This window comes from Columba livia, chromosome 2 (assembly GCF_036013475.1).
Source record: "Columba livia isolate bColLiv1 breed racing homer chromosome 2, bColLiv1.pat.W.v2, whole genome shotgun sequence".
In the NCBI taxonomy this organism is placed as follows: Eukaryota; Metazoa; Chordata; class Aves; order Columbiformes; family Columbidae; genus Columba; species Columba livia.
In genome coordinates this window covers 154,190,299-154,478,656 of record NC_088603.1, presented here as the reverse complement: position 1 = coordinate 154,478,656, position 288,358 = coordinate 154,190,299, and the positions used below count along the sequence as shown (strand labels likewise).

At 41.9% G+C, this 288,358-nt stretch overlaps 1 protein-coding gene and 2 long non-coding RNA genes across 4 annotated transcripts; 2 read left to right on the top strand and 1 right to left on the bottom strand.

Moving 5' to 3' along the window:
• Positions 1 to 97,447: 97,447 nt before the first annotated feature.
• Positions 97,448 to 166,382, bottom strand: LOC135578713 (uncharacterized). Its single transcript, XR_010470811.1, has 3 exons — positions 166,249 to 166,382; positions 154,480 to 154,585; positions 97,448 to 97,585 (listed from the first exon to the last, which is right to left on the bottom strand). It is a non-coding gene; the product is annotated as an uncharacterized LOC135578713 (long non-coding RNA).
• On the top strand, positions 166,034 to 246,699 carry ST3GAL1 (ST3 beta-galactoside alpha-2,3-sialyltransferase 1). 2 transcript variants are annotated; one of them, XM_065054456.1, is made up of 7 exons: positions 166,034 to 166,195; positions 217,916 to 218,751; positions 229,766 to 229,962; positions 233,658 to 233,837; positions 237,505 to 237,550; positions 239,771 to 239,890; positions 243,178 to 246,699. In XM_065054456.1, exons 2-7 carry the CDS (start codon positions 218,440 to 218,442, stop codon positions 243,349 to 243,351), a joined length of 1,029 nt encoding a protein of 342 aa, XP_064910528.1. In that variant the 5' UTR covers positions 166,034 to 166,195; positions 217,916 to 218,439; the 3' UTR covers positions 243,352 to 246,699. The 2 variants fall into 2 exon arrangements, with proteins under 2 accessions (XP_064910528.1, XP_064910529.1); XM_065054457.1 differs by lacking the exon at positions 166,034 to 166,195 and adding an exon at positions 210,685 to 211,132.
• Positions 246,700 to 259,144: 12,445 nt separating this feature from the next.
• LOC135578712 (uncharacterized) lies at positions 259,145 to 281,200 on the top strand. The gene is made up of 4 exons (XR_010470810.1): positions 259,145 to 259,482; positions 270,178 to 270,278; positions 271,468 to 278,965; positions 280,093 to 281,200. It is a non-coding gene; the product is annotated as an uncharacterized LOC135578712 (long non-coding RNA).
• Positions 281,201 to 288,358: the final 7,158 nt, after the last annotated feature.

Here is a 288,358-nt window from a genome sequence, read left to right as displayed (position 1 = left end):
AGTCCCCTGAGTCAGAGGATTGTGAGTGTGTGAATGGTGACTTTTCATTTGTGGACGCTGAATGTGTAAGGGACCAGCTGTATCAGCTGAATGTTTACAAATCCATGGGGTCTGATTGGATTCACTCCAGAGTACTGAAGAAGCTAGTGGATGTTATGGCAAGACCCCTCTTGATCATCTACCAAAGATTTGGGGAGTCTGGGGAGGTCCCTGATGACTGGAAGCTAGACAATGTTATTCAAATCTACAAAAAGTGTATGAGGGAAGACTCAGGGAATTACAGACTGAGGTTAGTCTAACCTCAGTTTCTGGGAGAATTATGGAAAAGATTATACTAGATACTACTAGGCACAGTCAACATGGGTTCACAAAAGTAAAGTCCTAATATAACTAATTTGATATCCTTCTATGATAAAGTCACCAGCCTTGTGGATGAAGGAGAGGTGGTAGATGTAGATTTTCTGGATTTTAGTAAGATTTTTGATAGTGTCCCTCACAGCATTTTTCCGGACAAGTTGTCCAACTGTGGGATGAGTAGGTTCATGGTGTGCTGGGTGAAAAACTAGCTGAAAGACAGAGCCCAAAGAGTTGTAGTGGATGGGGCTACATCTGGCTGGCAACCAATAGTGTTCCTTGGGGTTCAACTTTAGGGTCAGTTCTCTTAAACAAATTAAACAGCGATCTGGATACAGGAATGGAATGAACCATTAGCAAGTTTTCTGACAATACTGAAGTGGGAGGTGCTGTTGACTCTCTTGAGGGGCAGGAGGCCTTGCAGAAGGATCTAGACAGGTTGGAGCATTGGACAATGATTAATGGGATGAAATTTAACAAGTTGAAATGCCAGATTCTGCACCTAGGACAGAGTAATAGCAGGAACAAGTATGAAGTGGAAGAGGAGTGGCTGGGGAACAGCCCTGCAGAAAGGGATCTGGGGATGCCCATCGACAGCAGCTCAGTACAAGTCAGCAGTGTGAGCCCTGGCAGCTGAGAGGGCAAACCCTATCCTGGGGGGCATGAAACCCAACATGACCAGCTGGTCAAAAGAGGTGATTATCCTGCTGTATTCAGTGTTGTGTGGCTTCAGCTTGAGCACTGTGTGCAGTTCTGGATCTCAAAATTTTAGAAGGACATGAAGGTCCTTGAATGCGTCCAGAGGAGGGCAACAAAGCTGGTGAAAAGGCTGGAAAGAATGTTCTGTGAGAAGCAGCTGAGGCCTTCGGGCCTGTCTAGTTTGGAGAAAAGGAGGCTGAGGAGCAACTTCATTGCTCTCTACAGATTCCTGAGTAGGGGACGTGGAGCGGGAGATGCTGAGCTCTTCTGCCTGGGGAGCCAGTGACAGAATGAGTGGGAAGTGGGAATGGTTCAAAGCTGCACCAGGGGAGATTTAGACTGGACAACAGGAAGCTTTTCTTTACCAAGCGGGTATTCAAACACTGGAATGGGCTTCCTAGAGAGGTGGCTGATGCCCCACACCTGTCAGTGTTTTAAAGGCATTTGGACAATGCTCTTGATAATTTTCTTTAACTTTTGGTCAGCCCTCAAGTGGTCAGGCAGTTGGACTAGATGATCATTGTAGGTTCTTTCCAACGGAAACATTCTATTCTATTCTATTCTATTCTATTCTATTCTATTCTATTCTATTCTATTCTATTCTATTCTATTCTATTCTATTCTATTCTATTCTGTTCTGTTCTATTCTATTCTATTCTATTCTATTCTATTCTATTCTATTCTATTCTATTCTATGCTATTCTGTTCCGTTCCGTTCCGTTCCGTTCCTATTTCTGACAAAAAGTCTCTTAAATAGTCTAAAACAATTGAGTCAGAGAATTAAAAACCATTCAGACTAGCTTGAATTTCTAGAAAAAAAACATTGGAACCAATAATCAGGCTACTGGCAAGCACTTGGAACTTAAAGCAATGCTGTGACTATACAAAAAAAGTTGCATTTAGAGTGGTATTTTAAATAAACTGCAGTCACACACAGGTCAGGGTTAGCACTAATACCTCTGGAGACTGCTTTGCAATCAAAAAATAAACCCAAGCCAAAAACCCAAGCTCTCAGAGCAATTACCTCCATCTTAGCTTTTTTTTTTTTTTCAAGTGTAAAAGTCCTAACACATTGAATTCATTCTTGAAAAACTTATATAAAACATAAAAAGCTTAGAGGAAAACAGATCTTTCAAATGTTGAAGTAGAAAATAGAAGCTGCCAACATTTTTCAAGAGAGAAAAAAATAAAATTTTTAAAAACCTAAACAACAATAGATTTGTAGCTAGTGCTTCCACGCCACAACACAATTGTTCTCAATGGATACACATTTTTTATATAAATTGTTGAGAATTACTGGTAGCGCATTCAATATCTGAATGTACATTTTAATGTAAATGAGGATCCGCTTATCATCCACTCCTGCCATTTTATCAACACTGAAAAAGATTTGTTTGAAGACTTCAGAATATGCATAGAAGTGTTCTAGTAAAAACATCAGTCTAACTTCACCCAGATGAGGCAACACATGGCACTTTGTATAGGAAGAAATATACTGTATTGTTTCCAGTAAGAAAGTTTTTATGCGTTACGTTACTTATGCGGCTTGGCAGAAAGACCCATCTGACAGGTACTGCTGTGATGAAGGTCTGACATGTTCTAAATCATGCTGTCTGCTGCATCAGCGAAATGGGAGAATGTGTATTAAACCACAGCTTTGCAATTTATGTGATGACAAAGAAAGCTACAGAAAGCCAATGATTCATTGCACTGTGATTGTCTATCAGAATGAAAGGTATTAAAAGCCTTGGAAATGAAAAGAATGTCTCCAGACTTCTCAGAAGACAAAGGCAGCTCTCTGAATACTCAAAGACTTGTATAAAACAGTAAATAAAAAGGATCAGGTCTCAGATTCAAGAACTAGGCCATGATTATTTTTACTGTTAAATTGCTAGCGTGGTTTCTAGCCTGTATTTTCTCTGGGTCAAACAGCAATGCCTGGAATGATGTGAAAAACAGGATGTGCTAAGGACCATTCCCAACAGACAGACTGGTTATAGCCACACCATTTCAGGGGAAAAGTTGTCCATAGAAGAAGGTTCTAGCTTGTTTTATTTTGTAGTATAGGTGCCTCAACAACCAAGAGATTTGGTAGAGACTGGGACTGTATTGTAAATATTTTTCAGCATCACAACACTTCTATACATAGTGGAGAAAATGTGCTTTTTGCTATATTATTTTATCTGTGTCCCATTTCATAATGAAGATGATTTCAGGACAGTTTGAAACAGTAATTTACATTACTTCATTCGTTTGCAACAACAAAAAATTCATAAGAAAAAAATATTAGATGAGTTCAATTCCTTTGTTACTTGATTCATCTGAGCTGAGCTCTGCAGTTCACAGGAAAATACACTATGACCCTTTTTACCTATTATTTCTCCATTTTGCAGTTCACTAATTTTCATAAATATCAAGAAGAACAAAAATATTAAGAAGTGCTCAGTAATTTCTGAATTATCCATGCTGAAAATGCAAATGATGATTGCCACTAGCAACTCCACCTGTAGAAGCTGACACTGGCAGTTTTAAAAATGTCTTGATGGAAGAAACCTTTTCAACAGAAACCTGAAACACAGTGACAATTATTCAGACAAATTTGTCAGTGGAAAACACATCTTTTTTTCCCCAAATTATCACCATATTGTTTTATCGTCCTGCAAATTTGAACATTACTGACTAAGAAAAATATGCCAATATGCCTGTTTCATAAATGAAAATAAAGTCCATCTTACAGTATGGCTGAATGTAAATAATATGGAAAAGACCAAGTACACAATTATAAGATATAGAGAAAACGGAGACAGACTCGTTCTCAGAGATGCTCAGGCAAGGTGAGGCAATGGTTGCAAATTGGCTAAAGAGAAATTCTGAGTGGACATAAGGGAAAAAAAAATAAGCTCAGAATGAGCATCGTCAAATATTGGAGTAAATTATCCTGAGAATGCTGATTGTGGCATATCTCCCCCTTAAGGTATTAGAAACTTGACTGGAAACCAGGGAAACCTAAGGTAATTTTGGAGTTGTCACTAATCTACATAGGTTATTAGATCAGATGAGTTCCTGAAATCCTTTCCAACAACTTTTTTTCCTATGATTTTTGGATCCAAATATCCAAAACCACATTCATTTCAAGCTGTGATTAGAAGAAATTGCATAACATATTAATATGGCAATTCTCCATAAAGCAAAGCACTAAATGTTATAGCTGTAGTTATACCACTGATATGCTAGGGACTGTCAGGGTATGTCAAAAGTTAGTCTGTGCTCCAAACAACTCCTAAGTTTTCACAGACTTTCAGTCCCTTAAATAGTGATTTTTAGTTGAATGTGGGAATATACCACATAAATGTCTTCATATGAGCAAGTAACCTTAGACTGTACTTACATGGTGAACAGAGACAATTGCTGGAGCTAAAAGAGTTTAATGGGGACTATTCTCATTTTATGGTGGAAATTCTCTTGGTTTTGTGTGTGTATTTTTTTTGGTTTTGTGGAGTTTTGTGGTTTTGTTTGTTCATTTGTTTTGTTTTGTTTTTATTTTTCAGGTGATTCGCTTTCTGATCTTCTCTGGCTGCAGTGACTAAAGTTCTGCTGACTGTACTGTATTGGGAGGTTTGATGTGGACAAATATATTCTGAACACATACTGTTGACATGAACCTCATCCAAAGCATTTTAACATAATTGTGACTAACTTCTGTCCTACAAGTAGAAAAAATGAACCTCAAGATGTAAGTGTGGCTCTCTTAGATCTCATGCAAACCACGTGAGAGTGCAACTCAAGACTTTCAACATTAAGTCTGTCACGCCCTTCCATTGATTGCACAGCTGAATAATACCAGGGCCACAACAAGAAAAGAGACAAGCTTTTATTAAGTGTCACACATGGCTCATTGACATTAATTAAAGATATGGAAGACTGTGTAGGACTTGGCTATGATGTAGAAGGAGACTGTGTTCACACATGATAGGCTTATAACGCTAGTAGGCAGGGGTGTAGTGGATATATTGCTAGACTAACCTAGAGACACTACCATGCCTTTTTTTAAAAATGAGGTACATAAACCCACAAATTTCTGGTTAGTATTATAATTATATTTTAGTATTAAAATTGTAGATGTAAGAAAAAAAAAATAAAATCCAAAGTTAAAGGGGAAGAAAAGCCATTCCTGAGATCTTTGTTACTCAGCATTTCTATTCACTCTATTTAAAAGTCCATTGTTTAATCTTTTATCCTAGTGTGGCTTATATTGTCCATTGTCATGTTTGTATGTGATATATGCGTCAAACCACCATGGAGTGCAATAGGCTGGGAATATATGGAATAGCTCACCGCCATGCTGCCGACTTTGACAAAAATGTCTTCCAAGTCACAACATCTTCAAGGTTCAACAACATGGACCTACCTGGCTGTTACCCAAACCTTGTTCCATCAGACCCAGTGCAAGTCACAGTACATGATGCTATAAGGAGCATCCACTTCATCTCCAGGCTTCCCAGTAAATGATATTAAAACCAGATGGCTCATTCTGCTTTCCTTTATCGCTCTGTAGCTGTCAAGGCTTTTGATGAACTGCACTGGCATGAGTAGGATTTACTTGTATTATAAAACTAATGAGTTTTTATTTTCACTGAGGCAACATAGCAACGGTACCAAAAATCTCACAGTTTCAACATACTTTAACTAATACTGAGATTTCAGAGCTTCTTAGAGAGCAAATCCAACCCCTGATATCAAAACTTTCACAATCTGATTAAATCCAACTCTAGGTCTGGCAAACATGCAGATGAGCTTGCTTTTTTGGACTACCCTGCAGAGGAGAGTTCAGCTCTTTATCCCTCTGAATAACACAGGCTGGTTTTGCGTCATAAATCAATGCAAAATCCTTGGCAGGTTGTATCCAGGTTTACATTTCTTATCATAACTTACATCTAGAAATACAAGAAAGGAAAAAGAAAACTACATGAATCCAAGTGAAATCAAATGAAACCAGATGAAAATGACTATTTATTAAACTCTGCTCCATCTGATAACCACTGGAAGCACATTTTTCTGCTTTTTCTCCTTGTCTCTGTGCTGGGTTGACCCTGGCTAGAAGCCAGGTGCCCACCAAGCTGCTCCATCACTCCCTCTCCTGAACTGGACAGAGAAGACATAACAAAAGGCTCATGGGTTGAAGAAATAACAAGAACTGCACTAAGAAATTAGTCATGGACAAAACAGACTTGACTCAGGGAAACTGGAGAGACTGACTTCCTCTGGGAACAGAAGAAATGTTAAATATGTGCTTTACAGATTGGTACATAAGACCACAGAAGGTTATTTTGCTGTTTTGAAGTTGTCAACAACACAAAGTCGCCTCTCTTTATCATGGGATCCTCTACAGGTAGAGGCATTAACTCGAGATCTCCCTACAGAAAGGAGTAAGAGCTACTATAGTGACAAGTTGAAGAAGTAAGAGTCTGAGAGTACATCAAACTCATGCATCCTTCAGATTATGGAGCACTGATATTGCTACAAAGAGAAACTCTGACATCTCAGGTAGTGTTATGAGACTCAAAGGTGGTAGAACCTGAATATGCAGATCTTGAAGATGTCCACCAGAACCCAGAAGGTAGAGTGCTTTTTGAGATGGTTTGTTGAATAATTTTGTAAGACAGTGATGCTCTCATTAATGATCGAGGAAATCATGTATCTAGGAATATAATCACATAACTCTAAATCTTTCTTGGGTTTATATCAGACATAGTGGAGAAATAATCCACAAAGATTAAAAATGGACAAAAATGAGGCTTAGAACTGATTGGAGTATGTTGTCTTCCTCTCATGTCTGCTAATACCTCTCCCCAAAATAGTTAAAAATGTTCACTTTTTAATATTCTTTTTAATATCAATTTAAAAAATCTTCAGGCTTTGGATGTTTGCCCCAAAATGAATATTCTACAGAACTCAGATGTTTTCCATGGACATTAATCATTAAGATTTTTTTTTTTTTCAATTTAGGTTAAAAAAATGAAAAGCATTTTTCTATAAGCAAAGAGTAATACTTGGAAAAGCATAGGAAATGTAAAGGTTCAGAAGATGTAACTAATTTTCTCTGGAAGGAATCCAAGACTAAGAGTATAGTATCCAAACTGACATGCCTGTCCTGGTCTTTTCTGGAAGAAAGATGTACAGGGTTACATTACACTGTACAAACTTTCCCAATCTACCAAAACAGTGCGTAAACAAGAGGATTACCATAATTATTTTTTGGCCATAATCTGCAGCACAGATATTGAAGTTCCTATTGGAATAAAAAAAAATCAGTGAGAACTGAAAATGGATGGAAAAATAAATTTAGAAGGAATTAAACCCTCAGTTTTGTGTGTGATTCTGGAGGGAATGAGTGATGAGTAACATGACTGGCAATAGGTGTGTGAAGATAGTGAATAAAGAGGAATCATACACAGCGAGGCAAGAAAGGTGTATGGAGGATGAAGAGGAATCAATTAGAAAAGTTTATGCTAGTTTCAGGGGAACCTTCCTGGCAGACAGACCTATTAATCTATTACTGAGCTCCTAAATAAAGCCCTCTTTCTCAAGTTTTACTCAGCTCTTATGTTTCCTCGGAATACTCATCTCTTGCATGGAAGTGAAGGACATCACAAGTAATTCCTTTCCCTAGTTACTTGCTGCACACTGGCTGAAACTGTTGTGATATTTAAGCCTAAATCATGATAGCATCATTTTACACCCCTTTACACCAAAAGATTGTGTAACCAGAGATTATTTCAACTCAAAAGCATATAACCAACTTCAGATGTAGAATAGATGCTTTCTGTATTAAATGAGACAGTTATATTTAGACAGAGTGAGTACTATGCTCTTGTCATTGGGAAACGCTATTTCAAACAAAATCAGAATTCAAGAGACAAAGAAAAAAACCCAAGCAATCAAACAAAAAAACAAAACAAACAAAACCAAACAAAAACCCCCCAAACCCTGCACTGCTTTGATTTCAGTTGCTGTCTGCCCCATGACAATAACAAATTAAGCAACCAAAACCCTATAATGAATGTATTTAAGTCAACTAAAACAGCAAAGAATAACCTCATAAGTTTCAGTTCAGTCCTGAGAGAGTCTTTCTGTTGCCTCACAAGGGATCCTAGCCCAGGCTCAGCCTGAAAGTCATCTTCGGTGCTCTTCCTAGCCCAGAAATGTCTCAGATATCACAGTTCCTTTTGTGACTGAATGCCTAACTGTGCTGTCCCTATATATGAAATGAGGTTAATTTATTACTGTCTCACCAAGGCTTTGAAAGACTAGGTGCCCAATATTGGCTCTGACTGAAAGCTCATGAATACGTAAGGTCGATGTTGGCAGAATTATGTATTTTCCCTTTTAAGTCAAATAATATTTTTCCATAAATATTTTGGATAGTGTCAAGTCTAACCAGATTTTAGAAATTAAACTAAAGGGTGAAGCATTTAGAAAATGTCTATTTTAACAATTTTGACTGCAATGTTTTAATTCTGACATTTTAAATTTTCTGAAATGAAACTCATTAAATTTTGCTAAATACTTTTGGTTTAACATCAGAATGAAATATTGAATAGTTGTAATGAAGTGCTCCATAATTATGGGGAGAGGGAAAACAAACAAACAAGAAAACAAAAATAAAACCAACCAAACAAAACCAACCAAACAAACAAACAAAAAACCCCCACAAAACCACAAACAATTGAACTTGTATTTCAGGTGGGAAGACACATTATTTGGTATTCATTTTGTAAGAATCATTGGAGATCCCAACTCCTTCCCAGCTCTTGATTTCAAGACAAGACAGTTTCACAGTCAGAGATGCTTCTTTATGTAAACTCCAGGGAAGACACCCAAAAGGGGTTATGTCTTAGGCTCATCCATTTAATATATTTACCTGCTCCAATTTATTTTGTGTTTACTCTGATGAGAATGTCACACTGATTTTTGCATGTGCAAGTGCTTTCCCATTGCTTACTAAATGTGAAAGCAGCATTATTGCTCTTGTACCTCAGGTAATGGCATTTTCCTTGGTAGAAGCAGAAGGTGGATAAGAATATTCAAGTATTACTTGCCTTTCCCAACTCTAGCCCACTGCCACCCAACCTTGCCCTCAGTAGTGGATTTGGTCTTCTGGGACCAGGGAAGGTACAAAGTAAATGAAGAAGGATTGTGCGTCAGTAGTGATCAACTCACTAGCGCACCTGGAGAAGCATAGTCAATGAGTTTGAAGAGGTCTGGGAGAAATCTTGCCAAAAGCCATTCAGAAATCAGCACCAAGGGGACTAAGTGCTTCAAAGGCCATAACTTAGCCTGCTGGACCACAAAGCTCTTCCTCAATCTCAGTCCTTTCTCATCAGGCACCATCCTGAAATGGTTTTGAATAAAAAGTGCATAAAATAAGCAGGGCACTTTTGGGGGTGACCTATGGACAACAGAGGAGCTGCAGCTGTCTTATTCTCCTGTGTCAACACTATATGCTGAATATGACCAATAACAGCACAGGGCTTCATAAAACCTCATACAAATTTCAGCTATCTACACACTTTCAGTCCTGAGACAGAGGTGGCCAGAAACCAGCCAACCCTTGTCCACCTTTGTTTTTGACAGGAACAGAGCAATTTCCAGGACATCGTAAGTGTCAAATGACAGTATGGGCTACACAAACCACTTCCACTTCTTCAGCTTTTATAGAGGGTATTGATGAAGACAGAATCACAGATGGATTTGAAACATGTCTGTCCCTAACATACTGGAAGACTGAGATGAGTTAGCAGGGATACAGGGTGTCATTTAGACAGAAAATGCAGTATATTTTCTTCCTTGTCAGCAAATCCTCACCATCTTCACCCAAGAAAAGCTCCACGTGAATTGCTTAGGGAGGGACTGTATGAAAAGTTAGTTAAGGATTGCACAATTTGTCCCTGAATAAAGTTGCTCTGTACAAAGAGAAAATGGAGATAACTTTCCTTGGTGAGCAGAGGAGGAAGACTGGCTCTTATTAATTCAGGTGAGTGTATTCTAGCCTTTTCTTTTAAAGAAACAGTTTGAGTTAAAGATGAGGTTATTATACTAGCAATAATATAGTCCCACTTAAAATTTAGAAAGGGTCTGTAAATTGCTTTCATGGTGTTTTCAGACCAGCTGGTCGTTGTGTTGGCCAACTATCTGAGTTATTAGTGAATGATTTGGCACACTGTTAATCACTGTGCACTCTCATTGCCAGCTTTGGCAAGAAATTTTGCTTCCTTAAGGAATTTCCAATTCTGCAAATCAGAGTTTAATACCAACCAAACACCATCCATCAAGACTAGAGTCTGCCTTACACAGCATGAATTACATTATTACATTCATTTCCAGTGATAAGTCTCCTGAATGTCTTGGTTGTTTTTACCATTTATTCGATTTAGGAAAGCAAAGCAATTCTTCAGAATGAGTTTTCGATTTATACGCTTAAATAGTTTAAATTCCATTCTGGCAATACATAACACATTGGTATCATGCTCTGTGTCTTACTCAGGCTGCTTGGATGTTAAGACAGTAAGTATTTGTATATTGTCATCGGTACTTAGCAGATTGAGGACAATCTTAGAATTATAATTAATCTCCACAGACTTTGCATCTGTTCAACATAGGCTTGACATCAAGACAAACACGGGAACAGTGGAAAATAAAATACTGTACATTTTTCCATAGTGTGTTCTAGAGAATAAAGAGCTTTTTTAGTCTTTTCAGTCTGACCTGCGCTGACGCAGCACACTGCTTATGAGAAATGTCATGTCAACTGTAGTGCAATTACTGCCATCACCTGAGGTCTCATTAGAGCCTAACTCAGGAACTGAAGTAACAGGTGAATTTATGTGCAGCCCCAATATATTTTGGAGATGATGACTCCTGATACAAAATTGAATGACAGGCTAGGATGCAGCACACACTTAACAAATGGAGCTGAGATGCAAAAGCACCTCAAATACAGTAGCATCCTGAAGAGAAGAGGCTGAGGGGGCCTGTAATGTACACATACTCATGACCCAGAGTCATGGGTCTACTGAAAGTATCATCTTTCAGAGAACTGAAAATGAGATTGCTTGCCACTTACAGTCATTTTAAATTTGTCAACAGACAAATTATTGATCCTGTACCAAGGATAAATTCAATACAAGTCATTCTGCTACTTAAATTCATATTGATGTGTCAATTCTATGCATTGCCCATACTCATTTTTTGCCATAGTATTCCTATGCAACTGGCAAAATGCATTTTAGGGATAACTCCTTGAGACAAAGGAAACCTGCACATTCTTTCAAATGCAAAATGAAGTGTTTCAAAATGGGTTTAATATAAATTAGAATGAAAATAAAAGCAAACAAAAAAAAATCAGATTTTCTATGCAGCAAAGAAAAAAGCACATGCCAAACAATTTATTCTTTAATCCAATATTGTAGTTAACAGTGAACAATATGCTCAATTTCAAAATAACAGTTTGAACTTTTTTACTACAGGTCATATGGTCTTAATTTATTTTTTCTGTTTCAAAACAAAAGATCGATGAAGCCTTCCTGCATCATTGCGGTGGTTGTTATGGTCATTCCTTTTGGACGTATTTCAGAACGCAGAAATGATGAAGTCACTCACTGTTTGGATTGTAAAACCTAGAAGAAGCAAGAAAGCTCTTCTTTCTTCCTGGAGATCTTTGGTTTTGATGCTCAGGTGTGATACCAAAATTTTACCGTGAGGACAGGACAGAACTCTGGACCTACTTATGACGAACTCAGCTCTTAGACTGTTCTGTTCAAAGCCTGTTACTCAATGAGTAGTGGAGGTAGATGTAGTGGAGTACTGGAAGTAGTCCCCTTTCTAGTGGAGTGCCCTACTAGTGGAGTAGTAGTGGAAACAGATTATTGGTTTGCTTTCCTGGTAATTTTTAGACCATGTCTCTATGTGCACGTACAAGCTTTTCTAAAAATCTCTCTTTAGAGATAAATATATGGGCCTTGGTACTCAGATCAGAATTTGACCAGCTTTCAGGGCAAATATTTCAGCTTTTGGACTCTTACTAAGTAGTGATGTTTCAATGGAGACAGTGAAAGAAGAACGGCATTGAAGAAATAGACCTGGGTATCCAGATGTTACAGTTTTGCCACTGCCACAGGCTTCACATATAAACTTAATTAAACATTATTCTTTGTCTCTCTGAAAAATCTTACAAAGGCCTGGGGAGGCACTTGTATTGTTCAAGTTAGTTGTAGAAACTTCTGATGGATCAATTTTATACTGGAAAAGGTTTTATTTGAAAGCCCCACTGTATCCTTTGGCATTGTGTTGACTCTTCATTGGCAAGTTGCCCATATTTCTGCCAGCTGGCTGACAGGGAACCCCAGTGTCGTCTCAACAGCCATTCCAGTGGTGATCTGCCCAGCTCCCCAGAGCACCCTAAGGCCAAAACGTTAAGAATGAAGGGAGGGAAAAAATGTCTTCCAGCTGGCCATAAATAGGGTCGTTACAGAAGCTCCATGATGCAGAAAATTCTCTGATTTTTCTTTCCCATTCTTGTGCAAATTGACATCTTTCATTAAAGCAGCTAATACAGATGGAACACAGAAACAAACAAACAAAAATGAAATGCCAGGGGTGTGCACATTGGTCTAATTAAAGCTTCTCTCTCTCCTACTAAACTTTTCTCATTCAAATTCATAAACCCTCCCAATTACAGACCCACCACTCCTGTTTCCATGTTTGTGTGGAGTGGAAACAAAACTAAATGAGAATGTACAGTAGTGCATGGCATAGAAATCAGGTTAAGGAACAGCACTTGTCATTGGGAACATTTTTTTGGGGGGGGTTGGGGGGGTGGGAATTCTTCCTTGAAAAATAGATGACTTCCTAATGCCAACAAAATATATAGCTGTATCAAAGAATCTCGCAAAATAGATGACTTCCTAATGCCAACAAAATATATAGCTGCATCAAAGAATCTTGCAAACTGACAATTTCAGCAACACAAAAGTGTCATCAGGTAACTGAAAACTCATCTTGACAATCCCCAAGAACAGTAACATTTTATATGCACCAACTATTACTATTTGGCAGCTGAAGTTTCAAGCTGACATGGAATTTCTTTTGTGATGTAGCCACAAACTTCATTTTCAGAAAACACCTAAGATGACCACACATGACCTTGCTAGTATACTACATTACAGTGCTAATTAATAGCTATTACTGGGAGATAGTGGAAAATAAATTAAGTCAAGTATACATCAAATTTCTTCAAGGGATATATACTCAAGTGTCTGTTTTTACCACCATTAAACTTGACTACTCTGTGCATCTTTATCCTTCTATTTTAATGAAGACTATAAAACAGAGATATGATATTTCAGCCAGGAAGAAAACTGCCCTTTAACAATTTTAATAGCTTCTGAGAAAAAACACACAGTGATAACCAGCTACCTGGAGACCCCAGGGCTTAATAGATAGCCATGGTAATGATATTCCAATAGCAGCACATTGTATGAGACACTCCTGAATCTTGTGATAACTGCTGTGTAGGCACAAGCTTTTAAAGCTCTAGTTTAACAGAATGCTTAAAAGCACACTTATTCTTAAGCACTGAATTTCATAAACCTGCTCGGATGCTTAAAATTGCACAAATAATTACCGCGCTAAGTCATGAAATGATGTACCATAGTTAAATGTGGGGCTGAGCCTCGGCCTTCAGAAAATATGCTCAGACCACAGGATGACTGTTTTTTTATCCATCTACACTACCAAGTGGGTCCTGAACTGAGAGTACCCAAGCTGTCCTTAGGAAACACCACTATCTGGTAGACTGAGCTTAGCTTCATCCAGCAAAGCTGGGCATGAAAGGCTGGCCTGTCCCTGGGATTCTGAATAGCCTTTGAATTGGATTACTCTTTTTCTGGCTCAAACAGAACACACAAATGGAGAGATGAAGGTTAAGCTCGGCTGAGGCTGAGGGTAAGCTTGAACTTGCTATGACCAGTACTTCCCCGCTCTCTAAATGACCTAATATTTCAAGTGAGAATCCTGGGAGTTTCTTTCCATGTCCTGCTGGAACCCACATTTGAAAGAGTTAACTTACATTTATTTGGTATTTTTAGACAACATAATGCATCCAGGCCTTGTTTCTAATGAGTGCAACCGTAAGAAAATTCAGGAGACAGGGAAATCTAGAGGTCATATGTTCTGGTCCTCTGCTCACAACAGGTCCAGTTACACTGGGATGTTCAGGGTTATGTCTATTCATGCCCTGCTTGTCTCCAAGGATGGAGATCCTACAACCTCTCTGGATCCCCACTTCGATATTTGACCATCCTCATGATGAAAAATATTTCCCTTACATCTAATCAAATTTTCCCATATACCAAATTGTATCTTTTGCCTCTTTACTTATTTCCATGCACGTTAAAGAAGAATTTGGATTTGTCTTTTCTCATATGCTCTGGCTCCCCAACTACCTCAATTCTCCTCAGCTGGTCTCTCTAGAATTTGTTGATATATATATATTAACTGTGGGCCTAAACCCAAACAGTTTTCCAGGAGTGTTCTGTAAAGGTAATAATGGTTTTCCTGGATCTCTTTCCTCTTGCTAATGCAACCTAGTGTGTGGTTGGCCCTCAGTGACTCATGGACATATTATTGATTTGTGTTCAACCTGTTGTTCACCAGAATCCTGATGGTCTTTCTGTTACTTCATCAGTTGTCCCTTAGCTTGTACTGGTTCACAGACTTAACATTTATCTTCATTGAAATTCTTGAGGTTCCCATTGGCCCATTTCTTCATCTTGTCAAGATCCACATGAGTGGCAGCCCTACCCTCCTCCATGTCAAGCTTTCTCCCTAATTTGATTTCATCCACACAGACGTGAAAAGTATATTCTGTTGTGTCCTGCCATCAGGTCACTGATGAAAATGTTAATTGTTATTGGTCCCAACACTGAACTCTGATCATACGAGAGTACTGAAGTTCTGAACTGGGAGGATTTCTGGACCATTTAAATATGTGTGTTACAGTGAAAATAATATAGAACAGAATAGACTGTTTCAGTGGGAAGGGACATACAATGGTAATCTAGTTCAACTGCCTGACCAATTCTGGCCTGACCAAAAGTTAAAGCATGTTAGTAAGGGCATTGTCCAAATGTCTCTTAAACACTGACAGGCTTGTTAGTGTTCTTTGAGAGGACAGAAATATGTAACTGTTAGCACCAGCCAATTTACAATACTATTTTATACTACTCTGAAAAATCCAGTTTTGAAAAGAGTCCAAACAGCACACTGCTCAACAAATCTGCTCCTTTCATGTAATCAAAAGCAGATTTTCTGATTGAAATTAGAAAGATACATTTTTCCTACTGTTGACCAAGCACAGCCACTATACCTAAAATTGAAACTGAGCTTGAACCTTGCTTGACACCACAATCAAATACTTTACAAAACCTAAAAAAATCAATTTTGAACTCTCCCCAGGCCTGAAGACAAAGCTGTTTTCCAGCCATGAAGAAGTTATTTACGGCTGTTGAAGTCTGAGAGAAAGAGAATCTGGATGAGTTCATGAGGTGGTTTGCTCACAAACAGCATCTGGCCTGGCCTCTAGAAGTCCTGGTTTAATTTTGCACCAGAGGAAAACTTGATGAGTATGTCACCAAGCATAAACTAATTAATCATACTGAAGGACACTTCACTGATGTAGTGTTGTGTTCATGTAGCTACACAGATTTTAAAGACTTAGGTCTTTATGGGCCATGGGCTTTACTGGATTCACCAACAGGTTTGTGCTCTCTCTTTCCTTGTGTGAAAAGATGTCTGTCCTACCCCAGAGGGATATAATGAAGATTTGCGCAACAGAGCTTGGAGGGTTCTCACATACTACTACATTCTGAGAGGTGTGCATCTATCAAAGACAAATACATCAACTCATCTCCACTATAATAAGATAAATTACACCTAACTTCACCTGGTTAAAATCAGAGTTGCTGTTATCATCATACCTAAATTCAACAGCAGCAGCTTGTGTTGCAGACACCTGAACTAGCAGTCTAGAATCCCCTTGCTGTTGATGGAAGTTAGTCAGTATAGCTACTGGAGTTCATGCTGCTAGTCACGAGAATGGATGTACCCAAGGATAAACTAAATGCCAATAACTCTATTCACCAGGTCTTCTCCTTTGCTAAAGAAAAGACCAAGATGGTATGCTTAGATGCTGCCATCAAGCTATAAGCATCCAGACCACTTCCAGACCCAGAAGCCAGCTCAGGGTTGCTGTCAACACTCCCTCTGTACTCAGTCAAGAGACAGAGACACCTCTATGAGACAGTGCAGCTCAGCTGCTTAAAGTACCCATGTTATATGCACCTGCATGTTTTTCCCTCTTTCTTGATGGAGAAGCCCATCAATTTCTGCTGAAAAGACCTAGGACTAAAACCTCTGTCTCCTGCTAGAGATAACTGCATTGCAAACAACTATAGTGTTTCAGGATTGTCCATTCCCTGTTATCTCTGCAATCCTTAACATATCTGCAAGGGCTGCTATGGTTTTTTCTTTCAATTAGGCACCATATAAACATCTTAAGTTACGCGGAGAGAAAATGCATATAGGAACAATTGGACATTTCTTACTATCTGCATGAGCTAGGTAAAAATAAAAATAATCAGACTCCCTCACAATGTTCCAGGCACCAGTTTTTGTTTGGCTGCAGTTGCTCCCCTGATTGCCGTGCATACAGACTAGGCAGCAATCTCAGGTTTGCAAAACTGTTGTCTTCCACTGCAGTTCACAGAAGTGAAATAAAGATGCAAAACTACCTCTGTCACTCCAGTTTTAAGAACTTTTATTGTCCCTCTAACCAACAATAATCCAACCTTACCTTGATCTTAAGTGAGAGACACTTTATTATCCTAGCAAAAGCAAGAGGACTTAATTGGTTAATTTTTATTATCTGTGACACCTCATGTTTCAGTTCTGACTTTCACTTTATCCACAAAATGTACATAGCTTTAATATAGGTCTAAAAAGATAAAAATGAAATGTAAATTGTTTAACATTGGTTTATCATGCAGTAAATATGCCTATTTTTAAAGATCTTATCACAACTTATGATTCTAGCTGGTCGAAGTTTAGCTAAGCTGAATTCCATATATTTATTTTTCCTTCAAAATTAATTGAATACATCCCTAATTATCTATCCTGGGCTACTCATATCTTTGCTATCTATTAAAATGCCAACAGAAAAGTAATTGCAAACCCCAAACAGTGCTTTATATCTCCTATCTTGCCCTATTTTACTCTGAGTCAGCAGAAAGAATTTCAAAATGAATCAAAGGCCACTACCTTGTGGCCTTGCAAGACACATCACAGTACCTTAGAATCAGCTTTCAAACGCTCCTTCTAACTTCCAAATTCCAGCCATGGCAAGTCAGTAAAAGGGAATATATTGTGCCCTGGTTTTGGCTGGGATAGAGTTAACTTTCCTCCTAGTAGCTGGTATAGGGCTATGTTTTGGATTTAGTATTAGCAGAATGTTGATAACGCATTGATGTTTTGGTTGTTGCCAAGCAATGTTTATACTGAGTGAAGGACTTTTCAGCAAGTAGGCTGGGGGTGCACAAGAAGCTGGAAGGGGGCACAGATGGGACAACTGACTCAAACTGGCCAGAAAGATATTCCATACCATGTGATAACATTCTCAGTAAATATTTTGGGGGAAGAAGAAGGAAGGAGGGGATGTTTGGAGTGAAGGTGTCTGTTACATGTGATGGAGCCCGGCTTTTCTGGAGATGACTGAACACCTGCCTGTCGATGATTAATTCCTTGTTTTATTTGCTTGTGTGCATGGCTTTTGCTTTACCTCTTAAACTGTCTTTATCTCAACACATGAGTTTTCTCAGTTTTACTCTTCTGAGTCTCTCCCCTGTCCCACTGGAGGGAAGTGAAGGAGCATCTGCGTGGGAGTGACTTAGTTGTCACCTGAGTTAAACCGTGACATTTTTGTATTTTCAGATTGGTCATGGCTTTCAAACACACTGTAATATACAACTTATTTTTAATAAAATAACTGTTTTACATATATATATATATATAAATGTTTCTATACCACATTAAAGCATCTGGAATACATTATTAGTTTGATCTTTGCAAAGCATTGGCACTGCAGAACTGAAACAATATGTCCTTAACTCCTGCCATTTTTTGTTGCTCCTTTTTTTTTCCACAATTCCTGCACTGTCACAGCTGAGTGAACATTTAACAGAGCACCAGGGAGGGAGAAAAGGGCTGTAGACCTTGTCTCCAAATTAAGTGATGAAGAGATGCTCAGCTAATACATAACCCTCCTCTTTATCTTCCCCCTGAAATAGGAAGTTCCAATCTAATTTCATACTTGCTTTTTTTTTTTCCCCTCCAAGGCAGGGGCTATCAAAAGCTCATTGACAGAAGTCATCCGTATGAACTGACATGAAAAAGCAATGAAAATGTTGTGCATTTTTGCATTGAAATGTTGTCCACAAATTTTGCCCAGCTCTGATACGAAGCCAGCGCTTGAATGAACCCTGCTTTGCATCCTTAACTATAAAAGCTGCAACCTGCACAAGTCTGATAACAGCTCACAGCTAATGCTGAAACATTTTTCCAGCTTACAAGCAATTCCTTTAAAGAAGGAAACTGAAGAGCAGCCATTAGCACAATACATTGCCTTCCATCCACCCCATGGCTTGGTGCATGCTGGGGCAGCTAGAGGAGAGATCCTACATTTCTGGGTAGAAAATAAGACTGACTGTGTGAAATCAGCAGCATTCCACTGGGATATAAGTCAAACCCTTTACAACAGCAGTAGTCAGCCATGCTGATTGTTTTTCTCTGAACTAAAGTTCACTCTATTTTATTCATTCCCTTTGCTCCTAAAGAAAAAGGTTTTAGCTCACAAGAGCCCTGGTCTTCTCTTCTGGAACACTCTTTCTTGTCCAAATATCAAGCTTTCAGACTGAGCCTCTATGGGCTTTCCTCCCACTCCATCCCTCCTGAGACTTGCTAAGACTTTCTTTGCAGCTGAAATTAAACTAGATACCCTGTAATTTTAAATGTAGCTTGTCACCAGTAGTCTAAGTAATGAAGACACCTGCTGGTTGCTCACCACCCAGGCACCAGAGACATCTCTCCTGGCATCGATTTTAATTAGCTCGTTGCAATGCCTTTTGCCTTCTAATCCTCCTTTCATCAGGAAACCTTCACCCATATTCCTTTCAGAATCTCACTCTGCAGATCTTGAATTGTGCTGAGCCACAACTGACTCAAAATTGGATCTCTTGTGTTCAGAAACCCCACTACTGAAGGCAGAGCAACAGAGCAATTGGCCTCTCTTATGCTCTGCTTATTTCCATGGAGTGTAAGTGGTTCACATACCTTGTGAATCACCTGAATTCTGTAGAATCTACATTAAAAATATCTGACCTCATTAAAAAAGAAATATCTCAGCCTCTGACACTGAACAGTCAGAATGCATTACTAGATGGGCAGAAGTATGAACTGCAGCTATCCATCATAAGGATTTTCACCATGTACCATATATTTATAACAGCCATTTTCCTAACAGTAGATAAGATGTGGTGCATTTGATCACATGTAGGTCAGTTTCTTTCTGGAAGGAAAGAACCTTAGTGGGAAAAGAAGCTTTAAGAATATACATAAAAAAAAAGCTATTGATAATAGCTTGATCTGACACATGATCTGACACAGACATAGTGAAAGAAACAGATGAACCACAGCAAGAGAGCATCTGCAAGAGGGTACAGTGATGTGCAGTACCAGCGTTAGTAGTTAAGTGCCTGTGAAGACTACGTGGCTTATTAACAACAAGGATTTGAACTGTGTAGGGCCGTGCTATAGAATGGATTGGTAAGACCCATCTGCAGCCCATTGCTTTGCTGTTCAAGGCTCATATTCTGTGACACTAGACACAGCAGGAATGTCTGTGTGCCAAGTAAAAGAAGGGGATAAGGGGATAAGATTTCAAGCACTGAGCCCTGGTTACCCACACTTAATGTAATGGGTTTGGACCACTATAGCCAGCTCTGCTACAATAATTGTAATTTTTTTTCAAAGGGGGCTATTTCTAGTTTTCAGCAGACTGTGCTGTTTAGCCATTCCTCACTTCCAGGACTAGATTGATAATCTCTCTTCAGAGATCAGTCCTGAAGGTGTTCCCCAAAATGGTCCCTAGACTTGCCTGGGACCAGCAAGGAGTATGTCCTTAAGGAGTGGCTTCAGGAAGGATCTCTGGAGGTAGCAGACCTTATTTCTTGGCTCTTATTGAACAACACAGGATGTCAAATAAAAATATATTATCAAGAAGAATAGGGCAGTTAAAATCCATTCCAGAGACTGAGGATCGAGGAATGCAGAAGACACAAACAAGGAAAACTTGAACACTTCACTGTGTATCTGCAGGCAATGGGTGCCAGGGAAAGGAAAGAAAAAGCACTTAGAAGATGCTTTATGTAACTGCTTTGGGCATTTAATAGTTTCCAGTTACCTCAGTTAGTGATGGAGAAATATGAACATGCATTAGATTTTTGAGGAGAGCAGCACTCGCTATAAAAATAAAATTTATGAGTGCAGTGTTTTTGGCAGAATGGAAGAAAGGCGAGGGAGCAGAGAGGGCTTTGTGAGTGATTTGAACCTGAAGAGCCAGTCACGATGTTTCTGTTAAATAACTGACAGGAGAGCAGATCTTTCCCTGGTTCTGGTGTAAAATATTCGTGCAACAGCTGCACATATCATGCAGCAGGGATCTGTTGGTCACCTTGGTTATAAGATTTATTTCCTGGCTGCAGAAGCAATTGTATTGGCTTAGAGGATGGGACAAAAAATACAGTATGTTCAGCTGGAGACAGGGTGGTGGGAAGCTCTATGACTGGCTTTGTGGCTGTAGCTCCACTGTGGAAAAGGGAGAGAGATGGAGAGACAGGCTGTACTAGTCCCTGAGAGACCTGCTGAAAAGCATTTCAAATTTGCCACATGAAAGAACTCACTCATTCCTGTCTTCCATTTCTGAAGCTGTAATAGAAATGGGAATTGGAGCCTGCTTTCCCCATGCCTTGTGCCAGTGACCTGTTTAGAAGAGGAACAGATTTCTCACAGAGGGGAAGGAGCAGAGAGCCCTGCTTTGACTGCAGTCAGTGAAATAGAAAAGTCACCTTCCCCCAAAACCTTCAGGCTTGTTGAATTTGGTACATATTATTTTACAACCATTTTGTTTCACTCCCAAAAGGTCTAAAATGCAAAAATGGATAGGAGAAAACCAGAACAAAGTAACAAACAGAAATCACGTTTGTTTGGTTTTTGTTTGTTTGTTTGTTTGTTTTTTGTCTCATAAAACTAAAACAAATCAACCCTTCTCTTTAGGAAAAACCCTGGAAGAGAAAACACATTGCAAATTATATTAATGAAGGATTTTTGCTATGCAGCTGTTTCAGTGAAGGAAGGACTTAACCTGTTTCAGAGAACTGAGGGATAGTTTGTAACCTCTCAAACACAATTGACTGAGTGGTTAGAAGTGCATGAAACAAAGATGTTGATCAGGAATGCCAGTAATTTATTTTCAGGAACTCAGACATGGTAACAGCCAATTTAGAATGGAGATGAGCTTTTTTTGAATACCCATGTCTTCCACCCTCACACTAGTGGTGGGTGTCCCCTCATGGGGTGTAACCATAGCTACTCCATTGCCCATTTCTGTCAAAATCATCAGGTCTACCAAACCAAACCAAACTGAACCAAACCAAAACACAAAACCAAAAAAAGATATACTATTTCTACATATGTTTGTTAAACCACTTTCTTTAAGCTGGACTGGCTGAGGGGAGCTAAGGTGTTCATTCACACCTGTGAGGAGATTGTAACTTCTACAGTGGGACATGAAGGAGTAGCAGAAGATGGTAACACTTTAACCCCAACCAACCTCCAGCAACACGTGGTCCTTCCCCGTGGTGGTGCTGACCCCATGGGGAAGTTCCCTTTCATATGGACCCAGATATGATTAATAATATATGATGTAACAGACAAATTACTCCCTCATTTGATCCGTTCTAGAAACAATTCGTCCCACTGGGTTCAGTCTGGTTCTTTCAGCAGACTTACGAATTAACTAACCACCCTCTCCCAAGGATAGTTTAACCTTATGAAGGGTCCTGACAAATCACCACAATAAATAACTCCATCCCTCCCATCACCTTTGAGCAGCTGAACCTTCCTCTGAGCCTGCCCTTATCAACTAGTTATTTCCAGCCCCTCTATGGCCTTTTAATTCGGGAAAAGACATTCTAGGAGACCATTAATAGTTTCACTGTTATTCTAAGCCATTAAACCCTCTCATAGCTAAGCTATTTTTCAAGGACCATCTCATTATCTGCCTTGACCCAATATCTAGGAGGCCAAGCCATACTTCATGTGTTGTACAGAAACAGAAGCAAACTCTACCGCCTGTGTCAGCTAACCTGGTGCAAAACATTGGTTGGATGCAGACGGACAACATGGAATGCAGAAACATAAAGACATTATTGGTCAGCATGACAGTGAATAGCAGGCATTCTGTAATCAAAGTTCCAGATTCATTGGCAGAAGGGAATATATCCTGTTCTTCAACCTGTCAGCTATACAAGCCATCATATTCCAGACCCTGATCTTAACTTAGGAGACATATTAACTTTAAGTTGCAATGTGCCACTAATAGTAGTCACTGCTCACAGAATTTCCTGTTGTACTGATTAAGTCCAGAGATTCTTAAATGCTGTAAGCCATGCGCTGCGTTATATTACCGGACATAGGATTTTAATTGAGCAGTTAACTCATTATTGATTATGCTTGGACTATAGGGTAACAAGTTATTCCTGTTGCCTCAGGGGATTCCTGAGCTAGGAGGCAGTAGGAGGACAGCTGTCATATGTCACTGATGACATTGCCTCACCATGGCAGCATTTAGGAGAGACTGGCATAGGGGGAAGCCCAAGCCTTTAGGACAGAAAACAAAAGTAAATTTCAAGGAGAGAATGCTAGGAACCTGAAGTTCTTATTTTCTGTTAGTAGTAGAAATAATTAGGCTTACGCTTTTGTTGGCAGAGCACTAGACAGCAGATCAGTCAACATTTCTCCCAAGCAGTGGTATTTGATTCATGAAGCAGAAGAAACATCATCATCTCATGGACAAAAATCAGACATATATATCTTTTCAGTCCTGGATGTACTTGTTGAGCTGTTACATGTTTGTGTCTTTGCCTACAGCCTAGAAATGAGCAAATCCCACCTGCCAACGACTGATTCTGCCCTTCCTGCTCTTTTTCTTATTTTCATGCTTCAAAACATCAGTCTGAGGTTGCAGGGAAGATATCCCTAAGACTTTTTTTATTCTTAAAGATATTTAAAATTCAATCACTTTCTATGGTAATTTCTAGGAAATGCTAATTCAAATCCCTCAATGAACTGTTTCGTGACCTATTGAATATGAGTCACCAGATAAAAACTTATCTAGGTATTTATCATTATAGTATCAGACCTCCCAGTGGCTAATGCTCACACTTCATTCTCCTTCTCAGAAGGTTTTGAAGTGTTATACCTTATTTTAAAGGGAGAGAGGTTGGAATGGGACATTGGGTTATAGGATTTAGATTCAGAATAAGCAGCATTAGGAAATTAACTCTTATTTCCTTGTCTCTTGGAGCAGGGCCTTTTTCTCTAAAGCATTGTTTTCTCAACCTTGAACTCTTTATTCAGACTTAAAAATCCACTTGTCTACAGCTCTCCCCGTATCCCATTCCATTTATTTTAATAACAACATTATATATTGATGGTAACAGAGAAAAGGATTAATCATTTGTGTGTGTTCTAACTTACAATACTCGAAAAAAGCCTGGAGGAGTGGGAGAGCTACTTTTTCTTTACTCTAGACTACAGCAGGATTTTCAGCGCCCTGCTGTCAGTCCATTCTGTCCTTCACAAAACCCACAGGAGACACCATCCACCACCGTCCATTAAACCACATGCAAGACTGTCTCTGTCTACCTTGAAACACTGATTCTTTCAGGTTGTCCTTTCCTAAGTCAACCACCCCAAGGCTACTCCCTTCACTCGTCCATGCTCTACACCCTCAATGATGAGGTTTAACTTTGGCCAGTGTTCAGTGAGACTCATGAAAGAGAGTTAGGCCGTGAAGGTGTTTTGTAGCTTTCCAGATCAAAGGGCTCAAAGTCATGTGAGAATCACGGCACTGTGAGGGTCAAGAGTGTTGTACTGTCCCAGAGCAAGGCTGAGAGGATACGAGAGGTCCCAGGGTTTGATGAAACACAAGGGCAGAGGGAGGAAAACCCTATGTGTTCTCAGGCATACTTCTCAAAAGTAGCCACCCTTGGAGTGAGCTATCCCATATCTGCATTTCCCCTCAGGCAGAGCTAGTCAGTTCTCCGCAGAAGAAAGTCTATAAACCAGCTAGGAAAGTCTATAAAGTAGCTAACATACTGTCGTGATCAGGGGACCATGGCCTGCGAAAAAACATAGAGCTAGCACATTTAGCACTACTGATGCCTTTAGATGCCCTTAAATCCTTAGATGCTTTACTCCAGTAGAGCAATACAAAAATAAATTTCAGCACAGAGTTGAAACATTATACCCTGGGGGATTAAGGTAGAATAAAGCCATGGTTTTACTCACGTCTGCTATTGTTGTAATAAGCTTGAATCGTGCTCTATAATTCTGGCTTCTAAACTGGTTCCCAGTTTAAACATCAAGGTAAAATATATTCACTTTTAATATTTTCCTCTCTGCTGCCAAGGAGAGCATTGCTTTTCAGATAGAAAGTAATAGCATTAAATACGCTTGCAAAACCTCTAAAAGGAAAGCCTATAAGGACGTTCTTTATTTGTCTGGAAATAATTTGTGTTCAGCAGGTCACGGGGCTGATAACCCTGCCTGACCTGTCTTTTGTCTGATTCAATAAGACAGCACCTTCAGTTGAAGGTAATATAGCACATCTAGCCCTCCTTTTTATCTAAATCATAATCTATTGTGAGGTGTGAAGCCCTCCAAGATTGCCACCACACAGTCACAGTTTGGGAATAAGGCCATTATAAAATTACAGTAACTCCAATGCTTGTTTAGTTGAGAGACACTTCTCAGAGCTAGAAGTACTATCACTAAGAGATTCTTAATTTCTCTTGGATCCTGGAACAACAAAAGGTGTCCAGCGTGCCTGAGGTAAAACTGACCTAAAAAATTAGTATAAGAGCTGAACTTCCATTTCACCTATCTACTTTAAATTATTTATCACTTCTAGTACAATTAGACCTACTATTCCTAATCAAATGAAGGCTGTAGATTGCAGCATAAAACAAATAGCTACTTGTATAAAATAGCACAGGCTGTAAACAGTGTCCAAAGTAGGTGAACAATGGAAAATCAGATACAGAGTGAGCAAACGGGCATAAAAATTTGGATATCCCAGATGCAGGCACTGCTCAAAGCCAGACAGAAGCAATCATGGTTGATAGTAGCAAAATTGCTCTGGAATCACTGAAATAGAGAGATACGATTGACTGGTGTTATGTGTTTTGTCTCTGATTGTTCTGCCTACTACTATCAAGGAAATAATTATTAAAAATTAACCATTTATACAAGTGATAAACAATCAGCAACACTAAAAGCCCTCACCAAGTTCCCATATGCTCAGTCCTCTCAAAATTCTGTCAAAACACGTTATCTACAGCATTGCCTGAAAAGCCAGCAATTTCTGCCTATTTCAAACAAATACGTGTTAACCAATTTACTGAAATCAATCTGCATGTGCAGATTAATTTGGGGCTGTAGATCCATGAGTGCGTCTCAATTTCCTCAGTAAGAAAAGAAAATGAAGTCATGTCAGGAAGATAGACCAGCTGTAAGAAAAGAAGAGCTGGTTGATAGCTCTTTGAAGGGCCCTTCAGGGCCATCACGTTTACCAAATTTAAAAGCTGGCATTCACAAAAATGTGAGAAAAAAGCCTCCTTTTATGAAAGCACAATCCAGAAATGTTTTTTGAGTTCAAAACAGAAGATAGAATTTGTCAAGCCTGATTTCTTACTTCTGCAGAAAATATCCTGAGGCTCCCTAGGCTGGAGCTTGATGTTTGAAATGGCACCTTTCAAAATACTACATGTTTATAATTTAGCAACAAACGAGGAATTTGGCATCAGCTAACTGCTGAGTTTAGCACAGCTCCCTGACTTTCGGTCTGATGATTCACTTTTTATAAAATCAACATGGTAAACAGTTCCTGCTTTTCTAGGGTAAATTTATTTCCCTCACCAAAGGCTCCCTGTTCTCAGCCACCGCACACAAAGACATACAAACCAATAAATCTCCTCACTCCCCTGTTTCAGGAATACCTTTGCCTTCCTCCCTCCCCTGGCTGCCAGCAGTGCTGAGTGTTTCTTTCATTCTTTCCATACTGGAGGCTCTGTGCAGAATGATCTATCCCGTTAAAGTGTCTTTAAGCAGACTGAATGTAATTACCTGAACTGGAATATATCCAGGACTCTGGATTTAACAGCCATTAAAAATCTTGTTAAACATTCGTCATAGCTTCTTAAATCGCCACACGCAGTGACAGTTTGGCATCTCAAAGATGGTAGTTCAGAGCAGCACTGCTCTTACATGGTGTATTTGCTCCTCAAACAATGAAGAAGTAAATGTCCTAGTCGTGAGGACAGTGTGATGGATGATACAGCAAGAGACTTTGCAATTCTCATATACTTTGCACCCAAACACCTAAAAAATGGCTAAATTAAGCCTAGGCAAATCTTTAGGTTTGGTAACTAACTGTTAGTTTCAACACAGGAGGACCAGGAATGTGACTTGCCAAAAGTCACAAAGCAAATTTACAAAAGAGCAGGGAATGCAAATGTCCTGAAGAGCTCACCTCTCCTGCACAGGGATCCTCCACCAGGGTCTCAATGCCTGCTGTTCTGCCACCACTTTAAACACAGAAATAAGCTGGTGAGGAGCCCTGTGGTCCAGACTTAAACTCATGTGTGAATGCAAGATTTGTGCATGAAAGACACAACTCCTGAATCAAATAATTATGTTAAATAAAGACACCTACAGTAAGGAAAACTTAAGAGAAACCGTTGTCAAAATCTCCTACTTCTCACAGCCACCCCTCACCTACTGCCACATTTTTGAAAAATCTCAGGCACCAGCACTCCCAGGACACTTCCCATGAGTGAGGAAATACAGAATCAGGCTGTTTGTGGGATAAATGGCCCCAGTATGGCAGGGCATTGGGGATGGATTGCTACAGCATGAGCTCTGACTGCTTGATATGTTATGGCAGTGGAGAGAGTCCAAGATGACCTTTCAATACAGTGTTGCACAAGCATATTGGAAGAAGAAGAATTGTTGGGAAAAAGCGGTTTGTTGTGGAAATGCTGATGTGTAGCTGGTTTTGTTTGTAAATCAACTTGCAGCTGACCCCAGCATCTTTTTCCACACAGCTGGTGCTATACATGCTGTGAAGGGAATCAACCTGCAATTCTCAGTGTAAGCTGCTCCATCAAGGTACTTACAAGTGGTTTCATCACTGTAACTCATTACCAGAAGACAGTTTCTGTATTATAGACTCATTTTTAATATGTGTTTTTATTAAAATGAGATGTAGCATGATCCAGTTTTCATTACAGGTTCAGGTCTTAAAAGGAAGTGACAATAAATCCCAAGTTAAACCTCATAGCCACTGACGCCATGCACCAAGTGCTAACAGGGAAAGCAATACATCATAGACAAGTGCAAGAAAGTGACTTTATTCTAGCAAGTGACTTATCTCTGGACCTGGATTCTCCATGTACTGAATTTATGATAAGCATTAGTAAATGTAGCACTCCTGACTTATTCTTCAAATACTTGGTGCCAATAGTACTTGATTATATAGCTATATTTGTTAATCCACTGAGGTCCTGTCTAAGGGAATTCTTGATTACTCTTAACCACAAGGAGCTTGTGACCTTCTACAAGACTGGCTGCCTTCACCATCTGGCTGAAAGAAATTAGGTTAAGTGAGAGTCATACTCCCTTCATATTTTGGTTACATGTTAATCTTGAAAAAGTTCATGTTTCCTTTCAAAAAGAAAGAATCACCAACGCAGCTTTGTTGCTTAAAGCATGTTAGACTCTTGATTTACCTTTGAGCCTGTAAAAGATCAAGTGCATGTGCTCATCGTAGCGTACTCTATAAAAGGAGCTTTTGTAGGTGTAGTACAGCATTCTTTACCTTCTCTGAAACAAAACAAAACCAAACAAAAAACCAGAAAAACCTGTCAGTTTCTCAAACAAAAAAGAATCAATCAAACAAATAAGCAAACTTAAATGCCAAATAAAGAATGGAGTATGGCAAAGTGGTGAAAGAAATACTTGTTTTAGGAAAGTGCTAGGAAGACGTGTCTAGCTCAGATAAAAAAAGAATGAGTTTCAGAATATGGAAAAAGTATGAAGACCACCATGAGACAAAGCAGGTTCAAATACTGCCTTCTGTATAAGCTATAAGGAAAACTTTAAAAGTCAGCATTTCCCCTGCTTCTATCAGAGACTAATTTCATTTAATCATCCCAAACTAGGCATCTAGATTAAGCTAATTTTGCTCCCCTTGAAGCCAGTTGAAGGACAGGGTCATTTATCCCAAGCTAAAAAGAAAGCAAAATATACCACCCTCTGTAAATCAGTCTCCATTACCTATTGAGAGCCTTGACAAGTATGTCAGATACAGGTGTAGACCACTAAAATGAGCTGACACCAGCCCCACCTCATTTGACATGGTCTGACAACTAGGGGGTACCTTACAAAAAAAGTGCTGTCAGGAAGAGACAAAGCTGAGCCTGATGTTCTGGGAGAGCAAGAACTAATACAGAGACTGGACTGTGCAAGAGGTAGGTTCAGCCAACTAGTTGGTTCTCAGTGATCCCAAACAAGAACTCTACATTGACTTGCAGTCAGATATATGAAATGCAGTTGTTTATAGTCTATCATAGTAATTTTGCATTAGGAAGGATTAGCCTGGTGAACTCTAAATCCACAAGGAGTGTGATTTTCGGTTTTACCTTCTTTAAATTCCACCCAAGTCAGTATTAAATTCATTTTGATAAAGTGCCTGATTACAGTGAGAACAGGAGCAGATGAACACTAAGCATTTCTGTATATCTTATATACCCCTATAGGACTGTTTGCAAAATTCATGGGTAGTTTTAGAATCAAATGACCATCTGTTCTTTTTCCCCCTATTTAGTCACAACAGGAATGATTGGGTTCAATCCTGCCAAATGTGCTGAACTTCACCCCTGTAAAACTTCTGCCCAAATGTCAATACTGTTCTGAGAAAGGTATACATAAGCAAAATTGGTGAGGATGGAAGTGAAAGCAAAGTCTGGTAGCATGATAACATTTCCCATCATGAAGCCTTCAATCTTCTACAGTTTCAATAATAGTTCTGTTCATGCAATGATTGAAGCAAGATACCCCATTAACTTAATCATCTAAACCAAAGATAAATTAGTGCACATAGAATTAGAATAACAGATACAGTGCAAATAAAATTAAAAAAAAAACCCACCACCACAAAAAAAACCCAAACAAAACAAAACAAAAACCAAAAAAAAACAAACAAAAAACCCCAAACAAAACAAACCAAAAGCCGAACAAACAACAAGAAAAAAACAACCAACCAAACAAACAAAAACAAACAAAAAAACCCACAAACAAACCAAGCAAAAAAAAACATCAAACCAAACCAAACCTCACAATATTGTATTTTGTTGTTGCCATAGTAGTGCCTGGAGCTCATCCTAAATAGGATCCAGTGACACAAGGGAGTGCAAAAGAGAACTAGGGCCCAGTTTGTCATCTGGCTTAATACAGACGGCTGCATTTGAGGACATTTTGGTATATCTACACTGCACAGGTGACGGGGTTTCACTCAGACTCAAAAAATGAAAAAGAATTGTGGTAATTAATTCAGTTTAGTATTGTACGTAACCACTTATGTGTGTATGACAGAGGGGAAAACCAACTGAGGATTACTAAGAGGCACAGTGAAACTGCTGTTAGAGAGGTCCCTGTAGGGTTATACCAAGAGAAAAATGAGGTAGAAATTTTAGTTAAAGGGCTCTCTAGCAAGTGGTTTGGGAATGTCAAGATTCCTATGGTGGGATTGTCCTGGAGTTAGGGAGAGGGATTTGGTGTGGGACCTTTGTAAAAAATGTAGTGTTCATTAGCACTAATTTCCATTATCAGCTGTTCCTTCAACAGGATATAACTTACCGTCCTCTACATTTTGACTAATTTCCTGCCTTGAAAAACATAACTGTTTACCAGCTCTGTAAACCAACTGAGATCAGGTGTGTAACGAGACAGGGAAAACATCTGTGAAGCTTTTCTATTCACTGTAAATCAGCAAGATACTTTCTTCTTATATGTCCCATTTCTGTCTCCTCAAAAAATGGAGACATACTTTGATTTTCTTTTCCATTGTGCTCATTGAACAATTTCCTTGACTGCCCATTTCACACATTAATCATTTTGAGAGCCGGAACATTGTTCTCTTTTAGAACCTCCACACCTCCACTGCCTTTCTTTTTCTTTCCCCTGGACTAACTAATCCCAGGTTTACTTTTATCTGGCTGGTAAACTGGATCTGATCTAATTTGTTTCAGACCAAATCTCTTGTACTCTTTGTAAGGCCTTCTCATAATTTTATTTCCTCGAGATTACGCATTTTTTTGCTTTGATGAGCAAGTCAGAGAAGGAATTAGTGCTTCATCTTGCCTTGCATTTCCCCATCATCTAGGAAATGTAGTTTCTCTTTTCATTCTTTTTCATAGTTGTAGTGACTTTACTGATGGAGATCAGCTTTTCACTGCCAAAGTGAATGCTAATGATAAGCTCTACCACAGAGTTTGGGAGCTCAGTGTTGACTCTTGTTGCTATGACACAACTGATTAACTGAGGAGACCCCTGACCTGCCTTCACGTCAAAGAGATCAGACTCCAGTCTGTTCCTGTGACTGCCCTGTTTCCCTAAAAATAAGACCTACCCTGAAAATAAGCCCTAGCATGATTTTTCAGGATTTTTGAGGGTACTCAAAGTATAAGCCCTATTCCAAAAATAAATGCTAGTTACAGTTCATAAAAGAGTGTCCAGGCAGCTATACATACAAAAAAGTAAAATCTTTTGGAGCAAAAAATTAATATAAGACCCTGTCTTTTTTTTGGGGGGAAACACAGTAGCTTGTGTAACTTCTCACTTATTTTAAAGTTGGTGCAAGCTGACAGCTGGAGGAGCTTTCTCTCTCTAGACTATCAGTAGGGCTTCATGCCTAGGATTGGAAAATCCATCTCAGCGGACCCAATTCTATAAGCAGCTCTAGGGTCAAATATCCATATGGAACCTATCACAGCTCTGTACTAAACACAGGGAATGCACAGACTGGGTCTGAAAAGCATGGCTTGCCTTTGCAGATTAGTGGATGCTGGCACAAAATGTTAAACAAGATTAGCTGGCATATACTGAATTTCCTAAAGAAACCCGGGCAGGTCTCACTCACGATGCTATATCTAACTGGGATATTCATTGGCATTGGGCTCAGGTGATCAGTCTCTGTGTTGGGATGGGGCTGTTCAGACCTGTCTGTTTTCATAACCTACCTCCATGTTTGTGAGAGGAAATTCCACCCTGGCCGAGATGGTGGAAGAACATCATCCTGTATTCACCTTCATTGCAGCTTCTCCTACAGACATGGATGAGCCTTCTGTTGCTTTCCAGGAGTTCCTAGCCAGGGTCTTATATGTTCTTTTAAATACTCAGACACAAATTGTTTCAAGCTGTTGATTTATAAAAGTGTCTACTTTTAGTACCTTATCTTTTTTCCTCTTCCACAACTACTGCTGGAACAGAAGTAAACGCTTGTTAAATACATCAATTGATTTTCATGTCAAGGTTTAAGTGTCCTGGCAAGTGTAGCCTGAGAGAGAAATATATAACAAGGCTCATACATTTGTGTCATGTGAAAAGCCACAAACTGTTTCTCCCCATGAAATAATATCTTAAATTTGTTGACGTATTTTCTGCCAAAAAAATAAGTGTATGGTTAATCAGGTGTGAATCTTACTCTACCGGCTACCAGACTGGTGATAAAGACACTGCATGCTCAAATATGCTTCTCTGTATTAAAGTATCATCTTAAAAGATCCGGTAGAAATGTGTGCTCTGCAGTGCTACAAGCACAATGAAAATCTGGGAAAAAAAATCAGTTGTAGGAGTGTAATAAGAGAGAGGGTTTAGAAAGAGGTAAAATTTGCATAAACATGAAGAGACTTCCTCTGTGTGAAGCTGGGACCCTGCATCTCCCAATGTCCCTTGAAAGACCCTGTTAACCAGAGAACACAGCCCTCTGCAACAACAGTCAAATATAAACGTCTCATCCTAAACTCCTGAGCCTTCAATTTCCTCCTCAAAATTCCCAAGCCGAAAGCATTTCTAGTAATACAAAGCTCATAACAGAGAGCTCTGTTCCTGGCTGTCTGGTGAGCCACTGCAAAGCCCTTTGTCTGCTGTTCATAAGAAGTCAGAAACCTTCATTTATGTTCACATCAATTAGCACTTGCTTCTTGAAGTCACAGCGCTGAGACCAAAGCTGAAGTGAATAATGACAGCCCATGTCACACGAGCAGAAAACAAGCACGTCGGCTGAGCCTCAGACAGGAAGAGGAAACACAACTCAGCAGTGAAATGTGTTAGTTTTGGGCTCACATTTTTTACATTGGACTCGTGTCTTCACAAATGAGTCAAGGTTGAAGTAGTAACTGGGTATTGACATACATTACTTCAAAACCTACTTAAAATAAATTAAGGGCTCATCATATCCTGCACAATTGACACATTTGGCTCACTCCTCACATTGAAGCACAAGGAGAGCACAACCTTGAGTGATTTACATCCCAGGCTTTGTACTGGTCAGTGTTTCAGCATCCTTACAGCCCATTTAAATGGTGTCTGTGCCACATGCGGATGACTGCTGTCTGACACAGTTCTGGGAGTTATATTTGGGGCTCCGTAGGACAGAAGCAAGGAGTGGCTGCTTTGGGGAAGTCTTGAACTGTGTCTTTATTGACATCCTCTGCATTATTCGTCAACTCCATGTGGAGAGCAAGGCTAGGTGTTCTTGTTTTGCTGGGCACCCCAACAAGACAGACTTTCCTCACTATTGGCCTGGCGATCCAAAGCTTCATCATCAGAACCTAAGATGAGAATTAGGCTCTATTGCACCCACATGAACTTCAGGCTGAGCTGAAGAAATTCCCATTAGCTTCAGTTGCTCTTGAACTGCTGAAGGAATAGCTGGTTTTTGTGTGCTGGTGCCTTCACTTTTAACTATAGCATTTTGTCCATGGTTCTTATTTAAATTTGCTTCCCATGTCTGTATTATTTTTAATTGGAGTGAGTTTGTCACTCCCCATCAATCTTGCTGTGGCTTTTCAAAGAAGGAGCAGAGGCAGAAAGAAGGCTCACACACTGCTGAGCTGAACGCAACTGAACTGACCTGAAATCAATTTGCTTGTGACACAGTTTGACATTTTAACAAAACAGTGGTAAATAGCTATCATTTCATTTTTATTGTGCTAAGAATGGGAATACAGAGACCAGAAAATAGCATCTTCATTGCACCTGGTGAGTTAGGGCAGTAGGAAGGAGGGAATCCATAAGCTGATTTTGATTTGAATGCCCCTTTTTTCCCACTAGGGGGCTGCTGGAATGCCTTTAATTAAAGTTTGTTTTTAATTTACATCTTGGATTTATGAGAAATAACTAAATGGATAAATGAAAGGAAAGAAACATGGTCTAGTAACAGGTCTCGTCAGGCTGTGTGTCAATAGTGATCTCCAGGATAACATTTTTATTTCTATAACATAGATCTCTCTCATTGTTACACAACTTCCTTAGTAATTATACATAATGACTGCAGTTTTACATAATAGCAACACTTATATATAATGACTGCATGGGCCATGACAGTTTAACTTCTACTGTATTGGTCTTTTAGCTTTCTATTGTATGATATTTAAGGAAAGAGTAGACAATATACACATCAGAGAAGAGCTAGCATTAAGGTATGGCTTTACTCTTAAATAAAATATAGTGTGAATCTGTTGGAAGAACAAGAAAGAAATTGTCTCCAAATTACTTTAAAATGCCAGACTTCAAGCAGTGGGGGCCACTTGTCAAGCACATAAGCTGTCATTGCTGTGTGAGGAACACCTGGGCCTGGGTACACAGCAGAGAGCCCCAGATCCAGGAGTTGTCCAGCTTGTGTAAGTCAGCTCTCTTAGAAAAAAACACCTTAGCTTTATATTAATAGTTGAAGCATAGGTGAGCAGCTTAGGAAAAGCAAGCCTTGAGGTGAAATTCCTGCCTGTCAGGAAAGCTGATGGTCAAGACACAGGCAGGTCAGGAAGTCTCTTCTGCCCAAGCACGGCTGATATGTGCTTCTAAATTGAATGGAAATTTCCCAAGGGCTTCAGTTTTAGAGGTCAGTGAATGATCTTCTTCTACTTGGGCAGGGTTAACAGCTCTTCAAGTGCCAAGGGGACATAAATGAAGTTGTTAGCTAAGTCACTGATCCTGCAGTTTTGTGCCTGTGGTCTTTTTTATGTGTGCTGCCCACAATCGTACTTTTTTATTTTATTTGAATGACTTTGCAGTTCCCCAGAAAGTTCAGAAAAGGCAGTGCACATTTAAGGATGCAGGAGAGCCTGAGAAAATGGATAGCACTATTAGCACCAAGGAAAGTGGATGCCAGCCTTTGGGGTTCCTAAAAGTCCTGCAAGAGGTGGAAAGGATTGTCTATCAAGCCCTTAAACATAACAGAAATAAGAATATACTGACAAGGATCAGACCAATTTCTCAAGTGTATTCTCACTGATCTTGTGTACAGCCATTGGTTCATGAGAGAGAATACAACACACCTCACACATGGCCTCATCAGAAGGGTTTGTCTGACTCAGAGCCCATTGACAGCTAACACGACCATCTATGAAGAATGTGTCACACAAATCTGAAGATGAGGTATCTCCGAAAAGCTGGTAGTTCGATTCCATGGCTTCTTGCACTTATGGCAGCTGAGGTCCTGGAGCAGGAAGATGAGCTTGTGAACTAGGGTCCTATAAATGTGGAGAAGAAAAATGGGCCTTTTTAGCAGGACGTTTTCTCTTATAAACGCTTCCTTACTTGTTGAGTACAGACAGGTCTGTTCTGCTTATTGTGGTCTACTTTGACCAGTGCTTCCACTGAGGCACACAGCCTGTGAAGCTTCATGGAGAGCCCTTACCAAATCCAGCAACAGGCTTTTTAAACTACTGGATGAACAAATGCTTGGCTGATTTTTTCCTCAGTCCCACTGTGAGGACATATTGCATTTGCTTAATAGGAAGAGGTACTTTTTCTCCCTTAGATTTGCCTTCCTATTTACCAACACAGCCCTTTCCTGAGCCTGACACCAATTCATGATCTCTCCTTTAGAATGCAGTTCATCTTCTCAGCCTGCTGCAGATAGATCCATGCTCCCTGCCCTTGCACTTGAAGGTGCCAGGACATGGGGAAGGATTTACCCCAAGAGCTGACTGACTCCATTGGGCATCTCTGTGCTCTCTTGATTAGTACAGCCCCTTCAGATCAGAACTGGCTGCAATCCAGCTGGCACAGAGCAATGGGAGGAAAGGTCCTCACCACTTCTTCTGAGCCTTAACAGTGCTGAGAACCTTCAGGAACCTCATTAAGGTAAGGTAAATTCATTTAATTATGCATATTAATCACACTTATTAATGTAGTGCCTAAGGAAGGTGTATCGTCTTCCTTTTTACCAGACATTAGGCAAACACACAAGACCCTACTGATTAAACAAACAGGGTATGTGTGAGGGAGGGCATGAAAGTGCTGAGATACACTAAAAAGATCTACCTGCAAAAATTGTTTATTTGTTGGTATGAATTTCCACCTCTTTTCATTCACATCAGATTCCTACTTGCAAAATTAAAATTTCCTGTTGTCAAAACAAAACTGCCTCTTTAGACAGAGAAGTCCTTTGCCAATAGCTTCACCTGCATGCCAGTGGTTATGTTATGTGAGTCATACTGCAATACTGGTACCTCTCCACTACTCCTGTTTCCATGACAAAGACTAGTCCAGACACAGCCTCCTGTTCAGGCCCCACAGGCCACCTCTCCTTCCTGGTTGCCCACTGCCCTTAAAACTGACAATGAGTTTTGAAATTCCCCATTCTCTTGCTGTGCCCCTCTGCCAGCAGACAGCAGCCTGCAAGATATACATCGAAAATTCTCTCTGGATCAGCAATGTAAATTCATTCTCTGACCAGTGCCCTCTAAAACCAACGTGAAGGTAATTCTGAGACTGATTGACTCTGGATTCCTTGTGGGATGCAGATCAGGTTTGGGTCCCTGTGGTCCACATCCAACATTATTCCAACAAGTTTTCATTTTTCAGACAGCCCCACGTGTTCTCATACAACATCTCAGGGCTCACAACACCCGTCATGACTTTCTTCTCACAAAGATAGTATTCTTACGGGCTTCAGAACAGAAGTTTGAACTCCAGAAGTCTTCAAATCAAGTCTTAGTAATGTCAGAGGTTCAGAGGAGCACAATACAGGACTCAGGACCAACTGCTGCCTAGTGCCACCATAGTTAAAACACTCTAGCAATTCGAGCCCTGAGCAGTGTGTGTTACTTTGCACCGTTTGAGGCCAAGGACGAGAATAAGAGAGACAAAGAGATATGAAATTCAGATATAGTAATTTGCAACCTTTGAGGAGAGGACCATGAAACTGAATGGAGGCTCTTCAGGGACTGAGAGCTCTTCAGTATTTAGAAGAACCAGATGAAGAACAAAACAATAAAGAAAGGGACCTCAGTAAGGAGAAACTTAGTTATGTATGCTAATGCGTATAATTTTTCTTTATGGGGTTTAAAGCCTTCGTATTTGCTCTTATGTCAATTTTCTAAGGCAACTGTTTGTATATGGATAAAGAATAGAAAAAAAAAATAATAAAAGCTACCCAAGAAATCTCCAATAACCTTTCAGAAGGAATTTTAATTTGAAAGTATTTCCTGCTCATAATAAAAATATCTGAAGGAATTAACCTAGGAGCCATCTTCTTTTGGTAGCAGGCTAGGTCACTGGTTCCTCAAGATCTAATATTCCTAAAAAAAAAAAAAAAAAAAAAAAAAAAAGAGTTCATTGTTAAGATACAAAGGAATATGAGGAATATAAAATCATCTTCATGAGCAACCTACTGACTGGTGTTTTGCAGTGAAAACCTGGAAACCAGTAGTGTAGTGAATACATGGCAAAGTGCAGGGTACAGATGTTTGTTTCTCAGATCTTCCCTCCCACGTGGCTGCCAGGAGATCCATTTGGGCTGACAGTTTTGTGCTCTGGCTGAGATTCACCATATGGAGAGAAGGGCTCTTCCCCCATGGATAGTATGGTATAGGATAGGGTGGTATAAGCTCCTGTACCATATGAATCAATCCTCCTTTTCGTCACATTCAGACTGGAAATAGGTCTAACACTGAGTGTGAGCAGTGGGAAAGAGCATGTGCTGTAGGATGAGAGAGGAGGAGGCCAAAGGAGAGAAGGAGAGATGTTGCTTTACTTCTGCCTGCGAAATCCCATGAACATTCCTGTTGGGTATGCCAACAGCATGGAGATTTTGTTGCTCCATCAATGAATGTCCCTTTCTCCTCTAGGAAGGTCTGGTTAATATCATCTGCACTATACTTCTGGATGTCTTCCCAGATATTTCCATTAAGACAAGACTTTTTTCTGGCTTTCACTTCCCTTCTGCTCTGACAAATCTTTCCGTGCCACTCCAGCTGGCTCACTGCTGTGAACAGCTGGATGACATACAGGCTGGGGTGAGCCCAAGCTCTTTTAGGAGTTTGCTTTCTGTTTGTCAGCCTCAGCAGTGATGCAGAATCAACACCACCTTGTTCAAGTGTAACAATATGTACAGTATTCTGGCTGTCAGACCCCAGGTTACCAAATATTTCACTATTTCATTATGCAGTATGTAGCATGCAAAGCTACACCTCTTGTTCTCTATCAGCTTATACAGCGTTGATGCTTTGGGTGAATGGGAACCTCTCCATCATATCTTCATTATGACATTCTGCCACCAATCCACTGGCTTTTTGAGCAGTGTTATACTCCCCCTGGTTCAGGTTCAGAGCTGGCATAAAAAGCCACATTAGCAGAAACTTTTCCTCTGCGTCAGAGATAAGATTAATTTCACTAGTAAGGTTACAAAATAGTTAGGTGATAGTGGACTATGATAAAGTCAAAATGGCAGAAGGTCGAATTAGGCTGGTTTCCTTCCCAAGTCTTCCTCTTGCAATGGACTGTGCTGCCCGATGGGCACTATTAACATCCCAAGAACTGGCATTTTTCCAGGTGTCTCAGAAACCCTGTGCATCTTCTCACTCCTCTCTCCTGGTTCTCCAAGGTGCAATTACCCACATAATGGCTTCAAGAGGGCCCCAGTTCCTGCAACACTCAGACTGACTCTACCTTGCCCATCTACACAGCTCCATTTGACACAGGATTGACCACTGGATTAATGTCAGTTGTGGCAGACAGTCCAGCATGTCTCAGGAACCTCTTGAAGCCTGAGCCAAAAGGTTATAATTCCCTGTTTCTCATCACCTGCACTTAACCAGTCCCTTGTACTGTGTATCATGCAATCTCCCTGCTGATACCACTTTCTACTGTGTGCCTGTCAAGAGCTTTCCAACTGATTAATTACTTTGTTGATACACTGAGCGCAAGGGCAAGCTCAGATCATTATCAGGAACATGTGTTGGGTTCATGCTATGTAACCTGAAATGCTATGTTAAGTATTTCCTCTTCTCCTCTCTGTATTACTGCTGGAGTTTCATGCAGCTCTTGTTCAGTCATTTGACAGCACAGAGAAATCCTGCCTGCTAGGCTGGTATCTACCTGCATTTCTGTCATTGCGGGATGCCTGACATCTTCTCTTCCATGTTAATTTGTTCAGGTACAGAAAATTCTCTGCTTTGGTTTCACATACCTTTCTCCTCTGCTGGTCACCAACCTCACACTCCCCAACATTTTGAAGGATGCTTCTCCTTCCTGCCACTGACCTCATGCCACTTCTTTCATTGTGTGCTGCTGTTTCCATCATGGACCCTGTTGTGAGTGCACATTGCTGACATGTCTGAGCTTTGATACTCAAAACTGTATTGGTTTTATCATAATTTGTTTCAAATCTGTACTTCCTGGGTACTCCCCAGAAACCAGGAGACCATGAGATGCCAGCACTTGTGGATGGACCTAACAAACCATAATATCCAAAATGCATGTGATACAGAGCCAACAAAGGTCAATCACACCATGTTGTGTGGATTTTTATCTTGTCAGTTAACATTTATACTTGACTAATGGTCAATGACACAGATGAGAATGGAGAAACAGGCTTGAACTCTACAGGGAAGGAGACAGACCACCATCCCACACACTTAGAGTACCCTAGCAGAAGTTGCCTCACAGATTCACTGTGCTGTGATTGGCCTGTGAGCAGGATCAGGGATCTGACCTGACCACAGTTTTTCTTCTGGTTAATCTGAGTAAGAATCTGGCTTGTGTCAAATTCAGTATAGAATTAAGACTAATAACTCATCCCCATTGAATCCCAGTTTTGATGTGTGTGATTTTGTACTGAATTTCCTTTTTTCTTTCTCCTGTTCTTGGTTCAGTGCATGGCTTCTCCTTACTCATCGGCTGAGCATGTATGCAAAAGAAAGAAGTCCTGACGCAGACCTGAAGAGACTAACCATGACCATGTTGAGCAAACCACACACACAAATTTAGATTTGGAGAGTTTTCTACATTTAGTTGTACGAGATAACTTTGCATCTCTTTTGGGCAGATATGGAGGACTTTACTGTTTGGATGTAGTCTGGCACACAAACACAGAGACCCAGTTCCAGTGTTTTGTTTATCCTGGGTTGTCTGAAACCTTTGGATTAACACCCATCAAAGGATATTCCTACAAGGGGAAGGAGCACGTGTGTGGCCTTTTCCATCTTCAAGAAGGCTCTGAAGTCAATGTTTACAGCAGTTGCACCTTAACTTTTATGACATTTACGGCAATGTGAGTTTTTGTCATTTCCGTGTTTCAGGCTGCCTAGACTATAATTTTATTTCCTGGAAGGATTCTGTCAAATAACTTGCAAATAATTTCCCAGAGGCAATGGAGAAAGGGATAAAAGAACAACAACTAGCCTTCAAACTGCCCAGCAAACTGTCAGGAGTATAGTGTCTGGTCTACAGACAATACCCAGCAATGACATGGAAAAATTTTGCATGTAGCCACCTTTTTATTTAAGTTATACCTGAGTTTACCTCAAATCACACAATATTCTAATATTTTATTTTGATCTCTGGGAACCCTAGTAGAAGTTTTTTACACTTATTTTCCGGTTCTAACTTTTAAAATCAGTAACACTTTGTTCAATGAGAAACTTTTAAATGCAGGCATAACTGTAAACTTGGGAATAGTCTAACTGACTTCAAAGGAACTAAAAGGTGTTTAAGCACCTTGCTGAATTAATGACTAATTGCATTGTAACTTCAGGAATAAACTTAGTTTCATTCGCAAATTCAGTATAATTCAGTCAAACTTCCAGCTATAGATGGAATATTCAGATCTGTATGAATAAACACAGTGGCATATCTAAAATTGCAAATTAAAACTTGCATGAGGAAAACTAGCTTTAGATATACAGGAAGAAGCTAGTCTAATACAATTTCAAAAGCTTATCCACAAAATTGATGTTCGTGCCTTTATTCTTGCAAGCTGAAAGATTATAAGGACTGACAGTATAAAATTACAAAAATAGGAGGAATGAATGAATGAACTACTGGAAAGGAATGAAGGGTCTATTCAAAAGACTTTTGCTTTTCCTGATGAAAAGGTTTCTGTTACTTCTCATATACAGAAAATCCTGTCTTTTTTTTTTTTTTCTTATGCAATATTATGTACAGAAGAAACAACAAAACGTTTTGATGGTACTTGAACAGATTTGAAGAAGTCTTGCATTGTGCTATTAATGGAAAAGACATTTGTTAACTGAGGATGGGTAACAGGACATTTTTTCTTTACCAAACCAAGATTAAATATAACCAAATTGCTGGACTGGTTAGATGATATCCTCTCCTCCTTCCTTGCTCTCAAGGACAATGGAAACTTTCTTCCAGTGCAAAAGCATTTTTGGCTGAAATCTTTGTGAAATATTTTCTTGTCTTGAAAATCCATTGAAAAAGGAAAGTTTAATAGAAAACTTTAAACTGTGATGTTATAGGATCATGCTATTAATTTAGACAAATGTATCTTGAGTTTTTGACCTGAAATTGTCTCTTTAAATAAGTATTTACAGAGTCATGCCTTTTGTTCGCAAAAGAAATCCTCATCACATGTATCAGAGACCACTAATATTCCCCACATACTCATTTTGAAAAAGAAGCATTTAAAACAAGGGAAGACAATTCAGCTGATTTCAACTGGTGCATGATCACAGGGCAGTAAGGTTTGGGCCTATTCAGTTGTTTTGATGAGTTTACATCCAAGATGAATGTGGTATATAAAAAAAGAGTAAAGCTGAGTTTCCAACCACTGTATTGAGTAAAATCACACACATTATTCATCACTGTTGCAAATACGCCACATCCTTCCTGTGCTGTTGCAGTCACCTGCTGTTTGAATGCAGTTATCAAAGTCGTGTGTTATTATGATATATGGTGCAGTAAGCTGGGAGAAGATTTTCCACATAAATCAAAATAGCTGGAGGTTTGCAGGTTAGCCTAATTTACATCAGGGTCCCAACCTTCAAGGAATAAAATGATAAAAATGTCTTTTTACCTTTTTCAATTATTTCAAATGTTGCCATAAGAAACTGGAGAAAATTTCTTTTCCATTACTGAGGAGAAAGCATGTGAACTGCTGAGCGTGGGTGGCAGGAAGCATTCAGAGATGGGATAGAAGTCATTTGCGGCATGACTTTGTCTTGATCAGAACCTATCTTGGTCTCCTGCAAAGAGCAGATAAGAAAGGCCTATCGGGCATCTCCTGTCTCCAAGGGATCTCTTTGTGAAGTCTCTTTTCTTGTGTAGTAACTACCTCACCTGCTGCAGAGAACCTTATATATGTTTCTTTTCTGCACAATAGTATCCCAGTATTTTTGTGCCGATGAAATATGTTGCTAGCAGCTGAATAAAAGGAAGGGCTATTATCAGGTTGCACTGATAGAGCTGACATTTTCTAGGCTGTAGCAACTTCCCTTCTCAGGGGCAAGAACATCAGAGTGTGAGACTTAACAAGCAAGTGATCTCGTTACAGTATTTATAGGGCTCCCATTAACCCAGGTTTCTCATGCAGGAACTTGAACCACTACATTGTAAGGAAGAAAAATCCCTACGTTGCTATGGATGGGACACTGAGGCACAGAGACTGAATCAGCCTGCATGCCTGCAGGGTTGCCTTCAGCTCCCTGAGTCACCCTGAAGCAGTGACACGTTAGGTGGCATGGAACATGTTGGGCTGTAGGACAGGTCCATGCTTTAGCATGCCCTGCCACATGTCCTGTATTCCTGCTGTCCTGGCCAATTGCACCCCAAGATGGAGCAATGGGGCTTCAAGGACATGTCCCAGAATTACTAAACTGGATTCCCAGCTGAGCAGTAGACAGGGATGGAAATCTAAATCAGCAGTTGCTTAACTCTCATTGCAATCCAGGAGCCCAGATGCTGTGTGAGGACATGGGCCTGGCTGGTGTGCACAAAGGAGAGGTCTCAGGGGAGTGAGGACCAGCAGACAGGCCTTCTCAATCAGGCACCAACATCTGTCCTGATGGAACACACTTTTTCCTTGACAATAGGGCTCCCAGTTCTCCCATGTAATTCCCTGTCAGATACAAGAAGACCTGGACAAATGATGAAAGAGCTACATTAACGATGAAACCCCATGCATGATACAAAGGATATGCAAAATTGGCATTGGGGATAAACCCAGGCAGTGTACCCTGAGTCATTCTACCCAAGGATGTATTTGCAAGGCTTGTTAGGAGCTTTGGCTTTGAACACTATGCTGTTTCTCCTGAACATCTTTAATCTCTTAAATCTTAGACTACAGTACCTACTCTGGGTCCTTCCTGAGTCCCTAGAAATGGTGTGTCAAAGGCTATATTTCAGGCTTGTCCCACGAACAGCACTGATGATTTTTCTGTCGTAAAACAAGCTGTTAAGACCTGATACTGAATCTGGAACATGAAACTCACAGACTGCTATGAGAGAGGTCTTGGGAACTTCAACCTCTCTTGAAAGCTCCAGGGAGTACCAAATAGGGGCCAGAGATCTTTGATACAATGGAAAACAGGAAGAAAGGCTCAGCACTGAGCCCAAATGTCAAATAACCCATGCAACTTCACAACTTGCCCATCTGGGGGCCCACTGGTAAACGTTAATCTCTCCTTGGAAGAGTTAATTCTTTTTCAAAAAAATGTAGTTTGCTTCCCCTCCCAGCCCCCATCTGGCTTTCATTAAATATCTGAAAAACAGGTTTGAGATTAGTTTTATTTTCTGAAAATATCTTTCAATCAACTGATATACTTAGAGAAGAACAAAACTGTTCTGCAAACATCCTTTGGAAACAAAGGTGTGCAGTGTGTTTTATCTATTTCTTTTAGAGAGAACGGAATGAAAAGTATGGACAGACTTTTAACCCCCTTCAGGACTGTGACACACTGATGAAGCAGTATGGGAAACATATTCAGTGGCATATCTATGGATAAATGGAAGAATTCAGTTTCTGAGGCTTCTTATTCTTAACACTAAATTCGATTTCTCAAGGCATATGTACATGCATCTCTAAAGTATTACCCAAAAAATCCTCTTAACACTTACAACAGCTTTCATCTCTCTGCTTTCTGAAAGAACTAATCCATACCTACAGAAACAAGGGAGCTTTTGTTCTGCTTCAGTCTAGCACATTTTTTGTTAAATTTTTCCTCTGTGGAAGTGTAACAGGGTAAGGGATAATACAGAACCAGAGAAGAAAATACAAAGGCAGTCTTAATGTGTGAATCTAAACTCTAGGGAGGACTGGATAGGCATGAGGATATTTTCTATCTGTAGTTGATACAGATCTTTGTATGATAATTCGCTTGTGGCTCTGATTACCTGTTTTGGCTGACCTTAGAACCACAATGACAGAATAAATTGAATCCAGAGTAATAGCATTATCTAAGTTACATCTGCATTAGTAAACTGAGCATTTCCAGAACCAATCTCTGGTACTAAAGTGATCTGGAATAGATTGGACCCAAACTGGACTCTCGGACTCCTTTCACCTTTAGATCAAAGTATCTGTACCCACAGAGTGTCCTGGGAGCAATTTCCAGAAGCACTAACGACCCACCTGCACTGGGATTTGTGCCAGTGTCACTTAACATGGGACAAAACCATCCCAGGGACCACCTCAGGAGAAGGAATGTCAAAATGCAGCATCAGAGGATGTTCCTGGTCTGGTGTCAGTATGACTATGTATAACCTTATGCTAGACAGTGCACCCGTGCCTGGGAAAGGCGCTGAGAACAAAGTCCTAATTGTGTGTGCATGACACAGGCTTATTGTGCAAAGCGGGGCACATCACTCATGGACTCTTTCTTTCCTTCCCACTGCTGTTTCTTTCAGTGCAGTAGGTCTTATCTAACAGGAATTGTGTCTCTGTCTACTGTTGGGGATAAAGACAGTCAAGTAAGCTCAAGGAAAGAGTGTGGGGACCATTGGTATCCAGATTATAATAAAATACTTCAAACCTGTATCTTTACCAAGGGTTTTAGATGCAGGTTTCCTGTTTTTTTCAATGCCCTTCCAGACAAACGGGGATTTTCAACGGCTCATTTAGCAGTATGTGTAACTCACTGGTGAGTTACACACCGCCCCATCTGTGCCAGCCCACAGAGCATACGGGCTGGGATAGCCCCCAGCTACAGAGCCTGGCTCACAGTACAACCTCATTCATCTCGTTTCCAAGCTTCTGGTTCACATGCCTGCCCTGCCAGCCAACTCAGCAGCTTTCACACATGTGCCTATTAAAACCAGAATAAACTGGTCATCTCCAGCTCATTATAACTTTGCTTCATATGTTTGGCTTTTTCTTATTATGTCTGATGGCTGTTTTGGATCCAGAATCTGCTTGTTGTGGGGTCAGTAGTCGGTGTTGACAGACCAGCTACCACCTTTCCCAGAAGAGCTATGTGTGGAAACTGCTGATTGCTGCTTTTTTATTCAGCTCCAAAAACTTAACGGAATACTTCGTCTACCTCATTTCTGGGTGTCCCTTTCTCTCTGAAATACAGCTTGAATGCTCCTTGCTTGGGGATCGCTCTTTATTCATTTTTTTATGTGCTACCTCACACAGTGCTGCCTGGAGCCCAATCATGTTTCTTGCTGCAACTGCAAGATAAATAATACCTATATTTTACTCTTTCAGGCTTTAGTCTTTTGGTATTTGTGACAGATTTTATACTCAACCCTGGTTTAAATATGTCAGCGTTTTAAAATTAATATAACTTTGAAGATGGAATGGCTTCATGCATATGCTGTGTGACACACTCACCCAGATAAAAATAAATTATTTTTATTAAAGCTTAACCTTGACTTAAATAAGTCTGGGATAAAGGTTATCTCACAAATATGTATTCATTCCATATAGTGATAGTAGGAGAGAGAAGGTGCTGGTTATTTTCTCAGGTACAAAGCAAACAATGACAGAATACTCTGCTCCCTTCCACAGGAACACTGGCCATTCTTTCCTTTCAAGTCACTCCCTGCTGCCTTTAACCTTCTTAAGTGTCTTCTTTCGCTGTTCTTTCTCCCTTTTTCCCACTGGAAAAACACTGGAGTAAAGTTTGACCTCACTGATTCATCCAGTGCCAAACAATGAGTAGGTCTCTTTATGAAGAACCACAGATGAGGACACTGACTCATGTCTCTGTCCCAGTCAGATGCCTGTGGTCCTTCTTTTGTTTGTTCTGTGGCGAACTTCAGTAGCAAAGTTTGGTCCAGTGCATACTCACATGCATGTCTCCAAAATCCCACATGCACAAGCCTGTGTACATGTACACAATTATTCCCCTGTTTGCTGGCTTGCTATCGTTTTCTTCAGGCTAATGCTGATGTAAAACAAAAAAGTGCAAACTAGAGATGGAGAAAAATTTCCTATTTTTTAGATCCTGGCAAGTGGTAGGTGAGCTCATATTGCAGTTGTAAAGGCTTGGGGCCAGGTAAGGCTGATAAAGCGGTTGAATGCAGTTTCAACAGTCACTCTTTCCTCCTCTGTTGCAAGATAATGAATTGAGAAGAATGAAAGCCAGACTGTCCCTCTTGTCTTTCCTACAGGGTTCTTTTCCAAAATTCTGATTGTTTAAAACCATCTCTATTTTTAGTGCTACATACCTTATATTTGTCAGAAAAATGAAAAGAGAAATGAGTTGAATTGTCAGAAATATAGTTGGGTGCTAACACTGAGAATATAGGAAGGAAGATACGGTGATTAGAAAAACAACCTCAGCGAAGGCTGATACTCAAGTCAGACTGCAGCCTACTTCAAGGTTCTGCCCAAGTTAATACTGCAGGAGTTACAGTGCCCCAAGGCTTTAAGCAATGAGCACATCCTGGCTTCAAAAGAAGACTTGAAACACTCCAAAAAAGAGAGTGGCTCACTTAAAAGATGTGGTTGGAAAAAATAATTCTCCATTAATTAGAGACAACACTTACAAGGACCTAAGCTTTTGGCCAAGACATCTAATGAGCTGCAGGTCTGGAGGAAATGGGAGGGTAAAGTAGTACACTGGTGGGTGGCTGATTATATCTGTGAATTTATAGCCCTTGCAATTTGGATGTCTTTCCCTTCAACCACTGTAGAAAAATGTGATTCATCACTGGGAAGCAGAGTGACAGTTCAGTCTGAAAAATTCTGAAAAGAGCAATTTGAAAAGCTTCATTAAAGAAATTACAGGGATGGGGGTGGGGAGGTTCCTAAGAAAACTTTGTAAGGGATTTTGTTTTCTAATATGAGTCTCTGTTAAATTAAATCAGCATGAACTTCTCACAGAAATGAGGTATTATGTCTCATGAGATTTCATCTACCTGTCATTACAGTCAATGAAAGCACTTCCATTAATCAAAAAGAAATAAATATTTTAATCTATTCACTAAAGGTACCTGAGGACCCAGCATCTTTTTCAAGTTTGGTTTAATCCATATGCTTTTCTTTTCATCAATCTTTCCGTTATCTGAATGCCTCAACAATGCAAACAAAACTGTTTCTGTGAAAGATCTGACAAAAATAAAAGGTTTCCAGCTTGCTGGAAATATTAGGTTTCAGAATTATATTTCAATGTAACCCTCATCATTGTGTTTTCCTCATTGTCTGCATACCTAATTCAGGCACTGAAGATCTACTTTGCAAAAATGCCCAGGATGTCCTGTTTTATCTTCTGTCAACAACAAGATGTGCTGCAGGCACAGGAGTTGTATGACCAGTAGTTCTCAGACAATCAAAGATGTAGTACTTCATAAGGGATGTCCAGAATGTATATGCCAGATTTTAATCTCAGTCCTCTACCTCTGAATAGAGATGTTCAGAAAATAGATTACTTGCATGTGTGAGCGTGCACATTAGAATTCGTAATCTCAATGTTCATTTAGTGTGCATTTTTTGCATTTGAATATTCTTGAGTATTAAACCAATGGCATCAAATGTAGCTTTTTATATCTAGACTACAAGTCATTTGTCAATTTCTTTTCCTCCTAAAAACTTTAAGGATAATCTGAGACACATGAAATTGTATAAGAAGGGCTGTATAGAAAATGTATTGCTAAAATAATGTTTCACTTTCTCAGATGTTGACAAGTAACTTAGATCTGCATCCTAGTCTTGGCCTGCATTGAGCTGTATGTTATGTGTCATGAGCAATGTTCTGGGACTGCTCAGGAGACCCCCAGAAGGCAAAAGCTGTTATGAAATGAATTAAGATATTTCAGACAGTGAAGAAACAGGCTACTATCCCAAGTGCTGCTATAACATGCAAAATTAAAGTATTATTTGTATGGTAGCTCAAACAACGGAGCCTCAGTCTTGCAATCATAATAAAAAGGATGAATGGGTTGTTTCCAACAGGAGGGCTTTGCGAATGCATTCACTTTCCAAGAAAAAAATGAGGGAGCAGACGTGTTCGCTGAAGGTGCTTGGATTCTCCCAGAATCAGGCCTAGGTTGGCAGCTCCCTTGAGAAAAATTGTATCACTCTTTGATATCTACTGAATATAATTTGATGACGGTGTCAAAGACAAGTCATGTCTTGTCACTGTCATCCTTGCATCTACAGGCTTTTCAACATGAATGCCGTAAAGTTTGGCTTTTTTTCTTCCCCTCCCCTTCCAAGGCTATTCCAAACATGTTCTGTGCAGTTATTCTGTGCTACTCTGAATCAGAAATACTCAGCTCAGCAGCTGGGAGCATGATTGTCATCTGTATAGATTTATGTCATATATTCCTTTCAAGTGAAACCACAGGAAAGGAAGCATGAAGATGACAGGAGAAAAAAAAAGCTGACCAGGAGCTGTTATTAGACTGTAACTTGCCAGGCTGCTGTGGAAGAAACACAGCACATTGACTCTTTGGGGATATCACCTTTCAACCTCCCACCCGCTCCTGAAGCACTTGTACTAATGGACATTAGCTTGTGGAGATGAGTGAAATAGCTAACGTCCCCCTGCGCCTTGCCCGAGCTTTCTGACACACTCCAAAGTCAAAGTCTACAGCTACTAGCAAAAATATTTTAAGTTTCCTTCCTTTTTGAGGTTTTAAAATGGAATTTAAATATAAAACTTGAGAAGACGTCAAGGCACTGACCCTTGAAGGGTATAATGAATACAGAGATCTTTCTATGACTGATCATCATATTTTTCTGGCTCTCACAGCCTTATCTTTGGTAGGTGAGGAATTTTCAGCTGCTGCCTTAGCCAGTGTTTACGGAGGATGACCAATGGAGTCAGAGTTGGTTCAGAACTACTTTGCACTGGCTAATGTGGTTGGGACAGACCTTTGAAAGACTGAAAGGAGCAAGTTCACTCAAGGAAAGCCAAACAACTTTTTTTGAACTAACAGATGATAGAACTTCGAAGAAAGCCACAAAATTACTGTGGTAATGGATTAGAATGACCTCAAAACAAGAAGATGCTTATGTCTTTGAGTCCTCCTTTCTACTTCAATAGGAACTTCTGGGTAAAGGTCTAGGCAAGAAACCAGACTGGAGGCCCTTAGTTTTTTTCTCCAAAACTATAGATTATCAAAGGTTTGTCTTATCTAAATATTTCCACTGAGATTAGTTTGCAGTCATACTTAGAGCACCATGGAGTAACAGCTGTTCTCGTAAGGACATACACAGTCATTCCTCCCAAGGGTCAGTTTAATCTCATATCTACTGACATCTGTGGCAAACAGTGTGAAAACAAATGCCCAATGAAAACAAAACAAAACAAAACAAAACAAAACAAAACAGGGCAAGCATACATAAACTTCCCCAAGCACTGTCCTAGCCTTTGACTGTTTCAGGGAGTCTAAGCCTCCAAAGGATATTATCATTGTCCTTCTCCTGTCTCCTCTTAAACTCTTTTCATCTGCACAATCCTTTAACTATGAGTCGCACAGGTCTACTATTTACTGCCAACAAAACCTACCTGCTTCTTTTGAACAGCTCCCTAATGTCATTTAATGGCCTTAGTTCTTCAGATGTAAACCTATATGAACAAGAGGCATTATCATTAGGTTCGCAGTTACCATCATAAACAGAAATTGTTATTAGTGCTATAATGTGACTATGTCCTAATTCCATGCTTTCTCAGTCTATGTTCTGAGCTGTTTTCCCCACTGTGATGATTTTTCACGTCTGACCTTAAAGCAGGAAAGGGAGAAGGGGAGTTGTGTCCTCTTGTGACTGGGATCACGTAAATCACTGAGTAATGTAAGTGAAGGACAGGGAGAATTTAACTCCCTCTCTTTTTTACTGTTCTGTTTACAATCAGCCTACTTTAGTCAGTAGCAAAAGAAAGACAGTTTCTTACCAGGAAAGTCACTCCCAAGCAGTCTGGTTTGTGGTTAAACTGCCTCCCACACAGTAACGAGCAGCAAATCAAAGCAAACAAGCAAAACTTTTCCCTAAAAATGTAGTATCTCGGCAAACAAACTATAATGCTGCCAGACACAGGGCTGTGGAGCTGAACTAGACTGGGAATACTCTTATCCCAGCATAGAGGGAGTCCTACATTCCTGGGAAGAAACTAGCAGCCAGGTGTTGGATTATCTCCTCCACTGTATTACAGTTCACATTCTAATCTCGAATTGTTAGAGAGTGATTCCATCCCTGAAAGATGCACTGTGGTATCCTGGTGAAAAATGTTATTAGCCTGAACTGCTCTGGTTTTGAATGTCCTCGGTATCGGTAAAAGTATAATCCCCTTTCACTCTTGGCTTAGTTGCTGTCCTGGGAACCTCCTACTGCCACTCTGAATAAAAAACCTACATGGGTTTAATGGTTTTGATATGTTTTTGCTTTGTTGAATGTCCTCCTGCTCTTGTGCTTTACAACAGAGAAAAAACAAGAAGGTGCTTGTTTATTTTTTCAAGGCCTTCTGCTGACTGAGTTTCCATCCCAGCACACCATACACACGGGTGAGGGGTGCACATCAGCAGCATGGTTACCTCTTCTTCTCCACTGCCCTACCTGGCCCAAGCATGAGAAAACCAGAATGCAGGGGTCCTCTAGGAAGAGAAGTGGGTCCATGCGAACCTCGTGAGGTTCAACAAGGCCAAGTGCAAAGTTCTGCACCTGGGTTGGGGCAACCCCTGGTATCAATACAGGCTGGGGGATGAAGGGATTGAGAGCAGCCCTATGGAGAAGGACTTGAGGGTACTGGTGAATAAAAGATTGGACTTGCAGCCCAAAAGGCAAAGCGTATCTTGGGCTGCATCAAAAGGAACATGGCCAGCAGGTTGAGGGAGGTGATTCTGCCCCTCTGCTCTGGTGAGACCCCACCTGGAGTCCTACATCCAGCTCTGGAGCCCTCAGTACAGGACAGACATGGACCTGTTGGAGAAGGTCCAGAGGAGGCCACCAAGATGATCAGAGGGCTGGTGTGAGAATGGGCTGAGAGCAGCAGGGTTGTTCAACCTGGAGAAGACAATGCTCCATGGAGACCTTATTGCAGCTTTTCAGTGCTTAAAAGGGGTCTATAAGAAAGATGGGGTCAGACTTTTTATCAGGGCATGTTTTGGCAGGACAAGGGCTAATGGTTTTAAACTAGAAGAGGAGAGATTCAGGCTGGATGTGAAGAAGAAATTTTTTACACTGAGGGTGGTGAAATGCAGGTCCAGGTTGCCCAGAGAGGTGGTGGAAATGCCCCTGGTCAGTGGGAGGGGGAGCTGGAGAGAGGTCTTTCTGCCTTCCTCCTTCCTCCTGAGTGACACCTGAGCCAGGAGACAGACAGACAGCATGGCTATTAGGCATCTGTCAGTCCCCGTGAGTGACTTGACAGGTTAGAAAAGTGCATCTCCAAAACTGACAGCTTCTGAAGGCACAACACGTTGAAGGAAATGAAACAGGGTAGGAAGCAGATGAAAGGCAGTCCCAGGCTCCCCGAGCTGTGTGACAGCATCTATTTCCCCCCAGCGCTGGATCTGGCTGCAGTTTCGATGATATATTGACTTTATTGCAGGAAAGGGCCTGCACTGGAACAGGGAGAAGTGTGAGGAGGGAAGAGAGGCCAAGAGGGGCTGGGATGGACTGACTGCAACCTCCATCACACTCCTGCGCCCCTCGGGAGAGAGGAATCCCGATTAAAGGACTGAATTTCGGCCTGGGAAAGGTGAGGGTGGAAAAGTGTTGGTTCATTTTTTGTCTTTGTTTCTCACTACCTAATATATTTTGGCAATAAATGAAATTAATTTTCCACAAGTCAAGAATGTTTATCCATGACAGTAACTGGTGAGTGATGTCCTTGTCTTTATCTCAACCCATGAGGTTTCTCATCCTATCTTATCCCCCTGTGCTGTTGAAGCGGAGTTAGTGAGCAGTTGGGTGGGAGTCTGCCCCTTCGCCAAGGCTAACCAAACACATCTCTATATGTTTTAGTAAGCTTTTCCAAAGCCTGTGGAAGATAATAGCACCGCAAAAGGATCTTTCCATCTGAGGGCTTTGCACAGTTCAGGAAAATCATCATTGTGCTACTTATGTCAGCAGTTACATTTGACTGACACTGATATGAATTCAAAATCATTCCCCCGGATTTTGTCAGGCAACACACAAATAGAAAATGAAAATAAAATGACCAGATTGTTAACAGACTGAAACTGTGGCAGAAACAGGTTAGAATAGATTTACTGAAGAGAGTTTTCAGTCCAAACATAATTTGGTGATGGGCCATATCTATGATTTGTAAAGAAATTACAAATGAAAGAGTGGAGAAAAAAAAAAAGAGTATTTGGGGGTATAATGGCTGAAAAGTAAATGGGAAGAAGCTAGTTTTCTCTAGTTAAATCTTTCCTTCTAATGTGTTTCTGTTTTCTTTACCCATCTAAGTTTTATGGTCATACATTTTCAGCACTGTCATCCTGCCTTGCCAGAACATTTTCTGTCAACCATTTTGACACAGTGATCTAAAACAGTGTGGTCATCTGTATTTTTTCATTTAGGACAAACTGCTAATGCAGACAAATACTTCTTTAATGGAACCCTTTTTATTTACAGAAACATTGCACAATTTCCCTGATTGTGATAATTTAATTCTCCAAATTTTTCCCAGTCTTCCCTGCCCAATTTGTCTCTGAGTCCCACTGTAAATCTGATACTTTTCTTACTGAACTGTACTGAAAAATAGAGAATTGATCCTCATTGTTCATGAATGCTTTACAAGTGTCTTCACTTGGGCCAATGCTTTCTGCCTGTGCTTGAAGTAAAACTGCCACCATTGCTGCTGACTAGCTCTATGAAGAAACCTTATGAAATCTTAAAATCCTTGAAAGAAGAACAGTGGTTATACTTAATCTCTAGTATTATTCTATCTTGTCTTTTTTTTTTTTTTTTAATTTAATCTTAAGGTGCACACATTATGCATCAGAACATAATTAACTTACTGTTCCTCTTAGCACTTAAAATATAGCTGCAGTGAGTGGCTGGTCTTGCTCTAAGTGCTTCAGTGATATTATCCATCTACCCAAGAGTATCTTAAAAGTTTGATTGCAATTAATGATTTCATAGAAATAGATAGTTCTTACCTTGTTAATGGATGTCTTATTCAACATTCATGGAGATCCCAAGGGCCTGCCCATAGTCTGCATCACTCAGTACCTGACTGCTAACTGCTATGCCCAGGACAGACAAATTTTCTATAGCAAGTGATCAAAATCAATAACTTACTAACTGCACAAGTTCATGAATAGCCTGTGAATCCTGTGGGCGTTGAAGCTGACCAAGGTTCAAAAGGGAATTGGACAAATGTTATTGGACAAAGACATGCCTGAGGTAGTCCCTGCTCTGCAAGTCACTAGAAAATTGGAGAATACCTCTTAAATTAGTCTTAATCTTTATTCTGCTCTTAGGATCTATTACCAGTCATTGCCATGAGAGACTGTTGGGATACATAGAACTTAATTTGAATATGGTATGGTGACTTTTCATATTTAGGTAATGTGAACACGTCTGACCCTATAGCTACAGCAGTGAACTGAAGAAGGCCACTGCAAAACTCAGGAATTGTTGTGCCGGCATCTGTTTGATGGATAGTAAAAGGTTAGCCTGAAAGCAGCAGAGAGATAGAGCAAAGACCATACACACAGAGTGTGACATATCATGGAGCCATCACTGGCATGAATAGGCTAGGGATTCCAACTTTAGAGAGTGTCTGTAATCCAAATCTCTCCCAGGTTTTCAGTTTTCAAATGACAGATCTGTAGCTGGGAAAAAATATCCCCCAGACGATATCTGTATTCGCAAGAAGGTGTTTCAGCAATGGCAAAAAAATGTTTTCTGGTCTGTTGCAGCCAACACTGCTGTATTGGAAATGAATGAAACTTTTTATACCCTTCTCCTTTCCAGCTGTATTGACATTGTTTTTGTTGGCACTTCCAGCACATATGACTGGGATGTTTTAAGGACACCCTGCCAATACCTCCAAAGAGGTGTCCCTGGATGAGTTTGGCTTTGTGTCTACACATTTCCACATGAGAGCCTTTGATTAACTCTTTCATGTTCTCATGCTCTAGCAGAATTCCACTCAATGTTTTTCAGACAGAGTAGCACTCTCATACTAGTAGTTAATCTACTAACTTTCCTACAATATTTTAACTCTTTAAAACTTCATTTTAATTTCTGTGTTCATCCTTCCCCAGGGGAGAGGGTATGTTAGCTAAGGTTTCAACTTTACTGTGATTTACCTATAACCTTGTTGTGTTAATTACAATCCCAGGTAAATCTTATCTGACATGAGGACCTTGCAGTAGCCATCATTGTTTGGAACCCTCCTGATCTCCTCAAAGGCTTTGATAATACTGCCTACTGCTTTTCCACAGCTTAAAATTTCATCCAGAAAATCTCAGAAAATGTTTTAGTGTCAAGAATGTGTTATATTTTCCTGTGTAACACCTTAGGTGTGTAGCACAGTCCAACTCATAACGTCCCCCAAAAGGCTCAATGTTCAAAAGGTTTACAAATGTAAGCTGTTTTCCTTAGAGAACCTGCCAGAATTCTGCTGACACATCAAGGATAGAAAAATATTTGACTTCAGCATTCCCTCCTGGAGTTTCTGCCTAGGTAGGGGGGAGAAAGTGACTCCTTGTTATAAATATATGTAATTCTTTGGGATCCATACTGTTGGGATTTTCTGCACTTGTTTTTTTGGAGAGGCTTTCAAATGACCAATATGTTCACCATCTTTGCTGATATTTTTTTTTCAACTGTTGTGAGTCCTACAAATTAAGCTCCTCTGCCAGCCTTTGCCTTAGAACAAGAAGTGTGATAATGAGTTTAACAGGTAGGATGGCTATGGTCTTTCAGTTTAGCTCTGTACTCTGTCAACACCTTTCTTATACCAAGGATGTTTCTTCAGTGCCCATGGCTGGTCCCATGCCCTTCCAGAGGATGAAACAAATGACTTCATGTGCTTCTTTCCCATGTGATTTCTATACAAACACCCTTAATGGGAAATGAGTTTCCTATTGTTTATCCTAAGCCTAACCTACTTACTCACTAGAGCTTTTGTTTGCCCTGTTTGTCCTACTCTCATTACTGTTGCTTGACCTCACTTTATGTTGTGTATTCAACTTAGAACTGTCACATACTTTTTTGATGTGAAATGCCTCATTCCCCACACTCTCTACAGTCTTATGATGGATTTTGTCCAAGTTAAATGAAAACTATCAAAATCATCAATCTGCTTCAATCATCTACTGTGAGAAACAAGACCAACCTTGTAAACTCTATAGATAAGTCACAGAAGATTCCTGCATATGAGGACAAGAGACAATCCCAGCAGATTTCTCGTCTCTTTCCCTGCATCTCTGTTGAAGCAGTAACTAACTGAACAGATTATATTCATGTCAATTATGTGTCAGCTTTTGATGCCATACTGAATGTATGATGGGGCCATGTCAGAAGTACCCAGGGAGGGGTGAACCTGACCTCAGCAACAGTAGTACTAACAGGGTAAGAAAACTGGATATGACAAAGGAAACAAAAGAGGCTGTCATGACTACGCTCCTTTACAGAGACTCTGTTGATATCCTACATACCATAAGTCCTCATTCAAACAATAATAAGAAGAGGCAGCTTTGAGGGGACAAGCAGGTGACAAGTAGAGCTAAGAGGGAGCAAAGGTAACATCTAAGTGAAGAGAAAATTTGAGATGTTGTAGTAGAGGTGATTTTCAGGCATCAGGTAATGGAGTTAGATTTGAAGAGGCAAACAAAGCTGAAATGCATGTTGATTATTTTGAAGCATCATGTAGAAGTGACAAAATGAACAGCAAGCTTAGGGTGTCAAGCAGAGCTAAAACAGCTTGGGCTGTAGGTGCAGAACGCAGTAGCTTTGCTGAACAACTCCTGTGAAGGCATATCACTACCCAACATTGGAGCAATATACTTTTATCTAGGGTATCCAGAGGGTATCCAGGGAACCCTGGGATTTATATATCCTCTATGCCAGCAGATGGACCTCCTGCAGAAGTTCGACTCATATGATTCTGGATAAACAAGTGTGAGTGAAGCATAACAGAAAGAATAAGTAGCATCAAATTATTACACTTAAATGTTGCTCTTCTATTTGAATATGCACTTCCTCCTGAACCACTGCCAGTCTGAGAAAAGGGCTGGGGTCAGACCCTCGCCAAGACATCCTGGAGGAGGCTTTTTACACATGCTGCCCTTTCCAAGCTTATCCTGTTCTGTCTCCTGAAACAAAGTTGTTGTTGGGCTCTCTTTTTCTACCTTTGGGTCCTAGAGACATTCTTGTCTCACTGTTTACTTTACCTCTTTTTCCCTCTGAAGGAAAACAACAGTTTTGTGATCTAGAGCACCTGACAGGTGAATCACATTGCGATTGCAGCCCATTTAACAGGACGCTATTATTCACGTAGACAGAACGAATACCTGCTCACATTTTCTCCAGTTGTGCTCTACATTTCCAAAGAGCTTTTTGTTTCAGGAGAAATTTGATTGCCTCATTCCTTCCATTCTAGACATGCTCCTACTTGTACCAACCATATGTTCTCTCTTAAATCACTCAGAGCCAAAAAGGTCTTCTGTTCCCAAAGTCTATTTTATGCCTTGTCTAAATGATCAGCTGTGCAGTAAAACTGATCTCTAACTCATCCCAGAGTACCTATGATGTCAATTGCCCAGCATGTGAGCAGCTTAAGGTATTTTAGGCTGAAGAATTTTCCTAATAAAGACTTCTCAGGGTTCCATGCTGTCGAACTGCACAGCTTTTACATGTGTTGCCTAATTTCTTCTACAGTCAGGCCAAGAGGAAGGTATTTTTGGACACATCAGGAGCTTTCGGTTTTATCTGCACGTTCCTTTCTACAGAACCTCCTGCTAACGTTTCTTTTTATTCCTATGCCTGCTTGGGTTTCTTCAAAGGTAGTCAGTTAATGTGCCTGTGTGTTTACTTGGTGTGTTTTCAGTCATGATGAAATGTAAAGATGCACACAGGAGAGCTGAAATCTAGCAGAAGTGCATAAAGAAAATTCACTATTGAGTGTCTGTGGTAACATAGTAGGGTAATCTGCACTCATCCTATTTCATCGTCTTTCCTTTCTACATTATTTTAAGAAACCAAGTGATGCCATTGCTATGAAAAGGCTTTGGGATGGGAAATGGAAAACAGGAGAGCTGTCACTGAGAATTCATTTATTCTGGTATGTGAAACACCCTAAAAGGCCTGGTAGTTCACCACCAGTTTTTTATCTGTGGTTAGTGCCTGTGTGAGACATGGATCAACTTCTCACATAAATTTCTTCTCTCAAATTTATGAAAAGCAATGGGTTTTAATGCCATTCATCTCAGTGGGCTAAACATCTCCATTACAAGGATGAACAGAACTACTGTACTAAAAAACTGAGCCATACATTGTAAATTTTTAGAGTTATATCTGGTTCTCCATGGCTAAAAGAACAACAGGGGCAATGTCACCTCTGGAAGAAGAGGAAGACATGAGGATTACATGAAAATGCCTTTAGGAATAGTTTTGCAGTCTGACTGTGGGAAGATGCACTGTGCAGAGACACAGAGGGTCACACCCATGTCAATGCAGCCAGAGTCACTGACTTCACTTATTAAGAGAGGAATGGGGTGTCAAAGCATCCATTGACTCCTGTGTAGAAAGAAAACTGAATAAAGGCATCCAAAAAGGTAGAGACTGTTAAGAAGATCATCTGCTAGACAAATATTAGCACAGAGATGGAGACTGTTGAACTACACACCTTCTTAGTTAAGCTGTTGAAACTAGTTGGTTTGGGTTCAAAAGGTTAAAGAGTAAATGGTTGCTTAATACCAAGTATTTGCTAAAGGACTTTGAAACTAGCAAATACAAAGTGTCATGCTTGTGTGAGTACCATGAGCCACAACAAAAAACAATGATTTATAGGTCGCTCTGCAGCATCTGCCACCATGTTATTCAAGTGCCTCAAAGAACACTTGTTAAATTCTGGACACAGAATCATAGAATCATCATCAAGTATCCTGAGTTGGAAGGGACCCACGAGGATCATCGAGTCCAACACCTGTCCCTGCATATGACAGCCCCACAGTTCACACCTTGTGTCTGAGGATGTTGTCCAGTCTCTTCTTGAACACTGTCAGGCTTGGGGCTGTGACACCTCCCTGCGGAGCCTGTTTCAGTGTCCAGCACCCTCTGGGTGAAGAACCTTTTCCTAATGTCCAACCTAAACCTCCCCTAGCACATCTTCCTGCCATTCCCTTGAGTTCTGTCATTGGTCACCAAAGAGAAGAGATCAGTGCCTGCACCTCCTCCTCCCCTTTTATTATCCCATTTTAAAGCTACGTGGAAGAACTCATGTTTTTGCCCAGCCCTGGGTGTGACTTTTATTCCTCTCCATTCTCATATTGATTCTTATCTCTTCTCCCTACCCAGACTTCCTTTCCTTACTGTTTTTCCTGATCGATCTGCCCATCCGTACTTCAGCTGGCAAAGTGGGATAAGAGCTCCACAAGAAGAAGTGGCATCTGGTGTTTGAGCCTGCCTGAGCCTTCCGGTCTGCATGTGGGGAAATAGAGCAGACTCCTTGTCCAAATGCCACCATTCTGGCTAGGAAAGTGATCATTGCATGGGTGGAAGTGTCTCTGGGATGTAGGTAGCTGCAAATCTCTGTTGTTTAGGCTGTTCTGCACATGAGCAATGGGACAGCTAGGCAGAGATGAAACCAAGGTCACAAGATCTACCTTCCCAGTGCTTCCAGTGTGCAATTAGGAATGTAAAAAGGTCCCATAACCGATCTGCTGTGCCTAGTCACAACTCTAACTAGTCACCATGTACTACAGTCTCCTTTGCATTCACCAAAAAATATCCCCAGTCCCTGTCTCAATCCTTGTCCTTCTTATGGAGGGAATAATCTCCAGTGCTATGTAGGATAAAAATCTTATTTTCAGTTTGGTGAAATTATAAAATACATGATGTAATTCCAGTTTTCACATGCTTGAAAGAAGCATATTGGCCTGGTTTAGGTACTTCTGGAAACTTCTGTTATAATTGCACCATTAAACTAAAAGTGGCACACAGCTGAAAGTCTGGTTTGAACTGGGTAATTTCTAGTTTGCTCCTGGCACAGCTTCCACCCCTTTCCCAGGCAAGACCTGGACACAGCTTTGGGGACAGCAGGAGCTGGGTCTGTTCCCAAAAAGCAGGTTGAATGCAGCCACCTTCTTTTGGAAAGTAAGAAACTCCAGCTGTTCCGACACATGTTTCACCATGTCTCCTGCTTCAATCTCTTTTATACTATTTACAATAAAAAAATGGAATCTTAGGGTGCATTGGGAACCTGAAGAGAAGACTGAACTTCTAACTAAATATGTTTCTGTCTGCTTGAGATCGGTCTCAGAAAGCTGTTATAACTAGGTCATTATTATTACTACTATTTTAGGGAAGTCTCTATTTGTTTGGGGTGACCTCCTCCTTTAGGGTGTTATTTATGTCACTGAGTGCCTTGCTTTTAAACTAAAGTGAAGAAGAACTAAGCTTTTTCAGTATCTGTGGAAGTGTCCTGAGCAAAGTGCTTAAACATGAGAGCACAATGTCAGTGTACATGATGTGAACACACTGCTTAAGTCCAGAAATCCTCTTACACTTGTGTAACATCATTTCTTTATAGAATAAAGGAAAGAAATGAGGCAGATATGGAATAAGAAGGTAGTAGGAAGGAAATACTAAACAAAGCATGAGAAATTTTCCTTTAGCCTGAAAGAAGAGGAAATGTGCTTAAAAACCCAGTCACCTTTGAGAAAGAGGGTGGGTTTGCACTACTGAAGGGAAATAAATAATGTTTCTGAATTCTTAAATGCTTTTGAGACCTGATGGTGCTGCTTGACACAGTTGCTTTCCCCGAGACCCACAATGGTTCAGTCCCTTCCTGCCATCACTGGAAAAATACTCAGACTCCTAGAGCTCCATATTCTTGGCATTGGTGGTATCTATTACTGAACGCTTATGTCAAAATCATGTCTCGATCATATCCTCTCTTTTTCTCCTGTAGTGCTGTTGCTACTCTATTTTAAAGAGAATTGGCATGTGCTATTGCAGGACTTTTCAGTGAAAATGTTGGGTTATCACCTAATTTTATCCTCTCAAAGACAATGGCACCTTTCCCGTTACTAAGACAGCGGATATAAATACCTGCTGAATTAGATGGCTGACATCTCAGTGCTCTAAAATCTGTTTTGTTCATTGACAAGTTTATCTGAGGTCTTGCAAAAAGCAGATCATCATCAAGCTGGTCTTATTAAAAATACAGAAACATTGATCCAAGTTAGTCTGGATTTCAGACTCCTTAGTATCTCAAAAAGTAAATTTCTGAGACGTTCTGAAATCAGAAGGTTAGTTCAGCTTCACATCCTTCCCCTCACATAATTAGATTCTGGTAACTGCAACAAGAGTTCCATATGCTGCCTCTACAAAATTCTGAACTGTAGTTTTCTTATTACTTATTAAACAAGAAACACTTGACTATAAAACAGTGCTGTTCTTATGCTACAAGATCACTGAAACTACAAGCAAAGTTCATCCTGTGATGACAGTCAGATATAGATCTCTCAAACAGTCCTGACAGCTATGTACTGAAGGTATTGGCAGCAACTTCCAATACTTTTTGCAGTTACACAATTAGGAAGAACTAATATTTTGCTCTTACAGACCAGGTAGAGATGATTTTAAAGATTTGTACAAAACCACAGTCAAGGCAGGGACAGGATATGAATTGATCCTAATTTTCCTGTGGTCAAGGTAAACACAGCAGCAAGAAAAGCAACATCCTCAGATTTTCTATCTTGTAGCAGGATGAAAATACAGATCTAGCTAAATATCAGCTTTTTTTTCCCCACAGCACTTCCGCTTCTACTGTGTTGGTGAATGTCTTTTCTTTTCTCAAATACATGAAAAAAACATGTCAAGTAATGATTTTGCAAGTCTCTGTTCTCTTGTTGCAGACCTGTAACTCTGAACCTGGAAGGTCACAGGTTCAGCAACTTTTTTCCCTCCTTTTTTTTGTGCTCATTTAAGAACTTTTTAAAACCTCCTTCTTGAATGATCAGCGGCAAATTTTATTTACAATTACCTCTTTGATGAGACTTCCTTAATGCAGGAATGTCTTCTTTAAAGAGAATGTAATTCTGTCTTCCAACCATTGTCTGAGTTTGCTGTTCTAGTTTCTTCCTACGTGAATTCTCTCCACTTTTCTGAGAAGAGGTTTCTGCTTTTCTGAGAAGAGTTTTTTGCCAACTTGAATTTAAATCCTTAATAAGGGTGTACTAAATATATTCAGGTAGCTTTTCCACCCAAAACTGTTAGCTCGTCTCCTGTGATACATTTTTGAACATGGAAATGAGGGTAAGACTGGAGCTGATCAGTTTGTGCTTAGAAAATAGACATTGCAGTCTGCTGGAAGCATAAATGCTGTTTTTTCATCAGTTTACAGACTAAAGGTGAAGACATAGTAAACAGCAACAAGAGGCAAAAAAACAAACAGCTTTTTTATTTGTAGCCACATGCCCACCTTCCCAATTGTATCTAAACATGGAAGGAAAGCAAAGCTCCTCTCTGGGGAAAAGGGAAATAGGCAGAGACCAAGGACTGTCTCTGAAAAATGCCTCCAGGCTTCCATTCTAAATAGTCTTCTCCTGCCTAATGGCTTATGGTGAGCCATGTTTGTTAGTGTGGTTCACCTTGAACATCCAGTGGGGATTCGGGTGTATTAAAACTGAAATATTTCCTGCACTGCGGCAGTGTGGCCTTCTGCTGGCTTCAGAAGTGGCGGATCAACCTGTGCAGACAAGTTCTTATTTCAAGACCTCCTGGTGCTGCATGACACAAAAGAGAATTTTGTGATTTCTTCCCTTGAGCAGTTCCTTGCTTTCTTTGTGTTTATACAATAAGTTTGAAAGACTCAGGAAACCTTGGATGGCTGGGCATGGAACTTACATGTTACTGAAGATGACTTGATTACTGATACAACCAGATGTAAAAGTGTGTTAATACACCATTATTTTTACTTGTGATTTAATTCTGTAGTGCTAATGATGCAATTACTTGCAACTATATGTATTTAGACCTCTGCATCAAAATGTGTTATCATCCTCTGCTTCCCTCACACAAGCAGTTCTAACAATAACTTAGATCAAACAAAAGAACTGCACTGAAAGTTTGCTTTTCATCTTTTCAGATTTGTGCTGTCATTCTGTGCCAGGAGGTGGTGCCACAGAGCACGAAACAGTTTAGGTATGGTCTGGCATGCACACCTTGCAAGATTGAGAGGTTAGGACATGATTTTGCCTTCTTCCAAAGTGTGTTCAGGATCTTAGCTGAAGCTTGATATGATTCAAATATCCCAGGACAGAAAGCAAATATTTGTTTGCCCTTTGTATTCCCTTCACAGTAATGTTTCATTTTTGTCAGACGTTTTATCAGAGAAGGATCCCCAGCTTTCTTCTAAGCCATGAAATCTCCCCTATCTCTGGATCATGAACTGACTTTATACTGACATGAGAGACCTGTATCATGATCCACCTTCCTTACTTTTCTCCTTTCCCTGCTACTTCCCTACTTAACATTTTTCCTTTTTTCTGAAATAAATAGAAAATTATAAGTCATCTGAAGCAGGTTGAAGACCAGTATGAGCAGTGCCTTAAAAGTGATCTCCTAAACAGTTTCTGTTGTTACTTTTTTTTCCAGTTTGCTTGGACCAAGATTGCTCACAGGAGAAGTGTGTCTCCACAAAAGAGAAGGAATTGTGCAGGTCAAAGACCAAGAGACATTTCTCATGTCCTCAGTGCTTGACAACATCATGAGATGTTTGCAACACGAAATGGACATTTTTTTTTATTTCTACAGAGATCTTGTAACTGCATGTAGCCATGTACAGAGAGACTGACTCCTTGGTAAAACTCCAAAGAATTCCTTCCTGAAATCTATGCTCCTCCTTCCAAGTCACACGAGAATTGTTAAAGCACTATTTTGAACAATTTTAGTTTAAGTGTGCTTTACAGAATCAACTCCCACTAAGACAAATGGATATTAGCATGTTCCTGGACCTACAGATGTGCTTTTAATCATTACCCCACTAAGTTTTGAAGTCATATCTTTTCAAATGAGTTGATTTTCAAACCAGTTCCCCTACTTTGTGTTTTCAGTATCTTGATTATGAACTTGATTTAACCTTTTTGCAATCTCATTCTGTTGCATGGCAACCTGTTGGCTCTGCTCTTTTTTTATTATTAATTTTTTTTTTTTTCAAATACCTGTTTCCTCTGCCCCACTTCCCCTGTGTCAGGTTTACTCATGGACTTGCATGTTCTTCTAGGTCATCCTAACATCTGGACTTTACGTTGCATTTCACAACATGCTTTCTATACTCTACCACTCTTCTTAAGTTTTTCTTCATCCTCTGCCTTGAGGCAGCAGCTCACACATTCAGCTAGCCTAACTGTTGCATTTTCTTATCAGGTTGTGAGGTCTTTACTGCTATGCTCAAACTTGCTCAGCTCTGCAGCATGACTCTTTCACACATTTATTTTCTATAAACTATCTTAAAACTGAGCCTTACCCATATTAAAAGTCTCTGTCTAGTCAGAGAAGTGCCTTTACTCCTCAGGATGAGGTACACCTCCATCTCAGGCTGCTTCCAAGGTCTGATGGAATGATCATTTACTCCCTATCAACAGGTTGCCATCTTGTACGCAATATACATTCCTTGCTTGGCATTGAGGCACAGCCTCCTTATTTTTGGAGAGAAGGGCAGCTATGAAGGGGTTTTACTGTCTGTAACACTCTATCTTTGTTGGATTGCCTTCAGAGTTTTGAAGTTATACATATGGCAGTGTAACATGTCCAGAAAAAGTTCCTGGTATGGAGACCAGTAGCCACAGAACAATCCACGCCTGTACCAGTGAACACTCCTAGCCTTGAAATATGGTAGCCACACCCAAACTGCCTACAGGGGATAGTCCTGGTCAGCACTAACTTCCAAACTCTGTCTGTAAGTTATTCAGTAAAGTGCCAGGCTGCATGGGACAAAACCATGTCAGACACCAGTCTGTCACTTTAACAACATAGAAAAATATGTCCCAGTGTTCAAGAATGTTTCCTGATACTGTTGACTTTAGTAATAGAGACTGAAAAGTTCAGTAGGACCTTGCAGCTTTAAAAACTCTCACATTTATCCTGCCTTAAAGTGTTTATGGAATCTTTTCAGGATCTCCTGCATGGCGTTTTTATAGGCAAATATTCTCTTCCAGACTTTACTTTCTCCAATAACACAAAGGTCATCAGTTATAATCTTTCTGTTTGGGAGATCAGGAGACATAACTGTTGGTTTGATCACATAGCAACACAGGCCTTTACCCTCCTTGTCATACATATCCAATAACACCTGCTCCTTAGAGCATACACCAGTGAAACACGGACACCCAGGAGAGCACGCTCACAAGACTGGGTATTCTTAGATCTTGGTAACATTTACTAACTTTATTGACGTTGCTGTCTACAGTGGCTTTAAACCATTTCAGATTTGCTTACCCTCTGGTTTCTCATGCTGCAGTGCTTCCTTACTTTTGTGGTCCTGACAGCCTCCTTTCCATTGACATCAGCAGATCAAACAGATCCAGCCATTTCGGCAGATTCAGATTGCACTATTTCTAACTCAAACTTGTTCCGTAGATACCCATTGCTTTGAAAAATGTGTTTATGGATAGACACCATTCTGACACTGAGAATATTTCTGGTGTCATCCTCCCTGGTGTCCCACAGTAGTTAATAATTCTGCATGTCAACTAGTATAAATGACAAACTACAGCATGCCTCGTTTCCTGAGTTGTTTTTTTTTTTGGCAGCCTCCATTTTCTCTTTGGCTTTTTAGCTGTGTTTCTCAGGTCTTGCTCATGTGTTTCCAAAGGAATTTTGATTTTTATTACGACTGATCCGTAGCCTAGCTGATATCAGGCTGGTTTGGATACTCATGTACCAAGAGAATGGCTGTCATCCTTTGGTAGTGTCTGTGCACTGAGTCCCTTAGAACATGCTATAATCACACCACAGATATTTTCCTGTTCTCTAGACATTTCCCTGTCTTTACAATCAGTCTATGGGATCCTCTGGTTTTACTTCCCGGAGTGCTTGGGTTCTGGGATATAAAAGATATTGACATGATGTTGCATTGTTCCATGTGGTGAGGCTCCACTCCTTCCATTGTTAATGTACTCACTGGACCACCCTCAATCCATTTGTCTTGTGTGTCTTGTATTGTCTTATGTGTACCATTGCTTTAGTTTAGTACTTGTATTTTTATTCTACAAATGGCTGTCCTTGTGTTGATGCCATCCTCACAGATGCCTATTGTATGTACTATCTGCTGCCATTTTTCCAGGGTTTAGATCTGTTCTCATTTGCTAGAATCAGAAGTTCCACTAGCAGACCCATATCTACTTCAGTATCTTGCTCTTTAATACAAGCATCGATTTATTTTGTTAATGGATTTCTTTTCAAATAAAAGTCTCTCCCAATAGCTTTTGTCCATCTGCATCCACAGTATTTATCATGCCAGTAGCTTATACATTATTCCTGTCTTACTTATTTCTTGCCACTTTTTTTCCTTTGGTAGTGATAATAAAATTTTAGCTCTATTTTCTTTCTTTTATTCTCCATGATCATTCTTGCAGACTCTCCATCCTTATTACCGCAGTTGTGAGGAGTTTTGATCTGGAAATTTATGGATCTTGGTGATCAGGATCCTTTCATGGTATCTGTTTGCTGTACTTTTAGGTGGTGCTGCACTACCTTGTTAAGTGCAATTGCTTATGATGTGCAATTTTTCACATCGCAGACCAAGCAGTACAAGGAAATGCCTCCCTTAATCTACCACTGGCTGTGCATGATGTGGTGCCAGGTATTCACAATATCTGGCGTCATATTCCTTGAAGAAAGGACAAGGAATTCAATACCTATCTGCTTCGGTCCTGGCATAAAGGAATTAACAAAGAAAGGTGTAAATCCCTAACACATGGTAGAAGACGTATGGCTTTGTTTAATAGAATTCCATTCTCTACCAGAAGAATTTGTGACATATATACCTCCACATACGTCAGACCTGTGATTCTGGATGATTGTAAATGACTGCAAATGTTGACTCTACCAAAGTCTCCTCTCAGATACTCTACATGCCCAGTACTTACCCTCTCCTTTATGAAATCTACTTGGGCATCGACTGTTTCTAAAAATCAGAGTTTATTTTGCTGCCTGTCAGTGGATTTTATGAGCTTGGTTAGCACCATTTCTTCTGCTCAGTGATGTATGAAAAAGTCCTATGGGGCAGCTGGGCTGTCAGGTTCCGTTTCTGCCATGGCAGTTTATAATTAAGTGCATTTTCATGCAGATCGTTTTTCTTGAGGCACAATCTGTTTCAGGCATAATCGCTCCTCAGAAATCAAATGCTCCCAAACCCATGTAGCAACTAGAGCAACTGCTCATCTGGCAGTTCTTGGAGTTCATAAAGACACAGGCCAACTGCATCTGAATTTCCCGCAGGGTTTTCATCCATGGTATTTGTTAAACTCCGAGATGCAAAAAGTAGTAAAGGCAGTCACTGGTTATCAGCAATTTGAAAACCAAATTGTGTGTTTCAGTGTGCAAAACACAAGTGGAGAGAGAGAGAAGACACTTTTAACTTAGGCTTCATGTTTCTTTGACAAGTGCAGGGCCCAGTAGGACTTGATTCATCAGGTAATGGCTGTGGCCCAGGTGGAAGTAATAAGTGGGTAGGAGTGTGTGAATAAGAATTATGAAGTGTTAATGACAGGACAAAGAAGCAACAAGTGTGTGTGGAATTGGTGGCATGCAGGCAGGTTCAGGGGTGGGAACATGAAAAACAAGTAAATGTGGTGGAAAATCACCATTTTTTGCTGAGTAAAGTGAGTGATGATGAGATGCAGGGTGGGTCTTGACTGCATCACAGAGTACATTTTTTAAGGTACTAAAAGGTAAGAGTGCAGAATAAAAACTTGTCCAGCAACTAAGGGAGCAGCAGTAATGCAGCCTGACATGAGCAATGGTGTACAGCATTTCTCTTCACCCCTCCTGACTCCTTTCTGCTATGTGAAGGGAACAGTCAGAAACCCTCCTTATCCTTCTTTGTTCCCCCTAGCACAAATTCTGGAGAACTTAAAAAAAGCTTTTTCATGACAATACCTTCTCCTTGCAAGTTCTAGTAGACGGGACATGTTTTGATAAGTCTAAGAAGCAGAATATAAATAGTAAATACTTGAACAGTACCATGCGTATTATGGAAATTGCCCAAGCTTGTAACCAGACATACAGAGGCAAGTTGCCAGAGGCTTTATGTACCTCTTCTGTCCCTTGAACCTCCCAGAGCCTTGTAGGAGCATAAATATCTTGCAGCTCAAAAGGGCGTGAGCGATATGTATGACATCACGTTTCCCAGAAAGATTTCTCAGTGACATTTTGACTTGACACCTCAGTGTAATATGGATAATTCAGAAGGAAGGTCCTTTCACAAACTGCTTATTTTTCAGTGGAAAGAAAGGCAGGGAAGATCTAGTGTCTCAGATGAGGTTTAAGTATGACACAAGTGTGCCAAGGCACTTCATCGTCTGCCTGCTCTGTGCAGGTTCAGTTAGAGTGACAGTGCCCTAATTACAGCTCCTCTTTCCAGCTGCTGCAGCAAGGCAGGTGCTGGTTATGCAAAAGCTCTCCGGGGGTCACAAAAGTAGGTTTGGTGTAGTTGAAACCCAACAAAGCAGGTTCTGGAGAGTATCAATCCTCTAAGAGTTAGGCGGGCTGTTTATATTCATAGTCTTCCCTCCACTGTCAACACAGAGAAAAGGGACCACAGTGGGTAACTTTACTGAATTCCTTCTCTTGCTAATTACAGAACAATATTAGATGATTGTTTTACTTATAGTGCCTGCTTCACAGGTAGCCAAAAACAGATGAGATAAAGCTCCAGGTCTTGTCAAGATCTTCAGCATTTACCTTCAGAGAACAACATTGCATGGGAGCATTTAGACAAGAATCAGGCACTGACCTTTAAGGTAGAAATAAAATGAATTTGTGTCTTTTGATTCTCTGTGCTCTTTAGAATTAAAGTGTCCAATACTTCACTTGCTCATCTGCATAAACAGAAGTCCCAGTAGTGTCCAGTCTTTTCTTTATTTCTGTCTATAGCATGAATGCCTTTGTGTTAAGGATCTATGATCGATAAGGCACACATGAACAATGCTCGGCTACCATTTAAAACAGGACACAGTTTGTTCCTGGGCTTTCTGCAAGTGCATCTGACTACAGTGAATTACATGAATGGACAGATTTACAGCCACCAGCTGACCACTTGTCTTTCCCTTCAGTCTGATGATTAATTGCTTGGACATGAATATATGGAGAGACTCAGAAGATATATTGTGTCAATATATCTTTTACCCTGGCTACAATTTGTGCTCATTGAAAACTCTCTTATTTCTTCCAGAAATAACTAAACAGGAATTTTGAAGAAAAAACAAGAACCTCTTTCCCCAAAATACTCTGTAAAAAATTCTCCATTAACGCCTGTTAATGTTTCAGAGGCATTTGGACAATGTCCTTAAAAACCTGCTTTAACTTTTGGTCAGGCCTGAATTGGTCAGGCAGTTGGACTACATGCTCATTGTAGGTCCCTTCCATTCCATTCCATTCCATTCCATTCCATTCCATTCCATTCCATTCCATTCCATTCCATTCCACTTTGCAGTGCTCTACAAGAAAAAAAGGTTGAATTCTTCTAGCCTGTGGGGTAACTAGATGTTTGGGAAAAGTACCTCATTTATCAAATGGTAAATACTATTATTATAGTTTGGAAAACAAGGATTCTGCCTCTGTCATATTTCAGACCTATTCACCACCTCTGATTTACAAGATAGATTTGTTCTCAGAGTCATGATTCAGTCAGTGAAATGTAGAATAGACCTGCTGGGATTTCTTTTTGGTAGAAGCCTGGCCTCTATCCTAATTTTTACTACCAAATTTATTTCAAAATTCCCCCAACTAAAGTGGATTTAACTAGGTCTTGCCTATGGAAAATCATTAAAGCAAGTCCCTAATGCAAGGAGTATCTCTTCCAAGCAGAAGTGACTGTAGAAGGGATATATAGACAGACTAGGACACATCTATCTAGACCAGGCTGCACTAGTCACTCTGTCATTCAAGGTACCCCAGGTATCCTCTCCTGTCTGCTGTGCTCACATCACTGCACACAGATCTTCTATTTTGTTGTGGATAAAGCCCCATGTGGTGCCCAGATACAGAGGGGTACTGGTTAAAACCAAGCAGATTCCATGGGGACACCGTTCTTCCTTTTAAGCTAAATCACAGTAAACTACTTGTTAATTAGAGGCTACAATAACAGAATTGCCCCAAGATAAAGGAAAAAACTCTAAAGAAAATTATTCATAGGCAACCTCCTCAGCCAAAACTCTCTTGACTGAACAGAGATAATTTTCATGCAGTTTAATATTTTCTAGATTATGAAAAATTTAATTCAGTTCAGAGTCACATTATATGTGAGAGAAGCGGGGTTTTTGCAATGAAATATCGTCCATCAGTGTTCTAGATGACTTAATCTAAATTGAAATAATAAGGTTTACAAGAGGGTTTCTATTGGTTTTAATTCTCACTTCCAGTTAAACTATTACAGTTCCAGAGTGTCTGAGTCCTCATTTTATTTATCGGTGTTGGGGTTTTTATTTTATTTTTTCCAGTGCAGTGAAGCTAAATTAATTTAAAGGTGCTATAATAATTTAAGAGAGTCTACACAGACTTTTAGTCTACCTGAAAAACCTTGAAAGCTCCCAGCTGATGTTGACTAAATGGATTCAAGCCAATGGATTCAAGCTATGAATTCTGCGACAAATGTGGCCATATGGGGGTGTGCAGCAAATGTCTGCAATTGTATCTGTTAGAATTCAAGACTTTTTTTTTTTGCTTTTGATGCAATTGATTACCAAGGAAGAGCAAGGCAGAGAAGAGATTGAGGAAAAGGTGTGGGGAGAAGGGTCTTGAGTTTTGCCAAGGCCCTTCAGTAACTCCTTCCCTTCCTCCCTCTCCATCATCTAATCCCCTTGGAATGTAGCAGTTGTTACACAGCTCCTATCTGGTGAATTAATGGGATGTTCAGAGAGGAGGAAAAAGGAAGTGGGGGTGGAGAAAGCCTTTCTGATCCAGTACAGGAAGGGAAATTCCACTTTCTATATTTTGCGGCATATCTGCTTAGGAGTTAGACTGGTTATGATGTAGCAGCTCTCTTCCTTTAAATATTTATTTTGACCAGAGTAACTATACCCATGTATGGGTACGGCTCTTCTGGAATGAAAGCCTTGATCTTGTTCAGCCTAAACCTCTCTGGTACTGACAAATAAATTAGTAACTGGTATAAACTATACCTCTGGATGAAATAATGTTTCAATAACTAGAACAAAAAAAACCATCAGCAATTGTCTTCTGGTGTAGGCAGAAGCTTTTAGATATTTATTCTGCTACAGCAAAAAAACTTGAGGTTTTTCCCATAACTTGTTTTATCATCCTGATTTTGAAGTTTTTAGTAGAATCTTGATCTGATTTAATCTGAGCCCTGCTAACTGTTCAAAATCTGACAACAACCTCTTCCAAGAACTATCTGAGTAATCACCTACCCTTGTGGTACTTCTGCGACAGAATATCCCTGATACATCTGCTACTCTGGATTCAACACCCTTTTTCTTCCATCATTTCCCCCATTGCCAAGAGGGCTTTGACTTCAGATCCTGTCCTCTAGCATGTGTCCCCAGCTCTCATTTCCACAGGTTAAGCCCAAGAGAAGACTTTTCCCAAGTGTGGGCAAACCCATCAAGACCTGTCCCTTAGCCCCAGAGTGAAGCTCTCAGCCTTTTCAGAGGCAACACAAGGTTTCCTCAGCCCCAACTCTGGCTGCATGCCTGGCATTCCCCACAGCCTAAAGTGGTGCTGGTATGTAGGCAAGAGAGGAAACTGGAATGAATAGGCATTTTCTACCCCAAAATGCAAGAAAGAACAAGAAAGAGCACTTGAGAATTCTTCATTGAATGAACTATCTGCCAGCAAGAGATAAAATGTGGATGGAGTCAAGCAAACAGTCCCAACCCCTGCATGCAGCCCCATGGCTCTGACTCTTCTTCAGACAGGGACCTGCAGACTCTTTTATATGCTGGCAATGTTTTTGCAGTTTGTCATGACAGTTAAATGTTCTCGAACAGAGAGCATGAATTCCACACGCACACATGTTTCACCCACGCTGATCTCGCTGCAACAGCACCACTGAGGAAAGCAGATAGGAGGATTCATTTTGTTGCCACAGGACATGAATAAATGTCATTGATTTCGATGGGAGTTTTTTGTATCCTGCAGTAGGAGAACAGCACCCTGGTATCACTGCCACTCTCTTTTTGGCTTTTGGTAGCTGGATCTCTACAGTAATAGCAGGGCTAATCCTGCTGCCAATTTTCTCTCTGTTTTTTGTTGTTCTGTGCTCTGCTTTTATTGACCCAATCAGTGGCTATTAGGGAGAAACTTTCCCTCTGGCCTGTTATTCCATTATCGTTCATTATGAAGATTTTTCACTTCATCTGACACATTTGATGCCCGGCTCTGTCAGAAATGAGGCTCCGGACCAGAGGGATTTCAGGGTTTCAGGATACACTGAAAGCTCAGAGACTCAGAATGGGGAATGCTACAGATGCAAAAGCAAGAGCAATACAATATGCATATTCAGCAGCATGAAATACCATCCTTGCATTTTGTTCACCCTCCTTGCTGCAGCTGACAGAGGGGATCTACATGTCCCTCTGGGATCCCACAGCCTCAGAGTTTTCCAGCCGCTTCCACTTCAGAGTACTGCATTCCCAGCTCTCTTTTCATCGACATCCCAGCATGCAGGCATGGGCAAAGCAGTTTTAGCAGGCTCATCATTTGACAGACTTCAAAGCTGGGAACCCAGTTGCTGCTGCTCTTAAAAGATAAGAAAGGCCAGCAGGACAAGAGTTGTTTTGCCTGCCTTTCGTTTGTGCTTGTCCTTTGTGGGGAGGTCAGAAATGAAAGTTGATCTGTTTTATGTAACATTTGTCTGATTTCTTTCTGTCCCTGTGGGATTAGCTTCTCACATCTTTGTCCAGAGAATGTTTTCTCATCACCTTGTAGCAAAACCTCTCTTTCCCTCGTATCACACATTTGTATTGAAGAAGTGTTGCCTTTGCTTTTTGTATGTTTCAGGTTAAAAAATATCACTGGTTTGCCATGGAATTTACTTTCTCCAAAGGGGACTAAAAAAACAAGGTCCTGTACAAAAAGTATGATATCTGGAACAATCTCCACAGTCAAAAACTCCTGTGCAATAGACTCTTTCCATGGCAATATCTTGCAGATGGTTGAATTTCAGTAGTTATCTGGGCTGACTCCTTCATTATTCTACACTGGAAGAACAGAAATCTCATGCGTGAAATGATCTTATATATGAACATAAGTAATGTTCTGAACAACTTAGAGATTGGAAATTTAAACAACTGTCTTTTTACCTATCATGAACTCAAAGATGTGAGTTTTCTGAAGAACAGTGAATTTTTCATGACAAGTAATTTATTCCAGGACTTTTCTCCCCCTCTTTCCTCTTTGTGCACCGATTACAATTATCTCTTATTTATTCATTATTCATGTTCTAGGTGGTTACATTTACCTATTGAACTTTGGTGCACAACCCATTTTGCACATAACTTTCTGTGAGTGTTTTTGCAGAAATCTGAGATTTCTGATTAGTGTTGCAGGGATTTCTCTGAGGGCGGGATGCTCTCTTGACTGAATTACTGTTGTTACTGACTCAGCCAGATAGAATTGTGGTTGGAAAAATGCTGCCTATCCTTTCTTAACCAAACATGCCACCAAGCCTTCCAGCAACTGAGTCTCTTAAACCGGTCTCATCATGTGTCCTGACTTTGTTGGTTATAATGCATTGATGTCCTTTAAGTGATGGGTATTTTTCCTGTTAATGTTTCCCTTTCACTTTTGGGGTTTTCAAAGGGAAGTAATCAACTTAAACTAAAAGGTTATCCAAATAGCAGGCAAATAATACAGAAAAATGCAAAAAAAAGTTGTTTTCAAAGCAGTGCAACAATGTGCTTTGCAAAGCAAGGGATTTACCTGGCTTGTAGTAATGCTATTTGCACACACTGGCCATGCCTGTGCTGGAAAGGAAAAGGTGAGACCAGCAGGTGATGGAAGATTAAGCATCACAGTGGAAAACAAGTTCAAATGAAGCTCAGAATTGCATAGGGATAAATAAATGCATGAGCCTTTTGGGGGTTGGTGACTCACATGGGTGGAGCTCAATTTAATAGGTGGATGTACAGAGGAATTCCACCACTTTTTCCTCCAAATATGGAACTAGAATTTCTAGTCTCAAGTGATTCGGAAAAAGAAAGAGCTGAGAAAGAAAGAGACCCCACCTTTTTGCTAGAAAAAGAAAGAAAATAATTTTTTTTTTCCTCTGTGTATTTTTGTCTCTCTACTCTCTCCCATTCCTTCATGCTATTGGCATTGGCATTCACACCTATATCCCCTTTTTGGGGAACTTACTTTGTGCCAGACTGTTCTGCTTAAAGTTTTCTTTAGCTTAACAGCCTGGGTCATTGACAGTTTTTAAGATTTGAGTCATATGGTTTGCTCAGTGACATCTCTCTTCCCCTCCCCTTCCCCCCACGCCTCATTTAAAGCTTTCTCAACGTCAATCCAACGGATGTTTCCAATCCAGAGCACAGCACAGGCTTTGTGTGAATTATATACGTCAAACACCAAAGTTCAAGAGAGCTACGGCGTGTGCTGAATGGTTGGAGTTCAGGGGTTATTTGACAGGAAACATCTTGATGAAGGACCTCTCCTTTCTGCAGCCTGCTGTTTCGTGTCTGCTCTCAGGGATGGACAGCAAACCCAGCCCAGACAGGGCCCCTCTGTCTGACCACTGAACTCCTTGCTTGCTTCCAGTTGCTTTGACTAGACAAGAAACAGCAGAGCTAATGGGCAGAAGGGGATATTAATTTGCATTTGAATACAGCCCAACACAGTTACTCAATGTTACTGCTGGGTAATGGGAAAATTAAGCTAAAAGGGAGTTAGCATATGGAAAAGAAATGTAGCTGCTGCTGAGAAGACAGGCTGCAGTTGCAGTGAGTTAGTGGTCACAGCTGTTACACAGGATGTCTCACCGCTCTCCAGGCAGGTAGCATTGCAAAAGTAAATATTTTCTTTTACACACGTTGTTACACAGTGTGGAGTGACTGGAGAAATAAAATCATCTAACCGGGAAAAAAAAGGAAAAAAAAAAAAAAAAGATTGAGGAAAAAGTGATGTAACCATAATATTAAAAGTCTGGTGATGAAAAAGCCACAGAAGCAAGGAATGCAAAGGGAGGTATCCTGCCTTGCTTAGAAAAGCAATAAAACCCATAGAAATATTTCCTTCCCTTTGCGGTGGGCCACTGCTGTTTTTCCAGGAGTGAGTCTGGGTAATCACAGCAATTCTTCCCGAGTCAGACAGAGCTCAGAGCCAGATCTTTATACATGTTGCTGTGTGCTATTGTAGCTGAGGGCAATAAGTGGCCACTGTCTCAAAGCTGTTGCTGTCTTTTATCTCCCCTTTTCTCAGGGTCCGAGTTTCCTGTCCTGGCTGAGGACCTGACCAGAGCGACCAGAGGCATCAAAGAGAGCATCCCGCCCTCAGAGAAATCCCTGCAACACTAATCAGAAATCTCAGATTTCTGAAAAAAAACTCACAGAAAGTTATGTGCAAAATGGGTTGTGCATCAAAGTTCAATAGGTCTGGCTGAGGACCCGACCAGAACTACCTGCTGTCCAGGGAAGCTGGGGGATGGATTTGGATTGGAAGGGTTCACAGATGCAGCTCATTTGCAACTCTGGGTGCTTCATTTCGTTCAGCCCTGCTTTGATCTGTAGCATCCCACTACAGAGTAATGTGGAAAGTCACAATGTATTCCCTCTATTTTCTTCATTATTTTTTTTAAATAAATGAAGAAACATCCTTCTTGAATAACCTTTATACACATACAAACCCATGAACACACATTCTCATCCTTTTTCTTACAAGACAAACTCTAGTCATAGTATTACTTTTCCAAACTGGCTAAAATTTGCATCAAGAAGCCAACCTTTTTTAATGGCACTAAGACCCTGCAGTGTTCAATATAGTGCCCACTTAAAACTTCCATTTTGCCACATGCATTCCAGAAAAATAAAAAGTTATGGAGAAATTTGAGTTTGTTTTTTTTTTTTTTTTCCCCAAAGCAATGCCTAAGATTTAGTTACACATCTGCCAGCAGTACTGGTGCACAGTTAAACACAGTGCATGGCTTTGAGTTTCTCAAGTGTGACTGTAAATTAATATTGTCTATGCTTCTTATTGGTTATATCAGGTGAGTTCCACTTCAGTCCTTTGTTTGCTTTGCTGATCTCATTAGAAATAATTAAAGTTTCTACCTGGTTCACATTTGGTAGCTTTATTTATTTATTTTAGCTTTATCTATTTTGGGGGGTGGTTTGGTTTGGTTTGGTTTGCTTTGCTTTGCTTTGGTTTCTTTGTTGTTTTTTTTTTTTTGGTTGGTGGTTTGTTTTGTGTTTTTTTTTGTGTTTTTTTTGTTGTTGTTGTTTCATTTTGGTTTGTTTTGCAGATCATTTACTTCTGAAGCCTGTTCCATGCTGCCGTTCACCCAGCATCATTATCACCAAATTCTTCGCGAGGGTTCACTACCTCCTTTATAAATCATTATGTTCCCATTTAGCAAATTTAATAACTGGTCTGGTTTCAATCCTCCCTGCACAGAAAAGCCACTTCAGCTTTGCACTCAGACGAGGAACTTGATGGAATGTGCCTGGTGCTCCTCGGAGCAGCTCCCAGCCCTTGATGCAGTTTCTCACTGGGGCCAGCTGTGCCGCCTGGGGCTGTGAGATACACGAACGTGGGCCTTGCTTCCCTCTGCTTCCAGAGAAAGAAAAGGGAAGGAAGGAAGAAGAAAGGCAAAAAAAAATTACAGTGTTTTTCATCAGGTTAAACAAATGGAGAAAGCATTCAGGTTCCAAGCTGAAAAATCCTGAAAATTCTGAAAATCTTGAAAATTTCTAAAGGGCTGGATTTTGAATAATTACGGTGCATGCATTAAGATTGTGTTTATATACAAAGCCAGCACAGGCACTGTGCTTTACGTTATCTAGACATTTGACCCTGCCTGTATATCCTCAGAGAGGAAGACGTACCAACTGTGTCCATGTGGACATGGAGCAGCAAAAGGACTCGGGAGCAGCTCACATCTCAGTCACAAACTGTAGGTATGAGGACCTGATACACCAAGGTGAGGAGGAAGAAACATTCCTCACTGAAGCTCATCTTTAGTGAGCATCTCTCCCATTTCAGGTGCCCGGCTACGATTCATTGCAGAGGATCACTGTTCATGCAGGCTTACAGGCATAGCTGAAATGTATCCACATATTTGCTTACTCCACAATCATACTTTCGGGTAGACACTCCTCTAAAGCTAGTTGATACCTGAATGCAATCATGTACATAAGCTTTGGGCTTGTTCTAATAGATGTCCCTTGATTTGGTGCATTCTATGCTTGATCTTGACTTGACCTGAACCTACCACAGAAGCCCCTTGGGAGCTCATGAGGTCCCCAGTGCCATGCCAGCTGAACCTGATTTTCCTCCTCTGAACTAGGGAAGAATATTTATTCCATAAATGTATACTCCAGGACCCCATCTTTCCCCTCACTCACCAAGCCTTACGTGGGCTAAAAAAGACATGATATAAGGCCACTGTCCCAGTCCCATTTCTAGGGTTGTGTAACCGCTTTCACAATATTCCACAGCACAGCTTAGCAGTGGTGACACTCTCCCTCTGGCAGTCTCAGCCTGGGCAGAGGCTCAATTCAAAATCCATTAAAGCCAGTCAAAGATCCTCTTTGATTCCAAAGTACTTTGGATTTAGGCTTCTTTCCCATCTAACAGGAGTGCTTTCCAAATCAGCTCCAAGGCACATCAGCTGGATGTTGTGCAAAGGATTTTCTAGTGCCAGTTTGAGCTCTGTGGGTATCAAAGAGAAGAACACCGTACTTGACTTTCAGTCAGTTGCATTCTGCCAGCACTTGCATTTTGAAGCAGAGGAGAGGGGGAAAAGGGAGATAATTTCTTGTGTAAGTGTATGAATAGAACATAAGGACATCATCATGCTATCTTATTAAAACTATCATTGTAATGAAAGTGGATTATTTACTTTGTAAACCATAATGCTTTCCCAGAAAGTAGTTTCTGGATATATTGTCAACTTTCTTTGAACCAGATGCATCCCTGACTGCAGTTGTTATTGTAGTTCACAGATATTGCCACTTTCAGGCCACCACGGCAGAAGGGAACACCAGGAAGAGGGAGAGGGGTGAAAATTGGCTTTTGAGCTGGTCAGGAGCCTGTGGGGTCATGGGTCTGGTGTCTATGGGGAGGACCAGATCTCATCTGCCGGTGCAGATGTTTGGCTTGTTAAGGACATACTGTCATCTCCATCCTGCACCACTACAGATGACATGGAGAAGCAGAAAGTGGGAAACCCCTGACCTGGCAGGTTCTCCCATTGTATCAGCATCATACAGCTGTCCTTTAAGCTCCAGTCATATCCAAGATTTAAGAAAGCTGTTGGGAATACAAGGAGGAACAACTTCATATATCCTGCTTAAAACTACTGCTTGTGTCTTTGTTTTTTTCTTAAAGGCAAGATACAAACAACTAGGAAGCCCTCCTGGCTTGGTTGCATTAGAAACCAATAAATAATATTCTGAAAGCTCAGCTTTTCTGTAGACAAAACAAAGACCTAATAACCAACAAAGTCTCCTCATCCCACAACATGCAGGCAGCTCTATAATTACAGCCCAGGTGATATTGCTGTGCCAGGCAAACCAGAACCTCAGAAGCCCTTTCCTAAGTGCCCTGGAGAAGAACAAGATGATGGTAAGAGGCGATAGGAGCTCAAGAAGGAAATTCACCTTTTAAAGACCTCCTAAATCCATGGAAGATGCATCTATATCTTTCCATGACTCTAGGCTGAAGCATCAGAAGACAAGACAACTGTGCAAGTCTACATGCTACATTTCAATGCATGCACATGCATTAGTACATATTTCACATATAGCCCCCGGTGCAGCTGACATTGTGGCAAGGGTACAGTTTACCAGAAGAGATGTTGTTCATCAGTAGCAAAGTCCTACCAGCAGGTAACAACTCTCTTTTACCACCAGGAGGGACGGGGAGAGTATTGCTATTATTCCCAGCTCTGGACTGCCTGTCTCACTCTTCCCAGTGCAGCTCACACAGCATTAGTCAGACACTGTCAAGAGGTTTGATTGAAGCCTGCACGGATCTCAACAGCCAGACAAGGCAGGTAGGTAGCAGAGCACGGAGCTGCAGCCTCATAGTGTCTCAAAGACTGGCTCGCTTTGGAAGTGAGCACCCACCATCTAGCTTTGTGAGCAAAGCCTGATTTTCCTTTTTCATATTTCAGTGATCTGAACAGCTGTATTCAATCATATCTGACTGTGATGTGAACTCTTGAGTACGCAAATGATAATGATGATCTATGCAATTTCATCATCCAGTAATTGGCAGCCACACTGACTAAGGGGTTCTGAGTTCCTGCCCAGAACTGACACTTTCCTGAGCTTCCCTCCCTGAAGCAGCACATGCACGTACAAGAACTGGGAAACAGAAAACTCCCCAAAATGTTGTGGTTTAACCCCAGTAGGCATCTCAGCCGCTCACTCACTCCACTCCAGCAGGATGGGGGAAAGAATCAGAAGGGTTAAAGTGAGAAAACCTGTGGGTTGAGATAAAGACAGTTTAACATGTAAAGCAAAACAAAACAAAAAACAAAAACAAACAAACAAACCCACCACACTCACTGTGGTGGAATTTATTCACTGCTCCCCATCAGCAGGCATGTGTTCGGCCATCTCTGGGAAAGCTGGGCTTCATGATGCATAGCAGTTACTTGGTGTATTGGGTTTGCACAGCAAGACTGAAGGCTTTGGTAGCAGAAGGAGCTTCAGGGGTGGCTTCTGTGAGAAGCTGCTGGAAGCTTCCCTCATGTCTGACAGAGCCAATGCCACTGGCTCCAAGACAGACCTGCTGCTGGCCAAGGCCAAGCCCATAAGCGACAGTGATAGTGCCTCTGGGATAACATATTTGAGAAGGGGAAAATAAAGACCTAGGCAACAGCAGCTGCAGCAGCTGGAGAGAGGAGTGAGAATATGTGAGAAGAACAGCTCTGCAGACACTAAGGTCAGTGAAATAAGGGGAGGAGGTGCTCCAGGTGCTAGACCAGAAATTCCCTTGCAGCCCATGGTGCAGACCATGATAAGGCCGGCTGTCCCCTTGCAGCCCATGGAAGTCCGTGGTGGAGCAAAGATCTACCTGTAGCCCAGGAAGGACGCCACACTGGAGCAGGTGAAGCCCAAAGCAGGCTGTAACCCCATGGGAAGCCTGGGCTGGAGCAGGCTCCTTGCAGGACCTGTGACCCTGTGGAGAGACGAGCCCACACTGGAGCACTCATGACTCATGGGGGACCCATGCTGGAGCAGTCTTTTCCTGAAGGACTGCACCCCATGCCAGGGACCCATGCAGGAGCATTTTGTGAAGAACTGCAGCCTGTGAAAAGGACTCACATTGCAGAAGTTCATGGGGGGCTGTCTCCCATGGGAGGGAGGGACCCTATGCTGGAGCAGGTGAAGAGTGTGAGGAGTCCTTTCCCTGAGGAGGAAGGAGCAGCAGAGGCAATATGTGGTGAACTGACCACTGCCCTCACTCCTCATCCCCCTGTGCTGCTTCAGGGGAGGAGGTGGAGAATTCAGAGTGAAGTTGAGCCTTTGAAGAAGGGAGGGGTGGGGGAAAGGTGTTTTTAAGCTTTGGTTTTATTTCTTATTATCCTTCTCTGATATGATTGGTAATAAATTAATTTCCTGAAGTCATGCCTGTTTTGCCAGTAACTGGTGACTGATCTCTCCCTGTCTGCATACGGACCCGTGAACTTTTAGTTACATTTTCTTTCCACTCTCCAGCTCAGGAGGGGAGTGATCCAGTGGCTTTGGTGGGCACCTGGCATCCAGATAGAGTCAAACTCATCACACTTGGGAAGACAAACACCAGAATTTGAAATGTTCTTTCTCCTTTTCCGCCACAACTTTAATTGCTTAATTAACCTCATATGCTATGGAACATCCCTTTGGTCAGTAGGGGTCAGCTGTCCCAGCTGTGTCCCCTCCCAGCTTTTTGTGCACCCCCAGCCTATTTCGTTGGTGCGGAAGGGTGAGAAGTACAAAAGGTCTTGACACTGTGTAAGCACTGCTTAGTGATAACTAGAGCCTTTAGGAGAAAATTCTTCACAGAAAGGTTGTTAAAGCAGCAGAACAGGCTGCCCAGGAAAGTGGTTGAGGCACCATCCCTGGAGGTGTTTAAAAGACACATAGATTAGGTTCTTAGGTACATGATTTAGTGCTAGAGTTATGTTATGGTTGGACTCAATGATCTTAAGAATATCTTCCAACCAAAACTATTCTATGTTATCAACAGTATTTTGGTCACAAATCTCTTGCTGCCACTGATCCAGCATTCAGTGTTTCTGTAATCAAGATAACCCTAGAAGTGGTCTGTGGTCTGTTCACAGCTTTGTGAAGCCCTTGCGAGGTACTTGTAGCCACATGAGTCTCAACTCGGTGTGCTTTCAACTTCAGTTGAGATCACAAGCCTGCCCCAGCACTTACAGCACCTGACTATGTATCTGAGCCCTGATAGGGCTTAGAGACAGGCTGGTGGTACAATGTGCCATGGTACTGACATGCCTTTCTCTTCTTCCAGGTGGTAAAAGTAATTGCATTCAGTCTTGTCTGTATATCTCCATGCAATCTGTTGCATGGGGACAAGATGGGTGGCGAGCTTTTGAAGGCGTGCTCTTCCTCGCTTCTTTTCACCTGCAGTGTGAAGAGGTCTACTGCCATGAGCACAGCTCTTGCATCTCAGCTCTTCCTCCTGGAAGGCAGCAAAAGCAAGCACTTAAACAAGGTTCTACCAGAATCTGAGCCACTTCCGGCTCAAGGTCTGTTAAGTTTGCAACTGGGGAGAATTGTTTTCCTTAAAAATTTGAGCCCGTGTTAGAAATAGAAAGCCTTTTAGACTATGTGGTGCCCATACTTTTAACATGTGGAACATGTCCTCAGATGAACCCAGTGGCTATTCAAACGTGCAAAGGTTTTGTTCATTGTATTTATCTCAAAGAGCTGCAACAAGAGCTTGTCCCTGTATCCTGTCCGTGTGGCTTGCAGCCCTTCCTGAGAGCTCATTAGGCAGTTGAATTGCACAGAGGACCTGACCAAAAGCCCACTGGAGCCAGTGAATGATTTTCTATTGATCCAAGCCCTTGAACTGCAGCAGTACCAGCAAAGCAAATTGTGCAAAGTTTCTGCTTTCAACCTATCAGGACAATACTTGAATTTCCCTACTTTGCCTCTTTTTTTTTTTCCTCCTCTTTTGTCTTTTTTTTGGACATTGAATTATTTGATTCGGAGAGATTTCCCATCCATAAAACTGCTTGCATCTCTAAACGCAGTTGCTAGCAGTGGGAAGATGAGTAACAGGCAGAAATCAAGGCAAAACAGCAAATGGACAGTAAATGGAGCTTCTTTAACGCACCAACAGCCTGGAGAGAGGGAGCAAACCACAAACTATTGTAAGAATAATTACAATATTAAAAACAATAACAAGAAATCATAATATATTATGGCTTTGCAATTAAGTAGCATCTTTTATCTGATGAGCTCCTCATCCTTTACGAATGGCAGTTAATTAAATCTTCCTCACGCACATGATACACAGAAGGCAGCAATCTTCAAATGGCTGCATTAGCTGGGAGTGCAAACCACACTGTTCTTCCCCAGGAAATTAGCACTTCGCTTTGGAAAAATCATGTCTGCTACATCTGCTCTGGAAGAGCTGCTCCCCATTCAAACAGAAAAGTAACTGGGGAAATGAAAGCTTAATTTGCCTGAGTTTAGACAGGGTAGTTTAGGGCAAAAGAACCTGTATTTCTTGAAGAGCAGCTGTTAAAGTCTGAAAAAAATGTAGCTGGAAAAGGAGAAGCAAAGGTTACACGGATGCTGCATTAACTGCAACTTCATCTTGCTTTTCTGTCTCCTTTTTGCCTGCTCTTCCCCTTGACTGATTTGTTGAAGCAGTGACAAGTGAGTTTTCAGCCTGGAAACAAACTTTCTTTAAAAGAGGAATAAAAAGTGTGGGAGTCTCCTATGAAAAACTTACAACAGCAACACCAGCAATAGACTGGGAAATGAATGCTCCTTAGGTGTATGCCAGCTGTCAAGCTTACACTAAACAATGTTCTTAATTAGTGGTAATGAGTTGGCAAACTCCTGAAAGTTTGTAACCAATTATTTTTTTATAATTATGATCACTTAAAGACGATAGCATATTACAAATGATGACTAACAAGGACAATGTGAATGTCAATTAGAAAATATGGCTCTAATCATCATAACTTGTCTTAAAGCACAAATTGCCACAAGAACATTTTTTGTTTAAAGGGAAAAAAAGCCAGGGAAGGGCAGACGACTGTGTGCTGGGAAAATAAAGAGCGGAGATATTCTGTTTCGCATGCTGCATGCTGAAAGGACGACTCAGAAATTAATGAGAAAGTGCCATGAGATATCACACAAAGGGACCGTCCCCATGGTGTTGCAATTGGTGGCCAAAAATCACAATCACTTTCAAAGCAAGCCTGTATTGAAGTGGCATCCCTGTCAGCATTTGCAAGTCACCTGCAGTGACATCCACTTGCCTTGATGAGGGTGGCTAGTGCTGTTTTATACACCTCAGGATATTTCACCTGATTTTCAGCTGGTTATTTCGGTCTTATTCAGCTATCCTACATAGTCACACAAGACTGGTAGATATGACATTGGTGTGGAAAGGTGTACCCTGCTGGAGAGGCAGCTGGAAGTCAAATGGGCTAAACTATATTAGGCACCTGTCGTTTAGACATCTAAACCAAGCAAGGAGAAGTTTCAGGTCCCGTCAACCTTGTGCTGGCCTTGCAACACCACACCTTGACCGTCTCAGTATGGATTTTTCCCACCAGACATTCTCTGAAAGGTGCCAAATGTGAAGGTACAAAGCAAGAAGAGATCTCTGAGCTCAAATGTATCTTGTATGGTCAGGCAATATCATGTCACAACTGCCTCGTGATTGATCATCTTGTTAGGAAGGACAAAGAACTCTACTGGCATTTGGAATAAAATTGCTTTCTCTGTGGAGGGTGCACTTCAGATAAAGAAGCAGCCGAGCATGTTCAAGGAAGCTTGTGGCACAGAGCAAGGCTCTCAAGGTATAGCATCTCTGGGCTTCCAAAACTTGAGTTCACAGAATGGCCAGAATGTCAGGGATTGGAAGAGACCTCAAAAAATCATCCAGTCCAATCCTCCTGCCAGAGCAGGAACACCCAGATGAGGTTACACAGGAAGGTGTCCAGGCGGGTTTTGAATGTCTCCAGAGTAGGAGACTCCACAACCCCCCTGGGCAGCCTGTTCCAGTGTCTGTCACCCCCACTGAGAAGAAGTTTCTTCTATCCCTCAGTCTCCTCTTCTCCAAGCTAAAGATCTGCAGCTCCCTCAGCCTTTCCTCATACAAGAGATGCTCCACTCCCTTCATCACCTCTGTGGCTCTGCGCTGGAAGTTTCTGTGTGTATGGTGACAGTGAAGGCAGGAGAAAGTCTCACGTTTCAGAAGTAAGCACAGTGATAAAAGTCCTTTGAGGTTTCTCTTCAACTTGTCTTTGTTATTGGCACTGATGAAGTTAAATTTTTTTATTATTTTTTGTGAGGTTCATTTGGGGATATCTATAGATATATATAGATATGTATGTTGCCCCTACCTTGAAGGACACACCAGAAAACTACCCCTCCTGGAGCACAAAGTGAGCATTATCCAAACACTGTTAAATGGAAGAGATCAACCTGCAAAGCGGAGGAAGGTGGTGTCTCCCATCCATCATGGTGACACTGCTGAAGGCTGGGAGATGAAGGTTTGATTTTGTATACTCTGACAGCACTCATTCAGGCAACGAATATCTGCCACATTGCAGGTAGCTCTGAAAGGTAACTGGCAGCATATATTAATACATGACTTATAGATACACAAGCACAAGCAAGCACGATGAAAAAAATATCAGCTTAATCTAGAAAGCAAGAGGCAGGAAGGGATGTGAATTATTCTCTCCTTAGAATATGGGTGCTTGAAGCTGTCATTTGTGCTGCACCAGCCAACTCAGAAAGCAAAGTCTATGCTCAGCATACAAAACTTGCCTTATATTTTGTATCTTGGCAGGTTCAAGGTGGATTTCCCCAGGGAGTAGGGATGTCCCAGCTCTCCCAGTGCGTGTGTGTGTGTGTGTGTGTGTATGTAGGGTTATAGGGCAGGAGCCAGGCCTTTTGGCAGACACCATCCTCTCCCCTTGACGCAAGTTGAGTAGTTTTCTCCCTTGCATCCATACCTAAGCAGCACTTTAAGTATTTATAACTCTGAAGGAATCAGTATTCCATACTCCACCCCCCCCCCGCCCAAAAAAAAAAATAAGGTTTTCCAAAAATATCACAAGATAAAAGGAAAGTCACTTTTCTTGGTAGCCCTGCCTATTTTATTTTTTAATCCTTTTTACCATGACATGACTGAGTATCTCCATCATTGAGCACAGCACAATGTAGTTTTAAATACGTTAGCTTAGGTGCTAATAGCAGTCTGGCTGCAACAGCTTAGATTTGGCACTGGCAGAAAATCCCATTTGAAAAGCCTGGCAAATTAAGCCAGGCTCTAAGCTCTGTGCTGGTAAACCCAGAATACTGCCACACCAACCTGGACAGCTGGAGGACAACTCTAATTTCAGTTGACTTGAAGTCATCACCAGGCTGACAGGGTGCGTGTGCAGCATCAGGCTGAAAACTCGTTCTTCAACCTTTATGAAAATAAATCTAACTGATGGGTAACCCCTCTGCAGATGTCCCACAGGAAAATGCAGATCTATTACTGTGTTTAATGACAAGAAGTCCTCTGGGAATGGCAGACAATTTACATTACACTGAGACGGCTGGAGGTTCAGTACTATCTATCTAGCTGCCTGCTGTGGTTGAAGACCAGTGCTTAAGATCTCTTCACTGGCAGCTCACAGATTTTGTAACAAGGGTGGAAAATAAATCAGTCATGAGGTCCTCATCTGGGGTATCTTTGCACCCTCTCCTCATGTGCCTGGGTACGTTATCCATGTTTACAGGCCAAGTTTACATTGAGGAGCTACTTGCAGAGATACCCAAGCTCACCACACCCAAGCTGTTATTGGAGCAGGACCATTTATAACCACTTTGTCAGATGTCTACCTGAATAAATTAGACTTTTTGAGACACTGTTGATTGTGAGACCAAGAACACTTGAAGGTTACATCACTTTCCGTATCACAGCTAGACTGTCTACAAGGTGCTGCATGGCAATGTGTGGATGTCTCAGAGCTCTTCCCATTGGACTCTTCTCTGCAGCTTCATGCAGACAGAAGGGTATGATCCCCAGGGAGCCTACTAGGATCATAGAATCATTTAGGTTGGAAAAGGCCTTTCAGATTATCAAGTCCAACCACCAACAAACATGCAGGAAACTATAAAGTCAGGTGGGGAACATGTTGGTCCAGAAAGAGTTTTGCACAACGGCTGTTCACACCCAGACCGGGCTGGAGGAGCTCACAGCTCAAGGATCACTACACGTCTCCGATGCTGGCATACACTCAGCTTTCTCTTGTTCATGAATTTTTGTTGGTAGTTGGCACATGTGTATATGAATTACTGTTTCAACTATTCACAGAAAACTATCAGATTCAAGTTGGGTGTTACAATGACATAACTGTGCTTTTCAAAACCTACAGGGCAATGTGTAAAGTATCCCTAAAGCAAAGAGACATTGTCAAGAAGTTGTCTCATTTTCGCACTAGCCAGTGGCTAGACAGTGTAGCTAGCTGTGTAGCTAATACCGTCTAAATGAAAATATGAAGATAACTTGGTTGAATCAGGCCTTTTAAGGCATTTTGCTAGCTGAAACATCCCCAAAGCAGGGCAGGGACTGAAGCACACACTTTGACTCTATGCATTTGCTACAGGTGGAGAGTGAAGGGATTAATCATCTACTGATATTCTGGCTGCAAAGATTTATCTGAGGCCAGTTCCTGCCCTTAGAGTGTCCCTGCAGCTGTATTGCACTTGTTGTCATTGCCTAAATGTAACTGAGAGTGGGACTAGGACCTCCAAACCCCTTTTTCAGGTTTTCACTTCTTTGTTTAAGCTTCTGCTGCCACAAGCCATCATACACTGATGAAAGACAGAATAAGCAACTCTGAAATGCAGTTTAAATTGTTTGGAAACCAAAGAGATGAGGAAAAGTAAAGTGAAAATACCTGAATATGCCTGGAGGAAATGGCCGTCTTTTTCAGAATTGCACTTAGCAATTTTATCATTATTATAACAGAATGCAAAGTCATAACATGGGCATTACTGTGATTCATACATGGCTTCATAAAAGTAGCAGAAAGTGCAGCTCTTGGTGCCTCCTAAACAAATAAGAAATTTAATTGCCTCAATAACATTTGGAAATTCAAGATAAAACCAAAGTCCCATGTCTTATATTAACAAATTACTAGCTCCTAAAACAGGCCTGCATAGCCTATTGTACAATTAGTGACAAATATGGTGCCTGTGATGTATTTAGTGCATGGAAAACAAAACTGGTCTGTATGATATATGGTGACTGGGTAATGATTATAACTAATGGTCCGTTTGTACATCCAAACAAAGCAAAGAAAGCAATTAGCCTTTCCCAGAAGCCCTCCATCAACGATGGGCTGTCATGTTTCTTTAGCTTGCTTGGGATAGAGGAGTGGAGAGGAGAAAAAGAGTTGCTGGAAAAAAAAGACAGAAAAAAATGGAAGGAGAGGAGAGCAGGTTTTTCCCGACATCCAGGCTGGGTGATTTGGGTACCGTATTCTGTCCCCTACTTTTTCTGTTTCAGTGGAACCTCTTTCCCATCCAGGTTCGATTCACATCACATGTGTCTACTAGTCCCTTCCCTGGCTCCTTGGCAATCGCCATGTCTGATCCACATGTCTCACCCTAGACAATCTCACTCCTGTTCTTCTTTCTCCCTACTGGCCCTTGTTCATGCCCCAGGTTGTAGATAATTCTGTGGAAAATGCAGCTCAGTGCTAAGGACCTGACCCATTCTTCCCCTCCTCCCTATCCCCAAGAAATATCCAAAGAAAAGACAAGAAAAAAGAAAAAGAAAAGAAAAATAAAATGTTGAACTATTAGACAAGAAATAGGGAAAAGAGCAAATAACACTGTTATGGTAAAACACAGTTCAACCATGAACATTTGAGATGAGACTCTGCAAAACTTTTCAGGGAAGTAGAAAATGTTCAAGAGGAAGGAAAATGTGGTTTGAGGAAATAGAAAGCAGCTAAGGAGATTACGTCTCATCAAGCTGCAAGTATAGAAGAAACAGTTGAGGGGGAACTATGAGAGATCTATAAAAACATGAGTCTCAGTGAGCTGGTGATGAGAAAAAAATTGTTCCCAGGCCCTGCCAGTCAAGAGCAAGGGGCTTTTAAATAAACCAGCCGACAGGTCCAGACCAAAGCAAATCAGAGTAGTTTGTTTCTTCAGACAACATACAAATCTGTGGAAATCCTCACTCCTGCCATCTCCCTGTCTAACTTTACTTTTTAATTCTTCCCCACAGTTCAGATAATATTATTTTCTCTTTCAACTTTCAGTACTTAAAGGGAGTCTATACAAAGGATGGGGACAAACTTTTTAGAAGGGTGCATTGTGACAGGACAAGGGGTGATGGTTTTAAACTAGAAGCGGGGAGATTCAGGCCAGGCATAAGGAAGAAATTTTTGACAATGAGGGTGGTGAAACACTGGCCCAGGTTGCCCAGAGAGGTGGTAGATGCCCCATCCCTGGAGACATCCCAGGCCAGGCTGGACGGGGCTCTGAGCAACCTGATCTAATTGAAGATGTCCCTACTCATTGCAGGGAGTTGGACTGGATGACATTTGAAGGTCCCTTCCAACCCAAACTACTCTATGATTCTATAACTCCATCTCCAAGCATACCTCAGAAATCCTTTCCACAATATTTTCCTCATGTGCATCTATTCAGTCTCCCACTATCATCACCCTAGCTCAATAGGTTCAATATTTGCTTTTCATCTAGTACTAATTGGCATTAGTGTAGAAGGCTGTATCCTAGAAACATCTCCCTTTCATCCTGAAAGCTGCATACACTTTATACAATAGCTGTAATCTATAAATTGTGTCATTCCCTGTATGCTGTAAATGAAGAAGATACTGACCTGCAGATACCAGCTGACACAAGATTCATATCAGATTTCCCCTTCTGATCAGCTTGGATGTAAATTTTTCGATTGTGAGTTTACTCCTGAACTGAGCATCTCTGCAGATCAGGAGGTGCTGGACTAGAATTCAGGTATTTTGAGCGTGTAATCTGTCATCTTGCTCTGTTGTCTCTGAGTGTATCAGTAACTTTCTCAGGGTCACTGGGACATCATTACATCTTGTAAATTCTGCAAAAGCACTCATCTGTCTTGGGTGTACAAAGGGCCAACACCACAGAAACTCCGGAGACTGTTTCTCCACCTGGAAGTGGAAAGGGCACAGATGGCAGAGACTGGCATGAGAATGTAGTAGAGACATTTGCAGATTTTCACACTCCTGTTACTCAAAACAGCATGAAAACCAACCTTCTTTAATCTTTCATAAAGAGCAAGCTGGCTGAGGAATTCACGGGGAAATGTAAAGTGATGAAGCTTATCATGGAAATAAATCATATATTTGACCTGAGGTCAAACAGAAAAGAGAATGAGCTTCAGATAAGAAAGCCGCAGGTAGGAGTGAGTGTAAAATATGAGGGGAAAACACAGGGCCAGGGTAGAAACGAACAGTAGAACTACATTCTTTGTTCTGGATCTTTCACTTTTGAAAGTGGAGTTGAACATTTCTGTGAAGGAGAGTGTGTGTTGTTTAGGTTTGAGGGGTTTTGTTGTGGTTTTGTTTGTTTGTTTGTTTGTTTGAAGGAATAAAGCAATTTCTGTTAAGTTGTGGGTGAAGAGGGGTTTTCTGAGTATGTTTGATATTCGTTTGAAGAAGAGGGGAAATTCCTTGGATTTACATACAATAAACAACATGTTACTTAAAGCTGTCGTAGATTACAATTCAGGATAATTTCACTGGAGAAACGGCTCCTTCAGATGCTTTAACATCTGTGAATAGGGTGTTTTAAAATGTTGCTTTTGTCAGTCAAAACTTTTTCATTTCAGCAATGTTTAATTCTGAGATCATCCCACCTGTTACTCAATGAATTTTCCTGCCCTTTTGGCAGCACGATATCTATTAACTTCTATTGAAAGGAACAGGAAGACTGAAAGAAAATAAAAACATCATAAGAAATCATGAATCATCAGGTTGACCTTGTTTTTCCTCCCTCGTACAGTGAAAGAATTAGTTATTATAAAATCTACCTGCAAGAACTGTAGATTCTTTGCCAAATACTGACATCTTGCTGGGTTGCTATAGGGTCAGCTGCTGGAGATGACACGTACGCAGGCTCTGGTTGACATAGTTGGGCTGGGCCAGGGATGGACTTGGCAACCACCCTGATTATGAATGAATGATTCTGTTCCCACTGAGGGTTGTGCAGGCACTGGGAGTTCCCCTCTCACACAGATACCACGTGCTTACAGAAACATTGTCTGCATATTGCTTCTGAGAAAGCTTCTACTGCCTTCCACAAAGCTTACACCAGCATCTTTAACTTCTAATTTGAGAAAGAAAATGCGATCCACTCACTACCCTTGCCAGCCATGCTTTCCACGAAGTCTGTCCTTTGTGACCCTCATTTTGCCCAAATAACTAACTAGCTCAGTGCAGAAATTACCGTGCAAAGATGGTTTTGCAACAGTTCAATGAGGTGACTCTAATGGCACCTTCTGTCCTTTGTGTTTATGATTCTTTGAACATTTACACCTGCAGTCATAGGCAAACAGGTCTGGCAAAGACAGGGTTAGAAACCATGACATTCTGCATCCTGCTCAGTTCACCGACCACCAGGTCAACACTTTCTCACTGTCTGTTTGCATAATGATACAACCATATTTAATCCAATTTTCAGATAGGAAAGAGACAGTCATGCTGGAGTCTTTCATCAGTTTATTTATCCTTTCAGCTTTGTCCAGCTTTTTATGCTCAAGCCTATTAGGTGATCCTACTGAATCAAAGCCCAGTGAAGCTAAGATCCTTGTCTCGGAAAACTAAGTATTTCTCTCGCTCTTTTTTCTCTTTTCAACAGCAATTAAAGGAAAAAATGTCCCCTTATTACAGCCCATCACCCGCTGAACCATCAGTCGATATCCTGCCTGTGTGGGAGAGGCTTTTTAAAAATACTACACTCATTATTGCCTGACCAGGTGATTTATACAGTGACCCTTTGCAGGAAGAAAATACAGTAAGGTTGCAAAATGGGGAACTGAAATCAAGCACACATTGTAATGGACTGAACAAATGGTAACCTAGATGACAGAAAACTGTCGGCAGGAAGAAAGGAAATATCAGGGCTGTGTGAAATATGCCAATTTAAGTTATCATGATTTTGATGGATCAAAACCTGTGAGATTTTATTTGAGGTGCGTTTGCTTTCTCAGAGGTCTCACTGACATCACATCATCAAGTAGAACCCAACACCCCAAGCAATCTGAAAAGAGGAATGCCTGGCGGACTTTCCAGCTGCATATGTCTACTGATGACACTTACCAAGCACTTTCAACAAGTCCTAAGATGCTCTTCTTACTTGCACTTGGATATTTCCTGGAACTGGCTATCTTCCAATGATTGATTCTTCCAAAAGTTTCAGATGACAAGCAGCAGTCTCAGTCACCTGTTTGAAGGCACCTGCTTCAGACTGACCATTCCTTCAAGCATGGCCTTTCTATCTACTACACATACAGCAACACAGATGTTGGCAATCCTCCTCTGAGCTCTTGCTTATGGGTGGGTATCACTGAAGATCAGAGACTGGTCTCACCTTCGAGAAAAACAGTCCAGCATTAACCTCAGGGTTTCTGCTTGGCATAATATAAAGTCTTTGAAAACCATTTTATTTTCTTTAAAATCCTTATTCAGTATGTTCTGAGGGTGTGGACCTGGCATGTACTTTGCAAACTGGGAAATCTTCCAGATTCTCATGGTGGAGGGGTAAGCACCCAAAACTCCTGGATGTTCCCTACATCACTCTGCATCCGCCAAAAAAGGGCCCTAACAGAAGCAATTGCCCCTTCATAGCAGCAGGATAGCTTCAGTCATGGTCAGCATTGGAAAAGGAGAATTATTCCGAGGAGGGAAACACATTTTCTGAGTTCCTACCAATGTAAATCTCTACTGCGTTTTGGGCAAACCAGGAATGGTGTGACTTCAAAGACTAAAAAATTCCCTTAGGTGTAATGTGTTTATCAGGTGTTTCACTAGATAAGTCTCTTCTCTCTCAACTCTTTGGAGTTTTCCTGGCATGAGGCAATAATAGAACAAACGCCATCTTGCCTATGCATGTTCAATTAAGATCAGCTGAATTAACTTCTCTTAATTAAGACAGTTATTACTTTAACAGTTGCCTCTGGATTTTTACATCCTGCAAAGCCCAACTGCAACATGTAGTGCAGTTCTGAGCATACAGAGAAATAACAGCTGAAGTTTGCTGCTAAAAATAGGTCAGAAACCACTGTGGAAATAGGTCTCATAGTTTTCCACACCAGTTTCTCCAGTAAATCTTCAGTTGGTAAATCTTCAGTGAAATATTTGCCTTCATTTTCAGCTTCTTTAAAGGGAAAGTTTTAGCTGTTTCCTCTTTCTGTCATCCTTTGTTAATCTTATGGTAAGTAAAACAGGAAAGTTAAAGCTCAGTCTGAGATGATTCCAGAGAAGCACTTAACAGTGTGAAATGTCCTACTGACTTCCAGAGGGACTGCTTGAATGTTTCAGCTGGTGCTCATGCTTAAGTGCTTTGCTGCTGGGGAGCTTCTGATCTGTTGATCTGAAAATGTGACCTTAGGAATGTATCCCAGGTATGTGCCAATTTGGCTTCTGGGGAGAAAGGAAAAAGGAAAATGGTGCATCATCTCAGGGTGGTTGTTGGTACTCAGCTACAGAGCTCCAGACACCAACAGAGGGGCTTTGAGAGGTGGCTGCTGTGACATGCATGACATCGGGATATGCGACTGCCCTGACTTTGTACCTCATATCCCTGCTGGAGTCGCAGCATAAAGAGCAGAGCACGGACTCAGCTGCCCCACTGCAAAGTCCAGAATATCTTTACAAAGCCAGCATCACTAGAGGATTAAGGTGATATGCCACGTTGCAAGGCACAGCTGATGAGATACAGACACAACCTCTTTCGCTGACTTTCCTACACAGAAGGGCAGAGAGGACACCGCATCTGGACATGACACAAAGTTCTGCAGCTGTTTGCAAAGCTTCAAGGGTGTCAGACTCCTTCAGCAGATGCTATTGTCAGCACAGTTGTAAAGCAGTGGTCAGAACGCATTGCACAGACCCACCTGGGATTGCTCAGACTTGGGAAGTACGGTGCTTTATTTGTTATATAACGAAAGCTTTTTCATGCGTCCACTCCTTCACCACTGTCCTGCTATATCGGATTATTGTGGAAGATGAAAAATATTGTTATTTTTAACAGCTGGATCAAGGCTCAATAGGCTTTAAAGGATATTCAGAAGCAGCTGCTTCCATAAGGCTTTCAAGTCAGTGGTGACCACTGCCAAAGCTGTTTGCCTCTGTTTTGGAGATTGCTTTTCCATGGAATTTGTGTTGTCTTGCAGTTATAAACGAGAGGCTGAGTCCGTTTTCCATAAATATTGTAAACTATTCATTGCTGTTCATCCAGACAACATAAAAACAGCTTTCTAAGAAGTTCCTTTCTGTCACATCAGGAAACATAAAATAATAATAATACCAGTGCTTCTGGAAGGAAATATCTTGATGTGTATCCTACTTTTCACACAAGACATCTATCCCTAAGCACCTATTGGCAACAGCAGTTCATATGTTGTGCAATATTAGCTTAATTTATCCAACACCCAATTCATTATTGATTTCCAAGGGTTGGTAATACTGTTACATTAGAAGAAGTAAGAGACTGAGATGATTATTCAAACAGTGGCATTCCTGATGTTCGTCTCTGTGCTTAGACAACATGAACATACTGTAAGCCATTATGATACGTAGCTTGAGCAGAAAGTCTGGGGATCTGAGGAAAGATAAAAGAGGGGGAAAAAAAGTAGTGGTTTGCTCCCCTCATCCCCAAACAAAAGCAGGGTTTTCATAATAGGTTAATTAATCAACTTCCTGTGGTCCCTCTAAGAAACAAAACTGTCAGGTGAACTTTCATTTTTTATCTGATGCAGATGCACACACCTCAGACACAGACATTGATCTTCCTAAAGTTTTAGGAACTGGTTTGTGTAGGTGAGTGTAGGTTCTGGCTGAGGCGTCTTATGCTTGGAGGACCACAGTGTTGGGGGCAGTACGCTGTCTTTCTCATACTAGACTAGCAGGAACAAGGAAGGAAGGATCTTAATTTTGTAGATGAGTCATTTCAAGCATTCTAAGTCTCAAAATCTTCAAATTTATTAAACAGCTTATTTATAGTCTTAAATGTCTGAATTTCATTGGTTTTCTGTACCTTCTCAGACCAGCAGCGGCTGTCTGACAAGTACTGGATAATCCAAGCACGCTGTGGGTCTTTATGGTTCCCTGAGCACATGGAAGTATTTCTAGTTGTGTTTCTGTTAAAGGTATGATTCCTCTTACACAACTGAACCAACCAAAAGTTAACTGACTGGAGTAAGCCAAGTCTGACTTTCCTTACCATCAGTGACAAGGAAACATACTTTTCATTAAAGAATGATTTCTTCTACCTCAAACACATATTTTAGGATGGGGCAGCTAATCAAATACATGATTTACTGTAGTGACCATGCCAAGATGGCAAAATATTAGGTACAAATTTAATTCTCGATAGCTGAAGATGATTAAAAACAACCTTACCTGGAAAATCAAAACAAACTCTCAATGGTTTTATACAAGTAGAAAAAAGCACAAAAATCAAATTTTGTCCCGGGTTGCATGTTGCATCAGACTGAAATGCAGTGCACCAGGAAAGCTGAAAGATTACCAAGAAGCAAAGCATGACTCTTTAACAGTCAGTGTAACTTGACATTACAATTTAATCACAAGGATGTATGTTAGTCAGGACGTACAGCATTGTAATAGGAAGACTAAGATTGGTGCAAATGGGGAATACATGGAGACGGCTGGGTGTGGAGGCAACAGCAGGAGCATACAGCAGGGACGGGGCTCTCAGAATGAGATAGCAGGTCATCGAGACCCCAGCACATCTATTTGTGGCTTCACAAGACACCCAGATCTGGAGGTGAATAATGGTGGTGACCTGATGATTTGCAGAAATGGGACAGGATGGAGACATTGATCACTGCTCAGCCCAAAAGAGTATAAAAATGCACACTGGAAACCTACACATCATGAGAGAAACTCAGGAGACCCAAAAAAGTCTTGAGTGTTACTTGTCCTCCATGCCATTGAAAAGTACCCAGGATGTAACATTTCAACACAAGCGTGATTCCTGGCTGTTGGGCTGATGTTGGTCACCACAAACCTTCTGCTGCTCCTGAGTGCAAGACTGAGAGCATGAATCAGCAGAAATGCTTTTTCTTTCAGTTTGTATTTTAAGAAAAACCAACTTTCTCTACCGTAATTTCATGAATATTGCCATGACTATGTGTGGCATGGATATTTCCTGCTCTGGTTGATAAAATGTTGTGGAGTGTTCATGGATATGTAAATGGCATGCAAGCTGTCAGTTTAGAGCAGGAGATATTTCTCAAAGGAAGCAGAATGTACACTCTGTTCCTGTGAAATAAGAGATATCAGTTGAAGAGAACTCTTTAGAGAAGTATTGCTCATCTTGATTATTTCAATAAAAATAAATAAATAAATGCATAAAGGACTATTTGTCCTATCACAGAAATAAAGATACAATGCCTGGAAATGACTGATGCAAGCTGTTATTAAGGGAAATATATTCATACATTTCAACAGAGTTAGATGATGATGAAGTCGAAGTTAATTCAATCTGGTAATCACAGATAGCTCTTGTTTCAGGAACAGTATAATCAGAAAGATCTGGTCCATATCACCTTGACATTTACAAATAAACATTGAGGTGGAATTTAAACATTGGCTAAAATGAAATTAGAAGAAGAGTCACTTTCTGTGCTGCAGTGAATACACTGCACTCATCATCAGCAAACGGTTTCTCCTTTTGTAGTTTTGCACAAATAAGCAGTTTCAAAATAGCACCGAGCCTTATCAATATCTTTCAGATTTTTTCATTGTACAATGTTATCTTCCTCAAACTACAAAAAATTCTGAGTCACATGTTTCAAATAGTAAAATCACATTTAAAATAATGAAAATTCATTCAGGAGTTACTAAATATGTTTTTAGTCCAAATGTTACACACTGTCGTACTGTTGTTTGCTAGCATAGAATATAGAGTTGATACTACGAAATGTGCCAATATTTGAATTTTTTTTTTTTTTTATTTAGCTGCCTTCCTCTGCCCTTTTCTCTAACCTGCAAATATACTCACTTAGGAAAAAAGGCACTAAGTTAGATACTGATGCATAATATTTTCACAGCTTTGAAAGAGTGACATCAATTAATACCAGCTGAAGAACCACCCTTGTACAAGGTCTGTTTGATGCAAAGCTTCCATGACTCTAATCTCTTGCACATTGAAGACAAAGCAAAAAAAAAAAAAAAAAAAACAAAGAAAAAAGAAGTCTTCAAAAAATTTGGTTTCTGTACGTTTGGTTAGGTCCCAGACAGCTGGAATCCGAGTAAGTGGTACACTGTGAGGCACCTCACTGCCAACCTTCATGTGGCCATTCAAGTATCATAATTTCTGAAGGATTTATTGTAGTGGGAATGCCCTCACTGTGCACTGAAAATAATCAGTCTCACCTTTCACATGAGACCTTATTTTATAACTGCTCCTCCTCCTTCTATTTATAGTGTTAAGGCAGAGAAACAAAAAATCAGATGTTGTCATCCTCAAGTTCATCTCTTTTTTCTTCCATCATCCTTCAAAATTACAAAATCCAGTTGAATTTATTCAATACATGTCTGAAAGATTTCCTGGAGGGCTTAGAGTAATTGGGCAACATTTTGGATAAACTCTGTGTTTTACCTGAGGTGCAAAGAAGGCAGAAATCTGGCTTACCCAAATGGATGGAGGTCCTCTAAATAGAAAATGATTGCCAAGCTATAGGCAGCATAATTACTTTTGACTAAAAATAGTCACTTCTGCCTGAGCTGGTTATTCTGAACTGTCCAGAGGAGATGCAGTTACTATTGTACAGAAAGGTACACTTTTATTCTGAAGTTGATGGCAAAAGCAAGCTGGAAGAATTAATATCCCAAAAGTACTTGCTTCTCCATACTTACTCAGATGGACAAATCTTCAGTGGAGATGCCTTAAGGCAGGTGAGATAAATGCCAGCTGTGTCATTATGGATCAGCAAACCCCCATTCATGATTTGTGTTGCCTTCAGAGGTGGAAGTTGCAAGGAAGAGATCAGGACTGAATTCCCCTGAGCACTGTACAAGTGAAGAGGAACTGCTTGCTTCAAAGCCTAGACCTGTTTTATCTAAGGCAGAGAAAGAGCGGAAAGATAAAAAAAGACATGGAAAGATTAAACAGTTAGCCCAACAGTTTGTGAGCTGATCTGCCAATGAACAGACTGTGGAATATGACCTTGAGATTTATAAGCTTGTTTAATTTATATTTTTTCTTAGCAACAATGTCCTTGATGTTGTTGTCTTAAACTTTATGGGTTGCCAAGTGTTTGTTGTGCTTTAACTGGGCAAGCAGTTAAACACCACACACAGCTGTTTGCTCACCTCCCGTCCCTGCAACAGGATGGGGGAGAGAATGGGAACAAAAGGTAAACCTCATGGGTTAAGACAAAGACAGTTTAATAGGATAGAAAGGAAAAATACTGCAACGATTACTACTACTACTAGAATATATAAAACAAGGGATGAACAATGCAATTGCTCACCACCTGTCAGCCAATACCCAGGCAGTTCTTGAGTAGCAGTTTTCCCAGCCACCTTCCCCCAAAATATATACTGAGCATGCCATCATATAGTATTAATACCCCTTTCACCAGTTTGGGTCAGGTGTCCTGGCTGTGCCCCCTCCCAGTCTCTTGTGCACCTGGCATGGTATGAGAAGCTGAATGGTTCTTGAATGCTGAACAACTAAAACATCAGTATGATATCAACATTATACTCATAATATATCCAGTACACAGCACTATACCAGGTATTAGGAAGAAAATTAACTCTATCCCAGCTGAAACTAGGACAGTGTTCCAGACTTGTACAATAAAAAGTAAATTAAAAATGAACAGCATTTACTACTGCAGCTGCTTACCCTGATGCTGCATCCCGGAAAAATTGTGAAGAAGCATGGCAGGAACAGCTTCCCCTAGTATGCATTTTAAATAAGAAAGCTTCCATAAACCTATATTTCATTTCATATTATACACAACTCTGAAATACAATGCATGAGACAGTCAGAGAACAGCTTACAAGGCATCGGGACTGTAGTTTGATGACATAAACATAATTTATTTTTATTCTCCTGGACAGTGAAGCATAAGGAGATGACCAGTCATACAACATGACTTTCCAAGAGAAGAAATCTAAGTGTACAACTGCTTGGATTTGGTGTTTAAAGTGCTCACAGAATGCAATGTTTCACAAATATTACAACGTAAACAACATCAAGGTCAATGTCCGCAGATGTTAGTGTCTTCTCCTAGGAAAGGAACAGTTACACATCCCAGATGGAAAAGACTGTAAAAGGAAGAAGAACTGCAAGAACAAGCGGTTGTCAGTGAATATTATTTCACCAAAGACAGAAATACTGATGAGATGGGGAAGTGGTTTACCCTCCCTTGTGGACCTGTATCCTATATTCCAAGTAGCAAGATTTGCAAGATTTATTTTTGTTTGTTTGTTTTTGTTTGTTTGTTTGTTTGTGTTTGTTTGTTTTTGTTTGTTTGTTTGTTTTGTGAGGACTGGAAACTCACTGGCATTTCTCAGACCCACAGTCATGAGCAATAGACTGAAAGATTATGGAAAGAGAACTGGAAAGCATGAGCCCACAGCAGCATAAGCTTTCTCTTAGGCCTGACAACAGGTTGCCTGGTCTCCTTTCATTCCAACATCCTACAACACAGATTATGTCTGTTCCGAAGGGATTTAGCTACATAGGTGCTATGGGTTTCAAGGAATTAGACACTCAAATGCCTTTGAGGATCTGGACTGTTCTGAACTTTTAGCAATCTCTGAAAGAGATCTTGTATTCATGACAAATTCCATTAACATTCACACAAGTAACATCTTGTCTGTAGCATTGTGCAGATCAGTTGCAGGTCTGGTTAAAGTCAAGTCATATAAATGACACATTTTGTTAGGGTTAAATCAGAAGAGTAAATACAGTCGCTGTTTGTGTGGGATGAGCTAAAGTCCTACAATTACATTTGGCCCTTTGAAGGCAACCGTGAGGCTGATTTTGTCCCCAGTGAAAATGACTTTGACAACCCTGAGCTAGAGCATTGAGGTGTCACCCATGACACTGGTGAACCTCCCCAAATTGCAAAATCCAAGGTGAAGGTGCCAGAGGTACCCACAGGGTACCTCATCTCGACACCTGCTGGCTTTGGCTGTTGGAGCACATGGGAGAAGGAGGAAAGGGCCGTCACAAAACTAGCACATGGTGTAAAATGGAGTGGATATGCTCTTCTCAGGAGGGGGAGAGTGAGTTGAGAAACTGAGCTGCTCCTGGACATCAAGTTCAATGGGAAGGTAGGCCTCAGTTTCTGAAACAAGAAAACTGCCTCTCTCTGCTGGCTCCTACTCTGTTCAGTATACCAGCATGATGCTGGTAGATTTATGTTGACTCTTTAGGCTCTATGCTTAACCAGTAAATAGTGAAAGTTTCCTCCAGGGCAAATTTCAGAGCAGGAACTTAACATAGCTGCGCTGGTGACTTCCCTCAGCCTTTAATCTGGGAAAAACCTCAGGCTACTATTTTCAGGCTCCCACTGATTCCAGCTTAACATGGCTTCATTTCGTGCACTGTGAAAGCTGAAGTGTTGATATTTCTCTGTCTCAGAGCAGTGTCTACTGTATTAATGTTTTGGAGGTGCAGGTACTATAGTAACGAGCACCACAGTCGGTGCCTAAAGAGGAATTTACATTGCCAGAGATGCTGTCTTTGAGCAGCTTGACACATCTGTTCATGAACAGCAATCTGATTCTCCATCAGCCTACAGGAAAACTCAGCTGAGTTGCAGCTGGATCAGACAACACAGTTGTGTCAGGATTGCAGAGGTAATCTAAGACAGAGCCGTCTCAAATGCAAGTGAGAATGAGAAAATACCCAGAGGTTTCAGGAGGCAGCAATGTTTATCAGGAGTCTGAAGTTATCTATTCTGAGCAAAGCAGTAGGAAAAGCAAAACTTTTATATTGCACATAAGCAGAAATAAAGCCTCACTACAAACTGAGAGGATTAATTCTCCCCTAATCCCATCACTCTTTAAGGCATTTTGAAATACCGGCTACTTTTGGTGATTTCACTTTCCCAAGAAACAAAAAAGCCCTGCCTACAATGTTAAGTATGCCAGGAAAAATATCATAAAATCAAATTAAACTTTGGAATAAGCTGTCTGAAGCCAGCAAGACTACCTTGAGTTGAATGTAAATGCTGAAATCTCTTTACCTTGCATAGCCATAAAACTTCATGTTGTTTTTTTTTATTAAGTTCCACTAGCTTTAACTGTATTTTCTAGTGGAAAATGAAAGATTTCAGAACTATGACAGAATATTCTTTAATTCAACTCCAGAAATTACAATGATAATCAAAAACAATTAAAAAAAAAAAAGTGAACAAAGTCATGATTGCTGAAAAGAAATTAAAAGCAAAGATATTGAAAGAATAAAATAGCCAAAGATATTTCTGAGATTGAAAGAACCACAAAAGTAGTTCACAAAATGCAGTTAAGCAAGAAGGACAAACCTTATCACTCTCTACAGCTACTTGAAAGGAGGTTGTAGTGAGGAGGGTGTTGATCTTTTCTCCCAAGAAGCAAGTGATAGGATGAGACAGTCTCTAGTTGCACCAGGGGAGGTTTAGATTGGATATTAAGAAATATTTATTCACCAAAATAGTTGTCAAGTATTGGAACAGGCTGCCCAGGGGAATGATTGAATCACTATCCCTGGAGGTGTTTAAAAGACACATAGATGTGGTGCTTAAGAACATGGTTTAGTGGTAGACTTAGCAGAGCTAGGTTCGTGGTTGGACTTGATGACCTTAAAGGTCTTTTCCAACCTAAATGATTATATGAAAAAGGACAGGTAGTCTGAGCTACTCTTTTGCTGTCATCAGGAAAAACACAAGGAAATTATGAATGCAAAGAGATCTGCAAGTTGATTTTTAAATTAAAAACCTGATATAAAAAATATGGAGGGAAACATTCCTATTTCAAGGAAATCTATTTCACAGAAAAGAAACCGTTCACATATGGAGAATTAGAAACACAGAAAGCAAAGATCAGGAGAACCAGAAAAAGAAACTCTGACAGAAAAGGAAGCAGAACCGGGTGGTTAACTTTGCTTCCCAGATATTAGCAGTGGTGACATATGGACAATGTGCTACTGCGGTTTTTATTGTGTGTGGTCCCAGTGGATACCACTTTCTCGGGGTGAGGATGCATGTTATGGTATGCTCAGCTGCTGCTCCACCTCTGCAGTCCCTTAGGTTTAATAGCTGCAGTTGGTGGGATTCTGATAGCTAGACTGGGAAGGGGGTTATCTGTTTTTTTTAAGGTATTGTCTAATCCCAGTTTGAGTAATTACAATGAGTGAAATACATAAATAACAAGAAATACTAGTAAAAATGACAAATTTTCATTTTGAGTACTTAAAGAGGAACCTGGGAAAACCTCTGATAAGCCCTTGAAATAGCAGTCAGGAGTTAGTGGCAGTGAAGATAATTTCAGACAAATACAGTTAAAATTTATCAAAACCTAACATTATAAAATCTTGTCATTATTGCTTACATGCTCAACACAACAGTGTGTAGTAGAATTTAAAAGTTTAGAATATAAAGTGCTCTAATGGCCATTCCCTCTCCATCCAGCTAGATTTAGAGACAGAAATAATAGAAACTGATATGAAACATTATTTTGACGAATAAAATGTCCTGCTATCACTTTAGGATACACTGGATGCAACATCTGAGGTTTCTGGTTGTTTTTAAGTTTGTTGATTATCATAGAATAACACCTACGGATAACCTCACATTCACCCAGACTGCAAAAAATGTGTTTAACAAAGGAATTTAAATAAGACGTGGAGCTACCCTGCATTCCTTTGCTAGACAACAGAAAGAAGGTATTTCCTAAAGACAATTCAGCAGTTTGAAAATCTCAGGTGCCCTCTGGATATAACCATCCCTTTTCATTCACCAGAGCAGAAGCTTGGAACAATGGGACATAAAAATTATGGATAAATCTGGGGTTTGAGCAGGAGGAGAAAGCTCCTTCTCTGTGATCACTGCAAAGTCTCTGTGGCCTCTGAATGTTGGATCATGTCAAACAGGAATCCTGATATATCTAGAATGAGTTGCCAATCAGCCTTTGTGTGGCTAACTTTTTAGCAGACATGTAACAGTAAGAGTGCTCAAGATAAATAATGACATATTTGTGGGCAGAGTGCCCTGAAAGGCTATAGGTTGACCTAAGGGCAAGCTCTAATTGGGATGAACCTATTCCTCTTTTGTCTTGAAATAAGGACTCTGTTTTTCTTCTCTGATGCTCCCATGGTCTTATGTTCTGTAATTAAACAATAGCCCTTACTGTCGAGGGTTTTACTACGTCATAATTTGGCCATGGTATAAACTGGAATGCATAATCCACTACAGTCCATTATCTCATTCTACAGTGCCAAAACAAAAGCTAGATTGTGGTTGGGATAAAAAGACTTAGATAGATCTGGCGACATTCTCAGATCTGAGTTACTCAGTGGCCATGTAAGTCAGCAGGTTATATGTACATCGCATTTTGGAAATCTGGGGCAGAGGGTAGGAGGCAAAATTGACTTATTTTCCATTACCCTTGGTCACTCCTCTGTTTCTTCTTATTCTGTTTGCCATGCCCTCATGCTTTGGCATGAGAGAACATGGTGAATCAGCAACCCTTCCTAGGTCTTCCAACAGGAATTTTTTCCCACTGACAAAGAAAAACAACTCCGCCTGGATTTTTCCAGGGAATTCCAATTAATGTTGGAATTCCAATTAACACTTCCATACGTGGATAAGGGACCAAAATAAACATGTATATGTTGCTTTCCAGAAAGACAACTCCAACAGCCAGTGTCATAAGAAGGTGGGCAAAATCTGTTTTTCAGCTCACTATGGCATGCTAGATCTGAAAACCACAATTGGATCAATCCTCAAAGCAATTCTGTGAGTTAAAGGAACACTGTCATCCTCGTTTTACAGTGCAAAAAGTGAGGGTACAGCATAGATTGAGTGAAGGATGAGGAAGTGAATTCAACAGTTTAACGTCAAGCTGGAAGAAGGTTTTGGATGGGGTTCTGCAAAATTCCATTCGGTCCTGTTAAATACTTTCTTTAATGACTTGGATGAAGAAATATAGAATCACAGAATCACAGAATGTTAGGGATTGGAAGGAACCTCAAAAGATTATCTAGTCCAATTCACCTGACGGAGCAGGAACACCCAGATGAAGTTACACAGCGATGTGTCTAGTCAGGGTTTGAATGTCCCCAGAGAAAGAGACTCCACAATCTCTCTGGGCAGCCTGTTCCAGTGCTCTGTCACCCTGAATGTCTTTACTAAATTAGCAAGTCATATAAAATTGGGAAGTGCAAACATTTGGATACTAGGATGAGGATTCGAAACTATCTCAGAACAAATGATAAGATGTTCTGTAAAAGAATAAAGATCAGAACAAAGTCACATATTTAGATAGCCATAATCATTCTGCAAGATACAAAGCAGTTAGGCAGAGGTCCTATGTGAGCACTTCCACCTGAGATCTGGAACTGCCCTTTTTGGGCACAACAGTCCTTAGCATAAATGGAAATACCTACCATAGGAACTAAAAAAGTCACTGTGAATCCTGTCCGTTTTTATCTTACGTTCAAAGATTAGTTATTCAAAAGCTATATATCAATACTTACCATGTGCTTATGAGAGTATTTGATCATGCACCTGTTTAAAAAGACAGTGCACCTACATTTCTCACTTAAGGAAGAAGAGGGATACGCTACATTATGGAACGGAGGGGTTACCAGGTTTCTCAGTGTGCCTGTGTAAGGAGAGACAGTAGGGAAGCAATGTGCCACACAGGCTGCTCAGATTATGCTTTCGATTCTTCCAGGTTTCACCGGTTGTTTTAAGAAAATATTTCAGCTACTGTATTTTTCCAAGAAATCCACGGAAATTTTAGTTGAGTCAACTGTCTGTTGCATAGGCATCTAGAACAGCAGCTGTATTCAGTCCCGTTTCAGATGGAAACTGACTGTCATAGAAGTAAATTTCAACGACATTCTAGTTTCCATGCAAAAAGAAAACAAGAAGAGAAACATGCCTTTCTTCTGTTTTAGTGAAGGTAACCCAGTTTGAAGTAGCCCTTGCATTACATCCCACTTTGCCCTCATTCAAAATGTTGCTAGTCACTGAGGGTGTTCAATCCTCAGTCAGGGAAAGCCTGGCTCAGTGAACCCGTTGTCTCTCAGTATTATTAAATCTCTCCATAATGCTCATTAAAAAGTTTTGTATGTGAGTGGAAGAGGACGAGACAGTACCTATTAGAAATAGGAAAGTGGATGCAGAATGGAGTACAATCCTCCATTCAAAGTAAAATTCCTTTTGTCAAAGCCATTTCTCATTTTCTGTCTTTCGCCCTTCATTTCTTCCCCCTGATTTTAATGAAAAATTACAGCAATAGAATAAAACCAATATCTATTATTTTTCTTTGATGTTTTCAAAGGCAATATAAAAATATCGACATCTTCATGTGACACTTTGCTGCAACTAAAACATTTGTCATCTGGTGGGAGTGCTAATTAGAGGCAATTATCGTTAAGATTTACCTGTCAATGTATTACATCTTCCATAAAATATTACATTTGTTTATTTTGGGGATCTCAGAGCTATATAGATTTATAGACATGGGCAGTGAGTGTAACATGTGGGAGCTCACTGCTTAAGATGATATTAGCAGTAACATTCACTTGCCTTTGCCACTGATACCTTTGTACAGGATTGTGCAGGCTAAAAAATCCTTCCAGCAGTTCTAAAAAATGAAAATGGGAGGAAAGCAGTACTGAGAAAAGTAAACTATGTGAATATCTGAAAGAAGACAGTAAACTCCCATGGAGGTTCTGGAGCATGGCGAAGTTACACTACTATTAATCAGAGGCAGTTACCCAGAAGCAAGGAGAACAATCACATAAAGTTCAGTAGATCCAGTTGAAGGGAAGAAAGTAGGTTGTCACAAAGCATGGATTACATTCATTAATGTCTAGGCATGGATGTCTCCATATGTTAAAACAACAACTACAGCATTACTGCCAACTCCTGCTTTTTTGTTATTTGCCCAGATGGTTTCCATCCCATGCCACTGAGGAAATGAGGGTAAGCAAACACATGGGGATAAAGCGTTTACTGCAAGGAGATAGCAAGGCTTTGTTGCTATATCCAGAAATAAACAAGCAAGGTTAAAACCACAGAAGCTGTAGTTTTTGCATAATTTACCATTATGGCACTTAATTATTAGGTGTCTTCCGCCTCATGGAATTCACATGACTCCATTAGACACCTAGGTTTTTGTTGTAGGTCAGGAAAAGACAAACATCTTAGAGTGTGATATACAAAATCTAGCTGGAAGGCTGCTTATGTTACCCAGGAGGATCTGTTCACGTATGTCACAGCTCTCCAAATCAAGGTGTTTAACTCAGGGCTCCAGGGAGATACTTTAAGGAATCAACATTTTCAAGAAGCCCCCACAACCACACTGCACCTTTTTCCTAAAATACAGGAGAAAATGGACTTCATCTTCCTTTATCCAATAGTTCACCGATTACAAACCTCATTCAACAGACCAAAAACCTACATTCAAGACCAGCAGGCTAGCTGGGCATTTGTTGGCCTACAAAAAAATGGAAAGATAAGAAACTGAATTGATAGCGTTCTGGTCTAGAAGATGATCTGGACCCAGTCTCACTTTTGTGATCCTGTTATGTTGATTCATCTCTTATTCATTAGACTGTGGATGATTTGGTGACATTTGGCATACGTTAGATGTGATATTCATTTAACTGTGGATGTTTAAAATAACACTAGGGACCTAGACGCCGTTAGAATTAAAACAAAGCTGTGGAATTTAGGTGCCACCTCATCTTAAGGTGGATGCATAAAACATAAATCACATCTTGAAAATTCTTATTTCTCCTTGTTGACTGAGGATGACCCTAATGAGCTCTGATGGATGCATTGATACAGGTACCCACAATATCTCTAAGGCATCACAGTTTTTATTATAGATTCATAGTTTCAAAAGAAAAATGTATTTCTAGAGAACTGACCTCAGAGTCATAGAGATTGCAGCTTTCTCAAGTCCATTTTTTGTTCTCCCACACAAGAAGGTATTTTTATAAGAAACTGATTATGTGAATTTGATTTTTTCTGAAGAAATAGTTCACAGTTTTATAGCTTGGAGACAGTTAATCTCCCCAAGCTCCTTTATTGCTCATTCACAATAACACAGTAGGAGACCTTTCCTATGCAAAGACCTCAGTACACTCTCCATCATTAAAATATATGTGTCTTATGGAAGAATAAAACAGTAATCATATTTTAATGGTAAGATATGTGAAACAGAAAACAATTACAAAATTTAAACAGGGTCACAAAGTCAGCAATAAATGAGTGGGCAGAGATAGGTAGGAAATAGAACTCTCTGCCCTTTATGACCTGAAAACTTCTTCCTCTTGTTGGCCAAGTAGTGAATAAAATGAGGGCTTATTTGTAATAACTGGGTTATTTTAAATGCTTTGCAAATCATGAACACAGGAGCAATTGCTCAGCCAACATTACCATACTTTTTGTTTTTGCTATGGAAAATCTACCCACATACTTCATAAGCAGGACAACTTGTCTAATAGTGTTTGCATCACCATGGGGTGCTTGGCAGCTGTCAGTGCTTTGGAAGCACCTCAGCAAAGTGTATTTGGGAACACTTTCAACCACAACTTCTCTCTTTCATGTACACTCCTGCCATTTGATGCATACTGGAACATCAAAAGACATAAAAGATCTCACCCAAAGATGCTGCTGTTCACTTTTAATTTATCCTTTGCATTGAATCCCAGGAGGGCAACTTGAAGAGAAAATATGGAGGTGGCAGGTTATTAAACCATATTGTCTTTTAAAACTTTTTTCCTCTCTTTCACAATTTGCAAATCCTGTCATAAAGCAGGTATTAAAAACAATCAATCTAATTTCCCGAGAGGTGCTACATTAACTATTCAGATGCAGCTCCTTGAAGAACAGATGAGTTCCGACAGCAATAAGTGCAAGGGGACAAGGAACTGAACATGTCCAGATAATCTGTAGAAAAAGAGCATCACCATGTTCCTGAAGGAAAAGAAAAGTGAAAGTGACATCCCCAATGAAAAATGTGGGACTTTCACCCCACAAATACCTTCTCTGCCTTAGGCAAGAGTTATCTGATGGGCTTTCTTGCTTGGAATCTTACTGTCCATTGGAAGGTGACACATATAATACATGTCGGATTCTTCTATGCTCCTGCCTTAGATACCAGTTCTATTAAAAGTAATTTGATACATGCCATAGACTATAATAGCCAGAGGAGTCTATATCTCATTGTCCTATAAGTGCTTTTTGCCTTTTCTACCTCTTTTTGTCATGCTTCTTTCTAAAGCACCTCAAATCATCTATGAATTAAGCAAGCTCATCTTATTAGAAGAGTCTCTAGGGTGCCTTCAGTACTTCAGCTTCTAACTTCAGACCCTGAACACAATCAATGAATGAATCAATAATAATCAATGCACAGGGCATTTTAGCATGATTAATGACTAGCTGGGAGGCACTGATGGGCAGAAATTAAGTCAAGGACCATTGATCCCAGCTGGTCATTTGTCTGTAGGCAGTGCTCTGTGCCAAGGTCATTACTACTAAGAAAAAAGCACATGGATATTTTTAACCTGGCTTGTGCAGAGTCGGTTGTTTTGTATGATTCGTTCTACTAAATGTCAGCCACCTTCCATCAGACACTTCTGTTGCATGAAGTGTCCCAGTACCTTTTTCTCCATCTAGTGAATCAGTAGGCATTTTCAGCCATCTACAGGTTGCATAGATGGAGCCTGGAAGATCACCGTCTCCTCCAGCGGGGATTTACTCATACCCTCTCCCCACAGACACTCAGCTGTGGCTTGGATGACAACAAGGACATGTGCTTTTCTGCCAAGGTGCCAGGAATTGTAGCAGACACAGTCTACTGGGTCCTCAAGAAATCCTATCAGATCAAGGCAGAGAGAGATCACAGAAGCAAGAGGACTTCTAAAGATCTTGGATAAGCCGCCAGCATGTTCATCTAACCACAGAGCTATGCAGATAGGATGATGTTAGAATGATGAATTTTCCCAAAGTATCCTAAAAATTACTGACCCATGATGCATGGCAGCCATGCCATGTCTACAAAGTATTTTAAGAGCCAACAGTAAGGTGGAGTCAGGACCATATTTGTTGATTGGCCATGTTAACTCCCAGAAAGCTCTCAAAGCCATTTTGGAAACCCAACTACTGCACCCCAAAGCACCTTGTTTTTCAAAACACAGAGTATTCCTACGTGCCTGCTGTATCCTGATGCTCTGAGCCTGTCCCTTCTCCCTCTGTGCTTGCAGACTGTGCTAACAGTGACACAACGTGACCAACGAGTGGATAATCCAAATAAGGTTCCTTCACATCAAGATCCAGGTGTTTTCATTTGCAAGACACAGATAGTGTGGACAGTACTATATTGCTCTTGGTAATTTGCTATGAAGAAGGAGCTAAACAGTCCTAATCATGCGAGGTAAACCATAATGTAGCAGAAGTCTAGAGATTACCTTGTGTTACTATAAACGCACTTCAGTGCAACTCACAACACTGCTTGAAATTTCTCAATATTTCCATTGGGTTTCAAGTTTTTATGTAATTCAAACTAGAAACAGATGAAATTGGAATGCCTCTCTATTCAATGAAAAAATACATTCAGATAATAACAATGAAGTCTGAGCCTCTTCACGTGCTGCATAACCCCATAGTTGGACTAATTTTCCTGTCTACATGAAGACATGAAACCTCTAAAAGCTTTTGAATGGAGATGGATCTTTTTTGAAGGGGAAGATAGAAGGTGAAAATGCTCTGAGATTCTTCTGAGGCAGCAGGTGAAAAGAACTTCAGTTCTACTTTCTAATCATAGGTTAAAAGTTTGTCAGATGTGTTACTTGCTTCCCGGGAATTTTGGGAAACTTATATCCCAGGGGACACAGTCAAAGCTTGCAAAAAAAAAAAAATCCCACGAGGAGGAGGAATTTTATTTTGTCTCATTTGGACAGAAGAAAAAAGCACACGAAGCTTGCATTCAGTGCATTCAGTGCAAACATCATGTCCATAACAAGACAGATTTTTCTGAGTGCTAACATGTAGTTGCCTGAGCTGCAGAGAAAATTATCACTTGTAACATTCAGCTACAAAATGGAACTCCTCAGCATAGATATATGCTGTGTGAAGTAGTTATTCCTTTCTTTGTATGTGTTCTTACTCTGACTCTCCATGGTGTTATTTGATGTCACCCAATTTTCACTTGAAAAAAAAACCCTGTTTGCTTTCTGTAAGCTTTTCATATTGCCTATAACCCTCTTTTGGGCTGTCATAGGACTGGTGGGAGAAAGAACCATATACAGGTACATTTTTCTACATAATACCTAAACCAAATTGTATGTTGAAACATTAGCAAGGCAGGCTATGCGTTGCAAGAGAAGCTGATCTGGTGCTAGTTTAATGCTTAAAAGAATTAATGGTTAGCAAATCAGGCAGTTTTCTGTACACAGACTGGGTCGTATTGTTTAATGAAACTAAGAAAAAAAATGAATGACTTAATGACTCAAAATCCTGAAGAAGTCATGCAGAACTAGATGGAAATCTCCTGGACACTATAGCCTGGAAAATTCAGTCTCTGCCTTGTACTATAGAAAAGGAGAAAAACTCAAGAGAAGCAATGACAAGGTTGAGTTGTCCTAATTATCTTCACTAATGACAGTATCATTCTTAGCTTATGGCTACAGCCATGGTATAAGATGATTCTGGTGTGATTTTGGAGTTTGTGTTGACATCATTTAATTAACAAACCACTACCTCACCCTGTACAGGCCCATATTAAGGTATGAAAGCAATCACGTGGGTTTTCTCAGAGCTTCACGTCCAGTGTTTCAGCCCAAGGTGTATATATATATAGACAGACATATTCACTTACATATGGTGTTTTCTGGGGACTTTCTGGAGTGTAAGCTCTACTGCAGGTCATTGTCTTGTTGGTCCCATCAGATCACAAAAACACAGCAGATATTGTAAACAGTAATCTGCTTTAGAGGAAAATCAGTGTTTTTTCCAGGGATACGTGTCCAAAGTTAAAGTGAGAGAATGTGGAGAAGGTAAATGAGAAAGGAGTCCCCAAGGAAGCAGTCGTTTTTCTGCACTGTCAGTACTCTGCAGCTGTCATTCCAAGAGTCTCAATGGAGAAGACTGTGTCAATGTGGTTATTAACCCCAGGCTGTACATTTGTGGCTGTGCTGTGTCACAGCCCAACTTTCCTGTCATAACAACTAAAATGACAGGTTGCTGAGCCTGTCACTGTTCTTTCACTGCACTTTAACCCAGCCTTCAGAAAGACTTTGGCCATGATGGGAGTGATGCCCATGTCCAAGGCTCCTCACCACCATTGTGGTCACTTCTGGGAGCAGAGTTGTCCTCTCCAGGCTGCAGAGAGTGGAAGACGAGGTGGAAAATGGCCAAGCTAGGGTAGGTGACATAGGGCAGGGCTTGCTAGCAAGGATGGGAAAGTTGAAATAGCCAGCCAGGAAGCAGAATCCAGAAGCCCCAAAAAACAGATAAATCATCCCCCCAGAATGATTTCTTACTTTACAAATATTTGAGGTTGCTTCCCACGAGGATGGATCTGAGAACTTTTGTTTTGTTTCTGCTGAGAGAGGAATTTTGTTCCCGGTTAAATAAACTGTGTTTGCTTAGAGTAAGAGAGAAGAGACTTTTAAATCCAAAGCAGCAATTAAACGTGCAGCAATTCTGAGAGTATTCACAGTGGTAAATGTTATTGACATTTTCTTTCTGCATTTCCCAGTGGAAACAAATTATTAATATCCTATTGTTGCAGTAATGAGCTCTTGATAGACATGGAATTTATTTTTTCCTGCGTTAGTTTAGCCCTGAATCAGTTTTCACCAGTAACAAATAGAGATCATTTTGCTTTGCAATCACTAACAAAAGAAAGAGGAGCACAGCACAGGAGCATCATGAAATGCATGGCAAGACTCTTCTGAAATCAAGAAATAGAGGGCACTGGTGCCAGTTTGCCTCCTACTGTCTCAGTCACTGAAAAATGCTGATCTGGGTAAACTGCAGAAACAGTAATTGAAATTCTGGACTGAAACCACTAATGAGATAGAGAGGAGCTTCTTAAATTCTTCCACTCCTATTCCAGGTACTGGGGAATGCGCTAACACGGGGTTTCTGGGTCTACGGCCTGTACAATGCTTTGGTACATGAGCTGTTCTACAAACACCTATTACACTTGTCTCATGAATAATTACAATCTTGCTTACTCCTTTGTTTTAGTAGGCATTTTTAAAAATTTTCTAGAAACAGATCCTTTAGAACATTTAGTAAAGGACTGTAGAAATCTGGATAACTGCTAAATTATATTGCTCAGCCTCCCTCCAGTTTACCACTGATTACATGTCCTTAGGATGCAAGGGGCAATTAAAATAATTGATGGGGTTTTAAGAAGAGCTGAGTCAAAAATACATTTGTGCTGGAAAATGCCTTATTGCTGAGCTAGAATATAAAAGGAAACAATTTGATAATGTTTTGTTATACAAAAGTTGAAAATAGAAATGTTTGAAATAAAAAAATACACAATTCAGCAGTCTGATCTTAGCAGAAGAAAGCATACCAGGGCTGAAAAGACTTTTTTTTTTGTTTTGTTTTGAGACATTTCATCTTATAGCGAAGCATGATTCATAAAAAATAGTGTCTCTTATAAGCATGTCATCGTCCCTTTTCTTTTAAAAAATATAATACAAAGTGAAAGAAATGTTACTTCAAAATCACCTTTTTAACCCCAGAAGTTACCTTGCTTACCACTTTGATATGGAAATGAGTTTTGCCTGGAAAAAAGTGTTTTCAATTCAGTCATCACAGCACATTCAGGATGAAAAATGTTATTTTCCCAGACACCAGATTTAGATCTAAATGGAGCCCTCTGCCCAAACACTGACCTGCCTGTCAGCGGAGCAGCCTTCTTGTACTGCAGTTTGTTCATTAAGATGTGCATAGTCATGATCAAATGATCCAGTTGTAACAGAGAAGTGCAGCCCAAGTGTAGTTTTAACATAGCAGCTGTGCCCTCCTGGAGGTAGATGGTCAATGTGATAAATGTGTCTTGGCACAACGTACACCTGACACCTTATCAGCTTGGCTACATTATTGCCTCCTTCATTCTGCTCTGGGGCAGCACTCCTCCCAAATGCTTTGGCGTGCTTACACTCCAGTTCTGGGCCTCTCATCATAGGAAGGACATTGAAGTACACAGGAGGGCTACAAAGGTAGTGAGGGGCCAGGAGCACAAGTCTGATGAGCAGCAGTTGAGGGAACTGGGTCGTGTATGTGGTTTTTTGTTGTTTGATTGGCTTTTTATTTTGGTTTAGTTTGGTTTGGTTGGGTTTGGGGTTTTTTGGAACTTAAAAATCCCAAGGAGGAACTTATTGAACTTATTGCTCATTTGCACTATCTCTAAATAACAACGTCCTTAGAGAAAATTAAAAAAAAATATATAATAAAAAGATTAAAAGCCTGAGAATGTTACTTCTCTGTGAACGGCAGATTTGCTGGATGCACATAGACATCACTACTCAGTTACTTCAAAGATATTTTCATTGACTCTTATTTCATCTCTAGTCCAGGTGTTTTTAGGGTACCCTGGCAACAGCTGGGGAGCTAGAACAGCTCTCAGGAACTACACTTGTGTTAAGTGGCTTGCTGACCATGCTGTCCTGCATGCCCACTCTCCAGAATGGAGACATTTTTGTTCCTCAAGGTATCTTTACTTTGTCCTTTGCTCTTCTGGTGCCACAGGAGACAAAAATAACAGCACAAACTTGCCTGACATGAGGCCCTGTGGACTGAAGGAAAATGGGAACTATCTTTGCTCCGTGACTTCTTGGCTCCTGTGAGTGCTCCTTCACCCACTTGACATGTTTCTTTCCATGTTCTTTGACAGTTTTCCCAAGATATGGCAGCATCAAGAATGTGTTAGAAATGACTACTGGCTTTAAAGTGATGTACATTTTGAATATCAGCAATGCAATGTTCAAACCGCATGCACGATTTGGGTGACATTTGGCTGCCCATAGCTTTCCTCCCACATGCAGATGACAAAATATTTTGCACAAAATGCACAACAAAAGCACTGCCAAGGATCCTGTTCCCATGGGCTTGGTGGGCTTTCTTGAAAAAAAAATGCTGAGAACAAGACTTGGGTAGCTAAGCCTGTTGTAGTGCTAGTAGAGATATCTGTAAACTGTATAGAGTACCCTGTCATGCAGAAATGCCATTACATTTTGATGTAGTCTGTAATGTTATTTCCATGTAAAGACTTGATAGTAAATTATTTCTGGCTGCTCTGTTTGCTTCAGGGGAATCCATGAACACCTTACTTTGCCCCAGGGTATGAAACCATAGTCAGAGAGTAGGCAGTTGCAAATGTGTTTGCCCTCATTTTGAGGTCTATGTGATTCACCGCATGTAAAGTGACATGATGAGGCCACCAACCATGGAGAGATGCAGCATGTGTTGTTCAACCACCCTAGGGGCATAGGAAGAGAAAAGGGAAGAGACACAGAGGCAACAATGGCTATTTCTGTGAAGAAAAGATGAGGACCATGTTTGAATAAAAAGCAGGCACATAGAAGGAAAGGAAATTGTATCACAGTTTTGATTAATTGAAGCCTTATTGGTCCATTCACTGATTTACACTTGAGACCCTACTTGTAGCTTTGCCACACGGTGTTAAAATGAAGAAAGACAGATGCTACAACTTTGGGTGCTAATAGTACTGCTGCTGTGTGGAGATGTGCAACTTCTTGTTCTCCGAGGCAACTGGTGAGGGTACCAGTCAGCAATTTCTTCTGGAGCAGAACAAGCACACTAAAGGGCACAGCCAGAAAATGTCTCTATTCCCTGTCCAAGCTCCAAATCAGGAGATACTAGGGATAACACAGGTGCAAGATGCCCTCTCATCTGTAGCACATCAGTCATTTTAATAAGAAACATAAGGTACCTCTTATGTAACTGAGAGAAAAATACTGTAGAATATCCTTTACTGGAAAAGATCACACTTTTAAAACATTGGTTCTGTTTCTGTTTACTTAAAGGAATAAAACCTCGGGGATAATGAGGATTGCTTGCCTGTACAGAGCATTTTGTGCCTAATTAATTTTATGTATAGACAAGAGCTGCTTTATCCACTAGATTAAGCATCAGTTCCAACGTAACATTTCTTGCTTGTAGTTTGGGGCACAGGGCGCTATTTTATTAGCCATTTTAGATTGCTTGTTGGATTTTTTATACTTCAATAAAACTTCTGGCATAGTTTCTGTTTTCCTTTCTCTCATAGTTGAACAGGCAACATTGTAAAGTTTTCAGATAAAAACCCCGGAGGTTTTACTGAGCTCCCAAAGACATACAACAGAGACAAGTACAGGCAAAACTGCCAGCAGAAGTTGTTTTGTTTCAATGATCACTCCACCAGCTAGAATTCTTGCTGCATGACAGACTCAGAAACAGCATTTCCCAGGACCAAGGCACATACAGGAGAAACATTGCTAAGCCACTGATGTAGGTGTCATTTCATTGGTACCCAGAGACTGGGTCTCCTCCAAGAAGTACAATAGCAGAGGTGGAACTAGAAATGAATGCTTTGTACCTTGCCACTGAAGAGGAACTGATGATTACCTGGATGGGACCATACAAGACAGTCCGAGCCAAAAACATTTCCTTCCTGTAGCCATCTTACAGTCTTTGTGCCAATACCCTTGTGAGGATAGACCAAACCTTGCCGCTCACTGAGAGGACTGAATATCTTGATGACAGCTCCTTCTTAAACTCCAATCCATGGGGGAAGAAAAAAATGTGCAAAAGGAAAACCTAATGTGCAACATCACACAGAGCAGGAGCAGAAGTATCCAAAAGGGCTGAAACCAGTGGGAGACCAGAGGAGGGACTGCTTGCATTCAAGCTCAGTAACAACCCCCTCAGAGCCACACTAAAACTGCTCTACAAACTGATCAAAGAAAGAGCTTTGACATCAGTAGAGCTTCAGGGCTTGGCCTGAAACTGAGCTTCAAATACTCATCTCTCAATTGTGGGTAATAGGATAGTTTGGGGAGCAATCTGAGCTTGAATACGCAGATACCTTGTGATATAGACATAACCTAAGAAAACCAGAAGAACAGCAGAACTCCTACTGTGTACAAATTACTGGCTCTATATATGCCAGTGTATGACCTCCAGCTAGGATATAATAACCAGCTTTCATGAATAGCACTCATTATATTGTGTCCATTATAAAAGTGCAGCTACATGACAGTGCCATAGGCTATAATGTTCTTTCTCAGAAGAGTTTCAATTTTCTTCCAAGAGACAATGTCTCACTTTTGCAAGCTTATTTTGTGCATCTAGTGCTCTTTCTTATTTGATAGGGTGGGATGTGGGTTATTTTGCTCCTAAAACAAGAAAGGAACTGTACACAGAAAGTCTGTATTGATTTGGGAGGCACAGCAGGACAGGTGTTCAGCTAGGGTAAATCAGTGTGATAAACACCAGCTGAGGACTTTTACCATACCACTATAAACTTCCTAGATCAAAGTGTTTAGTAATGACCAAAAATACCTCACAGAAATGACCTGTCTGGCCCTCCATTGACACAACAGAAGATATAGAGAAGTCAGCAAGAAAACTTGGATTAGTTGTGTGATGGCTTAAATAAGGTTTTCTCAGTTACTCGCTAAGTTCTTCTTCCTGAATACTAAGTGTGAGATAACTCAAGGAGCACAAGTATCTCACTAAGGAGCAGCAGAAACACCTGTGCTTTTGTGTAGAAACTCCTGAATAGCATAGGCAGAATTTATCAGTTGTCAGTAACTGCACTTCATATGGTCCAACATGGCCAGTAATCCATAAAGCTACTTCCACATGTTGACAGGCCTGTCTTAAGACAACTTACAGATCTCTGTTGTATAGAAAACTACATCTGAAGAAGTCATCCTCAGCACCATTTATTCAATGAGTAAGTAGTTAGTAGAAACAAGGGGATGCAGGATACAACTCATCTAATCCTGCAGTACCTAAAAACCACTGAGAAGATCAGCATCCCCCCAGTTCCTAGTTCCTTCTTATTAGCCATAAAGGAAGAGAGGAGCAATAAACTCTAACAGTTTTGGTATGTCCACAAAGACCTTAGACCTGACAGTAACTTTCCCTGGAGAGATGCTGACCTGGGTGAGTGCACAGCTTATGTTTTCACAGAAGTATGGGGAACACACAGAAAAGTCACACAGGAATCTGCCCCTCCAACAGCTCCCCAGAGAGACAAGACAAGCAGGTTTCCGATCCAGGTGAGGTAGTCGTTATCTTTCAGATCATGCAGATATAAGGTTTATGTGATACATCATACACTGAAACCTGAAGAGCACTCTTGAGGACCCTCTCTAGGATACTAATGTTTTTCACACAGCCAGGAAAATTTGTTTGAGGTTGTCTTGAGCACACACTCTTGCAAAATCCAAGGCAGAGTTCACACCAACCCCTGTCATGAATGTCACAGCAGGGAACTGGTGCTTCTCACAGCCTTGTTAGAGATAGTACCTGGTTTAAGTCTGAGGAAAAGGTTGAGTTTCCCTGGCCAATTCAGTGTGATGTCACCTGCACTCATCCCCACTCAACCTGTCTTCTCTGTGTGGCTATACTGGGTCTGGCTGGGGTCAAGTTAACTTTCCCCATAGCAGCCCTCTTAGTTCTGTGCTCTGTATTTGTAGCTAGCAGTGTTGATGTGTCTCATAGCATCAAGACTTTCTTTCAAATCCTCCCTCAAAGATCAGTAAGCTGGGTGTAGGCAAGAGGTTGGGCAGGGACACAGCTGGGACAGCTGACATAAGCTGACCAAAAGGTTTTGCATGCCATATGATGTCGTGCTCCACAATAGAAGTGGCTGGACATCGACTGCTGATGAGAAGTAAAGAATAAATCTTTTGGGTTTTTCTTGCTTTGTTTAGTTTAGTTTTGCTTCCGTGCATCATCTGTGCTTTCTTTCATTAAACTGTCATTATCTTGACCCAGTCCCATGAGTTTTCATCCTATTTTCTCCCCCTGTCCTGCTGAAGAGGGGGAGAGAAGGAGCAGCTGGGTGGGTACCTGACAGCCAGCCAAGTTCAACCCACCACAATGGCTTGTACAGGAGATGGTGTCAATCCCTGGTGCCAATGATACACATGAAAAAGGGCTGTAAAACCTGGAGTGAGATGAGTAAACGAACCCAGAGTAAATGAACCCAGCAAAGAATTGAAAAATCACTACAGAGGAAGAATGGTAAGACTAGGGAAAGCAGGATCTGCTCTAATTCATCACTAGTAAAGTCATTAATGGAGACTTTGTGGTCTCCTGGGTCATCGCTGAGTGGGTAATGCATTGTTGTCTTCTCCTCATGGAGATGAGAGCCCTTCCCTGCATGCTGGGTGGTCTCACTGGCCTCCCTCTGCCTGGCACAAGGTAGCCCCAGATCAGATTTCTCTGCTCTGCCATATGTTAGTGGCCCTTGCCAAAGGATCCCAGGAACAGCTGTATGAACCTCAGGGGGTGATGGGAACACAACAGAAATTATCTCACACTCCCTAAGTAATACCAGTTCTCTCTTTCAGTCCCAGCTTCCAAACACTCTTTTGCCTCTCTTTCTGTTTAAAGCCTACTTACACCAACCTAACTGGATTTATCTGATTAAGCTCTGTGTGTGTCTGTGTGGTCCATACTAAGAACCCTTGAACCTGCTGGCCAAAGGTATTGACAGATGTCAGAGCCGTGAAGTTCTACTATTTTATGAAAACAATTTAACCCTGCCAGTCCATCCAGTGAGAAAAAAATGGCACAAGGCTAACCTCTAGTCTGTAAATGCTTTAAAATGCTTTACTAAGGCACTGCCGGGGTTTTATTCCACTCAAACCATCTCTTTGTTTGCAGCGTGGTTGGATAGAGCTTTTTTTCCAGTGATCGAAGGACTTCCTTGTGCAAGTAGTTCTGTGAAACCACTATGGAACTTCCATGATGGTATCCCAAGGATACTCCACACACCCTAGAGGTGATGTCAGAGAGGCAGAGACTTATCATCTTTTGCTGGTCTACCCTCCCTCCTTCACACAGGATCATGTTATTTACAGGCTAAGTGTGATCACAGACCTTTAGTATATGCCATTAGGATTCATAGTTAGATGACACAGGATGAAATTGAAAAACATTGCCAGCATTCCTGAACTCTACTTACCCTGCATTTCCCATCATGGTTGCTACAACAGTACCTGCCCTAGTATAAAAATCATCAGTAGGGGATTTGCTAATAAGTTCTAGTGCCCAAAGAGGTGTGGGAGGATGTGCTTGCTGCAGATATCTCTTGTCTCTAGGGGGAAACGTACCAAATGTATTTTAGAAAAGGTCTTTCCATGCATTAATTAGAGCAACAGTGACTCACCCATCTCATTACACTGCCGATAGAGATCAGCAAATACTCCCTCCACAAGATTTTGACATCTTCCAGGGGCTGTAAGTCACAGCACAAAGAGATATATATGCCACCTCTTTTAACTGAGAACTTGTGTGATCTGTTTTCTGATGGATCTCAATGTTTTTTAGCAGCTTCTGCAGGGTTTAACAGGGAGGCTGGATCCTCTTTATATCTAGAACAGAGTTTTGGTAGGTTTGGTAAGTAGGCTTGGTAGGTAGGTAGGTAGGTTTGGTAGGTAGGCTTGATACTCTCCTATCTGGTTTGATGGCACAAGGCTACCAGTGTGGTGGGATTATTTCAGTGACACAGGCAAGGACTCCTGCTCTGCTCCCTGGTCATCCTCACCTAGCATCTTGCTCTGTGTCCCATATAGGACAAAGCAGCAGATGAAGGGAAGTGTCCTTCTGCCATGGGAAATTTAGGCTGGATATTAGAAAGCAATTCTTCACAGAGTGGTCAGGCATTGGAATGGCTGCCCAGGGAGGTGCTGGACTCACCGTCCCTGGAGGTTTTTAAACTGAGATTGGACACAGCACTTAGTGCCATGATCTAGTCAATGGACTGGAGTTGGACCAAGGGTTGGACTTGATGATCTCTGAGGTCTTTTCCAACCCAGTCGATTCTGTGATTCTGTGAAGGATGAAAGTGGCATTTCTGTGCAGTAGAAACTGTTCTGGGCAAGAGAAAAAGAAAATCCCAACAATAATAACAACAAAATCCCAGCACTTTTTATGGGACAGTCTTTCTCCAGAATTAAATTATAAGAGAGGTCAAATGGCAGTTTGTGGGTCCCAGACCTCACTGAAGAAAATTAAGCCCACCAAACCTTCCAGGATGGCCAAAGGGTGAGAGTACTGCTCCCTCACACCTGCTGTTGCTGCTGGAAGGAAAGGAGAGCAAAGGAAGGAGATTCATTCTCCCTTTTTTAATCCCAGTCTGTCTGCAGTTTCCTTAGCTGAAATGTTCATGACAGTTTTGCCATCCTCTTGTGACAGCTGTGAGACTGTAAAACAGCTTTTTCTGGTGGAACATCAAAATGCCTTTGAAAAATGGTCATTTCCATCAGAAGTTTCTTAAACATCTCTACCAAACAAGAAGCTAGAGTCAGTGATTTCAATTACAACCTCACTTATACATTTTTAAACAAGATTTCAGTCATCTTCACTTATTGAATGTGTGATGTCCCACTATGTAGAAGCTGTGGACTGTGTTGTAGTTCATTTGAGATTTGGCTTAGGATTTTAGAAATCATTAAGTGGGCAGTGTAAGAAAAGAGTATTTACAGGAAGAGCAGCACTCTCTGAGTCTCACAGAGAAATGGCTGCACTTGCACAAGCCGGAGAGCTTGACATACATTTCAGAGCATCACGAAATTCTCTTTGGCAGACAACTTATTCACACTGAAGAAAAATCACTTTACCAGGTTCAAAAATTAATTTAAAATGCCTAGTGCAACTCTGGAAATCACACACTGAACCCCTGTGATACATTTTTAATGAAAAAGTACTCTTGAAATTCATTAAATTTTACAGATTTATACCTTCCAAATAATTCAAAGCAATATCTTCAGAACTAGCAATGATCTAATCTCCCAAATTGATAATTATGTGGAATGACAGAAATAAGGCATTTGACACATAGTAAATATTCTCAGATATTATTTCACTCAAAAAAAAAAAAAAAGTACTGTTAATTAGGAAGACTGAAAGGGAATATATCATTTGATATAAATAAAAAATGACAGTTTGCAAATAATTCACTGATTTCATTATTACACTTTATGGATTTTGTAGGGTATACAGGATTGCTTGCTACCAAATAGTTCCACCCAAAAGACAGGTTTTTTGGATAGCACATATCTATCTTCTATATCTGTTTGGTACAGGATGACAGCAGCTATTCAAAAGCAATAAAAGATCTATAGAGTGACTTGTGACACAAATTGACTATATTTTTTTATGACGGTTTTGAGAGACCTTGGAGGGACCTGTTTTTTAAGGATTCACCATGCTCAGTGTTCTCTCAAGTGTTTATGATACAAGAAGGTGTGTACCCAGTATTACTAATGATGTTTTGAGGACTTGGGATAGAAATGTGGATATTAATGCTTAAAAGGGCTCCGTTTTAAAGTCTGCCGTTGTTGTTTCCTTCCAGAGAAACATGCATGTCTTATCCTGAAAATCATGTCATGGTTTTGTCATCATTCATGTTCTTTGAAAAAGGTAAAATAAGCACTTAGATCTCAATGTCATTGAGGGGACATAGGTGACTTTTAAGGCATCTTTCAAAAATTTGGATCCTTAATTGTTCTGTGCAACCATGGAAGTAATGAGCATCTCTAGGAATGAATAGACTCATTGAGATCCAGCGGGTTTCCTTCCACGAAACCCTCTTGCCCAATACAAGGAAAAGATACACAAATTACACTTTACCACAGGGGAAGACAAATTTTTTTAATACCTGTCCAAGATGCCAAGATTCGAGAGCTATGTACTGGCTGTTGGTGACTTAGTGGTATCACACTCAATACAGTAACGGTCTGGCTTCTCAAACAGGGTTTTGCAGCATTTGCCAGGGTTACATTAACACATTCTTGGGCAAAGCAGGGGAAAAAGAAGGGTCTTGAACATTTTGTTTCCTCTCTCTGGCTGTACTGCTGTCTTTATTTTTGCTACACAAGTAGTTTTATCCAGCAATCTTATACTCTGGTTAAAAACTGGCAATCCAAGCGGAGAATCCATAATTCTTGGGAATACTTGTCTACATGGGTGGTATTTCCTTTTCCTTTCATGTGTATTCTTCTTCTCTTTAAAACATTAATAACATCCAGCTGAAGCCATATCTTGAAGATATCTTCGTGCTTGTCATTGCTATTGCTAAGGACATCCAGGTTTTGTAACAGTTTTAGATTCTCTTGTGTAAAAGGTGACCCGTTTGGCATTTAATCTAAAATCAAAATTATTACAAGTTGTAGGTGTGAGATAGACGGAAACAGATGCATATACATGCTGACTTGTAGCATGTGACTGTGGGTTGCAGTCAGCCTGGAGGAACATCCTGACCTCACTGATGATCGTGGGACCACAGAATTTCACCCAGGTGATGAAAATCAAGAAAAAAAAAAAAGGCAAAAAGAAAGATGAAAAAATAAGGAAAAGTATAAATGAAAATTAAAAAATGAAAAAAAAATAGAAAAAAAAAGAGAAAAAGAGAAAAACAAAAAAGGAAAAATACAGAAAAAATAGAAAAAATATAAAAAAGGAAAAATGAAAAAAAAACAGAGATAATAAAGGAAAAAAAGAAACAAAGAGAAAAGGAGAAAGGTGAGGAGAGGAGAGGAGAGGAGAGGAGAGGAGAGGAGAGGAGAGGAGAGGAGAGGAGAGGAGAGGAGAGGAGAGGAGAGGAGAGGAGAGGAGAGGAGAGGAGAGGAGAGGAGAGGAGAGGAGAGGAGAGGAGAGGAGAGGAGAGGAGAGGAGAGGAGAGGAGAGGAGAGGAGAGGAGAGGAGAGGAGAGGAGAGGAGAGGAGAGGAGAGGAGAGGAGAGGAGAGGAGAGGAGAGGAGAGGAGAGGAGAGGAGAGGAAAGGAAAGGAAAGGAAAGGAAAGGAAAGGAAAGGAAAGGAAAGGAAAGGAAAGGAAAGGAAAGGAAAGGAAAGGAAAGGAAAGGAAAGGAAAGGAAAGGAAAGGAAAGGAAAGGAAAGGAAAGGAAAGGAAAGGAAAGGAAAGAAAAGAAAAGAAAAGAAAAGAAAAGAAAAGAAAAGAAAAGAAAAGAAAAGAAAAGAAAAGAAAAGAAAAGAAAAGAAAAGAAAAGAAAAGAAAAGAGAAAAGAAAAGAGAAAAGAGAAAAGAGAAGAAAAGAAAAGAGAAGAGAAGAGAAGAGAAGAGAAGAGAAGAGAAGAGAAGAGAAGAGAAGAGAAGAGAAGAGAAGAGAAGAGAAGAGAAGAAAAGAAAAGAAAAGAAAAGAAAAGAAAAGAAAAGAAAAGAAAAGAAAAGAAAAGAAAAGAAAAGAAAAGAAAAGAAAAGAAAAGAAAAGAAAAGAAAAGAAAAGAAAAGAAAACAGCACTTCCCTTCTCAGAGGTGGGGAGAGACAGTTTTTAGGTGAAATTCCACTATTCTTTATGCAAGGTGCAGCCTTGCTGAAGATAGTGCGACTGTGCACAGTGTGCATTAAGAGCAAAATGTGCCATTAAGTCGGTGCAGTGGAAATTGAGATACAAGGAGAAGTAACAGTGATGGTGAGAGAAGGAAACGCGGAAATGCAGAAACACATTCCCTCCCCTCTGAGTAAAAACTTTTAACATTACTTTAAAATAATGACACACGTACAAAAAAATCACCCTGACCCTTCCAAAATGGGCTAAAAGAGCAAGACTCAGCCTGTTCTACTGGAGAACCATCTCCAAGAAGGTAGAGTTGTTGGTTTTGACTTCCCCAGGCGTGAGGAGCAGCTGCTCAGCGCTGGTCGGGCTGCCAGCCCTGGGACACAAGCACAGCCCACACTAACTGGCCCATGCAGATGTCCCTGCTCCCACCAAGGACCTTGACATTAGGAAGGAGGCTGCAACCTTCCCTTCAGCCTCACAATAAATCACAGGCAGAGTCCAGCCTTCCCCCATGATGAACAGCGGGTATAAATTCCAGAGATCTCAGCTGTCTCTGATTTGTATTTACGCCAGTTGGAGATCGTTTCTCCATATCTCATAAAGATACTTCCTGATGCAGAAATATTCAACTTCATAACTGCTCGAAATCCCCCTCCCCCAGTTCAAATGTGGCATTTAAAAAAAAAAACCAAACATTTCCCTTATCTGGAGACCTTGGTGAGATTTGAAAACACATAATGATTTTAAAATATGTCTTTCAATGGTTAGTATTTTTTACTGAAACAAAAGTCAATTTTCACAAAACCACAAATGTCTGTGGTCACTCAAGCTTGCTAATACTTTCCACAAACATTTGAGATAGCAGTTAAAAGAAAGGAATTTGTTTTAAATCCTGGCACCTGAAGACATCTGCTGGGATTCTTTCCCATTTTTCATAAATCGCTTGGAAAACAAAAAATAGATAGGGTCTTTTAGTGCATTTCTTAAAGGCTGCATCTGCCTACAGAATGGTAACGGATTAACAGTTGTGGAAAATTCTGAGCAAATTGACACATAGGCAAAATTTAATTAACTCAAAAGGTCACATCCTGGAGTCAGATAGTAGCTAAATATATTGTTTAGTGTAACCTGATTGAGACAATGAATGAATGCTTGTTGCTTTACTGATAAACAAATTGTATTTCTAGGTTGTAATTATGCTATGAAAAAGTGAAGATCTCCATGTGGGATGGGGTGGGCTGTGCAATCAGGGATGATGATACAGCCCAGACCTGCTGAGCAAGGGCTGCAAAGGTGGGAGAAGAGTGAACATCAGTCCAGGCACTGATGGAGGTGTAGTGGTGGCAGAGGAGATGCCCATGAAGGTTTCACCCCAGAGCCCACACATCATTGAAGCATATTCCTGAGAAAAGCAAGAGGACTCACTTCAGGTGATCAATTCCGGGCTGTGAGTTCTGGGAATCACATGATGCTCTGTTGCTTCAGCTTGAGCATTAGCCTCGAAATTTTGGTGATTTATGGACATTTCCAGGGACCAGAAGTCTGAGACACCTTTCTCTGAAAGAAGCCCGGCTAAGTGCAAAAGCTGCTGGGGGATGCTGACTTGTTCAGAGCAGATGTTCATAATTCTCTCTCACAGCATTACCAATCCACAAGCTTTTCTTGAAACACCATGTGGGCTTAACGACATTTTTACATTGTGTTATTCCTTCCTGGAAAATTGAGCTCTAAAAGCCTCTTTTGTTGAAACCAGCTGCCCTGGCTCGTCACTGCAGGGAAAGCCCCTTGAGATAGACCAACATGTGATCTTTACCCTGGCCAGACATAAAGGTCCCTCACCAGTGCCCATCGCCACCACAGCTGGGCTGCATCTGCCTCCACCAATATCCTGCACTCTGTTGTCTCCAGCACACCAAAAGGGCCAAGACAGGTAGGGTAGAGAGACACTTTATTTGATCTTGTAGCAACATCTCTGGGCAGGCTGGAGGGGGTGTTTTGCATTCATGAATCCTGTTGAAGAAACATGTTACCATCTTCACTACATGTGCAATCAATTTTCGTTCTTCTATTTCCAGCAGGCAGCTCCCTGCTGTCAGCCCAGCGCTGCTGAGCAAACAGAGCTGGCCAGGCTGCAGCAACTGCTGCTGCAAATGGAGCGACTCAGCAGAGAAGCCGAGGCCTGACTGGTCATGAAAATTGAATTGTTCCATCATCTGTGAAGTGTGGAGGTGTCCCCCAAAGGCAGGGGTGTGTGGAGGAAGGTTTCCACCTCTGGGAATCTCAGGCTATTACCTTTTCAGGTTGTTACCTTTTCATGAAGGTTTTTTTCTTTTTTTTTCTTTACTAAAAGAAAAACTACAGGTATGCATCTTTACAGTCTGAATCACAGAAGGATGGAGGTTGCACAGGAATACAGGAAGTCATCTTGTCCAAGCACCCTGCATAAGCAGGACAACCTAGAGCTGGTTGCCCAAGACCATTTCCAGATGGCTTTTGGACATCTTCAAGGGTGGAAACTCCACAGCCTCCCTGGGCAAACTTGTGCCAATGCTCAATCACCCTCATAGTTAAAAAGTGTTTCCTGCTGTTCAGGGGGACCCTCCTTTTATTTTAATTTGTGTCCATTGCTCTGACCCTGTCACTAGGCACTGCTGAAAAGATCCTGGCCCCTTCTTTACACCCTCTTTTCAGGTATTTATATACATCAATAAGACCTCCCCTGAGCCTTCTCCTCTCCAAGCTGAACAGTCTCAGCTCTCTCAGCCTTCCCTCATACAGACATGCTCCAGTCCATCATCGTCATGGTCCTTTGTTGGAATCTCCCCTGTATGTTCATGTGTCTCTTGTACTGGGCAGCCCAGACCTGGACACAGCACTCCAGATGTGTTTCACCAGTGTTAAGTAGAGGGGAAGGATCACCTCCCTCCACCTGCTGTCAGTACTCTGCCTAATGCAGCCCAGGGGACCATTAGTCCTCTTTACTGCAAGCACACACTGCTGGTTCATGTTCAACTTGGTGCCAACCAGGACTCCTGTGTACTGCAAAAGTGATTTCCAGCTGTGACTTCCATGGTGATTTCCAGTACTCGCTGGTTACATGGGATTGTTCCTGCCCAGATGCAGGAATCTGTGCTTCCTACTGTAGAAAAACTGAACCCGTCTTTTAGCAATAAACCCATTAAGTGATTTTCAAATAGAGAAGAAACTCAAGAGACAAAGTGAAATGCTGAAATATAGGAATAAATGGAGCGTCATGGAGGACATCCCTATGGGAGAACTGCTTAGTGGGAGAGTGAGGAGCATAGAGGGAGAGGAGCTATTTCATTCTCCCTGTCCCCATCCTGCCTGGGTCCTGTCCAGTCCACTGGCTCTGTTCCTGCAAATAGACCATAATAAATGACATGAGGTTTGCTCCATGCCAAAAGACTCAAACATAACAAAAGTTGTTGAGCTCCCTTTCACCGCATGCTGAGATTTGCAGGGGGGCAACAGCCACCAGGCACGTAGCTGGCATGCCGAACCCTGGGGAGTACAGAGCGAGCGTGTGTCTGTGTGCGGGAGGCCTGAGCGGGTGGAAGAAAAACACAGGGAGATCCATGATTTCTGTCATGGCTATTTCTGTTCAGGAGAGTCCCCCTTGGAGTTAGTCCTGGAGGAGCTGTGACAATGTGACTTTCCTGATAGAAAAGGTATTGCTTTTCCAATTGAAATGTTTCACAAGCAGTCATTGGTTTAACAAACTACCAATTTTGAAAGCATTTTTAATGGGAGAAAAATTGAAACACGTTTCAACTTTCTAGTTCTTATTCATTTTGTGTTGACAGATTAGATGAGTTTATATGATATTTTATTATGCTGTGTATGTGCCATAGCAATATTACAATAACCTAGGCTACTAATCCTTTGCTTTATCTTGTTCAAAGTTCTTCATCTTCTGGGACTAAAACTCTCACTTTAGTTCAGTCCAGAACATTGCTAGTTAGTCTCAATACGTCCCCATGGAAATGTTAAATGGGATCAAGAGAGAGGAAAGAAAAAGAGCACAGAGCCAAGTATAAATGTAGGATGTTTGGTTTTCTTTAACTGTGAACTTTTACACAAAAAAATAGTGTCTTCTGAATCTGGCTTGTGTTATATTGGGCACATATATTGTCAGCAAGAGTAACTCTCAGTTTTCTGCAGAGAATTCCTCTGCTATTATTAAAAGAGATTAATTTATAACTATGCTTAAATAGCTGATAACTTGACGTAACCTTTTGAGAAGAGTGAGAGTTGCTCTTGCTTTCCAATAGCAGGGCATCCCCAGAGACCCTGCTGCCTCATCTATAGATGTGCAGTGAAAAAAGTTTTTTTCAGTGTCACGTTATGCTATGAAAAACTTGAAAGCTGAAGACTGATGAGAGTTTGGGAGAACAACCTGTGTCTTTGTTCATAGGTCTGGAGGTCTAAAACGACCTAAATTTCTTGCTGAGCAGGCAGATGTGGCTCAATTGGAAAGGCAGAGGGCCAAATAATTGTCTGCGAGACATGAAACAATTGTAATTTCATCAGTTATGCCCCCCACTAATAAATTAATCTCCTCTTTGACTTTCTGTGTGTGTTGTACCTCCTGGTCTACTTCAGAGATGTTTCCCCAGAGGTCCCTGTCTTTGAGCAGCCTCTCCGATGCCCCCTCAGAAAAGGTGTCACTAAAAAAATACCTGTTTCCTAGGACACCTGTTGCTTAGTGAGGGTCTGTGCTGTATCTGTGGTCGAAGTCACCTTCTGAACTATGTCCCTTTCAAGTAAGCGTCTTCCCTGAGAACCAGACAGACTGAAACTCGCTTCAAATGTCCTTTTGCTCCTGATGATGCAGGGGTGGAAGGAAACAGGCTACTCCCACCCACAACTCACAGGGGAATGGTCCAAGATGCAACAGGCTGAGAAACTAAAGATCAGACAAGGAGAACTGCAGTAGTTAAATAGATACCTCTTGTGACAGCTTAAATGATCCAGAGTCAAGTCTCTAGAGGCAATTGAAGTTTCTGCTGTCACAAGCGAAAACATCGAAGCCTTAAGATGTCTTTTACATCACACTCTGATCTCTGGCTCCTGCATGGAGAGGTTAGCACTGTTTCAAGCCACTAGAGAAGCCACATCAGCAGAAAGTGTTCTGCACCAGGGGAGTCTGGGAACATTAAAAAAGAAAAGAAGTAGTGATAAGAATTGTGCAGAAGACAAAGTTGATAAAGAGTGATGGAAAATCAAAGACTAAGTGAGTGTAGGGAGGGAGGAGGACAGTGAACCAGGATGTGAGACAAAAAGCGAAGTGAGAGAAAATGAGAGGAGACTGAGAGAAAACAGAAACTGGGGCAGGAGAAAGGGCTAGTGATATGAAGTAGAAAAGGAATTTGACAGAAGCAGCATGAAACAGTGTTGCATAAAAAGGAAATGAAGAAAGGAGCAGAACACAGCGGACCAGAGAGAAGAACAAACAGGACTTTCAGAACAGCAAATGTATCCATACAAATAAGATTTAAGTGGAAAGTGGTATAGACCTGTCCAAGCTGAATTTGTATATAAATATGCCAGCCCCAGCATCAGCAAGTAAAGAGATGGGACCAAATCATTAAGGGTGCTTCCCTCATGCCACAGGACAGACACTACCTGTCCTGGGAATTAAGTGGTCACTGTTTGAAAGCACATGTTGTAGCTTCATATTTCTAAGGAGAAACAAGGATCTGAGATGGAGGGCAAGTAAGAAATTAAAGACCCATTTGCCCTCAGCTGGAACTTGCAGACAGCTTTTCCCCTCAGACAATTTATCAGCCATTTTTGTTCTTACCACCCATTGTAATTTTTCAGGCTACCAGGTGTTTCTGGAGTATATGTATTAATTAAACTTATTCTCTTCAGTATCCCATTTTTTTTTTTTTTTTTTTTTTATAAAGGAATTGACATATAAAATGTTTTGAGATTTAAATTTGCCATCAATTTAGATTCAGGTGCTTCAAGATGAAAAGTCTTAAGGAAATGCCAAGATATGTCTGAATTACATTACAGATTCTGTCCTGGCATCTCTCTGCAACTACAGTTATGAGGAGTATTTACACATGGAGTGGAATTAATAGCATACTGGAGATGGAATGACAATAGAAATTAAACTAAATTACATTTCAAAATAAGTCAGCCAGGAACCGGCCATTATTTTATTTGGAAAACAAACAAACAAACAAAACCCAAAACAAACCCAGAAACAATCCCAACCAAAAATATACCCTCACCCCTCCCCTGCAAACCCAACAACAACCACATCAAAAACAAACAAAAAAGTTCCTATTTTATTAAAAAGGGTGCAGATCCTAAACAGAATTAATTGTCTTGCTGCCAGTAAGAAAGTGTAGCAGGAACCAGTGAGTCCAACTTGCTGCAGCACACACCACTGGACCAGTTGTCTACATGAGGACCCTGAAGAACATGTCAGATTTATAGTGCTCTGGGAACGCACACAGTAGACTTTTTATTACCCAGACCCCAAGGGAGAGATAATTGGTTTCTGAAATTAACTAATAACCAAACACTTCTGTTTATAATACTTTGTAGTGCCTCCTGTGTGTTGTTGCAATGGAAGTCCAAATTTTACATGTTGGACTGTTGGGGCACTGGTAACTCTGCAAACCTAGGTATGAAAACAGTAATGTCTTATGCTGAGAACAGAAGATAGTAGTCAGCGGGGTTCAGGAAAAGCCCTGCACATTGCTTCTGTTCTGTGAATTGTACAGACAGTGATGCAAAAGATAAGGAGTTTCTTATTTTGGGAAGGCAGTGTGAGAAACATCCAGATATAGGAGGAACGACTGGTTGTTCTGATTTGTTAGTACCTCTACTGACTATCAAAGGAGATTTGTAAAGAAATTCATATTTGTGCTTCCCATTTTCTTTTTCCTCCACCATTCATTTTTAATAATTTCCATGCAGAAAATTGCCATGCATTGCTGTAGACTGTGAAGGATCTCACTCATGGGACTGTTAGTGGGTTAGGGTCTGGATAGAGGCCTTGCCCATGGATGCCACGTTCAGGAAAGCAACAAATATCTCTTCATATATTGCACATGAACAAAGCCTTGCTAATCAGTTTTGGACTCTAGTTGCAGAACTATTAGAACATTTAATCTGTGCAGCAGATGATGGTGCTGAGCACTGCAGTTCAGATGAGCTTCTCAGGGAAATTTTGTTATCACACTGTGAGGATGGTCTGTCTCAATAGGAAAATCATTGTCCTTGTATACATTTCCGGGACTCGAATGAGAGCACGTGGATCCAGCACATCTCCCACTTGATGTCTCCATCTGTGTCCCTGCAACTGCCATCCACTAATCCAAAAATACATTAGTCTCAACCTCATCACAGGGTTATTAGATCACATTATCTGCATCTTGATAGAGAGTGAAAACCCACAGATCTATTGTAAAAAAATCCATTCCCTTAAATCAATCCCAAAGGGGATTTCTGTCATAAGCATGTTAGCACTAGCTATTGGAGGGTGGTGGAAGGGAGGAAGGGAGGAAGGGAGGAAGGGAAGAAAGAAGGAAGGAAGGAAGGAGGAAGGTCTGCATCCTCTCGGCAAGACTCAGGTGTGCTGTAAGCCTTGAAAGCACACCCAGACCCCTCCTGAGAACTTGCTGAACCCCAGGTGACCAAACAACAATGTTTACATGCCACTGGGCTTCCCAAGTCGGGTAAAGAGCACACAAGTCACACTCCATCTTCTCTTTCTGTAAGGACTAGGTGCAGCCATCAGCACAGAACAAAAACAGAGCAATCACAGGTAATCTTCAGGTGAAGAAAGCATGGCTTTGTTTTGGGCTTAGTACTTTCTCTGTGATGAGTAGTTCTTATCATCATGACATTACCTCAGCCAGGAATGCCCTCAGGGATCAGGTATGAGCAGGGCACAATTAATTGACAAGGAAATTCTTTACCCAAGCAGTGGTTTAGTTAAGGGTTGATTAAAAGAAAAATCATTAAAAAAAATACAATGAAATGTGAAGGTTGCATTAAGGAATGTTTGCCCGAAAGCTCATTCTACAAATGTTTTGAGTATCCCGTGTTACTAAATCACTTCTTCTAACTCTCTGCTATGTCTATAGCACACACTTGCCAAATTCAGACTAAAAGGTGGCTTATATTTTATAAGAAGTTATGACAGGGCATACAAAAATTGAATCTTGGAACTTACTGTGAGTTGCAGCCTTGGATGGTTTAAAAAAACCCAGATGATAAATGAAAGATACATAGAAAGGGTCTCGCTGACTTCACTTCGCTCCCTGCAGCCCTCTTTCTCTGAATATTGCACAGCCCCTACATACCATTAGAACCATCCTCAGTGATAAAACAGGAAGAATTTTACTTCCAAGAAATCTAATTACTGCTGCCAGTGGTGCTCTTTCACTAGTGAATGTTTTGTTTAATTTATTTTGAAAAGGAAAAAAATCGACAGCTTCCTGTGCTACTAGACACATCTTTAAAGACAGAAGGGAAGGGAAGGGAAGGGAAGGGAAGGGAAGGGAAGGGAAGGGAAGGGAAGGGAAGGGAAGGGAAGGGAAGGGAAGGGAAGGGAAGGGAAGGGAAGGGAAGGGAAGGGAAGGGAAGGGAAGGGAAGGGAAGGGAAGGGAAGGGAAGGGAAGGGAAGGGAAGGGAAGGGAAGGGAAGGGAAGGGAAGGGAAGGGAAGGGAAGGGAAGGGAAGGGAAGGGAAGGGAAGGGAAGGGAAGGGAAGGGAAGGGAAGGGAAGGGAAGGGAAGAAAAAGAGGAAAAATCAAACAGAGGAAATTTTATCCTCAGGGAAGGTTTATTAGGGAAGTAGTCTCTCCAAATAAGAGCTGAGAGACCTTATTGGCATAATATCTTGTTGCTCAGCTGTGTGTGGTCCTTCAGTTTCCTTTGATGCTCATTCAGTAGCCATATGGCAGCAGTCATATATCCTCCTTCAGTATCAAATCTTGCTTTTCCTTTGGTACGTCAGGCATGTAGTTCAGATTTGCTTGCCATATGTGACTAAAATCACCCAAATGTCATCTGCCGCCTCAGTGTGAAGCAGACTGGAAAGACAATATTCAAGCACACCAATGCTAATGGACAGGAGAAAGAGGAAGAACGTGTGGCTTTCATGCAAGGCATTCAAGTGCCGGTGTGCAATAAATTTTGAGTTGAGCCAGAAAGGTCCTGACAGGATCCACCTTCAGCGCAGAGAGGAGACCCCTGAGAAAGGTTTTGGTAACCTGGTGCCTGACCTGGTAAGAAGACAGTTGTTCCAGTCTCGCCTTCAGCATAATGAATATGCAGCAGTGATGGCAAAAGCTCATAAAGGGCCTGAGCTAGATCCAGTGGTTTGCCTACATCAACTGACTTGTCCAGACAAAAAACCCACCTCCAATACCTGGTGGAAAAAAAAGAGGGAAAGAGGCTAAAATGGATCTGGTTTATGTAAATAAGTTACTAGTTAAAAAAACAAACCTTAAGGGACTAGTCAAGCCCAAAAGCAGATGTTTTTTCTCTGAACAGTTGTCAGATCTTGGTCCTTTTTTTCCCATCCACAGCAGCAAAGTAATTGCCAAGTGCTGTCAGTTGCACCCTGAACCACATTGCTTGCAGCACATGCCTCCAGCACCTGAACCAAGCAGATCCACAGGAAGGTGACGTTTAAGCCTCTCTCCAATGATCCGTAACAACAGAGTGCTCCATTTTCTTTAGCCATAATCCCATTTCCACATACAGAATAATCCACTACGCCTTCAGACAGGAACTTTATCCATCAAGGGTGAGAGAGAGAAGCAGATTATCGCCTTATTGAATGAAGCAACCTATTGCTCCCTGAATGAGTCCTCATCCATGTATTGCTCCAGCTGTTTGTTGCATGCAGAGAATGACTCTGTCACTGCTGCTGTCCTCTATTATATGTCTATATTCCCCCTCTACTGTGATGCCACTGTTACCTATTTCTCAGCTACCTTTTAAATCTTGTTATCAGGCAAGGAGTTTGATCACAAACCCACAAAAAGCATTCTGTCTTCTCACTCAGTAGAACTCAGGAAGTTACTTCATCTAGTTTTGCTTAAAATAGTTAGCAGAACTTTGTTTACGTATCAGTTAAGAGCCTCTGAAAGACCACAGATGTGTGAGGTTAAAGATGAAGTGAGTCAGTGCTCATGACTTATAAGGTTATTTTATTTTCTAGCGTTGGGTTGTGCACCTGCTGTTCTCATGGTGAAAACAGTGAGAACATCAGATCGCTGTATGTCCTAGAGTTTATCTATTGCTTTTATATGGAATGTGTACTGGGAACCAATAAATTACTTGTAATGCAACACATATATTGGCTATTTATATGCCATCCCTCTGCATAATAGGATATGTCACCAGGATGTGGAGAGTGATGCCTGGCAGAAAAGGATCTGGGCAGGCTGATCAACAGCTGACTGAACATGAGCCAGCAGTGTGCCCAGGTGACTAAGAATGCCAACAGCATCCTGGCTTGTATCAGGAATAGTGTGGCCAACAGGACTAGGGCAGTGATTGTGCCCCTGTACTTGGCATGGGTGAGGCCTCATCTCAAATCCTGTGTTCAGTTTCGGTCCCGTCACTCCAAGAAAAACACTGAGGTGCTGGAGCAAGTTCAGAAGGGCAATGAAACTGGTGAAGGGTCTGGAGAACAAGTCTTATGAGGAGTGGCTGAGGGAATTAGGGCTGTTCAGCCTGGAGAAAAGGAGGCTGAGGGGAGACCTTATCACTGTCTACAACTACCTGAAAGGAGGTTGTAGCGTAGAGGGTGTTGGTCTTTTCTTCCAAGTAGCAAGTGACAGAATGAGAGGAAATGGTCTCAAGATGTGCCGGCGGGGGTTAGATTGGATATTAGGAAAAATTTCTTCGTAGAAAGGGTTGTGAATCATTGGAACAGGCTGCCCAGGGAAGTGGTGGGATCACCATTCCTGGAGGTGTTTAAAAGATGTATAGATGAGATTCTTAGGGAAATGTTTTAGTGCTAGAGTTAGGTTAATGGTTGGACTCGATGATCTCAAGGGTCTCTTCCAACCAAAATGATTCTACGACTCTATAGCCTTCTCTTTCAAAACATGACAATGGTTTACAACTGCCAAGAATCATCTCCAAGAGGCTTTGTTACTGTTGCTATAGCAATTAAGACAAAGGACTGTACTGCAGAAAATTATCTTCTTGGCAACAAGTGTGGACATGTTTCTGGGGTCTATTTTAAGGTGTTCAGGAAGAACTACACCTAGGCAAGTTCAGGCACTGTTCCTAGTGACCCAGATGTATACCATGGTTTTAAAACTTACTGTATTCCTTCCCCTTTGTATGTAACAATGTGAGTGTGAGAAACAGGTCACTGAACCTTTATTCACAGAGAGCATAATACAGATTAAACTTGGTTTGGTTAACCTTAGTATGAAAGTCTGTCACACAGTTGTTCATGATCTCGCACCAAGACTCAACTATGTCCCTGGGAACAGAGGTCCACAGTGTTATTTTAAAACAGTTAAACTTTGTCTTTTGAAAGAAGGAAAATTCTCATAAACTTGGTTGGGCTCTGTTGGTACCTATTATGAAATCTAGTAATATTGAAATAAGCCACAGGGTACAGACAAGATGGCTGGAGACACACTGAACTATGAAGCGATGCACAGAAATATGAGCTATATTTATATGTATATATATACACAGATGTACACATATAGATATTTCTTTTCCACAATGCTCATTACTTTAGTATCAAACGATGAATTTGATTAGCATCAATTCCCTTATGCTATAGGGCAGGCTGAGAGAAAAAGACCTGGAGAAGGAAATGGGGAAGAATAGTGGAAATTTAAGTTACTTGCTGCAGGACACAGAGAGACTCAGTAACAATTACCTGCCTCTCATGCCATGTTAACAGAAAGATTGTCTTGACTATGAAACTAGCATTGTTTGTAGTATATATTAGTAAATTACACTGTGGTTGGGGTGACTTAACCCTGTCCTGATCCAGTGCTGGTAAGTCTGAGGAGTGTAACACACCAACCTAAATAACAACTGAGAAAGTTCCTTCTCAGTCCATGTGCTTTTTTCACACAGGAAGCTTGTCCATGCAGAGTCAGCTGGACCCAAAGCAGCAGTGGAAGCCACCCTGGCAAGATTTGTAAGTGGAAGATTAGATTTAATTGAATGACATTTTGCTTCCTAAAGATCACACAGATGGAGAGGCCTCTTATTTTTTTTTAAGGGAAGTTAAAGGTCATGCACTGCTTTGGCAGAAGTTAAATTTGTCCATCCTACTAACTCTAAAAATAAACTGTTAAGATTGTAATAAAATTGGACTTAGGACTGGTGGCATTTTGACTATTTTGAAATGCTTATGCATGAGCTGTGTGAGATACATGCACAGAACCAAGGAAACAGGGAATTTACATAGTTATTAAAAACATGGACAAGAAGACTAAGTCTGCAAGACAGAAACCACATTGCTGTCCAAAGTCCATGTACAAACTAGGACAATGATTTCATTGACATAGATTTAAGATCTCTCAGCACCAGAGCAACAGGAATGTCTGTAACCTCAGAACAGTGGGTGCATACGATCAAATCACTGAGACTGGTAAGGATTATAGGGCTTTGTCTATTGGCTTCAGACAGCTTAGGAAAAACCCTTGATAGATCATATATCATATTATTATTTTTTCTAATTAAACTCCCTGGTAGATAAGATTTTGGATAACAAAAGAACTCAGTATTCCACCCCCAAAGGAAAATATACATCCCCATATCTACATCAGTTTCAATTAGTATTAATAGGGAAGACGAGCTCTTCTACAAAGCTGACTCAGGGATGCTGGTTTCTCTGTAGTGGATAATGACCATGAAATAACTCAGAGCTCACAAAATTAAAGCAGCTCTTTTTCTGAGATAAATATTTACAAAGATGCTGCAGCTTGCAAACATTATTTTAGCCATGCAGGAATGGAGTGGCCCCAGGACTGTTGCCAAAGCTGCCAACAACACAGGATTTGGTGTGAGAGCTGCCTCAGCCACCAGCGCAGGTGTCACATGTGTGCCACTTACCTCCTTGCAGGTCCTATAGGGGTTGAAGATCTTAAAACAACTCTCACTGTCATGATAAAATACCAAGAAGTCAGCATGTGAGGTACAATGCTTCCTTGAAGGTTAGCAATTTAATGTGATATTTTGAGAAGACCACCTGCTACAGAAAAGTCTTAAATATATCATCAAAACAAACTTCCACCCTAAGGGAGGCGTATTGTTCCCAGTTGTTTGAGGAAATAATAGCTTAATGCGAAAATAAATACTTTAAGGCCTTTCAACACACCAGCATGAAATTGAAGCCTCATCCTGCAATACTCCAAGCAAATGCCAAACCATTTTCATCCCCTGCGGACTCCAATGAAAGCTGAGGGTCTCAATTGTCTTGAGGAGCTTAGTGTGCATAAGGAGAAAAGTCACCAGTGTGAGGATGGACATGTGCTCATTGTTGGTGCTTTGGTCATCAAATAACATAATTTTGTTTCTCAAATGCAGAAGACCTTTTCCTACAAAAGCAGAATTTATCCTCACCGTGATTTGAAACCCAGGAAGCAAAGGTTAGTGAGATTAACTGGGAAGTACTGTCTTTCAGTGGAGTTTGCACACTTCACTGTGGGGAGAAGGGTGACATTTGGAGTGGTATAAAACTGCCTACAGACTTCAAATATACTTATCCTTCATTGCATTATATTTTATCTTGATAGAGTGGTACAAACAGGCTGTTTCAGGAGCAGGTCTGACACAAAATGACATTTGAGATTGGGGGAATAGAAAAGATGGCATCCCAAAGCACTTGCAAATACTAACAAACTATTCAAAGAAGAAAGTATAAATGGGTAAGTCAAATCATCCCCATAGGTTTGTTGTACAGCAGCAAAAATTACTGGAAGTCTTTCTGTGCAGACCTTCAGCCCACAGAGTCCAGGCTGCTTTGTTGACATCTGGTCTTTGAGAAGGAACCTGCCGTAACCCAAAGCAGGGCTCTGAGCCCAGTGGGTCTTCTCTGTGTCCCTGTGACCCTGAACACAGAAAGCTCCGTTTCATTACAGTTGATCTTTCCTGTGAACCTGAGAAGAACATCAGTCTGTTGGAGACCAAAAGACCGGAGGTCTTCCAGGTTCAGAAATCATGTTTTCTAATCCAGAGTGAAGCCAAACACAGTAAAAGCAAAACCAAATAAACCATAGACATCAGGAAATTCTGGTCATCAGTAGGCTATACTTATCAGCTTCTCATGACCATAACACAGACACTTGCATATAATGTAACAACGCTAGTAGTCATCTGCTAAACAATTAGCACAGACAGAACCTATGTGTTTTGTTGTTTTATGGGGACTTTTATTTCATTATAAGGATTAAGTCCTTTTGGGAGCTCCTCTCAGACTTCTAAACTAGGAAATTCAGAATAGAATTTAAGCTTATTCAAGGATGGAAATTCCTTATATGATGGAATTGGTTTAGAGTCTCTATCTGTCTGGTTTAATACAAATTATTCCCTTTGTTTTGTTGCTTTCAATGAGCTGTTTAGCCTGAGAAGTGCAATTAGCTTTAGGGAGTCAGAAGGTGAATTCCTCAGTCTGTTATGTGTGCCCCTACAAGCACACAAAAGAAACCTAGAACAGAGAAGTGAGATGCATTCCTTTCTTTACCACTCCTTAGTGGTGATTTGGGGTGGGAATAACACCACACTTGCTGTGCTGTGCTAGAGCAAAGTGTGAGCTGAAGCAACTACTTGCCAAAAGAAAGATGTTGTAAAATATGGCCACCTCCTTGCTAACAGCTTCTCACAAATCTCTTCTCAGGAGCATGACCTGAACACAAGCACACCAGCCAGCAACCTAATTAAATGAGACTGGCTACTAGATCCTCTTTTACCTCTATTTTCCCATACTCGTTCTTCCCTAGACCAGTTAGATCCCTCCCTTTCCCTGACTTTGATTCCTTCCCTAACCCATGCTGTGTTAGATCTGGTTCAATCCCCAGATGTCCTTCCCCTGCATCCTGCAACCTGTCCCATACCCAGTGATCTCTCTCTGACCTGTGACATGAGCTCGGGAGCTGTTCCTGTTTCCACTGGGGACGGTGCCATGTCCAGCCCATGAGGCTGAGACTCTCCTGGAATATCTCCAGCCCACCTCAGGGGCTTATGTCTCTGACTGGGACATTGTGGCTGCCCCTCTTGCCCTTGTGCCTCTGGATTCCCAGTGTGAGTGGAGATGAGCCTTTCATCACACAATCTTATACAGTTCTGTCAAAATATTCCACATCAAATGAAGGAAGATCCGATGAACAAAGCCGTGGAGCTGCCCCACTCCTTGCTGGGCTCTGCATCTGTGTGTTGCAGCCTTCCTCTACAGCTTTGAGTAAGACACTTACTAGGGGTGCATGGTGTATCACACACTGGATGAGTGCCGAAGGGTGATGTTGTTCACTCTTTTAATGGTTGTGAGATATTGCCAAAGATTTGGTTGAAAAAATGCTTAAATAAGGGAACACAGAGGGTTGTGTTCTTCCAGGGTATGTTCCAAATTAAAAGGAAAGAGAGAGCCAGGACTCTCCTGGGAGAAGGATACTGTCTGGGGACTTGGGTCATCTGGGTTCAGTTAAAGAGCACTCAGAAATCTTCATCATATGGAAATGATCTGTGGTCTGTGCCCCATGAAATAAGCCTTCAGGGGGGCATGGGACAGAATAAGGCCAGAATCCAGGATTCATACTACCACGTCCTACCACAAACCCTTTATCCCATACTGCACAACTTTCAATACCAGCTGTACTGCCCGGGAGGACTGTAGACTGCCTGTCATTTGGGGCATTAAACTCAGGTCTTGATGCTTCTTTCATCTTTTCCCTTGAGGCAAAGGAAAGCACTACTAAACTTGTCAAATTCATCACTGTGTGCAAACTATATTTATATGACAGCAAATCTATATAACTTTCCTGTGTCCCTTTACTCTGTTGTTCAGCTAGAAAGAAAAGGAATCCTGTCATGTCCTTTCCAAAGGGCAGAGTAGTTGCCTCTTTCTCATGGTTCAGCATGAATCTTGTGCTCTGCATGAAGCCAGACACCAGAGCAGCAGTTTTCTTGGGATTCTTTCTTTTTTCCCCAAAGAGGCAAAGAAAAGTTGGAGTCCAACAAGTGGTGGGTTTTGGTTTTGGTATTATTATTGTTTGTTGTTGTTTGTTTGTTTTTGCCTCAGTAGTTGATCTTTAAACAATCAGCCTGGTCCCTCTCTATATTCCTTGTTTTCCCTAATCCATAAGCATGTAGAAGCCGGGCAAATTAAACAAATGAAAGAGAAAGATAAAGCCCAAGCATAGCTAGTAACATGACAAGGGAGACAGCGAGGATCTTGGTCTATCTGTGCTTCGTGGTCACAAGATGATGGTAAAACACTACTGTGAAGGCTTTGAGCAATCTAATGGAATGTTTGTATGGGGCTGGAAATAAAACTAGTCCCAGAATAGCAATCTAAGATACTTTGATAGCTCCAGATTGCAAATAGGACTAGTAGATCTCAAATTAGACACTGAAGACACTTCTGTTCCTTGGAGATTCGTAAATTCCTGGAAGACTTCCTATTTTTCCTAGCTTTTGGTCACCATAATGTAGACATTAGCAGGATAGAACTTAGTGCTATAAATTGAGTACAGTCAGGAGAGAATAAAGAGGATGCAGTCTGTAGAATTTAATTTTGCTACAAAACGCTAATTTGAAACATCCTTGGAAATGTGTCTATTGCAGCAATCTTTCATTAAACTCTAAACTTGCATGGTACCTTTGAGTTTGGAAATGATAGGAGGCCGCAGAGCTCTCTACTGTACTGGTAGGTACTAAGGTCTTAACCAACCATCAGTTCCTAAGCAGTCTCAAATCCTTACAAACTTTGACTTGAATTTTGCTATCACTCCCAAGTCTATTGTAAAAGTTTGGAAAACCTGAAAGGCCCAGGTTGACATGGGATTTTCATACCTTCTGTGCTATCAGAACTGGATGGAGGAATCTGAAGTTTAAGAGATGAGATTCTAATCCTTGCATCTCTTAAAAAACAAACAAACAAGCAAACAAACAAACATAGTGTCCTTGTATAAGAGATGTTGATTCTTCCCATGTTCACAGTATCACAGTATCACAGTATGTTTGGGATTGGAAGGGTCCTCAAAAGATCATCTGGTCCAATCCCCCTGCTGGGGCAGGAACGCCTAGGTGAGGTCACACAGGAACATGTCCAGGCGGGTTTTGAATGTCTCCAGAGAAGGAGACTCCACAACCTCCCTGGGCAGCCTGTTCCAGTGTCTGTCACCCTCACTGAGAAGAAGTTTTTTTTTTCTCAAATTTAAGTGGAACCTCTTGTGTTCCAGCTTGATCCCATTACCCCTTGTCCTATCATTGTTTGCCATCGAGAAGAGCCTGGCTCCATCCTCATGGCACTCACCCTTTATATATTTATAAATATTAATAAGGTCCCCCCTTAGTCTCCTCTTCTCCAAACTAAAGAGACCCAGCTCCCTCAGCCTTTCTTCATAAGGGAGGTGCTCCACTCCCTTAATCATCTTGGTTGCCCTACGCTGGACCCTCTCCAGCAGTTCCCTGTCCTTCTTGAACTGAGGGGCCCAGAACTGGACACAATATTCTAGATGTGGTCTCACCAGGGCGGAGTAAAATGTTGCCTGACTTCAGGCTGAGCCCTCCAGAAGCACAAAAGCCCAAGGTCCCCAGGCAGCCTGGGAGTATGAACTGCCCAAAGGTCACAAGTGAACCTGACTGAAACTTATATACTGGTCAGAACTGACTGCCTGACCACTGAAGAGCCTCTCTTAACAGCACACCACCTGCCACAGTTTTTTTAAAATTTGGTAATATCAAAGTAATTGGAAATTCAGGTTCATCCAGCAGTATTTTTTACTTCCCTTACACTCATTTTATTTACGTTGAGAGAGTAAGTCCTGACATTGTGATTGAGAATGATCAACCGCAAAATCCAATTAGGCTGGAGCTGATTAACCTGAGCGTTACCCTGATAATTTTATTAATTATGTAGCACAACATTGCTGAACCCTTATACTAGATTCCTAAATCCATCCTGCACATAGATTTGAGATATCTGAAAAAGTATATTTTCATTAAAATTTAGTAACTGTATCTTTACAGTTTTTTTAGTACCACTTCACGGCAGAAGATGCTGGTAGGCCAGTAAATGTCTGATTCTGGAGAGAAAAGCAACAGATGTGACCCAGCAAAATGCCGATCCCTTTTCCCTCTCCTTATCATCTTCCCTGTGTCTCACAGCTCAGCAAAGGAGTCCCTCATGGACAGGATGAAACAGAATTTTACTGTTCATCAAATCTCTTCCTATGCAATGAAGAGGACTCAGAGAGAGTTCTCAAAGCCCTTTTTTTTAGTGAGAGTTTGGGATCTAAAGATTCTGAAAAATATTGCCCTAAGTATTATTCAAACTAGTGTGAAAAATTAGTCTCAGTGAACCCAAGTGTTAACTTTGGCTTGTTGCAGCATATAAGGGGATACTGTATTTTCTAAATGTCAAATTCATTTTAAAAGAAACAACATCCCAGTCCTCAAACATCAGCTCTGCTCAGAGTGTCCTCATTACTCCTGAGCTTCCCATTCTGCTCCTTTTCATGAATGATTTTCTCCATTCACCTCACAGCAGCAACACTTGCAAACAGGATGGGAGGAAGAGCAATTGCAACAGAGGTGACACAGCACCATAAAGGTGAACTTGAAAGCTGTTGTCACTTCACACCAAATGAAAGTGTGGAGATGAATGGATTTGGACAGTCAGGCCCTTTCCTAAAGCCCTAATGCTTCATGTAAAAATTAAAAAAGTATGCAAGCAAGTTTTTTTTTTTGTCCAACATTATGATAAAGTACTTCAGCCTGGCTTTACCACTATGGTGACCCATGAGCTATGTAGAACCACATGCAGGGTGACCCCATCCACTCCCTCTTCCACCCCCTCGTAACTACTGCATGACTAAAAGCTCATCTCCGCACACAAAGGAGCCCAGAAGCATGTGGGGAGCAAGGAAGCCCCAATACCCCAGTCAGAGACATGAGCCCTTGTCCCCACATCTGCCATGGCTGTCCAAGAGGAGTTTTAGCTCCATTGGCTGGGGGTGACACCAACCTTGGGGGCAACATAAGCAGCTCTCTGGGTCTCCTCACTGACAGAAGAGGTACAGGACACTGTGGGATGCAGGGGAAGAGCATTTTCAGATTGTACAACACTTATTAAGGGATGTTTAGGGGAGTAATCAAAGGCAAGGAAAGGAAAGTGTTATTAAGGACTGGGGAGGAACAGCATAGGAAAAGAGAAGGATAAGTGGCTGATCAAGTGGGAGCAGGTTGCTGGACAGTATGCTTGCCTGGGCATGCCCTGAACCTCGTGAGTGCTATCTGTTCTTCCTTCTCATTAAACCTCATTTAAACCTCATTTAAACTTTCTTTTCCTGAATGAGAGATGATCTGTGTGCATATGGCAGGGGGCCCTCAGAGCACAGCAACTGGAGTGGGACCAGGGATCACGGGGCCCTCTTGTCTATGGTCCATCAACTGGAACGAGTGTGGGTGTGGGAGTGAGTTGGTGATCACTGGTGAAGATGGACCTGGACCAGCCAGCGAGTAAGAGACATGGCTAGGGTACAAGGCAGTGAGTGATTCTCTGAGGTCAAGACCAAAGGAGACAAGAGTAGTGCCAGACATCTTTCGTGTGAGTGATATGGTCTGTAATAGCAACTGAACTGGAGTTGTGACCTCGGGGGCTTGTATCTCCAAGTGCTGCAACTGGTGAGGCTGGGATCCAGGGGCAGCTACTGGGCAGATGGAACATCTTTGCCCAGCTCCTGGAGGGATCCAAACTGAACATTTATGTGTGTGTACATACATAGTCCTGCTAACTGACCATGGTCCTGCTCAGAGAGTGGAGCAGGATGAGGCCATCATTGCTTTCTGCATTTCTATGAGCTCTCTGTGTGTCCGTAATCTCTGTGGCAAATAATGTATGTATGTATATATGTGGTGTGTAATATGTATAAATGTGGTGTGTAGGTGTGCTCCATGTGAGTGTGCCTGCAGGAAACATGTGATCAGCCCGGCTACTGGTGGGACCTGGGGCATTGGAGCTGCCCCAGCCTCACCTCCTTCAGGCTGCTGGATCCAGCCTGTCCTAACAACCACCATCACCACTGACATGGGAACACCTCTAGGGACAGATGGGAGTCACTTGCCATCTCTGGCAGACCAACGTCACTGCCCCAGCAGAAAAAGCCAAGGAAAGAAGAAAAGGGCAAGCACAGCTGTAAAATCCAGGCTGTGGTAACAGCTGCATCTGTCAGCCATGAACCCATCTGATCTGTGGGTTTCATAGCTCCTCTTCCCTTCCTTTGTCCTCCATCTGCATCCTAGAAAGCTCCTGTCTTCATAAAGGAACATTTGTAATTAATCCTCAGATCTAGCCAACACTTTACTCCCTCCCTCCTTCCTGACTTCTTAAACTTGATCTGTGATCAAATCCACCCACCAAATTCATATGTCTTTCCAGGGATGAACTTTCACACAGTCTTGGAAGCAATTTTCTAGTTCTGTGGTTGGTGAGAATAAAAAATTAATGCGGCTTGTTCCATGCAGAAGCATCAGTCACGCATTGTGTGTACACTAGATTCACAGGGTCACAGAAATTAGAGATTGGGAAGCCCAGGGGAGAGAGCTGTTCCAGCTAAGGAACTGTGCAAAATTGTTCTCTGCATCGTATTAAAGCGAGGAAGGGCTTTGGGCATTCCTGAACTGTCATGTTGTCCTTGTTTTCTTGTCACCTTCTTCCTGAAACACAGGTGAGGGCTTTGTCTATCCTAGAGAAAGTAGCTTATTAATTTTAATGAGCAAGTGAGATCTGTGCTGTTGAGGAACAAGCTCAAATTAAAACAATATTGTTATGCAATCCAACATGAGCCTTTCACAGTGACATTTAAAGAACCATGTTCTTAATTTTGTTTAAAACACACTGAGCTGGCTGAAGATCCATCAACATTCCTGTCTGAGGATCTGACTCAGGTTAGATATATTTGATTCAATTCTCAGGCTATTATATACTCTTTCATTACAGATCTAGTCTTAATGACAATTGAATGGTATTGGGAAAGCTCCAAATGGCTTTGCCTGAGTAGGACTGCACCCCTTTCAGACCATGTGCTGAAGGTCAGTGTCTGCTCTCAGGTATAAATTCAGCAAAATGTCACTGAAATCAATTGAGATATAGCTGATTTATAGAGAAGATATTGGCGGCAGCAATTGACTCACTGCAAGAATCCGTCTGTGGCCTCAACTCAGCCCAGAGCTCCTGGGATACTCACACGGGTGTTGAAACCAATGCGCGACAGGACCTGTTGTCTAGTTATCTTCTGTTTTTAGTTTAATTTTCTAACAAAACAGCCACTGGATGCACTGATTCTGGTGTAGAATATCATGATGTGATTGGAAAGTGTCATGTTTGCTATGAGATTAGTGGTGTATGTTGGCCTAGCCCTATGCAAGTGGGGAGCAGCAGAAGAATGTGTCCTCCTTCACTTTGCCTTCCCAGCTGAGGGGCAGCCAAAACACCCCTGCATTTCTCCATGAAAACCAAGACTTGCCCTGTGGCATAGCTGTGCTGTTCCTGCCATCCCACACCCTCATTTGGTCGCTGCAGAGCTACTGGTAATGTCTTCAGATGTTTGGTCGCTGCAGAGCTACTGGTAATGTCTTCAGATGTTCCCTCTGTTTCATGATGCTTGTCCAGGCTTCCCAGTGTGAAGTGTGACTTTGCTGATCACCTTGTTCATGTCCTCGATTTACTCCCCTTCATGGAATTAAAAGTTCAGCAAAGGGGCAGCCCCGTGCAAGGATTTAAGGGTTTCTAAGCTGCTGCTGCAACACATCTTTCACTTTGTCATGGTTGAACTCCAGCAAACAATCAAAACCACGATAGCCTCCCCAACCCCAAAGTAGGAGAGAGAATCAAAAAGGAAGTGAGAAACTCACGGACTGAGATAAAACCAGTTTGATAAGATAACAAAATAATACCAATACACTAATAACACTACTAAGAATATCTATAAAATAAAAAGACTATATAAAATAAGTGATACTCGATGTCATTCCTCATGAACTCTGTCAGTGCTGAGCAGACAGTCCCAGGAAGAGAACACCCTGGTCCTGAACAGCCGATCCTGGGGAGAGACAGAGAAAAGCCAAAAAGGCAGAAAGTCCCAGAGGTTACTGCAAAATGGCAGAATGGAAAAAAGATGAACAAAAAGAACTCCCAAATGGAACTCAACCAGAACAGAACAGAAATGGAACGGTTCTGACCAGCTGGAGAACCCAACCGCCATTAAATATGAAGCGTGATGTTAATGGCAAGAAATATTGTTATTGATCAGTCTGGATGTCAGTCAAGGTCTGTCCCATCTATGTTCCCATTCTTAGCTGCCTCACACCTGTAGATAGAGAACCCAGAAAGACATCGGTCTCCCAGACAATGGCTAAGACATGATATCAGTAAATTCTTACATTCTGTTCATTCCAACTCTAAAGCACTGGAAAGTTACTTGAAGAAAAACATTAATTCTGTCCCAAGGTGCTATGTTATTATTCTCAAGCTAAATCCAAGCAATGGCCATGCTAGCCATGAAAAATAAGAGTTTTTAACTGCTTGAAGAAAATTTACTTGATTACAGTTAAACCAGCACCCATTCCAAGCAGTGGAGTGCTGGACACAAGAAGAAATCCACAAGGAGCAAGAAAAAACATATTCATTAGCAGCAACATGCTGAGGATGTGGTTTCTCTGTCAGAACCTGTGACCTGAATTATCATCACCTGTGCTGCCAGCAGGATTATTGCAAGTTTGATAGATTTCCAGGGAAAAGAAAGCAGACTGGTGGACAGAGCATTTATTAAAATAAAAGGAAAAAAGCCTGCTTCCTTATATTGCACACAAGCAAAGAGGACATAATCAGAACATCTTTAATGATGGATCAGGCTGCAGAGTGCAACTGGTCTTTGTGAAACACAGGTCAGGGATGCTGCAAACTGCCTTCATGTTCTCTCTCTTCAGCTAAAGACCCCCTCCCCCCAAATGCATTCCCCAGCCTGAAGTTATTTGGATGCAGCTCTAGTTTTCAATAAACTGAAAATAAAAATAAATAAAAAGAAACAAACAAACAAAAACAACAATAAAAAGGAAAAAAAAAAAAAAACAGAACAAACAAACAAACCCCCAAACCAAAGAAGTGTCATGGCTGAGGATTGTCCTCTATCTCCCTTTTTTTGGTGATAATCCTCCCAGTGGAGTTCTGCTGAGGTTTAAGGTGGCTGGCAGCCTGGAGTCCTCACTCAGATTGTATTCCTGAGTCACTGACAAAATACCAGGTGTGAAGAAGCTTCTGGAGCAGCTCTAAGCAAGACAGCCTGTGTTCTCCCTCACTTCTGGTTGGATGCATTGCCAGGAGAAGAGTTAACAGGCTCAGCCGCACAATCCCTTGGGTTGCCTGGAGGACAGACTTGGGTGACCTACTGGTCCCATGATGTAAAAGCCATTCAAATGTGACCTGGAGACCAACTTTGCAATCAGCAGCATGTTTGTCACTGATACCAATTCTTTATTGTCTTCTCTCTTCTTTTTAGTGCTTTGAGTTTTTTCCTTCTTACACCAAAGCTCCTGGATTAGTCAGGCTCTCCTTTTCATCACACATCTGCAAACGTCTGACTAAAGGGAAAGTCAACATGCTGCCAGACGCTGGCGAGTTTTGGCAGTTAGAGCAGCCAACATGCCATGTGTTTGCCTGCTCCCCTCCCAGTAAGTCTACCTTTAAGTCAGCTTTGATGAAACAGAATTTAGTACCTGTGTTTGCCCCTGGTGAGTATGTTTGTTCCATATTTTTTAAGAAAACAGCGTGGGTTTTTTGGCAACAGCAGGAAAATGAGGATCCCAGACCATCTTAGCTAGCTTCTTATTTTCCCCATAAAGAACAATTCATCTGGTTTTTATCAATATGTAGAAGATGCTAAACAAACCTCACCAGTGAGAAGGGGAATACTAAAACCTGCTAAATTCTTCTATTAAAACAATTTTGAAAATCTGCCCAGTACTGCAGAGGCTTTTTCGTACTTCTGGTTGGTCCTATATGGCTCAGTGCAGTGCTGTGGAGATATACTTAAGCCATATCTCAACACACCAGCTCAGATACTGAAAGCAGGCTAACCATGCTAACAATGTCTTCCAACTAGGCAATAAACCCTCCTGACAAGCAAGAATAACCAGACAAGAAACCCTGTCTCTCTCATTCAGAATTGTTGCAGTTTCTTTATGTGCTATCACACTGGTCTGTGTAGATACCCTTTGACTTACAGGCTTCATTTATTTTGCTAAAATGAATGCAACAGCATGCAGTTACTATGGTGATGTGGGCCTCCTAACTATCTTAGGCTACATCCATACTCATGTGTGAGCTGGTTCTTGCTGTGCCTGACATTTGCTGGTTCCTGACTACAGCCAGACTCCAAGACAACATGTAAGAACGGCTGGATGATCAGAGAATGTGACTATAGCTTAAAAAGAGACATTTGCTCCTCACTAGCTATGAACTTGTTTGGGTGTCTCCACGTACCTATACGCATAGGGAACACCTCCACGCATAGGGGACAAGTACAAATGACCTGTGATGTTTCTGAAGACAGCAACAACACAACCTGTGTCTCCCAGCCTCCTTGCTTATATACAGTGTATGCTGCTTTCATTTTACCAGGTTCCTGCCTCCAACACAGGAGATAAGGGGACTTCTGAGTTCTTCTCTTGACTGCAAAAGGCAAGAGTAGGTGGAATTTACTCTCTGACAAGATCCTCAAAGTCTCCAAAATACCTTGGATGTTGGAATACTATCTGTCTCCAGGGCTTTGAGGGATTTAACAGATACACGGTGCTGACATTGGTCTTCTGCATAAAGGGCTCAATTTGTAATTACGGTAAGCAAGTAGAGGACTTCCAAGAGCTTTAACAATTTGTCTGTGGCTAAGAAAAGGGTGACCTTAATCAAAACCGTGATTTGCTGTGAGTTACCCACTCAGTTGTTGATGGCATCTGGCTTTACCTTGCTGCTTGTTCATAATCTCTGGAGCCTCAGATACCTAAATATTGCCATGGCAATTTTATCTCGTTCAACCTTTTCTTCAGAAATAAATCTTTTTGTCCACTGACGGCTCAGTCATCACGTTTGCTTTCCTGGTGCTGCTCACCATGGCACACTAAGTTGTGCTGTAGCATATTATGAAAAGGAACAAAGTTCCTCTGACATACTGTAACAAGGATGGTCTCCCTGCTAGGGTGACATAGAAATGCTTACTCTCTTAAGAGATGAGAGAACATCTGTAGAGCTTTCTGCTGTTCAGAATGTGTCACTTCACAGCAGGCTGTTTGCAGAGGCACCTTATCATTACCCAAACTGCTCTGTCTGCTGCTGCGTGGTACTCAGAAAAGGAAAGAGAAGTGGGGCCCGTTGCACTATTGCTGTTGCATAAAAAAGCAAAGAAAAAAAAAAATCATAAGTATAGGTTTGGGTAACGGTAGTGGTGATGGGGAGATGTTGAGTGTTCCTAGCAGTTCTGCTTCTGATGTGAGTGCTGCTTGGAGCACTAACCAGCGTCAGACCACCACACACTGCCAGTCTGGAAACATATTTATAGGTAGATCTTGAAAATTATCTGTAGATGCAGAAACTCTATCAAAATCAGGAAAAAGAAAAAAAGGGAAAAAGGGGAAAAAAAGAAAAAAGGGCAACAAAGATGATGAAGGGAGTGGAGCACCTCCTTTATGAGGAAAGGCCGAGGGAGCTGTGTCTCTTTAGCTTGGAGAAGAGGAGACTGAGGGGTGACCTCGTTAATGTTTACAAATGTATCAAGCGTGCGTGTCACGAGGATGGAGCCAGACTCTTCTCGGTGACAACCAATGATAGGACAAGGGGTAACGGGTGCAAACTGGAACGTAAGAGGTTCCACTTGAATTTGAGAAGAAACTTCTTCTCAGTAAGGGTGACAGGCACTGGAACAGGCTGCCCAGGGAGGCTGTGGAGTCTCCTACTCTGGAGACATTCAAACCTGCCTGGACACCTTCCTGTGTAACCTCATCTGGGTGTTCCTGCTCTGGCAGGGGGATTGGACTGGATGATCTTTTGAGGTCCCTTCCAATTCCTGACATTCTGTGAGAGTAGGGGAATGATGGAAGTTGTTTGACTAAGCTGTTGAGGATCTTAAAAATCCCACTTTCTGTATTTGTTGGTGTCAAGTAACTTTGAAAAACATAGCTGAGATTTCTGGATGTATTTCAAGACTTTATTCATGGAGGGTTGTATCTTTGATTATTCTTCCAATTTCCAATGACTTGGAAGGTCTTCAGGTGCTCCCCATCACTTGGGACAGAGAGCAGAGGGGCATGTGAGCTGCAAAGACAGTTCTTCATGGAGATCCCTGAGAGTATCTAAGTGCTCATCCCTGGTTACGGAGAGGAAGAGGAATGAGCGGCTTGAGCTGTTTCAAAGGTGCTTCCTGGAGAAGGGACAGGGGTGAGAAGGTGGAAAGTCTGCAAAGAGGAGAGGCTTCAACACATCAAGTTCTGTAGCAACATCAAGCCAACAACTTTAGGATGAATTCACAGATTGTTTTAACCAGTTTAAAGAAGTGCAGCAATCATGCAACAACAAGCCCACTGGGACATGCACTGGTGTATCTGCACTTCAGGCTCTGTCACACCTCTGCATTTCAAAGTGAACTGTCTCCCGAGAAACGTCCCCTTGCACAAGCTGGAACAGACCCAGCTGGTTAACCTGCTGTGCTCCCTCATACAGACTTTCCTTTTATACTTCTTAGTTTTGTTTTCCCTTCAATGAAAGAATTTATTTTAATGCCATTTAAGCTGAAGGAATCTGGCAGTCATTACTTTGTGCTGTAAATCTGCTGTCCTCACAGCACAGCTTTCCCCCATCCGTGGCAGCAAAAGAAACCAAGAAGAAGATGAGAATGAGTTTTGAGCTACACTAAGAGGTGATTCTTTTAAAAAGCTTGTTGAACAGTCCATTTGGCAGTAGAGGTGTCACCTGCCATTAAAACAGGAAAGGAATTTTGCTCTTTTATCCAGCACACAGCAGTGATTTTTGTCTCACTGAAATGTAATACAGGTACCTGCCCAGTTCAGGATGTACATGACTGCTCCAAACACTATGGATCAGGAGTTACTTTTGTATTTAACTGCTTCGGCAAAGAAAGAGATAAAAAAAAGTTCCCCAAAATAAATAAGAAGCTGAAGATTGGACCTGCAGGCAAAAAAAAACCCATCCTGTGTAATCACTCAATGCCTCTTCCGTTATCTCTGAATGTCCACATTGTCTCAGATTGGGTTGCACAATCACTGATTCACGTCACTAATACAGCAAATTAGGTAGGTGTGACTCTTCACATGCACTGACCAGTCCAACCCACCTACATTAGAAAAGAACCAAAATGAGGGTTTGGTTATTCAAAACACTTCATGGCCACGAAAGCCTGAATTTAAATGGAAATGCTCATTTTCGAGGTGCAGGAACCAGCCTACAACTGGAAGGCAAAGTATTTCAAACTCAAATCCAAGCATTCCTAAAACTTTCTCAAGGCTGATAGGACTGTGATAACTGATAAAACAAGAAGGTTTGAGGAGTCCTGAGTCAGTGAAAGTTTAGCTGGTAGAAAGCATTATGTAGGGCAAAAAGAAGAGTAACAGTGTTTAAACAACAACAGCGGCAGTAAGGCCAGCAGGAATCATCATGGTCATCTCTGCCGAACTCCTGCAAACCTGCGGCTCATGACTGAAGCATGAATCTCTTTAGGATGGCACAGAGCCAGTCTAAGCTCTAAACCTTAGGTAAAGATGTCAAGTGATGGATAATACCCCACTGCCCTCAGGAAGGAGATGTTAGAGGGTGATCTTGGCTTTGGCCTGGAAAACCTCTCAACCCACTGCTCTCATGTCCTGACTAGGACTAACCACTTCTTAGCACAAGAACTGGCCTGGTTCCTGTCTCAGAGGGAAGCTGGTAGCCCTTGAACTTTTTCAGAAGTTATGCTGTCAGTTGATGTCTCTTAGCCAAGAGAAAAGACTTCAGGTATGTAATGCACCCCTCACTGAAGAGTTAATCCTCCTTGAGGAAGGACAGATGTGGAGGAAGCAGTGTGGTCTCCACCCATCAGCCTCCCTAAGGGGCAGCAGCTAATGGCAATTTATGAGGGCTGCTAGCTGTTGAGTGTTTGTGTGAGTCACTGTCTGTATCAAAGGTGGAACAAAAACTTCTTGATGACTGTTTCGACCTTTTGGTGAGCCTTTCTTCTCCTTTTTCTGAAGAATATCCAAGTCTCATGGGGCAAGATGGAATGCTATAACCAAAGTTCAAAGATGCTTAAGGATTGGGTGACATATGAGTCAGGATCCAGCCTATGTCCCAAAGGTAGGTCTAGCTAGCAGCATACCTCCATGATTCATCCTACTTGCTCAGCAGCCTTGTTGTGGCAAAATTACACCTTGTTTATGTTGTAAATATGTTTCAATTTACTTTCTGTACACTGAACTTCACTGGGTATGGTGGAGTTGGGGTTGTATATAGGAAGTGTAAGGTGACCTGTGCCTCCAAAATCTACCCCTATACCTGCATAGGAGTGGTGCAAAAATAGCAGGTTAAGGGGAATTCAAGAGGTCCAAGGCATAATCTGGTTTGGCCAGTAAATTGTGCGAGGTACCCAGAGCTCTGCACTTTGTCTGATGTGGTTTCTGCTTCTTGACTGCAAGCTGAGCATCTAAAGTTTCTCCTTAGACCCTCAGTGTTCTGTGATCTGCAGGCACGGAGCACTGCCTGCTCAACGTGAGGTCTCCGCACCACCATGTGAAGCCACCGGTCAGCCCACATGGTTACAAGTGGTAGCAAGGGCTGGGAATCAACCTGCACTTGGGCAGTCTTGCTGTGGGGTGGAGAGGAAGCTTTGCTGTGTGATGGGTTTACTGTAGCTGAATGCACTCAAGAGATTCTCACCAATTTTCACAATAATGCCAAGTTCAAAACAGGTGAACTTGGTCATCCCAAAATCTCCAAATCATTGTTAAAGCAACTGTGCATTTAAAATTATCATAGAAGTTGGAAAGTTTTGATTTGCCTTCTGTTTTGTGAACCTTCAGGGCACATTCAGCATGTGTTCTTCTCAAAACCAGAAATAGTATATATAAATAAAAATACATTAATATACCTTTATATTGTATCTAGTATTCTATAAATATAAAATTTAAATACATAAATATTAATATAACTCATCAAAGCTAGAAATATGTTTTTTTCTGAATTATTATGTATTCCCTGTACTGTGTTTTTGCTGTGATAGTGTTAATTTTCCTCATAGCAGCTCATATGGTGCCATGTTTTGGATTTGTGATCAAAACAGTGTTGATAACACAGAGATGTTTTTGTTATTGGTGAGCAGTGCTTGTACAGCACCAAGGCCCTTTCTGCTTCTTACACCACCCTACCAGGGTAGGCTGGGGGTGGGCAAGAAACCGGGATGGGAAATAGCTGGGACAGCTGACCTCAATTGACCAAAGGGATATTCCATACTAAATGATGTCAAGCTCAGCAATAAAAGCTGGGAGAAGAAGGAGGACATTTGGAGTGATGGCATTTGTCTTCCAAAATAAAGAGTGGTGGAGCTCAGCTTTCCTAGAGATGGCTGATCACCTGCTTGCTGATAGGAAGTGGTGAATAAATTCTTTATTTTGCTTTACCTATTATACTGTTCTTCTCTCAGCCCACGAGTTTTCTCACTTTTACTCTTCCGATTCTCACCCCCATCCCACCAGAGGGGCTGAGCTGCCTACCAGGGTCAAACCACAACACCCCCAAATCAGCTATTTCCAGAAATGGAGGATTTCAGTGAAATATTGATGAGAAAACCAAGATAGACAGCAGTTTTATGCACTGAGTTTGCTCAAATAGTGACAGTGATTTTTCTCCTCTTCAGATTTTGTTATAGAAGGAGCCATCACACAGACCAGTTCTAAAACTGCCATGCAAATATTGCATGTTACATCAGTAATCTGAATGCTAGGTGTCCAGAAATGACAATTCAGCTTTCTAAAGTTAAGCATTACAAAGTAGAAGCTATTTACAAAAGTCCAGGCATAACTGGTGTATGCAATGACATCCACAAATCCAGTGTCAGAGATATAATTTGAGCTCCATAGTCTTTAACTTGCAGAAACACACTCAGCCTCTGCATATGCTATCTTGGGAGTTAAAGATCCACCCGAAAAAGTCTATAAATTTGAAAAATAACTCTCATAAAAACTAATGTGATTTATGTAAGCACATTAAGGGGAAAATGCCCTGAACAGTTGGTTCAAGTGCTTAGACTTCCTGAACTTAATATTTCCATATGGTTACATTGTAATTTTAGATTTTTTAGTGGCTTTGTACCCTTCTTTATTAAATTTGAGAAACAAATCAAGGTACCAGCACAAAGAAACTAAAGAACAAAGATGCCTGCAATGAATGTTTGATTGTTCCCACATGAAGCAATGATTCTTTACACAAATTTGCCTAATCCTCTGGGATACATTATTCCAATTGTCATAGGGTTGTTTGTATGATGTTGTGAACAGATGACTATAAAAACCTTCTGATATAAATAAACAAAAAATAAGAGAAGAAATTAACACCTTTTTTTTTTTTTTCATACAGGATTATATTAGCTAAGTAAAGATTAATTTTGAAATACCAGGCATGGTTTGAATTCTCACTGAATTATTTCATGCCTCTAACACTTTCACATTTATCCCATAAGATGTTCACTTTTGGCTAGTTCTTTACTACCCTTGTAGCTCTCAAGCTGATACTAAAGATACCAAACATTTTGAAAATTATTATTTAAACCAGGACAACCCATTGCGTGAACCTTCACAAATCAATGGGAGCCCACATTCTATTGATTTAACTGAAGTTGTTTCCTACAAACTAAAACTAAATGGGTACAAATCACTTTTAGAACAATGTAGAAAGAGTTGCAGGAGTGTTGTGGTCTTACCTGAATTGTCTCTGCTCACTGACCGCAATAGTGTGCAGCAAAACTTTCACGAAAAATCAGTTCTTTGGAGGAATCTGTTCTCTGTCATGATTCATTCTTGCTTTCCCTAAAAGAAAGCCATAGCATGAGCATGTGAGAGGGCAACATCATAAACAGCAAGTACAATCTGCCTTCTTTATCTGAATTAGACCAGTTTATAGGTAAGGTTGAGACTGATGTGAGATGACACAGCAAGTGTAGGCTGAAACCTGACTGTCTAAAATGGACCATACATCTGTGGGGACACAGCCACAGGTAACAAAAAATGGCAACACTTACCCAAAAGTGCTGCCCATTTTCCTGAAAGTGTCAGAACACTGGAAGTGACAGACACTGGAACAGGCTGCCCAGAGAGGTTGTGGAGTCTCCTTCTCTGGAGACATTCAAAACCACCTGGACACATTCCTGTGTAACCTCATCTGGGTGTTCCTGCTCCGGCAGGGGGATTGAACCAGATGATCTTTCAAGGTCCCTTCCAATCCATGACATTCTGTGATTCTGTCTTCAATCAGAATTAGTAAACATGATGGAGTGAAGAAGACAGGGATAGAGAGAAGGTGGGCAAGACAGAGGGAAGAGAGGGACACACATGTGTTGTTCCTGTGGTTTTTGGCAGAAGATCCCTAAAGAGAACAGCAGGACTCTGATGGGAAAGCCCTTTCTCATTTCTCCCAACCAGAAATACATGCAGGTTCCTACCCAGTCATACCTGCTGCCCAGTGTGTGTGTGTATATATATGTGTATATATATATATAAAACATATTATAGCAATCATATTTATCAGACGAGATCATTACAACCAGTCATACTTAAAACAGGGATAAGGTGTTGGGCAAGAGAAACTATTTTCATTACACTTCTTTCCTCCATACTTGATAAACCACTATGGAGTGACAGTGAACACACCAACCCTTGAACATGCTTTGTATAAATTAAATGGAACTTGCTGAGATACATGAATCTTTGTATTTTCTTGCAGAGATTATGTAATTCTTGTCTTCTTCAAGTTGCAGAGTTAAAAAAAAAAAAGCCATCAAGAATGGATTCATTGCTCTCTACTTTATAACTCAACAGATGTAAGTATTTATCTAAAAATAAAACATCTGGCAGCTGTCTGGCTGGGCTAGTGACCGAGTATGGTATGATTAGATACAGCTGAATGGCTAATGCTAGAAAACAAGGCTGGGTGTTAGAAGCTGAAATCTGCAGGGGTTGTTAGTATCAGGAGAAGGGAAAACAGATATGGGAAAAAAAATCAAGATTTATAGTTACATAATCTGGTCTTTTTCCAGGCGATCAGTACTTATCAAGGTGTTTTCTCATCAGTGCCACATGTATCTCATTAAAAAGTAACAATCAACAGGAAGCACGGAGTATAGGTAACATACCTATTGAAATCCAGCTATACCTCCCTAACCAGATTTTCAGTGAACAGCCCCAGTGTGCACTCCCAGCACTTAAGAGTGAAGCCTCCTCATATAGAGGGTTTGAAGTCATGCATCTGCTGGAGATGCTGCAAAAATATCATCAGTGCAATGTGCAGATGATAAAGCAAGGAAATTATTCAAAGCTGGGAAAATGACTTAGTAGAAGTGTCAGATCCATCTTGTGTATACAAGACCTAAAGAGGTGTATAACGCAGGCAGTGACATGAGAGGTATTCAGCACAGGCTTCCTTGATTGTTGCTAGAGAGAAATAGGAATGCTGAGAGGGACATTTATCTATTCTGTTTTAAACACGCATTTTAAGATGACATGAACTTCACCACAGAAGGGCTTGTTTCTCTGTGCTGACTTTGAAAGGATGGTGACAAGTGTTTTATAGTTATCTGTTGGGTAGAAGTTCACATCTGGTCAGATATATCCCATGTGAGAGATTGAAAATGCTCAATCTACTTAATTCATCAGAAGCAGATCACAATGCTAACTTGATTATAGCATGGAGGACCTTCAAATTAAGACAATTCTGTTTTTAACGGGCATTGTTATACAGCGGAGAGAAACAAGAATTAACAGCTGTATGCTGAAGCCAGATACATGCTAAGAAAATAAATATTTTTTTCATACAATGAGTGAGAAAAATCATTGTCAAACATTAGCAACAGAAGAGGTGCCTTCTTGTCTCTGGGAGCCTATGATGTCTCTCTGAAACACCTGTTCAGACTAATGCTCCTTGTTCCATTTAGTAAGGGTTAACTGAATGGACCTTTACAGACTGTGTTGATACAGAAATTAGATCAAATGACTTGTCAAAATCTTCTGGCTGATCCCAGTCTTAACTTTATTTTAAAGCTTATGTACTTTTATATACCTAAAAGTGCACTTTTTCTATGTTCTACAAGGGAAATAAAGCATTAAATAAAAAAACTCAGCAGCTCATTTTGTTTGCTGAAAAAAAGAGAGCTAATCCTTTCTGAACACAACTACATTCTACTTAGTCATGGGAATAGTCACAAGGATTCGGTCTGCACAGATAGGAACAACTTTGTAAGCAAAATAGAACAAGTCTTCTGAGCTGTTGCCTCTGGAAGCTATGGTTCTTCAGTCTTACATGTCCTTCAAGTGACAAATGGAGATTAGAAGGACTGAGTTTGTTCAGCCTCTTTCTGGTGACACCAGTGTCAGTAGCCTTCTAGTTTCTGTGATGAAGAGAAATGTTTGCCCTGAGCTCTGCATTTAAGGCTCAGTTTAAATCTTAGAGAATTCAGTAGAACATGCTCTCCTGCCTCATGTGAACAGATGTTAACCATCTCTTTTGACTCCTTTGTGGAGCAGAGTTAGATGGGAGGTGATATATGCACTGTGCTCCATCCTCCTGTCTATATGTATTGTTTCCTGCTCTGTTCATCTTCATTGGTGCAAAACAAGAAACAGTTTTGCAGTAAGCTTCATCTCTCTTCTCAGTGCTCAGAGACATGAGTATCCTATAAGAATGGTATCTCAGCTCCTAATGCAACTGCTCTTTGGCAAGGAGTGGCTGAAGTATAAGCCAGTTGCAGTAGGAAATGTGTTTGTACCAAATAGGTCCTTGACCCTTGATGGGGACTGTTAGGAGTGATGAGAGCATAAGTGATACAGATATCAATGATGACTACACGTAGGCTTTAATACAGTATAAAGAAGGTGCCCTTGTTTTGGCTGGGATAGGGTTAATTTTCTTCCTATTAGCTGGTTATAGTACTGTGTTTTGGATTTAGTGTGAGAAGAATGTTGATAACACACTGACGTTTTGGTTGTTGCAAAGTAAAGTTTATACCAACTCAAGGACTTTTCAGCAAGGAGGCTGCTGGTGCACAAAAAGCTGGAAGGGGACACAGCCAGGACAGCTGACCCCAACTGACCAAAGGGTTATTCTGTACTGTATGATGTCATGCTTAGTATATATTTTGGGGGAAGAAGAAGGAAGAGAGGGATGTTTGGAACGATGGTGTTTATCTTTCCAAGTAACCGTTATGTGTGATGGAGGCTGGCTTTCCTGGAGATGTCTGGACACCTGCCTGCGCATGGGAAGTAGTGAATGAATTCCTTGTTTTGCTCTGTTTGTGTGTGTGGCTTTTGCTTCGCTTATCAAGCTGTCTTTAACTCAACCCATGAGTTTTTTCTCTTTCACCCTTCTGATTCTCTCCCCCATTTCACCAGCCTGGAGTGTCAGCCTGTATGGCAGAAGGGGTTTTTTTTCACCCCTGCATCTTGATCAAAACTTATTTTGGCTTATCAAACTGCTCAAAGTACCATATAAGTAAGGAAAAAGAGAAAAACTACATTTCGTAACACAAACTATCAGAAACAAGAAATGGAACAATAGCTCATGTTACACTATGAAAACATTACTGTGCTGTACCAGAAAGCCTTTTTTTTTTTTTTTTAATGAAAATCTTTCTTTCTCCCAAAAATAAGCCTTTAGAAACCGCATTTTGGAACATGCTGTATATCAATATCCTTAGGAAACTTTAATGTTACATAGTATGAGACTATTGGTGTGAACATATTAATAATATCAGATCTCAACAGCACTTCCCATGACAAGCAGCTCACTATTTTCAGCCTTCTTTGGGCTGGTCATAACTTCAGTGCTCTTGTAGGAGCAAACCAGACCCATCCCTGTGCCCATCAGAGAGGTTAGGAATGGGTCCTTGATGGTGGCCTTTGCGAGGGACAGCAGAATCTCTGCAAGGCTGTTTAGTGTCTTTGTTTCTTATTCCTTTTAGCACAGTATAACTGATGCCACTTCGTAGAGATGTATATCTTTCAGCATATGCAACTTCAAGCTACATTTCCTTACACAAGGAGGTGTAGCTCTAATTCATCAAAGTAGGTTTTTTTCCTATACAGGAAACCACATAAAATGTTCTGCAAGAATGCATGAAGCCCCATATGTAAATATTGGTGAATTTGTTCTCCCTTATCCACTGGAGGCTTTCTTCTATCTTTCTGTCTTTTTGTACAATAGTTAGTAACACTATTTGAATTTACAATCTGAATACTTCGACCTGCGGCTGATGCTCATTCCTCCTTTAGCTGCTATACGTTGCCCCCTTCCCTGACATTTACTTCCCAATCAATTGACAGCAATCGGATTCTCCCTCTGCTTTCCTTTTGTAAGGCTGAGCAAATCCCATCTGCCCATTTCATGGCTTCATCCTGCTGGCAGCTTATGTACACCATAATCTTCCCCCTCCTTAATTGGGAGCAAGTGAAGAGCTGTTATCTCAAGGCAGATGGCAGATTCCAAAGAGTGAGTGAGGTTCACCTTGCTTACCTTGGTCTAAAGTGGACCTTGACACCTCGCTCAAATTTGCTGTCTGCTTTCCAGCTGTAAAGCAGGTGACCTCCCAAGCCAGGTAACTCTTCCTACACACCCCAAAACTGTGTTTTAGCTGGCTACCTCCTCTTCCTGAGCGATGGGCTTATATTTTAGCTTGATTTGGATGACAAGATACCCTTCTACCTCTGTGATAGCATGAAGATGTGCTATGGACTTTGGACTACCAGTCTTGTCCCACTTTCCAAGAAGCATCCCCAGCTTCCAAGAAAACAGCTTTCATTTAACCAACTACATCGAAGACCAAGTAAACACAATCTACTACATTAATCTTTTCATGAGCATCGCTTCTTGCCTGAAATAAACTTAAAAATTAATCTTGTTTAATGTCTCTCTGGTAAATATAAGTTTGCATTTTATCCCGTATTTTACTTATCTCCAGATTTTAAATTATTTTGTCCTTCGAAATTTACTCTAAGAAATCACACTGTGTTAAGCTTAGATTAATTGTTTTCTGGTTTTCTGAATCACTTTTTTTCAGTTTCTTAGATGTAGTTTATGTTCCAAAAGTAGCACCTGTCAGGTTTGCAGAAAGACCATTTTAAAATCTTTGAAATATTTTGTCCAGTTCTTGTCTCTAATAGTTAAAACAATTCCTTAGTTTACCCAGCTTCACTCTTCTGTAATCAGGGAACTGGACTTGTAGTCTTACTTTTGTTTATCTTGCCGACTTAAGTGGAAAAAAGTCATGATCAGCTACTCCGAAGACATCTTTGATGACAAGCACTTCTCTAATCACTGATTTTCTAATATCAGATCTAAAACAGCATTACAGCTGACATAGTGTTGCTTTAGTGAAGAGTTCTGCTAGCTTTTGCACACAAAAATAATGCAACCTAAGTATTTTCCAGTCTACATCTGGGAAATTTATTTCTAAACCTATTTTTTTTGTCCTCTAGTAACATCTCAGGTACTCTGTCTTACAATGAGCTCCAAGCTGTGAGTTTGCAGCAAATCTTCAGCTCTACCCTGGCACAACCACTCACCATCTCTCCCCAGAGGAATACTACCCACACCATTTGTCCCTGTCCAGCCTGTCCCAACAGCTGCAAGGAATTGCACAATGTTATTTCAACCTTTATATCTGGCAAGAAAAAAAACTTTTCTACCTTATCTGTCTGATTATGTTGCTTTTCTACCTTTCAACATAAATGCTTTTCCATACTAAATTATGTGACTAACATCTGCCAGGTGTGGTTCATTGTTTTTCTCATTATTTTCCCAGGGGATGGCTTTTACATGTAATTAGTATCTTGTTTTGTTAGTGTGTTTATCTTAATGCAGCATGTACAGCCCTTGGTATGCATGCGATGTCCTTTGAGGAAAAACATTTCTAATGAAAACTGCATGGTGGCACATATTGTGTGCTTCTGTGACATTAAAGAGAGATGCAACAGTTAGGTGGTGCTGATCAGACAAACACATAAGCCTGACTTTGAAAAGGTTCTTCTGTGTTACTGTCTTTATTTTGTTTGAGACACAGAAAAATGCATTTTTGTTAAAATGTTTCTTTAACAGGCTTTGCTTGCCATTCTTCTTGTGGGCTGAAAACTCAAACACAAGCCTAATAGGCACTTTAACCTAATCAACAACATTTATTTTCTGAGTCTAAGTCTAATTTCACCTTCCAGTCTAGTCCTGACTATCCTAGGGGATAGCCAAAATGAAATAAAATCAAATCATGTTAATAACTTCACAATCAATTGACATATTTTCATGTCTTTACTTGGGAAAAATCTGAGGATTTTCAGCTCAAGTGGCTGGGCACAGATGGTACTTAAGTCACTATAGGATCAAGATGCACAAAGGTAAATCAGGTGAATTTTACTATTGTGACTTTCCAGAGGTGATGCCTGAACTGCCAAGATGAGTCATTTATATAGGGAGAATGAACATGCTACATGTTTATGAAACACCTGAAAACTATACCATATTTGTCTCGCTTTGCCATATGGTTACTTACCTTTATCTTCACTTTATGTGCTTAGGACATTTGTTTGTTCTGCAGTAAATTAATTATAGCTGATTAACGTTCCTACATGAATTTAACTTCCTGTATTTTGACAGAGGTACTATTGTTTTATCTATTTAAATATCTTCACATTGTTTTATTCTTACTTAGTGTTTATTATTCTTCTCAGGCTTTGTATTGTCCTTATAGCAAAAATTGCATTTATCCAAGAGTACAAAAGCAAAGAAGTATTTCATAGCCCAGACTGTTTCTTATGTGAGTTTGCTTGAGCTCTAGATTTGCTGAATATTTGCTGAATATTGACCTTGGGGTTGTTTCTCTCACATATTCTCACTCTTCTCTCTGGCTGCCATTGTGCAGTTTTTTTTTCCCTTCTTAAATATGTTATTAGAGAGGTACTTCCACCATTGCTGACAGGCTGACCTTTGGCCAGTGGTGGGTCCATCTTGGAGCCAGCTGTAATTGGCTTTACCAGACATGGGCGAAGCTTCTATCATCTTCCCACAGAAGCCACCCCTTTAGCTCACTGACTACCAAAACCTTGCCATGCAAACCAAATTCACCAGTGAATCACTTTACAAGGCAAAGTGATTCACCTGCATGGAGCTTGGTTCTGGACTGGGGACATAACTGGCAAGGTCAGTCATCATTCCTACTATGTTAACTATGACAGCAATTATCCAACGAAATTTCAGCCTGTGTAAAGAATGTTTGTCTTCAACAGAACTAGTGGGGGAAACTCTGGATGGGGCATTAGTTGGCCACACTCCTGGACCTTCTCTTCTTCCCTCCCATCAGGAGCACAGTGCAGCAGTAGCACTTAGCACATCTTTCAGAGCAAGCCAGCCTTTTCTGATGACAATTTATTTACACAGGCGAGGAGAAATAGCTTCTTGGCAACTATGTACACACCAAATGTTGATTTTCTATTTTAACTTCTTCTTGGCCTAGACACAATGGCAATTGGCTTGTTTGAAAGATGAGAGATTATCTACCGAAGGGAGAGCAAGTGAGGGGAGAGTAAGCACAAGCCTGAATCTGCACTGTCCCAGCACAGTGCCTAACCTTACGTCTTGCTGAAATACTTGAAATTGGTTTGGGGCCCAAAGAGCTATTAAAATAATCAAAACAATTTATTTTTAATTGCAAATTTGTAGTAATTATAACATAGAAATGAAAAGCTGGATAATCCAGGACAACAAGGAAGAGTGTGGAAACCAGTGTGTAAGGCTGAAACTCGGGCTGAATTTTAGCATCCAGAGAAGTAAGTGCCTTCTCCCTTTGCTGTTGCAAGGAGTTAGAAGGGGCAAGAAATTAAATACATAAAAGGTGAATGATTTACCAGAAATTAGCATTGCCTATTAAAACTGCCAAGTGTGACTAAGCTGGTGTTCCTAGAGCTACATTGTTTAGGAAGTTAAGAGGAAGTTGGCAAAAAATATTCCAGTCAACCTCAAAAAAATAGCCAAAAGTCAACGTTTCATGCCTCCTCCAACACCACCTGGGTCCAGTTCTTTCGCAGCTTTAGGTTAAGCAAATTACAGCTCCTCTGACTTAACCTTGGGATAAAGCTTTCTGAGATGGGAGAGCCTTAGTTCTGCCCACATCTGGTTTACCAGTGTATGTAAGAGGAAAAAGCAGTGAAATTGCTTCATATCTCTTTTTCTTCTGACCAGTGTTGGTGATAATGATTTCCTTGTTATGGCTTGCAGACACCAGCACGGTGCTGTGTCAATGCATAGGAGGGCTCAAATCTGAGTCTTAAATAAAAAGAGTTTTGGTTCCAGCACAGCAGGTTTGTAAAATATCTACTGACAAGAGAAAAAAAAAAAGATTGTTCTACATGGCCTGTAAAACATATGTTAAAAATTCTGCATCGTAGACCAGCTTTAAATTATTCATTTTTAATCCCTTCAGCCTTGAAGGGCCTTTAAACATTGACTACTGAGAAACAATCCTGCTACTGAGGGAACAGCTATAAAATAAAGTATTGGCTACTTAAAAATATAGAGAAAAATGCTTTACCTAGACACAGTATCTGCATTTTTAAATATGAATAAAGGGCTGGATCCCCACTTGGTGAAAGCTGATACAGCTCCTTTGATGTCTGCATAGCTGTCCCCCATCAGCAGCTGAAAGCCCTGGCCCAGAGTTTAGAATAGATATCATTTCTCTACATAAGAAGACAAGTGAGATTTGCATGGTTAGTTCAAACTATTTCATATTCACTGAGCTGTTGAGGAAATACTGTCTGTGAAACAAATACTGGATTCTTTCCCAAAAACATCTACATGACACTTGCTAAGGAAACGCTACGGTATAAAGGGGAGCAGATCCAGCCCTCTGCGTTGGAACCTGCTGTAGTTACTATGGCATGATCAGATGGTGCTTGGTATCTGCACACTCCTTGGGGTGCATTGGTGAAGTTGAGAGCATCCAAAGGAGCTAATTGAGTGTAACACTGGTATAACGAAGATGAGTATGTTCCACACTTGCTGTTTCAGGGCAATTTGGGCTTGTTCTCTGTACCACGCTCAGCCTCCTACTTCTCAAGATAGCACCAGTGGAGACCTGAGGCACTTTTCCATGCTCCACCCATATCCCTTGTTCAGAACCTGCTCCCTGTCTCTGTTATGGAATCATAAAATGATTTGGGTTGGAAGGGACCTTAAGGATCACCTAGTTCTCATTGCTTTGCTATGGGCAGGGACACCTTCCATTAGACCAGGTTGCCCAAAGCCCCATCCAGCCTGGCCTTGAACACTTCCATGGAGGGGGCAACCACAGCTTCTCTGGGCAACCTGTTCTGGTGTCATCTTGATTAACTAGCATTAATTAAGACATTCTTGACTGCAGGGTGCTTCCCTTGATACAACCTGCAGACACACTAGTAAAACTTTATCTACTGTATGATAAGAAATCACTTGTTTTACTATAATATTTTTTTTTCTCTGTTAAACTTATGGACAAACCAGATGTGGTACAAGAGGTAGTGAAATGCAGAGTGCCCAGACTTTTCCTTTCCTTTCCTTCTCCTTGCTTTTATAGAGTATTCTTCAGAGCCCTCATCACTCTCTCATTCCATCCATCCTCTCAGAAATGCCTGAGAGAGATCTTCAAACCTGATGCACTGCCTTTTCTTTTTTTTGCTGGTGAGCTGGTCCCCAGTGGCTTTTTCATAAACAGACCCACTCACAATCATCAGGAAGGAAATGAAGCAGCAAATTCAACTAATTTCCCTGAAGGTGGGAATATCAAGTTGAGAGGGTTACAGAAACTGTCACAGGTGATCGAATCGGGGCTCCTCAAGGGCCCTATCCCACCTTCAGCAAAGTGGCAAGCAGCTCCTGGGAAAAAACAGTGAAGAGCTACTTATTACACTGTTTCCCACACACAGTAATTCCATGTGTTGATACATTCCTTGTTTAAAAAAGAACCAACACAACTAACACAACTAGCTTTTTTTTTTTTTTTTTTTTTTTTTTTTAAGTCTCATTACTTTAGATTAAATCCCTTCCAAGCCCTGTTTATGAGGGATGTAATACTATGTTGCTCTGCAGTATCTAGGGACAGGATTTAGTGAGGGGGCGAATCCCTGGAAGGTTTTGTCGGGGTTTATGCTCCTAAGCAGGAAGTTCAGCCTGTCACTGGTACTCACACCCCAATACAAATACCTGCACGGTACACAATGTGACACCGGTCTAAATTCACACTTAAGCTTTTACTAATATAACTCTATGGAAACAAGCTCAGTGACGGCTTTTGATTTACAACTCCTGTGTAGCGTGTTACAGTTTCCAGTGGAAGTATGCTGTGCTGGATGGAATAAAACAACAATGTAGGTAGTTTCATTAACTAGATTAATAACCTATAAACTTATCTGCTTCACAAAGGGAGTTATGCACTGGCTGTCCACCTTTAAGAAACATGTTTTTCAGAGCTCAGGAATACGTTCTCTACCTTGACATGTGCTGTAGATATTCACTGTGCATGTGAAACTGCCTACGGGCGAACCGGAGAGAAGACCAGAGAGATTATTTGCTCCTCTGGAGGTGTTGTAACCTCCCCCCTTCTTGTCTCGGCTCCAGCCTTTACACATCGACACTAAAAAAGTCAGCATTATGTTGTTAAATAGTTTTAGCAGACACTTTATCAGTTGAATGTGTCTGTCTGGGGGATTCTTTAATGATGTTGTATTCTTTTTAATTCTACAGCATTTTATAGTCGCCTTAAAAATGTCTGATGCTGCACTGATATATTATTAACGATGCAAAGTATGCTTTCTCCTCTGAGAAGAACCGAATTTTTTTTCGGTGTCCCTGCTGTGATACCTGCTGGGATCCACACAGCCCATTTCAGGTACAGAAGGTTCAGGGTGGGGGTGAGAACAGGGCTATTTCTGAGTGATCACTCTTCAGGGATGTCGTATCGGGAGCTGGGATTTCCTCCCGGCGCAGGAGGGGCGAGCCAGGGGGTCGGCGGCTGCGACCCCCCGGCCGCTCCTTGACCCCGCAGGCGGGCGCAGCCCCGACGGGCGCAGCGCGCACCCTGCGCCGCGCAACCCCCGCGGCCACGCAGCCCCGCGCAGCGGTTCGGGTCCGGGGGAGGAGGGGAGGCCGCCCCGGCACCGCCCTGCCCGGCTCCGAGGAGGAGCCGCCGGGGCCCCCGGCGCCGTCCACGTGTCTGGGGGCGCGTTATATGAGCGGGCAGGAAGCCCTGCGGGGAGGGAAGGGGAGGGACGGGGCGCCCGGAGAGGCTCCGCGGGCGGCGCAGGCAGCGACAGAAGCGGCGGCAGCAGCAGCAGCAGCGACAGCAGCAGCGACCGCCCGCCAGCCCGCCCTTCCCTGGCCATGGGGCTTGGCGGCCCCCCCAGCGCCCCACCGTGAGTACCGCGGGACCCCCCCGCCGCCCTCCTCCGCCTTCCTCCCCGCTTACCTGCAAATTCTCCCGCTCCCCCCTGCTGCGAAAGGCGCGGCGGGAGCCTCCCCCTCCCTTCCAGCTCCTCATTCTACTCTTTAAGTTGTGTCTTGTGTCTTTCTTTTTTTCCCCTTTTCCTTTTCCTTTTTTTTTTTTTTTTCTTTCCTATTATTATTGTTTAGAAGCAGGGGTTGTTCCCGGCACTGACGGAGATTGCAGCATCCCCCGGCGGGTGCCCCGGCACTCCGAAGCGGGGAGGCTTCCCTCCATCCAGCCGGGATTTCCCCGGTGGAGGGGGGCAGAAGGAAAGGTTGCGGGTGCCGGGGTGGGCTCCTGAGCAAGGCGCACCTTCGGGCGATGCCCGTGCAGCTCCGGGGGGCAGTGGCGGGGGGTGTCCTCCCCACGGCATGCCCCGGTCCACGGGGGACCGGTCCTGCCCCGTGCCCTGCCCGGCGGAGCCGCTTGGCTGCGGGGTGGTCGCTGGCAGGCGGAGAACAGCGGGAGGGACCAGCCCGATGGAGTCCTGTACCCTGATTTCTTTTTTATTGTGTTTTATTTTTATTTTTTTATTTCTTTTCCCCTTGGGTAGGCTGTGCGGTGAGAGAGGAACGCCAGCATTACCCCGTTAGAGGGAAAAAAGCAGACTAACTGTCTTAGGTACCCACTCTTACATATCTGTTTGCGGAATTAATTTCCGCAGGAGTGTAAATAACTAATCTTCGAGGCCAACAGTTTGGTTGTTAGGTGTATTTTGATTGCACTTTGATATATTTATGTCCATAGCAAACATAGAGCCAAGATCTTTTACGTGATTGATTTTAGTCTTGGCATTAATGAAAACAAACCAGTAAAAAAATGCCTCGGTGCAGATTTACTTGTTTGACACACACGAGATTCTTCAACTCTTTGTAACGGTTGGGCTTGTATGTATCCAATACATTGAAATAACTCATTCATTTCATTGTAAGTCTGAATTATATATTTGCCTAGTGGGCACACATGTTAAAGGAAAAACCTCCCTAATTATGGATCTTTCAGAGAGATTGGAAGGGTGACAAAGCCCTTGTAATCTTTTGGGTCAATTTTCATAAGCTCCAAAAGCTCTCTTTGAAAAGGAAATTAAATTTCAGTGTGGAAAAGAGACAGGAAATTCAAGGATATAAAAAAGAAAGTCCCTATTCTACTTTGATCCTGTCCTCAGGACTTCATTTATGTTGGTGCTCTTCAGTGATATAAGTTAAAATGAAGAGTCACCTTTGACTGGAGTCTTCCTGTCTCTTGGCTGTTCAGAAGATACTCAATTAACAGCACACTCCTCCTGTGTATTATTTACACGGTTTTAGCTGGAGGGGTGGCTCTGCGTGAAGTATTTGCTTTGAAATATTTGGATCGCTACATCGCGTCCCGTGTGAACAACAACAGCCAGGGCTTCCTGCAGCCGATATGATCACCCCTCCTCAATTTTTACTGCTCGATCCAATGCCGGTGGTGCTCTGCCTGGTGTTCATAATGCCTTGAAAGAGCTGTTCTCATGTTAGAAGAAGTTGGGGTTGGCTTTGGGTCCTCTTTCCCCTTTGGCAATGGTGTTATCTGCAGGGCACGGCTGTGCTCGGGGTCCTTTTTGGGCTCATCTGGGATCCTGGCAGGTTTTAATCCGTTTGAACACATGTTGGGGCGGTGGTTGGGGGTGGAGGTGGGAATGGTTGGATGGTTTTTTTAGTTAAGTATACTTGTTTTCCTGATTATCTTGGAAACAACAGAACCCCTGCATAAGTCTACAGTGAACTTGGTGCTCTGTACCTCTGCCAATTTCTCACTTCATTTACTCTATTTTGGTGCTGCTGTAGGGTAACATTTCAGTGGCAGTGGGTTTAAATCCCGTACCTCAACAAAGTCTCAGTCTATGGTCCTGCCAAACCAGCTTTAAAGCTACCACTAGATTTTTAAACTACACTTCTGTCTAATATACCTTCGTTTTACCTTTCTGCTAGTAACATGTGAGAGCATAGTCTCTGAAAGAGCAAAAGAAGAGAAAAAACTAATTCCTCATTCTTTTGGCTTGTTCACTTGGCATATAGGCTGATTGTGCAGTGGAGAGAGTGACTTACCCTGTTTGTATGAATTTTTCACACATCCCAGCCAGAAAGGAGCTTGCAGCCTCATTTGCAGTTTTTCTTCCAAACTTGATGATATTAATAATGGTGATGGCATCTCAATTGAGGAAGGTAGTTGGTAAAACTAAACATCATTTATATAAGGCTTTTTTTTCTGTTAATCGTTTGGCTTTTCTGTTTATACAAAACTAGGAGTAATTTGAGGGGAAATTAGGGTCATGCAGATAGCAGTTCCATCTTCTAGATTATAACAGCATCTTTTACGCTAAGTGCACTGCAAACACTGTTAAATGATAGTAGTAATATGTTTTTATTAGGAGTTTGTTTTAGAAGTGTTTTCAAATACGTGGTGAAGCAGAAATGTGCTTTTAAAAGCAGAGGAGTGAGAGTGGATCCAGCTCTGTAGCATATTTCAAGTACTGTTAATCCCACCACCTGGTGGAGCTTTTTGTGGCACTGGCTGAGGGAACTCTGAATAAGGATGTAGTTTTTGTCTTGTTTCAACACTGTCAGATCCTAAATGTAGAGTTTCTTTAACTTTTTTCTTTCTCATAGCAGACTTTATTTTCTATATCATCTATATATTCTATACTTTGCAGAAGGCAGCAAAGGACTATTGATGTCTCATCTGAAACAGCACTTCTCTGCAGACAGATGAATTGGTGAAGAAGGAGATAAATTCCTTCCTTCCTGTCCTTGTCTTTTCCTTGCAGTACTTTTTTTCCTGTTTTCCCCAAAGGCAATATGATGCTGACATAGATCATAACGTGGGCATCCAGAAACTATTTGTTTTCACCTAGGAGCATGTCATAAGTGGAAGAATTGTTTTTGATAACCACCCCCTCTTCCAAGATACTCTGATGAAACCTTTCAGTGTTAGCTCAGTTAGCTTTGTACTAACAATTTTGATATAAATGTTGCTATAAAGTATTTGCTAAACAGCCTGTGTACAATCAAACTTGCAAGGAGAAGAGAAGCAGCTGCATTTTTGACTGACCTGAGATTACTGATATAGGTTAAAACATGGGTATAAATTTCCCTAAATAAGGCAAAGTGAGACAGAGGCAGCTTTGCCCTCCTCTGAAGTCTGTAGCCCTGCCTGACTGCATCAAAGCCTGTCTGTCATGTTTCTCTTATGCCTAATAACTGCCAAATGAAAATCTGAGTAAATCAGATGTATGCAAGTTAAAAATAACTTCAGGACTCTCTGTCAGCTCACACCTCAGAGTGGAATTACTTACAACAGTGAGAAACTTCTTTGTCCCACACAGGTGTTTCCTGAGCATTATGACTAATGCAAGAGATGTAGACTTGTAGATAAAGTACTGCTGTAGATGTTTTTATTGCTCTTATTGCTATAGCACCTGTGTCAGCAGATGGACTGACAAAGACTTCAGCTAGCCTAAGAAGGTAGTCGCCCCCATCTGCCTCTCAAGTCCTGGCAGGCACAGTATGCCTGATCCCACCGGTGAGATGGATAAATGCCTTTGCAGCCCATCCAGAACAGGTCTGCATCCCTCTGTGGTCCAGAAAGATGTGAGTCTTTGACTCCTTGTCTCATACTTGGGACTCTGGGAAGGTGACTTTGATGTCTAGATCATCTGAAACCTGAACTGACGCTGTGCTAGATGTGCTTTCAGGGCACTAATCTTTAACTTATGAAATAGATAACATTTTCAATGTAAGTAACCTTTGTTTAGGAGATAAGTTTGTTGAAGAGGATTTGTCTCCTCTCATTTGACTCCTCTTGTTCTGATAAGGACTCTGGGCCACCCTGGCACTCATTAACAGCAGCCACAGAGGAGCTGCTGCCACCGTTCTAGTCACATTTCCCATTCTTACCCCAACATCCTCTTCTCACTGATGCTGAGCATCCCATGCTCTGGTTTGTAACTAGCAAACTCAAGTAATTTTGTGGAATATGTCTTATTGAAAAGCTCCTGTAAAGTCAGGGCTGCACAACATCCACAGCTGTGAAATAGCCGTGGAGTGGGGAAAATGGGGACCCTGGGTAGACAGGGAACTCTTTTTAAAAGGAACTCCCAATAACATCAGTAGGAACTTCCTCTGAAGTATGAGTTAAGATTAGGGGTCTTATCATTTGTAAAGACTGTAGTAATGGTTAGAATGCAATTCTGGGGAGAAAGGAGGGTGAAAAGCAATTCATTCCTGGCTCTGCTGTGCTTTGAAGTAGCTTTATCTGCACTGACGTGCATGTCATTCCTTTGGAAGAAGACAACTTGTGCCTCGTGTACAAGGCAACAAAGCCTTTGGCAGAGAAAGGGTGTATTATTTCAGGAAATCTGTAAACCTCATGAAACGGCAGCTGTTTCTGTTGGCCACTCGGGAGGTATCACAGGGTGCAAAAGAGGCACAACATAAATAGTTGTTCCCTGCATCTGGTGACAAATGTTTGGAGTGTAGCTTTCCTGCTCTGAGGACATCATCTCAATAGCGCCATTGTGGGTTTTTTTTGTAGTAGCTTTCCACTTTAGAAGTCCTTTCTCCCAGCTGTAGTTTTTGATGAAGGCTCAGCCCTCTGTAGCTTTCCATCCCAAAGAGTTTGAATGATGGAGGAGTGAGTGGCTGTGGTCGGAACCCACAGAATCCAAACTTGACCTCTCCCACTTCGCTGGTGCCTGACACACAACTGCTGCTGGCACAGAGGTGACCAGGCTTCCTCTGGGTATTCCCAAAACTCCCCTGAGCCGGATCACTCCATATACATCCCTTTGGAGGATTGTTCTGCACAGCAAAACCTGGCACGGTGAAGCTGAGGTATTAAATTGGATGCAATTTTAAAATGTCTCTGGACTAGATAATTGCTACTGACATTTTCCCAGGATCTGTGGATTTTTATTTTTTAAAAAATTTTTTTTAGCTGTTGTATACCAACACAAAGCAAAGGTTGTTCCTTTTAAAGGACACTACATTATTTCTGGAGGCTGGATCTTCAATCAATGACTTAATCTTACATATCTGAAATGCTGTGTGTGCTGACACATCACAGTGCTGTACCAGCTTGACAAAGAAATCTAATTCTATCAAATCTGCCAGCTCAGTTAATATGACCCTGCCAAGGGAGCATAAGCCATCACCTCCAGGTTTTTTTCGTAGGAATCAGGTTCCCTATTCCCAGCTCAAATTCAATACACATACATGTGGCCAGATGTGGATTTTTTTTAAGGTACCTGCTTACATCCTGGCATGTAAAACCACAGATCAAATTGGAAGATATCATTTGAATATTTGGGTTGAAACATACTCATTTGAGTCCTACAGACAGTCCTTTGGGATTAGTCTTGAAAAAGAGACCTGTGTTACTTCATCCTGAGACTTCTACAAGCTCTTATGTAGAGAACATGGTATAGGGCTATCTGCAACTTGAATCGGAGCTGACCTTACAGTATATGTCTCTTTGATAACATCCTTCAGTGCATCTGAAGCTATCAGGGTGTGATAAGGGCATCCATGCCTATATCTTAAATTCCTTTAGTCTGATGTGATATGGTGATGCCTTTTACATGACCTGCCCTTGGGCAGATATACAGGCTGCAGCCTGCGTTAGTGTGAGACTTTAGCTGCTAACACCATTGCTCCATGCACCTAGTGCTTTCTCTTATTAGATCTTGATTTAAATCGGTTTGTGCAGATGATCTGACTTAGTTTTATTTTTTGTGACAAAACTGAGAAAAATATTGGTTTACGCTGAATCAAAGTAAACCTTAATTAAACAAAAGGCAGGCCAAGGTAATTATGGTTTTGGCCAAGTGAAGAATTCTTGCTTTTTGTTTTACTTAATCTTAATTGCAAGTCTATTTTAAACTCTCAGGTAGTCAAAATTCCTCATTTGAAAGAGCCAAGAAGAAAGTTTGCCTTCAGAAATGTCAGAATGATCCCTCTGAATTTGATGTGACCTGCGTTGACACAAGTGTATGTTGGCCCATGGCAATACTGATATTATACCTGAATTTGGGTTTTTGTTTCTTGTGTCTTTGAAACTATTTTTGTACTGAAGTTATTATTCTTCAGAAGGTTCACCCAGCTTTTCTCTTCAGGGGCACTACTGTGTATTTCAAGTACAGAAAGGATTTCTCCTACTTCTTGGTCTGATGCTTATTAGAAGAATTAGAAATCATCCTTCTTGATCTCTTTTTCCCCCTCCCACATCTGCTTTTCCCTTTCAGATAAAATTTGCTTTTGTTGAGAAGTGATGACTGTATGATCGGGTCTCCTGTGGCTTCACTCTGCATCTTACAAACAGACATTCTGCTCTTCCCGAAGAGTTGGCTCAATTCTAGCTTAAAAAAAAATCACCTTGAAAAGTAAAAGTTTTTGCTTGCCCTGTATCCTGTTAACAAAAGTTCAGCATCAAACTACAAATGTTAATGCTGAGTGCTACCTAGTATCTCTAGATGATCAAGCAGTAGCATCAGTGGAAACACAAAGCAAGTAGATACTAAGTTTGCAGACGGGATGTAGAGGCACATATAGTTCAGCATCTGAGAATGCCATAACCTCTGCAATGAAATTGTGCAAGTTATGATGGAGTTATCTGTCTCACTCTGGACATTATGCACTAGTGGCAACATAAAAATGCAAAGAAAAATTGCATTAGCCTTTTTAAAAAGTTAGTAGTTAAACAGGTCCGTGAAGAAACTCCTCTTGCTTAGGAAGGTAATATTCAAATGTGAACTGGTTCTTGTATCATATGGAAAACAAAGTTATCTTTTGTGGTGCTAAGAAAACAGTTTGGAAGAAGAGCAGGGAGATGCTTTATAAACTTGGCAGAAGTCAGTTCCTTTCTTTTGAGCTGCCAGAAATGCCTCTGGGGTGGCTTACCTGGGTAACTGGGGACTCTGTAATGGATTCATAGGGAGCACCTGGGCAGGAGCCACAGCTATGGGGCCAGAGGATATGGCTTTACTTCCAGACCTCATCTTCAGGTGAAAAACTTAACTCTACTGATATTATTCTGATGGTTGCAACATGGTGACATGAGGTGCCTGTAGAAATACAAAGTGGGTATGGGATACCAAGAGGTTCTTCAGAGCTTCAGGGGAAGTTTTCCTCCTTCCTGAATTTATCTCCTTCCTGAGTTGTCACTGAAACGTCCTTCAGTCCTGCTGTTCTGGTACCCTTCTGTGGATTTTGTCTCTCTTTTGCACGTGTTCTTCCTTTCATTAGTCTCGTTTCCACAACTGCTCCTTGCTAAAAGAAAACAGCCCACTTCTGCATCTCCCACCACTTCCCTTCCTCTCTGCATGCCAAGGTCAGAGTGAACCAAGACATCAGGAGAGCTGGGGCCACATGAACTTTGCATCTGAAGATAAGCATGTGGTGGTGGGAGGACACGCTTGTGGCTGAGAAGCTGGAGTTGACTTGGAGACCTGAGCCCCATCCCATCTGAGCTCTCAGCTCTAGTCTTGCTGGGTGTAAGTGGTTTCCTGGAGGTTGAGTTCAGTCTGTAAAACCTGTGGAGACTCCAGAAAACATGTAATCATTGCCCTTTTGACCAACAGCTTGATTTTGAATTGAGAAAGTAAGAGGAAGTGTTCAAACATGCAGACAGAAGATCTTTAGAGATGGGACATTGGCTTTAGTGATTCAGAGTCTGCCACTCGTGTACTGCAGTCATCGGAGATGTGCAAAAGCAATCCTGATACAGCAGAAATCACCTATATTTCTGCTTTGGCTACTGCAATGAGGTTATCACCGTAAGGCTGCAAGGGTTGTGCAGTTTGGTATGTTTTCCATGTGGCTTTTGGTGCGCTGCCTTTGCTCGCCTGGTTCCTGAGACCTTCCAGAGAAAAGTGTCATTGACTCACTCTGGCTGTCACAGCAAATTTTCTGTGAATATTGCAACAGTATGCAAAAATAGATATGCAAAATTAAAAATTTCTTCAGACCAGAAATGACGGAGGAAAAGCCTGTATCGTGGTAGCAGGATGTGTGAAATAGCAGCAGCTACACAACTCCATGGTAAAACCGCAGGGATGGTGGCTCATTGCTGTCCTGCCATCTCAAACGGTCACGTTGTCAGCTTGCTAGGGCAGCAAGATGTATGTGTGGTCTGGGAGACAACCTAACAAAACAAACCCAGTAAAAAAATGTACTGATTACAGACAAAATTTGTCCCAGGCCACCACATAAGGTTCTACATTACTTGTTTATATATGTAGTTTTATGCAATATTCAGGTGTTTTTGGCCCCTTTGAGAAACTGCGTTTCATTAACCTGTAGGATATGTACACTGTAAAATATTTGAGGAACTGTGATGCATCTTCCAGACTGAGGTGATTTACATCTCTTACAAGGGGGAATTTCACTCAAATTATAGGAAATAAATGTGATAGAAATTGAGACAGCTACTTCTATATTTTTTTTTTAATTGTACTGTAAAATCATGGAAGTTTTCAGGAAAAAAAAATATATTTGTATCGACCAATGTATATATTGGTCCTCCAAGGGTTGCTGTGATTTGACATAAAGCTCACAATGCAGACAGTTAAATTGCACCAAGATTTGGGTGTAAATGCCCAGTTAAGACACCGATTTTTGCCCTACCTGGGCTTCTCCTAAATCACCATAACTCTGGTGTGTAAAATGACCAATGCTTCAAACAGAAATAAGCCTTGAGCAGCTGTATAAGTGTTTGTGAGGCCAGCGAGTGAAGGAACAGGAGATGGATGCTGGCTGTTAAAAACAAATACAAGGTTGTTGAAAAATACAAGGTGATGCAGTAAGTGCAGAAGTAGCTAAAACATTTGCTAGTAGGAATGAAACAAAAGAGTTCAGAATAAGTTGCCTTTCTGCAAGGCAAGAGTCTCCAGTTGATAATGAGTTGAGGGTGAGTATTGGCAGAGGATGTTGCTATTTAATTACAATTCACGTTGGGATTTTTTTCTTTTTTTATTTTAATAGATGAAAAACTGGAGGTTAAGATGGAAAAGAATCGATAGGTTAGAATTACCACCCCAGCTTGTTTTGAGGGGGATGTCTCTGTTTCACAGAGCTCCAGGAGAAGAGGCTGCTGGTTTCTTCCTCTGCTGCCATCTGACCTGCTGTCAGTGTGGGAAAGGGGCTCATTTGTTGTGATTTGTTTCTGCTGGCCTAAAAGGAACACACACACAGAGTTTTCCTTTGCCTGTGAAAGCTCTAGATGAAGAATGCTATATAGAAACAAAGAGCCAGAAGTGCTCAGTGTGGTCACTGCCTCTAGTGTTTCTTGGAGAAGAGCTTCTCCCCCCACCCGCCAGTTTAGACAGTCTTTGTCCCTGTGGTTTAAAATACCCGAGTCCTGTCTCTGGGGACTGTCGTCACACTAATTGACAAACAATCCTAAGAAGTTTGCCCCATTTAAAGTTATTATTTTGGAAAAAGGACAGTTGTCATGTGAGAGCAAGCCTGACCAAGAGTTAGCTGTTAGCACCACAGAAAGAAATGCTTAGATCCTTCTCAGGCAAGCTGTCAGGGACCCATACACCCAACTTTTCCTCTTCTGTGGCTGTGTGGATTCTTAAATAAGCTTTGCTCAAAATGTCATTTCTGTGATTTATCTTACCACACACAAACTTAGAGGTTCTCTGTATTTTATGAAAAAAGAAACAGCATGGTTTCATTTTGGAAAAGGGCATTTCATCAAGGTGTAACTTTCCCCTGAGGTTGCGCTCAGAGCCACTGGCCACAATTTTGGCATGTCTCTAAAAGTGGAAAATAATATTATGAGTCTGGCTGTTGTCTGCCAGTAAAAAATCACGTCCTTACTGTCCTGCTTGGAAATTTACTGGCTGCAATATGCACATACAGAAGATATCAGTGTGTGTCCCCAGTGGGAGCTTCTCATGAGACAGACTGAAGGCAGAATAAGAGACCCCGAGGCAACCCGCTGCACTTCTTATGGGAGTTTCAGGCTTGTTTTGCAGAGGTGCACACACCAAAGGTGGGATTATCAGGGTGGAGGGTAACTCTTCCCACTCTCAGAAGAAACCAGCTGGCTTTGCAAGGCAGCTCTTCAGCAGGGTGGACCTTGGTGCCATTGAAACTGGTGCTGCCTGCTCCGTGCTCCTCACTTAAATTGTGAGATGTGGCATTCTGCCATCGGTGCCTGAAGGGTCAAGTTGGGGGTAAAACCAGGTGAGACTTGCTCGGTTTGAAAGGCATCTCCTTCACAGTCCCTCACCTCTACCAAGGGAACCATCCTGAATTTGTCAAAGCCTGGATGCCTTTTTTTAACTTTTGGATCTAATCAGGTTTGATTTGACAATTGTAGCTCCTGGAGACGGAAATTCTGTTATTAGGGTGCTGACACTTTTCTGAATATTAAAAACCCTCTTGCTTTTATAGCTGTCAGAATCAATCTTTTAGATCTCCCTTTCCAGCTGCCATGCTCTCTTCTGAGCTGATTGCTACTCCTGAGCAGGTACATGGCAGCATCGCTTTGACTGACACCAGCAACATTGACTTCCAAGGAAATTAAGGTGCTTCCGCATCTCAGACTAAGTGCTGTGTTTTGGTTTTAATCCTCTCTTCCATCAGTAACAAATGCTGTGTGGTGGTTTCACCTTTCTCCAAGAAAGAATAGGTTTGTGCACAGTAACCTTGAGTATAGACTTGTCATATCTAATGAGCTCATCAGGGCTTGATCTGCTCATTACCTGGAGACTATTGAAGGCAAGACTGAAATATCCCATGGAGACTGAGTGGGCAGCATGCTTCCTTCTGAGTCAGCACAGGGATGGTGCTCAGCACGTATGTTCGAATCGATTGCTGAAGCTGTCATCGGCTTAATGAGGCTTACAAAGCTTGTGACTTTTCATAATCTTTAAAACACATGGCACTTGTATGAACAGGCTTGTTGATGGTGGTTTCCTTACCCAAAGCCAACAGGACTCTTCAGTCTATATAGCAGAGTTCATTTCTTAGAGCTATCAGTCGTCACTGTCCAAGAGTCCAGTTGAAGGTAAATAATGATAAAATTTTCCTTCTTACAAAGTTACCCTCCCCTTCCCAAAGGAAATTCTTTCATAGGTGTGACAGCCCTTGACAGTCCACTTATAGCTCCTATTGAATTTCAACTTTCTGTCCCATGTTGCTGGGGCATGAGATTGTTACAAGAATTTTTCTTCCTTAAAGGCCATGGGGTAAGGGATCTTTGTCAACAGCAAATGGTAAAAGATATCAAACCTGATGAGTGATCTTCAAGGCATGCAGCAGGAACCTGCAGAGTAACTTGAATGTTGGGAGAGTTAAAATTGCTTGGTTTGTTTTTTTTTTCTTCAGGAAGTGCAGAACAAAGCAACATGTTTAGCATCTAGAATTAAAGATATCCTTCAGTCTGCTCAGTAGGCTATTTTGGGAGGGGTAAATGGTATAAGTGTCATGGCAGCAAGACTAAACTACTCCGTACCTCACAAGAATAGTATTTATGCAGGGTCATGCTATCCTTCTCAGTGGGTAACTTCATAGTTCCCCATCACTTGTGAGATTAGTATCTTGATGTAAATAGGATGGATGCTTGTATCTTACCCTCTTCCACCAGGGTTCTCCAGGTGCACACTCAAACTGGTGTTAGCAGGGATGTATCACAAGCACAATAAATGGCAAAAGTTATAACCTTATGGTATATTTGCAGAGTGATGCACAGTTTCATCAAGGTGGTGACTTGTTTTTTGATCTTGCCTAAAAATAAGCAAGGTACTCACTGGCATGTTTGACTCTTTATTGCCTGACCCTTCAAAGGAGACAGCGGCAGGGAAGGACACAAGTGACTTTCAGATAACATTGCATTCATTCGCAACAATGCTGGAGTATTGTGTTCAGTTCTGGGCCCCTCAGTTCAGGAAAGACATTGAAGTGCTGGAGCGGGTCCAGAGAAGAGCAACACGACTGGTGAAGGGACTTGAACATAAGACCTATGGGGAGAGGCTGAGGGAGCTGGGGTTGTTTAGTCTAGAGAAGAGGAGGCTTAGAGGTGACCTCATCACTCTCTAGAACTACCTGAAGGGAAGTTATAGCCAGGTGGGGATTGGTCTCTTCTCCCAGGCAGTCAGCAATAGGACAAGGGGGCATGGGCTTAAACTCTACCAGGGGAAATTTAGGCTGGATATTAGAAAGAAATTCTTTACAGAGAGAGTGATCAGGCATTGGAATGGCCTGCCCAGGGAGGTGCTGGACTCGCCGTCCCTAGAGGTTTTTAAACTGAGATTGGACATGGCACTTAGTGCCATGATCTAGTAAACGGACTAGAGTTGGACCAAGGGTTGGACTTGATGATCTCTGAGGTCTCTTCCAACCCAGTCGATTCTGTGTGATTCTGTGTGATTCTGTGTGAATTCCTATTGAGATGCTTCCTGTTAAGAAACAGAACTTCCTTAGCACTTCCTAAGGATGTTACATGTATCTGGCAAAAGCTCTGCTTATGTTTTCTTTTATACATACCCAGAACCAGAGACAGATGCTGTAAATCAAAGTAATTAAATGTGTTGGTTTCTGGTAAAAGATGGTTACTGTAGTTCATTTCCTGATTCGGGAGTCAGGAGGGATTTTTAAAAACAACTTAGCTCCGCCTGTGTAATTTGAAGTTTTTGTTTGTTTGCTTTTCCTAAAAAATTCAAGGCTTATTAAATAACTTTGTAGGAGAAGGTATTTCGCAATGACAAAAGTCTTCTGTTGGGTGTTATCAGCAGCACTTCCTTTGCTCCTCAGCTCAGAGTCCTTTAGACAGAATGGGAGAGGGACGTGCAGAAGGAGCATTGCTTTGTACTTAGCAGAATTAGAATAAGCCCAGCAAGCACATGGTTTGTGCTTAATTCCAAGAGCCTGATTCTGATCTCACTCCTACTAATCTCTAAAGGGATTATTCCTGTTTTACACCAGGCTGAATGAAATCAGAATCTGGCCCTGAAAGCCTATTTGTACTTCAGACATTGTCTCAAGGCAGCTGACCTGCAAATATGAAAAAGAAGCTTGGCTTCCTGCAGGTTAATTGTTTAAATTTGTCAAACTAAGTGGACTATAGCTTGTTTAACAGGGTTTACTTTAAACTGAAGACTCTTTATCCAGGACTTTATCCAGGAAACTGTATTGCAGAAACTCAGTCTAAAATCCATTTACCTTTATTGGACTAATAAGAGATGGTAATCAGAGGACCCTCCTTGGTACAACACAGTGCTCTTATTTGCATAGTACCTTTTGTCTGAGGATATTAAATAACTACTTCATGGCAATTCTGGAAGCTGTTCAGCCAGACAAGTCTCTTTAAAGACCTGCAGTGATTCTAGTTGCTAGCAGTGAAGTGAAAATAAGCTAGTACACTAGGTCTCTGATCTTGAGTGGCATCTGCAAGAAAAGGTCTGTAACCTAAAACAAAGTGAAGCTGTTAGCTAAAAATACTGGGGTTTCTGGAATAAAGGCCTATCTGCTGTAAAGAAAATTGATCTTTATTAGCACAAGTTCAGTTACTGTTCACTGAGACAAGTACCAAAGGCAAATGTATAGTTTTGGGATGGGAAAGCACAGGTTGTCATTAGATCATCATGGCCAACTCCTTTACAGCCTCAAATTGATGTATTTTTTGTTTACATGTTTATTTACTGCATGCTTATTTTTAAGGATGTGTTGGTATCATACTTGTCTGTATCGTGATAAAAGGAAAGTTGAATACACCTCTTCATAGCGCTTTTCTAAAGGAAACAAGTATGTTATCATACACCCGTGTACATTCTCAAGCAAACATAATTGTCATTGCTGCAAAGCACAGTTTTGCTGTAGCAACACTCTTGAACCATGTTTGAACTACCTAAATGCAGCCATATAATGCCAGGGAACAAGATGGCTGCCCTTATTCCCTTTGACAATTTTATTCTTGAATTCTGTTGTCAGCTTTGATTTCCCCATAACTGTCTCTTTGCCATGACTATTTGAGATGCTCCAAGCTTTAAGCTACAGGAGTGCTATATAGCAATCAGGGTCGTCAATATTTATAAGCACTAAAAGCATGGGGGACAGGAGTGATGGAATCAAATGTCTTAATTACTGTCTGTCTCAGCAGACTAGCAGGGTATATTCTCAAAGGGAAATGACAAGGCACAAATAAAGTTGTTTAGATGACCACAGAGGGTCCTGTGTTTATTCACCATAGGATACCTGCAGCCCATAATTCATCCAGCATAGTGAAAAAAAAAACAGTGAATTCTGGGACACTTGTCAAAAGGCGCAATACAGGAAGATTTTGGTCACATTGGTTTAGTTATCCTATACAAACGTCTGCTCCTGCTGTGGAGCTGAGCTACTTTTTTGTAGCTGAAAACATGGCTAATACATTAAATATATTTAATCAAATTTGACATGCACAACTGTCAGGGATTGGCTCAAGGAGCATGGACATGAGTGCACCAAGCAACTGTACGAGCAGAGCCCATTTTAGTTGACATAAGTAGGCCTTAGTTAGCTTGTCTATTAGGCCATGGGAAAGGGGGGAACGGAAAAGTACTAACTAAGGCAGGGTCAGGATATCCTTGAAGAGATAAGAGTCAGAAGAATGTGGGATGCACATAGCTAGCTAAACCCAAGTAGGTGGAGTAAGTAAATGCAACCTTTTAGTGCCTAGCCTATTACATAGAGACAAGTTTGCATAATTATGGTATTTGGTATAAATGCACGCTATCTCGGGCAATAAAGTTGAATCATGCTTTATCACTCACATTGAGTCGGCCTGCATGTTTTCTTCAGCCGCGTACTCGCACACAACCATTTGGCTGGATAATACCCTTACTTTTCTTTATAATGAGTAGGGAAGTCTGCTGCTTTGTCAAAGGCATAATTTAATTTTCTTACTAGTTGCTCCAAGTTGTTAACCATAACTAATGTAAGCCCTGTCTGTCTATCAGGGTGGTGAGGTACTGGAACAGGCTGCCTGGAGAAGCTGTGGATGCCCCATCCCTCGAAGTGTTCAAGGCCAGGTTGGATGTGGCTTTGAGCAACCTGGTCTAGCGGAAGGTGTCCCTGCCCATAGTAGTGGTGTTGGAACTAGATGACCTTTAAGGTCTCTTCCAACCCAACCCATCCTATGATTCTATGATTCTATCAGCAGAAACTAGAGAAGGTAATGACTGTATTCCTGGAGAAGAGACTTCATTGATTCAAACTGAAATAGCTGATGCTGATGCTTTGAGGAGTCTACATGAATAAAAAAAAAAATATATATATACATATATATATATAGTTGGCTTTGTGTCTATAGTTTGTAGGAGACACCCAGAAAACTCTGTAGTGAGCTCTCTGTATTTTTCTGCTTTTCAAAAAAAAAAAAAACAACCCAACAACATTATCATCATCTCAGATCCCCACATTTCTACTTTTCTATATTCACCTGATATAAACTAGAATAAGTGGCATAGCCACATAAGGAAATGTGCAATTGAGTGGGAGAATGAAACCTCCTGGTTAACCTCGTACTGCTCAGCAAAGCTCTCCCCTCCTGTGTCCTCTCCTCTGTGGCAACAAGTCCATCAACCTGAGTCTCTTTCATTGAAAATGAGCAATTCTGGAGCTTTCTTTGGAGCTTTTGCCATTTGATTGAATCAAATTGCTCTAAAAATTCTCTCTATCTTATCCCCACTGCAGAGTGAGACATTTTTTTCCCTATTTGTCTTTGCTCTCAGCTGGTCTCACTAAGGCTGTTGCCACAGCAGATGTAGAGGTGGAGAAACTTCCAAATACACCATGTGCTAGATATAAACTATACTGCCTTACTGACTGGTTAATATTGTTCAGCTGACAATTCTGCGATGTAGCAAAAGCTGCATGTTATTGGTCAAGCACTTCATAATTTTCTGATATTTCTGAAATGGATGCCCACACTTGGAAATATTGAGTAATTTTATTTGAAGGGATATGATCAGTAGGTGATTAGTTTGTGAAGTGCCTTGGATGTACGCTACGTTGTAGAGACAAGCCATCTGGAGCGAGCCTGTGGTTTAGCTTCTGTAATGATTAGCCACAGACTGTGATGCCAAAATGACCAGCTTTGTTACGTAGATGAAGATCTGGAGTAATTGAATTCATTTTCACAGATATAAATGAGCTAAAATGGGAACATAATTTGGCTCAAAGTTTTAGGTTTATGCTGCTAAGTATTAAGCCAGGATCATCAGTGCATCTTCCAGTATCATTAATATAACCAGCCGCTGCAAATCAGACTATTAAGTTCTTTCCACTGTTTGCAGCTTTGACCAAATTTGCTGTTGCCAGGATTTCACCTCGTTTTGCCTGGATGAGCACCGTGGCTTCCTTAGGTGTTTTTTGTATTTGCTGCTCCTACAGCCTGCAAGCATAGTCCTCTCTGCCTCTGATCTTGGGGGGAGGCTGGCAAGGTAGAAGAATCACAAAATCATAGAACAGTTTGGGCTGGGAGGGACCTTCAAAGGTCGTCCAGTCCAACCCCCCTGCCATGAGCAGGGACATTTTCACCCAGATCAGGTTGCTCAGAGCCCTGTCCAGCCTGGCCTGGGATGTCTCCAGGGATGGGGCATCTACCACCAACCTGGGCAACTTGTTGCAGTAATGCTGTCTCACTAGTGGGGGATTACTGGGCAGAAGAGTCCCATCAACAATCTGTTTTAGTTACAAAGCCCGTAGCTTGCATTGCTGCAGGGTACCTCAGTGGTACTGATACTTCGTACCTGCAGCAATAGTGTCTGTGTTGCCAGTCTAATAGGTGCTAAAATTAATTACTCTAAAATGAAGATTGATTTGCAGTATTCTACCAAAATGAATCCCCCCTCTTTCTGAAACTATCATTACACTCTCTTTTTGCTGAAGTCTGATCGGTCATGGTGATGTACAGCATAAAAACTCAAATCCAAAGTGTTGTCCTGTATCCGATGTATCGAGGGATGTGGGGAGGAGTGAGGCTGACTGGAGGGAGTGACTGGAAATGACTAAAAAAAAACAAACATCCTTGAGAAGGCTTTGATCTGAAGTTGGATATCTGCACTGAGGAGGGAGTGTACTTACAGGAGAAGGGCACAGTCTGCCTGCAAGTAGATGTATTCTATTTGATGTGCTGAGATCAAGGTGTTGGAGCCTTTAACTGCTCATCTGGCTGTCTTATCTTGCATTTTTCCTCTTAATTTTCCCCTTGTGTTTATGAATTGTTTTTCCCCTTGTTCTGTGGAACATTCTTATGCAAAGCCAAATCTCCTGCAACTCAGGCAAGCTGTTTGTATCGAGAGTAAAGAGGTGCAAGAGTTTTGGCCTTGCATAAAAATGCATCACCATTTATTTTTTTTCTCCCCAAACTTGTTATTAAGTGAGCAATATTTTAACGAAGCACTTCATGGAAGAAATGCAACTGCTATGTCCTGTAGATTGTTCCCAGATCCCTGAAGGAATGGTTATTCACAGATTAAAGCCCTTACTGATTCCTTTGTCATTGCAAAACAAATAATGAGCAGGACTTGAAAAGCTCTGGTATCTCCTGATTTGGAGTACCAGCCCCCCTCAGAACATCAAACAACCATGCCAGCACTTTTTCATAGTACCAGATGACTAAATTTCATAGCAGATTCTCCTGCAATTTAGTGCTGCTAATGATTGTGTAAATGAGACTTAAAATGTAAGCATGAGTTTAAAATCTCAGCTTCAGTATTTGAACTTAAACAAGTCTGTACAGGAACAGTCTGTTGGGAAGAGAAGCATCCATTTAAAATTGTCAAGTTTTCGAGGTTTTTATTGTGATTTCCCCAAAGCCATGCAATCCATGGCAGACCCAGGAATAAATTGCAGGAATCAGGTTCTTGCTGTGAGCATGGACAAGTGGCGTGCGCTGAATGCTGGCATGTGATGAACAAGCCAGTGGTCTCTCTCTCGGCAAGAGGTGAGTCACTTGGGTAATTCCTTTTTTAAACAGCAGAACTGGATTCATGCTTCAGGCAGCCTCAGGCAGCCAAAGAGGAATAAACTTCAGGTTAAAACCTTGTGTTCCTTGTCATTTCCTTCTCCTTCCTTTTTCCCCTGCAGTGACAATGTGTCAGTGGAAAACAATGGGAGGGGGGAACAATGCCACATGTGATAATAAAAAAAAACCCAAACTAGTAAGATTTTTGTTGTGAGGTCCTAGATTACAACAAGAAAAATGGGAGCACCTTTCTTGCCTTCTAATGTATGGGAAAGAAAAATAGAGGAAACCACCTCTGGCTGACTGATAACTGTTATTTATGAAATATCCAGAATATGTAACATGTTCTGCTGATACAAGTCTGAATCACCAGCCTGCCAGCTGCACTTTCTAGCAACATCTGGGAACACTTGGCCCCTCTGCCTGCGGTGCTGCTATAGCCACTGCTTTGAAAAAATGGATTTTAGTGACAATATTGATCTGAGCTTATTCTTAACTACTGTATAATCACAGGCTGAGTACTGGTGACCTACAGTTCCGGGGAAACAAGATAACATTTACTTTATCTTTGTTTCAACAAAAGTCTGTAACATCATCTCTGATTCCAGCTTTTGAAGTGGTCCTTTTCATAGAGATTAGGTAGAGACTCTGATCATTTTAAAAGTTAGAGAAAGGGGATAGACTTTGAATAGGACACTGGATCGAAGACAGGGTTTAATTTCTATCTCTGCCATACAAGAGCTGGGAACTCCACTTTGGCTGATGTGGTTTTACCAGCTACAGACTGTGACTGCTAATTTGCACCTTTTACAGAGCACGACTTATTTTAATTATTATTTAGTTTCTATTCCTTTTTAAAATGTGCTATCCCACTAAAAAATTCTGGAACAGAGCTATATGGGTCTGCAGAGTATACTGAAGTATTGACAATCTCTAGGCATCTACTGTGGAAGAGCTGAAACACAGATGGCTTATTCTGTGGGCTAGTCACAGATGCCAGAAGTTTAAAGTAATGAAGACGTATGAGGAACCTTTGAATTTACAGTACAAGGAGACTTTGATAGCATAAATAACACTATGGGCTCTTTTTTTTTTTTCCTCTCTTTAAGGGTTCGCCATATCCCATGTGCAGACATGACTGATGAGATCTTAAAATATATCAGAATAACATTCCTAGAGACTCCACTCTTGTGGTTGGAGAAAGGAGAGTTTAATGCTTACTCGATCATAAATGCATCTATTTATAAAATAAATGTATGCTTCCTTTTGCTGGTCAGGTAGTTTATGGTACTTGAACTCTCAATATATGAGAATATTAACTCAACGGTTTCGGTTTTGTAAGCTACAACCTTGTAACCCTCAATATAGAAGATGAGAAGAATTGATGTTGTTCGTTAATAGCTCTTAAAAGGTGGTAACCATGATTGCAAATGGCAATGTGTGGTTGGCTGTGTGTTGAGAGGAGATGTCCCTCAAGATCTAGTGACCCTGCTTGGCAAAGAGCTGGAACATTCTTGGAGAAAGTGTCACAGTGGGATGCTGCTGGCTGCCTGTCCTTGAAAGCAGAGGTGACATCAAGCCACGATGACCCTTGAGCAGTGAAGGGTGCATGGGCATGGGAATGCATCACTCCAGGTGCCCTGTAGGATCATAGTTTTGAGGGCTGCCAGGCTCAAAGTAGTTGCAAAGGTGTCAACGTTTCAAGTAGAAAACCTTAGAGGGCAGAGGAATTACTGCTGCCCAGGCAACTCCATAATTTGAGGTGCTGTATGATCTGCAATTACTCTGGTACCTGCTCAGGGATGTTACTCTCATACTTCACCTGACATGCAGTGATGGGGAGTGGAGGGAGTTGCTACCATAACACTCATATTTTCTTTTCTGGCAGGATGAAACCTGGAATGGTGTTATCTCTCTCTCCTCTTGGTCACAGCACTGGAAAGGGGAATAGAGATGAGGCAGTTGTACTTGTGCAGGGGAAGGTGGTTTCAAGTTTTCAGGGCTTCCCATCTATCTCACCTCCATTACATTTTTTTTTTTTTGTTCCCAGGCATGTCTTTATTCTTCATTTCTGTGGCTTTTCAGGGAAAGAACTGCTGAGAACACTGTTCTCCTGGGTGTTCTGGGCTGGTGGTGAGGACAAAAAGGGTGAGAGAAAGCCATCAAAAAGTCAGTGCTCAGAGGAGAAAATAAAAACCTAGGAAAAAGGCCTGGCTCCTGGGACTCATTTCCTTAGGAAGTACAGTGAGGAGGACAAACATGTGGGATGACTAAGAGATGAAGGAAAACCCATGCTTGTGTTTGGCAACAAGCCCTGCCCTTTAGTGCTGAGGGTAGAACTTGGTTTCTATGTCTCTCACCAGGTCTCGCACACACGCAGCTCTCATGGGTGAGACTCCTGCTCCATCTGTCCCTCTTAGCGCTGCCGGCTGACAGGGCTATTGGCAGAATCGATACCGGGAATAATACGCTGCTGTGACCCCATAATTTAAAAACGACCTTGCAGAAGGAAGTATGTTCTCTGGCATTGCCAAGGGAACTGGAGCTTCATTTTCTTTCAAGAATACTCTGTGTATTTTATTTTATTTTATTTATTTTATTTTATTTTATTTTTAATTGTGAGAAAACAGCTCTCCTTACAAAACGAAAGGGAGGGCATGGAGGACAGACATGAGGAGGAGGGCGGGAGGCAGTTTGTTCTCCTTCTGGAGCAGAGAGTGTTTTTCTGTGCTGGGACTTTGCTTAGAGTGCTGTTGAGTGTGGGATGCATCCCACCAAGTGCAGGCATCTGCAGCACATGTGCTGCTGTCAAAGCTGGTTATCTGTCCTCCTTTTATAGGTTGCAAAGAGAAACAGGTACTTTAGCATGTGATTCATCTAATTCTAGAGGAAACACAAAAATAAGCTCTGAAGGTGGGACTTCATCTCCGGTGACACTCAAAGAAGCCTTAATGACTTGCTCAGGCATTGAGGTATAACATTAGATTAGATGGATCCTGCCCCAGAATGGCTAGGAGTGAGATCCCATTAACCTCTTTGCTAGGGGTGAAAGTGCCATAGGGTATAGGCTGGGATATCTAAACTGAGGAAACTGAAGTAACTGAAGTTGGTTTTGTGATTTTCATGGAATCATAGAATCATTGAAGTTGGAAAAGACCTTTAAGATCATCAAGTCCGACTGTTAACCTAGCTCTGCCAAGTCCACCACTAAACCGTGTCCCTAAGCACCATATCTACATGTCTTTAATACCTCCAGTGATGGTTTGACTCAACCACTTCCCTGGGCAGCCTGTTCCAATGCTTGACAACCCTTTCCATGAAGAAGATTTTCTTAATACCCAATCTAAACCTCCCCTGGCACAACTTGAGGCCATGTCCTCTCATCCTATCACTTGCTAGTTGGGAGAAGAGACCAACACCCTCCATACTACAACCTCCTTTCAGGTAGCTGTAGACAGTGATAAGGTCTCCCTTCAGTCTCCTTTTCTCAAAGGTAAACAGCCACAGTTTCCTCAGCTGTTCCTCATCAGTTGCTCCAGACCCCTCACCAGCTTCATTGCCCTTCTGAACTCTCTCCAGCACCTCAATGTCTTTACTGTAGTGAGGAGCCCAAAACTGAACATGGGATTTGAGGTGGGGCCTCACCCACACCAAGTACAGGGGGACAGTCACTTTCCTGGTCCTGCTGGCCACACTATTCCAAATACAAGCCAGGATGCTGTTGGCCTTCTTGGCCACCTGGGCACATTGCTGGCTCATGTTCAGCTGGCTGTTGACCAGCACTGCCCAGCAGCTTTCCAGTCTTCCTTGAGACTGGAGCATTGCATGAGGTTGTTGTGACCCAAAACAACTGTAGAAGATTGAAGGTCTAAATTGTGTCCAACTGATAGGAGGCTTTCAGAGCCCAAACAGCATTGAGCTGTCTGCACCTTACTGAAAGTCAGTAAGAGCTGTGCCTACCTGCTTCTTTTATGGCATTAAAAAAATAATATATATGTATTTTTGTGTTATCTATTGGAAAAAACTAATAGCACATAGGTGGTGTCCCTTGTAGATGAGTGTGAAAAAGACAGAGAAGTTTCTTTATGGTCTTAATTAACAGCCTCTTCTTCTCTTTCTATAGGGAAGAAAAAAATATAACTGGCCTGACTGACCCAGTGTTGCCCTGCAGACCCCAGGACCAAGGGTCTTTTTCATAAAAGCTTACTACGTATAAAAAGTCAAACCCCCAATAGTCACTCATGTTAAGATGCATGGCTTAGCTGAAAACTAACCCAGATGGTGCTTTCCCACTACTTGATGCCCCCCTTGTACCCTCCCATAGACGAGAGGTCCAGACTGACCTGATCCCAGGTGCCCACACATGCAATGGGTGAAGCCTTTTGCAAAGTGTTTGTTTTCCATGTGAGTAAGCTACTTCTTTGAGTATTTAATACTTGGTCTTGTCCTCTGTTTGAAAAGATGCTGTCAGCACTCTGCCACAGGGCAAAAGTTTGCAGTTTTTTTTCTGAAATGAAAGAATAACAACATTTAAGTTTCAGTGAGTCGTTGCTGCTTTGTCAAAGTCTAGTTGACCCTGAGACTTGCCGCTGCGCTACAGTTTTGAGTAAACCAGAAAAACTGGGTTTCTGATATTCTTTGGGCTGTATTGCTGTCTCCAAGGGTTGAGGAGAAGATAGCTTTTCTTATCTTAAAGAGCCGCTCACAACTTTCTGTTGGTATTCTTCTGAAACCTGGGGAAGGAATTTCTCCTGCACGAATGTCTGATCGCTTGTAATTTCCATGGTAATTTCCCTTTGTTCACACCACTCAGAAGCTTTTGTCTGATGTTGTGTAGCAGAGGATTCGTGAGCTTTTTTTTCAGTAAGATAGCTCTGCTGTATATGCAAGGCATCACTGATATTATAACACTTTTGCCTTTAATTTGATAGCCTATTGCCCTTACATGTGTTCACTGTCATTGCAAAAATGTGCTTTTGTTGGCTTTTCTCAGGAAGGGATGAGGGGATGCAGAAGTGAAATTTCTTAAGTAGAGAAACATAATTTCTGTTCTCTGCCAATAACTAAATATGTAAAAGAATTAAGCTAAAAATATTGCTCATTCTGTAAAAGGACCACTGCTTTGCAAATGCAGCTGTGGGATGTGAAAACATGATTCTCGTTGAGAAGATTTCGGATTGTAATTCCGCATCGCACCTCGGCCAGCCGGCGCTCTGCTCTGTGTCTCTCTCTATGTTCAACTCATAATATTTTCAATATTTGTGACTAGCCAGACAGCTATAGCCTTAGATATGATGTGGTCTAAAATCCTCTGAGACACTGAAATACTTGGAGGCAGGAAAAGATGTTGCTAAAGAGCACATGATGTAACTGGAAAGTCTGACCACAGAAAGCCCAAATGCCTGCTAGAGGCACTATTTTCTTAATTACCTATTTTGGGACATTTAAGGAACTACGTAAAAACAAAACAAAACAAAAAACAAATGAAACAAACAAACAAAAAAACCAATCGAACAGCAAAACACCAGTAAGTTGTGGGCAGTTCTTTTGAGGTCTAAAATGACAGTGATGCATGATTCTTAGACTTTCAAAATACGGATGCTCCCAGAAAAACAAACCAACCAACCTCCCAACCTCTACTGTATGTCATTTTAGCAGGCTGTTGTTTTTTTTCTTTTTTTAATATTATGAGCTTCTAAATAAAAAGTTGTATATCAGGTTGCTAGGAATGCTACGTCTGCTTCACAGTGATGTTTTCCTTATTTTTAAGGTTTGTGCTGAACCATTCATGACTATCTAGTTTTGCACAGTCCCTCAAATGACAATCTGCCCGCCTGCAGCTTTGCACAGGGATGACTCTCTGGTACTTTAACCACTGTTGTTTCTCGGTGCCAGACCTCATCGAGTGACAACTTCCTAGCACAAACCACTTACCCCGTAGTTCTGCTTTTTCATTGTCAGATTCTTTTTTTTTTTTAACCATTTTTTTCCCCTCTGACCTCTGAGCTGCTGCTGCTGACCATGCTGAACCTGTGTCCTGATAAGTATCTTATGCTACCCTGAAATCTCATGCACAGGAAGCATCTGGCTGTTCCCTTGCTGTATGGGGCATTCTTTCAGCGGATTATCTCTGTTTCATTCTGCTTCGTTCTGGCACAAAGCCCTGAAAAAGTCATTTGACTAACCCAGGCTCCCTGTAGATCCAGATCACCCATCTCTCGCTGTTCTTGAGACCCAAGTGATTCTTGCTGCGTCCACCTGATCTGGGCTGACTGACTTGGGGACATGGGCATTGGCCAGGTTTGCTTTTTCCCCTCCTCATTGCTTTATCACTTATATCCCCTAGAAGGGGAACTGCAGGTTGCCAGGAGAAGGCGAATCAAAATATGCCCAACTTCAGGAAGTGAAGCTGGAGATGTGGTTTTTAAACATCCACTTTAAGTATTCAGAGAGCAGGGTGGTGGTTTTCTTCCAAGGCTCTGCATTTGCAGGTTTTCCGTTGAGAGAAAAGCAAAGTTAGCTTCAATTTTGCAGGTATAAGAGAAAACAAGTGTTTGTGACTTCCTTCTGATTCTACACTGGCTTATTTATTTTTTCCCATTTGGCGCAACTCCTCTGCACTCACTTGGCAGGTACTCAGCCCTCTGTGCTTTCCTTTGTTGAGTCAACAATAAATCCAGCCAGAAGAGAACAGCTTAATGGTCTATAGTAATCATCCAGCCAAAATCCTGGCTAAAATATCCTCATTGCTCCAACCTGTATATCTCCTGGGCTTGCCTCCTTTCATCCTAAAGGGAACAGCTTTTGTGGGTGCAGTGGGGTATTGGGGCATCCTTTTTATGTGCTCAAGACAAGGTTGGATTTGGCTTTGAGAGACCTGATCTAGTAGAAGGTATCCCTGTCAGTGTTAGGGAGGTTGGATTAGTGATATTTAAGGTCCCTCCCAACCCAAACCATTCTGTGATTCCATGATTCTATGCCATGAGTAGGGCAGGTAGTGTCAGTGCAGCAAGAAGAAGCTTGAACCCCTGGGATCCTCACATCACTGGTAAAGCACGTGCCTTAGGAAAATCAAGAGAGCCTTCAATCAGGATGTTGTGCCTTTTCCCAGAGTAAAATTAATCTACTTTATCCCAGAGAAATGGGTTTAACTTTAACATTGAAGCCACAGGTTTTAGTCCTGTGGTTGGTTTCTGTGTTGATAAGATTAACGGTGTTGTCATGGTTATCTTAATGGTATTTCACCAAAACACCCCCTTTTCAGGTTGGGTAGGAATGTGTCAATCTCTTCATATTTTGCCTTCTAACTTTCCTATTATCAGGAGAAGCTTTGAGGTGTGATTTCCACTGCTGAGACCAGAAGGTCTATTCAAAGAATTTAAAATTTCATGATTCCTGAGGCCTGACAGAAGGGTATTTAATGGCTGGGGCTGCTGACATGCAGCAAACCCCTCAGAGTATGCCTGAAAGGAACAAAAGCCTAGGAGAGACATACTTATTCATTACTGTGTACACTCATACATTATAAAGCTTAATGTTTGCTTGAAGCCTGGGTGACAGGGACTCCATTTGTGCTCTGTTTGGCTCTTAATCATTATGATAATATATTACACATCATCTCTAAAAGGTAGATTAAGTCCGAGCATGACAAAACCTCCTGTTGGGTTGCTGCTGAGATCTGGCCAATAAAACCAATGTTAGGTTTATTTTATTTTTTTGAAGTTAAGTCCTTATTTACCTATTACCAAGCCATGCAATTACTTAAAGACATTATTTTTCTGCTCAGTGATGAAATAAGCCCCAAAGTCATATCAGTGGGGTCACCAGAATACCTGCAAATGAGGTCTCTGAGCCTAGCAGCGGTTTGCTAATTACTGCTGATATGGTGCCCTGTAAGCAGCAATCATTAGCAAGATGCTGTTTGGCTGCTGGCGGTTTCCAGCACACTGGTGTCTGTGCTGTTCTCAGCCTTACGGAAATCCTGAAGTGATAACCCCGCCGTCAGTACGGGCAAGCGAAAGCAGAGCGGACATCCTTACAGAGGCCAGGCAGTGCTGTTTAGTTCACAGAACAGTCTTTTTGAATTGCAAGAGTTTATTTTCCCATTTGGGGCCCCCAGGCTTGACTTTTAAAATGAGAACTGTATTCTGAGATTTTTGTTCCAGCAGAAAATCAGCTCGCTTGTTCCTTCTGAAGTTTTGCTCCGGCTACAAAGGTGTAAAAAGAAATCAGATTTTGGCTTAGACCTTAAATTCAATTTTTTGCATTTGCCAGATCAGTTCTCTTGGTCGTCTCTGTGTTCCCACTATGGGCCGCGGCTCTGTAGGGAATATCCCACGATATTAACACGTCACCCAATGCAGATCTGTTCCTCGTGTGCTGCTGCTCTCACCACTACAACTCTTTCAGCTTGCCTTGTGTGAGCTGTCTCTCTTCCAAAGGAGTAAACCACAGATGCAAGTTCCCGTGTGATTACCAACTCTTATGGAAAGCTTATGGCTCCCTACGAGGTCTCCTCCTCCGCTCCCACTGTGCTGCTGCTTTTCTGAAGGCAAATTAAACAGATCTATTCCTATCTGACTGAAGCCATTGAGTTACTTAAACAGATTGACCTGACTTAGGCTTATCAATTTATTTAATGAGGTATCCTCTGCATCTTCTGCTTGGCTTTTTGCCATCCTGCTCATTAAAAAAGTTTATTTTGGGATCTCTTTGTTCCAGGTGAAGTCATTGCCAGCCAGTTGGCTGTGTATATGCCTGGCCCCTAGCTCGTAATAATGCTTTAATTTTCATTTTTAAATCTTGCAAGGCACTGGGGTATTACCTTGCCTATGAATGTATGATTTGGAGAGCATTTTAACTCTACCCAAGGAGCAGCAGTGAAGAAGGTGCCTCCCACGTACCTCTGGGAACTTTATTACTGATACTGCTGCTACTGCTACTTCTGCTACTACTACTACTACTACTACTACTATTGCCACTGTTGTCATTGTTGTTATTATTACTGGTATTATTATGTTTTTTTCATTTAAGACAAAGTCTCTGCAGAGTTCAGGTACCAGTGTGGCAAAAGGGCTGCTAATCCGAAGGGTTTAGATGTATAAGTTTGCGCTCAAGCATCCTTTTTAGGCTCTTGTTGTCTCTCTTACCCTTTCCTGGTTCAGAGTCTATCAGAGCTGAACAGGTTTAGCAGGGACAGGTTTCACCATCATCTGCTCATTTATCCTGGTAGAAGTAAAGCAAATTTAATACAAAGTTGTTGCAGAAGAAAAGCCTTCTCCTGTGGCCGATAAACCACTTCTGCTTCTACCCCTCCTGCTTCAGACACCCAGCCTAGGCGGTGACAGTGTTGTCATTTCAAATGCACGGTTAGAAGAGCGGGGCAGGAAAGCCCAAGATAAGTCTTACATAATAGATGCCTTCTATATAGAGACACATCTTATTCCCAGACAGAGGAAGAGGAGCGCATGTGGCTCTCGCCCTGGGGAACAGAGCAGGATGCAGGGAATGGGGAGGATCCCAGGGGACCAGTGGGGACATGGTATTATAGATCACACCAATGCGCTCCAGCCTCCTGGCTGTCGAGCAGAGGTTGCTCCTGTATGTCACAGTATTTATTACTGACTGCTATTGGGTTTTTATAGACCTGATTCAGCAGAGCATTTGCATCTGCATTATTTAAGTGAGTGGGAAACCCACTCTGTCTTTATAAAGTTAGATATGTGCTTAAGTGTCTTGCTGAGCTGGGATTAATTTAGAGAAAATAAATAGCTGCTTCCTGGCTTGGATGGCAAGCAGTCTGGGGCCAGCATTTACAACCTGATTAGATTTAAGATGTTTCGGTTCTGAGTGCCTAACTTGAGATACCTCAGCACACAAGTTTATCAAAAAATACAAGCACCCATGAGAAAAGCAGAGCCTTAACCGCATTGAACCTCACTCAAGAGCCCGAACACTAATTTACAGATCGTTTTCCAAAGTGCGCGGTCCAAACTGTTGGATAATGAATGTAAAGCTGTCCAGAGAGCCATGTATATTGGATTTGCAGACAGTATTATTGAGTTGTGGTCAAACTGACCACAGATAGACCTGCTCTGACTCAAGTAATTGGGTAGCAGACAGTGTGTGAGCCACAAGAGTTTGGAGAAGGTGTTTCTTGTGTTTTTGTGTGTATCTGATGGGCCTGACCCTGCGTTCCTATGCTGGGCTCTGAGAAATTGCCCATTAAAATCAAAGAGGTTTTTGAGTGAATAAGGAGTTCAGACTGTATCACTGTGGATTTCAGTGCCTTCCATTTATTTTCCTTTGATTATCAGTACAATACTTTATTTTTTCACAGTGTAATATTTTATTAAAGGCACATTTGTAGCTAATAACATTTATGAAGAGGCAGCTTTGATGGAAACTGCATCTGAATGTCACTTAAATAATGAATAGGAATGCCATATATTCATTAAAATTTGAACAATGATAACTGTATGTCTGCTAGAGTCCCCTTTTTGATGGATATGGCCAGCAGCCATTAAAATACAGTGGGAATTCTTGTTCACAAGCCCACAATGGCTGATAATAAAACTCTTGATAAGTATTTGCAGTTCAAGACACTAAATTTATAAAAGGGATTCATCGCAGCTAACAGCAACTCTGAAAATTGAGTTGAGCAACTCTGAAAATTGAGCCTCCTTTCCTTTCCTTTCCTTTCCTTTCCTTTCCTTTCCTTTCCTTTCCTTTCCTTTCCTTTCCTTTCCTTTCCTTTCCTTTCCTTTCCTTTCCTTTCCTTTCCTTTCCTTTCCTTTCCTTTCCTTTCCTTTCCTTTCCTTTCCTGTCCTGTCCTGTCCTGTCCTGTCCTGTCCTGTCCTGTCCTGTCCTGTCCTGTCCTGTCCTGTCCTGTCCTCTCCATCATATGTCTAAAGAAAGGATTTGATTTCCCCAACAGTCTGTAGAGTTAGTTTTCTGCTGGGTTCTATGAGCAGCTACTCGCTTTTGGAATTTTAAGTATTAGCCAGTATCCCCAGCTGGTGCAAACTGGCCACAGTGGGAGAGGTGAAGTCTGGGTGCGATGAAGGTATGCAATGAAGGTGTGCACCTTTTGTTGGTTTTTCTGCGCCTCTTTCTTTCACAGCAAACCATGCATAGACAGAAGAATAGGGAGCACGTAGCTAATATTGTTGTTTAAAATGACTTGGCACATGATTTCCAACTACTATGACTAACATAATCTTTAACATGGATGAAGATGTCCAATGGATATTTAAAATATGCCCATCCTTGCCCTGAGGACAAGGCAGTGTTTAGCACTCTGTCCCGGACCCATTCCTTCTGTGCAGATGGAGTTTATATAGTCACTTGTGACCCTCTAATTACTTGTGACCCTATCAACCTATAACATAGCTCTGGTTTAAAGAAAAAAATAGTCTACTCATCCTAATTTTAGCCCAGATGGTTTGTAGAATTTAGAAATGGAAGTGACCTACTGGGTCATTGAGTCCATTTTCCCCTCTGCTCTTTCTTCCAAGGCATCATGTTTCTGGGCCTTTTAATGTTTACAAATGCATTGCTGCTGCCACTATTTCTCCCACTCAGTGATGTGTGGATGTCACTCAGCTCTAACAAGGAGACCCATGTGGTACTTTGAAGTCAGAAGAAAATATGGAAAAATCCTCTTAATAGCATCTATCCCAGAAAGTGACTTTGCTTAGCTTATAGTAAATATGAAGTACTTGAAAAAAAAAATGTATTAACTGTAGAGTCTGTTAACTCCTTGCTTAGACCTACAAACCCCACCCAACAGACAGAGTGTATTACCCTGGATAAGAGGACTGACAGATTTACATTCTTCATTTTGACCTTGAAAAAGTCTCTTAATAGTGCTTTTCCTTTCCACCCTTGTCCATTCTGCAGGGCAAGGTTTATCTGAGAAAAAAGTGCTTACAAAGCATCAGTAGAGCATCTACTGTGCCAGGGCCCTGAGCTTCATCTCTCAAGCCTGGTCAAATAAAAAATAATAAGTTGGTCTTGTGAAGTAACAGATCTTTGAAAGAATCTTGTCGATTTGGGTTTTTGACTATCACAAAATGCTGGAGGAGTTCTTAAGGATTTGGTGAGCATTTGAGTTTGCTTTTTCCCCTGTCATCAAAGATATAGTCTGTTGACTTTGCTGATTCTTTCTTCCAGTTCTGTGTTCAGTTCCAATCTGGCAGCGGGAGCTGGAAGGCTCACATCCTCATGCATTAAACAGGATGTGGTCCCTAATTATTATCTTGATTAAATTTTGTGATTAAGTGGTCTGTAATTATCTGTAGGCTCAGACTTTCCAAGATATTACTCAGATCTGCGCTGGCTGATCATCTGGTCAGGGTTGAGGTGGCACTGCCTTGATTAAATCTTACTTTAAGGGGAAATGGCACACATCTGTGCGTGCACGTAAGCTCTGTGGAATTGCTTTATATTTCTCTTCACTGAGCAATATGTAAAAGTCTATGAAGTGCAAGGCTAGATGGGTAATAAATGTCAAGAAAGTATCTATAGAGGGATGTATGTGTAAAATATGTTAATGACTCTATTAAATTTTTGAAGACAGGATAATACCAGATTCCTGATAAATTTCCAAGGTATATACAAAAAAAAACAAACCAAAAACCAGAGAAAATAAATATGATAGCAACATAACTTCCCCTTGATGACTAAAGCTACGACATTTTTAAAGCTAGGGATGAAACAATTTTAGGAGTGATTAAATCAAAATCTCTGTATTTCCCTGTCCTCTCAGAATAAACCATCCATACATTTTAAAATTTACTCCTTTAATACGCTATAGCTTATTGATGAATAGTAATATTAATAAAAAAAAATCAAAGTTGCATTTTAACAAAGGGCAGGCTGGTGGTTAAATGTTGTTTTCCACTCTCAGTGCAACTTCGACTTAAAGACTTGAATATCACCCAGCAATAGGAGTGTGGAGATGAAATCTGCTTGGATAAAAAGTACAGAGCAATGCAACTTGACAGGCTGAGACCTAAAGGGCAGCAGTCTTGGATCCAATAGTCCTTCTTATTTTGAATAATTGTTGTACAACACAGAATCAAACATTTATTGCTGAGTACAGGCGCATTGGCTCTCCCTGGTGACCCTCTATAAGCAAATGTGCAATACGATTTTATTACCGGGAGTGCATTTCACACAAACTGTTTGCTTTACAGAATTAAATAAACCCGGACAAAGGACAGTCAATACTATTGTTTTGCCTTCTTGAATTTAAATGCTGTCTCCTAGACAGTTCAATAGCAAGCCAGGAGAGAGAATGGTTCTGTCTAAATGATTCACATAGAGAAATTCACCTTTGAGGAAAATCTCACAAGAGCACCAAAATCAAGGGGTTACTTCTCTGTAGAATAAGTATTCAGACTATTGCCTTCATCTAAGCAGACCAGTTGATGGCTAGTGGGAATTAGGTTGACTGAAGAAATCGTAGCCAAAAGATTTGTTTCCAAACTGGAACAGCCAAGCAGTGGTGAAGCTTTGATTTTGCTGCCAATGCAACATTTCAAGAGTGAAACCATATTTGTGGCTGTGGCTGAAAGAGCTTCTGGGAGACATTTGAATCCAGTCCATGAATTTATGAACTAGAAACATTTTTCAGCATGCAGGAAGAGGACATCTCAGAGCAGTAGTTGCTTGAGGAAGGACTGTGTGACCAGTGGGCAGAGTCTGCGATGAGACCCGTACCTCTTCAGAACAGTTAAAAATAAAGGCATCTGGTGCCTGGCTTGTCACAATGACAGGACATTGCACTTTTGTGGAGGGACATTAGGAGCCACTCAAATTGCCAACTAGTGCCTTATTTGTTGTGCTAATGTATTCCTGCAGTGTTGACTTTCCCTTGCTTGGACAAAACTAAACCAAGCAGAGTCAGAAAGGTTAATGGGTTTGGTCTTTTTCTTTCTACCAGGGTTATGAGTGCAAGAGGGCTAAGGCATCCCAAGGCTTCGTCGTCTTCATAAAAACTTGAAAACTCCATTCAGAGACACAGATCCAGCATAGCAGCCTAAACCCTAAAATCTTGTAATTGTTCATATTCAGAGACATGCTGCTGTTGTTCTCCCCTCAACACTATACTTTATACAATGATAAGGTTAAGTCAAAAGGAAGCACTATAAAATATGTATTGCATGTGATTGATAGCGCTGTATGGAAGCAGGAATAAATTCAGAAATGCTGATTTATTATCCCAAGACCAGCATTTGGGCTTTTTATGAGAACTAAATTAAGGAAGATAAACACTGGATGACAGGCACAGTGGGACTGGCTATTCAGACTATATCACCAGTCTATCCAGTTATTGAGAGCCAGCAGCGAGAAGCCAGCAAAACATTGCAGGAAGTCCTCAGCTGTTGCAGATCTGTTGATGCTGCAGAGATGAGATGTTCTGGGGCCCAAACCCAATCAGGGTTTTCTGGGGGGGGGTCATGTGCTGCACGGTCCAGGATCAATCTCCAGCTCCAGGGAGCAGAACCAGGGTGCAGGATGATAGTCATCATGGACCATTTTCTGACAGTCTAAGCCCAGGTTTGGAGCAATAGGTTTAGTCCTGAGCAAAGGAAGGTGCGATATTAGCAATCTCTGCACTGCAGAATGTGTGATCTGGCAGAGGAGTCCCCTTGAGCAAAATTGTATTTGTGATAATTTGTGAAATAAATAAACAGGAAGCGTCAGACACAGCCAGATGAAATGGGAGCTACAGGAAAGCTGGTCAACGGAACCATGATGAGGCATCTGTTAAGTCAAGGGGACTTTTTCTTTCAATAAGTTTATAATTGGTGATCCCAACTTTTGAAACAAAATATTTGACAATTAAGTTCAATCTGAATAAATGATTTTATTCACTTAAAAGCTCCTGCACATCTTGCCAAGTCTGATTCTATGACTATGATTCTAACTCAGTAATGTGCTGTTGGGACAGGTAGAAAGTGCTGCTTTCCAAAAATAAGCAGATATTACGCAATAAGCTTAGTTACGTTAATAACTAAAAGACGGATGTACTATTTATTATCTGCTTTCTAATCCAAGTAGGCAGTCATACTGATGATTACTGATTTTTTTCCTCTTATAAAGAGAAATATGTGGGGAAAGGCAGAACACATTTAACGTTCTCATTCTACATTGCAGCTTGGTAACTGATGACATATGCTGGAACATGTTACTAGAAGCTTTTCTGTTGGCTTTGAACCTGACCTGACAAGCCACATCAGGAATCCTTCACAGGACCCTTGCTCTAGCTAGATTAAGATCCTTCTTGAAGGACCTGCATCTGGAGTTCTCATTGAAGGGAATGAAGTAGATTTGGATAGGTGGTGTTTTTTTTTGTCCTGTTTTCATTGAATACAGGAGGTGTCCTGCTTGTAATGTCCACTGTTATAAACAGGAACATTCTTAAGATTCATCCTGAATTTTTTTTTTTTTTTAAAAGGACTCTCTATAAAACAGCTGGTGGAAATCATTTGGAAGACTCAGCCAGCTTTGTATGAACTTGGAGCAAGCTCAAAATACACTGACAAGGCCAACAGTGAAAAAAACTGTTTGTCTTCAGCTGATGTATCCTTCCTCCTGCACTCTGGGTTATTCAAACTGCCTCTCTTTAGGCACTTATTTTTGGTGTCTAAATTATGAGCCCAGGCAAGGGTTTCCCTGTTTCATGGTTGCTCAATGGAGGAGCTTAACTTCTAAGTTACAACTGTGAGTTGAAAGTGTCAGATCGAGACATGCATCCCAGCACCGGGCTGGAGCTGCACGTCCTGGCTCATGTCCCGGATGTTCATGGGGTGTGACCCAAGAGCTAATCTACTTCTGTTCACTGGCTCCATCAACTCCAGGTGACTTACATTACTTACCCTTTGCAGGAGCACTGCTGTCTGCATAAGGAGTCTGAGGGTAATATCACACCAAGTGCCAGATTCTGGCAAAGCAACCTCAGCGACATAAAAGGGGTTGTACAAGTGTAAGTAGATGATGCATATGGCTTCCCTGTCCCAAGGAAAGGCAGTGTATAAAATTTGGGCTCATACGCCTACATGGAGATACGGAAAACAAGCAAACAAAAACCTTGAGTTGATAATGTGTACTCGTGTCACATTCAAAAAACTGTTACATAGGGTGGGTGGAAATAGCGTGGTGTGTCCTAGATGGAGGTGGAGGCAGCAGATAACTGCAGTGGCAGCTGCTGGGGCTCAGCTTCTGCTGCCAGGACCCAGCCCGGGACACTGTGGCTCCTTTGCAGGCATCGCCGCAGGTCGCTGGATCACAGCCAGTGAGCCAGCTGGTAATGCTCTCTCTGTCTGCAGTTTACTTTATCCCATAAAGTCTTTCAAATGCTTCCCTGCTTCCCGTCCTTGCTTTTTAACTGATGACATCGAAGGACTTTTACGTTTTTTTCCTCGATCTTTTATAGGCTCTCCCCACTTCTCATCATGTCACGGGTGATGCCCCTGACACTTGACCACTGTGCCAGCAAGCTTTTTTCTTTTCCAGAAACCAATCTGTCGCAAGGCTGCCTAATAGCCCACTCATTAAGCCCTCACCCCCCCAGAGCTCTCAACCCCCGTGGCTGCTCCATCCTTCTGCGGGAGGCACCAGGGATGGGGCACACACAGACCCTGGGAGCAGCAATCCCTGCCTCCCCACTCCGCTCCCAGGATGCTGCCTTTGCCAAGCAGCACGGCAATCCGTGTTGAATTACCAAAGGAAAAGCCAGCTGAAGCGATGCAGTGTTACCCTCTTTGGAGACCGGCTGCTCTCACCTGGCGTCTTGCAGCTAATCATATTGACAGCAGTCATTGTTTATTTTCCCACATCCTTGTCTTCCTTGTTTTATGGTAAATTAGAGCAGGCAGGCAAGCCATCCATCAGCCTATAAATGCTGCAGAGTCTTTTGGCTTTGTGCTAAATAATTGTGCATTTTATTGCTATTTACACATTCATTTTCCTGGGCGATAAAATGCAAACTGCAGTCCTCAATACTTTTTATATTTTGTATCTGTATTGTGGCAGCCGCACAGGATTCAGCAGCAGCTTGCAGCCTGCTGCCGTAAATTCAGTCTCTTATTTTAGTAGGTCTAACATTTATTTATAATTAATGTCAGGGACCTTACACAGTAATACCAATTATTGATTTTTATATTTTTTTTAAGAAAAAGAAATGACTTTTTTTGCCCAGTACTACCATAGCAACCCATCACATTGCACTGGCTAATCTTGTCCAGAACAGCGGAAGAAAAGGCTCTTAAAAACTGAGTTGGTGGTGAAGTTATAAAAAGCAGCACATGACCCCTTAACTCCAGGGTTTGTATAGATGGGGATTGTCATATGGGGGACAGGGGGCAGTAAATCAAATTAGCAGCTCTGTTGGGTTCGGTGAAGGCAGGTGGCAATGGGAAAGCTCTGTAGCAGGAGCTGTTTTAGCCATTGCAAAATGCTTTTTGGAAGCATTCCAAAATGCTTTTGGAAGAGACAATAGGGTTTAATGTCCCAATGAAGTGGGGGACAGTGAGGAGCACAGGTTCTCCAGTGGATCCTCAAAATCTCATTGATAATGACAGAGGGGTGCCCCCTGTGTGCATGGGTCATGCACTGCCAGTGGTGCCCATGGGATGCAGTGGTTCCTGTATGATAAATGTAATGTAAATGAGAAGCAGCTTGAGTTCTCACAAACATGCATAGGGTTGTGAACTGGACCAAAGAAGCCTTAAAATACATCTTTATACTTCAAGCGTTCTATTACTTTCTTGGTGTTAAGACAGCTAGTCATGCATTTGCAAACGAATTTGCCCTTATCAGTAACCCTTGCATGGCTTGGGCTTCTTCTTCAGTCTGGCTGTGGCTCATTATGCCAGAAAGTTTGCTGAAGATGGCATCAGGCTTGGGAAAGATTGATGGGAACAGCAGCCAGCTCCATCTTAAACTAATTTTTACCCCTGCCAGGGACAGCTGTCTAACAAGTGCTTGGAGATCCCAGGCTGAAACACAGCCCTGAAAAAGCTGGGGGTCGGAGGCATGAAGGGGGCTGCAGAAGGCAAAGTAACATTTCTCTTACTGCTCCAGCTTCCCAGTTCTAATGATTTACCTTCAAAACGCTGAGCAGCAGTGGGAAAAAGAAGTAGCAGAGTCAGGAGCACAGTTGGGAGCTGGGGATGAATGTTACATTTCTGCCTTGAACTCTGTAATGATGAGAATAAGATTAATGACTACAGGCTCGTTCACACCTTCCCTGTCTATAAAACAGAGTGGCAGCAGCACATCTTGTGCATGGTGGTGTTTGAGAGATCACGGAAAAAAAGGCTTGAGGTGAAGAGCCGTCATGGGAGTTGAATAACCGGCTCATTGTGTGCCACCTACCCCTCTAAGGGTTTTGCCCCAGGTTAATCCTCCCACAGCAAACCAGGAAATGCCAGGAAATAAAAACAAAGATGATAAGTCATTTTTTGTGACTTCTTTCCAATGTGCTTAAAAAATGGGTAGCGAAGGCCTGTTTCACCTGGGGTGTGTGCAATGTCTTTGTATGAGCGTGGGAAGAGATGCTGTCAGACCAAAACTGTATGTGGCTGAAAACAGGTAAACTGGGGGTTTCTCAGAATCCCCGAGGGATTCTGCTCCAGCTTCTTAGGGGTGTTGAGTGGCTAAAATTGTGGAAACCAGTAACTGGTGGATGCACAGCATCTCAGGAAACTTCCAAGTGAAAGCAGTGAGTGCTTTGGCCATTACTTGTTTGTCTTCATACAGCCACAAATGCCACCCGGATTTTGTCACTTCAAGTCTAGAATTTCCAGGGATTTTTTTAAATTTCTTTTTGTCTAGGACTATTATGATTTTTTTATTTTTTTTTCACTTGTTCATCAGGAAGACATCTCTATTTTCTTTTCTTAAATAGCTTGGTATTTCTACAGTCTTTTAAAGATGTCTGGCTAACTTGAAGTAATGTGCAACACCTGTCAAATCATGGGATATACATACCAGGGCTAGATGGCCTGGAGATGAGAGAACATGTACACACAATGTGATGTGTGCTGTCACAAAGCTGTATTGTCTGGGTTTGGGGTAGGTGTTGCCCACAGAAACCTCACCTGCATGCAGAAGAATGTTGCTGATGGGCATTTGGGCAGTAAAGAGGCTTTATTCCTCCCTGGTAGCACTGGTGAGGCTGCAAAAACTTCTTCATACCTTTCATCTGCTGTGATGTTGCCACAGAGCCTGGTCACCAAACATGCATCTCACCTTCATGGTTTTGTAAAGATGTTTTTGAAAGCAATTCCCTTTTTTATCCTGCCCGTGTTGAGCAGGTTGAGCTGTATATCAAGTTTAACCCCATGGATGCTTTGCAGCCCCAGCCCTGCTTTGCAGAGGATGAGTTGGAGAGGGTGCCAGTAATACCCTAGAGGCTGTAGTGTTAGGACAAGAGGTAGTGGTTTTAAACTAGAAGAAGGGAGATTCAGACTAGATATAAGGAAGAAACTTTTTATGATGAGGGTGGTGAAACACTGGCCCAGGTTGCCCAGAGAGGTGGTAGATGCCCCATCCCTGGAGACATTCAAGACCAGGCTGGACGGGGCTCTGAGCAACCTGATCTGGATGTCCCTGCTCATAGCAGGGGGTTGGACTGGGTGAGCTTTGAAGGTCCTTTCCAACCCAAACTATTCTATGGTTCTATGATTCTAATACAAGCTGTGAAGAGGAAGAAGGGTGATGTCCCTGTCATTTGTTTCAGCCCTTGCTGTAGAAGAGGCTTTTTATCATGATGGGAGGATGCTTTGGTTCAGACCACCAGAAATTTAGACAGTGGCTACCTCATTGTGTGGCCTTCACACTTCTTGGGTGCAGCAGGGTGATCCCTATAAGGATTAATTCCAGCTGTAAGCCCTGTCACAGGGCATTAAACCTGCTCCCAGACCCATCCTGCTCCCAGCTAATCCAGGCAATTCCTCTTTCCTTGTACCTTCTCTTTCTTCCACTACCTTGGGGTACAAAAGTTGAGGATGAAGAGACATTGTAAAAGTACTTTTTAACCATTTTGTATGCACATGAAAGCAAAATCAGTCTTCCCAGGTACAGTGTAGCCCCCACTGTCCCTATGGGCCACATGCATACGATTGTGTGCAGTCTGCTCAGCCCACATGGTCCTCCCCACAGGGACACCTGGCCCGCAGCTTCCCAGGATTTTTCCCGTCATATCCTAGCACAGTGTCATGTCCCGTGAGGGCTGGGAACACAGGCTGAAACTGTTCTCCAGGATCCCTGTATCTGGAAGCAAGGGGACATTTCTCCTGGGGCTGTTCAGCCCAGAGAAAAGGAGACTGAGGGGAGACCTTATCGCTCTCTACAGCTACTTGAAAGGAGGTTGTAGCATGGAGGGGGTTGGTCTCTTCTCCCGGGTAACAACTGATAGGACGAGAGGAAATTGCCTCAAGGTGCACCAGGGGAGGTTTAGATTGGATATTAGGAAAAAATTCTTCACAGAAAAGGTTGTCAAGCATTGGAACAGGCTGTCCAGGGAAGTGGTTGAGTCACCAGCCCTGGAGGTGTTTAAAAGATATGTAGATGAGGTTCTTATGGACATGTTCCAGTGGTGGACTTGGCAGTGTTAGGTTTGTGGTTGGACTCAATAATCTTAAAGGCCTTTTCCATAATAATTTTCCACAATTCTATGATTCTTATCCTTCTGCATCACTGTGCAAGCCGGGATGCAACTTCAGCAGCAGGTGGCTGCTTGCAGACACTACACAGTGATGCTCTGCAGTGCTTTCAAAGAGTTTGGTTTTGATTTAGGGCTGAAAAGTTCACAGCTTAATGTTTCATCTGAAGGCTCTGCTTGTTCCAATTTCTTTCTTTAAGACTGTTAATCAAATGCAAGTTTGGGGAAGGGCTTTTTTGACTGTTGTCTAAGCCAGGGATGGTCTTCTAATGATAACAAATTGCTTGGAAAGACAGGAGAATTTCCTCTTGGCTGTTTTCAGAACGAGTTAGACAAATTTCTATTAAAATAGTTTTGTGTAGCTGATTTGTGCTGCCTTTGCACGGGAAGAAACCTCTCAGCACCTCACCCAGCTGAGCCTCTTACAAGTCTATGAAAGAATGTCCAGAATTAAAGCCAAATCATCTCAGTTTCGGGTGTCAGCCAGGAGCTGCACCTCACTGAATGGCTGTGAGGGGTAAGCAGTTCTCTCCTCAGCTGCCTTTCTGGCTCATAGCTCACTGAACAGCAATGACTGCATATATTTGTAAAACTCAAGCAAGATCATTTTGCCTTCGTGTGCCATGTGCTGTCACTGTGAGCCCCATCACCGTCTGTCTCCCATGCTTCCCTCACTGTTTCTCCTACAAATCAGTGATGCACCAAATCTGCCATGCATGTAGATCAGAGAAGGGTCAATGAAATTCAGAAGTAAGAAATACAGGAGGCTATAAAATGAGAATTATTTCCATCAGCTACAAGTTTGGAAATGTCTCTGCAGCAGTGCTGCCTGTCACTAGAAAATCTATCTTTTAGACAAAAAATCTAGGAGCGATCTGGAAATCTGTTGGGGCACAGGATCCCCTGGTATCTGCTATCTTTTCCTAAGGATGGGAACACTGCAGAGAAAACATCTACCACGTGCTAGATCAACCCCTTGTAGCTGAGTGTGACAACAATTCTGGGGCTGGGGACTCTTGTCCCTCTTTAGACTAACTTAAAAACAATGATGCCCTTCAGCTGATGCTACGTCTCCTCCATAAGAAGTCACAGGTCACTTCTCCTCTGGGAACATTTAAGTTCTATTTGTAATGACTTCCCTTCGGATGCAGTCATTATTTTTCAGCATTCGTCTTTTTTTCTTCCTTTTTTTTTTTTTTTTTTTCCTGAGCAAGAGACACATAATAAAAGAGATTAAAAACTCATCTTGCCCTGTTTAAAACCAAGCCAAGCAGAACTACGTATTTTCAAGAGTTTCTTGGTACACATTTCCCAGCAAATCCCTGAGAGGTTTTAATTAAAGGTGAAATGACTTTTCTTTTTCCTTTGCTTAATCAAGGCCACACAAATAAAAATCCTGTAGCTCCCACTTGAAAAGTAAACTTTTTGACACAAACTAGTGACTTATTTAAAAGAAAATGCAAAGCCCCAGGGCTCTTCTGCCTGCAGTCACTGGAGACTGTTGGTTTTTCATATGATGCCCATTAAAACTTGCTAGGAGCTTTAATGTTAGAGCAAGAGGTGACATTTTTGTAAGTGCTGTTTTGAAAGTTACCGTGAAACTTTTCATCAGAATGAGAACAGGATCCCACATTCATTGCATTAATAACATGCACAAAAATGCAACAGAAAGAAAAAGCTTCCCTGTCCCATCAAAAATGGAGGGATGTTTTAGATGGGGAAAGGATATTGCAATGAACATCAGATCCTGTTCTTGGTGTTTGAGTGGGAGATGTGATCTTGTACCCAAAGACAGGATTTAGCTTTAGATGGTGCTCCATTGTGGAGTTTGTGCTGACATGGTGTTAATACGGTTATGGTCACTTAAGGACAGTGACCCCAAGGCTGAACCTGGGGTTTCCGAGCAGCACCAAACCGCCCATGAAGGACTGGTGATTATCTTTTGTTGATGCAGGAGTAAAAGTTCTTGGTTTTCTAGTGCACAACCAACTGGGCAAATGTTGGAAATTAAGCAGCAGGGGCTTCCCTATCCTACTTCAATAAGCAGAGCCCAAGGACAGAGATCTTCCCTCTTCCACTCTTTGACATAGGTAAAAGAGTAAATCCAGGCTTATGTTTCCAGCATCTGGCCTGCTATGGCATGATTTTTGGATAGGACATGGTTGGCAGCACAGCAGAGGGAAAAAAAAAAGCAACAAAATTGAACTAATTACTACTTTCTTGTGTTAACATTTCTGCTTTTACAAAATCTACGGATGATAGTCTGATGCCATTTTAGAACTGAAAATTTTAATACTAAATAAATTAAATCTTCCTCTGCTAATTATTTCCGTATGGATAAGTGATACTTTGAATTTCTCTTTGAACAAGAAAGCCTTTCAATATTCAAGGACTGCTGGCTACCTTAGCAGTCTCCCTTCTTATGTTTTAACCATCTAAGTAAGACAAGTGGAAAAGATGCCATAGTTTTGTGCATGTCTGTGTGTGTTTCTCCAGCATTCAATTATCAGCATCCACATAAGTAAGTATTAACATCTTTAATGCACTTCAGGATGCCCAGTCGAGCGGCTGTATGTGCAGCTCTGATGTATGCAAATCCATTTTGCACGCAGCTCTTGACATATTTTCATATTCGGGATTATGGGAAGGCTTTTCTGTGCCACTCTGATGTATGCTAATCTTTGTTTTTCTAAAAACACTTTAAAAGTCTGGACAAAAAAAGACAATATTTCTTCTTCACTGAAATCCTGGGGTTTTTCTGTACCCAAGATACCACAAGCAAAGCTTCCACCGATGGAGCACCAAAGTGCCATAATCATATTGCCTGCTCTGGGCAGCTACTTCTATACATCAGGTACTAGAGACAGCCTAAGGTCTGGCAATCCTCTGGATAAAAGGCAGCCTCAATCATTCATGTCTTTTCTGTCTGTCAACACTGTCATAGATGTAGAATAAAAGGGGGAATGGGACTGTCACCACATGCACAGCAGCTGGATGATGCCCAGGCTGGGAGCGAGAGGACATAGTACGTTTGAATCCAAATAGGTCAAGTGCTCCTATTAGGGATGTATAAATGGTCAATCAATTAAACTAGCTGCCTAATGGCTTTGTAATTCTGGCTTGTAACACAGTATATTAGTTATCAAATGTGTTATTTATATCTGTGATAAATTTTTAATGTATTATTTATTGACTCTTTATAAACTTTTTGTGGCTGCCAACCCCCCAGAAGTGCACACAGTAAATAGAAAACTCGAAGTATTATGTTGTACTTTCCATAGCTTGCACTGACTGTCAGGGCCAGATTAGGCACAGATGCTAAACACCTCTAAATTTAATTGTGGGCAGTTTTGACACCTTCATAGCACAAGAAAGACCAAACGGAAATCCCAGGTTAATGATGGAGAAAATCCCTGTGGTGTCATTAAACCTTCTCCAGAGTGAATTCAGTCTGCCTGATGAATAAATGTTTAATGCAGAGCCGTATCAGTTGGTGTCATCGATTGTAAGATGAACGCTGTTGGTTTAATGAGGAGCCCATCAGTGTGAACATGAGTTAACAACCTCACAGTGCCAACAACTGCTCGGTATCGCTTCGAGGCAGGAATCCCAGGGAAGAGAGTCAGAGATGCTCACACGGGCACATAAATATGCTTCCAAGATTATGAGGATTATTGTCAATACCATCAATATTATCATTATCATCTAATCTTCCTCTGAATTTAGAATTATAATGCCATGAGGTTCCCTGCAGTGTGTTAATCACTCTCTTAATGTCAGAAATCAGGGTTCCTCACAATGTATTCTTTGAAGTCTGTTCCATGTGAACAACTGTATGTATAGTCACATACGTTTCTCTGCAATTTTAACCAAGAAAGAGACTGGTGAATATTTTTGAGCTGGGTACTCACAGACAGTTTAGCAAAACACCTGCTGTCAATGTGTTTGAGTTCCACCTTTAGTTTAGAGTGTCCTATAATCTGAAATAATCCTATATCCTTACCTGTAATCCTAAAAACTGAAACTAATACAGGTACAGGAATCACTTCTACAATAGTTTCAGCTTGCCTCTATTTCTAATACTGCTCTTGCCACCATTAATTTGTCTTTCTGTATTTGGATTACTGGAAGGCAGCATTCTTACTGTCTTGGGGGAATTAGCAAGACTTAAAAAAAAAAACACATGGTCATCCCAATATGAAGTAAAACCAAAAAGAAGAGGTGATAATTTTTTTCACCCTTCTCCTAGCAGAGGTGCAAATAGAGACTGTTGTTTGATTGATTGATTGCTTGCTTTTTGTTTGTTTGTTTGTTTATTTGATTGCTTTTCCATTTTGAACTCCTAAATACTTTGCTCTCCTTTAATTACCATAAACAACATATTTTCTAGATTTTTTTTTTTTTTAACGAACCATAAACAAGTCAGCAGTGGAGCTGCCCATAAAGTTTGAATTGATCACCCTTTTCGCTGGCCTCTCATAGTTTATTCCATGAAGAAAACACTGAGGGACCAGTTTGTGAGGGGTGGCTGCTTCATGATCTGCAGATGTGGCTGAGCGCACCCTCGGCATGGTAATAACCTTGAAAAGATAAGGCTAGTCTTACCTCGGCAAGTTTTGGTATTTTATCTGTGGCCTTTTTCATTGAGCCTGGCATGGTACCAATCCTGGCTACAGAAACGACGAACTGTTGTGTAAACAGTGACTTATTCACGTTATAGCTCCCACTGGAAATAAACTGATTGTGAGTTTATCTCCATAGTCATGGTCATCCATGTGTTTCCAAGTTATATCCAGGTGAATGTTGTTCTTGCATAGCTGGTGTGTTGCCGGGGGAAGGAGTTGGGTTCCCCATAATCTTGCCCTTCACATCAAACCCAGTTTCACTCTTCTCTCAAGGCTTAAGATCAGGTGCTGTATGAAGGGACAGCAGTAGGGCACACAGTGTTTATCAGGGATATGTCAATTTGATGTGGAGCCTGGAATGACTTTGCAGCATCAGCATTTTTTATTCATAGAATCATAGAGTAGTTTGGGTTAGAAAGGACCTGCAAAGGTTATCTAGTCCAACCCCTTGCAATGAGTAGCGACATTTTCCACTAGATCAGGCTGCTCAGAGCCCCATCCAGTCTGGCCTTGAATGTCTTCAGGGATGTGGCATCTACCTGCTCTCTGGGCAACCTGTGCCATCATCCTTATTGTAAAAAATTTCTTCCTTATGTCTATTCTACATCTGTCCTTTTTTACTTCAAAACCATTACCCCTTGTAGGCCCCTTTTAAGTACTGAAAAGCTCCAGTAAGGTCTCTCTAGAGCCTTCTCCAGGCTGAACAACCCCAACTCTCTCAGCCTGTCCTCACAGCAGAGCTGTTCCAGCCCTCTGAACATATTGGTGGCCTCCTCTGTCCCCTCTCCAACAGGTCCATGTCTTTCCTGTACTGAGGGCTCCAGAGCTGGATGTAGGACTCTAGGTGGTGTGTCACCAGAGCAGAGCAGAGGGGCAGAATCACCTCCCTTGTCCTGCTGGACACGCTCCTTTTGATGTAGCTCAGGCTATGATTGGCTTTCTGGGCTGCAAGTGCACATTGTCAGCTCATGTCCAGTCTTTCATCCACCAGTACCCCAAGTCCATCTCAGCAGGGCTGCTCTCAATCCCTTCATCCCCCAGCCTGTATTGATCCTGGGAGTTGCCCCAGACCAGATACAGGACCCTGTGCTTGGCCTTGTTGAACCTCATGAAGTTCACATGGGCCTACTTCTCAAGCTTGTCCAGGTCCCTCTGGATGGCATGCTGTTCATCAGGCATGTCAACCACACCACTCAGCTTGGTGTCATCTTCAAACTTGCCGAGCATTCACTCAAACCCACTGTGTCATTGGTGAAGATATTAAACAGTACTGGTCCCAGTATGGACCCCTGAGGGACACTGCTTGTCACTGATCTCCATCAGGATGATTCATCAAGGAGAGCTTTTGGATCAACCAGGAAACCAAAGACTTAAGCCCAGGTTGTCACTTTTTCCTGGGTGGTTCTTCATTTAGAGGGTGATTCATTGGTCAGAGCAAACTGTTCCAGACCTGTTTCTTGTCTGCACGTGCTGCCCAGGAGTGGAGTGAAATCGCCCTGTAGCCCCACAGGAGAGATGGTTGAAGTATCCACCCTTCTCCATGCTCAGCTCCTAAGATGACTTCTGCCACAGACATGATGGACAGGTGAGGGCAGAGATTTTGGAGCCAGATCATCTTTCATGGCACTTCCAGGCCCATTCAAAGCAAAATTTCCCACTTAACCTGAAGACATGTGTAGGAACTGTAGCCCATGGAGGGCAACACAATTAATTCTGGATATTAACACTGCAATTTCTCTAGAACAAACACTTCTTTCAGGAGTTGACTCTTGGTATGCGAAGGAGGAGGAAGCTTTTGCTGCTGCAAATGCCTCTGCAGCAGTGGAGGATAAAACATCTTCACCCTGGTGGGAGGAGGCCAGGATGGCAGCTCCCAGTGCTCAAGGGTATGGGCAGACTCGTGACCCCTTCTGAGCCAGAGCTCCGGCTCTTTCCTCAAGCATTGGGAGGGTGTTTTCATTTCCAGACCACTCAGCAACGTGCCTGATAAAGCCTGCCAAGATAAAGATTTATTTTGAGGCAACAGAATGCAACTTCCCAACCCAAGTTTCTGTTAATCTTATACCCATCTTGCACAAAAAGCTGTTTGCTTAACCTGACTGCACAGGCCTGTTACGCACGCAGGCAGGACAGGCTGTGTTAGAGTACCAGGGAGATCTCCTATCTACCCAGCCAGCCCAAGCCTGCCAGCAAACTTACTCGCTGATAAGACACAAGTAGGTAATTTTTTTTCAGATCACTGGCACCTAAAATGCCGTGCAGTTACACTCCATAAACCACCTCCAGTTTTTATTCTGTTCACTCTGATGGGTGAAATGCTGCCCAATAGCTGGCTCCAAATTCAAGAAGCATGGAGTAGATGCTGTCTTCGAATTTGTGTAAAGCTACTTTTTCTCATGGCTTAAATGTTCCGGAATAGTTTTGTTTTCTAGGCAGTGTTGGTATGAGTTGGTATGTAGTTGGAGTTGCTGGAGGTGTGCATTTTAATAAATCCAAGAGCGATATGCCAACCAGCTTGCTGACTTCAATGCTACAACCCCGTTTAACAGTGGCAGTCAGATTTATGCCTTGCAGCATAGTCAGGGATGGGGCAGAAGAGTTACAGATCATTTTCTCCCTGATTAAACGGCAGGTGAAACTTAGGGCTGCTTTTCCATGGCTGTGGGCACACAGAACAGCAGCACCCATGTCACCCCTGTGAGGATGTAAGGAGAGAGTTAGCTCTGAGAAACAAAGCTCAGTCTGATTTTAATTAAGTTATGGATGGAAAAGGGGAAAGTCATGTGGCAGCTGGTGCTTTTCCAAAATGGCATCCTGTGGTGGCGTTTGGTGCCTGAGAAAGATGGGACTCACCTTTACCTGCCAGTGCCATGGGGCCAGCAGCATTTGGGAAATCATACAATAAACAAGCCGTACAGCATCTCCTCATGTCTCCATCACTCATGTTGCTTTCAATGCTTAGTGAGACTGAACCTCTCAAGCCAGAGATGGACCAGAGGTCTTGCATGAGCTCCCAACATCATCTGCTTGAGGGAGATTCACATTTGTGCCCTGTGTTAAGTCTGACGGGCTGCCAGGCTGTCTCCTAATTGCACAATCTATCTCACGTAGCAAAAGTCTCATGCTCAGAGGTCTCTGGCAAAGTGTCAGAGCAATGAAGTGTTTCTTTCTAAATGTCAGCCAGCTCTGGGCAGTGGGAGGCAGCCAGCGATGAGCCAGGGCAGACAAGCCTGTGGTTTGCAGTGAAACAGTCCCCTCCGTTGTTCCTCTCCAGGCTTAAGCACAGAACTGGGGAGGAAATGAATGTATATTTTTCCAGGGACAGGCTTTTTGCTGCCCTGGGATGACATCTTCCAAGACTGTTCTGGGCCTTTGTGGGTGCATTAAAGCAAGATTTAACCTTCCATCCTCTCCCAGGCCCAGGCTTTGAGACCAGAGGTTGCTCAAGTAGTTACTCACAAGGAGTGTTGATGGGAAGAAAGTCCCAAAACAGCATGAAGGATGCTTGAGGACATATTGTTTGTGTTGCCAAAAGGCTTTAGGACAATATAGCTGTCAGTGGCTTAGCTGGGAAACTAATTCATCTGTGGAGGTTTTGAAGGGGGGATCTGGGCTTCTGAAAATGGACATTTACAGTTCTGCCACTGAGACCTTTCTAGCACAGCACAGTCTCTTGAAGTTGAATTGTGGCAAATCTCTACTCCTTGAAGTATTCATTTTCCAGCTGTATAATACTCTGTGTTGTAGAAGGTTTGTGTGATGGCCACCATCAGTCATGAGAGAGCTTCAGCAGGTCACATTGTCCTTCCTCAGCTTCTACCGGGGCAGTTGGGTACGTGGTTTTTTAAGTTAAAAGGAATTCAGGACCTTTGAACTGTTCAAGCAGTGAATGGAAAGCTGGAAATATGTCTGTACAGAGATGCTGTTCCTTGTTGCCTTTGTACTGTTCTGCCCAACACACTGCATCTGGAAAACACTGGAGGCATTAAACTAGAGAAATGCATTTCATACCAGGGTTTTAATGTGAGTTATGGTCCAGAAGGCAAAAGCTGGATCCTGAAGCATCAGCATCTAATGCAAGCTAACAAAGATCTCCTCAAAGTGGTGCTGGTATTAAATACTTCCTTGGTAGCAAAGTAGGCATCAAAAAGGGGTCAAACTCCACCATAGTTGGACATTTTTAACTTGGAGGGATGAGAAGACGCGCTGTGATTTTTTTTCTTGACATTTTTTCATTATTGTTTTCAATAGTTCTGCTAATAGTGTGTGGCTGATCACACAGATCTTGTGCAATACCCAAATGCTCTTCCCTTGTATCCCATGCATCCCATGCCCCTAGGCAGCAACCCATGAGTCCCAAAGGTGCTCTGGTGTTGACTCATCTGGATGAGTGTCATGCCTGGGGTTGAGACTGGCAGGGACCTAGACAGGGTGTCCCTTCTTCTGAGTCCTTTTTTCAGGTTCCCACCTGCCTTTTGGCCCCTGTGCTCCTCTGGGCTGGTGTAGAAGGGCCTTTGATGGGCTGGTGGCTCCTGGAATGGGCCTGGGAGCCACTGGAACTGGGGGTTATTTGGGCTCCCCCTCCTGCCGTTGTCTCTCTATGCCCCTTTGTGTGTGTGCAGATAAGCTTTTAGTGCATAACCTAACAAGTGCAATGAGAATACATTGCATTTGTAGGTGGATTTGTCAAAAAATGCTTCCTGAAAGTGTTACGAATTGCTTTATATTAGTCCATTGAACTGACATGTTTTTATCCTTGTCTGTTAATTACCAAACTGGCAAGGGACCAGGGACATTCTTCAGATTGTGAGTTTATAATACGAAAATGATATATCCTGGGAAAGAAAAAAAAAAAGTAGTGAGAAGACAATGAAGACAAACAATCACAATGGATTAATCTTGGTATATTCTGTAATAGTAAACAGACAAAAGATTAAGCTCTGCTCTCATTTGTGACTGTTTAATCACACTGGACCCACTTCTATGCTCAGGACAGATCCTGGAGGAAGCTGCCCCTTGTTCTAAACCTTCCCCTCTCTGCTTTTGCCCGATCAATGTTATTTCACATTTTCCCTGCATTGCATGTCACTGGCAGTTGGCAGCATAAATAAATTATCCCAAGGTGTACAGGGGTGCCTTACATGGGGACAAGGGTATATGTAGGACAGGAGAGGAGGTGGGAAGGTAGCAGGAGAAATCCAGACCACAGCTAAGACCTTAAGCACCCCAGTCACTTAAGGTAGCTTAACCTGCTGCTTGTATGGGCTGAGCTGGGATATCTGTCCACAGGCACAGCTGAACGCATGCTGTATGTAAACTCTGCTTAATTCTTGGGAGACTGTAACTGTGACAGGGGCTGGGCATGGAATTTAAGCCTCTGTACCTGAAGTTATTTCTGGGTCTGAGGCCAAAATATCCTGTTCACAGTTGTGCTAATGCCAAGGTCACACCGAGGTATGTTGATAAGGACCGTGGCTGGTATCACACTACTTACTTGTAATGGCTTTAATTAACTATTACAAATAGTATCAGGAGGTGAAGCACATTCCCAACAGCTGGGGTTGGCAGCCCTGTGGTTTTCCACAGCAGCTGTTGCTTTGGCATCATCCCTGCCCTTCCTGCTTCCCAGCATCTTGGTGAATCCTGTGGAAACCCTTTTGCGAAGATTTGTGAATATATGTGAACAGAGAGAGATACTGGGACAGTCTGAGATGTTGTGCAAGATGATGGGAGAAGTAAAAGTACTGATGTCTGGTTTCGGTCTAATGTTGTGTTTTAAGAAAGGAAAAAAATGGTCCCGGTTCAAGTCACAGTGAACTCGATGAAAGCATTTTTCATTCATTTCAGCCTTTCTTTTCCTCAGGCCCTAAATCACATTTATAGTCCCCAGAGCCTTGCTGTAAAGTTGTATATGTGCTTTTTTTTTTTCTGTCATGAGTATCCATAGAAAACTTGGGCATTCATAGGAAACTGTAAATAGCGAAAATTAAAATAGAGTATCCGGTGTATATTTCCACACTGGAAAAGGCCCTCAGGAGTTCTTCTGGTTTCTCACCTTCCCATCACATGCTATAAAAGGCGGGATGATTAGGAGTTTGGAGACACTGCAGTCTACTGTGTAAACACTGCATGGGTTTTTTTTTTTTTTTTCAAATTCTAAATATAAGTTTAACCTAAACTCTGTTTAAAAAAGAAAAAAAAAAAATCTGGTGAAATGGGTGTTTGCTTTGGAGGCCAGAACTGTTTCCTTTGTGAACAATGCTCCATTTTATGGGCTTTTCCAAGAAAGGCTGGATAATCCCCCTCCCTTCTCCACTTAAAATATAATAGAGGAGCAGGAGCTGTGTTTACGAACACCAAACCGGCCCAGCACTAACAACAGTAGGGATTCTACCCACCGGCATTGCAGCGCTTGAATTATCCGGTCTGTAAATGGAAAATCAATCTGCCTCTGCCATTTGGCATATTTTGGGGGGTTTCGAGGCTGTGTTTTTGTTTAGACCAACAACTCCATCCAGGCTAGTAAAGCAAATGTGTTTGGGGCTGCTCTGCAGCACAGGGGCCAGCTGGCATGGTCGGGGCTGTGTTTTTAAGCTCCTTTTCTAACTCTGAAAGGCCCAGCAACAGCATCCCCCCTGCCTTTGGGTTGTAATTCCCGAACCGTACCCAGGAACAGCTTGGAAGATTTCTGGTTAGCTCCAAAACCTCCCTCTAAAAAGTTAAAGCAAGCACAGGATTGTTCCCTGGTGGTATTTGATTTACTGGTGCAGGCAAGCCCAAGCAGCCAGGGTTAATAAAGCTTTTTGTTATCCAGCCTGACCCACTTGTCAGCTCTTGAGCTCCTGTAAATGCATTTGTAGGGGCCAGACTTAAAATAAATCTTGAGGCATTTGGCAAACAGCAGCTAATTGAACAGCGCATGCAACCCATCATGTGCTGCAGATGAGAAACCTGCAGCAGAGCAAAGGCTTAAGACCACAATCTGAGGCTCCTGCCATCGGATTTGACTTTATGGGACTCATTAAATATTTACATATCCCCTCTAAAAACCAGGCCTGTGCTGTGTCCAAGACACCATGTCAAACACCTTGGAAAAGCAGTTTGGCCTTGGGCAGATCCTCGCGGATCCCCAGGAGAAAAGCCAGCAGCACAGCTGAGGATGCTGTGCCCAGCCCAGCCCTGTGGCCACCAAATGCACTTCTCCCATGTCTGGATAATCATCAGATTTGGGTGATGGAATGAGAGGGATCCTGCATCAGTGTGGTACACAGAAGGGGTTAAAATCATGTTTTTTCACGGGTAGTAGTTGCAGTTCTGCTGTTTGCTGACCTGAAACCCGCAGCTGAGTAGCAAGTGAGACTTCTTTTGCTGGTTTTTGTTTGTTCATAAATTGCACATACTCTGACATAGATGTTTCTCTGTTTTTTGTTTGTTTGTTTGTTTTAATTAAAAGTGTATTATTTAAGCAGTGGCACTTTGGGACTTTTTACAAACATCTGAAGTTTTAAAAACTACAACACTTTTTTCTTCCCACAAAACAATTGCATCATAAAAGGAAGGGATTAATTTTTTGATTTTTAAAAGCTCATTTAAATCCCCGCTGCCAGGCAGGGGACACCAGAAGGGGAGTGAAGAGGAGCTCCGGGTCCCTCCGTATCCCCTGACTCGCGGAGGTGAAGCAGCTCCCCGTGTCTCTGCCTGGCTCGGGATCTCGCAGGAACTCTCTGAGATCACAGGCTGCCCTCACCTACACTCCCTTGGCAGGAAAAATAGGAATAATCCATGCAAAACAAAGACCATTTATACTTTGATTTCCTTTGTGTATCCCAGGATGCCTGAGCTGTTCTTACTTGGCTTTCTCTGAATCACGAATCCAACCCCGACCCTTAAGAAATTAAGCCTGTCAGGGCGGGTGGAGGAAGAGAAAGGAAACAATTCCTCTTCCTCCCTGTCCTGCTCCTCCCTCCTTTGCAGAGTGTTTTTTCTTCAGCTGCTTTGAGTTATGAATACTTTACTGCATATCTTGTGGCTATCAAGGTCAGCCTAAGGGAAGGAGGTGAGTCATGGCCATTCAAATGGCTACAAACTGTAATTCAAATAAGGCCAGGGCGCCGGGGCTGGTTCGATACAAAGGGGCTCAATGTCCACAGGTCGATGCTCTGCCCTTTCGGAAATTTCACCTTGAAACTTCTTATTGTGTAAATACCGCAGCAGAAATTGCAGCTGGTGCTGCTGTGTCGAGGGCTCTGAGTTGATCAGAACTTTTAGAGTGGGCAGAGAAAAGCAGAGAAATTAGGTTTGGAGCAATGCAAAAAGCTTTCTAACAATATTTTTTCTTTCTTTTGTGTGTATGTGTCTGTGTCTCCAGGCTGAAAACTGCTCTTCATGGCTTAAATGGACATCAAAGCACGTCTCTCTGCTGGAATGTACGTCCCCGGATGATTTGATCCTTCATGAACTAACTTCCAAGAAAAAAGAAATAAACACCCTCTTCTTTCTACAATTTGCTTGCTTTAATTTATGGCTTGCTCCCACACAGAATACCTAAGTTTTAATGCTGATATTGCTCCCCTCCAAGTCTTCTGGTAAGCGAAATGGCAATGGCCCGTCTTCCTTAAACTCGGTGAGAGAGGTTAGCATCAGGTTACGGAGAGGTGGAAGACTTGGAAGCACTGTGAGAAGGCTAAGGGAAATACCTGGCTTTGCCTTTTTTAAGCTCATTTGGGGGAAACAAAGCTTCTTTCCTTATGGATGGAGGTAGTGGAGTCGGTATGTTCAGCCTAAGCCCAAGGTAGCAGCTGGCGGGCACCTGCAGCACCCTTTCCTTTTTGCCTTACATTGGACCCTACGTCATCCTTGGTCAGTGGCGACGGCAGAACCTGGGCAGGAAAGATGGTCGTCGTACGGAGGAGGAATGTGAAAGTCTTTACCTTTGCCTTTTTGCTCATCACGGTGACGTCATTTCTACTGAACTACACGCACCAGGTGACCACGACCACCTGGGATCCGAGACATCTCGTCATGCAGTTTTCTGAGCAAGTCCAAAAACTTTTCAAGTACCCCAGGAGACCCTGCAGCTGTCGCTCGTGCATTTCTGAGCTGGGACATTCCCTCTGGTTCGATCAGAGATTTAATTCAACTATGCAACCTTTCTTGACCTCACAAAATGCCTTGATCCCAGAAGACAGCTACAGGTGGTGGCTGGTAAGTGGGACGTGTGGGTACATCCTGGTGTTCGTGCGATGGTTGCGGTGTCAGGCTTTCAGCGATGCTGAGCAGATAGTGGGAGATGGTTCCTGCCAAAAGCATTTGCTGTCCCAGCTGACAAGGCAGGCAGAGGTGGAAGAAAGTGGGGAGTTCGTGCTGCTGTTTAGCTTATAGGCACTCAGAGTGCATGTTCACCTGCTCCAAGCTGGAAAATCCCTATCAGAGATAAGCAGTGAATCCAGAATTTGTGAATGTCAATATTGCCTTTTTTCTCCCCTATTTTCAAAAGACTAGACTTCATAAGCCAGCTCGTTTCGCTTCAGATGATAAAAAGGGTTTTTGTCATCCATCAAGGTTGCAAAGAAAACTCATTGTGAAGTGTGTAATTCACCTGGTGCTCTCCCTAGCATAAGATATGTAAACAATTAGCAGGGTTAAACAGAAAATGATTAATTCCATGTGTATGAGAACAGTCTCCATTGTGGACGGTGATGTAAAATGGATCTGTAAAGCTCATGGGTGGCCATGGGTCATTGGGAAGGAGCAGCCTCTGCATATCCTCTGAGTAGGATGGTCCAAAGAGCCTGATCCAAACATCATGAAAGCTGGTGATACCTTGTTTGGAAAGCAAAGAAGGGAAGGAGTCATATCCTGATGTTTTGCCTAATTAAAGCCCCTTTTATGTTCTTTTCAAACAAGACTAATTTTATGAATTGCTCGAGGCCTGTGCTGCCAAGCTGCCAAAGTGCAGGTTCTGGCTGCAGCACCCCGTCAAATCACAGTTTCATTATGAGTAGTGTCCCTGTGCCTTTCTTTGAACATAAAACCACATGCAAGCTTGATGTTGCATTTGGGGCTTTCAGCCCTTCCCTGGTGCTCTGGGGAGGCCACTCTGACAGGTGCCGCTTTCACAGTGGGGACATTCCATTTTCGGAGCAGGTGTCAGGTGCTGTGGGAATAAGGCTGTGTCTGATTTATCACTTCTCACTCTGCTGGTTTTTGCATGTACTGGTGAAAGAGATGCCACTGAACTCTGATGTTTTTAACTATTGCATAAATCACTTCCTCATTTTATGATGAAACCGACCTTTTTGCCATGAGTCCCACAGATTTCAGGTGTTGCATCCTTCCATCTCTCCCTTGGCTATGACTTGGCAATGATTTTCCATCACCTGTGTTTTTTTCTTGCATTCTGCAGACCCTTTTCCTTCTCGTCCCCACATTTCCCAGCTGGGCTTTGCTGGAGCCATGAGAAGGGAAGATGGGAAGCTCACATCCTAATTCCCCTTGGCCTGGGGTGAGGTTTCTCCAGGCAGCTGAGCTGATGGAACAACTGGCAGTTTTTGGAAGAGGGGGGAATAACCCAAATCAAGCTTAGTAGATGAGAGGATGAGGTTGTTTGTGGACAGCATTAGCAGGAAGGCTGGTTGTAAAGTGCCTCCGGATTGCCTCTGAATGGAATCATAGAACAATAAAATCATATAACAGTTTGGTTTGGAATGGACCTTCAAAGGCTATCTAGTCCAACCTCTGCCATGAGCATGGACATCTTCACCCAGATCAGGTTGCTCAGAGCCCCATCCAGCTGGGCCTTGAATGTCTTCAAGGTTGGGGCATCTACCACCTCTCTGGGCAACCTGGGCCAGTGTTTCACCACCCCCAGTGTAAAAAATTTCTTCCTCATGTCTAGCCTGAATCTCCCCTCCTTCAGTTTAAAACCATCACCCCTTGTCCTATCACAACAGGCCCTGATAGAATGTCTGTCCCAATCTTTCTTGTGAGAATCTTTTAAGTACTGAAAGGCTGCGATAAGGTTTCCCTGGAACCTTCTCTTCTCCAGGCTGAACAACTCCAAATCTCTCAGCCTGTCCTCACAGCAGAGCTGTTGCTGTGCTCTGATCATTTTGGTGTCCTCCTCTGGCCCCTCTCCAGCAGGTCCAAACTGGGAGCACTCAGCATCTCAAGATGGTGCTGAGGAGAGGGTGGGATAATCAATCCCAAATCCTGGCATTACTGTGGGGGCTGCACTGCTGCAGCATCCAGCTGAGATGTCCCATGAGATGCGTCTGGGTCGGGAAGGTGCCTCTGTTATGGGGGTTCTGCTCCCCAGGGCTTGCACATTGTCCCTGAGCAAAACCACGCTGCATTCTGCATTCAAACGTGAGAAAAAGGAAGAAAAGAAAACAAACAAACAAAAAAGATTTTGGAATTTCTTTACAGAGTTCTGAATTCAGCTCAACCTGAAACAGGGTGTTTGATTGTTTGTTTGTTTTTTGTGAGCGTTGTTTCTTTTTTTAAAAATTGTGACTTTCAGGACAGCCCAAAGGCTTTTCTTCCTTTGCCCCTCCCCAGCCCAAATAGAAGCTGTCCATTAACTTTCAGGGCTGTCTAACCCCATTCTTAGTATTTTCATTCATTTTTTGAATTCAGGTCAAGTTCAAAGGCAATGCAGCATTTCAGAACACAAAATCAAAGTAGTTTTTTCTTAGTTGGTAAAAATACATCTTCTTAGATTTTTACACTTTTTCCATCATTTTTTTTTTTCATCCAGAACTTTTCTTCAGCTAGAATGTGTGAAACATTTTGGTGTCTTACAAAACTGCAATGTTCACTGGAAATCAGTTCCTTACTGAAAATACTTGCTTTGATCTATGATAGATGGAGTAGGTGCCCTGAATCCTCTGGAAGATGCTTCTGGGTAAACTTAGGCATGACGTGATCTCAACTCATTGCAATCTATTTCCTATGTACATATTGCTTTGGGTATTTCTGAGACAGTGTAATTTCTACTGCGAGTAATTCCCAGGTGCATCCTGACCACACTTCCTTTTCACTGTTCGTTTTTAGGCTCATCTTCAAAGTGATTCTGAGATTTCAGTCTGCCTTAAAGAAAACTTTGCTCATGGCCATGTTTTACTGTTACTTACTTTGCCAACTCAGTAATTTGTGACTTTTTACTATATTTGTACTTGAAAGATAAGGCACGAGGAGACCTAAGATTCCTTAAACATTTCAGGGGAGAAATGACTGTGCGTTCACTCTCGGGAACTGACTTCAGACCAGCGTGGTGGTTTCATCATGCATAACTGAGATGATGGTGACTTCACTGGAGCCATTTATTATAAAGCTGTGACTTTCCTGTCATGGGAAGACTCATGTAATGTGCTTGGACTAAACATAGGCAGAGCCCTTGCCAGAGACCTCTCTGTCTACCAAGCACAGTCTGCCTTCCCTTCCCATTAACCCTGTTGCTGTGTATGCGAATAAGGATTTTTCATCCAAACAGTCCTGTAGCATTAGTATCCCTAGGAAAGTAAGGACTGATTTCAGAGCCTGATGATCAGTATTTGAGACGAAATGTGGCCAAAGGATGGGGTGGTTTCACGTGCTTGCAGCTCTTCACATGGCTGCCAGGATGCTTTATGGTTCTCTCTCCTCCACCTGTGTGTCTCTCTGCCTGTCCATCCATCTTTCTTTCACCATCTTACACTCAGGGACTGTGAGAGTCTCAGTGTTTTGGAATTTGGCACCTTAGGTTACGTGATGAATTTCTTTCTGTTTATATTTTCTTTCTCACTTCCTTGAGCTGACTCACCTGCAAGTTTTTAATCATTCCATGACACAAATGTTGTGAACATTTTCACTAAGTTTAGTAACATGTATATAAGGAAATGCAACAAGAATTATATGCTGTAACACAGCATACCATTTATTTATAATTTCCTTGTTTTATTCTCAGGGTTTTTTGGCATTGTTTTTGGTGGTCAGAAAGTATGAAAATATGATATCAGAACCTGCCGTTCTAAATCCGAAATAACCCTGTTGAGGCTGATGGATTAAAACTGTGATGTAAAATGAGGCTCAGAGTTCCCTGGCAATCTTATCTGTAGCACATCGTTCACAAACTACCACGTTATAAAATTTTTTATCTCAAGTCTTATGATATTTGAGGGATTTGCTTTCTTTTTTTTTTGGAAGAAAGCTTGGCTTTTGGGACCATGTGATTAGCTTATCTAAAAGAAATGTTAGCTTTTAGTCCTTTTGTTTGTAGGAAGAAATGTAATATATGGCTTAAAGATTTGTTAAGCAGACGGTGAACAAAAGGGCATCCCCAACATATGCTCTGGGGAAGTCACGGAAGCTGCACTTATTTTTAAGACAGCAGCAGAGCTACTTGGCACCTCAGTCATGCATTTTGAATGCTCTTTGTAGAAAGTTTGCCCAAATACTTTGATCACCAGAAGTCTTCTTTAAATTGGGACACTGTCTGTGATACTTTGAAAGCAATACAAAGAGCACACCTCTCTGAAAGTGGCATGTTCACTGCAGAAGGTGACACCAAATCCAGCCCAGATTCCATGCTCTAGTCCCAGTGCCTGCTACATGTCCAGTCCCAGCTGGTGTCATACAGCTTGGATGCAAGTGTGACATTGAAACCAGCCTTGGACATACTGGAAGAGAATCATGGAGTCATAGAACCATTTTGGTTGGAAGAGGCCCTCAAGATCACCGAGTCCAACCATTAACCTAACACTGGCACTAAACTATGTCCCTAAAAACCTCATCTATGTGTCTTTTAAACACCTCCAATGATGGTGATTCAAACCCTTCCCTGGGCAGCCTATTCCAATGCTTAATAACCCCTTCAGTGAATAAGTTTTTTCAATATCCAATCTAAACCTTCCCTGGTGCAATTTGAGGCCATTTCCTCTCATCCTACTGCTTGTTACTTGGGAGAAGAGACCAACACCCTCCATGCTACAACCTCCTTTCAGGCAGTTGTAGACAGTGATAAGATCTCCCCTCAGCCTCCTTTTCTCCAGGCTGAAGAGCCCCACTTAACTCAGCTGCTCCTCATCAGACTTGTGCTCCAGGCCCCTCACCAGTTTCATTGCCCTTCTGAACTCGCTCCAGGACCTCAATGTCTTTTTTGTAGTGAGGGGCCCAAAACTGAACACAACATTCGAGGTGGGGCCTCACCAATGCAGAGCACAGGGGGACAGTCATTTCTCTAGTCGTGCTGGCCACACTATTCCTGATACAAGCCAGGATGCTGTTGGCCTTTTTGGCCACCTGAGCACACTGCTGGCTCATGTTCAGCTGGCTGTTGACCAAGATCCCCACATCCTTTTCCATCAGGCAGCTTTCCAGCCACTCTTCCCCAAGCCTGTAGCATTGGGTGAGAACCTAACCCTGGGCTACCCCTTCTTCACTCTGTCAGCCCCTGGGTACAGAAAGCTGGGCTGCAGCTCCAGGTTCTCCTATAGCAAAGACAGGTGGATCTGAAGTTTGTCCAAGCTCATGGGTCCCTCTACACACAGCGATGCACTCTGCCGAGCTGCAAGAGTCCTAAAGCCAGAAACGAGGACACACAAAGCTGGAGGAGGCAGGGTCTTTTCTCCTTAGAGTATCATGAAAGTGACTTGTTCCAGCCATGGAAGTCATAAATAATAGAGTTTGTCATGCACATATTATTGTGTGTTATTTATGTAATATATGCACATTACATTCTTATTTGAGAATGCATAATTTTGATGGGCACAAATCATTAAACAAAGCCCAAACTCTTGAAAGCCCCTATGTTCTTCACCTTAATGTCTTTGACAAATAGTAATTTCAGGACATTAAATATAACAATAGTAATGCCATATTTTCCAGACCAAGGAGGCATTTTTAAAATTAATGGTTTCCTTTTCACCTCTCCTTCTGTCTGCAAAATGGAGATTACCTGGATTTGCCCCACCAGGCTGTTGCCAGGATTAATCTTTGTACAATATCATATAGCAGGGAAGCACTGTACGAGTCTTAATGCCTCCAAACTGCTGCAGTGAGGCAATTAGTAGCTGTGCAAAAGGGATTCTTGTGGGGGTTTATTGCCTCTTTATCTTTTAAAAACAGTTAAAAAAATTAGAAAAAACACAAAAACTGGTATTGCTACACCAATATTGGTACCCAGGCTGCCTGGCTGTGTTCTCACAGGAGGGCTGCCCTGGCAGTCTGGCTGCTGCCAGACCCAAACCTACACCTGTCTGTCCATCACAAAGGCTGTGTCTCAGTTCATATTCTACCTGCATCCACATTACACCAGTGATTACAGATTAAGAAGGATATTTTCTACCTGCTAATAAATTGGGATTTTGAAGAAGTGTTTAATACACTGTCAAAAAATGACAGGCTGAGAGAGTTGGGGTTGTTCAGCCTGGAGAAGAGAAGGCTTCAGGGAGACCTTATTGTGACCTTTCTGTACTTTAAAGGTGCCTATAAGAAAGATGGTGACAGACTTTTTATCAGAGCATGTTACAGTAGGACAAGGAGTGATGGTTTTAAACTAAAAAAGGGAAGGTCCAGACTAGACATGAAGAAGTAATTTTTTACAATGGGGGTGTTGAAACACTGGCACAGGTTTCCCAGAGAGGTGGTAGATGCCTCATCCCTGGAGACATTCAAGGCCAGGCTGGACTGGGCTCTGAGCAGCTTCATCTGGGTGAAAATGTCCCTGCCCATGGCAGCTGGATTGGACTAGACAACCTTTGAAGGTCCTTTCCAACCCAAACCATTCTATGAATCTATGAGGTATGTGAAGGCACCATGAGAACTTTCTTCTGAGGCTCTCCTGACTGTAGCTGTGTCCTCACCACTCCAGCCTATTACCTCTCAGCAGTCTTCACATCACAGCTGAATTCACATCCTCCTCTTGCATCCCCTTAGCTGAGTTTTGAGTATTGCTCCCTGGTGATCACTGGGGATGTGATGGTACCAGAGAGCCCAGGGTAAGCCTTCTGAGAAGTGTGTAAAGTCACCAAGTTCCTTGTCATCCTTAATGGAGGTGTGCACAGTGTGTTGTAAGAAGGAGCAACAGGATGTTCCTCGGAAAGTCATTCATGGATAAAGGAAGGAAGGAAGCGGATAAATTGTAAGGGTTCTTTTTTCTTGGGGTTTTGGTTTGGTTGCTTTCTTTTTCTTTTTTTTTTTTTTAATAAAAAGATGCAAAACCAACTAGTAAACTTCAGTACATGAAGTTTGGCACTTCTACAGCAGGGAGAACAGGGTAGTTTGTCTTCCCTGTGAAGATGATTAGGAAACTTAATCTGGACCTCCAATTATAGTTTTTAAAAAACTAAGGTGAAGAGTTGACTCTCAAGTGACATGCAAATATTTTCAGTAGGGGAGCTGCAGTGTTAAGTGACTTAGTGATATTTTGTATGTGGACAAAAGGCGGGTTAAGATGCTTTTTGGACTTGGGCAAGAGGTTAAACTTCATTAGACACAGCTGTTGTTTGCATAGACTTCTGAGGAAAGCAGCCACTTCACTCAGGACACAGGGTTCAGCTGTTTCAGTGTATTTAAGCCCACTTCTAGCAGCTAGATCCATACACATATCCCTGGCAAACATCTAGGCACTTGGAGGGACGATGCTGTCCCAGTAGAGCCACATGGCACTGATGTGGCTCTGTCTTGCATGGCATGGAGACACTTTCACCCAGTGCTTTTGTTGATTTATGGGAAAGGCCGGACTGGTGGCAGCTTGTTAAAAATAAAAAAATAAAATAAAAAAAAAAAAAAAAGGAAAAAAACTGGTGTGGGAAAGCAAAGGATAATTGGCTTGTAATGGTAATACAATGGTAAAATAGTCTTTTTCAAGAAGTCACGTAAACACTGTGCAATAAAGTACTGTCTGCACATTAAGTCTGAACATTTAAAAACTACCTGCCTTAGAGATAACCAACTTCACTGCCTGCTCTGCTCTGTTTTGCTGAAATGTCAAAGACTAACCAGTGCTGACTGAAGATGAGGCCTGAAAAGTGTAGTCCAATCAGATAATCAGGGCAGAAATTAAATCAGAACACTTTTAATGAATTAGAGAATGAATGTCTTAATGTATGGATGTTCAGCACACAGAACAATAAGGTCCTCATCCTCTTTGAGGTCATTGTGGGAATCTCTCACATAAGTAATAATCTCTGCTGTGGAGGTTGTGTACAACCAAGGGATTGCAGGACAGTGTTGTCCTACTTTCTCACTGGTGTTGGTGCCCACGTTTTCATTTGGTTGCAATGGATTTACTCAAGACTGATGGCAGCCTAACAGAAAGAAAAGGCCGATCCCTTTTCCATGTAACAGGCACAGACTGGAGCACAGGAGGTTCCATTTAAACATGAGGAGAAACTTCTTTCCTTTGAGGTGCCAGAGCCTGGAACAGGCTGCCCAGAGAAGTTGTGGAGTCTCCTTCTCCGGAGACATTCAAACCCACCTGGACACATTCCTGTGTGATCTGCTCTGGTGAACCTGCTTTAGCAGGTGGGTTGGACTGGATGATCTCCAGAGGTCCATTCCAACCCCAACCATTCTGTGGTTCTGTGATTCTGTAAATGGAGGTGCCTATCTGTGATAATGTTTCTTACCATTTTAATGCATCAAACGGAAGTCAATACTCCAGATCCTTTCTGATGCTGTAATTCTGGCTGAAAAGACAATTTGTCTTAAAAAGGGAGCAGAGGTGCTTAGATTTTTCTGAGAATTACCTTCCACATCTGAATTTTCTCAGGCAAAATCACTTAAAGAATAGTTTGTTTGCTTGTTTGTGGTTTTGGTTGGTTGTGTGGTTGGTTGGTTTTTCCCCAGAATAATGTTCTTAAAAGTGTTTTGGTGCATGTTTGGTGGTTTTCCCTTTCATTTCTTAAAGACAGTCAGTTCACCTTTACAGAGAGAGATTATGCATGTATGTATGTACATGCATGTTCAAATAACTCAAAATAAGTTCCTTTTTTAAAAAAGCCTGGATTTTTTATAGTATACACCTGATACTATACTCTAAGACATCTACAAAGTCTCTATCTATTTTGAAGGCTGTAGGCTTTCTAACATTGTTATTCTTATATTCAGAGTAAAAACAGGTTGGATTGGTTTAATAAAGAATACACAAGAGTTGAGATATGTGAACATGTGTTTGTAGCATCATACAGAAATTTAGAAGATGATAAGACTTTACATTTAAATAATGGAGCCATCTACTGAATACTGACATACATGATAATAATGACAGTGCTTGTCTGGTCATCTTAATTGTCTTTTTGCTTCATGTGCAGCCATTTGGTTGCTTGACCTGGCTTTTGTACTGTGCTGCCCTCAGGGTGGGTTAAGGGAATGAAATTAAGTAAAGGGATCACTTGTACTTTCTATTAATGTGTCTGCCCTGGAGAAGGCAGTGACTATTTTGGCAATGATGTCATGGTTGCCATCAGTTCTCAACACTTCCCAATGGACTTAGATTTGGGGTAACCTGAGCCCTTGATCTTGTCTCTACCAGTGCTCAGCATCAGCTATAGCAGGGGAAAGACAAACCAAATTAATAACGTGCTTAATTACTTCCGCCCAGTGAGAGTTTTGTGCTCACCTCTTTTAATAGAAGACGGCTTTTTGCAGTCCGTATATGAGCATGTAGGTTAGCAAGGATCAGCAAGAATATTAAGATCTTGCATATCGCTGTCTACAACTACGTGAGAGGAGGTTGTATCATGGAGAGTGTTGGTCTCTTCTCCCAAGTAACAAGTGATAGGATGAGAGGAAATGATTTAAAGTTGCACCAGGGGAGGTTCAGATTGGATATTAGGAAACACTTCTTCATGGAAAGTGTTGTCAGGCATTGCAACAGGCTGCCCAGGGAAGCGGTTGAGTCAAGCCATCCCTGGAGGTGTTTAAAAGATGTGTAGATGAGGCTCTTAGGGACATGGTTTAGTGCTGGGGTTAGGTTAACTGTTGGATTTGATGATCGTAAAGGTCTTTTCCAACCAAGTTATTCCAGGATTCTCTATATAATTTCTTTGTCTTTTTTGTCTTCAGTCCTTGGCACCAGTGTTGTCTTGCAGCTTGGAGCTTCATGGATCTGTTGTTCAATTCAGTGTAAAGAAGGTTACTTTACATAAATCTGCAAAAAGGCAGCACAAAATTTAAACAAAAATTAAATTATACATCTGTGTGCTTGTGTGTGAGAGGGAGAGATCAGGACAAATTAGCAGTTCTTGGTACAAGGAAGAGAAACGCATCAAAAACTAAAGCCAAATTACCCCAGGCCATTCCATTGCCAGGAGTCGTGGGAAAAGGTGTTTCTCGTCTCTCCCTCCCTGGGCTGGCAGAGTAAGGGCAGATTTTGTGCTAGGTGCTGTTCTCCCTTTGTGAACTTGCAAACAAGCGATACCACAAGAGTGGGCAATGCTTCTTGTGAGCCTGCCAGCTCAACCTCTTTAGTAGCCCTCAGAGAACAGAGCTCCAGAAAGGGAGTGTCTGACCATCACCTGCCTTGCACCTTGCCTGTACCTTCCTGATCCAGCCATTGTTTCCACCATGCACCACAGAGCTGCTACAAAAGAGTTTCCCTCCATGGCAACAGATACAATGACCAGGGTCTGGGTGTTTTTCTTCATCCTGGAGAATTTTTTAGATTATTTTGCATCTGCCACCCTCGGAGCTAATAATTACAGGGGTTTTCTATTAAACTAGCAGCTGGTTACTCCATAGTCTGGAATATCATCTCCCACTTCTGGCATATGCCAAAATTTGTACAAGGCGTATCAGCCACTTCTGTTCTCCGTCAGGTTCCCTGGGACTCTTCTGTCCTTCCTGGGGGGTCAAAAGAAATCTTATACGTGCCCTAACAGAAGATATCTGGTCCAAGGTGGGATTAGGTTTGTAGTCACCAGAGGAACATTTATTCTGCTAAAGTCAGCCTTGGGGAGAAACCATGTTCTGTGCCACCATGGCTAGGAAGACTGGGGAGGTAAGGGAATCCAAGGAAAAGCAAGGGAAAATGGGAATGAATTTTAAGAAGTTAATTGGAAGGGATTTTTCACTTTATTTTTCACACTTCTGCTCCCAGCCCAAAGCCTGCATACTGTAGAAAACAGTGTCTGCAAGTAGAAGCAAGAATCGTCTTTGAGAAGACATTTGAATCTACATCTTGGTCACAGAAAATCTATCTATATTGGTAACCTGGAATGATTTTTCTTCCTAACAGAAATTGCAAGGGGAGAAAACTCCGAAGAACATTAATGCTACTCTGAAGGAATTGTTTGAGTTCATTCCCGGGGATGGGGATCCACTGCAGGAGCGAGGCACTTCCACGTGCAGACGGTGTGCCGTAGTGGGTAACTCTGGAAACCTTCTGCAGTCTCAGTATGGTCAAGATATTGACTCCCATGACTTTGTGCTCAGGTGAGTAGGCATCACCTCGTCTCCAGATGTCTCTGTTAAGACTTACAGGTATTTTTGGGGACAAGTGAGTAAACAACATTTCAGGGGCTATCTAGTGCTGGTACGTAGCTCAAATCTAAGTTCCTGGGATGTAAACTGTGTGTGTTGGAGATACAATGTCACGTTTTGCATGTATAGGTGTTGATACTGTGGCTTGTTTTGCACTATCCATAATTGCCCATGAAATATAGCTGAAAAAAACCTGCAGTTTTGAGTAAAACTTATTTCTGCAATTACTACTTACAAGTGATCTTTCACACACTTAATTGACTGTTGTGAGATTTGACTTTCTATCACTGGTTCATTCTTAAGCAATGGTGGGGTAGGAAAGCTAAAGTCAATTTGCAAACGACAGGAGACCACTGGTTGGCTGTGGCTACCTTGTCAAGTGTTGCATTGCCTCTTCCTTTTGAGGTAATGAAGGCTGGCTATTTTGTCCCACTGAAACGCAAGCAGGAACTAGGTAAGCAGAGCTAATCACCCAGAGGGCAGCCAAGATATCTGGCTAGGTTAATCTCTAACATGTCCAGCTTTTACACTACTGCTGCCAGTACAGCACAATTTGGGGATCAACACAGGGCAGGTCAGAGTTCCTGGAAGGGGGGAATTGCTATTGAAAATACCACGTATGTAGGGTTACAGTCCAAGAAACAATATGACCTTTAGCAGGAAACTGTGCACTGAAGTCAAGAGTCCGTGAGTGGAAGATCACCACTATTTGAACTGTTAAGGCCACCTTAAGCCGCTTGGCTTCCAGTGTGGCCTGGACATGCTGTAAAGTCCTTAGATGACATCTAAATATTCATGATAAATCATTTTGGGAGTTGCTTTCTTCATTTGCATGCCTTGCCCTCTGCTAAAAGTACCTCCTCAAAGGCAGAGACAGCCAACCTGGTCTTCAGATCCACAAAGGGAAGAGCTATAGATATTAGTCCTGCACGTTGCAAATGTGAGGCAGCTGAGGTGCATTTATTCTTAACTCCATGTCCCTAGCTATGGAGACAGCCCCATTCCCATGTGGACTTTCTTGTCGTGCCTGGCCTGTGTTTCCAGATTTATGCAGAAAAGCCTTTGCTAGACTCAAAATATGTTTTTTTGGGTAGCAGTGAAAGACCAATGCACTTGGAAGAGTGTTTCTGCTCTGAGGCCTTGACCTGCCTGTAGTCCTGCATCTCTGGCAAGGGAGAAACTCTCTGTAACTTGGAACTGAAACTTCCAGTCTTGCATTTGTATTTTAGCAATATCAAGTCAGATCTGAAGAGTTTTAGGATTCACCATGGAAATTTGTGCAGAGAATGTGACCCTTCTGTGTGTTGATCCAACAAACAGACTCTCTGGTGACGTGATATTCACTTGCACATGCCCTAGTATATACAGCCAAGCATGGGGAAGAGCCAGTGAGTCTGAGAGGACACTTTTCCTTCCAAGCACCATGTTCCAGCCCACTTTTATTTGTTTAATTATCTACTTTCATGTTGGAAGGAAATTCCTGCTTGGTCCTTCTTGCTAAGCCTGCATATGGATGCTGCCTTCTGCCACATCACGCAGGCAGCCCCACTGAAAAAGGTAGTAGGTGGTGCTGGGTAGAGACTCGAACTCTTGTGGGTTACTCTGAGCAGTATTTATTGTAGAAGATTCGCAGGAACAGCAGCGTTGGGTCACCTCCTCAGAGAGTGACAATCATACAGCAGTATAACTAGTCATTATATAGGGTTCTAACATGTATTATGCAACTAAGCAAAATTTATCACTGTCTATCACTGTCGATGTCCTCAGGTTCCTTCTGTCCCAGTGGTCTGCGGGTTCCACTTCTTCTTTCTTGGCAAGTACCAAAGGAACGGTCATCGGGTCACAGGGCTAGCTTCTTTTGAAGTTCTACCTGTCTCATTTGTTATCCATAGTTCATCAGTCTAGCATGGAAATCAGCAAACCTAAGAATAGCATTTATCAATGTCTTAACTAAGGGTACAAAGCAAGCATAAGGTAACCACGCTCGTGGTTCTGGGTAAGGGCTATACAGGGGACAAGCTGAGGCTTTCAGCCTTAGCAGCACAGCTTACAACACTGATATAGGCCTAAAATCCTAATTCCTTATTTTCCTACAACACCCACCACGGATGGTGGACAAGGTACATAAACCCAAGGGAAGGATGTGAGTAAAAGAGCTAAGAAGCCACCCTTGGCTTTGTCTTGACAGAAAAAAAACCCTGTATTTTATACCTTAGACTGACTAATCTCAAGAAAAAACATGGTCTCATGCTTTACTGAGTATTTCTACACAGTATGATGTGGGTCACTGGCAGTGAAGAGGCTACATGAATAACAAGCCCATGTAGGTTGGCAGGCTGTTCTACCTATGCTAATAACTCCCTTTGAGGAAGTTAGAAGAAACTTAACTATTTCACCTCGGGAAGCGCTATAGTAGCACAGCCTGGCATAGACTTGATAACAGATTTTACCTCCCCCGTTATCAGTGACCAGGGCAGCATGTTGTCTGGCAATGTATGGTGTTCCTCATCACCTCATCAGCTACATCCTTCCTTATCTTCCCTGCACTTCTTCCAGGAGCTGAGTTATTGTCTCTGCAGAAGACTGCACTGGGTTGCACAGAAACCCCATTCTGGTCTGAGCCAGCTTAGGGGTTTCTCCACGGTGCTGCACAGCAACATGGATTCATGCAGGGCCACTTTGGGGGTCCCTAATGTGCATCACACTGCACCACAGAAACATGCAAATCTCTGCTAGAAGTGAGCTAGTGCATCAGGGAAGTAATTGCTGATGTGTGGCCAGTTTTGCTTTCAGAAGGGAACACAAGCATAGAGGTATTTCTGCAGTTCTGAGTTGTGAAACCCCCGGCTCTGTTCCTTGATACACCCAATGTGAGGTAGCCCTGTTTCACCAGTACATTTTGACTGAGCCCTGGTGGGCCACGAGCAGATCTCCATGCACTGGCCCCAGAGTTACTAAAGCAGACCATGTGTGTGCAGAGCAACCCTAAGTAGAGGTACCAGTTTTAGGGGGCATGCTACAAAGTAAGGTTTGAGTAAACGAAGTGTCAGCAGAAGGTCCTGGATTTGTCACTGTGGCTTTGATGCCTTTTCATGGGAGGGCTATAAGAAATATCTGCTGCTTCTTATCACATGTATCATGTTTTTTACCTTCACCCTAGACATCCAAATACACCTGTACACATGGGGGGAATGAAACTGCAAAAAGTCAACCCAATGGACTTCAGGCCAATGTTTTTCCCACCTACTGGAGGCTTTAGCTTCAGGATGAAAGGAGATGTGTCCTCATGGACCCACTGCTCTTTTGACCAGTGCTCCATTGACTGAAAAGGGTAGTCGGTGATGTGCTCAGAGATACACTTGCTTGGCAGAAACTCCCATTCAGTCCAAGGAATCCCACACCAAAGCTGAGCTTTCATTTTGTTTTAATTTATCCACCATGGATGATGGTCATTTCAGCCTTCTTGAGGACCACTAACACCTTTTGCAAGGTTGTCTGAGGAGCCTGCATACAGCACTTTCCTTACCCATGACAGCATTTCCCTACCACCTGAAGCAAATGATTTGGGGAAGAATCACACATGTTTGTACGTATCTAGTACCTCTCCAGGTTCCTCACTCTCTGACTTCTTATTATTTGGGCTGCAGAATGAACCGTGCCCCCACCACTGGCTACGAATCAGATGTTGGAAGCAAGACCACTCACCACTTCGTTTACCCTGAGAGCTACAAAGAGCTGGCAGAAAATGTGAGCATGATCCTGATCCCCTTCAAAACCCTGGACCTGCGCTGGATTGTCACCGCTCTCACCACAGGCACCATCAACTTGTGAGTAAGGGCAGCCCAGAGTGGACAAGCTGAAGGGGTGGGAGCCCCTATACCTTGCTGTAGGACAGAGAAGCCCATGCTGGGAAAATCCCTGCTTCTGATGAGGCCTAGGGGAGTTTTACAGACCCTCTCCAGTCAGTGATCAGTCCTGAGTGCTTGCGTTCTAGGAAAAGCTTAATGTTATGCAGTCCTTAAGGAGAAGATCCAGATCCAGCTCTTTCCAGCCCCGCACAGTGGTCTCAGAGAAATGAAAGAGGGAATTTTTGCTGCTGGAGGTGGCCAGTTTGAGCAGTAGCTTCCTGGGCTTTGGGGTTCAATACCTCATTTTGAGGTTCTGCTCATCCATCCTTCTCTCCCATCTCTTGACGGTACAGTGGATACAGCCAGCAGGTCTGTACCCAGTGGTACCCATCAGAAAACTATCGTAAAATCAGGTGTTTGGTGCTCCTAGACACCTGGATTACCCCACCTGAGGTACTTGGCTGGCCAAGTGGTCCTCCAACATACATTATTCCACTTGCAGAAGAGGACGAGGAGGCAAAGAGGGATGTGCAGGCTGCTCAAAGAAGGCAATGAGAGCAGAAGCAGACTGTGGTGCTTAGTCCTCCATCCACAGCATCCTCCCCTGGTCAGGAGTTCTGCCAATCTTTCCTGATGGAAGGCGATTGAGAGCTGTGCCAAAGAGACACCATTGTTCCATGTGTCACCTGTGTGCCTTAGATTTAAATTAACAGGTTTTGCCTCACGATGCTAGTATTTATTCTCCATTTCTTCATGTTTTCAGAAGAAAACGCTTTCTTGCTTAATGCATTTATGGCAAAACTAGAATTAGAAATGTGAACAAAATGCATGTTTCTTCTGGATGCCTGCTAGCAGATTCTCTCCCTTCCTATAAAATGGGGCTTTTCCTAATCCAGAGAATGAAATACATGACATTTGTACTGTGTGAGAGGTTATCTGCTGGATGTAAAGCCACAGCCGGGTGGGGTTGCTCGGTGGTGCCCTGCTACACATAAACAGCAACAGCAGATCAGATTGCATTATTCCAGAGAGAAGTATTTCAAGACATTTAAGCTTTTTTTCCCCACAATTTCAGAGTCTCAGAAGATTAAAACTTGGAGAAGTATGTCCAAGTTGACTGAGGATAAGTCCTGCTTGACATTTTTAAGGAAAACTTTTTGATGGGACAACAAATGGAGTTTTATTTCTTTCATTTTTCTTTTCTCTCTTGGCAAATGCATTTTAGATTTTTTTCACTTCTTTTTAGCTTGTAACAAATCTGGTTTAGTCTCTTTTAACCTTTTTTTTCCAACAGCACTTAGTATATACAGCCATAAATTGTCTGGAAAAAAAGAATCCATCTTCAGGACACACTCATATCTTGGAAAAATCAGCACACACTTAGAAACTGGCTGAAAGATTTCACCTTTTTTGAAAGGCTTTCTTTTTCTTTTAGAAACTGTTTTGATAAAAAAGGTTGAGAAAGTCTGCTGTTAAGCCTAGAAGCAAACCCTATCAGAAGCAATGGAAAGTTCCCAGCTGCCTTTAGTTGACTGAAACCTCTTGCTACCTCTTTATCAAATCCATCCTTGTGCTAGGAAGAGGTGCCCGCAGAGGACCAGTTGTTGCCGTTGTCACCCATCCATATTTCCAGCACTGTCACTGCTCTGTGCCCAGATTGCGAAGCCATTCACTATTTTTTGTGGAGTATTTACCTTCAAAAGTGGCAGCAAGTGGGTTGCAGCAGTAAAGTTGAGTAAGCCCCTTAGCCTATCAGGAAGGTATAAGTGGTTGACTACAAGGCAGTCACAGCACATGTAAGGAAAAACATCTTTGCTTAATAAATTACAGGACATATTACATATTTGTAATTAGATTGTATACACGGGCTTGGTAAGCATCTCGTATAAATTAGTGTGTGAGAATTTAACCCCATGGAAGAAATGCCAGTATTTTAAGGCTTTTGCCATACTCAAAGCAGAGAATTTGCATAATTAATAACCTGGCACATGCTGGAGCAATAAAACCAGAAAATCATAAGCTCACAAATCATAATGCATTTAACAAAATTTTTAGGCTAACAGAATAAACCTATGAGCATGCCTTAAACACACAATGTCAGATACAGTGTATAGGGGAATTGTTGACTGTACATTTGTAAAGGGGAGAAGACATCAAATTAAAAAAAATATATGTATATCTGAAATTTGGTATTTTAGAAGAGAATAAATACTCAGTTAAAAAAGATAAGCATCCTGTATTATGGTTCTGAAGAAAAGCCAAACTGTATATGGCCTTAATATTGGCTTGAATTGATAGCTGAATGATTCGGACATGTCCCATTTGACTGATGGATGTCCTATTCAAAGTGGCTTTCTAAGACTGAGCATTGTCCCAGAAAAGACTTAGGAAAGCTTTCTGGGACAGAAAACCTTCAGGACCTCATCAGTCATATATTTAGCCTACTTGCCTTAACTTGACTTCTCCGAGTCTTCCAGGAATCTCTACAGTGAAAAATCTTCATGTATCTCTGCTTGGTTTTGCAAAAGGAGATAGATACCTAAGGAGATGAGGACATTGCTAGGTCACCACTGGTCTGGGAAGACTTAGACAAATGTTTCGAAGTGCTGATGATCCGTGATTCAAAAAGAAGTAAAACTTTAATCACAGGAACCTTGTTGTTAACAAGAAAACAAAGAAAACCAGCCCGAACAACCAACCACGAACAAACAAAACAAACAAACAACAAATAAAAAAAAACACAAAAATCAAAACAAACAAAAAAAAACCCTCACAAGTAAAAGTATTTAGATTGAATTAATGGAAGGTTTTGGTGATTTATCACAACCCATCTAAAAAGTATGCAAAGTATATTTGGGAATATAGTCCAGCTAAAAGGCCAGTTCAGAATTTTCTTACTTGAAACAAAGTCAGGGAGATTTATTATTTTTACAGCACTCGTGATGAGCTGTGCAATGCCCGCCTGCACTGTGCATGAGATACGGGGAAGAAAAGATCTTTTTGTTTTCAAGACATGACTCGTGATTTTGATCCAGTCATAAGGTCTGACTTGGAAGTTTTACGCTGGGAACTGCAGGAAGCCTTCAGCATCCCCCTGAGGAGGAGGGAATAGCCTTCTGATCAGGGGCCGTGTACTGGGAATGCCAGAATTACACATAAGAACAGAAATTACGAACTCTACTACCACCTTCTCTGGAAATAATGCGGTAGCTACAAGTATTAGGAGGGGAAAAGTCTCCCCCTGGTGGGAAAAGGTTTTTCTGCCATGAAGTTAAGTGGAAAGCCCTTTCCTTCGTCAAAGCGCAAATACTGCAACAGGCACGGGCCAAGAAGTCGTGGGCTCCGTATAATATTGACTTTACAATATATTGTGAACTAAATCTTTGGTGTCCTACTGTCAATAATTAACTTGAAAATTTAAAAACATAATGGCTTCCTATAAACTTGCTTCAATGACGCCTCAGTTCTTTTTTATGCTGCATTACTTAATTGCAGCCTCATTTTCCAACAATTGCTTGAATATATTGTTTTCAAATGATTTGAAATTATTTCTGTACATGAAGAATATTCTGTCTTTGGAAATACAGGAAAATATTATCGTGTTTGACTTTTTACTAATCTTGGTGTTAATTTTTTCTTCTAACAGCACATATGTTCCAGTTCCACGGAAAATCAAAGTCAAAAAAGAAAAGGTGAGCGATGCTGATTTGTGAACTTGTTCTGCTAATCTACTTGTAGGTCTTTTGCCACTTTGGGAGACTGCAAGAACCCCTTGATATTCATAAAAACTACAACCAGAACACACACTTCACAAGGCTCAGGTGAACAAAAGGTTTAGCTGCTGTGTGCCCTTCAGGACACAGATCAGCCTCATTTAGCCAGCTAAATAACTGAGGTTGGAAAGAAACTATTCTTGTGATTATACCAGAGCATCACCACTGTTCTGAAGGTCGTGTTGCTTCCTCTCGTACTGCTCAGGGAGATTTAAGGTTCACTGTTGGCCAACTGTGCTCGCCATCCACAGCAGTTCTGCTGTTCCCATCCGTTGCAGTTATTTGGATGTAATGACACTTTGAGCTGTGGAAAGCCTTTGAGGTTCTTTAAAAATAATTTGACTATTTGATCACCAGGGATGTTTCTCACTCCCAGCTCAGTTCCTTGGAATAAAGAGCTGAATGAATTCTGAACAAACAACACTGTGTGTTTTCAAGTCAAGGGAGAATTCAAGATGGTATCGATGGCTCTTGGAGAATGTTCCTAACCCACAGTTGTAATAACTGTCTGCACCCAATTAAACAAGCCTTGAGACTAGGCTCATTGTTGAAGTTTACTGTGGTCTAATAGACGTGTCCTACTGGAGGCAGGGTTTCCCATGGGGCAGAATAGTCATTCCAATGTTGCAACTTTAGCCACTGTGCAAAGACTTTTCTCTTATGTAGCTGCATGGTTTGGGGACATAACCAAGGCAGGCTATGTAGAGAAAGGTAAAAGATGTTTCCTCTTCCACAAGCGTTCCAGCAAAATGTCTCATTCTCTCAGCCTTTGGAGAGGCTGATTTTCAGAGGAGCTCAGGCTTCTAGTGTCTCAAGGGTTGGTAATGTGTGTTAGCCCCAGAGCATTAAAATTAAAGATTAAAGCACATGTCCTTCATTCAGGAGGCCAGGTTTTGCCAAAGGCTTCAGAGGAGATCTTTAACCAGTATTAGTTTATATCTCCAAGCTCCAAACTGTGGACCTTTGGGGCTATTAAATAATCACTTAGCTCATCCCTACCTGGTGTGAGAAACACATTAACCTCTGCAAAAACCTTGTGAGATGCACTATGGCAGGTTGTTAAACTCACGTCACACTTGAGTAGCACCAGCCCAGGGTACGGCTGGTGATTTGCAGCAGCTTCCTGAGCACAGAGATGAGAAGCTTGTATTTCTTCCCACGTCATGCAATGCAAAACACCCTGTGAGAAGCGATTACACACAGATACAATATCAGCAATTAACCTCTGACTTCGTAAAAGGAAAAGCCCTGCAGCTAACCAGTCACTCTAATTACAAACGCAGCATGGAGGGAAAAGCCTCTCTTTGCCTGATTGAGAGAAGGTGGTTGAAACCAACGGCTCCCACCAGTCCTAGGATTTACTGTGCACTCAGGCCTGATCTTAAGAACTCTGTCTCCATTAGATGGCCTCACAATTTCCCCAGGTGATAACCAAGTATTATTTACATCTTTAAAAAACAAATAAACAAAACAGCATAGAAAAATAGCATGTTTGGGAAATGGAAGAAATGCAGCTCATGCAACCTGACAAGCTTCCTGATAGTTTACACCTGACCTCTCATTTCCTCAGATCTGTACCTGTAGCAATACTAAGGCATGGTCAGCATATTGTGCAGAATATGAAGTTGCTCCTACATTCCTGCACACATTACAGTTGGACTGAATGATCTTAAGGGTCTTTTCCAACCTAAATGATTCTACGATTCTATCAAATCTCAGATGGAATTTTATACTTGTCTTGCTCAGGCCTCCAACTCCCCAGAGCTCACCTACATTACAGCAGGACACTACAGGGAGAGCTGAATGCACAATTTTCTTCCAGCATGTGCCTTTTCATGCCCATTGGTTTCAGTAAGAATCATCCAGGATTTACATTAGTGTAAGCAGGTGGGATATCAAGACCAAAGAAGGAATATTCATGTGTAATTGCACGTGGGAAATATCCTTGAATGTGCTTAGCTCTGGGACTTTATTTTTCCCTTTCACCTGCCCTCAGGGAATAAATATTATTCCTTTTTCCCTTCCTCCCTTACCCAAGTGTCCTTTAGGGATGACAGGCTACTGTTGTTTTGTTGTTTGTTGTTTTTTTTTTTCCCCAGGGTATTTTATTAATGAGTCTTTCTCTCCAATTTTGCCTAGATCCTCATTTACAATCCAACTTTTATGAAATACGTCTATGAAAATTGGCTCCAGCATCATGGGAGATACCCCTCCACGGGCCTTCTGTCTTTGATATTTGCACTCCACGTATGCGATGAGGTCTGTGTTTGCGTTTATGGATAAAAAATCAGGACATTTTACACTGAAGTGGCAGGAACTTGCCCTGGCCACTCAGCCTTTATTTCCCTCTTTCCATTTTCTCTACCATTTGCTTCTTCAAACAGATGCAGAGTCCTCAGTAACATGCTGACAGTGATTTTTTTCATGTCAGCAAGTTGTAGGGTTTAAGACGCTTTTGGGGGAAATGTAATTAAACAAAAATAGTGAGATTCCACATGGCTTTCAAAGGCATATAAATATGGATGGTGTCAGTGCCCATTTTGTTAGTGGAATCCCAAATTACATTTTGTCTCACTGTTTAGGCACCTAGAGCCATTGGTGTTGCCCTGGGCATGCCTACTGGGCATACCTATGGAGAGAGGCTGAGGGAGCTGGGGTTGTTTAATCTAGAGAAGAGGAGGCTTAGAGGTGAGCTCATCACTCTCTAGAACTACCTGAAGGGAAGTTCTAGCCAGGTGGGGATTGGTCTCTTCTCCCAGGCAGTCAGCAATAGGACAAGGGGCCACGGGCTTAAACTCTGCCAGGGGAAATTTAGGCTGGATACTAGAAAGCAATTCTTTCCAGAGAGAGTGGTCAGGCATTGGAATGGCTGCCCAGGGAGGTGCTGGACTCACCATCCCTGGAGGTTTTTAAACTGAGATTGGACATGGCACTTAGTGCCATGATCTAGTAAATGGACTGGAGTTGGACCAAGGGTTGGGTTTGATGATCTCTGAGGTCTTTTCCAACTCAGTCAATTCTGTGATTCTGCCTCCATCTGCCAGGCCAGAAAAGTATGAATCTCTTGGCTTTGTGTGACATCCGCCTGCCTTGAATACATGTATTGAGTACCCAAGGACATCTCAAATGGCACTTATGTTTGGGCAACTGCAATGAGGTCTTATCTGTCTAATCAGTGAGGCAAATCAACTGCATGGTAAGACATTAGGAGAGCAGTATTGCTCCCTGCGTTCCAGGAACTGTGCTGCGTGAATCACCACTGACTAATGGATGTTCAGGCACCTCCATTCGGATACCTTAATCTGAAGAACTTCAATGATCATCTCTTACATTAGCCAATTTGGGGAGTGCAGATGGTCTCTTTTCAAACTCAAGCTTGTGGATTTATACAGTAGGTTGTGATAAATGCCACTGCTCCAGCAGTTACTTGAGAAAATTCCCTGGCTTGAGTGATGTGAGATGCTCCTACATGACAGGAAACTTGGCTAGTTAGTGTAAGGCCAGATCAGTTCTACAAAATCCTGCAAGCATGAGCTTGTCAGCATGGGGTATAAAAATCACTGTACTGATAAAATCCCTGTCCAGGATACAGGTCTGATGATAAAAGAGATCTTTCTTTCACCTAGGCCTGTGTTGACTGAAGAAGTGATAGAAATGCTCTTAATGATGCTGACAGAAACTGTACCATAGCCAAGGCAGATAGGGTGGGTGGGTTGGGTGAAGCCTGTTTTCTGGTGAGCAGGCAATGAGCCAGGCTTTGACATTATCAAAACCAGTTTAAAACAACCTCATATTTTGGGTGATCATGGTGTGGGTGGGTTAGGACACTTGTTTTGTGGGCTATAACCCGTTCAAAACCAGCCATATGGCCACTCTCAGTTTAAATAAGTCAACTGTTATGTTTGGACCTTTACAACCAGAGCAGACAGCCATAGCCATTGGCAAATGACCCATTGGGAAAGGCCATAGGAGTATACACACAAAGAACATAAGGTCCATCTGACTCTGAAGTGACTGCAAATGTCCTATAATTAAGCATGTAAGTGAGGATTGGCATGGGTCATCATTTGAAAGACTAGAAGCAAAACCAAAATTTTTCGAGTCTTTGTGGCCCTAATCAGCTAAATAAGAGATTTCCATCCCAAACCACTGACCTCCTGAGGTCAGGCATCATGCTTAGGGGACAGGAGTGTGTTTTTCATAATTGCCAAACGAGAATTCATGGATAGAAATTTACTTTTCTGTCTGAGTTCAGGTACGGGGATGTTCTCAGTTTAGCTTAGGATGTAGTGTCTCTTGAGGAGGCCTTGGGCCATTATTCCATGGTTGCATCATGCCATGCAGCAGAATAGCTTGGGACACCACTGAGGGAGATTCTTCAACATCACAGTATCACAGTATGTTTGGGATTGGAAGGGTCCTCAAAAGATCATCTAGTCCAATCCCCCTGCTGGAGCAGGAACGCCTAGGTGAGGTCACACAGGAACATGTCCAGGCGGGTTTTTAATGTCTCCAGAGAAGGAGACTCCACAACCTCCCTGGGCAGCCTGTTCCAGTGCTCTGTTACCCTCACTGAGAAGAAGTTTCTTCTCAAATTTAAGCGGAACCTCTTGTGTTCCAGCTTGATCCCATTCCCCCTTGTCCTATCATTGTTTGCCACTGAGAAGAGCCTGGCTCCATCCTCATGGCACTCACCCTTTATATATTTATAAATATTAATAAGGTCCCCCCTTAGTCTCCTCTTCTCCGAACTAAAGAGCCCCAGCTCCCTCAGCCTTTCTTCATAAGGGAGGTGCTTCACTCCCTTAATCATCTTGGTTGCCCTACGCTGGACTCTCTCCAGCAGTTCCCTGTCCTTCTTGAACTGAGGGGCCCAGAACTGGACACAATATTCCAGATGTGGTCTCACCAGGGCGGAGTAGAGGGGAAGGAGGACCTCTCTCAATCTACTAACCACTCCCCTTGTAATGCACCCCAGGATGCCATTGGCCTTCCTGGCCACAAGGGCACAGTGCTGGCTCATGGTCATCCTGTTGTCCATCAGGACCCCCAGGTCCCTTTCCCCTACACTGCTCTCTAATATGTAATTTCCCAACCTATACTGGAACCTGGGGTTGTTCCTGCCCAGATGCAGGACTCTACACTTGCCCTTGTTAAATTTCATTAGGTTATTCCCCGCCCAACTCTCCAGCCTGTCCAGGTCCCACTGGATGGCAGCACAGCCTTCTGGCGTGTCAGCCACTCCTCCCAGCTTAGTGTCATCAGCAAACTTGCTGATAGTACACTCTATTCCCTCGTTTAAATCGTTAATGAATATATTGAATAATATTGGCCCCAGTACTGACCCCTGAGGCACTCCACTAGATACTGGCCTCCAACTAGACTCCACACCATTGACTACCACTCTCTGGCTTTCTCTCCTTAAGCCAGTTTGCAACCCACCTCACTACTCTGTTGTCTAGACCACACGTCCTCAACTTAGCTGTGAAGCAGATGAAGACCAGTTGCTTTCCAGTCTATAACACTATTTCTCTCTTACATCCTAGGTGAATGTGTATGGTTTTGGAGCAGACAGCAGAGGGCATTGGCATCATTACTGGGAAAACAATGGTTCAGCTGGGGCTTTCCGGAAGACAGGTGTCCATGATGGGGATTTTGAGTTCAACGTAACTTTGACTCTTGCCTCCATTGAAAAAATCAATTTTTTCAAGGGCAGATGACCCTGACCACAGAGAGAAGTGGGGGCTGCAGTTTCCAACATGCGGCAGAACGAAGCCCAATGAAGATGATCTGGGCACCAGCCAGGTTTGAACGTGTGAATCTGCGATGAATTCGGAGCATCTCGCTGCTGCAATGGCCACCGCAGGGAGCTCAGCCAAGGACCGGCTTCCACACTGCACGTGATTTCCAATCTCCAGATACCTGGGATCTACCAGTCAGTTGTGGGAATAAATGAATCTCTGCTTTGGCTCTATGGCTTGATTTCTGAATTACTGATGAAAGATCTGCCTGTTGCTATTAGGGGAAAGCTGGGCACAGGAACTGCTGTTTGTGTGTCTGTTCTTTCCTCAAATAGGCAGGAGATCCTTGAAGAGGAGTCAAAACAACTTCTGGGACTTAAGACCAGCTAGGGCAGCTCTGAACACCATAGTAAGGATTACCTCAAAGAAATGAATTCACTTCTGCTGTTGATCTTTTTGAACTGTCTCTTCTATTTCGTTTATTATTTCTGGTTTCATGCTGTATTAAGCAAAAACGTGATGAAGTTGCCTGGAGTAGTACATTTTTCAGCCATTGCTTCATTCCGCATTGATAGTGTCTAGAAAATATGTATCAAATCGTCTCTGATCATATATTATTTAATATTGCTTCCTATACAGCCATAATGAGAGAGAAAACAATACTGAAAACTCCGGCAAAAAAATGGCCTTTTTAGCCACTTGTTTGTTTGTCTTGTTTGGTTATATATGATTTTTTTCTTTTTGGTGGAAAATACTCTGGAATGTTTATTTTCATTTAATCAGTTTAAGGTTGCAAAGTGGACTTTTTTCTTTCAGTCATTTATATGTGCCTTTATATTTGTGCAACAGACGTGATTTTTTTTTAAAGATGACAAACCCTAAATTAAACTTTTTTATAAAAGGGGGAAAAATTAACCAAAGTGTAGCCTCCATGTGGTATACTTTTGTAGTCAAAACCAATAATAACAGCTCCTATATTGTATTTGAGCAAACACAAACAATACTAATTTTTAAAGGTAACTTTTACCTTTTTTTATGGGAAAATATCCAAAAGTTCCAGGGAAACATTTCCTCTTATTTTTTTACAAATTTAGAAAGTGGTAACTCTTTGCAAAGTCTTTATTTGAAATTGAAGAACTATTATGGGTTGGATATTAGTTAATCATACAAAATGAATCTTTTGCCCTGTAGCAGCATCTACAAGGACACAATCTACGCAAGCTAATCCTACAGTGTAAGCCAGACTTCAAAATTATGTGCATCTCTGGAGGATGAGAGTATTATGTGAGTACCTCTAGGCAGTGAGAGGAGGGAAGTGACAGTGAAGATTTTATATCCACAGATTTTTGCTGGAATTAGCACATTTAATATCCAAGGACAGATAAAGTATGAATCCAAGAACAATGTTCAGGTGCTGAAGAATGGAGAACAGTTTTATTTTCCTTCCTGATATCATGAAAATAAGTTTAATGGATTATTGTCCCATTTTGAGCTCTGGTGAAACCAATGGAGTTCTTGCCACAGACTTCAAGGGACTTCAGATCAGGCTTTGAAAAAATGTCCTATTTCATTTTTAATAGATCATGATGATTGAGGTTTGTGGCAATTTTGAAATCATCACCTAAATGATTAGTCTTTCTTACACCAGTTGTGGCAGCAAATCCAAGCTGATGAGTATTTGAGCTGAGCAAAAGCTTCACCCTTTGCTCAGTGGTGTGCTTCAGTCCAAAATTTATCTCCTTGTCTTTCCGTGCCAGTTATTAACTGTGAACTCCCCTCTAAGGCAGCAATTCATGGCAAAAGAGGCATGGTCAGGTGATATTTTGGGCCACAGTACTATTCACCAACATGAACTGCTTTACCTGCATGAGTGTTACTGGACTCACAGTGTATAAAGAGAGGAGGATGCCAAACATTGTGTGGGGAACTGAGCTCCCTTTGCAGTACACATGTGACCCTTCAGCTTAGCAATATGGAAAGGGCGGGGCTTTAAAATCATCATACTTAGACCTGTTCATGATCCTGTCTCATGTCAAGAAGCTCTTTCTGAGCAAGGTGGCCATCAGAACTCACCTGGATATCACAAGCACAGCAAATTCAAAGGCCTTACTGTCCTCTACGTGTCCTTTGTAAAAGAATGAAACATTTCTACCTGAACCATGCTCATTTGTTTGTTTGAAGCATTCTTACTGTTTCAACTTTTGTTAATCAATAAGTTTCTGGTGAGATATCACAGTAATACAAGCAAAGCAACTGTAAGAGGGAAAAAAGACTCTATGGAAGATCCCAATGCTTTCTTCACCCTATGGCTGGATTTTGGAGATACTTTTTTGATCATCAGCTTCAAATATTTTTTTTCTTTTTTTTTTTCTCGTTAATTTAGAAACACTTAGTTGCTGTTTCAGTCATTCTTCTGTCATCACTTGGAAGAAAATTCACGGTGGTTTGGTACCCAAATCCCCTTGAATTTCTTTTTATCACGTGTCAGTTTGGGCTCAAAGAAAGTGGCAAAAAATATCAGCTATCTTCTAGCCCATGTTGTTCTGCAAGCTTCCTTTTGTTGTCCAAATTAAATTTCCCATTTTCCCCTGAATATTCTGCTTCTGACAGCAGATATGAAACATTGTGGTTTATACTGTCGTGGATAGATTTAGTGTCTTCGTCATGGAACAAGCTGCAAATCCCATCTAATTTTCTTGCTGATAGCAAGCAGTAATGGTGTACCACTGGTGTCTATTTTTCAGAGCATGAGAAGATCAAAGTGGTCCTCTTCAGCTGTAGGATGAGTGATAGTCTGTGCTGTCACATTTCTATTCCAGAGGAACATTTTCTAGAGTCCTTTAGGCAAATGACTGTTGTATTAGATCTTTCTCTCAGTTTCTCCACAATTTTGCTGCTCGCTCAAATGCCTTCAGGATAAGGAGATACCAACACATGATGATGAGGGAAGAATTAATTCCTACTGTCAATGTTGAAGACTGTGTTCCTGCTAGAAACTTTATGGGTTTGCTTTGTTCAAAGGAACAACAAAGGAAAACATACAGCAACATGTCAAGGCTTTGAACTCTTGAACTGTATTTGCCACCACTTCAAAGTCTCTGAAGCACTCCTTGAGTGTGTGTTATGTTTTTTACCAAAGCCAAATCTCTTGAGCACTTTTTTCTCTCCCATGACCAGATTTTGTTCCTATTTTTCTTTGACTACATGATTGGCTATGATAATATTTCTTTTCTCTGATGGTGGGGAGTCTCAATCATTCTTTGACCTTTTATTTATTTAATTTTTCAGTATGATATGAATCAAAATAAATTTTTTATTGTAATCAAATTAAAGGTGTTTCTCCGTGTGCACACTTCTTCCCACAATATTACTTTTAGCTCCTAGAACCTTCTCTGTCACATAGCATTGTAATCAAGCCTTATTCCACTGCCCTCTCATCCATCCCTCGGGTGATACCAGCAGAGGAGTGTGTGCTTCAGACTGCTGGAAAGCTTGTGGTCATGGGCATCACACTGCTTCACCTATGGCAGCTGTAGGCCTCTCTGGAGAAGAAACAAACTTTACATGCCTGATGTGTCCTGATGGATCTATGCTGTATTTAGGTGATACATAAGGGAAATTTGGCAGACTCAGAAATCAGTGACTTGAGAAGACATTCAACACAACTGTTCTCTGGGTCTTACAGACCTGGGTCCTATCACAGGAGAGATGCTAAGGATCCATCCTAGGTCCCTATTTCAAGAGCTGAATTTAGCTGCTATGGTCACACGAGCACTTTAGTCATGGATGGCCTAGGCTGTCCATTAGGACAACCCAATCTAGTAGATGGACGTCTTTGATGTTACAAGCACAGCCCTCAGTGGGAGCTGGTGTCAGCAGGTGTCCCTTCAGCGTGCCACACCACCTCACCTGCGTGACCATGGTTTTACTTGGGGAGACTCCACCTTAGCTATTTCTTGTGGACTTCGTAATCTGCTCAGTTTCCTTATGTGCCATTTCTATTTGTTGTTTAAGGGAATGAGGTACACAGACTAGCAATTACGCAAATTTCCCACTAAAATGTAATCAGCCTCATTGCTTAGTGGTGGGAGGTCAAGAAGTCATCACAGGGCAGGTCAGGAAGCTCCTGTTCAGATATAGGCAATGGTCACAGTAAGAGCTGCTCTGCAGTGAGACCTTCAGAGGACCAAGCTCTCAGGAGTTACTTCATACTTTGCTTTTCAAGCCAGGTTCTAAACAAGCTGCATCAGCGAGATATTAATTACCCCTGATGGATACAGTGTGGTCAGTATCACACTTGTTGTAAATGGGTGGGAAGTAGAGGTGCAGATGTCTGAGGAGCTATCCCAGTCACTTCAGGTCCCCAAGCCTGTTTTCTGCCCAAAGCTTCTATAACCAGGCTGGTCACAGAATTGTTCCAAACAGGGAAAACAGGGGTGCTAACCTGGGATGGCTATGGAATGGGACTGTCCTTCACAGTGGTTCTGTAGCTTCATGCTTGTCACTGTGCAGAGGAGATGCAAAGCATTTGCTCCTCTGTCATCCTCAGCAAAGCAAAGTAACACCGGGGAACAGGTTGCTCTTGAAAATAATTTTTCATTTGGCTTCATTTCCACTCAGAAGAAGCGTACTAAATGCAGCTTCCAGGTCTGAAATGATTTTGTCGGGAAATTAGTTTGAATAAAAAACACAGTCTAAAGACCCCCTGGGACTAGTAAGACATGCAGCAGTGACAACAGCAACATCCAGACAGATGGAGCGACCACAGGAATTGGACAAAGGACTTTGCTTGTACCATCAAATGAAGAAAGAAAGTACCCACAGGGGAACAATATGGCTCCTGTTCATGGCATGGATTCCTTTGATGGCTTACGTTCAGGATGGCAACTAAACCCAACAAATGAAAAGGCAAGAGAGTCCCTTGCCATGTTTAAAATTTCTGTTTTCACTTGTCTTTCCTACAGACTTTCAGATTTTACAATATTTTGTTGTCTTCAGGCAATATGAAATAAAATGTTGTTCACACCGTGAAAAGTTCTCCAAGGTTAGGTACTTTTACGCAGAGGTAAATCTCTGTGTTTTCACTTTAATTTTCTCCTACACAGAATGTAACATGTTGCTTTATTTCTTAGTTTCTTTGGCAGAATACAAATAGATCCATATGGGAATTTGGTCTGATCTGTGACACACTCCTGCTAAGACAGGACATTTTCCAGAATAGTTACTTTTGCCAAATAATCAGAGAGGCCAGAGTTACACAGCAATTACCAGCTGCCTCCCTGTCCACCCAGACAAAAAGTCAGTAAGAAAAGCATCCTGGCCTATGCCACTAACACTGCATCCTGCAGCACCATGATGATCCTCCAAGGATACCCCAAGCAAGTCTCCAAATCAAGTGTTCCATCACGGAGGCACTTTATGGCAGGGTCTGCCCATATGGATTTTTGTGTTCCCCTCCTTGCTTCTCTGGGGCTAGACCCAAAGAGCTGTCACCATCCAGAGGAGCTGCACATTGTTCACCCAGCCCTGCCCCAAACCTGCGGTCTGGGACTGGGTGTTTGAATGGACTGGCCATACTTGAGCTGTGATTCAAAACATTTCCATTTTGCACCCACATCATGTGTTCAGCCTGTGCAGATGACTAAGTAGTTATCATATGGTAGAAAATAATGGAAAGAGTGATTTCAACTCCAATTTCTCCTTTGAGTGTAGGAGGATTTTTTATATAACACATCCTCACGCTCAGAGGGTAGGTATGTTTGGGCAAGCTCCCCAGGATGCTGACGAGGCACAGAGCTTTTGCCTCATCAGAAGCCTCAGTTTCTGGTGGAATCACAGGCAGAGTCATGGGAGTGACTGGTGACCAACAGTTCATCAATGGGCACAACAAATTATTGGCGATGGAGAGAAGTTCTGCAAGCTGACAGGCTCTGTCCTTTGAGCGGTCAATTTGAATAGGTAAATAAGGAAATAAAATAAAAGTAAAATAAAAAATAGAAGTAAAGATCAAAAATGGCTAAATAAAAATAAAGTGGATTGAGCTTCTAGAAAACCTTTAGAAATGAAGTAGTTTTTTAACTATTTATTTGGTCTGCCACAGTAGGTGGGCCAGGAGTGAATCAGGCTGGTGATGCTTTGGGGCAATTAATGTTGTTGTAGGTTGTGAGCCAGCAGCTACACAGCCACGCAGCCACTCGCTCCCTCCCCCTCAGCCAAGTGGGATGGGGGAGAGATTAGGAAGAGCAAAAGCAAGAAAACTTGTGGGTCAAGATAAGTTCAATCAGTAAAGGAAGAAGAAAAAAGGAGCTATCTAAAGCTATCAATCATGCCCCACCTCCCACCAGCAGACAAATGTCCAACTAGTGACTGAGTAACAGCCACCTTGGAATGCAACCCTACATCTCTTTCTTCTTCCATCCCAGTTTATTGCCAAGGTTACATTACATGGGAAGGAATATCCATCTGCTAATTCAGGTCAGTTGTCCCATCTGTGTCCCCTCCCAAATTCTTGCCTACCCCAGCCTAGTTGCTGGATGGGGGCAAAGTGAGAAACAGAAAAGGCTTTGACACTGTGCAGACACTGTTCAGCAACAGCCAGAAATCTGGTGTGTTGTCATCAATGTTTTAGCCATCAATCCAAACCACAGCATCCTATGGACTGCAATGAAATTAACTTCATTCCAGTGAGACTGAAATAAACCAGAGACTTAAAGAAATCCATGGATTCAAGAGGTGCTAAGACCTTTCCTGACATCTGGGAGCAGGCAATATCAACAACGCTTTAGAAATCAGGTGAGACTACAACCCACCACTAGCAGGAATGACACGATCCAAACAGAAAAACCTAGGAGTTTCTTCAGGAGTAGTGCAACCAGGGCAGTGGGGACAGTTCAGTTCTTGTCACTGTAGAAGCTGGAATAATATTTTAAACCAACAGCCAGAGGCAATGAGAAATCACTGTTTGATGTGGCTGTGCGCATGGTGTTTGCTTCCCTCCCTGGGTCACCACAGCGCTTCCTTCCCTGAAGGTGTGTGCCATCCCACAAGTAATAGTCCTCTGTGGTGTCTTCTTGAGGGGCTAAGAGAACTTCATTGCTTGTTACTGGTTCCAAGTCTGGCTGTGCGGGTTTTGGCTGGGACAGAGTTAATTTTCTGCATATAGCTAATATGTGGCTATGTTTGGGGTTTGTGCTGAAAACGGTGTTGGTAACACAGGAATGTTTTTGTTATTGCTCAGCAGTGCTTACACACCATCCAGGCCTCTGTTTGTCACACCACCCCACCCACAAGTAGGCTGGGGGTGCAGAAGAAGTTAGGAGGGGACACAGCTGGGACACTTGACCCCAACTGATCAAAGGGATATTCCATACCATGTAACATCATGCTCAGCAAATAAAGCTTTGGAAAGAAGGAAGGGGGGACATTTGGAGTGATGTTGTTTGTTTTCTCCTGTAAACATTACATGTGATGGAGCCTGGCTGTCCTTGAGGTGGCTGAACACCTGCTTGCTGATGGGAAGTAGTGAACAAATTCCTTGTTTTGCTTTGCTTGCATGCATGGCTTTTGCTTTACCTATTAAACTGTCTTTAACCCAACCTGCAAATTTTCTCACTTTTATCCTCTGGTTTTCTCCACCGTCCCACCAGGGGAACGAACGAGTGGCTGCATGGTGCTTAGTTGCCAGCTGGGGTTAAACCACAACACTGGCCCATAGCTACATGACTTTGCAGTTTAGCAGAGAGATCCAGCAGACACAAGTAAATGAAGCTGGAACGATGTTTTTATTTCCTGTAATAAGTAAAGGAATGGGAAACATCAGCATGTACGCTGATTAATGAGTCTCTGAGCAGTGAGATGTGATTAACTCATTTCAGTCAGCACTGGGGATCTCAGCACCTCATTAGCTTTTTCATTAATGGTTACAACTAATATCTGATTACTGTCTCTGTTTAGTAATGAGTTCTTCTTCTTAATGGAGATGGAGTTTTCTACTGGGTGATGGTGAAAGGGAGAGAGAGAGAAGGAACCCTCTAATTACGTTGTTAATGGGGCACCTTGCCATCGGCACGACTGACCCGACTGTCCTTCTTGCTCTGCTATAACTGGTCCTGATGCTTTGTCACGAGTATACATGTGATGTGCTAAACACACTCAGCAAGCCAGGAGGAGAGGACCCAGTTCTGGCTCCTGAAAAATAAATCAGCTCAAGTGGGATGACAGTAGGTGGAACAGCCTCAAAGGTATCATTCCTATCCCTGGGCTAATGGGTATGACTGGAGATGCACAAGGAAGGGAGGTGAAACACTGGATAGAGATATGAAGCAACAGCTACTTTCACATAGAGCACTCTGTGCAGTGATTTGTTTTCTAACAGATCTTAATAATTTCCCCACTAGAGCGTGCTGTTTTCCTGTTCCCATGAGTTATATTGTGGCTTCTGGAGCACGCAGCTCTCTTATACTACTGTGTGTCTCATCACCAGCTTAGAGCTCGTTACCTCCTGACACTACTACATCTTCATAGCTATAAGGCTTGGGATTTATTTGATAAATCTATGTATTTTGGCCTCTGGATTAGAACTAAATGCAAGAGCCCACTGGCCATGAAAGGCATGGGGAAGCATGAGATGGGAGAGGTGCTGCAAAGCTTCATACCCTGAGAGTTTACATCAGTGTTGTCAGCCAAGCAGTTTTCCTTTCCTGCTTTGAAATGGGGTGACACTCTCAGCTATGTGTGTGTTGTCTTCTGCACTGACCCTTTAGAAATGCTCATAACTGAAAATTTTAAACAAAAAATAGTTATTCGTCCTTTGAAACTTAATTTCCTGACCAGAGACAAATCTTCAGGACTCCTGGCTGTGTGGTAATGCTCAAATCTTTTTAGTTGGGGTTGTAAAAGTCTTTAGTTATAGCAGATGAAAATGCCCTTTGTGGATCATAAAGGCAACTCAGTTGTTTCTAACAGGACTTGTATGTTGTGCTACCAGTGTAATCAACTTGTGTAGTTTTGCATTTGTTTGTTCTCAGTTGTAGCACCCAGATGGTAAATGAGGGGCAAATATATTGTAAAAAGCAATCAATGCTGCAAACTAATTAGCTGGGTTCAATGAAAGCAGAAGCCTTATTTGGCTGCTGCCTGCCAGCAGAGCATGTGCTTGTGCCTCAGCAGTGCTCCACAGCCAAGGCAGAGAGAAACAGAGGGGTCCACTTGGCAGAGCATTGGGCAGGGACCGCAGGGTCCTGGTTCCTGGTTTGTACTCTGGGATGGCTCTGCTGGGTGACAACACCAAGTCCCATTGCCTGTCTGCTGCAGAGGAAAGCACACCCGTCCCAAGTGCTCCAGGGGACAATGCTGGCTGGGGCATTGGCACTGGCATTGCCCATCGTCCCCCCACATGGATGCAGAGCTGCCTCCCACCCACCTTGTGGGAGGAGATGCTTGTGCTAAGCCAGAGAAACTCACAAAACGGGGTGACCTACTGCAGCACATTCAGCACGTGTGGGAAAGACATCCCTTGTGTGGAGATGCCAGACTCTTCCCGGGGCCTGTGGCAGTAAGAGCCCCAGTTTAAAATTGTGTTATTCGAACAGCTACTGCCTCCGGTTTTAAATTTCCTAGCCTAACACTTCATTAGGCCCCTGGGTTTTCACTATTATAATATCAGTACAGTGAACAATTGTTCCACTTCCCTTGTTTCTGATGAATACCTCCATAGTCCCCTCATCATTTTGAGCTGAAGAGTTTTATTTGTGATTCTCATTCTTTGCCCATCTCTAAGATGTGTGTGAGGTCCTTCATCAAGCCCAGTATCTCCCATCTCATTGACCAGATCCCAATGACTGACCACGGGTGTTGCAGGATTACATGCCGGGGCAAAATTCACCAGCCTGGCTCACAGATGCTGTAGTCACTATTGCTTTGCTGAGCTTTCAGTTTTTCTAAGTGGTGTGGTAACTTGTATTTACTCATAGCCCATGAGTAGCAAAATCCCAGAGCAGGTAGGGAAAGGATGTGCTGAGGTTTGTAACTGGACTTTTCCCTTATGAGTGTATAACTACTGAGAATAACCCCACTCCAGGTCACCTGCATTTAGGAGCAGATGGGGTGCATTGTGGCGATCATGCTCATCTTCATTTGAAAGAGTAAGGCCAAGCTCTTGGGATAATGCTTCCTTCATGTTAACGGAAAGCATAGTAAGGCTCAATTCACCAGTTTAAGACACCTTCCCATGAATAACACACTCTTCATCCCTGTGGCTACATCAGCACTGCTGACAATTCATCTCCTGGAGGTGGCCTCACCTCCACTGCTGAGGACGAGTTCTCTCCAACTGACTGACCATTCCCGTGCTGCTTAGCACCTGAATCTGTATCTCTTGTATGCCCCAAGTACTGTGTTTAAAAGGTGTTTAGATTAGGTTCTTATGGACATGGTTGAGTGCTAGAGTTAGGTTAGGTTATGATTGAACTCGATGCTCCTGAGGGTCTCTTCCAGCTGAAATGATTCTATGATTAGGGAAAATGTCTTTCTCGTTTGGAGGGTGAGAAGTTAATAGGTCAGTCAAGAGAAGAAATGGGACCTCTGTCCTTGAAAGGCACCGAGACTTGGCTAGACAAAGCCACGGCTGATCTGATCCAGCACAGGAGCTTCCCACTTGGATTAGAAACCTTCAGAGAGCACTTTCAGCCAAAGCTTCTAGGAAGGGTTTATGTCTGGACAGTGTGACTCCCCAGGAGTGGAGTGGATCTGGTAAACCAGCTGAAATTGCAGAGTTTTGAAAAGAAGACAGAAAGATTTCTTTAAAGCTATCAGCAAAGATTCCCTGGCATCCAGCTGTTTTGGAAGAGGCTGTATTTCGCAGGAAGGACAGAAATGTTACTGTGCTTTCAGCAGCGAGGATTTGCCTCATGGCTGGTACAGAACAGCTTTAGCTCTTTGTGTCTCGGCCATTCAGTTCCTTTGGTAACAACCTCCTTCAGACCCTCCTCTCCTTTGCAATACAGCATACCTAAACCAACCCCCTAAACAAAACAAACTCATCAGCTCTGCAAACCCACTTAGCGCAGAGCTCAAGGCAGCATGTTATTACTTGGCCATGTTCTCAGTGGATGTAGATTAGCTCCACCTCCCAGAGGTCAAAGCTACATCAGTTTACACCAGTCCATATCCTGGCATCCTTTCCCCTCAACTCTTTGAGCTTTTTTTTTGTTACACCTCTGTATAATGCTTAGCACATGAGAGTCTGGGCCTTGATCAGAGAGTTTTGATATAATCAGTAGCCATGAAGAAAACAACCAGAAAAACCTGTCTGCCAGTCAGGCTTTTTGCTGTACCTCAGCAGGTTCATAAAAATCATATCACATAATAGCATGCAGTGGGGTCGTGACTTGTCACTAAAATGATAGTGATATGGTGAGTCCTTGTTACCGTAGCAGAAGTATCCAGGAGCTTCAGTACTGTAGTGCCTGTCCTCACTACCAGGAGATTATAGACTCAGAATAAACAAAAAAAAATTCCTATCCCCAAGATATACAGGCTAGGTAAGTATTTAATATGTTCACTGTGTTACCAAGAATAACCAAGAAATGGTGTTTATGACAAGATAATTTTCAAAATTATCTTACACCTAATATATATAGAGGCATATAGACATATACATGTATTTACACATCAAATATCCACATATCCTTCAGGCTTAATTTTTTTTTCTACACATTGTCCCAATCTTTTTTTACCCCCTTTCAAACATTTGGGAGTAGTGGAAGAATTTTGAAAGTTAGAGAAAAATAAAAAGCACCTGCTTTTATAATGTAGCAAAAAGCACTGGAGCATAGTGAAAATTTTCTTTGGAAAAAATTAATGATTTATGAATTTCCATTCCCTTTTGAAAGATTCCTTATCTGTGGAGGGAGAGTACAGCAAGGCTGCTTTGGAGTCAACAGATTTCATGCTACAATAATTTATTCTTGCTGTGTAGGTCAGTCATTAACTATTACCCAGGCCACACTTCTAAAACTTACCTTGACTGGGCTGTGTCATGCTCAGTTACAAATTTGTAGACCTGACATAAGTTGTGCAGACTTGACTTTCAGGAGGCCCTCACCCTGCAACGTTAACCCCGCTATTGAAAATTTGTATCACCAGCTCCACTGACATCAGCCTAAAGCTGCTTATGTGAAGTTGGTCTGATCCCGTGTTGGCCTGAATTCAGTTTAGGACATGACACAGAGACTACTGAAGCCACCAGGAGATCTTTCTGTTCTCTTTAGTGGGTTTAGATTAGGGCTGCAAGTGATGTCCATGACAGCAAACAGAAGTCACGGGCCTCTCCCTGCTGTTGTTGAGGTGAGACACCACAGCTCTCATCCACCCAGTCACCTGCATTTAACCCCATGTACCAGGTGCTGCCTCGTGGGAATGGTCCCCAAAACCAGGCCAGCAAATGTGCAAGCTAAGCAGAAGGGACAACTATGGGACAGGGTTTCAGCCTGTGCTTTGTTTTATTTACCAGTTTAGGCCCAACCTGAGGCAGCTCAAACCCAAATCCCACCAATGTGCTCCTGAGCAGCAGGAAAGGCCATTTCTGCTAGGGACAGGTAGAGCCTTCTCTGTGTTCTTTACCATCACCATCACCCTTCCTCCCCACAGTAGAGCAGATGTTGGCCATCTACTGTTATCTTTGGCTCAGAGACCAGGTTTTGCATTTCTCCTTTACTAACAAGAGAGATGAAAATCAAAGCCTGTGCATGTTTGCTTTTCCACTGCGTGGTTGAACTGGAACAATGGAAAATGATTTATGATGGAAAATAGATGTAGAAGGAAAAAGATACCACAAATGCAGTCCCTATCGAAGTGGGAATGGGTAAGGGAAGGGAGTTCACAATACACTGATTAGTAATGTAGCTTGTCCAGGTTAAGAGGTTAGTTGAGGTGTGGGTCTTGATGATGTATTAAAGGATAGAAATATAATTTCACGGCTTCATTCACTCTTTCCTATGGAAAGAACTACTTCTCTTGGAAAACTGTCTGTTCATTTCATAGCACAGTTAGCTGTGGCAAGACATCCCTGAACTGACCTGGGGAAGGGAAATAGAGAGAGATCAAATCCCCCATTCTGCCCATGAACCCACTCCCAATTAAATCCATGGCCTATATCAGTCTGTCATCAGGAGGAGATGACAGGTCCAACATCCTGTCCCTGTATCGTCTCTTCCCCATCATCAGCAGCATGGCCAGCCCAGCCGGGCAGACCTTCAGGGTTGCTGCCAGGCTTAGAGGGGAGCAGGCAGGAACCCCAGCGAGAGGGCTTGTGCCTGATTTTGGGTTGTCACTGGCCTTGGCTAAATAGGAGGTAGTGAAAGCTGGAAAGCCCCCTGCTCTGTTCTTCATCCTCTGCTCAATGCAGTAGCCTCAGGAAAAGCTCTTGCTCATCAGTTTGTTATTGATCCACGTCACTTACAGCAGTTGTAATTGCAGAGATGGGAGTTGCAATTAGAGCAGTGGAAACAGAGTAACCTGTTACCCTGAGGTGGTGGTTACCAGAAGAGGCACATCTTCCAGGCAGAGGTTGTCCAGAGACAAAATGGTCAGAAGCAGCATACTCAGCCTCTGATTTCCACTTTGCAAACCATGCCTGGATACAGATTGGTCCATGTTCCTCACGCCACACCTCATCATATGGGTGTCCCTCCTCATTTCTCCTGGCCTGCACAAAACAGAGAGAACCCTTGAACTCCCCAGGAATGACTGAAAGCCTGGAAGAAGGACTGAGCATCTCTGGCAGCATTTGGACAAGAAGACCTTGCTGACACAAGAAGACCACGTTACACAGCACACCTCACTAACCCTGTGCTGGGTAGGCTGTGTGTCCTGCTGCTCTGTGCTTCTTAAGAAAGCTCAGCATCCTAACAACCTGCCTTTTAAGAGATAAAGAAGCAGATTTTAACTCAGAGTGGTTTTACTGAATAAGAACAGTACAGAATCTTCACTGTTAAGGGTTAAAGACAAATGTTTTAACCCAGAAGTCTTACTGAACAAAAAAAATAAATTCTTTTTACAGAAGCTGGTAAAGCCTAGAGCATATATAATTATTTTTTCCCCTTTGCATCCACACACAGCCAGAGCTGGTGCAGGAGAGAGGGACAGTACAGCTGCAACTATGGGCAGGGAAAGAGAAGAGGTGGAAAGTGAGGTAGTGAGACCTGCACCTTTCAGCAGCCAGGAGATGCCAGACTGGCTCTCCCACTTTGTGTAACTTCACCCTAACAGTGAGAAAGAAGCTGTGCAGCTGCACAGCTTCATCGTTTGACACAAGGGCAAACAGCAGCACCCACTGCCCATGAGGAGCTCAAATCTCCTTTTTTGTTTTTCCCCTGGTAAATCCATGCCCGTGCTAGCACTGCTCTAGAATGGGTCCCATGCAGCTATAGGGGCCAGCAATAACTAGACTGGAATATAGTCACAAACATAATGAACAGATTATGTCATCCTGCTTCTGGCACAGAAACCTCTCCAGCTCTTTATGGTCTTCTCCCAGAAGGGTAAACAAGGACACATGACATATGTACAGCTTCATTTATCCTGTCCCTGACCTGCATTTTGGTCCAGATTCTAGTCTCTTCTCTACTAACAGCTAATTAAATCCCAATGTGTGCTTGTTCTGATTTTCCTGCATCCCTTTTCTTTCATTCCCATTTTTGATTTCTAAGATGTCCTGAAAATAATTCTGTTAGCAGGAAAATAAACAGGACATTACTCTTGACGGCTTTCAATTGTATTTTCTCTTTCCCTGATGTCAGCCACTGGCAGAGGGGGGAAAGAGGAACTCGGGGCCATCAGAGAAGCTTTTCTGGCACAGACAAGGAACCTGTGTGCTGCCAAACTCTTCACTATTGTTCAGCGTGCACCCTGCTGTTTGTTTGAGATCTGGAAAATAGAGCCCTACTGTGAAATTGTTAAAGAAAAAAAAAATTAAAGCTGAGCATAGCAAAGGCAGGTCAAGCAGCAGAATAAGCTGGTCCCAGAAAACAGGCATTTTTGCTTTTTGTGAAAACTGATGGCAGTGAACAAGAGTGGGTATTTTTTAATGGCTGTTGTTGGTTTTGGCTGAGTAATAAGGGGTATTATTAAAGATTGAGTAGAAGACAAAACCCAAATCAGACTTTCATCCTTTCAGGCTCCATTTACAGGGCAGCCTTTATCCCTGAAACAGAGCTGGACCCTTCCTGGCTCAGCACACCATGGTCTATCATCCACTCCCAGTTTGCTGGGCCCCTGTCTCCCACCATCACTGGGCAACCTTCTCCTCCAGCGAGCCTGTTCCTATCTGTATTGATGGTGCTGAGTGCTTCTGCTCATTTCTTCATGTTTGCCACTTCTGAGTGAAGCAAAGACAGCAGTGTTACAGGATCAGTTCCTTGCCCGAGCAATTTTGCTTAAGCACAAATTATATTAGTTTAAAACATAGTTATTAAACTTTGGAAGGTCTCCCTCTGCACCACAGGGCAGAGCTGCCCCTCTTCAAGAACACACGTCTTTAGGGGTTTCCTCACATCACTGTAAGAGCTCAGGATGCTCCAGTCAGCCATCATACGGGAAAACCAGCTTCTGAGGTGCCTCAGCTGAACCTCAGCTGAAATTAGAAATCACAGTGTTTGTTGCACCTTACTTCTCAGACTTTCCTGTAGATGGCAACCAGCATGTTCTCAGTTTAACCAAGTAACAGGCTGCAATAACAAGTGTCAACATCAAGAGTAACAGTGAGGGAGAGATATTGCTTGAGGCAATACTCCAGACTGGGTGGAGCTGGATGGATGCAGGAGGGCAAGCAAGCTGCTCCACATGGGAGAAGCCGACAAAGACATTGGAAATCACCCTTATCTTACTCACAGATGAGTATCAGCCTGTTTTCCACTCTGCCAAGCATACTACATTGATTTCAGCAACTGCAACTGTTCCTGAAATGTCCTGTAGGTCTCTCCTTTCCCTTCCAGCCCAGATTTTACCCTGAGACCATAAGCCTGGCAACAGTGTTGGACCAAAGGCTCAGCTACCCCAGCATCCCATCATAATGAATATCCCAGAGAAGGTGCTTTAACATGTGCACGCAGAGTAAGTCAATTGTTCCTTCTTTTCCGTCTCAGCTTCTGGCAGTCAAAATACTAAAGAGGAGGTAATATTTCAATCTGTTGTGCCCTACCTGGATTTCTCTTGCCTTTTTGACTCTCTAACGTTGAAACCTATCTGAATCATTCCTATCAATAGAGGGCAGTGCTGTCCTCACTGTCACAGCCCAGGGGCACGTGTTGCAAGGAGAGATAAAGTGTAATGTTTGTTATTCAGGGTTGAGGCCGTTTTGGCACAGCTCTATGTTTTGGTCTCCTAGTAAACCAACTTAAGAACTGCTGGGTTTACAAAAGCCAGGAGTTAATGATCAACTCAGATGTTTATCACCTGCCTATTTAACTATTTATTCCTCCCTTGCAACACCTGCCTGTTTTTTTAACCTTTATTTAATGAGTAACTACTGGGAAGGGGATTGAATACACCTGTTCTCTCAACGTTTTGGGACTTTTGAGTGGTAGCCATTTTGACTGTAAGCAGATTCATCCCACATTCATTGAGACATAGAAAGGAAAGTTCAAATGTTTCTATATTAAAAAAAAGTCATCCCATTCAGTCCAGATAAGTCCCTCCCACAGACTAGTCTGGCACATTCCCAGCTTCAGTGCTGTTCTGCAGGCATGTGTCTCCATGTGCACCCTGGTATGAGTTTAGGCCTTGTATACTCTCTCAGTGTTCCCTGCTGTCTTTTCTTTCCCTCCTGTTCACGTAGAACCAAAGAAAAACTTGGAGCAGAGGGATCTCTGGAGGTTATCTGGTCCATATATCTTCTCTCTGCCCTATACCAGTAATTCCACCTACTGGAAAAGGAGCAAGGAAGTGAATGAATTTGGTTGTTCAGTGAATTTTGGACTAGATGCTTTTGGTAGGGGAGGACTCAGCACTGTTCTTAGTTTTGTCATTCCTACCTATGTGAATGTGGGCAAGTAAACAACTCTGCCTGCTCACATGTAACCTGAAGCAATGTGACCTGTCTCTTTACTATAATGGTAAATCAGTTGAGTAGGAAGTCTTTGGACATCTATAAAACAGTGTTATTAAGGCAATACAAAACATTACTATCTTTTTATACAATTCTTCCTGTACAAGTGATGTGCTGACCTCTCTGTACCCCTTCCCACCCTATCACTCTGATTTCTTTGTGTTTCATTTCTTCCCATTTCTTCACTGTGTTTGGCTGCTTTTCTCTGTGTGTGCTCAAAATACAGCTCTTAAAATGACTGTTAAAAAGTTTCAGGGTGTCAAAACCTTATGCATATTCATAAACCACTCTTCTTGCTACCGATAACAACATCTTTTACAAGATCTAATTCTTCTTTGCCCAGCAGAAGTGCTACAGCTGCTATCTTTAACTTGCCTTTCATCTTCCCAGTTAGGGCTGTCTTTGCCCCAGAGCCTCCGCTCACCCACATCACCTCCAGCAGAGACGTAGGCTGTGAACATGGGCCTGAGCACAAACAAAGTAAAAGCCAGAGGCATAAAAGTATTAAATGAGGGCAGGAATGATTCTGCAATCTTTACTCCTGGTGATGCTGGTCGAGCCTGAAAGCACACAGCTGGATGCCAACAGCCCAGGCAGAGTTTAAAGGAGTGGTCCTGGGAAAGGAAGGATGGATTGACAGACATATTCTTTCTGCAGACTGAAAAAGTCTGACCACAGAAAGCCAGAAGCAACAAATCTGGAACTCCACAGGGCAAATTTCATGGTTACTTTTGAGAGAATAAACTCTTTTGACCTGGCAATGATGTTATTACCTTCCTAGCATTGATTCTAAAATTCCTCTTTCTCTTTCCAGCCTAATTAAACACCAATTAAAGCCACCTATTGCAATAACAGCCCTAGGTTCATAGTATTATTTATTAAGCTGCCTGAAAAGCCCTAGCTCCCTAGTGAGACAAGAGGGAACAATATTTTCATGCTATCAATTTTTTATTAACTCTGTCAGTTATATGAAGTAGGATGAAGGAGACAAAAGAAAGGAGTAAGCAAGAGAGCGAGATATTGTGGTAAGAGACAACAGTGAGTGCATGCACATTTATCTGAAGTGCAGTATTTTGTATACCATTGACAGCACCAGAACATTTCTAATATAGCTCAATTGTCTGTTTTCTAATTATATGCCCAGGTGGCACCTCACTGAACTGAGGCATCCAAGCTTGAATCAGCAATTACCTTATTGTTTGTATGTGGCCAAAAACATGCCAAAAGGCAGATCTCTTGTCTTATGATGGTGATACAAGTGACTACCTTCCACTTCGAGCTGGTTCCTGGAAAGATGAGGCATAGCAAAGGCAAGACAGGACCTAAGGCCAACAAGCACTCCTGGGAGTAGGGTGAGAGGTAGGGCACTGAGTCAGTCACCTCATTCTTGTGACAACAGAAGTTGTTTGGCAGCAGAAGCTGAGGCTCAGGAAGTCACTGGTGCCTTCCTGCACTCCAGCGTGCTTGCAACTCACATGTCCCAAGTGGCTGCTACTGATGGTGTGTTTAACTGGGGAGGCTCCCAGATTGATTGACCTTGTCCAAGCTGAGCTCACTGTGAGAAAATCTACAGAGCACCTGAAGATAGGGTAATGGTGCACAAGCCACCCTTGCAGTGCTGCAGCTTACTTGATCCTTGGGGCTTGGAGGGAGAAGAGGGAGGCTGCACATCTCTGCAAGGATAGTGGAGAACCTGTTAGTCCTTCTCCTTTTGGATAGAAAAAAAACTGCAGGAGGAAATGAGAGGAGAAGCAGTGAGGAGAAAACCTCACTTGAAGGCACAAAGAAATTCCAGGTTGTAACTGTGGGGACCCTCCATGTGCCCAGACCCTGAGCATGTAGCATCAGCCTTCCTGGTGGCTGGGAAAAGCCAGTGGTGAAGCCACCACCCTGTTGCCCTAATCAGTGATTGTTAACAAGCTAGTAACAACTTTGTACATTTTTATCTACATTCAGCTGGTGCCTGTGCCACCAATTCATCTTTTCAATTGCTGATGTGTCTTTACTTCTGCTGGGTACCTTCAGTCAAGTGATTGCAGGTGAAATAAGCACACACAGAACATATGCTGTCAGTGGAGGTAGAACGGTTGGATGGCTGAAACAGCCAAGGGTCAAGACAGTAAATTCCCCGTGTCTTAGTTTCCCACTGATTTCCCACTAAGTTTTCCCAAATAGATGTCCTTACACTGTAATCTGTTCTGAAATCCTCTGATAAACAGTGTTCAATGGCAGAACCAGGTGTCATGGACACATATGACCTGCAAATCAGGAAAGCTAATCTGCTGTGTTTGGGAAATTTTACTTCATAGCCTGCCTTGCCTGAAGACAGGTTGTCGTTTTATCTGTGTTTCAAGAAATGCATTCTGTTCCAGAAACATCTCAATGTGTTCACATGGAAACAAATCACATCTTGACCCATAGTCAAAGGATTTGTGCAGAAGCACCTTTTATGGCCATAGCCCTTAATTCTCAAAAACAATCAAGAAGTAAAGAGGGAGGATGAAAGAGAACAGTTCATCAGAGGCAATGCTGTGCTCAGAGCTCCTACAGGTCAAAACATGCCGGGCAGCATTGTTGTTCTTTCACCACTGAACTCAGAAATGCCACGTGAAAGGTGTGTGTCCCAGGAACAGGTATCACCCACTCCTCTGAGACATGATGGACGTGCTTGCAGGGACATTTTAGATGGACGTGCTTGCAGGATGAGATTTTAGAGAATCGGTTGCTGATTCACCACTGGGATTTTTGTCTGGGTTAAAGTTTTACTTTCCTAACACTACATAGCTCAACCTGGAGCTCACTAAGCCTAGCCAGGTTTATAATCTGCTAACCTTCAACTTTGCCTGCACTTTTCTCCTTGCTTATTTTCCTGTACTACTTACTACTCATTGCTTTATTTCTGGAAAGTTGAAACCAGACGTGGGGAAAACCAATCAGTCAAGCAAAATGCTTTCAGTTCCTGCCAAGGGCAGATGCAGGAGTAGAGTTTCCAAACTGTGCATTTACATTTCCAAGGACTAGGAGTCCAAGAGCAGGAGTCTAGAGATGGCTGCTCCTAATAACCACCTGAAGCGTATTTCTAGGTCCCATTTTCATCTTCTTCCTGAGATCAGAAACTCACCAGATCCAAGGCATTCCCAAGCCTCAGTTTGATTTAAACCATAGTGAATTCTCAGCAGAAATTCAGCATTAACCTTGCCCTGGACTCCAGGCACACCTGCAAAGGCCTAATCTAATCTTGGTGAGGTGTGAGGACCCCTCAGATTGCCCTGTGAATTCGCTATAGCTTTTACCATCGTTGCAAATCTGGGAGGTGCATAGGAGGAATATGCAGTGCACACACATGCTCCAGCACACAGGGCTTTCAGACTTAGTTTCTGAAGTCATCCTTTCTCCTCATACATCAGTATGATGAAAACCACAAACAAAGACCTAAAGGCAATAAAAAAATCAGAAGGTTCAGGTCATGTCCCCCATGACAGTTATTTGAATTCCCAGGTGCCTTTCACCTTTTCCAATATTAGTTCTTTTTCTTGATAAAACAATGTCCACCTCTTCCCTCTCCTGCTAAGTGTTTCCTATGAATCTCTTCCTGTAGGTTCCTTCTATCTTCTGTTTTAAACCTCCCTGTACTCCCCTGAACTCACGTGGGAGATCTTTCATCCTCAAAACTGCCTTCCAGAAAACAAGGAAATGAAAAAACATGTGATCATGACACATTGCCTCGTGTGTGGGTAGAATGCAGTCATCACACCTGATGACTCACTTTGCTCCTCTAGCCAAGGTGAGACACTCTTTTGTCTTTGGAGAAAAATCTTGACTTACATATTAGCTTCCTCACACCAGATCCATGCCTAATAATCAATGTGGGGCATATGTACTGATACTCAGTGTTGTGGGAGTGTAGATCTGCTGGAGGGTAGGATGGCAATACAGAGAGATCTGGACAGGCTGGATCATTGGGCTGAGGCCAGTTGTATGAGGTTCAATAAGGCCAAGTGCTGGGTCCTGCACTTGCGTGGAGAACAACCCCAGGTAGCGCTACAGACTCAGGGAAGAGTGGCTGGAAAGTGCCTGGCAGAGAGACATCTGGGGATGTTGATTGACAGCAGCAGAACATGAGCCAGCAGTGTGCCCAGGTGGTCAAAAAGACCAACAGCATCCTGGCTTTTATCAGGAATAGTGTGGCCAGTAGGACCAGGGCAGTGATCGTCACCCTGTACTGGGCACTGGTGAGGCCCCACCTTGAATACTTTGTTCAGTTTTGGGCCCCTCACTATAGGAAAGACATTGAGGTGCTGGAGAGAGTTCAGAGATGGGCAGTGAAGCTGATGAAGAGTCTGGAGCACAAGTGTCATGAGGAGCAGCTGAGGGAGCTGGGGCTGTTCAGCCTGGAGAAAAGGAAGCTGAGGGGAGACCTTATCACTGTCTACAACTACCTGAAAGGAGGTTGGAGCACGGAGGGGGTTGGTCTCTTCTCCCAAGTAACAAGCAGTAGGATGAGACGAAATGGCCTCAAGTTGCACCAGGGAAGGTTCAGATTGGATATTAGGAAAAAAAAATTCTTAATGGAAAGGGTTGTCAGGCATTGGAACAGGCTGCCCAGGGAAGTGGTTGAGTCACCACCCCTGGAGATGTTTAAAAGATGTGTAGATGAGGTTTAAGAACATGGTTTAGTGTCTGAGTCGGGTTAATGGTTGAACTCAATGATCTTGAGGGTCTCTTCCAACCAAAATGGTTCTGTGATTCAAAACAGCACAGCACACTGCAATTCAGAGCTAAGAGACAAGGAGAGTTAGGATTATTGAAAACATAAACTCTTTTAAGTAATTTCTGAAAATCCCTTCCTTAAAATCGACAGATCTGGAGTCAGGAGAGAAAAATATCTCAGTACATGACCAAGGGGAACAGAGGTTATGATCTTCTTAAGGAAATGAGTGTGGGCCAGGATCTGGGCCTCTTAACCACATACAGATTGTACGAGTGCCAGTAGCGAACAGAGAGTATCACCCTTCACATACAGACAGAGCAGTACCATGTCCTTTTTTTCTGTTATGTGTAATAAAAAAAATATATATTGAAAAGCTTATCTTTAATGGTCTGAACACCCTTGCTCTTAGAAGCTAAGCTTGGACCTGCCCAGGATTTGAATGGGAAGTCCCTGCTGTGGATTCACAACAAAAAATTACTGTTGATCACTTGGTAAAAAAACAGTCAAGCTAAACCAAATAACCTGAAATGTTATCTTTGGCACCATCTTCACAGAACAGCAAAAAAGAGATAATGATGAGGGAAGACATGAAACCCGGTCAGTTCTTCTTGATGGGTCATAACTAGGAGGAGGGTCTTTCTTTAGCAGCAGGGAGACTGAGTATGGCAGAGGAGTAAGGGATTTCTGATGAGCCTGAGAAATTAGTAACACATTGTAGATAGTATTTTAGAACAAGTGGGGTCTCTGAGTTTGGGGTGGGTTAGCTGTGATTCCCCATAGCAAGCAAATATCTTTTTGGCTTCTCCAAGTCTTGAATATGCTCAATCCTCAAACAGCATAACAAAATTATTGACGATCTGGACATGGAGCGAGAAGATGTGTCCGTTCTCACATCTCCAGCTCTGCATCTTTGTATGCTGAAAGGAAAACAGATGCTATCCAGATGCAACTCATGTTATTACCACTCTTGCTGCTGGCCTGCACTAAGAATCTTTCTTACTGAAAAGCAGAGATCTTGTGTGAGTTGGGATGGGAAGTCTTGGCTTTGTGACCAGATTAGTTGAGTAAGTGGATGTTACTGTAATTCAGAAATGGCAATGTAAAAATGAATAACACTTGGTGGAAGCCCAGGTTTCCCCTTTGCTATAAAAGTTCCCAAACATATAGCTATAGCACCAACTCCCTCTAAGAGCTACATTCAGTAATGCCCAGAACAACAAATTGTATGATTATGCTATTGTATAATTTAGGCTAGTGGCATAAATTTTTTGTTTTGACAACTGATGTCTGAGAAGCTTATCAGTTGCCAAGTGTTTTCTTTCCTTTTGTTTCTTCTCTAAAGCACTCTAGGGCTCAGCTCAGACCACCTCCCCAGCCAGACAAACCCTACCAAAAGCTGTAAATCAGACATTGCACTGGAAACCAGTGTCAGAAAAGGCACTGTTACATAGCAGCCTGATTTCTTTTAAATATGCAAGTAGTTTCAGTCTAAATTATGACTGAAAAAGGTTTGGTTTTTGTTGTTGGTTTTTTTTTTTTTTTTTGAGAGGAAAAATACTTAACCAGGTTTTTGGAAGCATCACTCTGTGTCAGCATTGCCAACTCTGCTTCTGGATGCCAAATTTTCATGAGACAGCTGCAGACTTAATACCACCTAGCTCCTTACAAAGTACTTCATATACTCCTTCTACCCTATCCTCCAAAAAGTCCTTTCAGGAGGACAGAGTTGGGAAGATTTTTCAGAGGATTTCCAGCTGAGGTGTCTCTAATACATTCCATATCTCACTGGCATGCATATGAGAAATATACTCTGCAGAATTCAGGAAATATTAGGATGCAAAGGTCTATACATGTAGACTGGGACCTATGAATATGGAGGACCAGATGCTTCAGGGAATTACCATATGAATCTAAGGCATGCACAATACCATACAAAAAAAGGCTACTTATGATGATTAAGTCATTTTTGTAGAAACAAAACCTGCAGCAAATGGGCTAGAATAGCACTATTCAAATCCTTCAGAAATGCAAAGCTTCCCCAGTGTTAGTTGTTAGAAGACTGACCTTTTTGCAATGTAAATACTCTTTGGGTGGATAAAAAATATGGCTCAAAGTCTCTTGGCTTCCACTGAGAGCCCCAAGGAGGATTAATTAGAATTCCTGTAAATTGAATTTCTGTGACAGACAGACAAATGTTTAACCTTCAGTGTAAAGAAGGCTGTAGGTTACCTACACTAGGTCCTATCTAACAAATAAATCCAGCCTACAGCAGGCTTTTTCAGAAGTATTCTGGCAGCCATACTGTTTTCATCCTTCCTAAGTGCTCCACCCAAAGAAACTGAAAAGCTGTCTCAGGAGAAGTCGTTGTTCTTCCTCACTCTTCTCTGCAGGTTTACCTTCCATCAAGGCTCTTGGAAGACCCTGCTCAGCACCAGGCAGGCAGGTCCTACCAACCCTTCTAGCATGGAACATCCTACCAGGCCCAGCTGTGACAGAACAAGTCACTTCTGTGGACACTGCATAGTGCACTAAAAGAGTTACCATAATATGAAATCCTGGCTTTTTACCTTCCCTGCCAAAACTTCAAGAGAATTCAAGAGCAATTGGTTCTTTGCTGTGAGACAAGAACGTAGTTCTTTATCCAGCTTTTTGTGAAATATATCACAAGAAGGTAAATTCCTAGAAGACGTTTTAAAATCTACTTTCAAGTGTTTAATTTTTCATCAGACGTTACAGGATTTATTAGCTGAGAACAAGCTTTTGCAATTCAGTGCAAATGTTTTCTTCAGGCTCTAGCACCTTGGCCTCCCACCCAGGGACTCTCTCTTAGATTTTCTCATTAAAAACAGGTTGATCCTTACCTGCTGCAGGCTGGGCTATTCCCTGCAGGATCCCAAGTGCATTCCTGAGATACTTGTTGGGTGCATCACACCTATACTGGGGTCCACCCTGCTTGAATATGTAAGGATTCCAGTGTTATCTGGTATGGTATCTGCAGGGTACTGACCCTACAGATACTGGCTCTCCTCTCTTACTTTATCTGGGATTTTCTACTCTTTGAGAGCAGCCAGGGAGATGCTGTTGGTGCTGTATTACTGAGGATAACGCCTCCCTCCAGTGACTGGTCTGCATGAATCCCATTAGGGTGGGATTTTTCCACTCCTAACCCAGCCTACTGCAAGTAGCCTATCAAGGACATGTCACTAAATATTAATTATTGTTAATTAATATAAAATTAATATTAATAATATCTTTCTTTTACGTTTATAGGAGAAATATCCTTTTGGGGGGATGGTGGTGGAGAAGGGGGAGTGTGTGCATGTCTGTACATACACTGTGGGAAGTGTGCACATACTCTGCACCTGCAACAGACTTCAGGTGCTGTGTGGTGGTGATTACAGCCTGCTAGTATTCTTCTGAGAAATCTTCATCTTTCATGGAAAAATGCAGATGCAAATAAATTCAAGATGTATCCTAGGAAAGGGTTATTAAAGAATTTGTCATTTCAGACAGAAGTGCCAAAAAAAAGCCTTAAACATCACCTCAAACAAAAAGTTTTGGTTGCTTTTCAAATTAAAAAGTCAGGATTTTCAGTTCCACATGGCATTTTCTTTCATAATTCAGAGTTGTTTGGTGGAGCTTTGTGCACCACCTGTGCAGGAAGCAGCCCTCAAAGATCAAGAGACCCAGATCTCAGGAGATCCACCTTTTCCCCTGATGGATTTTGACCAATGTCTTGGCACTGAGACTTTAGCAGAGACGTCCCAGCCTGGGGGACCTCTGGGTGGAAACCGTGTCAGAAGGGAGAGGAAGGGAAGAGTTTTGAAGCCTGTTAGTGTGGAACAAGCATGAGTGAACAGGTAATTGGCGTGGAGCTGGAAAAGGAGCAGAATATTGATTGCCACTGGTGTCATGGCAACCCGCCCTGCCCTGTGGAGCAGGACATCTCTGAGCAAGAGCATGGGGATGGGATGAGACATGATGGAAAAGGGCACGCAGGCCAGGGATCACCTTACAGAGAAAACCAGCCTTGCAGCTGTGTTTGAAGGATGCTGGAACAAGAGACTTAGACTTTAAGACAAGTAATATAGGGGAATATGGCCTTTATCACGTTAGTTGACACAACTGGAAAAGGCAGAGGGTGCTTCTGGACTGCAAATGCTTCTCCAGGCTGGTATGGTTTACTTAGCTGCAGCAGGTGGAAATATTACCTCTTCATACAGACTTTGTCTCACTCGTATTCAAAGACCTGCATGGATGTCCCATCACTTCTAAAATGACACTCTGACACCTGTAGCCACAGAAGCTCCTAAGAACACATACCCTACCTAACAATGAACACTCCGGCATGGCCTTGTATGAAATCTTCAGAGGATTTGTTTGCTTCCCACATTCTGTTATTTGTTTATTTCTTTATTTAGTCTTTCTAAACTCTAAAATACACCTGAAAAACCAAATGGCAGAGGCACATTTCAGAACATAAAGCATCCTGCTGGTCCTGTGCCTGTGCAGGAAACAGGGCAAAAGGGTTAATCCTCTGGGACCCAGGGATGAACCATCCATCTGTCCATCAGTGCAAGTGATAATTCCTCTTCAGGAGGAATGCAAAACCTGAAAGTTAGCTGTGGCTGCAGCTTTGTTGTTCTATCTGTAGGGGTGTTTTTAAGGGACAATCAAATAATCTGTCTAGTAAGTAAAACCCGTGACTTGCTTTCTCCCACTCACACTTACCAGAGACAACAAAGGGTATAATAAAGTTCATTGTTTTGGTTAAAAATAACAAGGGGGAAGTAATACTTCCCCTCAACTGAGTCAGCCTGAGGCAGACTTTTTAAAAGAATGGTGAATCGTGTTACAGGACATTTCAGCTTCTAAGAAATGCAGTGCAAGGTCTCAATAAATGTGTGTCCGCTCCCAACAGGCCTCTCAGCAAAGGTCAGCGGGCAGACTGAGCAGCTGTCTAAGGTTTCGAAATACCCATGTCTTTCAGGAAAGGTTATCTTTGGTCAGACCCTGACCATTTGGAGAGGAGGATGGAGCCCCGGAGGCTGCACTGTCCCAGTAAATGGTGCAGTTGAGCAGTTTGTTTGGGTAAGTAGTGCCAGCTTTCGACTACAGGCTGATATTTGTTTGCATTGTGGTGGGGACACTGACCACTGCAAACCTGGCTTCTGCTCAGACTGGAGTCCATCTGACCTTGATTCTTCCTTCATCCCTTCCCAGCTCAGGTCCTGGGGTGGCAGGTCCAAGTTGCAGCACAGACAGCTGAGTTGTGGCATTTTAAATCCATCCTTGAGTTTTATTTTTCTTCTATTTTGTTCATCCCTCTCAGTGTTGCAGTTGCACAACCATGTGTGCTTCAGCACTGAATAATGTGCTCCCTGCACACAGCTCTATGCAGTAAACTGGGTGGTTATGATTATGACCACTATTAAAACATGAAGGAGAGATAAAGACATATGTTTCAAAGTGACAAAGGAACTGGATGGCAGATGCACAGAAACGGCTGTGTAGTTACTGTGTATTTCTGGGTAGATCTTCTTATCTGAAGTCAAAATTTCATGTTTACATTTTGAACTCTTATAAATGCCTGCTGAGCAGAAAGCAAAGTACAATAAAGTGGTACTTAACTTCACAGTGGTGTTGACCAAGCCTTCCCCAGGCAAATTGCATCGAGTGTGCCCGAGAGCTCCCTAGCACAGTAATCTACTACAAATAATAATGAGAGTTTAATCAATAACTGATTTCTAGGGGGTTTTCAGCAGACATCACAAATCACCACTGATCTTTGCTCAAGCACATGACTGGTCCAAATAAACACATGCAAGAAAGTGAGTCCAAGTGTGACAGCAAACAGTGTCTCCTGAACAGTAGCAGGAACAATAGTTTGTGTCCTGGTTGGTATCAAGATGGCAGCTCTAATTCTATAGATGTACAAGGTGAAATCAGCAGACATTGGTCCTGAAAGGAGGAAGCACTGTCTCCTTCAAAGGTTCATTTGTGATCTAAGTCAACTCCTATTCCTTTGCACAAGCCCTTTCAGGTATGGCTACAAACCAGCATCCTGAAAAAGACAAGCTTTCCTATGGTAGGTACGCATGGGGTACACTTGGCTCTGTCAGTTCTGTTGATTTTCATCATTGATGCAGGTCCGGTTGTTTGTTTCTCTTGTGCGGCATTTTTTTCTAAGACCCATCACACTCCCCACGGTACTATTCCAAGCTACACTCACTGTAAAGAGGTAATGTTCAATCTTGTCTCCATTTTCATCATGATGCAGTGGAAGGAGCACCAGGCTGAGGTCAAAGAGGCACAGGAGTCTTCTGGAAGCACCTTGGACCTGGAACCACATGTAGAAGCCACAGTGGCTGCAGCTGCTTGTGAAGATGGACTGTGAATTTGCAATTATGAGTAGAACAACCAGAAAGGTGTGGAGAGATACTGTAGAATCCTTCCTGCAGTCTGCACCCTGGAAGCCCTCGGCAGTGTGGGAGTTTCTAGGCTTTACCAGTACAAAAATGACCAACACCAAGTTGAAAAGTGCCCAAAATAAAACAAACTTAAGATATAAGTCACCTTTTCTCACCAAAGCAAATATATACTCCCATGATGCTGAAGTGGATTCTTGACTTCTTCACATTAGAAAATCAGGCAAGGTGATATGCAGAGGACTTGTTGCACAAATTCCAGTGAACATCACATTCCCAAATAACAGCCTTCAATACCAGGAAGCCTCTTAAGGAGAATAAGATAATTTGCAGGAGTACCTTGCTACTCCACTTAACATATGTGTTGCGTAACTGACTTTTTTGATGGGATCTTTACTTTAGAAAAGCAAACAGATGTATAGATATATTCTGCTGAGAGGTTGTAGCATGTTGCTACTGGCTTTACCTGAGAGGTTTGGCCAAATGATGGATGTGCTGCATCACATTGATGAATGGGACAAGATATTCCTCAGAGCTGATCCTACATGTCCAAGTAAGAGAAGTCAGAAAACAAGGGGTACAGACCCATGTTTGCATTTCCAGCCCAGCACTCTGCCCAAAAGAAGTTGTCTCTTGTGTTTTCTTCAAGCCACTGTGTTTGGAGTTGCAGATCTGCTTATCTTTCAACTCTTCCAGACCTTTCTTATTCTCTCAGACAGCAGAGACAGAAGAACCCATAAGCATCTTTGTCCTGTGCTGCATACATGCCACCCATGCAGATGGGGGTCCCCATTTCAATTACCTAAGGCCATAGGAGAGCATGGTCCTCATGGGACTGCCCTGTCCTGATTTACAAACCCATATGGAAGAGGGTCAGCTCCCAGCTTGCTGTGAGAAAATTTGGGATGTATGAGCAAGGCTGGTGGCTATTTTCCAGACCTTTATATTTCAGCTGATACTTTTGTCCCTGAAAGGACACTGGGAATGGCACTGAGAGCCTCAAGGTCTGGGAAGGAACCCCTCACCCACCCTCCTGTAGGAGTACAACTGCTTCTTACCTCTAACCCGAATGAGCCCTGCCCAGCCCATAACACTACAAATAATCTGACACGTTGGGCCAAATCTTTCTCAACGCAAACACTCAACTCCTCATATGAGTGGGAGTCCCCCATCAGCACTGAGGTCATTACTGAAGCTAATTAAACACTTTCCAGTCCCTTCCCTCTTCCTCACCTCTCCACTCTCCTAACCAATTTCCCCTTCACATGCTATATTAAGATCATATGTAGAAAATCCAATGCATTATCCTCAGGATTAAGTAGCATTAGCAGAATGTATTAACACGTTGCTGCTGTGTTTGTATCGGGGGCATATTTATTCTCTGCAGGCACTAAGTATTCTCTGCAATTCCCTGTGCAGGGAAGGTGGGTAGCATACCAAAGCCGTGCGTTTAGAGGTTCTGGAACACTTTAACTACAGATATATTAAGGAATTTGCCTCAGGAATGTAAACAGCTCCAAAGGGTTTTGTGAGCCAAGGATATTAATTTTAATAGAGTTCTCTTTCATGCACACACATGTATATGCACACATACGTGCTCACACCCTTCTGCCTATACCCCTACGTAAATATACAACAAAAAACAATGTTTCTAAGGCACTAATAATAGGAAATGCTCTTTCCACGGAGATAAAAAATTCACATTTATTTGGGGTGGAGTGGGAGGTTATTCACTGGTCAAACAAGGAGGTATCCATTCAAGATACAATATTAAAGGATGACCTGGGTTTAGCTGCAATGCGTGGAAAGTGTACATAAAATATACCTCTGAGGAGGTTAATATGGTTAAATAAATTTACCAGAACAAAGAACATCTTGACCTCAGGAAAAAAACCTCAGATCTAATCTTGTCAGGCATTTATTAGAACTTTGGGTCATCTTAATCTTCCAGTGCAGATTGTTTACTCCTTGTATTTTTGTGCAGGTCTCAGACATCCAAATTAAATGTTTTCACAGGTCCTGGTCAGTCAATTCTAGCTGTAAGCTTTGCCATACTCTCCTTTCAGACTTGGACTAAAACTGCGCCTAATTTTTTTAGCAAAATTTTAGGTGCAGGGCATATACATCAGGATTTCAGTAACTGCAGACATTTAATAATCCTTGAGAACCACGTAGTTAAACAGTGTATCGACCAGTTTCTGCACATGCACTCAGTTGCCCGGCCCAAGAAGTCAGGTACCTGTTCACCCATGTTCACTTGAGGTCTCGAAAGGTCCTGCTCTGTTTTTTTGTGCCTGGCAAGATCTTCATCATCCTGGAAAAATCAAACCCCTCTCAAAAGCAAAGTATGGCCATTCCTGTTAAAAAGTGAGTACTGATGCTCTTAGTGTCCACCTCTCAGATAACACTCAATGGTTAAAGTGTTTGCCCAAGAAATGGGGGCTCACAAATTCCCGTTGAGGTTTGATATTGAATGGTAGGAACCACCAAATGCCAAGATGACATGGGATAGTATATCAAGCCAGAGTTCTAGTGTCAAAAGACAGAGTGCCAGGAGCATGTCTAATTCCAGAGCAGTCACAGCACTCCCAACAGGTGGGATTATCCAGTGTTCTGGTCAACATGTAGAGCCCACCCACTCCAAGAACCCCTGACTGTTTTTGGTAGGACACTTGCTGCATTACATGTGTTCTGAGGATGCCTAAGGCACTGGGTCATGCAGGCAAGCCTCTGCCGAGCTGCTGGAAATTCCTGGAGAGCTTGGGAAGGATGTAAACACTGACTGACTCAGCCTAGACACCTCTGGATGGACACATTGGCCACAGGAGGAAAAGACCTAGGAGTGCACATAGCCAGAAGGGGAAGGCTGGAGGATATGGCCTCAGCCATAACACCTGATCCAAAGCAGATGGGCCACTCCATCTGGTGCTTACTGGGGTGCCTTCAGTCACCAAGGAATCATGCCTGAAAAGTCTAATGAATTTAAGTACCCAAAAGTAGAAAGTCTTTTTGGTTGATTTTGGAACATTGTCTGTTTCTAGCCCACTGGTCCTTTATTGGATAGGGTGGGACTGAATAGGATCAACTGCAAGCTCTCAGTTCATTTTTATATAAACTGGACTGACACCTAAGCAACAACTGCAGGGAGGCATGGTACTCATTTATGAACAACTGCTCTGGGATTGAACTTTCCACCTTCAAGATCTAGCTCAAATCCGAATTTTCTTCAGTCTAAGTGTCTGGGATATGAGGGGTTTTCAAGTACATTTAGATTAAGGAAACCAAATTTTATTATATTTTCTCTGTTGTATAATACAAATTTCTCTATTGAAATAAGGAGTCAAAATAATTCCGTTATGTATAGATCCATAGTTTCAGTTCATGTCCATCTTAAATTTTAATTTGGCCATTTGAATTCTTATTGTGTTTTAATTTTACTCTTTTTTGCTAGTGGACTAGAGAGTCCTGTGTTTAACATGCTTTAAAGGCAATAAATTAGTTAATAAACCAAAACGTATTTAAAAGACTAAAACTATTGTAAAAAACCACAACCAACCAAACAAAAAAACCCCAACAACAAAGCAATTGGTTTTTGATAACAATTGATTGGAGACTGTTCCTAAAACATTGTACAGCATGAATTGCCAAACTGTCACTCTTCCTTGTTCAAATTTGCTCTTCTTCTTAAAACTATTAAGTTAAGGAAGTTCATGTTTGTTTACAACCTGTGATAAAACACAGGAATACCTTACTCTGATTTTTGCCCAGGTAGAGGCTTAAGATTTTTTCTCTTTTCTAAACTTTATTGAGTTTATGAGTATTGTTGGGTGTTTTTTTGTTTGGTTGGGATTTTTGGGGTTTTTTTTTGGTGTATTTTGTTTGTTTGTTTGTTTTTTAATAGGGGTGGCATCTCACAAAACCCTCATCTCAAGTATCCATGCAAATACCATAGAAAGAGAGTGGGAGGGGAAGGGAATTCTGCACTCCCTGCAAAAAGGAGGGATGGAAACATGCTTCTGAAAGATTCTTAGCGGCCTAATTCTAACCATTTATCTCAACGTGACTGTGGCAGGAGATTTCATTAACAGGCACCTCTAAGGAGGCACTGCACCAAATTCTTAGCAGCCCTTCACACCTAAGTCCTATGTGACATCTGCAGCAGCCCCAAGCTCAGGTGGGCACATGAGGTTGGTATTTGGGGGCCCATGTAGGTGTGAGCTGGTGCTGCAACTCCAGCACCTCCACAGCAACTAGATGGAGACTTTCATCCCTTGGTCAATATGCAGAAGCTGATCTGCCTTTTCCCGAGTGGTGGGCAGTATTGCACTTAAAACAGCAACAGAAACAGGTGTGAGTTTTTTGAGAGTTTTTTGAGAGTCTCCGTGCAGAAACCAAAAATCATGCACCTCCCAGCTGCAGGAAAAAAAAACAGTTCAACTTCTGGCAGCCTCATTCAGGCAGATTCTGTTTTTTCTTGGCAGTAGTAATACCAGCATAAACAAACATTAGTATCGTCACTGGGGCTTTTTCTTTATTTTCTCAAATTTTGTGAAAGAAATGCTTGGTTGCTTTATGAGATACTCAAAGCCTGTGACTAACCAAATCCTGATTTTTAATTTGTACTGGCTCTTCTGGTTGTGGTGAAAATGCTGAAGGATGGTAGCCTTGGGCTGGCACAGTGTGTTCTTCACCATGGACAGGCAGAGCAGGAACTGGTGGGCTCCACTCTGTTCTCACCATATGGGATGCTCAGACATTTTAAGCCAGAGCAAGCAAAGTCTTTCCACACACCTCTTATAAACTAGCTGCTAGGTCTCACTATAGTATCTGCTCTCATAAAAGGGGTTCAGATTCTCTCCCTCTTTCCCCACCTAAATGTGTGATATCTAGTGCAAACTAATCTTGTACTCTACCTCTGTAATCAGTGGAGAAAGTAAACACAAGGGAGGGCAATTCAGCTCCTTTTAGACACTCCTTTAAGAGTGAGATGGATTATCTTGCATATGTGTCTCTGCATTGCCTGCAAATGACAGATGTCTTTTTGCAGAGATGAATCTCACTTTTAAATCATACAGATGAGTTCCAAATGAGAGGCAACGCCCGCTACTCTCACTTCTCGCAACTCTGCACTGCAGCTCAGCTGTCTCAGCAGTGTATGAGAAAAACATCTGACCCTGTGACACTTGTCAACATTACAACTCCCCGACTGCCCCTGCCCTGGGAAGGGCTAAGCCCTTTGCGTTTACGTAAAATTTTGCTGAGTGTGTATTTATATCTGTTATTCATTAAATCAATTCACCTGACTGGAGAGCTGCCACAAAAAAATCTTGGTACTTTTTTTTAAAAGGAGGGTTTATAGTTAGCAAAGCTGTTTGTTTTATCTACAATAAAAGCCTTCCTTCAGGATTGTGCGATCACAATTTAGGGTGGTTACTGATATTTTTTTAAAGCTTAGATGTCGTTTCAATTTATTGATTATAAACACAAGGGGAAACCACAGTCCAAGTACCAAGAAAAACTCATAATAGTTTTTCTACATCTGAAGATCCCTAGAACTTCTGGCGCTTTATGCTTTCCATGTTGTGTCTGTTGTCCTATTTAAACTTCTGTGTAGAGGGGCTCAGTGCAATTTCAAACCTAAGCCCCATCGAGACTCACAATGTGGACAACTCCTTGTTTTTCTCAGCTGCGGGGTTTGGCCATGCAGGAGACAGCCATGGTTAATCTTGTTGCTTTGCCCTGTGACATTTTTGGAACATTACAGCTTCCTAAGGTTTTATTCTGTCCCTTTCCTGATGTCTATTCCACTTCTTGCAACTATATTTTGCTCTTCCCTCCCTGTCATTTCTTTGCTCTGTTAGCTTTCCCTAAAAAGAGTGTGAATCATAACCTTGAAGCATCTCTCTCTCTCTCCTTTGGCTTGCTCGGACTTACTGCTTGCCCACAAAGCTGGTCAAACATAATTGAAATTAATCACATCCAAACTGCCAATGCTCTTTAACCAGAAACTCATTAGCATGATCTAGTCTTGTGTCCCTGTTTTCTTCAGAAGAGTTCACCCCTGCCCAGAGATTATTGTAATTAGTGGTCTACAGGATGTTCCCTTGTACAACTGCTCCAATTATGTTTAATCAGTAACACTGCACATGCAACAATTAATTAACATTAAAACAGAGAGAGCTTGACATTGTGACTCATTAGTTTGGTAGTCTTTGGTCTGCCATTCATGTATTTTATTGTCTGTATTCTATGGAGCAAATCTTTTTTGAAAGCTGGTTCAAGGTGTCAGGACTTGACTCCCATTCCAGTAATACCAGTATTTAGCTTAAAACCCAAGATCACTATTTACCAGCACTCCAAGTCTGCTGTGAAGGTCTTCAGTAGTTGCTGAAGCCAAATGAGCTTGTCTGGGGTAGAAGGTGACATTATGCAATGTGGTTAAGCTACTGAACAGCTGGAGGAGAGGTGAGACAATGTCATCAGTGCACAGAGGAGAAAATCAGGGACATCACAGCCTGTGCACACACCCATCATCCCCAAGAAGCAATGCTTTGCACTGCCAGCCTGTAGAAAACCACCACAAACACACTCAAATATGGGCCAGTGACACAATATCACTACATCTCAGGTCAGGTAAGGGCCTTTCTTTGGCTGCTGCCTGCAAGTGCTGCTCCTGTATTTAAAGTGAACCTGTCACTTGATAGGACGCAAGTCAATGGACTGTGGTTTTTCATGCCTGTTTGAGAAGCCTCCATATCCTATGCAAGACACGCTTCTTTGTATAAAAAGTGAATTTCCTTCCATCAACAAACTAATTGATGCATGGAAAAGCACAAGTTAAAAGCTGAAATTTTTCAACAGCATGTCTAAAACTTTCTTATCCTGTTTTGAGAAATGATGTGTCAGAGGACACTTTGAAGGAGGAAAAAGTGTGTCTAAAGCACTTGAAGTTCACTTTCTCCCTGAAATCCGATATGGTGCTCTTCTTCACCATGGACACTCAGCATGTACCAGGAAGGTAGAACAGAATAATGGGCTTTTGTCACTTTCCAAAGAAAAATACGAAGTGCAATAGGCTTTTTCCTTCTTTCATTAAAAAGAAAATTTATATAAAATTTTGCCAGCAAAAATAATTGCAAACCTGTAGGGAGGATAATGATAAAAATAAGTATCTCAGATTCCTTGTGGCCTGGCTAAAACAATATTCTTTCCTTAATCTTCATTACAAACAATACGAAGAGCAAAATCCAGAAGAAACAGAAATACATGAGATTGCTGAACACGAGTTGGTCTTCTGGTCAATGCTGCACATTATCTGGCCCCTCTCCTGGCTACATTTTGATGATTAAGGTAAGTTCATAGATTTTTAAAAACTTAAGAGCTCATAATGCTTCATGTCCTGTTGCACCCATTATTTAGTGGCTGTTTGACCCTTGCAATTTTTGTTTCTGATATGGAGAGAAATTGCCAGGAATCGGATATTTCTTGGGACTATTCTCATTCATTTTTTAATGAAGACACAAACAATTGATCCTCTGAACACAAGCAAATAACAATCCAATCTCTTGTCTAGGGATCTGCTTGCCCAGAATCCTCTGTGAAGGAGGCTGGGTGTCTGAGCATCACCCAGCCAGGCCTCATCCAGAAGCATCCTGGATCCATATGGCACAGCAAAACACCAGAAACTGCCAGCATAAATTCACATGAAATTTCAATACGTTAGCTGAGACCTAGGCCCGGCCTCCAAAACCCTGACTTTTGGCAAGTGAAGGGTTGAAGTGAAGGGCCAGCACATCTGCATTGGGGCCAGACCATGTGGCCTGCATCCAAGCACATCAGGAAACATCCCCACTCTCCTAAAATACTTCCAGGTTAGGACAAATCTAAAATATGAAGACTTGCTGTCATCACTGCATTGATGAAGAATGGGAAAGAATCATAATGTGAACTAAAATAGTAATATTGCCCACAAAACTCACCATGGAGAAGCAAGATATACATGCAATAGGAGCTCATTTATGTATATTTTTATAGCTGGTGCAATCTAGGAGGAGATTTGATCAAATGTTTTTTGTCAGCATGAGCTGTGTCATCATTGGCTAAATGAACCAAGTCTGTGAGTGTTGGTTAGTCTTCCTGCTTTTCTTTCGGAATTGCCAAGTATGTCCAAAGCAGGAGCCTTAAAGTTGCAACTGTGCATCCTTGCAGTCACAGATGATGTGCCTTTTTAGGTTGAAAGTGGTTATTATATGATATCTGATTAATGTTCTGTAAACGAATATTATAGATTTGTTTTTACTCCCTTGGTACAGTGATTGAAAAGGTATCGATCAGGCACTACATGCCTCATTGACACTAGTATTTTTCCCCATGGTGTTTGAAAACTGGGCTCATCATTTGTAATCTTTGTGTTAGCATTAGTTCTGCATGGGCAATGTGTTTTGTACTAATTTATGCCTCTCTTTGATGCTCTGAAGGTTGTGGGAAGGTGCATAATCATTCAAGGACTGTACAGATTCAACCTGCCAGCAGCAGCCAGCCCTGTCTACACAGCTGTGGTTCACAGATTGATGGGATCCACCATCTTCATCGCATCCATCACATAAATCCAACCAGTTTCCTTGAGTAGCCTGAGCAGAGCTGTTAATAAACAGCAGTCTTTCTGTAACATTGCTCTTTATGCTTTTCTTCACTCAAATGAGTTTTGTTAGCTTAGACCTTGCTACCCTGCTGTCAGCAGTGCTGCCGTAATCATCTGTGAAAGGGCTTAAGTGGACCGCCAGTTTCAATCTTCAGAGATATGCTCAGGCTGATCATAAATGCGCTATTGTAGGACAGATACAACATAATCCTGACAAACAGATCTGGCCCCCAAATTTATCTGTGTTTTTGATTATATTTGTTCTAATAATACCATGAAAGTTACTCTTTGGGATTCGAGAATTGAAAATGAAGAGTTTTTCTCTTTAAGAAGAAAAAAACACTGAAATTTTTTAATGAAAGAAAGACATGAGGAGAGGGAGAGGAAAAAAATGAGGTTTTATGGAACCTTTTCATTGGAAAAAATGCAGTATTTTAATAATAATAATAATACATCCATGCACATGTGATCCCTTTTCAGGAATCAGTGCTCAGGGAAGAATGGAATAAGAGCAGCACAACCAGAGTTCCCCTCCCTCAGTGGAAGGTTTCTGTGTGACAGCAGGTCTGCAATGCCCCAACAGGTCTCGCCATCACTTGGAGCACCAGCTGCCTTCTCCCAAGCACTGGGGCAGCCAAAGTGTTGCCACTCTTAATGAAAATTTGGCAAGAGGAGCTTGGTAGAGCAGCCTCTTGCCAGTCCTGGCCTTCCTGGCCATCAGGAGGGGAACTGTGTTTGCAGTGGCCATGGGTCCACTTCCACTCATGCCTTTGAACAGAACATCTCCAGACACCTTCCAGTATTGCTTGTTGTTTTCTGGGCTGCTCTGCTTGGTGTCCTTCTCTGGTGCCCTCTTCATCTTTGTCCTAAGCCACTAACCTTCACATCCTTCCTCTTTTTCTGGGGTTTTCCCCATAATCAGTAGTTTTTCTCAGCCTCCATTACCATGCTGAAGGGTTTGATGAAAGATGCTGAAGGACCCACTGCAGCATGTGGGACTCAGAGCCATGTGGCAAGGCACATATCAGAAGGGTTGGCTCATGCACTGGGCTTGGTTGGAAGAGGTAGGTCTCACCTGTAGCACACATCCCCAGTATCCCCCCAGCTTGAAGAGATGACACTCTTGATGTCACCATCTACCTGATTAGACAGGTATGACTCCCTAAGGTGGCTGATGACTTGACTACAGGATCCATTAGCTTGGCACACAGGACAACAGGATGGGGACAGGTTGTGTTGCTGCAATGCACTGTGGAGTATGGGACGCTGTAAGGGACTAGCCCATGATCTTGGCCCAGGATATGAGATTTTTTCATTTTGATGGAGGATGGGAAAGACCAGAGGACCACCAAAAGGCAAGTGTTTTTACGGTGTAGAGCATCTGCTCACAAAACCCCATGTGAGCAGTCCTATTTTTACAATGTGTATTTTGCACGGACATGGACATTTACTAGCAAACCACAGCTGCCTTTTTAGACTGATGGTTACTGGTCTGTGGCTCTGGAGAGTCTTTGGTACAATCTGTGCATTTAAAAATGAAGCAGTCTCAGAACTTTTTTACTTTTTGTGGAAGAACTGTGGTGAAAATGTGTATTACCAAGGAGCCCTGTGGGTGTGTTGTGTGTAAATGGAAGTATTTTTTTTTAGACTTAGCAGATCTGCTTTTCTGCTGTGTGAGTGCATTTGTATAGGCGTGTGAAATGTGATCACAGTGTATTTTCAAGATAAGAAACCAAGCCACTGATGTCCAAATGATTAGCTTAGACTGGTTAATGAGTACCTACATGACAAACAGCAAAGTCTGAAGGAAAGGACTGTTATATATGAAAAAATGAAGCAAAAGATAAGTAGAGGAGGAGAACAGTAAGGTGCCAAAATGAACTGTTACACTTTCTGCTTCAGCTTCCCAAGTAAAATTAGGCAGCTTGTGTTCTGGGTGGTGAGAGCCAGGAGCGCAGGCATTCCCATCAAACTGCATGGAAACAGTGATGGGCTGACCTGGGACCTCTTCTATTTTTTCACAATGACTTGGCATTTTGGCTCTAAAACCTTTTTTTCCAATTACTGGGAACACTGCTAAATTTCAGGGCACTGGGCTGCAATTTTCTATGTTGTTTCTATGTCTTAAATGAGTCTGAACCTTGAGGTTTGAATCTTAAGACTTTTTTGTTTGTTTTCCTTGTGGTTTTAAGTTTTAAGCTTTGAGTTTCTTGTAGAAGTCTTCAGCCAAAATTATTCTCAAAGGCCTGAAAAAGGGAAGGAAAGGAATAGAAACAGAACACAGAAGCATAGGTCTGCTGTGCACAGAAAGGGAAGAGGCCACCGAAAAACAAAAATAAGAAATGTGACCACAGTGGAACAAAGGACTTGTCTCAAGAAGAGGCTGAGAAGAAATTTGGAATGTGGTCAGAGAGAGGAAGAGGAGCTCCTCCATCCTCCAGCTCTGCTGGAGCAACAAGGAAGATGAGGTTCATGAAGAATAGAAATAACCTGTCATTTCCTTTAAAGAAATCAATATCCTGTTGCAACATTCCCTTATGGCAAAGATTGCATTAACATTAGGAAATAAAGCTAACCTAATTAATTTGGGAGGCAAAGGCATGTGTGTCCAGGGCCTACAGCGAGAAGGAGAATGTGGGAACAATAAGAACTCTGTGGTCTGCTCCAGTATGAGTGTGTAAGATGATCTCAAGAAAGCCATCTGCAAAACAAACCAAAGCAAAAAATTTAAGTATCTCACAGCAGGACTGTGAGGCCTTATGGCTGACAGTTTTCAGCTACTACCATGTTAAACTCTCTAGGATAACTTAATAATTTTCTCACATTTGTTCTATACATATTTTTGCCAGGAGTGCTTTGAAAGCTGCCTGAGTCCATAGCTCTCACACCACAGCATCTGTAGGATGACAATTTATATCCGAGGATCACTTTTGTAGAGTCTGTGATCCCCTGGTATCTCTGCAGAAGATCTGAAAAGCTGAGGTGGACTCACTGAAATCCTCACCTTTGTTATAAAACACTCAGTCCTGACCCAGAAAATCTTACCGTCATGTGCAAACCACTGCTTGTTCTGCAGGAATGAAACCTGATGCAGCATGATGTCTGCAACAATGCTGGAGACTCTTTTGTGGGACCTGTGTGGTTTCTGACAGTGAACATGGGCTTGAGGCACTTCACAAGAGCCCCTTTCCTTGGCTATAAAGAGATGTAACAAGCAGCTCTACTGTTCAGGCCAGAAGGATACACAGAGGCAGGTTGACCTATTCTGGTCTTCTACAGGTGTCTGTTAGCTTTCCTGGCTGCCCAGCAAACCCTGTCCGCCCAGACACTGTCAAGTCACAGATGCTTCTTCTTGGGACATGGAAGTTGCTTCATCTTGAGGTGTGACAGGCTGCATGTGGGGACACTCTGGGGCAGACACCTGCCTCCAGACCTGGCATTTGGACACTAGTGATGTAAAGGAACTTCTCAGATACCCTCTGCATGGGAGTTTGCCTCTTCTTCCTCAGAAAACTGCTTTAGTTAAAGCCCTTCTGGGATGGCTGCTTATCCCTTCCCTCCCCTGTCAGGGCAGGGCCTGACCCTTCCTTCCAAAGGCATTACTGGTAATGAGATTTCCAGCTGAAAATGGGTTTCCCTTTGTTAGGAATAGAGATGAAACATGCTTCATTGCACCTGATGAATTATTTCAACATAAACATTTTGGTTACATGTTGCTCTAGCTGGACATTTGTGCCTGTCACCATGGTAAGGGAGAAAAGAATTTCCAGTGAAAATGTGGTGCTCCCTTTCATCCAGATCTCATTGTTAAACAAATGCGCTGCCTTTAAAAGTGTGACATTTATTTGTGCATCTAAAAGGGGTTATTTCCACCCCTGTCTCAGACTACACTTTAAGAAGTAATCATCTTTTTATAGGCTTTTTATAGGCTCCGTCAATTAAGGAGAATAATCTTTATTTCAGTTATTAACATTATTTTGTGTACATGGGTGTGTGAAAATAATAAAATATCTTATTTCAAACCTCACGAGGTTTCAGCAATTATGCCTTTAACAGAAAATCTCAAAAGTCAACAGCCTTATAATGTCTGACTCCTGGGAACCAGAGTAAGGGGAAATTAAACATCCATCTTTGAGTTTAATGGCGTAAAAATATGTGTGTAGATAACAGCCATTATGTGCATAATTCCCTCCTGCTGAAATACAAATCCCAAAAGGTTCACCTCAATCAGGGAAGGTAAAGCCACATCCCACAGCTCCTGCTTGTTTGTATCAGCCCTCACGGGAATACTGCAGAGTGGGCTGTGCCCAGGCAGATATTTCCAGGTGCAAAGCAGCACGTCCCAGGGGAGGAAAGCCTCACCCACTTCTGAATACGCCTTTCTTCTTCTGGGTTGATCCCTAATCATCCCACCCTTCTTCAGCTCCTGATCCCTTTTTTATTTCTTCTTCATCAAGGATATGCAAATGGTGATCTGAGTCACGGCCGCTGCAATAGGAGTTTTGTTTCTTCAGTAAAGTTCTGCGTGAGTGTGTACATTTCTGCTTTACGTGATTGTCTGCACGTCCCTTGGCAGATAGTAAGCATTTCTTCCAAACCACGGCTCACATGTCTAATCACTTCCACTCCAAACTCTTGAGGCTTATTTAGGGACAATATAATAACCAGTTTCTTGCAGGCAAGTGGGCAATGGTCCAGCCAAAAAAGTACAGTGAATCTGCTGGCTGACAGCTAACTCATCTGAAGTTCACAAATAATATTCTAGAGACTCTTGGCAGAAGTAAGACCCAGGCAGACCTGATCTTCTCAGGCTCTCCTGCATTTGGCTTTGCAGGAGATCCTGCACTAAAATTTGGAGGGAGTAGTACTGACAAGGTTGGTTAAGTACTAGGAAAGGGGATCTGCCCACTTTTAGAGATGAAGGTCTTGTATTTGCAAACCAGACCACCATCATTTGAAATTCACAATTTGTTGGCAGGAGATAACTTTGCATTCAGGTTGGCAGAGATTTCAAATTCTTCCAGTCCTGAATTGCTGTTTGTAGGTGTTCACACATAGCCCAGTACAATGGGATCTGCTCCTGCCTGAGGCCAGTTGTAGTGCTCATGGTAAAGAGTAAATGGATACAAACAGACATTTTTTCCAGAGAGCCAGTAAAGTGTGCTTTGCCATTTCAAGTGTCTCCAGTATTTTAAATTTCCCATTCACTGCCAGCCAGCAGTGCACCTGAAGCAGGGTTGGTGAGTCAGTTATGACAGAGCATGTGCTATGACATGATTTGTGACTTTTAGAGCCACTCATCACTGAGTGTTTCTAAGGAGAGGGTGTGGGACAGGACAGACTCTTCAGGCAGTTCAGTAATATTTCTTTACAGTGCACATGATGAAGCTTCCTCATATTATCCGCTATGTCAAGTATTACTTTGATGCACATTATAGTGCGTTCTAGACTGCACCTCTCAACTAGCCTTGAAAAAGACACTCATTGATCCCATGTGATGAGAGTCTTTAGAGCTGTATCTTTTCATATAAACTAATATTTTGGCCATTTTATAGTCCTTCTATTCAAAAATGGCTTAGTATTAAAGGTGTTTCTCTTTGATTTTCTGCTTGCTTATCTATTTGTTTAGTTTCCTGTTTAAAAGTTCTTGCTTTCTTAGGAGCAGCTCTTGTAACTTTTGCCCAAATAAGGAGAGTCATGTCATAATTTTGCTCTGTTGGTGGTGAGGGGATAGAGGAGGAAAAATTGGGAAAGTAGAAAATATTTTTTATTTTACTTAAGCGACATGCTACAATGGTTTTCAATACTTATTTGCAGGCAGAACTGGCCAGTCTGCTGGCATTTATGAGTCATTAGATGCAGACTCCATCCACAGCTGTTAACCAGCACTTCACCCTGGCAGAGGCAAGAAGAAACAGGAAATGGAAAGTCCTGTTGGAATAAACCTGAGGAACAATCAAAATTAGTATAAAACTCAGTGGCAGTTGCTTATAAAACACCAAGTAGCCCAACACACAACACAAGGGCTTGAGCTGGAGCATCAGGAGGTTGGAAGGGCTACTTGCTCCAACTTCTCTTAAATGAGGGCAAATCAACCCACATGTAACTAGTGGGATTGCAGTTGGTACCCAGTCAGAGACAGTGCAGGTATAGGCTGGCAGGGTAGAATGGAGGTGGGTTAGTGGAGAAATCAACTATTTCACTAGTCATCTACTAGCAAAAGAGGGTAAGTCCAAAGATTCAGGAAAAGCCACTTGAAAACCGGTTATAAAAGAGTGTTGCTGTTTCTCTGCAGTGGGTAGGGGATGGCAGGCTGTGGAAGTCATTTTCACAGAATCACAGAATGTTAGGGATTGGAAGGGACCTCGAAAAATCATCTAGTCCAATCTCCCTGCCAGAGCAGGAACTAAAGGAATTGCTAGATGGTTTCTTGTGTAAGATTTCTTTTAAAGCATTCCTTAATGAATGATGTTGGGATGCCTTTTGAGATGAGGCAGAGAGTGCAAGTGAACTTGGTCTGGATTACAAACACTTTTTGCTAGAAGAAGAACCAATATTTGTCCCTGGCAGCACATACAGATGTGGGGCTCTTCACACATCTCACCCAAGCACCCCGCCTTGGGCAGCCCTGGTTTGTTGTTCTGGCACAAATATCTGTTGTTGAACAGATGTTCTGTTGTAAGCTCCCCTAAGCAGCTCCATTTTCCAATCAGAATTGTAACTGGAATTATGTACAGCATATAATTGCAGTGTTTATAAAAGTCTAAAAAACTGGCCTTGCAGCTCAGCGAATTGAGGTCACCCATCAAGCTGCTGCCCTCCCCCCCAGCTTCAAAAAGAGCCAGATGACTTTATTAGAGTCAGCCGTCAAATACATCCTGTTGGCATTACCAGCCAGGCAAGACAGCTAGGATTCTCTTTTGTCACTAACTTATTTTTTGACCAGAAACCAAACCAATGCTTGCTGTATCGTCAAACAGGTAACAGTCTCTCGTGTAACTATAGCAAATTATTATAATACTTATTATAATAATTTATAGATATCTGTCCCTTAAGCCAGCTCATTTGTCATGTTTCCCACTGTCTACGCTGTGACTGTCTTGTTGAGATCATAAGAATTTCGGGCAGGATCTGTCTGTGTTATATGTAGCACTGGTCACCTTAATCATGCCTGACGAGCGAGGTTCTGCTTTTGGTAATTATATTGTATCAATGAAGTCAGCTGTAGGTAACAGGAAAAAAAGTTGTATCATCTCGATCAGTTTTTAATAACTGTGAAGAATCATAATATTATTTTAATTGGAAGTAATCACAACTTTATTTTCCTTGCGCTTGCTTTCAAGACACGTGCAAACATGCTAATACATCAGGACTGGATTGTCTATGCAGTTGTCTAATGAGACATTGGCAATTAGTTTAGGCCTCAGTTTGTTAGATGCAATGGCCCTGCTAGTCAGCAGGTGTAAATCAATATAAAATAGCTTTTGAAAATCTGACCCATAGATTAAAGAGAGCTATATCTGAATCCAAGACTTTGGATATAGCACTGCCTGAATTTAAAAAATGTGGTTTGGATTAAATCTGCAGTCTGCAATGCTAATATAATTACAGCTTCAGAATAAGAAAGCATCAACTTTGTTAAACAAATACGTCTGTGGCAGCAAGAACAGAACTTTTAAACAAAACAAAATAAATCTGTGAGCCTAACAAAAATCTCTTCAGGGACAAGCCATGGTACTTTTTTTCCAAGCGATTTTAAAGTATTTCTCATTTTCTTCCACATTCGAATCATGATAGGGAGATGATTGTCTAATACCAATATCAGAGCATAGTAAATAGATATTACACTATAGACATGCTCGTAGTTTGTCTGAGGTCTACTGTTTTTTGTAGGAGCTTCGGATCTACACATTTTAGTCTATAGACTTGATTGCGAAATCTCTGTAGATAGAAAAGTGAACATAAAATTCAATGTTAAGCTTTAAATGAGGCACTGCAGATCCTTGGATAATGGGCCATGAAGCTAAAATGTGCAAGTGGAGACTTTGCTTCAGCCTCAGCTCTTCAAAGAATCTGCAGTGGCAGAAAATATGTCCACCTAA

Coding starts and splice junctions, on each gene's coding strand:
- ST3GAL1 (XM_065054456.1), top strand. CDS start 218,440: ATGGTCGTCGTACGGAGGAGGAATGTGAAAGTCTTTACCTTTGCCTTT. Junction 218,752..229,765: donor ACAGCTACAGGTGGTGGCTG/GTAAGTGGGACG, acceptor TCTTCCTAACAG/AAATTGCAAGGGGAGAAAAC. Junction 237,551..239,770: donor TCAAAGTCAAAAAAGAAAAG/GTGAGCGATGCT, acceptor AATTTTGCCTAG/ATCCTCATTTACAATCCAAC.